At 37.5% G+C, this 240,556-nt stretch overlaps 11 protein-coding genes across 18 annotated transcripts in view; 4 read left to right on the top strand and 7 right to left on the bottom strand.

The window, feature by feature from the left end:
- Positions 1-4,721: 4,721 nt before the first annotated feature.
- Positions 4,722-12,805, bottom strand: mmadhcb (metabolism of cobalamin associated Db). Its single transcript, XM_079822235.1, has 8 exons — positions 12,717-12,805; positions 11,998-12,039; positions 11,715-11,853; positions 11,299-11,516; positions 10,392-10,500; positions 9,957-10,087; positions 8,056-8,142; positions 4,722-7,973 (listed from the first exon to the last, which is right to left on the bottom strand). Exons 2-8 carry the CDS (start codon positions 12,004-12,006, stop codon positions 7,779-7,781), a joined length of 888 nt encoding a protein of 295 aa, XP_079678361.1. The 5' UTR covers positions 12,007-12,039; positions 12,717-12,805; the 3' UTR covers positions 4,722-7,778.
- An 11,708-nt stretch (positions 12,806-24,513) lies between these two features.
- Positions 24,514-34,140, top strand: rnd3b (Rho family GTPase 3b). Its single transcript, XM_079822234.1, has 5 exons — positions 24,514-24,902; positions 25,047-25,134; positions 29,143-29,252; positions 32,358-32,486; positions 32,841-34,140. The coding sequence occupies exons 1-5, from the start codon at positions 24,795-24,797 to the stop codon at positions 33,081-33,083; spliced, it is 678 nt and encodes a 225-aa protein (XP_079678360.1). The 5' UTR covers positions 24,514-24,794; the 3' UTR covers positions 33,084-34,140.
- On the bottom strand, positions 24,711-45,429 carry cyp27a3 (cytochrome P450 family 27 subfamily A member 3). Of its 2 annotated transcripts, none has more exons than XM_079822233.1 (10): positions 45,110-45,377; positions 43,816-44,006; positions 42,818-43,017; positions 39,994-40,191; positions 39,333-39,496; positions 38,968-39,134; positions 38,460-38,541; positions 38,169-38,372; positions 36,378-36,487; positions 24,711-24,815 (listed from the first exon to the last, which is right to left on the bottom strand). In XM_079822233.1, the coding sequence occupies exons 1-10, from the start codon at positions 45,335-45,337 to the stop codon at positions 24,809-24,811; spliced, it is 1,551 nt and encodes a 516-aa protein (XP_079678359.1). In that variant the 5' UTR covers positions 45,338-45,377; the 3' UTR covers positions 24,711-24,808. The 2 variants fall into 2 exon arrangements, 1 of the variants encoding a protein (XP_079678359.1); XR_013816920.1 differs by lacking the exon at positions 24,711-24,815 and adding an exon at positions 33,808-34,844 and having other exon boundaries at positions 36,163-36,487; positions 45,110-45,429.
- A 1,172-nt stretch (positions 45,430-46,601) lies between these two features.
- eaf2 (ELL associated factor 2) lies at positions 46,602-53,886 on the bottom strand. Its single transcript, XM_079821096.1, has 6 exons — positions 53,667-53,886; positions 53,069-53,163; positions 52,838-52,974; positions 52,559-52,722; positions 47,680-47,907; positions 46,602-47,594 (listed from the first exon to the last, which is right to left on the bottom strand). Exons 1-6 carry the CDS (start codon positions 53,767-53,769, stop codon positions 47,545-47,547), a joined length of 777 nt encoding a protein of 258 aa, XP_079677222.1. The 5' UTR covers positions 53,770-53,886; the 3' UTR covers positions 46,602-47,544.
- Positions 53,887-54,358: 472 nt separating this feature from the next.
- On the top strand, positions 54,359-104,994 carry arhgef49 (Rho guanine nucleotide exchange factor 49). Of its 4 annotated transcripts, none has more exons than XM_079822578.1 (8): positions 54,359-54,438; positions 87,071-87,222; positions 90,531-92,053; positions 97,150-97,333; positions 98,849-99,047; positions 100,229-100,806; positions 101,837-101,982; positions 102,632-104,994. In XM_079822578.1, exons 3-8 carry the CDS (start codon positions 90,561-90,563, stop codon positions 103,434-103,436), a joined length of 3,405 nt encoding a protein of 1,134 aa, XP_079678704.1. In that variant the 5' UTR covers positions 54,359-54,438; positions 87,071-87,222; positions 90,531-90,560; the 3' UTR covers positions 103,437-104,994. The 4 variants fall into 4 exon arrangements, with proteins under 4 accessions (XP_079678704.1, XP_079678702.1, XP_079678703.1 ...); XM_079822576.1 differs by having other exon boundaries at positions 54,401-54,438; positions 98,849-99,092; XM_079822577.1 differs by lacking the exon at positions 54,359-54,438 and adding an exon at positions 72,072-72,181.
- Positions 104,983-110,457, bottom strand: tsn (translin). The gene is made up of 6 exons (XM_079822579.1): positions 110,188-110,457; positions 109,866-109,959; positions 109,687-109,783; positions 109,475-109,590; positions 109,312-109,391; positions 104,983-106,756 (listed from the first exon to the last, which is right to left on the bottom strand). Exons 1-6 carry the CDS (start codon positions 110,251-110,253, stop codon positions 106,526-106,528), a joined length of 684 nt encoding a protein of 227 aa, XP_079678705.1. The 5' UTR covers positions 110,254-110,457; the 3' UTR covers positions 104,983-106,525.
- Positions 110,458-111,315: 858 nt separating this feature from the next.
- Positions 111,316-126,849, top strand: arl5a (ADP-ribosylation factor-like 5A). Its single transcript, XM_079822199.1, has 6 exons — positions 111,316-111,831; positions 119,970-120,030; positions 123,555-123,702; positions 123,789-123,872; positions 124,175-124,326; positions 126,317-126,849. Exons 1-6 carry the CDS (start codon positions 111,786-111,788, stop codon positions 126,363-126,365), a joined length of 540 nt encoding a protein of 179 aa, XP_079678325.1. The 5' UTR covers positions 111,316-111,785; the 3' UTR covers positions 126,366-126,849.
- Positions 126,850-132,176: 5,327 nt separating this feature from the next.
- neb (nebulin) lies at positions 132,177-197,747 on the top strand. The gene is made up of 141 exons (XM_079822410.1): positions 132,177-132,260; positions 132,958-133,070; positions 133,306-133,371; positions 136,323-136,382; positions 137,219-137,335; positions 137,929-138,036; positions 139,408-139,512; positions 139,902-140,006; positions 140,112-140,216; positions 142,685-142,789; positions 143,083-143,187; positions 143,313-143,420; positions 144,828-144,944; positions 145,404-145,505; positions 145,585-145,692; positions 145,789-145,893; positions 145,976-146,074; positions 146,473-146,577; positions 146,694-146,801; positions 146,879-146,992; positions 147,088-147,285; positions 148,276-148,383; positions 148,478-148,576; positions 148,676-148,780; positions 148,876-148,983; positions 149,090-149,401; positions 150,141-150,347; positions 150,466-150,570; positions 150,666-150,773; positions 150,865-151,176; positions 151,258-151,464; positions 151,559-151,663; positions 152,111-152,218; positions 152,368-152,679; positions 152,809-153,015; positions 153,103-153,207; positions 153,317-153,424; positions 153,549-153,860; positions 153,988-154,194; positions 154,323-154,427; positions 154,747-154,854; positions 154,936-155,247; positions 155,367-155,573; positions 155,737-155,841; positions 155,936-156,043; positions 156,130-156,441; positions 156,549-156,752; positions 157,387-157,491; positions 157,703-157,810; positions 157,894-158,205; positions 158,427-158,630; positions 158,765-158,869; positions 159,000-159,107; positions 159,201-159,512; positions 159,658-159,861; positions 159,964-160,068; positions 160,214-160,321; positions 160,431-160,742; positions 160,832-161,035; positions 161,130-161,234; positions 161,317-161,424; positions 161,515-161,826; positions 161,931-162,134; positions 162,371-162,475; positions 162,635-162,742; positions 162,872-163,183; positions 163,284-163,487; positions 163,632-163,736; positions 163,850-163,957; positions 164,058-164,369; positions 164,461-164,664; positions 165,042-165,146; positions 165,258-165,365; positions 165,497-165,808; positions 165,900-166,004; positions 166,100-166,198; positions 166,624-166,725; positions 166,814-166,921; positions 167,008-167,319; positions 167,447-167,551; positions 167,646-167,750; positions 167,848-167,952; positions 168,048-168,155; positions 168,307-168,417; positions 168,540-168,737; positions 168,816-168,920; positions 169,010-169,114; positions 169,222-169,326; positions 169,414-169,521; positions 169,628-169,741; positions 169,822-170,019; positions 170,163-170,267; positions 170,358-170,462; positions 170,550-170,657; positions 170,744-170,851; positions 170,934-171,041; positions 171,132-171,236; positions 171,325-171,429; positions 171,548-171,646; positions 171,750-171,854; positions 171,966-172,070; positions 172,574-172,678; positions 172,769-172,873; positions 172,966-173,070; positions 173,156-173,260; positions 173,367-173,471; positions 173,896-174,000; positions 174,384-174,485; positions 176,511-176,612; positions 176,760-176,867; positions 176,969-177,073; positions 177,159-177,263; positions 177,351-177,455; positions 177,539-177,643; positions 177,744-177,854; positions 177,958-178,068; positions 178,149-178,250; positions 178,719-178,823; positions 179,260-179,349; positions 181,107-181,220; positions 181,331-181,435; positions 183,415-183,519; positions 184,091-184,195; positions 184,630-184,740; positions 185,824-185,934; positions 186,311-186,424; positions 186,535-186,639; positions 187,025-187,129; positions 187,415-187,519; positions 188,035-188,127; positions 188,509-188,601; positions 189,373-189,465; positions 190,402-190,494; positions 191,246-191,338; positions 191,775-191,867; positions 192,249-192,356; positions 194,361-194,547; positions 194,737-194,829; positions 194,994-195,137; positions 196,668-196,771; positions 196,907-197,747. Exons 3-141 carry the CDS (start codon positions 133,327-133,329, stop codon positions 197,078-197,080), a joined length of 19,089 nt encoding a protein of 6,362 aa, XP_079678536.1. The 5' UTR covers positions 132,177-132,260; positions 132,958-133,070; positions 133,306-133,326; the 3' UTR covers positions 197,081-197,747.
- A 1,602-nt stretch (positions 197,748-199,349) lies between these two features.
- Positions 199,350-213,772, bottom strand: rif1 (replication timing regulatory factor 1). The gene is made up of 36 exons (XM_079821888.1): positions 213,616-213,772; positions 212,018-212,139; positions 211,327-211,405; positions 211,063-211,159; positions 210,856-210,986; positions 210,663-210,754; positions 210,383-210,572; positions 210,188-210,280; positions 209,946-210,084; positions 209,588-209,739; positions 209,334-209,448; positions 208,590-208,766; positions 208,316-208,426; positions 208,072-208,134; positions 207,860-207,960; positions 207,524-207,610; positions 207,302-207,375; positions 207,010-207,190; positions 206,805-206,912; positions 206,564-206,713; positions 206,354-206,453; positions 205,993-206,272; positions 205,872-205,914; positions 205,596-205,795; positions 205,371-205,464; positions 205,101-205,232; positions 204,857-204,999; positions 204,533-204,622; positions 204,396-204,456; positions 201,303-204,281; positions 201,049-201,171; positions 200,822-200,908; positions 200,473-200,588; positions 200,161-200,314; positions 199,954-200,080; positions 199,350-199,859 (listed from the first exon to the last, which is right to left on the bottom strand). Exons 2-36 carry the CDS (start codon positions 212,128-212,130, stop codon positions 199,624-199,626), a joined length of 7,218 nt encoding a protein of 2,405 aa, XP_079678014.1. The 5' UTR covers positions 212,131-212,139; positions 213,616-213,772; the 3' UTR covers positions 199,350-199,623.
- Positions 213,773-218,320: 4,548 nt separating this feature from the next.
- tnfaip6 (tumor necrosis factor, alpha-induced protein 6) lies at positions 218,321-229,817 on the bottom strand. Its single transcript, XM_079821395.1, has 6 exons — positions 229,641-229,817; positions 227,141-227,278; positions 225,378-225,539; positions 219,196-219,424; positions 219,058-219,098; positions 218,321-218,874 (listed from the first exon to the last, which is right to left on the bottom strand). The coding sequence occupies exons 1-6, from the start codon at positions 229,762-229,764 to the stop codon at positions 218,753-218,755; spliced, it is 816 nt and encodes a 271-aa protein (XP_079677521.1). The 5' UTR covers positions 229,765-229,817; the 3' UTR covers positions 218,321-218,752.
- A 4,889-nt stretch (positions 229,818-234,706) lies between these two features.
- The window catches only part of itgb5 (integrin, beta 5), a 44,068-nt gene continuing 38,218 nt past the window's right edge, over positions 234,707-240,556 (bottom strand). For all 4 annotated transcript variants that reach the window (XM_079821275.1, XM_079821274.1, XM_079821276.1 and 1 more), the window contains 3 exons: positions 238,043-238,162; positions 237,715-237,881; positions 234,707-236,521 (listed from right to left, as the gene is read on the bottom strand). In XM_079821275.1, the coding sequence (XP_079677401.1) occupies positions 236,423-236,521; positions 237,715-237,881; positions 238,043-238,162 (386 nt within the window). In that variant the 3' untranslated portion in view covers positions 234,707-236,422. The remainder of the gene's footprint in view (positions 236,522-237,714; positions 237,882-238,042; positions 238,163-240,556) is intronic.

Here is a 240,556-nt window from a genome sequence, read left to right as displayed (position 1 = left end):
TAATAAGGAAGATGCAGGTGTGAAAATCCTTAAAAACCTGTATTTTTGTCAGGATACACTTTATTTTAGAGTTCAATTCTCACTATTAACTAGTTAATAGTGTTCCCAGCTCCCTGCAGTTCCCAGCTCCCAGTTCCCAGTTCCCAGCTCCTATCTCACTATTCCCAGCTTCTTATCTTCCTATCTCACTATTAACCAGTTCCCAGCTGGTGGAATGATCTGCCCACCGCCATCCGAAATGCGGATTCATTGACAACATTCAAAAGTCAACTAAAAACTCATCTCTTCCGTGAGCACTTAACCTCCTATAAAAAAAAAAAAAAAACTTTCCTTTCCTCTTTTCCTCCTCTTTCCCGCCCTACTCTAGCCTGTGCTACACTGAGAAATGTACACGGACCAAGTATTTCAGGCACTTGTTGCGCTCACTCGACTCTTCACGACCAATCGCTTATTGTACCCCCAAGTTGTAAGTCGCTTTGGATAAAAGCGTCTGCTAAATGCATAAATGTAAATGTAAACTAGTTGCTTATTAGCATGCATATTACTAGGATATTGGTTGTTTATTAGTACTTGTAAAGCACATATTAATGCCTTATTCTACATGACCTTATTCTACATCCCTTACTCCTACCCAATACCTAAACTTAAAAACTACAAAAACTACCTTACCAATTATTAATAAGCAGTAAATTAGGAGTTTATTGAGGCAAAAGTCGTAGTTAATACTGAATGTGTTCCCCATACTAAAGTGTTACCTTTTGTCTTGTTTTCCAGTAATAATATCTGTAAATATATTTAATTTTTAAATATGGTTAACATGTGACCCTGCACCACAAAACCAGTCATAAGGGTCAATTTTTGAAACTGAGATTAATACACCATCTGAAAGCAACTAAATCTAAATATAGAGAAAATCGCCTTTAAAGTTGTCCAAACGAAGTCCTTAGTAACGGATATTACTAATAATTATACATTTTTGATATATTTACGGTAGGAAATTTACTAAATATCTTCTTAAAACATGATCTTTGCTTAATATCCTAATGATTTTTTGCATAAAAGAAAAATTGAAAAATTTGACCCATGCAATGTATTGTTGGCTTTTGCCAAAATTATTCCCGTGCAATTTATGACTGGTTTTGTGTTCCAGGGTCACATATTAATGCCCTATTCTGCATTACCTTATTCTATATCCCTTAATCCTACCCAATACCTAAACTTAAAAACTACCTTACCAACTATTAATAAGCAGTAAATTAGGAGTTTACTGAGGCAAAAGTCGCAGTTAATAGTGAATGTGTTCCCCATACTAAAGTGTTACCTTTTGTCTTGTTTTCCAGTAATAATATCAGAGTAAAGTAAAATATATATATAATATTTAAGTTAGTTCATAATTTTAAGAATAAATCTTACCACATTGTATTTGCTTTATGCCTAAAACATGAAAAACTTAGTGCTTTTTAAGGGCCCATTGTACCTTAGAGTACAAACATGCCTCAGTTAGAGTTGACATATTTGTAGCATTAACTAGTTCCAATGGTTCATATCACTCAAATGTCAACTTAATTTATCTAGACAGCTTTAAATCTTATTTTATGGGTCTTCAGATTTATGGTGTAGTTGTGGCTCTGTGAAATGCGGCAAAGAGGAAACACAACTCTCATTAAGCCAAATGCAGAGGCCAAAGGTGAACACCCAGTGACCCTTTGGTCACTTCTTGTTTCACAAATGGACTACAGGTTAAAAATGAAGTTGGCTTTGTTCAGTCACCGGCTGTAGTGACAATAATAATAAATCTCCTATGACTTTATAAGAGAAAGTGGTTGGACAAACTACAACAGAGAAGCTGAAGGGTCTCAAATAAAGGAATAAAACAAAAAATACATTTTGACAAACATTCAAAGAAGTTTCCAAGTCAATAACAAAAGCTCCCTTCATCTTCTTGCTTTAGTAATCCAGTTTCTCGGCTCATTCCCTGCCGATAGAAAGTCAAATTTCCGCTCTAGAACTGACTTTCCAGATGAGCAGGAACATGTTTTTAATGATCAAGAGCTGTTGAAGGCTGGGTTTCAGGTACCTGGTCTGGAGTCCAAAGAATGACCCTTATTGTTGGAAGGCATGGCAGCATATCCTGTTCAGTACGGCCATGCTGAGATTTTAATTACTCTGCCGTGGAGCTTTGGGATAGATTGAGCAGCAATGGAAACAAACGCAGCCCTTCTTTACTGTGGGAAAAGGCCAAGTGTCTGCGTTCAGCATGACTGAGCCACTCATAAAAATGGTTTAATAAAGGTTTAATATTGCACAAGATATTACAACAGTTGTTTATAGTGCTAGTATAACAATACTGAAATGTAGATGTCATCAGACTTTCATGTATTTTTAACTGCTTTTAGTGTGTATATACGCTATCAGTTTCCAGGACAGGGTGGAGACGACAACAACAGATAGTGATGTAAGTGTGAAAACTGTCTTGAGAGGAAGACGGAGACAGCGGGAAAATCTCACAGGACAGACTGGAAGTCTGCTGCAGTGTGATGGGAAGACTTGAGGAAGGACTGGACTGAGAGAAGTGCACAATCGCAGCTTCAGCAATATGATGACTGAATTACACGATGATGGCATCCTGAGGGAAAGAAGACTCAGGATACACCAAAATATGATAAGTCCTAAAAATAGTGTCTGATGTTCTGAAATTCAAACAAAAATCTGAATTTGAACAGAAATGCAGCCAGTAAAAACAGCTGATTACTTTTACATGATACAGGATACTGAAAAAATAATAACTGGAAAATTGCGTTAGCATATGAGCCATTCAGCATCCTCTGTCTTCTGACTCAAATAAGTTGTTTCTGAAGATCCGGTTCTTATTCAACACTAAACTCTAATCTGAGTCTAATTCAGTCAAATTCCAGCAGAGAAGCCCTAAAAGGATTACCAGTCAGAACACACAGAGCTGAATGAACAAGTACACAGATCACATTATGTCCGGCATTACACCGGCTGCTGTTCGGTTCATGATCACCATGAGTCCAAATCCACAGACTCTGAGCTTTTGCAGCAGTCAACAAAACTTGATCCTGGCAACACAAAAAGAAACATGGCATCACAACTGAAGTTAAAAACACAAATCTAAAGGGTTTCCTATTTGGTCAACTTGAAAAGTAAATGACCACCAGAGATTCTGTCCTCTGTAAAACACATTTTTTGCCCAGTGCAGAGAGAAATCATAAACAGAGCATGATGGTTTGGTTCTCCGCATGCCCAAGCCAATGTAAATCTTAGCTGATTTCTAAAAAACAGGAAAGTGTTGGCAGATAACGTGTGGGAACGTTCCATTGTCAGATCAGACCTCTGACACCAGGTTTTCCTTTCCTCTGCAGACCTGGCGATGGCTGTCACTATACTAACAGGAGACAGAAGTGCCCCCCTACACACACACACACACCCCACACACACACACACACAATCTCACACTATTTTTCATTTGTATGCAGATATTACATTTCTTGTCTGTTTTCAGCTCTTGACTTCTTTGCTTTGAATCAATTTGAATTGTCATTTGTCTCAATATATATACAGTATGTCACTCTGGACCACAAAACCAGTCATAAAGATACTTTTCTTTGAAAAAGCTGAATAAATAAGCTTTCCATTAATGTATGGTTTGTTAGGATAGGACAATATTTGGTCGAGATACAACTATTTGAAAATCTGGAATCGGAGGGTGCAAAAAAATCTAAATATAGAAAACTGCCTTTAAAGTTGTCCAGATGAAGTTCTTAGTCATGCATATTACTAATAATAATACATTTTTGATATATTTATGGTAGGAATATTTGTCGATATCATTGTCGATAATTTTGACCCATGCAATGTATTGTTGATTATTGCCACAAATATACCCGTGACCCGATGACTGGTTTTGGGGTCCAGGATCTCTCATATTTATATATATATATTCTTAATCATTCCAGTTATTTGGTAGAAATTCCTGCTTCCAACAATCTGACAACTATTATTATTATTATTATTTATTCATTTATGTAAGCATTTAATTTAACATTTGATACCATTTAAAAAATCTATGATTTATCTTCCATATCTAACAGGACTTTTATCAAATACACAGATCTATAAACCTGAAGCCTTTAAAAAAAAAAATAAAAATAAAAAATACTATACTAATAGTAAAAATGATTTCTTAGAGTACATGGGGTTGAGAGGGCGGGGGTTTGTTTGAATAATTCATTTCTCATGAAAAGCAACAAGATGGCTGTCTGACCTAGATATCTAACCCCAATTAAAAATGTATGACATGTCATTCTCATGTGATTTGAATTATTCCACCATTGCAAATGCTTTAGTCAAAAAATTAAGTTTATAAATACATATTTCATAATCCTGCCAAAAAAAAACAATTATTTTAGATATTAAAAAGACATTTACATGACAACAACGTACTAAAAACGCCTGATAGACTTGCGTCTAGACCACATAATACACGTGCACATGACGTCAGAGTTTTCACAAATTCGCGTTTTTGTAGTTTAAACAAAGATGATAATGATATTTTTAAAAACGTGCACCCTGAAACCCGTTTTCAAAAGTTTGCGTATGCAGGCCCCCAAAATGTAAATGAACAGACAAAACGCACAAAAAGTTTTACATTTTAAGTAAAACTGTGTCATTTTTACCCTTCTTAAAAACAAACAAAAGTGTGGATGTAGCTTATGTTTTATTCACATTTATTTATAACAAAACTGTTACCTCAAAAATTAACTGAAAACTAGTTACATTTAGGGCATATTACTACTTCAACCGTAGCCTAAACATTCAAAACATTCAGCAGCAACATCAAAGGAAATGCTGTGAAACAGATCAGAAACATTTAACAAAATTGTTGGTCTGGTGTAAGGTTGATTCACTCTTTTCTTGGTCAACAGGTAAGTAGCCTACTAATCTGTCAACCAAAAGACAAGAAGAAAAAAATAGCAAAGCAATGTGAAGTCGAGACATGGAGATGGAACCCTCCTCACAAGTTACACAAAGGTCGATCATTTATAATTTCAAACACTGTGTTACTTTAGGACGATAAAAGGACCAGATGACATTATAATTATATTGTTGATGCAGTAAACAGTTAAGAGTGAACTTTCCAATGAACAAAAGGGAGGAACCAAGGTTTAGCAGGACAATTACATCTAATTGATAGCCATGTCAATCAGACATGCATGGGGTGATGACGACTGCGGTCCTTAAAAACACAGTCTGTCTTTGATCACACCACACATCATGACAGATTTTTGGTGTTATGAAATATACAGCAAACAATACTGATTCAATGCACCCGCCATACAATTATTTTCTTAATTTTCTACGAAAGACTGAAATCAATGTAAGCATATGTGATATGACCATATCTGATATAATAACACAAAATGTTAAAGCTGCAGTCCGTAACTTTTTCCGCTCTAGCGGTTAATAAACAGAACTGGGTGCGTATTGCGGAAGAACATTGCAGCCGGAGCTACTTCTCTCTGTTTATGCCTATGGCGAGTCACGCAGGGACTGTGCTCCTCAGCAGTGGTTCCTACCAGTCCGGTCTGAAATAGTCCCACTATAAACACTTATTATACGTGTACCATAATGATTCAGGGTAAGACAAAAACACGGCTTGAAAAATGGATTCATGTTATACATTCTCATTGTATAATTTTTGTAAATCTTGAACACAAAAAAAATTTACGGACAGCAGCTTTAAAAAATGACGATAAATAAAATGCAAAATTGCTGTGAATTGTTACAGTAGAATCTATGATCACATACGACTATGAAAGTATTTATATAATAATTTTTTATGTGTTAAAAATGTAAATTATTTATTGCTTTTACAGAACTTTAGTGTGACTTTACATCAAGGACTGATCAGCTATAAGTGGCACATGATTTAAACACACGTGTGCTAATAGAGAGTGTCTAAATAATAGTATCGTGTCAGAGTTTAAAGAAGAATGATTATAGTCCATCTGTTGTGCTTCTGAATGAATTCTAATGACACCCGTGAGACACTGACCTCAGCAGCTGCTTCAAGCTAATACGACCAAAACATCCACCATTTAGGTTAGAGACCGGCTAAAATCCAGACTGGTAAATAATTGAACGTTTTTTGCAAGTTTTTAACTTTATCTTAATACAAATAAATTATCAATAGCCAACATCTACAGACGTATATTTACACTGCACACACTACAGTTCAAAAGTTTGGGGCCAATATGCATTTTCTTTTTGTACTTTTATTCTACAAAGATGCATTAAATTGATCAAAAGTGACAGTAAGTCATTTATAATGTTCCTAAATATATGAAAACTTTATATTCTACGAATCCTGAAAAAAATGTATCACGGTTTCCTCAAAAATATTGAGCGGTACGACTGTTTTCAACATTGATAATAACAAAAAAAAACAAAAAAATACCAAATCATCATATTAGATTGATTTCTGAAGAATCATGTGATATCGGATTATTGATGCTGACATTTCAGCTTTTCATCACGGGAATAAATTACATTTAAAAAAATATTTAAATAGAGAACATTTTAAATTGTAAAAGGATATCACAAATATTACTATTTTTACTGTATGTTTGATCAAATCAAATGCAGCTTTGGTGAGCAAATTAGTTTCTCTTTCAAAAACAATTTAAAATCTTACCAACCCTAAATTTTACATTTTTGAACAGTAGTGTATTTATATAGTTATTATTTTCCTTACATTACTTTTTTTTGTTGCTATTTTAATGTTTGCAAATTATGTTTCAACTTTGTTTTGGGCTCTACTTAAAAATAAGCTCAAAATACCAATTGTTCATACCTGAGAATGATTAGTTGTTATGCAAAAAGTTGAGCAATTTATGCATAAAACACATTAATATATAAATGAATTACTTGACCTGTGAACACACTTGTTTTCAACTTAATACACAGTCATGTAGTGGTGTTTCTGGGTGTTAAGAGTCTCACCAAACTAAGCCATTTATGAAAACCACTTGATATTAAAGAACCAATAATTCATTATGTACAAATGTATGAATATTGGTCAACTCATACCAATTATCAGTCTAACTGTAGTTAAATCTACCAAGTCAATTTACTTAAAAGGCATCAAAATAACAAACATATGCCAACATTACATCCAGTGATACTCCTTATTTATTATTTATTGTGCCTGTCATGGAGCTATGACTAAATCTGACAATACTGAATTAAACAGATTACTGCTCGTGATCACTACCAAAACCTTTTATGTACAATTTATGGACAGAAAATTAACCACCAACTACAAATTACCAAAAGCAAATTGAGATTGAGCAATGGTGCAGAAACAAATTCAGCTCTACAACTGTCACATTTTAGTTCCTTTGAGGTCGGTAGTACAAGAAAGGCAACATAGAGAGAGAGAGAGAGACAGAGAGAGAGAGAGAGAGAGAGAGAGAGAGAGAGAGACAGAGAGAGAGAGAGAGAGAGAGATGTTGGACATTTGACACAGAACATCCCACTGTAGAACACAAACCCAAAATAAAAAGTCACACCAAAAAAAACTTTGTTCTACAAAAATAAATAGATATTTCCAGCAGCAGCCATTGGGCAACTTCATTAAGTGCTTTAAGGGATGTAAGTGTGTTTATGATCGTGTTTATCAGCTTAGATGTGACGTTTGGGTTTGATATTGATAGTGTTCACATGGCGACACACATTGCATCTTTAACTAATTAACTTTAGTCTCCTTGTAGCTTCTTCATGATCTGGCTGTTGAGTGGAGCTGTGGTGAAAAGTGTGCCCACAAAAGCGTGCGTCCCCCACATTACGTGCCGAATCACTTTACAACAGCCCAGGTCTTCAATCTGAAAACCTAAATGCCGATACCTTTCATCTGTCTCAAAGAGCGTGTTGTTTGTGTATGAACCGAAGAACTGAGAACAGAGAAGATTAAGAAAAGTTAAACAGCAGCTTTAGGATGGTTTCAAAAGTTCTGTATACGTTTATATGACTTACTGCAAGTCCAGATGACGGGTCTATGAAATCGGCCCAGAATCCTTCTGTTCGGAGAGCGTGACATATCTCCGTGGCACCTGCAATGAACTGCATACAACACAATTATTAACATTGATGCAACTTCTAATGAATGGCTTTGACTATGGAGCTTCCATTCAGTTGAGCTTAAATTGTTTTAGCACACATTCAGTTATAAATCTTTTCTTTGAATAAAGCTGCTCATAAACAAACAACAGCGTGAGAATAATAGAATCCCTGCAGCATTCCTTCAGCATGGCCCCACACCAATTAGACAGGAACTCCACAGTGATGTGAACCAGACAATAACAGTAAATAACACTGACTGCAAAAGCATGGATTTTGGGTCCACTCTCTCATGGATTTTTTTTGTACTAAAGCCACATAACTTTGTTTAAGGACAATACAAAGTCATAGAGAGGGGATAACTGAATTATGAGCTACTCTGATAAGAAGGCTTCATTTAGGCACGGTGTGTACAGTAATTATATCATATTTAATATTACATATAAAGGTAAATGTTATAATATTAATATATATTATAATATAAATATGTATTATATACTATTTTACTGTTACTATTATATATTATTACAATATACTTAACTTCATATAAATATATATAAAAAAAAAAATATATATATATATATATATATATATATATATATATATATATATATATATATATATATATATATATATATATATATATATATATATATATATATATATATATATATGACAAATATCTATCTATCTATCTATCTCTATCTATCTATCTATCTATCTATCTATCTATCTATCTATCTATCTATCTATCTATCTATCTATCTATCTATCTATCTATCTATCTATGTCAAAAGTTTGGACACATCACAATTTTTTATGTTTTTGAAAGAAGTCTCTTATGCTCATTAAGCCTGCATTTATTTGATCAAAGTACAGGACAAAAACCATTAATATTGTGAAATATTATAACAACTTTAAATTATTATTTTTTTATTTTAATATACTTTAAAATATAATTTATTTCTGTGATGCAAAGCTGAATTTTTATCAGCCATTACTCCATCATTTCAATATGTTGATTTATTATCAATGTTGGAAACAGTTGTGCTGCTTAATATTTTTTATAACCTCTCATAGTTTTATTTTTTCAGAATTCTTTGATGAATAAAAAGAAAAGAAAAAAAGAAAAAGAAAAAAAAGAACAGCATTTATTTCAAATAGAAATATTTTCGTAACAATTTACACTAGGCCTACTGTTCTAAAGTTTGGTGTCAGAATGTTTTTTTTTCTTTCATTTTTTGAAAGATATTAATACTTTTATTCAGTAAGGATGTGATAAATTGATAAAAAGTAATAGTAAAGAGATTTATATTGTTGGAAAAGATTTCTATTTTGAATAAATGCATTTATTTTTTTTCCTAAAAAAAAACTCAGATATATATATATATATATATATATATATATATATATATATATATATATATATATATATATATATATATATATATATATATATATATATATATATATATATATATATATAAAAATATATAAAGCAGCACAACTGTTACCATCATTGATAACTGAATATCAAAATAGCATATTAGAATGATTTCTGAAGGATCATGTGACATTGAAGACTGGAGTAATGGCTGATGAAAATTCAGCTTTGCATTACAGAAATAAATTATATTTTAAAGTATTTTAAATTGTAATAATATTTCACAATATTACACTTTTTTCTGTATTTTTGATCAAATAACTGCAGGCTTGATGAGGATAAGAGACTTCTTTCAAAAACATAAAAAAATAGTGATGTCTCCAAACATTTGACTGGTAATGTTAACAGTATAGTTCTAGACAGATCAACTCACCTTAGCCAGCAGCTCTTCTCTTTCCTGGTCCACTTGCTCAGTCCAGGCCGTCATGTCGTTCTGTGTCCTCTGAGTCACAGTGACCACCATCAAGCCAGTTGACGGCGCCTCAGGGAACATGGACTCAAAATCTGAAAAAGATGATGAACAGGGTACACGCATATGAATAAACATTAAACACATGAAAGCTACACTAGAGTACAAAGGAATAAATATCTGTACAGTAATTACGCATTAAAACACTGTTACATTTTGGGATCTAGAACAACCACAACGTTCAGTGCCTAAAATACATATGGAAATGCTACCCTCTTGTGGTCATTTTTGATATTACACCATTCAAACCGAGCTTACCACTACTGCCAACAACCTCGTCAGAAAGTCACAGTTCAATATATCAATGTTAAATCTGATCAATTAAAATAGTATACTGACCTTTCTTTAACAATTCAGGGCAAGACTGAATGGCACACTCCACACTGGAATGATCAAAAAAGTGCTCTCCTTTATCCATGTTCTGCGCTGCAGAAGTTTTATCACTTTCCTAAAAATAAAGAACACGTATACATGGATGTATACATATATATACACAGTATTTTATTCTCTCTCCCTCTCTATCTACCCCTCCCTCTCTACATATATATAGAGAGAAATATTTGGTGTCAAGATTTTTTTAATTGATAATTAAATAAATAAATAATTGATCTTTTAAATTGATCAAAAGTGACAGTAAAGATTTTGACATTACAAAATAAAAAATGCTGTTCTTTTGAACTTTCTACTCATCAAAGAAACCTTTAAAAATGTATGGTTTCTTCAAAAATATTGAGCAGCTCAACAGCATTGATAATAATATGTAATGTTTCTTGAGCAGCAATTCAGCATATTATGATATCTGAAGGATCATGTGACAAGTAATGATGCTGAAAATTCAGCTTTGCGTCACAGGAATGAATTACATTTCAGAATATATTCAAAAAGAAAATAGTTCATCTTAAATTGTAATAAGATTTCACAATATACTGTACTTTGATCAAATACAAGCAGCCTTGGTGAGCAAAAAAGATTTTAAATGATATATAAACCCAACAGAACCAAGAACATTATTAGAACATCACATAGTATTTTACATCATAATAACAATATCATGTTACATTTATTATGAGATAACCCTTATTATGAGCAAGCAATAGCAACATTAATTTATTAATGATAGTGAAGTCATCTGTTTTTCAAATTCATGTTGCTAATTTTGATCTTTAAGCATTATCTTCACAACCATTAATAATGTTATTTTACTAGTTATTTATTTATTCAGTAATTTTTTCAGAAAGCATCATACATGAAGCTCATTGATGAAGTGGGCCAGGATGAAATTGTGCCTCTCGCTGCTGGACTGAGAAGTGAGCACGTCTGGCATCACACTGTGGATAGGTGTGGTCCTCTGCTCCGCTTGACCCTCCAAATGACAGTCAAAACCCACGTTACCCGGCAACTGGAAGCGCTTATCCTGAGGCCCAAACGGGCCCATGTTCTCATCTGGCCACACTGTCCTGGGTGCTATTCACAGGAAATAACCAACACAAACCATTAGAAAACACCCTTTAAAACTTATATTACATCTGACGAATGATACAACAGCAATTAATGTTATTAATCTGTATGTCTTATTTTGTAATATGTATACCTGAAAAGGCAATTACTAAATTCTCATTTATTAAAGGACACCTGATTCTTTAGTATTCTGCACTAATTTACCAACGTTAGGGGTTGTGTTGTTCATGTGAGGCTCATCTGAGCCGGACGCCCCAGAGAAAGTTCTGGCTCCCACAACACGATGAACTAGAATATGAAGCCCTGGCAGGTACGTCACCAGCCGAGCTCTGCTGCAGAGCACCTGGGAAAACACAGCAAGCAGTTTTACAGCGCTTATAAACATCTCATAGGGGAACAATAACAAACATGTAATCATAATGTTAGATTTTGTTGTGTTTACTTGGATCCACTTAGCAAAGACTAGGGTTTTCAGTAGTATACTTACACTGGCCATCCTGTTGGGCTTCTCTTCTTTACCGTTCACCTGCTGTGGGAGGAGGAAAAAATAATATGGTCACATGACAATACTTATTAAAATAAACACACACACACACACACACACACACACACACACACACACACACAAAACAAATGCAGCTCTTCATTGGGTACCTGACAAAACAATGACTATTATTTTGAGCTGGATAAAACATGGATGGCAGCAATGTGTCCAAGATCTTATATTTACAGACGAACTGAACAGCCAAGTAAAGCTTCAAAGAAACGGCTAATTTTGTTAAAATCATCATGAGTTGTAATATTTCCTCAGTTATTACGGATAACTAAACAATAATAATCTGCACAGTGTAATATGTAACGTTAATCAAACAGTGGCTGTCTGTTGTGCAACTTACAGAGAGGTCATAACTTTTATCTTCGATAAAGAAAGAATACAACTTAACGTTACCTCTATAAAAAACTAAACGTTCGGGCTTCAACCATTGTAAAATGCAATCACAGATTAAATATAAGTAAACCGTTAATGACACATTTGTTATTTACGCATGTCTCATTATCCCATTGGCTAAACTATGTTGAAAAGTTACATTTAATAATAATCACTCCAATAATAATGAAACATATCCTGTGTTCTGTATTTGTTGGTCATCTCTTTGAAGATGCGCAATAACGATATTCAAATTAAGCGAGTTTGTTTGTTCTTACCTGAATTGTGTACCTGATGTATGTTAGCTGTTAGCTTGCTAACAGCTAGACTTGTTTAACCTTATGATTACGTAACAACGGCAGCGTATAAAGGACAAACTCAAGAACGTCCCTGAAATTCCTTACAGCTCCACTAGATGTCCACAAAACGTAACAAATGTTTCACTTGATCGTTATTTGGGCTCATTTCCGATAGCACGTGAAGGCAGCATAAGACTTGGGTTCTATTCAAATATATAACGGACAAAAAGTCTTTCATTTAGGATCCTTGAGTAAAAATAATGAAATAATTAACATTATATATATATATATATATATATATATATATATATATATATATATATATATATATATATATATATATATATATATATATATATATATATATATATAAAGTAGGCTATTACTGTTTGAATTTGTTTTATTGAGGTAAGCATTGAAACTTGGAGGTGTAACAGGAACAACTGTGAATAGCCTATGCTTTATGCTGCCTTCACCTGCTATCGGAATTATCGTAAATAGCTACTAGTTTCCTGGTTAAAAAATTGGACATGAACGCCCTCTCAAGTAAAAATTTGAATGCGATGAGCTCGTAATCACGACTTCCGAAGTGGGAAGTCGGACATTTCTAGTAGCATGTGAAGGCAGCATAGTGGTGTTCTGGTTATGGAATCATCGACACATTGAATAAAAGCATCAATGTTATTACAATTTATCTTCTATTTTCTGCCTTGCATCAGAAAGGGTACAAATCTCATTACTTTCAGCCATGAAGAAAACATGACATTTGAAAACCAAACAAAATTTATATAGATTTTTCCATTTCTTCCAAGCGTGCAAGACCAGCCAGAGAATGTGATTTATGTCGTCTATTAAAATTGTCTTGGCATTTCTTCCTTTATTCTACTAAAGCCAGCTTAAAATACATGAATAATATGTGGCTTTTCTGCAGTACAGCATGCTTTCAACGTTCATAATTCAATGACAATAAGAAAACAGTGATTTATTATTTCATCTTTCACTGTAGTATTTTTATAGCAAATGTAACTTGCACCAACTGCTTTTGACATTAATAAAAGCCAAACATTATCCTTAAAGGTTTTATAATGTATTGATTTATTGAGTATTCTAATATCCGTTGGTATTCTAGATTGTCCATCCTAAACAAACAACAAAGGAACAATTATTCTGTTTAATAATGAGAAGATACTGATAGACAAATGTATGTGTACCTGAGCTCACTCTATAAGTAAAACAAAAATAAGATGAAAAACATTCCATTTGAAGCACTGCATTACATGAGATTAGTGTTACAAAATGACAAATATGCATATGACTGGGTCAACATGTCAAATAATGCAAATAAACATAACAGTGTCCAACTGCAAGGGTATTTCGTTTGTTCTCTGCTTTTTCTTTTTTGTTCCATTTTTTCATACATTATGGGTCAGTTGTGCAATACTAAAAACAGCAACAGAGCCCATTTCTGCAAAGGACGAAAGGCTTTTGTTGGGACCTATTAAAGCTTTCACTGCCCCGCATGCTCTTCTGAAACTCTGAGGACATTCCAGGTCACCCTGAAGCAGTGAATTGCATTACCAGGCACCGTTTGTCAGTCCTATCAATGAGCATGTTCCAACTCAACATCTAAAAGCTGTACCAAAGCCAAAGGGTTTCTCCTCAACAAAGGCACTGCTAAAAACTGCAGCACTGCACTCACTCAAATGAAGTGTAATGGAATTAAATAGCTTCAGGTTTTCCTATAGTGTTCTTTTAGTGGCACTTGGCCACTTGGCTGCCTTATTTTTCTCATGATAAAAGCACAAAAGATGTCCTAAGATGACTTGTTCTTTGAATGTCAAACGTGTGTACAGTACTGATGGAAATTCTATACATAGACGTCTGTAAAAAAATCTGTTTATAAATGTATTAGTTCATGATATCTAAAGCATTATGTTATGAATTGAACCTTATTGTTAAGCATATAATAATTTTTTTAAACATTCAAAAGTGCTCAATATCTCCATATATCTATTTCTCGAAACCAAAAACCGCCATAATAAAATGAAAACCTCTATCTTCAGGCTTCATGACCTTGTGTGCAGTAAGTTATTTCCTCTCCTGTATAACTGCAGTCATGAATCAGTCTCCACATAACACATGATTCTTTTCATGACAGCTTCTCGATTAGGCTACATCAAAACTGGATTAGAGAGAAATGTGTTTCTGTTAGATATCAAATGAGAAATAGACAGGCCAGTCTGCACTGCGGCAGGATTTCCTGTGATCATCCTTTTCTTATAAGTGTGTTTGGCCGTTCCCCATGCTATGCCATACAGTGACACATAGAGATCTAGATAACTGTTTGAGTTCAACTTTTTTGCAACAGTTTGGGAGGAGTTGGAGGCCCCTTTCTATTCCAACATCACAATGGATCTCATTCACAAATAACTGTGTGGATTAATCATACTTTACAGTACACAGGAAAACTCCCAATGAAAAATATGCGCTCCGTCTTATTAGATGAGGCAGCGAGATGTGTTTAGTGGAACTGCACATTTCATAATGGATTAGCTAATAGGGGTATAACTGATAATGAGAATGTAAAGTAATGTTATTTCATTACTCACTATTTTAGTGCACACACACAAAAAAAATGTTTCTTCAGCGGTTCTTTGGGGTGGTTGAGATGCTATATAGCACCGTTACCGCATAAAGAACCTGTTAAGCCAAGTATGGTTCTTCAGCGGTTCTTTCCATTGCCATACAAAGAATCTGTTAAGCCCCAGTATAAAGGTTCTCTCACTTTCTCTTAGCCTCTTAGTTTAGTTGGGGAAAGGATTAAAACAACATTAAAATACAGTGTATTTCCTGAAGATAATGTGGTTCTTAACATTTTGCTCCCAAGTCCCATATTCCAGGGCCCCCACACAAGACTTTTTGACCTCAGAAAAGCATAAAAGTGTTTCAAAACAGCTTTTTCCATTGTAATCAATTCCCATTCATAGCAAACATATGAGAGTGGAGTAACTCAAATCTAAGGAGACGAATGGGGTGGTTCTATTGTTCTACACGGCACCATTTGTAATAATCCAAGTTGTCGTTCCTCAGGAATGTGTAACTGAAGGACTGGAATGCCTGAGAGATTCCAGAATGATGCTACTGCAGGATTACTAAACGCATTCAGCCTTTTAGACATCTGCTCTTTTTATGAGAAAAGAGAAAACCGGGGCAACAGGTATATAATAATGAGAAATTGTTCCTCTCTGGGTTTCAAAGACAAAACATCCTGAGTTACAACAAGCCACCACATGCTGTCGTTTACCGTAGAACAGGTCGAATCAGAGATACCTGCTTTCTGTGCATTGCAACAGAGTATATGTACTATTCTGGCCAGAGACACAAACCATTTACTCTAGAGCATGAAAAAGACGATTGTGTAATATGACTTGTTTTTTGATATGTGAGATAGATAGATCGAAAACCTTTCAGTGTTTCCTTTTAACCCCCTAGCATTGTCATTATGACTAATGGTGACAGTACCATATGAGGACAATTTTATACTTTTTCGTTGAGATTAAATCTTTTTTTTTTTAAATGCGGTTGTCACACCATGTTTTAACATTCTAGTCTTTATATATGATATTTGAGTCCCCATAAATGAAAAATGTGTACCACGCCTAACACATTTTACACTTACATAAACTCTTATGTTGTTTAGTATTGTAAGTGTTTATATTTTCCTTTGGTATTGTTTTATCTTGCCTGTAGCACAAATCTGGGACAGCACCCTAAAAAGAAAAAAGGAAAAACCAACATGATGGCCCTGGGTTTGCCACAAACTTTCAATTTCTCATATTCTCTCATGAAATGGACCCAATGTAAATATACTCCCCCTCCTCCTTCTAGACTGTCCTTGCACTTAGTCTTCTGTAGTTATTTTAGTTTGTTTCATGTTGTGGGAACAGCAGATTTCTGGCAAATTGCCTCCATCTCAAAGTCTTTCCCTCCTTACGGTTCAATCTAAAATCAGGTGAGGAGCTGCCTTGTAACAGAAGAGGCCCATTCCTGATGTTTAACTTTCACATTCCACAGACTCAACACAGTTTGTTATTCTATATTCTGGTGGTCCAGCGGGGGTTGCGAATAACGTTTTTCGAAAAATTTTGTTATCAGATCCATATGTTTCCACGCACAACGAGAGACCACTACCTCTCAAATTGTTGAGTTCTGTGTAGAGCACATGTGGTACTTCTGCTCACTCAGCACAAAGCTGCACTGAACCTGATAGGGTTTCTAGGGACAGAAAAGGAAATGACATAAACATGTAGACAGTGATAGTGACAGAGACGTGTATTAGTATAGACATGGTTCTATGGAAAAGTTCAGTATGAATCCAGTATAAACCAGCATGAATTCCATGTTGGTCTATAACGTTTTTTATGCTGGTTAGAGCTGGTATATTTCTCTGGACCAGAAGTTCTCAAGCAAAGCTGAGCTGGTCAATCACCACTCCTGTTTCTCATGCTGGTGACCAGCAACCAGCATCCCAGTATGCAAAACATACCTTTTGGTGACCAGCAATGCTGATTTTTTTAGCAGGGAAAATAAGCATCACTTAAGTGTTTCCATATGTGATCAGTATGTATTAAAAGCATTTCTATCATGATTTGTAAATGATCCAGGATGGAGTCAGTTCTTGTTGGTTGACTGTGAAGATGTGGTATTCATTCAGTCATGGAACAGCTTCTTGCTCTGGCTATCCTCCAATTCTGAGAACATTCCTTGTCTGGGCTGTGCTCTTAAACTGCTGCGGACACAGGAGGGTGTTCACTATTATTTGCAGCATATAAAAATAATAGTGATACAATATAAGATTTAATAATTTTGTGTAGTATCCCTGCTAGAAAAAGTAGGTTCCCAGAACGTTCTCAGAACGTCCCCGCAAGTGTCCAGGACGTCATCTATAACGTTCCTAGAACGTTCTGAGAGGGTCATGATGTGGAGTTCTTTAAAGTGTTGGGGAACGTTATTTGGTGGACCTTCACGGAACATTCAGGATGTTTTTGGAACGTTTAGGGCAGTGGTTTTCAAACCTGTCCTGGAGGCACCCCAGCCCTTATGGACATTCAGGATGTTCTTGGAACGTTTAAGGCAGGGGTTTCCAAAATGTATGATGCCAAGGACCCCCAAATACGATTAATCTTTTATGAGGGACCCCAATTCTAATTTCCATCTATTTTTATGAAAAAACATTTGAACTGTTAGATAAATTGTGTGGCATTATAAATACAAAATAATGTTTCCAAACTTAATAAATTGGCAATACTTAATGTTGTATGTACTGTATAAACCTGAAGAAGAAAATTTTTCACTTAAAAATTATATTTTATAAGCAACTTTCACAATAAATGTATGTAAGCAGCTCACGTACTGCGTTAAGAATACTGCCTTACAACCCCAGTGAGCAAGATAAATGGGACTTAGTAGAAAGATACAAAGAAAACATACAATTCTGGAAAGTAGCCTATACGGCAAGAAACAGAATATTCGGTAGACTTTATCCATATTTGCTTTGTCTTTTTATTCTCTGAAATTTTCTGGGGACCCCTTAGGACCTTCTGGAGGACCCCTGGGGGTCCCCGGACCCAAGTTTGAAAACCCCTGGTTTAAGGGACCAGTTTATTTGGAAATTTGATGTTCCCAGAACGTTCTCAGAACGTCCCCACTGGTGTCCAGGACGTCACCTATAACGTTCCTAAAATGTTCCGAGATGGTCATGATGTGTAGTTCTTTAAAGGGTTGGGGAACATTATTTGGTGGACCTTCACGGAACATTCAGGATGTTTTTGGAACGTTTAGGGCAGTGGTTTTCAAACCTGTCCTGGAGGGACCCCAGCCCTGCACATTTTGTATGTCTCCCTTATCAGACACACCCAATTTAGTTATTTTTGTTCTTATGGTCCCCTAAACCACTGGTGCAAATCCTGTCCCCATCTGACCAGCAGAGGACCATATGGGAACGTTCTGTTAATGTACCAAATGTCCTCTTTGTAAGTGTGGTGTGACCATAGAATAACCAAAATGGAACATCCCCCTAAAGTCATATCGGAAACTTTATTATATGACCAACAGAGGACCATGTTGGAATGTTCTGTTAACGTCCCAAATATCCTCTTTGTATTGTTGATGTGTGACCATAGAATAACCGAAATGTAACGTCCCCCTAAAGTCATATCAGGAACATTATTATATGACCAACAGAGGACCATGTGGGAACGTTCTCTTAACATCGCAAATGTCCTCTTTGTAATGTTGCTATGTGACCATAAAATAACCAAAATGGAACGTCCCCCTAAAGTTATATAAGGAACCTTGAACTGCAGCACTTTTATAACCAAAAGAGGACGTTTTAGGAACATCCCTATAATGTTCTGTAAAGGTTCGTGATTTTTGTCACCTTTAGAGAACCTTTAGGGAACGTTGCGCAAGGTCGCTAGAACGTCCCATCCTATGGGGATATCAGATTACACAAAATCTGATCAAATTATTATTTAAATATTTTGTTTACAAAAAGAAGTATATACCAATATGTGTACATTACTCTGTTAAAATGACATATGATTTCATTATTACTGCTTATGATGGTCATGTTTTACTCCCACAGAGCGCAAAGCAAAACATAATTATGATCCATGTGATTTTTGTAAGACACAGGCGTGTGGAGCCAGCAATATTGCGAAACTTTTGAGAAAATAGGACAAACCAACCACAGAACATTCTTTTCGCATTTCATCAAAAGCTAGCCCTCCCTATAAGGTTGAAAAGTCCCTCCATGGCTGTTTTCTCTTAAAATATATTGTATTAACCTCACGGTGAGTGCTCTTTGGGATAAATGACAGTCTTTATTGGAAGCAAAGATTCATCATATTAGAACATAAGATCAGGACATTCAACCCATTTTAAACTTAGTTCATTGTTGCAAAAGCTGGACTGAGGCTTTTGTGAATATGGATAATTGACATAAAATGCACATGAAACAAACAACAAATATTATGACTGTGACTTACCATATCTGCTGCTTTTTAAGGTTGCTGTTGAAAGGACTGACTAAAATACCTCCTCATGGTCATTTTGCTTGCGCCCTTACAGTCCGTAGACTGCTCTCTGAATCATGCTTTCAAGGATATTTGAGCATTTTCTCAGGCACTATAGATGAATCTTTACAGCCTAGGGTTAATTCAGAATTGGACATATTTTGTTAAATAATCTGGAACATTATTAAAGTGTGTATTTGCATTTGTGTTAAGTTGGGTCTCTTTTATCTTTACACGCAGGAAATGTGTAACAAAATTCAGAAGTCGAAATTCAGATGGTTTCAAAATGGGCCGATGAGTGCGAAATCATCATTATGAACTAGGCCCATTTTTTACCTGATATCATCCTATAATTTGGTTAGTATTGAAAATAAAGAAATGTTAGTGTTGAGTTGTAATATTATTAATTTAGAAAGTTTTTTAGAGAAATTAGGCAAAGAAGTCTTATCTGTAAAAAAATAAAAGATCTAGGCAATATAGGCTAACTCGCACTACCATTCGAAGGATTGTGGCCAGTACGATTTGTATGCATGATATATAGTGGCATTTATAATGTTACATAAGATTTCAATTTCAAATAAAAGCTGTTCTTTTGAACTTTCTCTTCATCAAAGAATCCTGAATAAAATGTAGGCCTATCACAGTTTCTACTAAAATATTAAGCACAACTGTTTTCAATATTGATAACAATAAGGAAAATTTATTGAGCACTAATCAGCATATTAAAGAGTACATAACACACAATTTCTGCTAATCTCATGTTAATCTTGAGTACCTATAGAGTAGAATTGCATCATTCATATCTCTGAAGAGTCTTTAGTTTTATCAGATTTATAAAAGACAGATACGCTGTACAGATTCTTTCTGCAAACAGCCGAGCTCGTGGAGACGTGCAGTGGGCTGAGCTAAAGATTCACAAGCACAAACAAACACACATTGGATGCGTCTCAATCAGCTCCCTAGTACAGTAGTCAGGGCACTGATCAGGGAGTCGGCCGCATTTATGTACACGATATACTGATTCACGACCTAGAAAGCTAGGGAGCTGATTGAGACGCACCCACACACACATACACAATACATCATTGCATTATCTCTAGATCACTTTTGATTCACTATACATTTGTGTTGTTTATTATATGCACTTGCGCATTGATTGAGTGAGAGAATGCTTGTGTGACAAGAGAGATGTGACTGCTCTAACGCTGACTGATGTTCCAGCGTAATAGTTACTTTTCCACTTTGATTCGTAGCGTTGATCAGAGTGCTTTCTTTTCCTGTGTATCCTTCCTCACTCTTTTACATGTTTTCCTTCTCGCCTCCTGTTTTTTCTGTTTTTCATCTGGGCAGACTTTAAAGGGTTAGTTCACCCAAAAAAAAAACTAAATAACGACTTATATAGTGATGACCAATTTCAAAACACTGCATCATGAAGCTTCGAAGCGTTATGAATTAGCGAGTCGAATCATGATTCGGACCGCGTGTCAAACCGCCAAAATGCTGAAATCTCGTGACTTTGGCGATTCAAACCGCTGAATCGACTCACTGATTCATAACGCTTCGAAGCTTCATGATGCATTGTTTTGAAATCCGTCATCACTTTATAAGTCGTTATTTCGTTTTTTTGCGCACAAAAACTATTCTCGTCGCTTCATAAAGTTATTGTAGAACCACTGTAGTGAGATGGACTTTGTAACGACGTCTTGAGTACCTTTTATGGGTCTTGAGAGTTTAAAGTGCATTGTGCCAATGGAGGCCTTTCTGAGCCATCGGATTTCAACTAAAATATCTTCATTTGTGTTCCGAAGATGAACGGAGGTCTTACGGGTGACGAACGACATGAGGGTAAGTAATTAATGACAGAATTTAAATTTTTGGGTGAACTAACCCTTTGAGACCTCTGACAGACGTTACAGGGAGAAGTGCCCATCCTTTATGATGTCATACAGGGCCACACTCTGAAAAAAACTTTCCGAAACTTGTTCGAATCCTGAAGGAGTGTATTTGGCACAGAAATACTGTGTCATACGTCCAACTCGTTTTTTGGAATTTTGACAATCATGACAATCCGACTCTTTAACCGTGTAAATAAGTCAGAATGCATGAAATAGCCTTGGAACCTCCCTTTAAAGGGTTAGTTCACCCAAAAATGAAATTTCTTCCATTAATGACTCACCCCAATGTTGTTCCACACCCGTAAGACCTCCGTTCATCCTCGGAACACAGTTTAAGATATTTTAGATTTAGTCTGAGGGCTTTCAGTCCTTTGAATGTAAGTGTATGAACACTTTGCTGTCCACATCCAGAAAGGTATACTGAGAACATCATCAAAATAGTCCATATGTGACATAATTTGGTTAGTTAGACTCTTTTGAAGCGTCGACAATACATTTTGGTCCAAAAATAACAAAAACTAAGACTTTATTAAGCACTGTCTTCTCTTCCGCTTTTGTTTGAATCCGCGTTCATGATGCCACAGTGACGTGAACGCTATCGCACCAGATAACACGTCACAGCGTCTTACGGCAGCAGCGTCACTGTGGCGTCATGAACGCGGATTCAAACAAAAGCGGAAGAGAAGACAATGCTTAATAAAGTCTTAGTTTTTGTCTTAGTCTTAATAGTCTTAGTCTTAAAGGTCCCATGGCATGGCATTTTTCTATTATTTTATAATGTTTCCTGAGCTGTACTTATATTGTTAGTATGACTTTTACATCATAAAATGTCATAATTTAGAAATAAAAGGCATTTTGTCTATACTGCTGTTTGCCCTGTGGCTGAATGCCCTGCTTCAAGAGGCGTGTCTGCTGTGAGACTTCAGTAAAAACACCCACTGTTGTGATTGGCTGACATCTTTGCATTTTATATGAGCGGAGGGGGCGTGGTTTAACGAGGCACGAGCAGGCACGAGTCTGCCAGGGAGACGGATGGACCTGAGTTCACTTCACATCAGTTCTCAGCATGTCTGAACTGTTTTAGTTACAGCATATACTTTAGGTTATTAGTCTATTTCTAGTCGGAGGGACTGTCACTCATGTCAGAAAGTTAGTAACTTTAGTAAATTATGGATCAGCGCTGACTGGAGACGCGAACCGTTTAGAACGATTCAGTCCGATTTGGTGAACTGATTCGGTTCACTAAAAAGAACTGGTTCAAAAGAAAGATCGTTCGCGAACCGGACATCACTAATGTATCAGAGACTGAGCTCAGCGATTGCTAACAAAGTTATTTATAGTAACTACTGAGTTATGAGAGCGCTGTCAGTCAGCGCGAGTTTATTGTGTTTGTATCTGAGAGTTCTGAATAAACAGTCACACCGAGTCCGTCTCTTCATCATTATTCTACCAACTTTGTAACACATGCAAAGTACCATTACAGCTGTCGAGATGAACGAGTTAAAAGTAAGTGTTGATAATAGCATTATTTTTAAAATAAAATAAAAGCGTCAGTGACGCGCGTTGAGTACACAGCGCAAACAAAGACACAACAGCAGTAATCGGATGTAATCCAGTTTATTGCGGGGCTAGGCTGGCTAGCCCGGATATGCTCAAGCTTACCCCCCTTCTGCTTAATCTCACGCCGCGTTTGGTGCCTCCGCTGTGGGCCAGATGCAGTACTGTGGGTCGGGGATGTTGAAGGCCGAGCTTCGGCGTGTGTGAGGTTTATCTCTGCTGATGTTGAGCAGAAACTCATGACTGTATGCACATTTTAGAACCGATAGACGCGACGAGGACGTACAAAAACACTGACTCACAAGATATAAAACACGAAAACACCGTTCTGTCTGGAGAGAGAGAAGCCGCATTGTGTGCACGAATAATAAATAATTAGCTACACATCAGAAATCACTGATCACAGATCAGAAGGAACTGAAAAAAGACTTCTGTTTTCATTTGTACATCCAAACACTGAGAAACTGCCAGCGTTCACTCGTTCACAAGCAATGATGCAATGATCTCTCGACGAGCGTTTGCATGGGCGTGCCAGATTCTCTGGGCGGAGGAAAGGGAGGAAACCGTGCCTGCTTGGACGTCAAACCAGGAGACTTCAGGATTGGCTAGTCTGGCCTGTCATTTTCTCAAAGGCAGAGAAAGACAGCCACAACTCGGTTTTACACCGATCAACATTTCTATCCACTTGGGGACAATATTCAGGCTAGGGGAACTCATATTAATGTTGAAAAACCTCATAAAATGAAAATTTCATGCCATGGGACCTTTAATAAAGTCTTAGTTTTTAGGACACTTCATTTTTGGGTGAACTAACCCTTTAATGATTTCTGAAGGATCATAATGACACTGGAAACTGTACCTAATGGCTACAGAAAATTCTGATTCAGACAGCAATGCACTATATTTTAAAATATAGGCTATTGTTAGTTTACAATATTAGCCTACTGTTTTTACTTTATTTTTGACCAAATAAATGCAGCCTTTGTGAGCATAACAGACGACATTGTAAGTGAAAACTGTTCTTAGTTAAAACAGTTTTATATTAACAGACTGTTTAATTGATCACATCCCAGTTCACGGATATGACTAGGCTACATCTGTGTTTCTTTAGGCTTTTGGCATATATCTGCAGAAAATCCTGTTTTTTAGCGGCATTTGTATCTGTCGAGCGTTGGAGCGCGCGGCGCGCCCTCGCGCGCTGGAATGTGAGCTGATGATATAGGGGCGGGTTCTCGCGCTGCGCTCACCACACAAGTATGTGGATGTTTCGCAGACTCCAAAGCGAGACGGTCAAAGCGGTTTATTTCTCAGCGCAGCGCACAGAGGATGCGCCTCTCGCCTTTTACAGAGGTTCAGCTTTACAAACTCAACTTTATCACAACCCGAGGAGCACCGAAGACAACTTAAGACACTTTAAACAGAGAACTGGAATCTTTCTCTCTTACTGTAACATCATGGACAGTCTGCAGTCTCGAGGTCACCCGGTTGATGTTCAGCGACGGTGAATGGGGATGAGGTTCTGTTAGTCCATGATGGATCACCATCACGATCTGAAATGTAAAATAGTTGTGGTCGGAGACACTCAGTGTGGGAAGACCTCTTTGTTAAATGTTTTTGCCAAAGACTCCTTTCCAGAGGTTCGTAGAGAAAAGTCGCCACTAAATATGAATGTTAATTTGATTTTTTTTATGTAATTTTAGTGCAACATTTATGTAACGTTATAGCCATGAGTTAGTCATTTTGTTCAGTTAAACATCACACTTTGGATCTTTCTCTCGCAGAACTATGTTCCTACAGTGTTTGAGAACTACACAGCCAGTTTTGAGGTGGACACATTGAGAGTTGAGCTCAGTCTTTGGGATACTTCAGGTAAGAGGAGGAAAAGCAAATTGATGTTTTTTTTTATCCAAGCCTCTATCATGTGACTCCGCACACACACATAGCTATTGGTCTTCAAGCTGAAATGCAGTTTTTGAGGTTTTGGGCTTTGTGGGACAGTCAATGTGATGTATATTCAAATGTCCCCATGAACCTCCTCCTATTTTTGGTGGACTGTAGACTGGACGAGAACCACAGATATTCTTGTCAGACTGATATGATAAATAATTTATGATGAAATGCATAAATATAAATCTTGAATATGGTGATGATGAGGTTGAAGAAGAAAAGTGAGTGCTATGGACCACTTTTATTTTTTATTAACGTACACTTTTAGGTTTTGGTTTCGCTTTGGTTAAGGTTTTTTTTTATTATTATTTTTTACAAGATCTTGGGTTATCTATAGAGTTCAGTTTAATAAGCTCTTCATGTTGCATTGTCAGATTCTGAATTCATTTTCTGAAGAAAGGAAAAATATAAAGTGTTGTGGAACTTAAAATGTTTCTTCAATGGAATTAAGCTGTAAAACGGTTTGGTTTTAACTGAAGAATTGTAAACTAGCCCAATTCACCACAGATGTTCTCACAGCAGACTCACTCTTGTCTCCCACACTTCTAGAATGACTCAGATGAATATTGTTCATGTTAGGTAATACTATCTCAAAATAAACTACACGTATGTGATCATGGCATGAGATTTCATAGCAAAAGTTTGTTTAAACAGTATATCTGCTGAACTGACAGTTATCATCTTTTCTTTCCTCATCTATGTTTTTGTGAGCAACCCATGAAGCTGCTCGCCATGGACAGACATTTCAAAATGAGACCTTTAAATATTTCAGTAATGATGGCTAATGATCTGAGGTTTGAACTCATTTCAAGCCCTACAAACTTTCTAGAGCAGATTCAACACTCACCTCCCAGAATAGCACTGTAACCTAATTTGCTAGGCTTGAATCATGGGTACATGTGCTGTCTTGCTATGAGGGACAGTGACTTGCACAGGGACCCCCATAGAAAATCAACCAGCCCAACATGTTCAGAATGTCCTAAGAAGATTTTACTTACAGTGACACTGAATAAATAAATGGACAGAGAATTATTTGCTTTTGACTTTTAATTATTTGAATTGAATTTACTGTTTAAATGACAGTAGTTACAGTGTTTGTAGTTTATGGGGAGTTTTTTCTATATAAACTGTCACGGAATCGGTATGGAGAAATGAATGGAGTGAGGACTCAAAATGCAGGAAAATTGTTCTTTTATTAAATAAAAATAATAAAACAAACTCAAAAAAAAAAAAAAAAACACCCACGAGGGGGAAAACCAAACTTGGAATAAACTAAACACAAGGAGCAGGAACAGAACACGGCAGGAAACAGAGGACATAAGACATACCAATGATGACAAACCAGCACAGGACTTAACACACAATGAGATAATAAAGGGTGACAAATCAAGCAGGAAATGAGGGAGAACAGGTGGGGCAAATTAACGAAAAATGAGAAAAGATGTATGGGATGATTTTAGACTCAAAATGATTAATAAATGCACACACAATTATCCATGAACTTGATAAATGTTGCAGACATGTTTTAATATCCACAAACAAATGCCTTTTAACTTCTGTGTGCAAAATACAGAATTACATGAACGTGCAGCGATTTGTACAAATAGAGACATAGTTGTGAATACAAAACTTCAATTTTGTATTAATGTATGTCAGAATTTGTGCGTGCAACGAGTAAGATGTGCATTTGTGGATCCGGTGACGCGCATGCATTTATTGACTCGTTTGTGAGTCGATCCGATTTGATTCATTTGGATTTTGAGACTTTCATTTCGTCGGTTTGGCCTTGCACGATCCACACACACAGCTGTCTAAGAAAACCTGCTGCCACTAGATGGCAGTATTCTGCCAAAACAGACAACGGCACCGTTAGCGTTATTCTGCTTTACGCTTTATGTGTCCTCGATATAAAGACGAGGAAAACACTTAACAGTAGGCTTGCATTAAAAAGGTATTAATAACGTTTATAATAACTTTGTATAGCAAGCAGATTAAATCAGGTTATGAACACAACATTGTTCATCACAACATTTTTCTCCCATAGAAAACCATTATAAAATGCTTTATATGCAATATAGCGCATGTTCAATAAAGTGTATAGCCTACTTTTAATATCACCGTTTTACTGCAGGAAGCCACATTAAACGTTTTCTTTTATAATAGACTTCATGGGAGAAAACGCTTACTATGTACATGATGAGGATGCATTAATGCATTAAGACAGCGATAATTACAAGTATAAAAATATGAACCCAAAACACACTAAGTTTCACATTGTTTCCTCGGGAATATTCTTAAACGCTTAATTTGAAAAAACGCATTAAGAAGACCGTGCAAGACCAAACTCTTATTAATAAAGCATGTGCAAAAACAAAAAGGCAGATGAGCCCAGAATATAAATGTGTTTATAATTACACGTTTAAAGCATTTTCCTGCACGCTTAACGTGGCTTACAGACGGGGATATTAAAAGAACAAATTCTGTACATACCTCACTAATAAAGAATAGGAGAGTAGCAGATGAGCCCATTACGTTTTACTTTATAACGGGTTTCCTAGATGTTGTTAAAAATGGTGATATTAAAAGTAGGCTATACACTTTATTGAACATGCGCTATATTGCATAATAAGCATTTTATAATGGTTTTCTATGGGAGAAAAATGTTTTGATGAACAATGTTGTGTTCATAACCTGATTTAATCTGCTTGCCTATACAAAGTAGCCTATTCGTTATTAATACCTTTTTAATGCTTGCCTGTTAAGCGTTTTCCTCGTCTTTATAACGAGGACACATAAAGCGTCTTATAGGCAGAATAACGCTCAAGAGCCGTTGTCTGTTTTGGCAGAATACTGCCATCTAGTGGCAGCAGGTTTTCTTAGACAGCTGTGTGTGTGGATCGTGCAAGGCCAAACCGATGACATGAAAGTCTCAAAATCCAAATGAATCAAATACGATCGAATCACAAACGAGTCAATAAATGCATGCGCGTCACCGGATCCACAAATGCACATCTTACCCGTTGAAAGCACAAATTCTGACTTACATTAATACAAAATCGAAGTTTTGTATTTACAACTATGTCTCTATTTGTACAAATCGCTACACATTCATGTAATTCTGTATTTTGCACACACAAGTTAAAAGGCATTTGTTTGTGGATAGTAAAACATGTCTGCAACATTTATCAAGTTCATGGATAATTGTGTGTGCATTTATGAATCATTTTGAGTCTAAAATCATCCCATAAGATGGACGGGGTTGACAATAGACCAGAGACATGACGTAAGAACAAACATGACAAAGACAAGCACATGGCTAGAATAGACAAAAACACCACATGTGCTACACTGGACAAGACAGACATGTGACATAAACTGCATGCTATAAATTAATATAAATAAAAGAAAAGAAATAGTAAGCTACTCCTCTATGTTTTTTCAGGACAGATGTGCATGGTTTCTGACACACTGTATTGTGTCACAGGGGGGAATAAAACTTTGAAAAGTTCAAACAAAAATTAGAAATGTTGTATTGGGCATCTAAATGAAAATTACTTTAATAATTTTTTTTTAATAAAGCTAAATAAAAATATTTATAAAAGCGACAATACATTGCACTAATTCAAAATAACAAATACTATAATAGTATATTAGTAATACTAAAATAACACTCATTTGTGTACTGTTAAACCATTTCATTGCGGTTTCATATATAATAAATCTAATAGCAATATACCATTTTAAAACAATTCAGTTGCATAACTATGATGCTAACATGCTGTGTTCATTGTTTAACTTATCAGTTTTTCCATTGCACTTTGTCAGATTATTGATTATTTTCCATTGTCAGATTATTGTTCAGATTATTGATTTATATTATAATAAGTAATAATTTATTTATTCGTACAGTGTTTTTGTGTCTATTTGCAGGGTCTCAGTACTATGACAACGTGCGCCCCCTCTCTTATCCGGACGCTGATGCAGTTCTCATCTGTTTTGATATCGGTCGACCGCAGACTCTGGAGAATGTGCTGAGCAAGGTACGCTGATTTTCAAGACATTTTTTTCACCGATGCGGAATGTTTATAAATCGTTGAAGCTCTCCTGACCTGTTTTTGGGATATTCTCACAAACCCTGCATGTCTTTGTGGCGATGAGAACAAAAGTCTAGACATCTGAGAGAAGAGTCCAATGAATGAGAGAGGGAATGTGTGGGAGGGCTTTGATCCTTTGACTATCACATGAGGGGGAGAACGACAACCAATAAGAGCTTGTTTACGTTGGGTCTCAGAATCATAGAGCCTTTGTGCCGCAGAATGCCTTGTAACCCCTGATGTCATTGGGAGACAAGAGGTTTTGAGGGAGCAAGAATTAGCCACTTCGGTCTCCATTGGTGTTCTCACTGACTATAGTCTCTCTAAGCAAGGTGATCTGTGCAACTCTACACTGATCTCATCGGGTGATTCTAGGTGAACTATAGAGAGCATTACACTCTAGACAAATGCCCATGTCACCATGTCAGGGATGATGCTTAAAGGGGTGGTAAACCACGATTTCACTATTCTAACTTTAGCTAGCGTGTAATGTTGCTGCTTTAGCATAAACAACATCTGCAAAGTTACAACGTTCAAAGTTTAAAGCAAAGGGAGATATTTGCTTTTAAAGAAATCCATTTCTAAGAACTACAGCAAACGGCCAGTAGGCGACTACAGACATTCCTCCAGGGTTGGTGACATCAACAGGCTCAATATTTACATAAACCCCTCCTCCGAGAATATTAAATAAGGGGGGGTGAGGCCATTTTGTATCGCTGCGCTGTTGTGGTATAGTTAGCCTGGAGTGTTGTTGCCGCGATGCCGAGGAAACGCTGTTATTTTCATCCGGATTGCAGGTCTGGGGCACTTGCTTTGTTCAGCCTTCATAGGGACAGGGGTGCGTTGCAGAGCGTTTAACATACAGCATGTTATATGCACGTGTGTATGAGACAGCGGGGAACAGGCGCGTGCGGGGCTCCTGTAGCACATCTCACGGAGGGAAACTTTCACAATGTTCGCGAGTTCAACACCGGATTTGCACAACGTCAGCTGCGTGAGACAAACACTGCCAGTGTGTGAATGCACGACGCGCGCGGGGCTCCCTCCCGCAGCACATTTCACGGAGGAAAACTTTCACAATGTTCGCAAGTTCAATACAGGATATGCACAACGGCTTGACCTGAAAGCTGGATTTACAAACAGAAGCTGTTTACGGGCCACAACCTGTAAGTCTGATTTATTTTTCATCGATGTGTTTTCCTGTAATAGGTTGTAGCAAGGAAGTAAACCGATGACAACACTGTTCTGCAAACCAGTCTGTTAAATGCTCATTCATACTTAACGTTATCCGACGAACACCTATCGTTACAAACACTAACGTTAAAATCTCAACAGCGAACTTGGCATTAGTGTAAATGATTCTTTGATTAGAGCTTTTATGTATTGTTTATCTACAGGCATGCTAAACATGGTTCTGTGTGTGATTTGGCTAACTTACTAGTAAAGCCAGTGTTTATTGTTTTGGGTTAATAGTTCTTGCGACAGATATGTGGCTATAATCGTTCTAAAAATACAAAAGTAACAGTGCCATTCAGTAGCGATCACTATAGATCCGCAGTCTTTACTCTTGAGGACTGAACAGGTTCTGCTCAATCATCTTCACTAAAATGTTCTGGGTCTGATTCGGGCTCAGATTGGTGTGGTTTTATTGACGCCATCGTTTCTAATACTGACCAAAGCACAGTCTACCGGTGAAGGGAAGGGGCGTGACGTTTCCGACGTGCACTGCGGTTAGCGAATCACAACACACTGGGCCAGCTAACCAATCAGAGCCCATTGCGTATTTTTGAGGGACTGGCTTCATACAACCCGGAAACCATCAGACCGTTTTACAAGGAGGGACAGAGCAGTGTAGAATAAAGGTCAAATATATGAAAAATAATGATTTTTTTTTTTAAACGAAGCATGAACACATGTTACAGTGCACCCCACAAACACAGTCAAGCCTTCAAAAGAATGTGTTTTACCACCCCTTTAAAACTAAAGGGTTTTAACTGGTCATGTCATGGAGTCATGAAGAGCTATCATGCAATCACAGATTTTTAGGGGTCCTGGGATAACAAACATGGTCGAGAATCGCTGGATGTTATATAAACAATGTGGAAAGGAATTTGTGGGGCCAATTACACTCTCATTTTCAAAATAAACAACTGAATCCTGTATTAAAGGGATAGTTCACCCAAAAATGAAAATTCTGTCATCATTTACTCACCCTCAAGTTGTTCCAAACCTGTATGAGTTTTTTTGTTCTGCTGAACACAAAAGAAGATATTTAGAAGAATGTTTGTAACCAAGCAGATAGAGCAACTATTGACTACCATAGTATTTTTTTTCCTACTATGGTAGTCAGTGGTTGCTCTATCTGCTTGGTTACAAACATTCTTCAAAATATCTTCTTTTGTGTTCAGCAGAAACAATAAACTCATACAGGTTTAGGGGTGAGTAAATCTGATCATGAGGGTGAGTAAATGATGACAGTTTGGTAAATGATAACATTTTTGGGTGAACTATCCCTTTAAGGCCCGTTCACACCAAGAACGATAACTATAAAGCTTCGTTTTCTACGTTTTTCTAATCTTAGATTTGGTAGTTTTACTGGCATTATGATATATTAATCATATTACAATGAATATTAAAATAATGAATGTATTTTTTTAATCATTTCATATATATTATTTTGTTTTTATTTTAATTTGAGAATATTAAAAAAAGATATTTAGCATTTAGCATTTTAGTAATAAATATTTTATTTAAGTTAGTTGCATTTAGGTTTTTCATTTAATATTTATATTTAGTTTTATTTTGTTCCAGTTTTATTTTAAAAAACCCTCTTTTAATAGTTTTAGTAACACACATACTGTTATATATATATATATATATATATATATATATATATATATATATATATATATATATATATATATATATATATATATATATATATATATATATATATATATATATATATATATAATTTAAAAAATATATATATTTAAATATATATGATTTATGTTTGTCATCAGACTAACACCATGTTTTTAAATCCTTTAGTGGAAAGGGGAAATTGAGGAGTTCTGTCCCAATACTAAAGTACTTTTGGTTGGATGCAAGTCAGACCTACGTGCAGATCTGGCCACATTTGTGCAGCTGTCCAATGACATTCCTTCATCGTATGACCAGGTGGGTTTTAAAAAAACTAAAATGTTATAGCTATAATAAAAAAGAACAGATGTAAGTTAACATACAATTTCAAAAGCTATAGTGAAACATGTTGCATGTTTCACCCTGGGCTATAATAACATGGATACAGTTACATATTAATGTTTTTACATACTTTGTTATGATGCTTGCAAAGCCATTCAAATAATCATTATTGAGGCCCACAATACACTTGAAACATAGAAATATTGACAATAAAACATTTGGTTAAACTTTAGCTTTGAAATTAACTTTATATTGTATTTTTAAAATGCATGTTCTAGGCCCTGTTGAAGACCCCTGGATTAGATTTTTTTGATTTCTTGTGTCTTTTAGGGTTCAAACATGGCCAAGCAGATCTCGGCCCCTTACATCGAGTGCTCAGCGCAGCAGTCTGAGAACAGCGTGAGGGACATTTTTCACATAGCCACATTGGCCTGCATCAGTAAAAGCAACAAGAATGTGAAGCGCATGAAGTCCAGCAGAGCCACCAAGAGGACCTCACACGTATCTAGGCCTGAGCTGGACTCAGTGTCATGTCTACACAAGACCAAGACAAAAACCTGCACAATCATGTGATTTCAGAAGCCATTTCACCTGCATGCATTCCGTCTCTTATCAAGAAATCCAGTGGGGAAATTAACGGGACATGATCTGAAGGGAGATATTTTGCACTTCACTAGTATTCACAATATCTACCAGTGAACGGAGTGAGCAACATGTATTAATGATGATGCATTCTATTCTCCTCTATTTCCTCAGAACATTTTAGCCATCATAAAAAAACCTAAAGCAGGGAAAACATCTGTTCCTATGTATTGCCAAATGAGCACTTAAAACTTTGTAGAAGCTGTCCAAAGAAGTATTTCCTCTGGATTTTGTTGTGTCATAATATTTCATTGCAATGTACCCCAGTTTATGGACGTAACTAACTTGTTGGATTAACATGGTGGTCAGTGCTGCTAACCTCAGTCCTGTCCCGTTAGATCTACTGCAGCAAAAAGTGTCAAATAATGTCACAGATATACATTGTAAGTAGTTTTTTTTTTCTATATGAGATATTAACGAGTCAATAAATTAAGTATAACTGTTGCAAACAGCTGTAGTTAACTTGTCTTTATATGCAAACACATTCCAAACACTAAAAACGTTTCTAAAATCCTTTACATATATATGCAGATTTTAATGTTTGCCTGTACTCTTTCTTTAAAAGAACCATCATGATATTTTATATCATGACTACCAGTGTTGTTGAATGTCTCTAGATTATTCAGCTTTTTTTTTTTAAACAATTTTGTATTTTCTAAGAGACGAGAATTACACAAGTGAAGCAAAATTACAAAAGTTTACAAAATGGGTGCAGTCATGTGGATTTTAGCATTATGGATCTTCCCTAAAACCGCCTGCACACACAATAAAAACACAAAAGATACAAAATAAATATATAAAAAGTGTCTGTATGAATGTAGGTCTTTTTAAAGCAGGAAACATGGGTTACATTAAAATAGAACAAAAAAGGTTTGGAACAACATTTATTTGAAAGAATGAGTGTTTCATTCTAGCACATTAAGTCCAACACTACCATCTGCTGGGCATATTTGGAAATTTGGGGAAAAACATTAAAATACTGTATGCTAAAAATCCTTGTAATTTTTTTTTTGAAGTACACTGGAATCTAACCCTCAAATGCATCCAGGTGAGATGTCAAAAGGCAAATCATCTATATGCAACTGGATGATGATTGTTCATCATCAACAACAATGTGTTTTATGGTCAATTTATTTTTATGTTGGGATAGAAAAAAAAAGTAAAGCATGTTAAAAATCATTATCATAGAATTAAAATTCACTGACACATTCCTTTTGATCTTTCATGCCATTAACTTCATCATCTCTGGAAATGATGGACATTTTTTTACAAAAATATGTAAGATGGAATCTTTTCAGTTTCTGGCATTTACAATTCTCAACCACATGGTGGCATCAGTGGAGTTTCCTTTTATACTGTATCTAAGCTCACTAATAGTGAGAGGATTTCATGCAAACAGTAGACAGGTGTTGCAACATGTGTTTAATATGAATATTATTATTACCAGCAAGGACAATGTAATCTATAATCAGATATGTTAAACTGTGATATTTTCCTCTAAATATAAAAAAATATAATTTCAAAAATTAAGGTGCATTCACAAAAAAATTAAGTTGACATTATTTGTAAAATATCTAAAAACCCCTCACATCTGACAAATTTATCCACATGCAATTCTATTAAAACAAAACTTTATACATTGTAATGTCAAAAATTATATTACATTTACAGTACATAAGTATTTAGGTAACACTTTACAATAAGATTTCATTAGATAACATTAGTTCTCATTCTTTTGAACTAATTGCCAATGCTTTGGTGCATTCATGCAATTGATTTTGAACAATTGTCTGTTGTTTCCTTCATTATCAATTGCTTTTGTCATGTTGAACAAAATATATTATACTGGTTCTCTGTTGAATAGTCTTACCCCTCATTAGATTCCTTGCACAAGTCATTAAATGCTAAATGGTTAAGTAGTTGTCATAATGCATCAAGTATATTTTCCATACAATTCTATTAGATTAAAATATATAAAGGGCTAGGTCAACCAATGATCAACCAGTTCTCTAAAAGGGAAAAATCAACCAGTTTTCTAAAAAGACAAGACTATATATACAGTCAAATCAAAATTTTCTCACATCATCACAGTTTATTCGCTATAGTTTCGAAAATGGTAATAAAATATGACAAGAACTCAGAGTTAAACTGTTGTCAGAACAAATTCATTTTGATAATGTCAGATAACTTTGATAGAAAGGTATGAAATGGATTACAATCAACCAATCAGCTGTTAGCTGTTAAATTTAAGTACACAATAATACCAATTTAGGTCAACCAATGACCAAGCAATGCTTCATTTTGTTCAGTCTGTGGTGTAAAAGGTCGCATTAGCAATTAAAGAAAAAAAACTTGGTCAGGTCAAAGTGTCTGAATAATTTTGGTTCCACATGTTTATCAATTTTACTGGTAGCCCACTGTGTATGAAGAATTTTTGGGTATAATATGTCACAGTTTACTTTATTTTGCTATCCTCACTTAAATAAATTAACTATAGTGTCCTGCACCCACTAGTAAAAAATTATATCTGGTCTCTGTATATAGTCTTTTCTTTTTCTTTATATCTCAATGATATTGTACTATAATTTATATGACAGACCAACAGCAAAAGTGTAACTGAATCCTGTCCAGTCTCTTGCAATCATTATAGAGTACACGTAGAGTAATGTGTAAATTCATACTGTTGAAATGTATACCGGTATGCCATACAGATAAAGTGCAGCCTTGTGAATTTTTCAGTCTTGTTTGTGAAAAATGACACAAGGGCTAATCATTCTGGTGGCAATGATATTGTCATTGACGTAATAAATACTCACTTTTGAGAGATGAACTAAGGATTTTGAGCATGTTATAGCCAGGCTTTTGCAGATAATCCATTGTGTAGTGCTGCTTGTACAAATTGTTTTGAGAAATGCACTTATTGCTTTTTAAATATTAAGAAATGTACCAAAGCGACTCACTAATGTTAACAAATGAGACCTTATTGTAAAGTGTTACCAGCTTTTATAACAGTAAAATGATTTGTTTATTATAAATAAAAAGTCCTAAAAAGGCAACAGTAAAGCCATGTAATTTAGTCAGCACTACTTATTGTAGTTATATTTTGCAATTACACGTGTCATATCAAATATGTAAACAACATCATCTAGAAGCGCATTGCTTTGAGAAGTGCACAGTTACTTATACAGAAGCATTTTTCTTTGACTGGTTCCTCTTGCTTTTTACCTGTCAATAAACTGAAGGTCCATAGATGTGGCAGGGACCAGCAGAGTTCGTGTGATCGGCTGTACAGTCTTTCCTGATGGGTCTGGGCGCACTTCATAATGTTTAATTAACTGCAAAAAAATCGTAATAAAAATAAAAGCATATGTATAATTTCTTGAAGTTAATGTCTATCACAGGCCAAACACTCAAAACATGAATCCAAGTTATTCATTGACAAGCAGTATTATCTCTGTAATAGTAGAGAAGGTTGGATCAAAGGTGAAGGACTGTAGACCAGTCAAAGATCTAAAACTAACACACTACATGATCAGATAAACTGGGTCAGGGCAATCAATGGTGACATGGATGGGTTCACAATTCATGGAATTCACATGTACATTGTGTACTTAAGTGCATTTAATTGTTTTACAAGTTTTAAAATCATCAACATTTCTGTTCAATTTTATTTAAAATGTGGCCTCAGACTCACTGTATATACCCAGCTAACAAAAAATATGTTCTAAGAATGGTTTGCTAATGTTCCCATTAAATGAAGTTCCTATCAAATGTTATTTCTGAATGTCTAGTTTTTTAAATGTTTTAAAAGCTTTTTTTCTTAGTCATGCAATCATTCTGTAAACATTTTGAGAAAAAACTTTTGAAACATTCTAAAACAAGTAGTAACATTTAATGATAGACGAACGTCCAACTAAAACATTTCACACTGTAAAAAAAGTCTAAAAATAGGGCATAATGTACTGCATAAATATGAAGGAATTTTTCGTATTGGTTTTTTACAGGTGTTTTACCTGTATTTTGAATTACACATTGCATTAGTTTGTGTTTTAAGGGTTAACGGAAATTTCCGTAAAATTACTGGATAATGTACTGGCAGAAAATGACCAGTATATTTTCCATTTTTAATTTTTTACAGTGCAGACAAAACAATGTATGACATTATTAAAGACCAGATAACTGAACAAATGTTTTTTTAGATTCTTTGATTGAAATATCCAAAACCTCTAGAACAATGTTATATATTTTGTTGACTTGTGTGCTTATATTATCTCAAATGTAAAAGCAATTTTAACCAGGACATGGACCATGTCCGTGCATCGCCTATCAATGACATCATACCCGCGTTACCCTCGATTTTAGGTTTTATTTCGTAGAAACCATGGAAATACCAAAGAGGCTATTATGTGTTTTATTAGACAGGTGAGCAACTGTTTGGATAAATTCATCGACAGAAAACTAATGATCGATATTTAGCTCAGCACAGTCTTTTTGTTTAAATCTTGTTTTCTTGATTCACCACGAGTATTGTGTTTTACCATGCCTAATATCGATCTAGCTCACTGCAGTGTGCAACAAGTGTCACATATTAGCCGCTGAGCGAACGCACAGAGAAGCATTATAACATAACTTTCAACACACTCAAATAATGTATCTAATATATGATAAAACAGCGCTGTGTATGGAAGAAGCGGTAGCAGTCGTCTGCAGCATAATAAAAGCTTTTACGCCTTTGTTTTAAATAAGCGACGAGAAATTACATATTGTGGCTTTAATGTTACTAGAAGACCGTTTATTCATAACTTTGAAAGAACCTTGTCCAGAATGTTAGCCAAAGTTCTGAGAATGTTCCCTGTTAGCTGGGTAATGGCAAAAATGTGATTAGTCCATCAGTTTGAGTCATCTGCATATGACGGTGAAACAAAACAAAAAATTATTCTAATATAATTACACAAACATCTGCAAAGCTATGCAATGGTGCTGACAGTGACTGTGCTGACTGATATGCGTTCTTACCCGGGACAAGAGGAGGTACATCTCCAGTTCAGCCACTCTGCGGCCCAGGCATGCTCGAATGCCGAAGCCAAACGGCACAGACCCAAAGGGGTGCTGGTTTAACTGCTTCTCCCCCCGGATCCATCGCTGAGGGAGAAAAGCAGAAGGATCGGGGAACACCGTCTCATCATTGGACACAGCAAAGTGGCACAGGTGGAACAGAGTCTGGAAAACAGAATACACAGCGCTGATTAGTTTGGAACATCTATTAACAGGTATGTTTATGGAATGGATGTTTGCAGTTCAGCGTACGTTTTTAGGGAACAGATGGCCACCAACCACTATTTCATTATCAGCAATGACGCGAGCATTCCCAGGAACCACTGGATATAAACTGAGAACATGTTTGGAGGATTAATTTAGCAGGCTAACACAACACCTGAAATCGCATACTGTATAGATACTACATTTGGTTTGACTTGCTTAAAGAACGTAAAAAAAAAATATGTATTGCATGAATGTGCATAGTATGAAAGAAATTCGGATGTACTACATCCGACATGTTGTCATTGTCATGTTGCCTCACTGCCATTCACAAATGCCATTCATTACTCTCCTGTGACCTTATGGGATAGTAAAGAGTCCATTGAAATGAGCACATACTGATTTTCACTCACTATGTATAGCATGGAGGTAGGCACATATTCAGACACAGGGCCTGTTTTCTCTCTGATGTTGAACTAGAATATTAGACAGCCCTTTTTGTTCTTATTAAATATGTTTATAACAGTATAATGGAGAGATATGGTATATTCTGTACCGAAGAGTCTCTCTAACGATGGCCTTTAACAATGGCATCCTGGTGATGTCATCACTGCAGGGCACCTTGTCACCAGGGCAGACGCTGATCACCTCCTCATGCAGTTTCTGCTGGATCTCTGGTTCCCGCGCCAGGTGATACAGCGCCCAGGAAATAGTGTTTGAAGTCTGAATGGAGCACACATCAAAAATTCTCAATTTAAAACACTTAAAAAATACTAGCAACACTTATTTGTTCTTTTAGTTTTAAATCAAATGTTGCATATTGTGACAACATATAACATATAGTATATAAAATTAAACTACACACAAACACAGTAAAAACGTTTGCTGTCAATTGCCTCTGTAAAGAGTGAAGATACTTACAGTGTCGACTCCGGCCAGCAGAAGCTCTGTAATGCTTCCTAAAACCTCAGTGAAGGACATCTGTTCACTGATCAGGAGGTGTGTGAGATACTCGCCCTCCACTGGCTGCCCATGTTTCACCATTTCCTGAATCTCTGTCATCTTCTTCTGCACCAGTTCTTCCGCTGTGCAAAAAAATAGCATATTTAAGGACTGCCATGCTGTTACCTGATGATGACAACTCATTACTATAGTTTGAATATAGGTGCTCTACATCATTCAAAAGTTTGGAGTTGGTAAGATTTTTTTTATGTTTTTGAAAGACGTCTTTTATGCTCACCAAGACTTTGTTTATTTGATCTATAAAAGTACAGGCAAAACAGTAATATTGTGAAATATATATACTTATTTTATATAAATAACTGGTTCTCTATTTTATTATATTTTAAAATTGTAATTTATTCTTGTGATGACAAAGCTGGATTTTCAGAATCATTACTCCAGTCATCTCTGCTAAAAAATAGTATTAATTTATCAAAATTAAAAAAATACCAACCTCAAACTTTTGAACAGTAGTGTATATATAAAGTACATGGCAATAAAAATTTTTTATCAATAATAATAATTTTATTATACATTTTAGTATTTTTTTTAAACATGACAATAATAAAAATAGACTAACCAACTTTGAACAAATGGTCCCAAACAGCCACAAAATGCTTCCAAAAAGGCATGTAGGGCCAGAGAGATTTGGGAAACAGGATCACGATGGGAGAAAGACGGAACATTTCCCCCACAGAGAAGATAAACTTCTGTGTTTCCTCAGGAACCACATCATTCAGACACCCCATACGAGTTTCAAATAACACTGAGCATATTCCTTATCAAGGAAAGAGAATAACAATATTAGTTTTATGGACACAATGCTTGTCACCAAATATATACACTCACCTAAAGGATTATTAGGAACACCATACTAATACTGTGTTTGACCCCCTTTCGCCTTCAGAACTGCCTTAATTCTATGTGGCATTGATTCAACAAGGTGCTGAAAGCATTCTTTAGTATAGCATCTTGCAGTTGATGGAGATTTGTGGGATGCACATCCAGGGCACGAAGCTCCCGTTCCACCACATCCCAAAGATGCTCTATTGGTTTGAGATCTGGTGACTGTGGGGGCCATTTTAGTACAGTGAACTCATTGTCATGTTCAAGAAACCAATTTGAAATGATTCGAGCTTTGTGACATGGTGCATTATCCTGCTGGAAGTAGCCATCAGAGGATGGGTATTAATGTGGTCATAAAGGGATGGACATGGTCAGAAACAATGCTCAGGTAGGCCGTGGCATTTAAACGCTGCCCAATTGGCACTAAGGGGCCTAAAGTGTGCCAAGAAAACATCCCCCACACCATTACACCACCACCACCAGCCTGCACAGTGGTAACAAGGCATGATGGATCCATGTTCTCATTCTGTTTACGCCAAATTCTGACTCTACCATCTGAATGTCTCAACAGAAATCGAGACTCATCAGACCAGGCAACATTTTTCCAGTCTTCAACTGTCCAATTTTGGTGAGCTCGAGCAAATTGTAGCCTTTTTCCTATTTGTAGTGGAGATGAGTGGTACCCGGTGGGGTCTTCTGCTGTTGTACCCCATCCGCCTCAAGGTTGTGCATGTTGTGGCTTCACAAATGCTTTGCTGCATACCTCGGTTGTAACGAGTGGTTATTTCAGTCAAAGTTTCTCTTCTATCAGCTTGAATCAGTCGGCCCATTCTCCTCTGACCTCTAGCATCAACAATGCATTTGTTTTTTTGACACTGGATGTTTTTCCCTTTTCACACCATTCTTTGTAAACCCTAGAAATGGTTGTGCGTGAAAATCCCAGTAACTGAGCAGATTGTGAAATAGTCAGACCGGCCCGTCTGGCACCAACAACCATGCCACGCTCAAAATTGCTTAAATCACCTTTCTTTCCCATTCTGACATTCAGTTTGGAGTTCAGGAGATTGTCTTGACCAGGACCACACCCCTAAATGCATTGAAGCAACTGCCATGTGATTGGTTGATTAGATAATTGCATTAATGAGAAATTGAACAGGTGTTCCTAATAATCCTTTAGGTGAGTGTATATATAATATATAACAAAGTACTACAAAACAATGAATCTGAAACAATACTAGTATTTGAGTTTATCCTTAAGCCCAAGATGTAATAGAGCACAATAGCTTTCCAGGTATTCTTTTGGCATTTATCTATTTGAAAGGAAGAGAAATTAAAGGTGCAGTGTGTAACTTTTAGTGCCATCTAGCGGTGAGGTTGTGAATTGCAATCACCCAACACTCAACCCTCCCTTTCTGAGCACATATACCCCTTTTCCACCAAGGCAGTGCTGGTTCGGAGCCAGAGCCTAGGTTCAAATCGGTTCTCTGTCTTTCCACACCCAAAGCACCAGCTCTGAACCAGAAAAAGTGGTTCTTAAGTAGCACCAAAACATTGCTGGTCTAGAAGTAAGAACCGCTTGCGTCAGGGGCTGGGGACGGGATTATCGTGACCAACAAAACAAACTCAAACTTGTGACCGCCATTTAGCAGCTAATAGCGGCTCGATTGTAATCTCTGTCTATACAAATCACGGTGAGCTGCACGAATGCATTGGATTCGCTGTGTTTTGATGCCGATGTAGGATCGTAAAGCCATTAGGATCAATAGTAACGCAACGTTCGCCATTGTTGATGGAAGGCTTGTCGAGATGCATCGCCGCTGTGCAGACTGATCGCCAAATGACATCAAAGTACAACGAGAGCCTACGACTCCTTATGCTTTTTAATCGCTCTTGCGGTACTTTGATATCATACGCGGATCGGTCTGCGCAGCGCTGATGCATCTCGAACGAGCTGAGTGTGTTTCTGTGTTTGTGTTTCCCGCTGCCTCGCTGGCTCTCTACCATGTGGAAAGGCAAACCGGTTCTTAGAAGGCTCTTCAGTCGAACCAACTCCGAACTGGCACTAGCACTGGCTCTGAACTAGCACCCGGTTCATTCTGGTGGAAAGGGGGTAATAGAGAAGCTACGGGGGCCAACACAGGACAAACGCTCTGTAGAGATGTTGGTCCGTTTAGGACTACTACAGAAACATGACGACGCAAAATGGCGATTTCACTGTAAGGGGACCCGCAGTATATGTAGATAGAAATGGTAAGGTAATAAAAACATAACGGTACATTATGTAAGGTCTTTATACACCACTGAAAACATAGTTATGTATATTATATTGCATTTCTGTCAACAGATCCTCATAAATACTACACAGTGCACCTTTAAGTGCTCTTTATAGGATAATCAGAGGCCTTTGTTATCTAATGTGTGGCATTGACCCTTTGGACTCACTTGATTCACTCTTGTAAATCAGCAATTCATTAAAACTCTGCTAATTTGAATGCCTGGAAACGGCTCTATGGCACAGCCCAATTATCTTGACCTTGAAATTACCCAGTGTTATTTACCTTCAAAGGCGAACTTGTACAATTCTCCTGCCAGGTCATGCACCATAACGTCATTGCCTTTTGTTGTCTTAAGCTTAGCCACCTTCTCAATAAAGTCGCTCACCACGGCATTAATGGCATTAGTGTAGGAGGACACGTGTTTGGGCTTCAGCATGCGAGGATTCAGTATGCTTCTGATGCGCTGCCACTCCACTCCCATTCTGTAACAGGACAACAAATACATTATGAGTACTGCCAAATCTGTATGCATAATGACTGTCACATTCTTATTTGCACAATAGCTTGCTAACTTAGCCGATTTAATTTTTAATTTTTTTAAATAATAAGAATATTGATGATGAGGTATTTTTGATTAAATTCAAGCAGTGTCCATTCTTAAAGATAAAGGTTCCAAAAGCAGATTTTTAGGTTCATTTTAGGTTCCCCAAAGAACCGTTCAGTGAACAGTTCCTAAAATAACCATTATTTTCTTAGTGTAAAGAACATTTTAATAATCTAAAGAATCTTCTTACACTAAAAAGAACCTTGTGTGTAATGGAAAGGTTACATGGATGTTAATATTCAAGATTTTTAAGAGTATCCCTCTAATTGTGGCGGTTGGGTTCCTCAAAACCAGTTTTCCTGCTTACACTTGCAACATTTGATTGCTTCTATTGTCCTTCTTTGCAGAGGGCAACTTTTAACGTTTTCACTGCAATTTCATTGCTTCCTGTAATATCTCAAAAACAATTCCCTATTTCCCTCCCTAAAATGGGTTTATGAAGCATACAACTTACCAGACCATTTTGTACATTACTTACTTTCAATTGCAAGCTGCTAGCTATTCAATACATGTTCTGACATGCACACTATATGTGTGGCTTCATAACATCTGCAGGTGTTTTTTTTTTAATGATTTGTAGCATAGCTGACAGCATTATGGCTGTAAATGATCTGTTCAATGAACGCAAGTGACAGATGAATGTTTGTGCCAAAACTGGGTCTCCAGTGTTACTTACTCTGTGAGGGGTCCATAGGCATGATTCCGGAGTTTCCGGTAGCCTCTCCAGTGGGGCATGTCAGTGCGGATGGGATGGCGACCCTCTTGCCGCAGAACCTGTTCTATGAGGTCTGCACTGGCCACATTAACAATAACCAATGGTCCATATTTGGACTTCCAAAGAGGGCCATAGATTTTGCTGTGCTCTATCTGCATTAATTACAAATTTTAAAGTAAATAAACATTCAGTAAAACATTTTAACCTCACAAGAACCAACATGGAAAAAGAAATAAAGCATAAAAGGTATTAAGTATCTTTTCGTCTTTGTTTTCATCCTCCTGAGACCCAGAAAAATTGCTTTTTGAATTTAGTATTTTTTCATGTCATTACATTGTTTAGACTTTAGAGCATAATAAACAAATGAAAAAATATATATTTTATTCATGTTACGCTATGTCCTCTGTAGTAGACACCAGGACTACTACTACAAAAAAATCAAAAAGCCTGACATGGCATATATAGTCAAAAACAATGTTTTTTGTTTTTTTTCATTCACCAATCAATTGTTAGGTTTCATTCTTTAACTAAACTTTGTATAAAGATGATTCTCAACTATGTTATGAAAGATATAAAGGAATGAATTGATGTACAATTTTACTTTAAGCAATATGTGGGTAAAATGGGAAGTCCCATTTAATAAAATGTGTCTACACTGTATCTATTTTGCATATTAATATGTTCTTGGAGCAACATGTAATGAAAAAAAGAAGTGTAGCCTAATGGGAATAATAATTGGCAACATGTCATAGGAATAGGCTACTGATAGATAATTTCACTCCCTATCGACTTGTGTCTCGCAAAATGCCTGAAAAACATACTTTAAGTCCTGTCTATGTATGAAATGAATGCTCTGTTTTGCAACAGTTTTGATTAGAAACCCAATAACATTTTCCTAAGATGTTGATTTATTACAAACAATTAAAAAATGAGTCAGATTTAAATGATAAATCTAACTTAATGTCAGTCATTGTTAAAGACCAAGGAGTTGTCATGGTGAAACCTCCGTATCTCGGACATCTGTAAACTTTAAAACGGTGACGTATATGCTGTCAGAGAAATACACCAAAATATAATGTTCTACTACAGAGGACAAAAATCTATATTCCTGGGTCAGCGGGCGGCGCCTGTTCGCGGATTGTGGGCATATTTTCAGGGAAAATCCAATCTCATTGATTAAAAGTAGTAAAATAAAACATGATACGAACAAATATGTCAGTCCAACACCGAACCAAACACACTTATGAACCTTTACCTGCATTTGATGTGTCGTTTGAAAATAACCTTTTCCAAAAAGCCAGTATAATGATGTCAGAAAGCTAGGACCATCCAAGTCGTCCATGGTTTTTTGTTTATCACCACCAATCAGTGTACTGGTTGTCCGAGTCCCAGCGCGAAGGAATACCGACGTCAAGCATCTTATTCCACTGTTGTCCTGCTTACATAAAAATAGTCCAGTTCTAATCAAGGAATTGGAAAACATATCTAATCTCGCAGTCCACAGCACAGTGGATGTAACGTTACAGCAGTCCTACGACAGCAGCAGTTTGCCCTGTAATGGCAGTCTGAGTCTGTGCCAGAAGCAGCTCTTCCCCTGCGCATGAACTTGAGTAAACTCGCTTGTCATCGTTATTAACGGCTTCGTGCTGAGATTCTGTAAAAGCCTCGCTCCATTAGGCTACTATCCTTAAAAACTTACCTCCACGGTAACAATTGTTTCCGACAAAATACTGATACAAAAAACGGCTACAATTATAAATCAAAAACAACAATGTAAGAAGCTTGCCGAGTGTTACTGTAATTTCACGGGAATGTACAGTAGCCTACCTTTCAAAAGTTTGGAGCTGGTTTATAATGCTTTTGAAAGAAGTCTCTTATGCTCACCATAATCCAGGTTGCATTCATTTAATCAAAATTACAGGAAATCACTAATATTGCAAAATAACGTAACAGTTTTCTATTTTATTAAATAATAAAATTGTATCTATTCCTGTGACGGCAAAGCTGAAAAGTTGCAACAATGTAAAAGTTTTTACTGTCACTTTTAATCAATTTAACGCATCCTTGCTGAATACAAATATTGTATTACAGCTTTGTCTATCAAATTGTCACCATGGCCAGACTGGATCTTACTGTGTTGAAAAAAAACATTGTTCATATGTTATGAGCAGTAACCATTTTTGTTGCTGCTACAAAAAAAATACCTTTTAAATGCAAGTCAAATTATCTAAAAATCCCAGACAATTTCTTTGCCAATCACATGATGCAAAATCAGTGTACAAAATGTACAAATGATAAACTCATACAAATGAAACGTGGAAATATTTTACCTGGTTTTATAAATGCTATAATGAACATATGACAATCTTTTGGAATAAAGCTATGGAAATCTTCATGATAGTGACAACTAATATCAAGTAGCCATGGTTTTATTGAAATGTAGGTATATTGTATAGTTTCCTGCCAAATTAAATGTCAGAGATGGCTACATGCACAAAATCCCTAAATATTTCCATAGTGAAAACATGATCTTTGCTTCAGAAACCAACCAATGCCTGTTTTTAAAGATTTTGTCATATAAATAAATACATAAAATGATTGCATAATGTTTAAAAAGGTTTACTATATAATTGGAGTAATGCTTGATCAAGTTAATCATTGCCAACATGAATCTAGGTTAAAACTTTGCAGCTCAGATTCTAAAAAAAAAAGGCGTTCTATGAAGATGATAAAACTATCAACAAATAAACATAGCAAAACCACTTTATTTGTCTATACACAATTTTAATGATCAAACACCTTCCACAGAACTACATTTACCACATCAGTCAACCTTGCTATAATACATAGGATGGCACGTCATATTTTGCAATTAGTGCTCAAGAAATGCTGGATAAAGACATCCTTTAAGAGTGAAGAGTGTTGCTTTTGGGCCTGCCAGAGGCGTACAGTAAGACATACACGACACATAGGCTTCTACATCTAAACGGAGATTACATCTTAAAGAATCCAAGCAGGAATTTTAAAAAAATGGGTAACTTCATTGCAAGAGAATGGGATGGATAGTCAAAATACACCTCATATACAAGGCACAGTTTGTTATGAACAAATGTCTTTGAATCATCATCATCATCATCATCATCATCATCATCATCATAAAAAAAAAGAAAAATAATTCAAGTATTGCAGGTCGGATAATGTGTAAATATCTGATATTGCTGAGACTGAGCTTGGCACCTTAATGCACTCATGCTCCTTAAGACTCCTTATAATATTCTGCTGGATCACATGTGCTTGAGTATATCAAGCCTCAAAAAATATATATTATAACATGATCACGATGATCTTTCTAAACACAGTTATCTCAGAAATAGATACATTTCTATAACCTGAGGAAGCAACTATAGGACATTCCTATAAAACTAACATCTATGCAGTAGCATTCTCAACAAAATAAATACTTTTTTCTTAATTTACTAATACAGCAAACCCCACAGCTTTGTGTCCAATGACAGCTTGTGCTAATGTAAGTATTACTAAGAAACTAGGGGGAAGAAAAGATTTCATAACTGAAAAGTTGATAGGGATTTGGATTCAGGTATCACATACAATTTTAACTAGTGAACAGATACTGTACTTCCTGAAAACCTAACTCTCTTTCAGCATCAGATGTCCAACACGTCTTTGCGGTCAGTCATCGTCACTTTCACTTCCAGACTCACTCAACTGGAGATCATTTTCTGGAATAAATCAAATATTAACATATTAGACACACAAAAGAGACAGCCAGACCAACCAAAATCCCCCAGCAGCCCTGAAACTCACTGAGTGTGTCAATGGTATGCTCGCTGCTCTCTTCCATGCGGCTTTGAGATGTGTTGAGAGCAGATGTGTTCTGTGGAGGGGCTGGGGGAGCTGGGGGAGCACGACTCTCGTCCTCGGAGTCGCTGCTGCTGGAACTGTCCCCACTACTGGATGAGGAGGAACTGTGGGAATCTGAGGAGCTGTCTCCACTGCTCATCTGCTCCATGTCACGCGCCTCGGCCATGAGCTCTGCACAAACACATGAAAACTTGAAGGATTCCCAAAAGAATTCAAGTCCTGGATGAAATATTTGAATGCTCCTGATCCACAATCTAATTTCTGAAGCATGAATCATAATCGCACCGTTTTTTTTTCTCATTCTGTCACCTGATCAAGTTTGGGTTCCTTGTCACTGTCGCCTTTGACTTGCTTAATTGGGGACACTCAAATTTCAACAATATTATTGATTTAACTGCACTATTGGATGAGAACTGAACTGAGCTGTACGATGACATCACTGTTTCTGGAGAACTGCTTTATAGATGCAATGAACTAATTTAATAATTGATGATCTTTACAACAGAACTGAATTAATACTGAACTAACTTCAGCTGAACAATATCTATGTTTCCATCACCCTGTTTCTATGCGCATTTTGAAGTATTGCATAGAAACGAGGGATGAAAATGCATTCTAAAATGCTTAACGTGGCTTACTGTACGAAGAAAGTCATTAAAAGACCAAACTCAGGAAACACAATACTCATAAAGCATACAATGTGCAGACAAGCAGATGAGCCCAGAATATGAAAGAACGCAAATTTATGTTCAGGGTGAGAGAGCTTGTTGGAATAGTTCTTTCTCTGTGTTTATAACAATCTAAGTGTGAGTACAGATTTGGTTTTTGTAAATCACTAAACCTGCCTGTTTTTTATTAATAATCTATAACGTATTTTATCTTTTTATAACTGTTGGTCCATCAAGCCTCATTTAAGTGTTTTCTTGGATTTCTATGGGAGGAAAACGCTTAACACATAATTAAACATGTTGCATTCATATTCTGAACTCTTCTGCATTACTGTACATACATAGTATGCTTTATTAGTTTGATGTTTACTGAGTTTGGCCTTTTAATACCACTTAAGCCACGTTACGTGTTTTTCACATTAAGGTTAAGCTGAGGGAGTTTTATTTACTGTTGGTTACTAGGTTACCAATACCACCGTCATCCGCTCAAACAACGTGATGGAAACGCACCTAATTCGTATTTGTTTTTTGTTTTTTGAGAACTTTGAAAAGATTTGCTTCACATTTGGATGGAAACCCAGCTAATGACAATATTTTCTTTCAGAGCTGATGTACAGCTGAGATTAACCGTTTGCATCATTAAACCATTTTTCTGTTATCACTATAATGCCGCCCATCTCTTGTCAGTTGCATAGATGTCTATGGAAAAAAAGCTCTCAAAAGCTCTGCTCTTTCATCAAAAATATCTTCATTTGTGTACTGAAAATGGACGAAAGTCTTACGAGTTTGTAAGAACATGAGGTTGAGTAATTAATGAAAGAATTTTCATTTTTGTGGAAATCATAATACAATTTGCCAGTTTGATTAATAGAACGTTTGAAAGAACAGAATTTATTTTAAATGTTTTATTTAATAATGTGAAAACCATTACTGTCACTATTAATAATTTTAAAGTGCCCCAGCTGAATAAAAGTGTTAATTTCTTTAACAATTCTTAATGACCCCAAACTTTTGAACAGTAGGCGTGTAACGGTACACAAAACTGACGGTCCGGTACGTACCTCGGTTTTGAAGTCACGGTTCGGTACGGATTCGGTACAGCAGTTTTACAAAATTGCTTTTTATTCATTTATATTCAACAGTGGTTTAATGAAGAAAAAAAAAGTGTCTGTAAATTCAGTTATAACTAAAAGTTTCTTAAAGATAATGCTGAAGGAAGCTCTTACTTACATATTGCTATTAAAGATTAACAACAGAGCCCAAACTATTAGCCTAAATTCAGCTGCTATTTATTTTTAGATATAATAATCAACACTCATAAGCTTCACATAAGGCAGTTTTTGCATTAAATTCGTTGATGAAATATAATCATTTAGTGGCTGTAATTTTCATGACAAGTTTATTTAAACATACATTAAATAAACAAGACACTAACAGGCTAAGTAGTATAATGAATATATATAGGCTAATATAATGAATATGTAGGCTAATATAGTGCATGTATTCAGTGAAAGAGTTGATTTCTCTAGTGAGCTAACAGCTGTGGACACTGAATGACTTCTGAGGTAAACGTGATTCTACATGACATTGTTTACAAGCTGTTTTATTGTCTTTCCGCGGTTGAAACACAGATGGAGCGATTACACGACATATGATACATTCAAGTAAGTTGTAATGTATTCTCAACATAACTTAGGAGATATTAATTTATGTTTATTCTTTAGGAAGAGATGATCACATTCACTTGCGCGCTACCACTTGAAGTTGAACTGATACGCGTCTATCAGTCACGTCACATTAAAGAGCGTTAAAACCACATTTATTGTTTGAATTTCGTGATAAAATGGACTGAATACTCAATATGTTCGTGTGGAAACTCGGATTGACGTGTGTTCCGCGCTTAAAACAAGCCGACTGTTAACTGTTAAAGATTGCATTCATAACCGTTCGGTACACGCGCGCACCATAACGAAAGCCCTGTACCGAAACGGTTCAATACGAATACGTGTACAGTTACACACCTAGTAGTGTATATCTTAATTTTAGGGATGCACAATATATCGGCCACCATATCGGTATTGGCCGATATATGTTAATTTTTAATGTTATCGTTATTGGCCCGATAAGAAAATTTAGCTGATAAATAATGGATTTTTTCCTTCAGCTGAGACACTTCAGATGCGCACTATTCACCATGATGGTTTTGAATTGCTTGAAATATGATTGGAATCACTTCAAAAAGGAAAATACAGTTAAGAGCAACATGTGCAGCGCAAGACTGTAATTGTAATGACTGTAATGAGAACATTATAATTGTGTGCTTGGGATATGGCTTTTAATGGTGAGACTTTTGCACTGCACATGTTGCTCTTAACTCTATTTTCATTTTTGAAGAGCCTGTAATCAGGCTCTTAAAAATGTGGATTTACATTTAAAGGGGTGGTAAACCACGATTTCACTATTCTAACTTTAGCTAACGTGTAATGTTGCTGCTTGAGCATAAACAACATCTGCAAAGTTACAACGTTCAAAGTTTAAAGCAAAGGGAGATATTTGCTTTTAAAGAAATCAGTTTCTAAGAACTACAGCAAACGGCCAGCAGGCGACTACACACATTCCTCCAGGGTTGGTGACATCAACAGGCTCAATATTTACATAAACCCCTCCTCCGAGAATATTAAATAAGGGAGGGTGAGGCCATTTTGTATCGCGGCGCTGTTGTGGTATAGTTAGGCTGGAGTGTTGGTGCCGCGATGCCGAGGAAACGCTGTTATTTTCATCCGGATTGCAGGTCTGGGGTACTTGCTCTGTTCAGCCTTCCTTGGGACGGGGGTGCGTTGCAGAGCGTTTAACTTACAGCATGTTATATGCACGTGTGTTTGAGTAAGCGGGGAATCAGGCGCGCGCAGGGCTCCCTGCAGCACATCTAACAGAGGAAAACATCCACCGTCTTCGCGATTTCAATGCCAGATTTGCACAACGTCAGCTGCGTGAAAAATACACTGCCGGTGCGTGGATGCACGACGCGCGCACTGCACATTTCACGGAGGACAACAAAAACTTCCACAAACTTCGCGAGTTCAATGCAGGATATGCACCACGGCTTGTCCTGAAAGCTGGATTTACAAACAAAAGCTGTTTACGGGCCACAACCTGTAAGTCTGATTTATTTTTCATCGATGTGTTTTCCTGTAATAGGTTGTAGCAAGGAAGTAAACAGATGACAACGCTGTTCTGCAAACCAGTCTGTTAAATGCTCATTCATACTTAACGTTATCCGACGAACACCTAACGTTACAAACACTAACGTTAAAATCTCAACAGCGAACCTGACATTAGTGTAAATGATTCTTTGATTAGAGCTTTTATGTATTGTTTATCTACAGGCATGCTAAACATGGTTCTGTGTGTGATTTGGCTAACTTAGCCAGTGCTTAGTGTTCGTTTTGGGTTAGTTCTTGCGACAGATATTTGGCTATAATCGTTCTAAAAATACAAAAGTTAAAGTGCCATTCAGTAGCGATCATTATAGATCCGCAGTCTTTACTCTTGAGGACTGAACAGGTTCTGCTCGATCATCTTCACTCAAATGTTCTGGGTCTGATTCGGGCTCATATGGTTTTATTGACGCCGTTGTTTCTAATACTGAGTGACCAAAGCACAGCCTCCGGTAAGGGGCGTGACGTTTCCGACAAACGTACACTGCGGTTAGCGAATCACAACACACTGGGCCAGCTAACCAATCAGAGCCCACTGCGTATTTTTGAGGGACTGGCTTCATACAACCCGGAAAGCATCAGACCGTTTTACAAGGAGGGACAGAGCAGTGTAGAATAAAGGTCAAATATATGAAAAATAAGGCAATTTTTTTTAAAACGAAGCATGAACACATGTTACAGTGCACCCCACAAACACAGTCAAGCCTTCAAAAGAATGTGTTTTACCACCCCTTTAATCGGCCAATATATTGGTTATCATCTTTCAAATATAAAGAATTATCGGTTATCAGTATCAGCCAAATCGGTCATATCAACATCCCTACTCAATTTTCATGTTTTTGGTTCATCAAGCTGGTGTCCTGCTGATTGTAATACTTAATCTAAACAAAAACCTTGTTTCCTATTCTTTCCATGCAGGTTTTAGCAAGACATTACCTCGCTCAATATCATCCATGGGAGATGATGGAGACATTTTCTCCTTGGGGGGAGAGCTCTTGCTACTGGATGGAGCCTTGCTTCCACTGCCTGTCTTCATCTGCTGACTGAGTCTGCTGGTTTGCTGCTCCAGCCGTGACTGAATCTTACTGCTTCCCTCAGCCCTACAAGGAAAGGAGAAAATAACACTTTATTTACTTAACATAAGTTTTAAAAGAAATATATCAAGAAATAAGTTATAAATCCATATGACTCGGAACACAAAAGTGTTGTTATTACCTGGTCTTCTTGACCGCAATGTTACTGTTGAGTTTCTCCAGGCGATACTCTCCTGTGTCATGGTTAACAATGAGAATACATTCTTTCATATAAGGTCTTTTGGAACCTTTAAACACGGTAACAGGTGCTGTGGATCCCTGTAAAGTTTGATGAGAGAGAAAAAGATTCAGCTGCTAAATCATCCGTGCTACATAAAAGAACTGCTTTGCAGAATAAGATTATCAAACCTACCTCCAAGTTTGGTAGTGTGATTGTAACTTGCTCTCCTTTGCCCACTTCCAGCTCCCCCTCACATGTCGTGTCTATGGAGGCTGGTTTGAAATCATCTATGTACAGGAAGAAAACATTAATATTTCACAACAATCAGATGAGCAATTGCAGACTTAAGTAGTGCAGTACTAATAGTAGTGCAGACTTAAGTAGTGCAGTACTAATGTTGAACCTACAGAGGGCGCGTGTGTTCTATTATAATGTAAAGTCATTAATACCTCATGAATTAAACGTTGCACAAGATTTACTTTTAAACCACAGATTCTCAGCCGAGAGAAAATAGTGTTCGTTTAGGATGTTTCCATTATAAGCACAAATACAGATGCTTTTTTTTTTATAATCCCCTAACAACATTACATACAAAGCTGATTTTTATACAGCAAGGTGGAAAAGCACATAGCTGCCTTCTCATATGCCTGTGCGTTTTGTTTAAAAACAACGCATGGTTTCAGTATCAACGTACAAAACAGCTCCTTTTCTTTTTCAAAATATGTTTTCTAAAAATACGTTTATATTAATATTCTAATATACAGATAACAATGTAAAAGATACAACTTACATCGTACCGTGTGGAATGCACTTTTGGGTTGTTTCTCAAAAGTTTCGCCTAGTTTGAGAACGTGCTCTTGACTGTCAAAGTTTGAATATGCTGTTCCATTCATTCTAATCACAATTTTCAACCATATATTAGCAGTTTTCAACTTTCTACTTGATTCGATACCATCTAAGGCAGAAATAGACACCTCACTTCTGGACCCGCTGCTTGCGCTTGCAACGCTGTGATTGGCTGCGTTTCTGCTCTTGGTTACGCCTCATTGGAGTTCTTCTTCACTGTAATTGGATAAGAAAACTGTCAGTCAACGCTAACGCAACGTCAGACGGAAGTGTCTTTTTTTACCCTACTACCGCATGAGCGCCCTCTAGTGCTCTATAAGAAAATTGTCTCTTTTTTGTCACACAGGCTGAACAAAAATGTGCAATAGTAACATAAAATAATTATATGAATAAGTATGGCATATTGAACCGTAGTTTAAGTCCAAAATAAATATTTTTGAAGGTATGTTCAAAGCTGGTACTTGGATAAGAGCGTGATAAATTCCTAATGCCTTATCAATTATATTAAATTATAATTATATTATAATAATAGACTTCCTTTTGATTATGGTACAGCATGAAGGTGCGATTACGTAATTTACGTGGTTTAATATAATTGTGTTATTTGATTTCCTTTCAGTAGCTTATTTGGAGGTCGACACTATAGCCGGTTCATTTTCCAACAGCATGTGTCCTCGACGCGTCGTCTCTAGGAAAACAACTGACTCGCGCGTAATGTAAGTATGGGCATCCATTGAACTGTCATTGGTCCTGTAGTTATCTGGATATTAATGAGTCGGATGTGAATGTGACTCACGGCGTTTATTAAATATAACAGCGCAGATTAAATGAACGGACTGTCGCGTTTTCACGTTTTGAGCGAGGTTTCCAATTCAACAAGCGTCCTTCAGTTTAGTCAGCTTCTGCGAGTCTTCGGCTTTAATTTCATACGTTACCTCATAGTGGGTAATTAAAGCAGCAGCGTTACTATAGGGTGCCATTAATAAACTGACATAAAGTAAGTAACCATAAAGTCTATGAATCGGGAATACTGAAGTTACATGCGTGATCATAAAAAGTCAATAGAGATTGAGATTGGGGCAGTAGAAGCATGCGATTGGTGTGAGTTGGTTAGCAGGTTGCTGGGTGACTGTCTTCGCTCTGGAAATTTGTCATTATTAGATTATTTGGCTGTTCTGCATTTGTTTTCATGACCTGATGATATGCTGAGAATGCACTACACATTCATTTAACTGTGTATATTTGGATGATGATCCAAAAGTTTGAGAATCAGGGATTTAACATAGTTTATTTAAACCTGAAATGTAATGATTTTGAAACAAAGATTTTTTAAAATAAAGAAATTATGATGTTAAATTAACAAATAGGCTACTTTAAATTCTGCAGCTCGCAGGTTTTTATAGGTGGCATTGATCATGCAAAAAGGTCATATTTTTGACAGCTCTTTGTAACTCGTAGAAATAGATCATTCTTAATGAAAGAAAATTGTGGTAAAAAAGTGCACAATAAAATAATTTTCTCTTCAAGTGTTGGCCACTGCCAGGTGATAGGGGAGAGTGGGGTAAGATAAGCCATTTTTTACTTACATGGTCCTCAAGATAAGAGAAAATGTGATTTTTGCTATCATTTTAAATGATCAGAAATGATCATCTATGACAGTGGGTTCTAAAAATATGGCTGCTTATAAAAAGGGCGTTCCTCTGGCTCAATTTACCCCATGTTAGGGTAAGTTGATCCGAGTCAATGGGTAAGTTGCACCATCTGGGTGTAAACCGATCTTCTAATTGAATCTGAATCAAACCTATGTGAAAGTGTAAAGATAATTTACCTCTTTAAAAAACACCCTCGTCAAATTTTCTTTTACAAATAGTCATATTTATGTTTGTAAAGCTAACTTAAACAACATTCATCCAACCAACCAAAATTAAGTTGAAATTTCAATATCTTTAATTGGTTGCATTTCTGAAACAATATGTTGAACACTAAAGTTAGAACCGTCCCCAAAACAGACTAAACTGAGTTTGTTGAGTAAAATTAAATAAAACTAATCAACTTTAGTCAAAAGGTTCTTGGCATGGTAGTTTTTCTGCAATGTTGAACATGTTAGGCCATTATGGGACTACAGGTGGAAAGATATTATGATTATTAAGCATCTTCTGGGTCTTATCAGAGAAGGATTTGGTGTAGGCTACTTGTACATCGTTCCTATCAAATAAACTCAAAAACATTTTTTTAAAGAAAATGATAAACTAAACCAGTTGTGTAACATTGCATCAAAATTGTACCAGTTTATACTTTAGAGATTTAACTTAGAGGAACTGTATGTAAGAAATGTATTTCAATTAATAATAAAATGGCCCTGATATGTCTCTAGACATTAAGAAATCATGTTAATTTCAAATACTTATATCACTGACAACAGTTGTCCGGCCAGGATATTGTCATTTAAAAGTGAGGTTGCAGCCCTCAACCGATGTTGATGTTGATATGTTGTGTTTTGGCCTGAAGCGCCACCCTCCACCTGTCTACCAATCACGAAGTCAGTAGTGTTTCGGCATTCCGGGTTGCCAGCTCTGCTCTAGTTACCACAGCTGCAGCTACACACTTGTAGCAGCCTACGTTCCTGCTGGATCCTGCAGCATATCTGGCAACCTTGCGTCAGGGGGGAGGGCGAGAGGGGATACACTTAATTTGAAAGTGATTGCAGTACCAGTTTTGGCCACAATCCTACATACAGTTCCTTTAATTACAGTGCCTTATGGTGGGGTAAGTTAAAACGCTGGCTCAATTTACCCCACATCATTTGGATCACTTTGCCCCATAGCTGCCATTTTGGATAAAACTAGCTAGCTTACCAATTCAGGCTAATTAGCTAAATGATTTGTGTGGTTTTATATATTGCTAAATCCCTGATATGGATCATAAATATTTTAGACCTGGACAAATTTGCTTTGATGCAACAGCCATTACATCTGTTGTGCTTAAATTTTACTTTGACAGTTTTTAAAGTAAATGTGTTCCTTCCACTCCTCCCATGTGCTTCTCATTTTCACAGTCTGGCAGAAATGAGTGTACAGTTGCCAAAATAATGGGGGTGGGTCAATTTACCCACTGGCTCATCTTACCCCACTCCCCTCTATACACATACATTGTAGACTCAGCAATGGTGGACAGATCATGATTGTTCTCCATTAAATGATTGGCTGAGATCAGGACTCCTGTCCACACAGACTGCATTATCTAAGTAATGGTCATCAGGGGAGTCATTACAGAATTGCTGTTCTTTGCTCAGTTGCTTACTGAACAAATAAAGTTGTCTATAATTTTAATGAGAGCTAACAGCTGTTCTTGCAGAGAAGGTTTAAGAAACGTTTGCTATGTAGTAGTGACACAGCAAAATTACGTTTTTACAGAAACACAGCCTAAAGGCTTAATTTAGCCTAAAATCAAGTCTCTATATGCTGTTCAGGGTGTTGTGTTCACGGATGATAAACCAGTCATAGTTACGTTTTTTGGCAATAAGCCACGACTCAATATATCAGCCAAACAAATTTGACATATTGCTACTCTAGCAACAATTTCTTTAGGTCATGGCGAAATGTGTCTGCACTTCTGACATGAATACCTGTTGTAGCATATCCACATTGTCTGCACAAAATAGACACGGACATGTGGAGAAACGCCAACTGTTTTGGACGATAATTTTGGCCCGACTGCTTAAATTATTATAATGTTTTGTTGTTGTTGTTGTTGTTGTTGTTGCTATCTCGATGGAATAGTTTCAGTTGCTGAAATTTCGGTGCATTACTGCAATTTAGCAGGGTTAAAAAGATTGTTTGGTCATGTCACTATACATCATTTGGGATTAAAGGCACACTATGTAGTTTTCGCCGCTAGAGGCCGCCTATTCAAAACAAAGGCGTAGCTTGATGACGCCAAGATTGAGCGCGGAATCTTGGGAGTTGTAGTCTTCATCTCACAGCCGGTGGAAAAGAATTGGGACAGGACGCGGGCAGAAATCATGTTCATTGATAAGATTTATTAACATTACTGTAGTATGAAGCTGAGCAGGGCCGAGTGTTGTGGGAGCTGAACAAGGTCGCTGAAGCGCTTGCTATTGAGAGACAAGCACAATAATTTGTTTTCTGTCAATAAGTATCTCCCAACAGTTGTTTCCTTGTTTAATAAAACATAAAATATATTTAAGCGTCTTTGGTGTTTCCATGGTTTCTACAGAATAAAACCGGAAATCGAGGGTAATGAGGGTATGATGTCACGTTCCATGTCCTGGTTAAAATTACATTACTTATTTCTCTGGATTTAAACATTCTTGGAAACATTTGGGATAATGTAAGTACACAAGTCAACAAAATATATAACAAAAATCGTATATATTGGGCCTTTAAACAAAAATTCTAGCTCCCCCCAAAGGAGGCTAGTGAGACAAATAAGATCCAAATAATAAAGAAAGCACATTTGCCTATTTTAGTTTTGTATATAAAACAAAACCTAAACTAAATTGTGTTTAGCTATAGATTACATTAACTAAAAACGAGTGGTGGGCTGTTATCGGCATTAACGTGCTGCGTTAACGTGAGACTCTTATCGGGCGTTAAAAAATATCGGCGTTAATCTATTCTCAAAGTTGGGTTGGGAGCTGGGTCTATACTACTCAAGCTACGATGACTTTCACCTTGATATTTTAGTCGTCAAAAATATCCATATTTCGCTATGTATCGATACTGAAATATCTGAAACGATACGATACTCATTTTCTATATCAGCTGCGCTCTCGTCTTCTCTCCGACCGACAGCGAGTTGACATGCACCCGCCTCCTCTCATTCAGTCCGTTTAATCCTCTGAACATTGCAAACGCGTGTTCTGCTGGAGTTTTCTTTAGCGTGTTAGTATTGGTATGACCGGTCTGAATTTTGCTCGGGGTTGCACATAACATTAATTCTACTAATTCCCGCAGATTTTCGCGCTGGCATCTGAAGCGCACACACACATACCACAATAAAGCCGCCTCATACATACAGGTGCAAAAATGAGCTCCTTTTTCCAGTTTATTAATGGTCAAATACACTCAAGAATGTCTCAATGCCCATCTTGGTGAGTTTTAACGTAAACACAGTCGTAACCAGCTCACAGGAACAGTGGGATCCATGCGTGCGTCAGGTCTTAAAGGGACAGAAGTTATTTATCATTCAAACTACAAAAAGACAAACGATCACTTACGAGCACACATATTCTGAATGCCTCAGAATCATTCAGAATTCAAATGAGCCATTTTAATCTAGATTAATTCCAAGATTACAGTGAGATTAATCTAGATTAAAAAAAATGTATCTATGCCCACCACTACTAAAAACACATTAAATGACCTTGACATGTATCGTTTTCACTAGCAGAAAACGTGGCAGGAGAGCGAGAGCTGCAAGGACAGATGAGCTCACTCTGAGCTCATTTGCATATCTCATGTAGATTACATATACTTTGAGTGTTTTATTTATACAAACTCTTAATGTTCTATAACCGTATGTTGCTTAGATGCAAATTACATTTTATAGCTACTGTTTGTTTTGCCTAAAGTCAAGTGTGGATCTCTGGAAGATTTGCCACTGCCGAAAGAACGTATCATATCAGTCTGGCCTTGCCCTTGATACGTGGCATGTCGCTTTATCTCAAGAGACGGAATAATCAGAAATGCTACTAAAACAGTTTCACAACTACAATACCACATGACATTGTAATGTTATGATGATGGAATTTAGGCAGAGCATGATGATGACTAAAGCATCATGATGATGAGGGTGATGATGACATCATCAGCATAATTAGTTTTACAGTTTTTCATCTGAGGCTCATGACAAATGAGTCAAGTTTGCTATAATGCAAAGGGGCCAAATTGGTCCTCCTCTTGTGCTGTACATAGCTCTGACACAATACATCTCATTCTGCGGCTCTACGATAATGCCCTTTGGTGTGTTTGTATCGTTTTGATAAACTAGGTCACCTTATCAGTAGGAAGGACCAATATGTGTCGGGATGTTTTATTTGATTTTGAAAATGTAATTTGAATTTTTTTGAATTGAAAATGCCTGTTGTAATTCAAGAATTTAAATAACCTTGAGGCACAATTTAATTTTAAATTTGCAAAATGTCAGGAAGGTAATAGGCTTTATTCACTGTTGAGTCCAAAGTGCATTATGCACAACTGCTCTGCTCAGATGTAATTTTATATAAAATTATAATATCAGCACTTAATAGGCTTTTTGCTTTTACTGTTCATAGCTGATGTTAAAGATCTTTTCTTCCATATCGAAAAAAGTAAATGGGTGGAACATAGTTCTATATGCATCGGTTATTGATTGGATTTTGAGATGTGAGCGTTGCGTTCAGAAATTGAGGCAGATTAACATGAGCTTGCAGGGACGGGTTTAAAGGGATAGTTCACCCAAAAATGAAAATTAGCCCATGATTTACTCACTCTCAAGTCATCCGAGGTGTATATGACATTCTTCTTTCAGACGAATAAAATCTAATCTGAGTTATATTAAAAATGTTCTGGCTAATCCAAGCAAATAGCAGTAATAGTTGCTCTGTTTTTGAAGTCCATAAAAAATGCATCTGTCCGTCAAATAACGTGCTCCACGCGGCTCCGGGGTGTTAATAAAGGCCGAATCGATGCGTTTGTGTAAGAAAAATATCCATATTTAAAAATGTATTTAATTTTTTTTTGGCTTTGCATCAGCCGTCCCCGCGCCATCACTTCCAGCAAATAAGGTCAAAATACATGCAAAATACCAGCGCGATCATAGATATATACATAGATTCCTCATTAGTGCCGGCGCGGATAGGTCGAATGAGGCATCTACGTATATATATCTTTGATCGTGCTAGTATTTTGACCTTATTCGCCGGAAGTTATGTCGCTGGGAAAACTAGATGACATTTGTCTGATAAGAGGTAAAAAAATAACAAATACTGTTCGGTTTCTCGCAGAAACCGATCGTTTCATGTCTTAAGACATCAATGTGTCCCCACGAGCTGCATGTTTTTAATAAGGATTCATATGTCTATGTGTTTTTACTCTCATTGCTCTCATAGTCTAAAATATCCCCATTGACATGCATTATACGACTATCACACTGCAACGGTTGGAGTTAAAAAATCTTAATTTGTGTTCTACTGAAGAAACAAAGACACCTACATCTTGGATGCCATGGGGGTAAGCAGATAAACATAACAATTTCGTTTTTGGGTGAACTATCCCTTTAAGCAGTCTAAATGATTGGAGAAGTTTGGAGAGAAATCGTTATGCCTTTTTTTTTTTACAGTGAAACCTTTTATATGTATCTCAGTTTACTGTATCAGCGGAGGCATGCAGTACATCTTATTTAGACAGACTGCGGTTTCTTTTAGTTGTTTTTTTTACAATATCACAGTCACCTGGATGTCTTGAATCAAATCTGTGTTTTTTCATAGTTGTTTTGATAAACCGAAGGCCATCAAGGGGTTAGTAATGCATTCAATGTGCAGTTTTATATTCTCTCTACATCAAGGCTGATGAAAATAAAGCCTTAATTTTCAGAGATGAAATGGCCACATTGTTGGTCGCAAAATCATCCATGGCTGTTGCCGGGCCTCATCTGCATAGCGTTCAGCAAATGCTTTGAATATTCTGCATCATAATAGTACCGGTGCTTCATATATGCTGAAAGGGCTTGTTAAGACCCCTTTTGTTGTGTAAATACCGATGCCATTGAGGAGTTCAGCTCTTCCTCCTGTTTTACATAAAGTTGACTTTGAATCAACGCCCTATTAATTCAATTAAATCAATTAATAAGAACCATTCTGACCAAATATGGGCCATTTCCAGGTACCACGCACTTCCTGAAAATGGATGAAGCCATTTACAAAAAGCAATTGTAATGATTAGTAGTCATTACATTGCTATTAAATATCTTGACTCTTTCAAGGCAAGCCGATGACGACAATGTCACCCTCATTTAAAAAGGTTTTAAAGAGACTTTTACACAAAGATTTAACTTCTAAAGTTTCTTAAACTATAAAATCTAAATAAATGCATTAATATTAAAACAATTTAATTGAAGTAAACAAGCAACATTGTGAAATGAGTTTACTGTTGTGCAGAGCCCCGGAGGACAAACAGCCTTATATTAGGAGCGAAAAACACTGTTTATGCTGTGCAAAATTAATGTGAGCTGTGATGTTTTGTTTGGACGGTGTACAAGGATTTTGTGTGCAGACCGTGCAGTTTCCCCATGCATAAAAGACAAATTCTAATTTGATTGTGAATAAACTATAAAAACATAATTTGGGTAATATTGAATGTGGTAAATCTGAAAGTGATGACATTTACTGGAATGTGCAGATTACATTATTGTTTTTTGTGTAACATCCTTTTGTATAGCATGTAACAATGTTTGAGTATATTTGGATCTTTTAAGAAGAAAACTCACCTTCATGATGCCAATGTGCTCTGGGTGGATGCGAGGGGACTGCTGCTGTGTTCTGGGTCATTTCTAGAATGTTCTAGGATGGGTGGTTGGAACTTACTATGGTTTTCTGGGTTATTACTAGAGTGTTGTGGGTGGTTGCTAGGGCATTGCCAGGGTTTTCTGGGTCATTTCTATGGCATTCTGGGTGGTTGATAGGGTGTTCTGGGTCATTTCTAGGGTATTCTGGGTAGTTGCGCTAAGTTGTTAAGCACTCATCAGGGTTTTTCACACCTGTAACACTTGGTCATTCTAAACCCCGGGTAAACAGAATCCTGGGTTATCCTGCTACACGTTTCACACTGCTCATAATTACTAGTTATTCATAAGCTGACATTTCACACTGTACATTTCTAAATCCAGGGTTAATGTCGTTCTTATTTTCATATATGCGGTGACAGTGTCATTGATTGGATGAGCGCTTTTAACCCAGAGCGCTTTTAACACTTGTATTTAGAAGTGGGGTTAGTGTCGCTTTTTACCCGGGTTATGAAACCTCTGGAGCAGGGTTTGCACCAATTCTGCAGTGTTAACCCCGCATTGTGGTGCCAAACCTGTACAATGTAAAACGATGCCGTGTTAGAATGTTAAAGCTGGACGCTTAGCAACAGACAACCAATCGCGTACATATTTTCTGCTTTGGACAGTCACGGAAAAACTGCACATTTTGTATAAACACTAAACAGTAAATTCAGCTTTTGAGAGGAAAAATGTCAAATGCTGACAGAAAACACGACAATTTGAGTGAAGAAGAGACGGTTTCATTCTTACCTTTTATACGTTAACTATTTCAAATAAAAAAAATTGAAAAGCCCTCAAGTTTAGCAACGCAATGCGGGAACCACGGGTAAAAATCAGTGCTAACCCCCCTTCTAAATTACAAGTGTGAAACGTTCCTTTACCCGGGGTTAAAAGCGGTGTTTAGAACGCGATAACCCAGGGTTAAGCGCAGTGTGAAATGCCCTATTAGTCTGTATTATCTATGGCTTGGATCCAGTATTTAGTCCGTGTATTTTTTGCCAATTTTATTAGTCCATTCATTAGAAAGTACACCTCTAAAAGCTGCAGAATGTTTTGACTTTCTCCATGCATTTAATCAGAGACCTGTTTACAAATAGGGAGAACCATCCGAACCTGTCTGTGAGAATGTGGGCTGGTTATGGTTATATAAACATTGACATAGACTGTCTGCGCCAATGGACTAATCAAACTTTCCACTCACACACTGCACACATATTGGTATATGTAGCAGCTTCATTGAATACAGTTGAGTCAATACCTTGTAGTCTCATTGAAATGGTCCCATGCACTAATAACAATACGTTCCTGCTATACACGTTTGCAGTCCCCAGTCGTGACTCATCGGAGGAATGTGGGACAGTTCCCATGCCGTTTCCCAGGCTCAGAGTAATATAGGAAGTGATGCCAGTACCAACCACCACCTCAGTATAGCATATTAAACATATGCATATATATGAGTTACGTACCGCACACAGGAGCATAGCCGAGCATTGACCTACATCTGATACATTATATATGCACATCCCATACAGTTTCTTTGTTTAGTTTGTTGACGATGTTCACATGCACCATATGCGTGTCAGTGTGTTAGACCCAACTGTCCTCTCTCTGTATTTGTGTCAGTGTTTTATGTGAGTCCTTTTCTCATGGTACAATACAATCGATTGTCCCACATCCATCCATCCTTCAATACCAATATTGTGTCCCATAATGGTGCCAAATATAGGATATAGAGTCCTTTAGCTAATACATTTTTATGACATTAGATATTCACTTCTGTTAGGCCTACTTTTTAGGGTCATCACTAACTTGCATTAGGGGTCAATATATTCTTGGTTTATTCATTGTGGTATTTTTTATTGACACCATAAAACAATAATAAATAGATTTTTTTGTAGATTTCGCATATTTAATCTTTAATCTATTTGCTTTTATTCTACTCATGATTCAACAGAGGTTTTAATAACCCCTTTTAGTCATGTTAACAGTTGTTGGTTTGACAGTTTTGTGAATGCCGTATCAGCTTTTTTTGTGTGCGTCAGATGCTGATTCATATGCAGTACCAAATATAGTCCCTCTGCTGCAGAAAGAAAATCTCATAATAGAGAGGCGAACCTTGTCTGAAAGAGAATTGTGTTTATTTATTAATTTATTTTGGTCTTGTGTGAAAGGCGGTCTGTGCTTCAGTGATCACTGTGTGGAGCTGGGTGAATGAATTATTGAGGCTTGGTAGAGCCCTCATAAATTAGGAATGGTGGAGTGAGTCTTTGGGCAGGGTGACGGCCGCTGCTCTGTGGCCGCTCTGCATCTTGAGTGTCACGGCCACCAGCTTGAGACTCTCTCTCTATAAACCCTGAGGCCCATCAATCTCTTTAATGGTTCCACTCTGCCAGACACAGCAACAAACGCTGTCTATTCAAAATCTGGATCTATTTGGTGCATTTGTCCGTTTAAAAAATGCTTAATTCACTTGGCTTTAAATTGATGTTTCTTTTAAGGCACTTTCATGTCCAGTGGGATGATTTGTATTAAAACTAACTGTTAAATGAAGGTCACATTAAAACTTTGATTTAAAAAAATATATATAAATACAATACTGTTCAAAAGGGCTCATTATTTTTTTTAAAGAAATTAAGAATTTTATTCAGCAGTGACAACAGTAAAGACATTTATAATGTTACAAAGATTCTATTTCAAATAAATGCTGCTCATTTTGCTCATCTATTCATTAAATAATCTTAAACAAATGTATAATGGTTTCCACAAAATATTAAGTAGCAACTGTTTTCAACTGTTTTGATAATAATAAATCAGAAATGTTTCTTTAGCATCAAATCAGCATATTAGAATGATTTCTGAAGGATCATGTGACACTGAAGACTGGAGTAATGATGCTGAAAATTCAGCTGCCATCACAGCAATAATTATATAATAAAATATATTAAAATAGAAAATATATTTTTTTTAATTATAATAATATTTCACAGTATTGCTATTTTATATATCAAAATGTATACATTTTTATTGTTTCACTCTTGTTCCAGACCTACTTCCATCATAAAAAATAAATGTTTATGTTTGTTTAAAAAATCTTACTAAATAATATTGGTAACACTTTACAATTAGATAACATTAGTTAACTACTTTAGTTAACATGAACAACCCTTACAGCAACAACTACAGCATGTATTAATCGTAGTTAAGGTTAATTTCAACATTTACCAATGCATTATTAAAATGAACAGTTGTATTTTAATAGTAGCTAATGCACTGTGAACTAACATGAACAAACAATGAACATCTGTATTTTTATTAACAAAGATTAATTAATACTGTTACAAATGTATTGCTCATTATTATTTCATGTTAGTTAATCGATTATATAATGTTAACTAATTAGACTTTATTGAACAATAATAATAATGTTGAACAGAATATTTTTTATTTTGCATAATTTCCAATAAAACTTTAAAGGGGACCTATTATACCAATTTTTACAAGATGTAATTTAAGTCTCAGGTGTCCCCAGAATGTGTCTGTGAAGCTTCAGTTTGTAATACCTCACAGATAATTTATAAATCCATGTTGTAAATAACCATTTCTGACTACAGACAAGCAACAGGCTGTTTTCGTGCATGTGTCTTTAAATGCAAATGAGCTGCTTCGTGCCACCCCCTCTCCACACAGTTCCTGGCTCAATTGAAGACATCTGCTTGGTTTTGATTATCATCTATATCTCAATCACTCTCACAGATAGTATAGTTCTTCTTTCATTTTGAAAGTTTATTACTTCCACGCGTTTTAAAGCTATATGAGTTTAAACTTCAAATGGATAATTTTCTTATCTGAAGCACATGCACACAGACAACTGGCTGCCAGACGTCAAGTCTCGTGAGTAACTTCTCTTTCACATTTTTTGTTGTGTTTAAACCATAGACTGTAAAAAAATATGGACGTAGTGTCCGTGACCTGTAGGTTTCTGAAGATAGTTTTTGGCCATCTTGGCAGCGTGTCACAGTGCGTCACTCCCGGATAACTGAAAATGGGGGAAAAAAGGCGGGACGTGGCTGGAGCTGAGGTGATGTGATCAGACAGACAGCAGTCAAACGACAATCAACCTGTCATTTAAAGTGGCCACGCCCTTAATTATGCAGAAATGTAAGGCTTTATATAATGTAAACGGATGAGTTATAAAAACAATTCACTCCCCTCACAGTTGTCATGAAGGACAAAATTAGCCGTATAGACCAAAACCACAATTTGTATCAGGCTGTAAACCATAGACTGTAAAAAAATATGGACGTAGTGTCCGTGACGTCACCCATAGGATTCTGAAGATCAGTTTTGAAACGTAAAGTAAGGTCGAGCTGACCGTTGCCATCTTGGCATCGCGTCACTCCCGGATAACAGAAAATGGGCAAAGAGGCGGGACGTGGGTGGAGCTGAGGTGACGTGATGACTAAAGGCTGATTTGCATCTGACCTGCGCCGTAGCCTCTATGCCGTGGCCTACGCATTGATTTTCATTTATACTTCTGCGTCCTTGTCGGCGTCGACGTGCAGTTACACATGCAGAGGGAGCATGTGAACCCCTGAGGGAGGGGTTCTGGCAGACCAATCACAGAACTTGCAGGCCACGTAGAATTGACACGTTGTTACATTTTTGGAGAGGTGCACGTCAGGGTACGTCATAGGCTACGCGTGCAACACACAGCCTACGGCGTAGCTACAGCGTACACTCAACGCAGAAATATAAATTGGGCTTATGAGACAGCAGACAAAACGACAATCCACCTGTCACTCAAAGTGGCCACGCCCTTAGTTATGCAGAACTTTAAAGGTCCCATGGCATGGCATTTTTCTATTATTTTATAGTGTTTCCTGAGGAGTACTTATATTGTTAGTATGATTTTTACATCATAAAATGTCATAATTTAGAAATAAAAGGCATTTTTTCTATACTGCTGTTTGCCCTGTGGCTGAATGCCCTGCTTCAAGAGGCGTGTCTGCTGTGAGACTTCAGTAAAAACGCCCACTGTTGTGATTGGCTGACATCTTTGCATTTTAAATGAGCGGAGGGGGCGTGGTTTAACGAGGTCTACGAGGCACGAGCAGGCACGAGCTGCTGCCAGAGAGACGGATGGACCTGAGTTCACTTCACATCAGTTCTCTCAGCATGTCTCAGTTCAGTGAACTGTTGTAGTTACAGCATATACTTCAGGTTATTAGTCTATTTCTAGTCGGAGGGACTGTCACTCATGTCAGAAAGTTAGTAACTTTAGTAAATTATGGATCAGCGCTGACTGGAGACGCGAACCGTTTAGAACGATTCAGTCCGATTTGGTGAACTGATTCGGTTCACTAAAAAGAACTGGTTCAAAAGAAAGATCGTTCGCGAACCGGACATCACTAATGTACCAGAGACGGAGCTCAGCGATTGCTAACAAAGTTATTTATAGTAACTACTGAGTTGTGAGAGCGCTGTCTGTCAGCGCAAGTTTATTGTGTTTGTATCTGAGAGTTCTGAATAAACACGAGTCCCAGTCACGCCGAGTCCGTCTTCATCATTATTCTACCAACTTTGTAACACATGCAATGTACCATTACAGCGAGATGAACGAGTTAGTAAGTTTGATTAAAGCATTATTTCTAGATATGTTCCAATCATATGAAAAGCGTCAGTGACGCGCATTGAGTAACTTACACAGCGCAAACAAAGACACAACAGCAGTAATCGAATGTAATCCAGTTTATTGTGGGGAAAGCTGGCTAGCCTAGCCGGATACCCTCACGCTTACCCCCCTTCTGCTTAATCTCACGCCGCGTTTGGTGCCTCCGCTGTGGGCCAGATGCAGTACTGGGGGTCGGGGATGTTGAAGGCCGAGCTTCGGCGTGCGTGAGGTTTATCTCTAAAGATGTGGCTCTGCCAATGTTGAGCAGAAACTCCCGACTGTATGCACATTTAAGAACAGATAGACGCCACGAGGACGTACAAAAACACTGACTCACAAGATAGAAAACACGAAAACACTGTTCTGTTCGGAGAGAGAGAAGCCACAGCGTGTGCACGAATAATAAATAATTAGCTACACATAAGAAATCACTGATCACAGATCAGAAGGAACTGAAAAAAGACTTCTGTTTTCATTTGTACATCCAAACACTGAGAAACTGCCAGCGTTCACTCGTCCACAAGCCGAGGACAATAAAATAGCGTTTGCATGGGAGGAAAGGGAGGTAACTGTTCCTGCTTGGACGTCAAACCAGGAGACTTCAGGATTGGCTAGTCTGGTCTGTCATTTTCTCAAAGGCAGAGAAAGACAGCCAGAACTCGGTTTTACACCGATCAACATTTCTATCCACTTGGGGACAACAATATTCAGGCTAGGGGAACTCATATTAATGTTGAAATACCTCATAAAATGAAAATTTCATGCCATGGGACCTTTAAACTCACAGCACACGCAGTGTGGAAGCGCAGCATTCAGAAACGCTCCGAGACGCCAGTCATGAGCTGCTCACGTTAACACTGCGCATTGCTTAACTAGTCTATTTCTTTTCTTCACTAGAAGTTAAAGAAAAGTAGACATTTCAAGCTTTCTATACACATATTTCTCATGTCTGTGAAGCAAATAGCCTTCTGAGTTGCGTTTATTTGTGAGACGCACTCCAGCTCATGTGCAATGCATGTGATCGCTCCCGCGTGACTTCATCTCACCCTTATAATCTGCTATTACTCTATTTGCTTGTTATTTATTAAATCCAAGCAATTGGCTGACGAAACCTTGATTAAAATTAAGATACAATTTATACAAAACGAAATTCATTTGAAAGAAGGGCTTCATACAAAACAAAACTTAATATTAAACAAAATATAATAACCACCAAAATAATTTCTGACCCACTCGCATCTTTGCACTTTTCATAATCAGATGACATTTAAAAATAACATTATAATATTTAAACGTAAATATGAAACAAAATACATTGTTTGATGGCTACAACAAGTAGGCCTATAGTAGGGTACTGTATAGATGCATGTCTGAGCGGGATTTGAGCGAGCGTTGTTTTACCAGTGAACGGTTCATGAGTGCGCCTGCATAGAGCGGATTATTGATCTGAGCGTCACACCCGTCCGCTTCGCTCATTACAGGCTTGTTCTCAGAACGCCCACGTCGGGTTTAAATCGGGTGCACAGGTCCACATCGTGCACAGGCTCGGGTAGGGTCGGGCTTGATTTTTTGAGCGTGATCTAAGCTCTAAACTGGGGAGGTTGCCGCTTGGTTTAAACTGTCAAATATACAATGGCAAGCGGCCATTGCACCACACACCACACAAGCGGCGCCGTGGGTGGAAATGTGCAGATCAAGGAGTGGTAATATTATAATAAGATCCCCTTCCTACGTCAGAAGGGGAGAGAAATCTGAGCGGTTGTTTTTTCACGTGCTTGCAGAGAAAGGCTTACCCAAACAAAGTTACTGGGTTGCCCTTTTTCACGTTTTCCTGGTTGGTAAATGCACTGGAGACCCGATTATAGCACTTTAACACAAAAAAGTCCGATTTTCATGATATGACCCCTTTAATCTTGGCCAATAGAAAAATTAAAAAAATATTAGATGTATTTAAGATGTATAAAATGCTAACTATGATATTAGCCTTAACAAGACAAAGGAGTTGGGTACAGAATACTTAATTAACAAAACACGGTGGTAGACATAATGCTGTGGTGAAATACCATAAAAAGGTCACTGTTGTAAATTGTTAGTTAAAAATGACATAAATTAGTGAGAGTGTGAAATGTGTGTTTTAAGAGAGTTTTTTTTTCTTCTCCTAATTGTCCACGGGGCCAAAATTGCCCATAGTTGAAGAAACACATACTATGCTTGCTACTACTGGTAGATGTACTTTTTGGTATGTGTTTTTAATTGGAGTAATTTGATCATTGTTTCACTGTTAATTACGTGATATTTGTGATTTTTAACTCGCTATATTTCTTCTATTTGCCCTGTGTGCTGCTGCACATACTGTTTAAATCCGTCCCTCTGGAGAAGCATTCAAGCTAATGGATGAAGAATTTACTGGCTGTAGTGTATTAAGCCAAACCCAACTGAACCACAGGGACCTGTGATTTTATTTCGATCCCACCACAACTGCGGTTAGCCATTAAAGTGCCAAATACAGCTACATATCGTGATTAATAACTTATAAAGATAAATTACACAATAAAAATCAAAATGAACCGTTAGAGTCACTGATAAAAGCTAATGCGCTGATTGGCTAATGCAACGTTAGAAGCCTTGAAACAAAAGCTAATAGTAAATTTGAGTCTCTCCAGAGAGCTTGGTATCAAATGCTGATAATGCATCAGCTGCCTCTTGCGCTTGCCTTGATCCCAATAGATCACAGGTACTGCAGAGACAAAGAGGAAATTCCTTCCTTTGACCCGGCCGCTCCATCCCTGAGCCCCAGAGATCCAGTGTGCTGGGCTTGACAGGCTCAGCTGATGTCTTTTAGCGCTCTGATCGCTGGAGGAGCCGTGGAGCTTGTGTGGTTATGTAGAGGATTAGCTCTCTCCATATGGCCTGCCCATGGCATCCCCACGCAACATACTGTAATTACAGAGCACAGCCAATATGCTCTGAAAGCCCTCTCACGGGAATTCTGAGGAATGCTGCAAAATACTGCACTGCGTACCTGTAGAGATTACGGCCCATGCTTTGGAGAGTGCCACATTTTTATATTATTAAAAAATTATATAAAAAAAACCTCTAGATAAATGACTTTATTTATTTTTATTTATGTCAATATTTATTTATTTCAAAAATAAATATAATCTAGATACACTAGTTTATTATTTTTATATATGTATTTAGGTATCTTGATACATGTTTATTTATTTATTTTTAAGTAAATATAAAACCAAAGACCTAGGTAATCTACCTTATTAATTTATTGTTACATATATATTTTTTTAAATAAATAAATATTAAAAACCTAGATAAACTAGTTGATTTATTTAGATTTTTACATTTTGTTTTATCTCTATATATTTATTTAAAAAAAACATATAACAAAAAATGTAGATAAACTAGTTTATTTATTTATTTTTTATATATGTATTTATTTATGTTGATATTTATTTATTTAAATAAATATAAAACCAAAAACCTAGGTAATCTACTATTTATTTTAAGTTATCTAATTATTTATTTTTAAATTAAATTAAACATAGATAAACTAATTTATCAGTTTATTTATTTATTAAGTTATATATATTTAAAGTTAAATAAAAATATAAACTACGTTTTTTTTTAATTATTATTATTATAAAATTTTGTATTTATTTCGTTTTTTATTTATTTAATTCACTAATATAATTTAGCTGCCAGTCGGTCATTGGGCATTCCTACAGAGTCATTGCAGTAACACTCATTTAGTGAAGTAATTCTACATTGTTGAAAGGTAAAATTGTGATTGTTTAATGTCGAAATATCTTTTTCATAACATTTACATCGCCCCTGCCTTTCCATCTTAGCTCAGTTAAACTTCATGAGTGAATGTTGTAAACGTCAATTTATCGCCTGTGAATCCTTGCTTCGGTTCACAGGGTTACCAGACGCAAAAACAAGGAAAACCCCCTTGAGAGGACAGGTGGGGGAAAAGAGAGGGTGTATATCAGGGAGGTCCTTTTTAGTGAGGTCTGTGCTTCAGTGGTTCCCATGCCAACGGTGAGTGGAGTGGTGTTTGGAGCATGCTCAGTGAGGAGCTGGCGGCTGTAACAATAGCTGAGAGAGCTAAAGCAGCTCACATGCTGCTATCACATCAGAGTGGAATAGACCGCTGCGTGCGCACTGCTTATTCTGCTGACATGGTCTGCCTTCTCGTCTCCTACCTGTCGTTTCTGCATCAGAAAGAGGTATGTAACTCTAGGATTTTGACTTGTAACATAGGCATTTTGCCACTGGTTAATGCTTTTAAAGAGCTCTTATTTTGTGCTTGTTGATTGGGATGATTTGTATAGGAATGAATGAAACAACATATGTTTCTGTGCCGGGATGTAATCTTGTGTATCCACTGATTTAAGTTACATCTTTTTTTAATTCATATTTCAATTAACACGTGCAGTTTATTTATGTGATTTCTCATGGTTTTTGAGTGAAATCCCACCCGAGGAGATTTCCATTTCAGAATATGCAGAGCAGACTTGCTGAACAGTACAAGGGAACAGTGTGAATATCATTTGCATACTTCTGCTCATGACATTGGACAGATCTGAAGCGGAGGATAGACCTCTGGAGGGAGAGAGAGAGAGAGAGAGAGAGAGAGAGAGAAAGAGAAGAGCTGAATACATTTATACTCGCTGCTCTGTCACACGATCCTTCTGTTGTGCGGAGTTGTCATGCCTCACTGACCCCTTGACGTGTCGTCGTGACGATGGGAGTAAGGGGTCAGGATGTTTCGTTGTGACTACACCGGCATTCTAGTTTTGAGCCTGACCTGGTCTACCAGCGTACACCTTAACAATACACAGAGCACAGGCTCGCTAGAGATGTAGCCGTCTGCCCTAATGAAATGCTTCATTGATTTATTGTGTGTTGTTGTGTGGGCACTGAGCGCTATACAGAACTTGAGCCGGGATGCTCAAGACCATCAACTCAGTCTCTGAAAATGGGCCGGGTTGCTCCTCATATGAAAGCCCTCAATATTTCATCTAGTTGGACAGTAGAGCGATAGAAAGGGAAAGGGTATCTCAGTGGACAGGAAATTGGAAAATAAATTGAAGTGACACTTTGCATAGTAGATAACGCCTTCTCTGTGGAGCAGAAAGGACGGGTGGATATCTTATAATCTGAAGGCTTTCTAACTAAAGGGTTTTTCCACAGTTGTCTTGTAGTTTAAAGAAATAAAATATGCCATTATTTACACTACCTCATGTTTTTTGAAACCTGTATCTGTGGGACACTACTTTAGTTATTTATTTCAGTGTCCAATCTTCTCTTTTCCAAACAAAGAATGTGAATGGTGACCATGGCTGTCAAACAATATTTGTAGTCAATAATAATTTATGTCACTCTGTTCCTCTCTCAAATATCATGTGAGTTCAGAAGACTATAGAGTGTAGTTCTATGGACCACTTTTCAGTGTTTTTTTTTCTTCTTTGTCCTTTTTGGAGATTGACAACCCTGGTTACCATCCACTGTCATTGTATGAAACAAAAAAACAGCTTGGGCATCCTGCTAAATTTCTCCTTTTGTATTTTATGGAAAAAAGAAAGTCATACACACTCTGAAAAGTGTAACAAGGGTAGTAGTACAACAGATTGGCTGAAATCGCATACCCTCGGAGTACTTTGAATAAGTAATTACTTCTCAACCATTAAAAAGTATGTTCTATATAGAATTAATCTGTGTAGAAATTTTAAATGTACAACATTCAACATGTTCTTCTCACTGCACTTGACCAGTGTTGGGGAGTAACTAGTTAAATGTAACAGAGTTACGCAATTTAATTACAAAATAAATGTAACTAATCAGTAATTAAATTACAGTTATTAAAATGTTAATGATTACAAAGGGGGTTATATCTAAATATTTTCTGTAAAAAGCTAGGATATGTTAAATTATATTCATTTGTTGCTTTGCCTGTTTTTGATGTGCACGATGCCTCCTGCCATTTAAAGGCCGGTTAGTAAAGCGATGCTGTTCTGATGCTTTTGATTGGTTCTCGCTTGAATTTGCAGAGCACCACGTCTGCTAATTACATCAATCCACATTGCCACTGAAAGATTTAGGCTACCACCTGTCTGAGAGATGCCACCATAGCGAGTGATAAAAATGTGTTCCAGTACTGAAAATTAGAAAAGTATTCAAATGTAATCAGTTACATTACTTATAAAGTAATTGAATAGTTACACTACTTATTACATTTTAAATAGGGTAACTTGTAATCATAACCTACTACATTTCCAAAGTAACCTTCCCAACACTGCACTTGACCCACCAGCTTCAGTTGCATTGCTTCACTGCCATTGTCCCATGGGATAGTAAAGTGTCCAGCTTCAAAAATCTAGCCAGAAGTAGTTGGTCATTCGGGTATTTGCCGACTGGTTTATGAAAACTTTGAATTCTGACATAATTCTCTTTTTTTGCCTTTGTATATTAAGGAAATATGCATATTCGGATAATGCCTAGTACAAAAATTATATGATCAATGAGTCAAGACAACATATGTTTCACATTACTTTACCTCATCAAAATTATTTTACACAATTTCAACTTATTTTTAAAAGTTACTAGATTCTACTGATTCAAGTCAGTTTAATATCATTTAAGTTGAAATGACTCATACAGCCAATTTGGTTATAGCCTACTTAAAAATTTAAGAAGCAACTGAATATATCTGTGTACATTATTTACCCCTAAAAAGTGCATAATAGTACCTTACGGGTACATATTACTACTATAAGGTTACTAATGCACCTTTTAGATATAGATGAAGTACAAAGTTGTGCCTTTAAGGATATTGCCTCAGTGTTGTACTTTTAAAGTTACCATTTTTGCACGTTTTTCCCTTAACAGTGCAGTTTTAGAATGACTGTGTTTGTAATTCATTTCTCAGTGAACTGTCCCAGAAAAATGAATCCTTGGAAATCATTTGACTTGTAGGGTAACCTTCATATTCGACTTAGACTGTCTATACCTAAATAGCTTGAGGCAAGGTTCACATTTATATCGATGCAGAATGCTAAGCATGTTTTTGGAGAAATAAAAGGTCTGCTATGTGAACTGCCAGAGCTGGGGTTTGTTATCTGGAAAAGGAGACAGTTATGTTGCAAAGTATGTGGGGCATTGGCATTGAACTGCCATTGTTCATGTGTGATGAATGTTTGGAATAATTAGAATGCGTCAAAGAATGGCAGTAAACCAGCATTTTACGATCTCATTATGGATTGAGTCAGATCAAAATGTGGTGTGAGGTTTAGTTTTGTTTATATATGTGGAAACACTTTACAATAGGGTTCCCTTTGTTAACTGCATTATCTAACAATGAAAAATACTTCTAAAGCATTTATTAATCTTACTTAATGTTAACTTATTAAAATCAAAAGTTGCATCCCTTAATAGGCTATTATTTAATGGACCTGAGCTAACGTGTATTATTTTTGTATTTGTATTAACGTTAACAATGTTAAATAAATATTGTATTTCTCATTGTTAATGCATTAACTAATGTCAAATGGGACATTTAAGTAAAGTGTTAATGTATATTTTCATTCATAATTCATTAATAGTAATGTCACCGCAATTTTTTTATCCATGTTTGGTTTTCTAAATGGAGGCTTTTGTAATCTTGCTGCATTTTGTGGGTCCATGGTCTCATTCAAATGACTCCACTTTGAAATGGAGATGATTCTGCCCAGTGTTCAGCTCAGTTGGATTGGACATTTTCCTGTGAAAGGTGCACCAGCCTACAGTAAGCAGAGATGACAGCTGATCATTTGCCGTCCCCTTCCTGTTCTAATTCCTAATCCCCCTTTCTCCCCCCGTCTGTCCTACCCTGCTCTCACCTCATCACCCCCCGATGAAAGCCCATTACCGGGCAAGTGGTTCTGACGGAGATTGGGGCACCTTCACGTAGAGATCCGCTGCTTTGATCCCTTCTTCATTCACAAAGAACAACAAAGGAGCTGATGTGTGTGTGTGGGAGGGCCCCTAAAGACAGGGTTGTGTGGGTCTTGTGATGTTCTCCCAATGGATGGTGATTAGGGCTCATATGGAGCTGTTGAAATATGACAGCCACAGGCAGCTCCTGAGGACATCGAACAGCCCTGCTCTACTAAAAGAGAGGTGCAATGCTGTTCATCTTAATGCCACAGCCCATAATGTAGTATAGATTGCAATATTGATGGCTGTGTTATGTATGGCTGCGCTTCCGATACTTATTGTCTGTCACTTTGTAAATTATCTGTCATGTTTTATTTATAAATAATACAGTAAGCTAATCAAGATCTATAGGACTAAAATCTTTGTTGACCTGTATACTACCGTTCAAAAGTTTGGGGTCTGTAAGATTTTTTTTTTTATTCAGCAAGGATTCAAACTGATCAAAAGATATTAAAAACTTTTGAAATCTTACAAATTTCTATTTCAAATAAATGCTGTCCTTTTGATTGTTCTGTTCATCAAAGAATTCACTATTTTTCACTGTTAAATATTAAACAGCACAACTCCACATTGATCATAATAAATGTTTCTGAACAGAAAAACAGCATATTCGAATGATTTCTGAAGGGTCATGTGACACTCAAGACTTGAGTAATGCAGCTTCGCCATCACAGGAATAAATTACATTTTAAAATATAATAATATTACCATTTTCAAATAAATGCAGCCTTATTGAGCAGAAGAGCCTTCTTTCAAAAACAAAGAAATCTTAATTCCCAAACTTGAAAAGTAGTACATTTGGAGAAAGTAAGTTTTGTTTATCAAAACATCAAAAGTTGACTCTCTTCATTAAATTGTTTTAGTAATCTATGAAATATTTTAATGCAACATACTCTTTGGCCACTGGCAGAGCTCTTTTAGTTTTACCGAGCCATGTGGTGCAGGTTCTTGGATTTTTATTTGTATTTCTCTCACAGGGTAAAGTTTTTTTTGCAAATAACAGCGTAAATTTAGTTTTGCTCCCTAAAGCTATGGTCTGGATTTTTTAGAGCTTTGCTCCAGGATTGTGAAGTCCAGGACAGTGTAGTGCAGACGGCAATGAGGGAGAAATGAGAGCTATCAGTGATTCAGTGATAGCATCATTTTCTGTTTAGCCCATATCTCTGTCTCTCTCTGCCACAGGGCCATTTGCTTCTTACAGCAATCCTGCCTTATTACAAGCGCTGTTGCCTATCAGCGCAGCTCCAGGGATGTTCTCTCTCTCTCTACCTCTCTCTCATGTTTGCTCTCCTCCCCTCACCGCTCATCTCTCATCGCTCGTGTCTCCTGCACTCTACACCTAGCCCTTTTATCAGGCTGTCGGCTCTCACCTATCAATCACTCGTTCTTGTCCTGTCCTGTCCTCCCATCCCTCTCTGTCCTTGGCACAGTTTTCTCTTGTTATATTCACAGTATTTCACACTGAATCCATAGCACTCTCTCTTTCTCTCTGGAGGTTGATAAGTGTGAAGTCTGCATGTCCGTAGGTTTGTTTTTGTTATTGTTACTGTTGCCAAAGCTGTTTGTGTTATTATCCGGCGAAAACACAAACAGAGGAGAGTAATGAAGAGGGAAGAGCCCTGGGCTGACTAGATGACAGCCAGTGAGTTTGCTTTTAAAAACAATAATAAATTATTTACTTAATATAACGGTAATCATAATATTTCTTGTATGAGTAAAATTGAGGTTTGTTGGTTAAGCTATAAATGTTCCACAAATCATTATAGTCTTACTAAAGCACCGGGGTGGTACCATGGTGCAGCGATGATCTGATTCATTTACTATGGTATCTTGGTATATGGGTAGTTAACTAAAATAATTTGAGACGTTCCGTGGTGTGACAAGCTTTACTCAAAATGTATTATAAATGGCAATTTTATGATATCATGTGAAATTATGTTTATAAATTCAGGCTGCAAGACTATTTAAAATGAACTATGATGTCAAAAGCTGATTAAAAATTAGGGCTGGGTGATATGGCCAAAAAAATTTTTTGACTGAAGGGCAATATACTGTATATATCTCAGTAATTTTTTCTATTTGGATTTTTTTTTTTTAAGTACATTTTTTTATAAGTTTATTTAAAGGGGTAGTTCACCCAAAAATGAAAATTAGCCCATGATTTACTCAACCTCAAGCCATCCTACGTGTATATGACATTCTTCTTTCAGACGAATACAATCGAAGATATATTAAAATATGTCCTGGCTCTTCCAAGCTTTATAATGTACGAAGCCCCGCACATGGCATGCAGGAAAAAACTACGTGTGCACGGTTTACTAATTCGTTACCTCGATTTGCTAAATTGTGCGCACAATTTATAAATTTGTGGGAACGAATTAGTAAATCGTGTGCACGATTTAGCAAATCGAGGGAATGAAATAGTAAATCGTGTGCATGATTTAAAAATCGAAGGAACGAATTAGTCAATCGTGTGCACAATTAACTTTTTTTTCTTGCATGTCATGTGCGGGGCTCTGTAATAATGGCAGTGAATGGGTGTTGATATATTTTGAAGCCCAAAAAAGTGCATCCATCCATCATAAAAGTACTTCACAAAGCTCCAGGGGGTTAATAAAAGCCTTCTGAAGCGAAGCAATGCATTTGTGTAAGAAAAAATATCCGTATTTTAAACTAAAATAACTAGCTTCCGACAGATGGCCATACGCATCAATTTACACAAAAGAGTAACATGACATGCGTGACATATTGACGAACGCTGAAGAGCAGAGGATAGAGCAAAACAAAACACCAGTCACGAATTAGAAGTCTAAAATTAGCATTTTTAAAGAGAAATGTCGGAGGAGTTTGAGTTTTTTGCCCAGCTCTATTTGTCTGAGCCGCGAGAGGCGTCAAAGCTTATGCTACTCTTACATCCTACATGCTAAAAAAAAAGGTTCTATATGGCACCAAAAATGGTTCTTCGTCGTAATCATAGAGGAACCACTTTTGGTGCTATATAGCACCATATCTTAACATGTTCTGTATATGGTAGCGGTGCTATATAGCACCTTAGTCAAAGAACCGGTGAAGAACCTCTGAAGAACCACTGAAGCAACAAAATTGGTGCTATATTGCACTTAAAAAGGTTCCCCTATGATAACGAGCCAAGAACCATTTTTGGTGCCATATAGAACCTTTTTTTTTAGAGTGTATGTCATCGCGTCAGGGGTTACTCTTGTGGCGTAAGTCAACATTAATACTCGGATGTATTAATAAAAAGTGTCAGCCTGCTTCTGAGAAGGAGATTGGCATGTTTCCTATACTCATCATGTTTGTATGCTTTTGCAGAAATGGATAATGTTTTCTTTATAGCTTGTAATTTTGCAGCAATAGATAATAAATCCTTTATTTTTTCTGCATTCCCTCCTTGACATACACTGTTTCTGAAGGCAGTACCATCAGACTACTGTTGACAGTTTGACCGTAACTACCGGCTTTATCTTTCAGAGTAGCAGTATCATGTTCATGTGACTTATCTAATTGAGGAAGAGGGGGAAAATCCTTGTGGGGAGCTGTGGTGCATTGATTCATCAGTCTGAAAGGCAATTATCATCTTGCTTCATTTCCCTCTGCTTTTCAAGGCAAAATCAGCTAATGACAGTGTTATATCACACAGGGCTTCAGTGTATATTCATTTCATGGAAAAGATTCGTATCCTCGTTCATGTCTCGCTATGCATTATGTAAGCAGTGGTCTGTCTTATTATAATGAGGATATCTGTATAAAAGATTTATTTTTGCCCTCATATTCAGCATTTAAGACTTTGTGGTATGGAGGCAAATTTACTGATGAATTGGGTTTCATTGGCTTTTCAATAAATTTCTATCATACTCCAATTTTCGGGGTGAAATCATGCACTAATGATATTGCATGTGGCAGCTTGGTCATTAATTAAACACATCCACCAACAAGACGACCGGCAGACATTGATCCATAGCCATATCGATGTGTGCGTCTCTTGGAAATGCAAGCTCTGTAAATTGCCTTTGTGTTGTTGCTGGCTAGAATGACATGATCTGTGCTAGTTATTTGAGACAATGTCTATACCCGGCCAGATATATAATGATTTACAGCAAGATCGTCACATCTGTGTGCACCAATTAGTGATAGCAATAACTTCAGTAGAGCTTTGTAATGTGTACCAATTACGACTTCAAACCTGCACTCACTTTTATCAAAGGGCAACTCCGCTAAGAATAGTACTGTATGTAGACTAATGTGTTTATGGAAAAAGTTTTGCACTAACAATGCTTCTCTCACCTAATCTACCTCATGCATTATTCATCAGCTCAGTTAACACTGCACAAGCATAAAATATTCACTAAACAATCTTGAGCTACAGGAAAAGACACACCCTATAGTTTATCTGTCAAGGTTTTTTTTTTTTTTATCTGCATGATGTACGGTGTTCACCTTGGATACCATGCATGATACATTTGATTACTATTATAGGTGACAAACTATTGTATCTAATTTTGCTCAGATGTTGCAGATATGGTAGACTGCAGACTTTGTTTGGTGCAATGTTGAATGCAATGAACTCATGGCAGGGTTGAATCCTAATTAACCAAGGTATGCTGGTAGTCTTCACTTCTCCTGAGCCTCACTCTAACGTTTTGATGCCGTCTCCTTACTTTGAAGAGCCGTAACCCAGCTCTGTCTCGGCTGCTCTTGTCAGAATGAGTGCGGTGCTCTGCTGACAGGTAATAGAGAAGCTCCTCAGTTTTGCATCTGATTATACAGCACTCGCTCGTAGTGTAACTACCTCACCTCTATGACTACTTCACCTGCCTGAGAAGCAGATGTTGAAGCAATGCTATGAGGGTTTATTGAGGGGTTATTCATGTTTTCAAGAGGCCCAAAAAGTGTTTGGACACTTAAAGGTGCACTATGTAACTTTTCCGTCCACTAGAGATTGCCTGTTCAAAACAAAGGCGTAGTTTGATGACGCCACGTTTGAGCGCAGAATCTTGGGACATGTGGTCTTCACATCACAGCCGGTGGAAAAGAAAATCAGAAATCTTGTTCATGGATGTGATTAATAACGTTACTGTAGAATGAAGCAGAGCAGGACCGAGTGTTGTGGGAGCTGAACAAGGCCTCTAGAGCGATTGTTAATAGCGGGACTTTTATTATGACACAGGCACCGGCGCCACTTCCGCTTTTCCGGTCGTGAGTATGAGGTAACGCAGCTCTGTTTATCATATTAGATACATCTGAATGTGTTGAAAATGAAGCTATGTCGTTACTCTGTGAGGTCGCTCGGCTGCTATGACACTTGTTCACACTGCAGTAAGAGTAAAGCGTTTCTGCAAAAATAAAACCAGAAAACGAGGGAAACGCAGATATGATGCAATCGACAGGCGACTCCCTCACACGTCCCGGTTCCTTGGTTAAAATAGCAATTTCTCACGATTTACAAATAGTTGGAAACATTTGGGATATTGTAAGTACTCAACTGAACAAAATATATAACACTGGCCTAGTGTTTTTTGGATATTTTAATGAAACATTTTTACATTTTTAGTGCATCTTTAAAGGGGACATATTATGCCCCTTTTCACAAGATGTAATATAAATCTCTGGTTTTTCCAGATTGTGTCTGTGAAGTTTCAGCTCAAAATACTCACCAGATCATTTATTATAGCTTGTCAAATGTGCCCCTATTTGGGTGTGAGCAAAAACACAACGTTTTTGTGTGTGTACCTTTAAATGCAAATGAGCTGCTGCTCCCCGCCCAGCGTCAACAACAAAACGAATCTAACTCAGCCAAAATGTCAGAAATAACTAGTTGTGGAGTGCAGCCTTACATGTTTGAACCGGATTCGGACACAGATGAAGAGACTGAGAGAGTGGATACATTTATGTAACGTTAGTTGTTGTGGAGTTATGTTGATTCAATTCATCGACTAGCATGTACTGTCATGTTAATCTATAAATTGTTGTATAGGTGCTCATGTGGGACCGTATAAAAAAGCCTCGAAGCGTTATGAATCAGTGAGCCGAATGATGATTCGGATCGCGTGTCAAACCGCCAAACTGCTGAAATTTGGCGATTCAAACCGCTGATTCGACTCGCTGATTCATAACGCTTCGAAGCTTCATGATGCCGTGTTTTCAAATCGTCATCACTATGTAAGTCGTTATTTAGGGGTTTTTTTGCGCACAAAAACTATTGTCGCCGATTCATAAAGTTATTTTAGAACCACTGTAGTGAGATGGACTTTGTAACGACGTCTTTAGTACCTTTTAAGGGTCTTGAGAGTGTAACGTGCCATTGAGCCAATGTAGGCCTTTCAGAGCCATCAGATTTCAACTAAAATATCTTAATTTCTGTTCCGAAGATGAACGGAGGTCTGACGGGTGTCGAACGACATGAGGGTAAGTAATTAATGACAGAATTTTCATTTTTGGGTGAACTAACCCTTTAATGTGTTTAATTACGTTTAATTATCTGAACGTGCTCCTCCCAAAATGTGTTAATAAAACATCACATAAATGTGCGTTTATGATTTACACAGATGGTGAGCATTTTTGGGATGAAACTAACAACATAGCTCCAGTCTCTGTGAATACAGTCAGAGACTATGGTAACTTTAGCCATATTAGCCGTACAGCATTCTAGAAAGATCATTCGGAAAGGAAATTTGCAAACATTCACAAGATATGAAGGGCCATCCTTACTTGTTCTGGATATGAAGTTAGAGCATGAAGCGTTGGTTTTTGACATATCCTTCAGAAACAACTTTTCAGCAAATCCAGCATTGTACTGATCCTCATTGGGGAAGCAATTATGCGGAAAATTATTTGCGCAAATATATAAAATTTTACCGAAATTCTTTTGCACATTTCCTTCAAAAATTTAATTTAACCACGGTGTCCTCAATGGCTCAGATGCCGGGAGTCTCGTATGCCCGTTGGTATATCTGTTACCGGCAATGTGTGAAAAGCAGGTATTGTATGCCTGAAGTTTGTAGGCAAAGTATGAAATGTCTGTTTTTTCTGATTATGTTGCATACCTTTCCTAGGCATTCTATACATTACCTAGGTAATATACAGAATGACAAGTACACTCTCAAAGTATTAAAACACGCCTTTATTGGCATTGAACATGTTTTTGAAAATGTACGAAGAACTACAACATAATGTAAAGGACGTTCTTGTTAGAAAAACATGAAAGCAGAAGTGGCGTTAAGCTACTTGTTGCATCAAGGAAGGCGAGAATGGCATTTTGAATGGCACTACACTTTCTTCCTGTTCTGACATTGTTACACAGCAACTGTCTAGGAACAATAGGGGTGAGCCTCTGTGGCGGGAGTGGAAGCTCACGTGTTTTGCTACTGGCACACCGCCGCCGAACAAAGACCCAAGCGTGTGTAGTGGGAGTATTCTATACTCTGCTGGCTGGCCCTTTGGCATTGTATAGAATGCCTAGGAATTGTGTGAAATATAAACCATTTCATACTTTGCCAACAAACTCTAGGAATTCTACATATACCCTAGGCATTCTATACAATGCCGGATTTCACACATTGCCGGTAACATCCAACAACAGAACATTTGTAATAGTTTTGTGCAACATGTTTTGCACATGTTTTTTGGTGCAAACATTGTAATACTCTAGCTAGCTGATACAGTGAGTAAACCGAAATCATGGTCTCTGTGCTTCTCACTCAGGGGTGTGTCTATGCGAAAAAGGGCAGATCATCAACAGTCATGGGCGGGGTTTCCCTACTTTTACGTAGGTTAGGGGGAAATATGAAACAGTGTGTTATGAGAGATTGATAATGATTAATGGGGATTATAAAACAAGTATTGGGTGGATTTTTACCATTATAGGCTGGTTGTTTACACACACTATGGACACAGATCTGTGTTCAAGTGAATTTTGCATAATAGGTCCCCTTTAAGACACTTAAATTGTATGAATGTCATTCCACTATAGGTAACAAATTTCAAACGAACAGTTTTCAAACATTCTGTTAAAAAAACATTATTTTAATATAAATTAAACAATAACAATTATATTCAACATCTAAATATAAAAAAGCATTTTTTAACAATAGTAAGCGTGTGTAATAAGTACTAGTATTTAGTGTTATGTACTATCTATCTATAAATGAATGAATGAAGTAGTATAAGTTGTTGGACGATGCCACATTTTACATTGTATTATTTATGCAATAAAAGTGTTTTGTGTAACTTAAGCGTTCAAATACATTCTGGGGTCATTGTATGTGTTTCACAAATTTTACAAATTGATAGAAAAGATATGAGGATGACTGACTCTAATGGTTATGTTAACGTTTACTCTCCCAAATCATACATTACAAGTTCATTCATGTTTTGGATTTACAATATAAACACTAATACGGATAATGTGACCATAAAGATAGCCTTTAGTCCACTTACTGCAAGATATGGGAGATAAGCAGCCAATGATCAATAGCGAGTGGACCTTCCTGATCTTTCCCGTATATCGGCTTTCTGCAGGATCAGATGGATTAGGTGAAACCTCCAACAGGTACTAATCCGAGAATAGCTACTTAGACTTAGCATGTCACCCACATTTACTGTGTAGGCTAAACCATCACCATTTTAACTAAAGCTAAGCTACATTCTTTTCTTTCTTTTCACTTTTTTTCCTTCCAGTGTACTCAAATGACCCCCCTTTTTCACTGAAATTGCTGGAAACAGCTTAAAATTCTGTTCATGGAAGCACAAATCCAGTGGTTAGAAATAGGTTGGTATCTGCTGCTGTGGCCATTGTGACCTCAGACAAAATAGTTCAATCTCTACTGCCAATCATGAGGCCAGTCTTCTACAGCATAATCATACTGTGAACCTCCATCTGCGCTCCATTTTTCCACCTCCCTAAACCTAGAAACACCCCTGCTGTGCTATCACACAAACCTGCAGATACAATCAATATGTGGCCTTTTAGTCTTTGATTCTCCATGGAGCAACTTTCATAGATCAATGTTCAACCTTGCTATTGCAGTGGCTCGATGGAAAAGAATAACAATTTCACATTTATATAGGTAAGATATACAAAATCGCAGAGTTAGATGATTGTGGATACAGTTCTTTTTTCCTTCATGGTTGTTGACACAAGGGATTGAACTGGTGTAGATGCTAAAATTAGGTGATAATGAAGATAATATTGTCACATCTTTATACAAAGTGTGTGTTTGTGATAGCTCTGTCTATCTGTCTGTCGCAGAACCTGATTTCGCCAAGTACAACATGTTGCTGGACCAACATCCTCATTGATCCTGGAACAAAATTCCTTTCATCCAATCAGATTTGAGATTTGAAGTTTACAGTTTATGTCAAGTTTAGGCTTACAACCAGGGTTAGATGCTCCTAGATAAGTGTTATTCATCTATAATCATACCTTTGATTTTAGGGATAACTTATAGGTAGGGTTAGGACAGGAATGTTCCAGGATCAACAAAATATGTTGACCCAGGAACGCGTCTAACTCAGCAATATCTATCTATCTATCTATCTATCTATCTATCTATCTATCTATCTATCTATCTATCTATCTATCTATCTATCTATCTATCTATCTATCTATCTATCTATCTATCTATCTATCTATCTATCTATCTATCTATCTATCTATCTATCTATCTATCTATCTATCTATCTATCTATCTATCTATCTATCTATCTATCTATCTAGTACTGAAGTACACAAAACTTGTTTCTTTTTAAAGCTGACATGAATGAAAGTAATGATAGTAAGCCCAATGTTAATTCAGTTACCATTCTGATGAATTCAGTGAGTTAATTTAGAGAAGGATTTGTCACACTGATTCAATCTGGTAGCTTTGGAATAGTATACTATTAGCATATTAGTCTTATGATTTCTTCCAAAAATAATGAGAGTATTATGCTATTCTGAATTCAGCCTTCATTAAAAGAACCGCTTACAGTCATTTTGTTGTGAAAGTGTGTGCACAGAATACTTGTGCATGCATATCACGAGTACAAATTGGGAGAAAGCATCTTTTCTTGCTATTATTTCACATACTTTTACTGATATCCTGCCTTAGTCCTCAACGTTATGTTACTCGATGTGCTATCAAGCAGCTGGACCACATACTGACAGACATTCGTCAAACACCAAGAGCTCAGGCGATTAGTAAGATGGAGTGCAAGAGCAACTGAATGTGTTTATTGACCGAAGCCTGACTCCATCCTGGTGGAGGTCGAGCAGTGTCTCCCTCAGTAATGAGGAATCATTGAAACTACATTCAGTGAGATGCCACTATCACAACCTGAAGTAATTCCAGAAGGTCTCTGGCTGATATTGAGGTGAAAGGAGATAAAATTGTGTAAGGCCCAATTTCACAACATGCCTTGAATTACAGAGCCTTGAATCTCAGAAGGTTGAAGTACATGTGGAATATTTCTGTGGAATATTCATGTGGAAAACCTCTGGGATATTTCGAGAATGAATTTTGGAATACAGTTTGTTGTGTACGTTAATATATGTTTATGAATATTATAATTCTCTGAACAAATTAAGTAGGTTTGGAAGCTTGTTTCCGCCACGGAATAAAAAAATAAAAAAGGTAATTTGACTTAATATCTCGCAATTCTGACTTTTTTTTTTTTCAGAATTGTGAGACATAAACTCTCAAATACGAGATAATTGATTAAAAAAAGTTAATTCTGAGATAAAAAGTTGCAGTTACCTTTTTCATGTTTTATTCCATGGCAGAAACAAGCTTTCATAAGTAGGAAAACCTTGTCAGGAGAAAAGTAATAAAAACATTTGTTCACAAAAAATATTTAGGTCTTAGAAAGAGAGAAAATAAATATTATCAAATTGAATAATATATTTTATTGTCTAATCCTTTTATTTGTGTATAAGGGAAACCACAATGACAACTTTGTTTTATCCAGAATGTTTTGACTTGTTAACAAAATGTCCTCAATGAAAGCAAATGCTCTCTCTCAGAGAAAACAGAAACATGAGATCCTTAGAAATACTGCAGGCTCTTTGTTCATTGCAGAAATTGATCAGTATTATTTTTGGATGCCTGTATTGATGTTTTTTTTTTTCTTTCTCTCTTCTTTTGTAGCTTCCTGCGCTTAAGGTCTCAGCAGTCTGGTGTTGTGGATGGTCTGTCTACCTCTAAACCAAACCAAAGGGGATTCTGTTGGCTCAGAGCCTGTGAATGAGAGCCTAAAGCAAGCCAAGTAAAGGGTCACACACAGAGTTGATTAAAATGGGGTAAGTTTTTATGACTAACATAAAAGACTAAGATACTGCAATCCTCCAGGGCATTCAGTAAAGGCTTGCAGATGCATGTATGGCCTTACTGTACATATACATGAAGTACACAATTTAATATCAATCAGACAGCCTGATTAGTTTGTCATGAGTTGGACTGATCCAGTCCTCAGGTTTGAGGGTTTTTGAATCTCCTGTATTTGGCTTGATATGAAGCTCTTGTCTCAGTGAGAGACTGTCTGCGCACGCTTTCTTGTGTCCATAATTCTGCTCAAATAGGAAATGGAGCATCTGCCTGTCTGTCACACACAGAGAAGACATAGTGGGCCCGGTGTGAGCTGATCCTGTGCCACATGCTCATTAAACAAGCTCCTTATGCTAATTGACTGTTTATTCACAAGTCAGCAGTTTTCAAGCGCAAGCGAAAGAAAACACTGGCAGCGCTATTGAGACAGTGAGTCTACTCGCCCACGAAGATAAATCCTGTCTGTGCTCCACTGTACAATTCACAGAAAAAACTAAAAGAGGGGTTTCGCTCTCCTTATCTCCCAAATGGAGCGTTGAAATTAGCCTGATAATACCAGAGGGCTTTCAGTTTTAATTAAATTGGGCCAATCGTTAATTTACAGTTTTTCTCAATCGCTTTGGCACATTCTTGAAACAGTCTTGCCATTCTCTAAACAGTAAGTGCAATTGTCACAACTGTTCACTGAAATATCAGAACTCTATTGCATGTCTGCAAAACGTAGTTACTCACCCAAAACATCATGCTTCAAAACTTAGTTTTTGTGTCAGTAAATTGGCCGATGCCACCAAAATAGAAATTGTTTTTATCATTGTGTGAGCCACACTGGTCAAAATGTTTAATGTTTTTTCACCATGGCAGTCAAGCCATGAAATTATTGTTATAAACATGTTTGATGACACTGAGTGCTTATTGTACTATACAAAAATATTACAAAGCTTACCGTATGTATTATACAGTACATTTATTTTATAAAAATGTGTAACATGTAAACTGAAAACTTTTTAATTTTACTGTAATTTCTCATTTCAATTTTAAATGTTTTACATGTTACACTAACTCACATACTGCACAGAAATTTACCACAAAATGCCATCCATGAAAAACAAAACACAAAACCAAATTATTCTTGGTGGACATCCTGGTGCTCCTGTCGGTCTGGCCAAAGATTTTCATCAACATCACATTTGATGGTTTTCCTTGCAATGCACTGGGGGGGGGGGGGGGGTGCAGTCCTATGTATGTAGAATGTACAGATAAATTCTTACATATTCCACGTTTTTGATTTGATTATGTATTTATACATACTTATGGTATGTTGTGCCTTTCAGATTTACCTTCACAATATTGTTATGTATAAAATGTTGTAGGTATTTATGGAATATACATGCATGTCTGACAGATTTTGATAACTGAATGGATCATTTTGCATGTGGAGGCTCGCGTGATGAAAGAATGTTTAGAAGTTGTGAAGAGTTTGACAGTTTCACTGAAAATCTACTCATCAGTTGTGATCAACAAGCCATGTGCATTTAGTTGTTGTGCAAACTGTAGACAGTTGTAATTACTCTTTTGCACACGTGCAAATTGCTTAAATCAATAAGAAATCCAACACTGATGTGAACAAGAAACTAATTGTTCAGAAACCTGAACTTGTTGTTTTGAAAAATAAAAGTCTCATTCGAGAATTGAGCCAAAGTGATTGAGAAAAACATGTTGGGCTTCCCCCACTTTTTGTCACTCAAAATCGCTAGTTCGTTGCCTTTTTCAATCTAATCGCATACCATTGTTGTTTTCTGACAGGCAAGATGAATATTCATCTAGATGGATTTGGCTGCCCAGAATGATTGTGACATGCTCTTTTGTAACCTGGCTTGACCCTGATTTCTATTTGAGATTGCGGGTGGATATTAATATGGCCCAAAGCAAGGCAATTTGTACTAATTACTGAAAGAGAAGCGCTCTCCTTGTTCATCCACAGTTCTCATCTGATTAGTGGAATAAGAGCCCCGGGCGAGTGTTATGGCTCTCTTCATTACTGTCCCTTCTGATTTTCCTCCCTCTCTGCTTATGTTTTTAATCCCAGACATGATTCCCCCCATCATTTGATTTGTACAAAAGAACAAGCCATTTTTAGACTATGAATATGGTTATACAAGTCATAGGAACTACGCATCATGAGCATTATATATTACTATTACTTCAGTGGTTATGGAACTATTACTCATACTTGTTTTATTTTAAGTGTAGTTTTGTCTTTGATAGGATCATGTGATATAGATGAGTATATATACAGTTCTACGGCAAGAGGAATATTGTTAGTGTTGTACAGCATACACAGTCCATTTTTAAATATGTGAGAAATGTAGGGTGAATTCAGTTTTTGCACCCTTGAAGGGCACTGATATAGGGAAAGGGAGAGCTATTTGTAGGGTTGTTGTAAACACAAGTGAGCAACCGAATCCCTTATATACAAGTCATTAGCACAGGTTGCATACGATCAGCGCTTCAAGGAAGTCATTTTGCATTTTCAGGATCACCTACTGGAATCCTTGGTAGCACATCTTCATGATTAATTTTGTAACCTGAGGTAATTTTAAATCTTATCTAGTAATTTAAAATCCTCAGTTGCTCACGTATACCGAAGGATTATCATTGAAATATATTTGTTACGTATTTGGATATTTATTTATTTGTATTTTTTTGACCAAAAGTGCCATGGAGAAACAGAATGCGTATTAAAAAGATAATTATTTGCAGTCAGCTATTAACAAGAACTAAAAACCCATTTATGCTGTGCGACAAAAATAGTAATATTATAAAGACAAAGTTTGTTAAATAGCTTTCAAATGATAAAATGCATAATTTTTTTTATGTCATTGTACTAAAGAAAAAAAAAGAAAAACTAGGGCTGTCAAAATTGCTGTCATCCGGTGGCTGTTACAGTATATGATCACGCTAGCATTCATTCAAGTGCTATTAAACCATTCATGCGCGTCATGTGTGACAGCAGCCTAATAAACCTGCTGCTATGATGTCTATCATTAATGTTAATCAAAGCCAAAAAAAGACAAAGAGAAACTCACTCACTCACGGCTCTTTAATTCAGTTTCTGTATAATTCCTTCCTGTTAGATCAAATATTCAAAATATACTGTCTTTGTTATTTCTACATTCAATTGGAGATTAACAGTGTTTGTGAATTACTGATGCTGAGATGCAGAGTGTATGACCTCATTGTTCTACTGATGTGATGCCAATGCCTTGTCTTTACATTTCTGCAGGGCTGTGATCCCGGTGCTCCTTTCTGGAAGATGGCAGCTCCTTCTGTGGCCATGCCGGATGTGAAAGCTCCACAATGTGAGTACTCCCCAGCAGGCTCTCCTGCAGGCTGCAGCATGGACTTGTCCATGGACATGTCCGTCCTCAGCTCCCCGCTGTCTGCTTTCCCTCATCACAGCGTGCCCCCATTCCCTGCCCAGGACGTTGCGCCAGGCCACTGCAACAACAACAATGGCCTGCTCAGCAACCTGGGGCTCTACTGTTCCACCAGTAGTATGCATCCCCTTAAACAGCCTGACGGTCTGTCTGGCTATGGGACGATGCAAATTCCACAGGGCTGTGTGAACACCGGCAGCACCCGACTTTACCACAGCCTGGAAAACCTGCACTGGGCTGCCGTGTCCGACCCCAATGCGTATTCTTACAGGAGTGTAGACAGTGAGTTTATTCTTCATTGCACTTCGAGCAGCCACTGGTACGATGGACCTCCGCAGGGACCACAGGTATATGGCTTAATGCCTTCCCTCGACGGCATGGCGATCTACGGCCGCCGAGGAGTGGTCAGAAAGGATATACCCCTCTTCCCGCAATGGCTTTTACCAGCCGTTGAGGACTGGGGCATGAACGGAAATCCCCGAAAGGGTCTTCGAGACAAGCTGCGGCTTCAGAGCACACGTGTGACAGAGCCCCACAAGCCCTTGCGTCCTCAACCTGTGCTTGGTAATGCACCTTGTCCTCTGTATCCATGCAATCAGGATGTAGCAGTTCGGCCTGGGCCGCCATTGATGCAAACCAATGAACAGCAAGAGTTGAGTGCCCGTCGCATCACCAGCCCTGAGGAGATCAAACAGGAAGCGATGCGACGACTGCAGCTCCGAAGGCAAAGAAGCACCCCTAACCTGGCTCTGAACTTCAGAAAGGAGTCTAGTACCATGAGTAAAGCTCATACCGCAGAGCCCATCTGCACTAACTCTGCCCAGTCAACCCCCGAGAGGAAAAGACCCCCGATGGGGCGCTTGCATATACCTACATTTGAGGAGTTTAAGAGAATGAGGCAAAGGGAGGGCAGTAAGGATTACCGGTCCTCTGAAATATTGAGTAGCGACAAGCACAGAGAGGAAAGACAACAGACAGAGGAAACACAGAGTGCGGACAGGACTGACACCGACGTCAACACAGCTCAAGATTCGAAACATCCTTGCGGACACAATCGAGGGGAAATCTCTGTGCCCAGTTCCACCGCAGATGTCCCAGGAGGACCCATCTGCACAGGCCCAATAGCTCGCTCTCCGTTACACCCTCAAGCTGCTACAGGAAGAGAGGAGGAGACAAAGGGCCCAGCAGGCCCTGAGGCCACAGATGTAGATGTTCTCCCCTTCCCGCCCCGCAGGGAGTGTGGCAATGGCCCATCCAGCTGCTGCCCTGCAATCCTTCTGGACGGCAAAGACCTTTCCAGTTACGGAGCCAAAATCTACAAAATGAAGGATGGCTTCCTGGGATCCGCCCTGGACCTTATTAAAAAAAGGTGAGTGGATGAAGGAGCAGATGTATTAGTAGATGTACATGTGTGCATTTAATTAGTACTTAAAATTGCAATTTAAGGAACGTAGTGACAGATAATTTCATCTTTATTGTGACATACATCACAAAAATAAAAAAATGTATTGTTTCCATTGGTTGTTGAATGGATAGAGGAAGATCTGAATGTGAGCTTGAGGTTGTTTGTAAGTAAGTGGTGGAGTTTAAGCGAACTAAATTATTGGAGTCCGGCATACTCCATAGGAAAGAAATAATTTAATTTCAAAGGAAGGTCAAGTTATGAAATTTTGAATGAAACTTGTGCCTGGATAAATTGTTCACTATAAGATAGTTAAAATACATTTAGAGAATAGATTGGGTAATACATGTCTTTCTAAATTAAATAGAAATAAAATGAAAATTTTAGGTACAAGTGATTTAATGCACCTCAATATTATATTGATATTCATAGTAAGATTATATATTTATACAAAATGTGGTTGTTGTTTTTAAAAATTAACTGAGCGTTAAAAGATAATGGCAAAGAAGAAATGGATATATTTGAATATTTCCATTAAAATATCAGTCAATATATATATCCAGTATTGGCCATTGCCAATAAACTAAAAAATCTAAAATATTTCCTAATAAATTGGTATACCATGTTAGTTATCAATTAGAATTTAAAATATCGAATTTTCCCTTTCATGCAGTGTGTATGTTTGTGAATGTAAACGTTCTACAAAGATGTAAAGTCGAAAGTGCATGATAAATAAAGTTATTGTCTCTCAAAAGAGAGAATTAACTCTGAACCGCCTAAACACGTCATTTGTAATTCGAGTTCCCCATGCGTTACAGTTCTACGTCACTAGAAAATACATTTGCATAATGCCCGCCTATGTTGAACGTTTTCCGTGCGCGAACAACTTGACCAGCCCCAAAACGCGTCATTTTACTGAAGACTGCTTCTCAAATCTCAGAGTTCAACGCGGCATTTGCAAAACGCTTGCTCTTGAATGATGAGACAGTATCCAGTTTATTTGGACCAACTTGCTCCTTTGAATCACAACTTGTAAATATGAATAATTATTGACGTATATATTTTCTACTGGGTGTAGTTTACGTAGTTTCGTGTTTTATATTGTGTAGGTCTCTGGCTAACCGGCTAACTCATGTTATTACTGTCTTGTTGAAATACTTCTGCTAATCATCTGTGTGCCACTATTACCTAAAACTGTGTATTTTAATGCAGATTATCTGTCATTCTTTCTACTTTGAGTAAAGATAAAGGATGGAGCAAGACTTGTTTTACAAAAGTTTGTTACATCAGTCATTCACGTTAGTGCTGGACGAACATATGCACCATTATTGATACATTTCCTGCATGTGCACTGCAATAAATTAGAAATACACATCGGTTTGTTGATAGACATACACTTGTTAATGCCAATATTGAGGAATTACAGCTGCAACATCTCATAATGTTCCTCCAAATGAGTAGTGTATTACTGTGAAACATCCTGCTCAAGTTGTCCTTGCGATGGAGGTTTGGGTTGAACAACTTGTACTTCCAATGTTTCATCATCGGACTCACGCTTGGATTGATATGGTAAAATCAATGTCATTGTTACAGTGTGAACAATCGCTGAGGACTGAGGAAGCCTCCGGAGCGGAAGTTATTTTATGGTAAAGTGCGTTTAGCTCCCAACAAGCACTGTAAGCAGTAGACCAATCGTAATAGACTGGGCCATCTGGCCAATCAGAACAGGGTAGGCTCGCGGAAAGGAGGGATTTAGAGAGACTGAATCATTCCTTTGTGTCGTTTGAGAATCATTGAACAATTTTGTGATGTGCAATGTATATTATGAGAAAATTGTATGCATGTAAACCCGTTGTAGGAGACCTCCAAAACAACATTAAGAGCCTTTAAAATAGCATTATAGGGGCACTTCAAATGGGAAAAAAGTATGCTGGGTAAAAATGGACATCAGCTGGAACAGTGTGTCTCTTGGTTATCATCAGTTTAGCTTGTTAACTGTGAAAATGAACCCAGCAGCGTTTGCATCAGTATTTGTGTTCAATGTGTTAGTATTGATTTATTCCAGCATCTCTGCGCAGCTTGTATACAGAGAAAGTATCATTACTGATGTGATTTTCGATGTCTTCATTTATGCCAGGCACACAGTAGCAGATGTGATATTTGCATTCAGTGGCATATTATGTGATGATTAGCAGGTGTATCTATATCAGGAATGTGAAAACATGGCTATTAGAAATTCTATTAAATATCCTGTCCTAATCAGTATCTTTGTCTTGTTTTCCAGTACAAAGCTTTTTAACTAGTTTTAAGTATAAACTTCATACAATTTTGTTAAAGCTTTAGGGAAATTAATTTTGTTTTACGGATAAATATTATTACTGGAAAACAAAGATAAAGATCCAGATTTCTCTAGTAGCAACAACTAAGTTATTGCTATAGCAATAAACCCCATTAATTCCCCACTGAATCACACAGGCAGTAACAGTATTATACGGATTCTTCAGCGGTTGTGTTGTGCTGTGGCGGTTGTCTGGTTCACACCTGTCCACCAACAGCACGTTTTACACACAGAGTGTAAAATATGCAAACTTGACAGGAATTTGATTAACATAACAGCACATAACTCTGGCCCTGACAGTCTTCTCAAATGTAGCATGGATGCATAAATCCGTATGGATTTTCCTTCGGCTACATTTGCTCCTGTCATAGTACAGAGCTTAACAGCGGGCACGTCAGAGGCTTTTCGACATTACAGAGCCTTTCTCTAATGTTCCTCCAGGGCAGAAGTTCAATCCAGGCTGGGAACCGTCTAAATATAACATCCAATATCCCCGCTGTACCGTAGTGCCTCAAGTGTTGGTAATCATTTACTACAGAGCAGCCCGGGGGCTTCCAGGTCTTTTTTATGAGACATTTAGTTATTTTCATTTATTGTCTGCTTGATAGATGAAAGAAGAAGAAAAATTTGCACGGGAAAATTCTTATTTAAGCTTACAGACACTTCATATCTTTGACTAGAATAGATGAACATTTCATAGGAAGGTTATTGTCCTGATACAATTATTTGTTATCATAGTGTTAATGTAATTTGTATAGATTAGTTGAGTCAATATTGTTGGACAAGATGCACATTGTACAGATGTAAGCCTGACAGTACACTAGAATAAGTGCTTTAAGTGACTTATAAAATAATTTAGGGGAAAACCTCCAATGAATGAATTCACACAGCACTGTTGAAATGACAGGTAATATATCTGCAGTGCTTTAATGACAATTTCATTCACGTGTGAAAGACATTGGGTTTTATTGCCTCTTTCATAGCGGGATATTAATTACTGTCAGTCCACAGCTACAGGTTTTCCACATTTTACTGGTAGAATTAAAAATGACATTAGACCACGCCAGCTATTAACATCTGCATTTTGTGATTCTTCTTTTCCTAGTGATTCTTCTTTTCCTAGTGAGATGTCAAGGCGCCTTTGTCTTTGTGCGTGTTTTCTTTTGAATGCTTCAGAGCTCATGGTTGTGCTGTCAGCGTTATTCTCAGATGACATCTATGCAAATTTATGACAGTAATGAGTGCAGCATTATCAGATATTGAGGTACTGAAGCATTAAAGGAGATGGAAGTGATGTGGAAGAGGCAATTAAAAGCTTATAACAAATCAATCAAAACACCTGTTTTTAAACCTAAGAGAACAATGAACAATGGCTGAGGCAAACAGCGGATGAAGGCACAGCCGTCAGCAATCATTCATAAATGTATTACTAATATTAGTCTTTCATGTCTTTCATTTAATACACTGCAAAATATTTTCTTAATCATTATTTATTTTTGGTTTTGATGTTTTTGAATGCTCACGAAGGTTGCATTTATTTTCCTTGAAAAATACAGTAAAAACAAATTATAAAAAATAAGTGTTTTCTATTTGAATATGCAATTTATTCCTGTGATGGCAAAGCTGAATTTTCAGCATCATTACTCCAGTCTTCAGTGTCACATGACCGTGCAGAAATCATTCTAATATGCTTATTTGCTGCTCAAAAAAACATTTCTTATTATTATCAATGTTAAAAACAGTTGTGCTGCTTAATATTTTTGTGGAAACTGATTTGTTTAGGATTATTTGAAATAGACATTTTCTCCAACATAAATGTATTTTTTACTTAACTGTCACTTTTCACCAATTTAATGTGTCTTCACTCAGTTTTTAAAGTATTTCTTTCTTTCAAAAACTAAATTCTTACTTACTCCAAGCTTCTGAATGTTAGTGTACAGGACATTGACCTGAGAAGCATAACTGTGTAATATAATTCGATTTATTTTTAAAGAATGTCCTGAATGTTGAATTAAGTTTAATCAAGTTGTATTTTTTTCTTGTAAATCTAAAACATCTGTGGAATGTTTTTTGAAAGTGCTTTTTTTTTTGTTATATCTTTGATGCATGTAAACCTGTTATAGGAGACCTCCAAAACACTTTAAATGGGAAAAAATAGTATGCGGAGTAAAAGAATGCCCTGAATCTTGAATTAAGTTTAATCAAGTTGTATTTTTTTCTTGTAAATCAAAATCATATTCTAAAATGTATTTAGTTTAACAAGAAAAACAAAATGCAAAAATAAAATTGCCAAAAGGGTAAAAAACAACAACTTCAAAACAAAATTCAACATATATTCTTTGAAATCAAATCGTATTATCTTACATAGACTTTAGTTTTACTCTGCTATGTGCTGTTATTTATTCATGGTCTGTGGTGTGTGGGGTCATCCACAGATACATAAGCTCTTTTTCTTCTTCTCACACACACACACACACACACACACACACACACACACACACACACACACACACACACACACACACAAAGGTTCAGGTGTTCAGGTGTTAATGTGAATTGATGCGTCTAATTGCTGTCCACCCTGAGCCCCTCTGTTTGAGGGTACCGGTTCTCCCTAGAGGCATGGGGGTTGACCGCACGGCACACATACAAACTCAGAATCAGGAATTCCACTTTAACACTCCCATTTTCCCCTCTTTGTGTTCTCTCTCCCTCACTTCCCCAGCTGCAGTGCAGAGATTGCAGCCGAGACTCCCGTCCGATTGTCGCGTGAGCAGAATGACGTCACTGACATCACCGCTCCCCAGCCCAGCCATCAATCTGCCCACGTTGCCATGACAACGTCGGCCTGCGGAGAGGAGGCTTGCACCGAGCCCACGGGACAACAGGGGAAAGCAGCGACAGAATGCGTAAGGAATGCTCCCGTCTCTCTCACACTCGCACACCTCTGAATATCACCTCTGAGTGAGGACAGCTCTGTCATGCATGCATGTGAGCGTGATCAGGGCGCATGGGAGGCTGAGGTTGCAGGGGAATGTGCACGGTAGAGGCGACTGCAGACATGCAGCGGAGCACACAGAGCCGCAGCTAAGAGCGACACGCAGGAAGGATTAGAGCCAGGTTTCATGGTGGTAACTGCTTTCCTTTCCTCTCTGTGTCAGGTTGTGTGTCCTGCCTCTGCTGCTTGAGATGCCGACCGGCTCTTCATTGCGCCACGTTCATTCACGCCATTCGACTGGCTGCATGTTTTTAAGGTTAAGGGTGATATCGAAGAATGCTGCCATTCATTTGCAATGTTGCTATGATTCGTTGCGTACAGATTCTTCTTATGTCTCTGCGTTTCAGTGTCTTTAATTAAGATAACTGCTGCCTTATTAATTATTCTGTACGTCACCTGAAGCCGTGGTGTCTTGTTTCTCGTACATTGATAACACTTGAGAACCTAATGCTGTCAAGTGAGGGTTTTACGCCATAGATTGTGTTTTTTTTTTTTTTTTTTCAGATTCAACTGAAACACATTATGTACCGACTTAGAGGCATCATTTTGGAATAGCTTTCTAGTGTTTCAGAGGTGTACAAGGTGAAAGGTTATCAATGCTGTCAGTTCAGGCAGATCCAGTCCAGATCCACTTTTTAAGTCAACATGAAACCATTGACAACACATTTGACTTCCGCATTGTGCTGTATTTTTGAGTGAAATAGGTATTTAAACTGGAAAATAGAATGATTGGCCTGATTTTACCCTCGATTGGATCAGGAAAAGTCTCAAGTATTACAGGTGGTTGGAGGGATGAGTTAAACAAATCTTTAAGGAAGTGTGCCTGTTTCATTTCATAGTTTGTTTCATAAAAAAAAAAAAAAAATAAGGTCAGTGTTTTAAATGGTTTGTTCACTCAAAAATTTAAATTCTGACTTTCCTCTGCGGAACACAAGAAAATATTTTAAAGCATGGAACTGAACATTTTTGGTTACTATTGACTTTCTCTAAATGTTTTATTTTATTTTCGTGAATAAATGATCCCATTAATAGTGACTTCCAATAGGCCAGTTTTGAAAGGAAACTGGGTTCCCGAACTATTTCTATTGATAAAAGAGATGCATTTTATGTCCTTGGAGTCTGTCAATAGACTTTATGAACAGTAAATGGGCATGACAACTCATAGTGCAAAAAAAGGTCCACTTACCACCACACAATATATTAAAAGCTTTGGTAATGTAACACCCTTTGGATGAACTGTAATGCAGTGACTCGGATCGATGTCTGAAACAGTTAGTGGTTCCATTCATTCTCATATGTGCTTAGAGATCAAATATACCTTCATTGAAGTTTTACACATTGAACTTTCTCTTTACACACACATATATTTCAGACCATTGCTCTACCATGCGTACTGTTGATTAACAGATGTCTGTCCTATTGGCAGGTTTCTGGGGCGGGCTGCAGACGCTCCAGCTCAGACGCGGCCTATGAGCTGGCTGAGTCAGTGAGGGCCCAGCGTGAATGCCGCCTGCGGCCCCACTACAGCGACCCCATGCCTGCAGACGCCACCAAGCGCAAGCAGCTGGAGATGAAGATCGCCGCCGCGGCACGTTTGCACATTCACCGCAGAGAGAGGGACAGCGGTAAGACTCTTTCCTCTGCAGTCAGCTTTGCTCACAGTTCTTCCTGTAAGTAAATGAACTCTTGTCCTATTTTGTTCTGGTAATACTTCATTTAAAATAATTTTTAGGCTTGACTTTAACCCAAGGGTATCACTTTATTTGTTATCATGAGACTCTGCTACTACTAAAACCTGGCCTTAGGTGGCTCTTACTGTAGTGCTGTCACATGCATGACCTGAGGACTGCTTTTATCTTTCTGCACCACAGCATCCATACTCGGTGTCTGTACTTTGTTTTGTTTGTGTTTTTAGACTTAAAGGCAGCTATCAAATGCATATCCTGAAACGAATTTGGAGTGCAAATTATGCCAGCACCATATTGGTCATTTGCCATTATTTGTGAAATTTGAAATGTATTGGTATCATCAGAATTTGGATATGCAATTGTTTTTGCTTATGAGCCTCTATTTTTTATTTAAAACAGTTTGTAATAGCAGATTTCCTACGGAACTTTAAGTATAGATTAAAGAAAGCATTTATTTTCATGTTACAATAACTGATAAATGACAGATGTGATAAATATCAATGTTCCAATTAAGTCTAAATAAGTTGTGTAAAGACAAATTTCACAAAAATATTAAGCAGCACGATAATAATTAATGAGCACTAAATCAGAATATTAGAATGATTTCTGAAGGATCATGTGACATTGAGGACTGGTGTAATGATGGTGAAAATTTAGCTTTGCCATCACAGAAATAAATTACATTTTAAAATATATTAAAATAGAAAACATTTATTTCAAATTGTAATAATATATCTCTATATTACTGTTTTTCCTTTACAGACATACAGTAAGAGACTTTCAAAACAATTTAAAAATCTTACCCAATCCAAACTTTTGAACAGTGTATACTAACAGTATACACTTTTTATATGTACATTTTCTGCTGCCAATTATGTATTGGCTTATCATTTAAGGGTTTGTTTAAACACCTTAAATGCATTGTCTTTTATATTTAAGAATTTTTTTTTTTTTTTTTTTTTTTTTGTGGTCTTTTTTGTTTTATCTTCAATGTTCCAAACAGACATTTTATAGTTTTTTTTTTATTATTTTATTAGACTTTTTTTGATTATCACAACATAATTGATATGAAATTCGGAGAGCTGATCTTGTGAGGTTTGTTTGTTCTTTGTCATCAGTGCCAGGCACAGTCAGGGGCCGCTCGGAGCCCAGAGGTGAGGAGAGGAGCAGGGGCCTGGGCGTGAGCCGCACAGCACAGCACCGCTGGAGTACCGTCAGCAGCCTGAGCGCAGACAGTGGTGTCGTAGGGTTGAGCGATGAGCGCGAAGACGAGGAAGAGCCCCGTCGTGCCCGCCACAGTGCTGGAGCTGAGGTAGAACGTGTGGACAGCGGCATCGGCCCTGGATTGGCTCGGGGCTGGAGGAGACCCTCGCCATCCCTCAGGACATGGGAGGTTCAGCAGCCCTGTCCTGATTGTGGGCACAAAGAGGGTGCCCACGGGGAGGGCATGTGTGAACGCTGCTCCAAGCTGCGCACCGAGCGCAAAGAAGCCATCCTGGAGTTTCTCAACACTGAGTCGAGTTATGGAGAGGACCTGCGCATCATCAAGGAAGAGTTTTACTGCCCCATGCAGAGTGCAGGACTGCTCACAGCAGAGCAGCTGGCGGTGGTCTTTAGCAATGTTCAAGAGCTCATTGATGTCAATGACAGGTTCACAGAGCATCTGCAGGACAGCATTGATCAGGCATTTGATCAGGTATGGAGCACTAGTGACAGAGTAAGATATATTCAGCAAGGATGTCTCAAATGGATCCAAACGGCCAATAAAGACATTTATAATTTTTCAAAAGATATGTCTTTCAAATAAATGCTGTTCTTTTCAACTTTTTACTCACCAAATAATCATGAAAAACATTTTTCTATTAAGCAGCACAGCTGTTTTCAACATTGATAATAAGAAGAAATGTTTCTTAAAGGGATAGTTCACCCAAAAATGAAAATTCTGTCATCATTTACTCACCCTCAAGTTGTTTCAAACCTGTATAAATGTCTTTGTTCTGCTGTACACAAAGAAAGATATTTGGAAGAGTGTTTGGAAGAATGTCAGATCTCGGCCCCCATTGACCACCATAGTATTTTTTTTCCTATTATGGTAGTCAATAGAGGGCCGAGATCTGGTTGGTTACAGACATTCTTCCAAAGACCTTGTGTACAGCAAAACAAAGAAATGTATAGAGGTTTAGAACAACTTGAGGGTGAGTAAATGATGACAATTTTCATTTTGGAGTGAACTATCCTTTTAAGCTGCAGATCAGCATATTAGAATGATTTCACTCAAGACTGAAATTTCGGCTCTGCCATCACAGGAAGAAATTACACTTTAAACTATATTAAAATAGAAAAGGGTTGTTTTAAATTGTAATCACATTTCACAGCATCACTGTTTTTACTGTATTCTTTATCAAATAAATGCAGCTTTGGTGAGCATAAGAGACTTACCGATAAGAAATCTTACTGACCCTAAACTTTTGGAACATTTTGTATATATATATATATATATATATTGTAGCGACATAGCTTTGTGCTCTCTTGATATCTGCATTGAAAAACCCACATCGGTGGTCACTACTGTGATTTATGTTATAATATAATTTTTTAGTCATAATAATCCGCATTTGCATTTATGTTAGAATTTAACATAGCAAATAATGTTTTCATTATGAAGTTAAAATGTACAAATATATGAGCCACATAACCGAAATTGAATGGTGACTGTCTTCATACAGGGCGATGAGGACCTGCAGACTGTGTGCATTGGAGAAATCTTCTTGGAGTTTGTCAACATGCTTCCAGCATTTCAAACCTACTGCCTTCAGCAGTTCACATCTGTCAACATGCTCAACACTCTGGAGAAAGAAAAAGAGCTTCTTAGGTACATATATTATATCCTCTAATTGCTTTTAGAAAGTGCTTGTAGACTATCCTCTGCCATTCAGTGTTTGCAAATAAAGGTAGTTAAGCGTCAGACTCAGCAGTGTAAGTAGATTGTTAGTAAGTAGGCTATATTTCTATGTATTCAAATATATTTCTAACCAGGGCTCATTTATAAAATATTTTAATAAGATGGGCCAGTATTTCATATTTGTACACGCACTATCAATATTTTCATTTGCCCCAATAAGAAAATAATTTAAATGTATTTTAGCAATGTATTTTTATGCATTATTCTATTTATTATGTTAAGTGTTATATTAACACCTGTACCTAATATTTTTTTATTTTGCAATAATAGCTGAAAATTATACAGTAATAATTTCAAACTAACTTTTGCTAGAAAACAAAGGTATAAGGGGATTTTATTTATTTAACTCATCCTAACACCATGTTAGCTAGCTAGGATTTTATTTGAAATAGAAAGCTTTTGTAACATTATAAATGTCTTTACTGTCACTTGTGACCAATTTAATACTTCCTTGCTGAATATAAGTATTAATTGTTTTGTTTTTTTAAACAGTAGTGTATGCCATTAGAAGGAACTATCTTAATTGTCACGTTTATGTTTCCTCCCTTACGTCCTTTAGAATATTCCTCGACGTGTCCCAGAATGACAACACTGCGCTCAGGCGCATGAACCTGCGCTCCTTCCTCATGGCGCCACTTCAGCGTGTGACCAAGTACCCGTTGCTGCTGAGTCGCATCAGCAAGGCCACCAACGAGTGTCATCCAGACTATTCCCGCTTAAAAGAAGCCAAGAGCCGTGTGGAGTCCCATTTAGAGCACATCAACATGAAGACCAAACAGGAGGGGACCGCCACGTGGTCCTTGCGTTCTTTCCGGCGTGACAGCCGCAAGAACCGAGAGGTCATCAACATTGAGATGAGAGAACTGTCGATGAAGACGGTGGGCTGGACGCGAGAGAGCACGCGCTTCATCATGGAGGGGCCGCTCCAGCTGGCGCAGCCCGCCGATGGCCAGTGGCTTAAGAAGGGAAGCAAATCCCTCAAATTCCAGAACGTTCAGAGTTTACTCATGGTACGCACCTTGCGTACCGCAGATGTGGTGACCGATGGAAGCCTGGAGACCTCAGAGACAGTGCAGGACGGTGTACTGGTACTCATCAAGGACAAGAGCAGCGGGAAGTTCACTGTGTTACGGGAGCCCATCTTTCTGGCGAACTGTGTGGTGTCTGCCGACCCCGACTGTGAAGACACCTTTGAGGTGCTGGACATCCGACGCGAAGCCTTCGTTTTCCGTGCCTCTGACAAACCTCGCACTCAGCAGTGGTTTCGACAGATCAAGAGATACGTTTGTGATCTTGGATCCTGGAGAAAACGGCGCAATGCTCTCCCTAATATCATGATTAGCACGACACCGAGCCGGTCCTGAGACACCCCTCATCCCCTCCCAGCATAAATCTGTTGTGAACAATAGTTTAAAAAAAATCAATATTTTGTTGAGAAAACAGTATTTGTGTGGGGGAATCGGATCTGATTATATGTTTCTCCACCAATGGACTTTTAAATTGCAAGGTTTTACTGTGATTTAAAAGACTGAATATTAATATAGGCCGCAAGGGGCACTTTCTATGAGTGGAAAGCAAATAAGTGACATTTTGGAAGAGGAAAAATCCACTGTCAAGCAAAAAGTAATGCCCTTTGGCATACCAAAACGAGGGCCTTGTTAGGTGCCTCACTGCTGCACTTGTAAAACACTGATTGTACAACTAGTTTGCGACTGAGAAGAAAGGTTTTCAGTTGTGAAATGGTTTTTGTGATAAGCATGAGGGAACATGTTTTGATTGGACTTTTTAGTATGCACTACAGAGTGGAAACCTGTGTTTTGTGTGAAGACTGAGGTAAAGCTGTTTTGTTTTTGGACAATTGTAATTCCCTCTTCCTCTCTTCCGTTAGCAACTATTCCCACTGCCATCCAGGAGCAGTTCTCGTTTTCTTATCACTGTGCTGGTTTACAGAACGGCAATAATATTCGTTGTATTGTGTAGCAGCAGTAAAGCTGTTTTTATTCACAGGTACCGATATTCTTGTGATCAGTGATGTAACGAGACATTTTTTTTGGTATGTTTTCTCCATAAATGAGGGTGTAGCAGTCTAATCATCAAGTATTGCCACATTATTGGTTGTGCTGAAACCATCTGTGGCCAGTTCCTGAATTAGAAAATGTCAGTTTGATGTTTCCCCCACCAAAATCATGTAGTTTATAATAACGTTGCTTTCCTTTGTAATCTTTGAGGGGTATAAAAGATGTGCCTTTGTTTATTTGATACTAAATGAGTCTATTGTACTATTCGTTCAAGTTTTCCCTCGACGTTTACCTAAAAATTGGGCCTTATGTCAAATTATTGAGAAAAATATTATTTTTCAGTAGCTGCTATAATGTTCCAACTTTCCCATTGATATACAAACTGTGCTTTATGACAACCCGCTAAATGTTACCTGTTTTTGTTTGATGCACTTTAATATGAAGGTCCTAAAACTGGAGCGAGGACATTGTTCTGCAGTTTACAAAGCTTTACTGTACTTTGTTTTAAAGATTGTTTGAGCTTTAAGAGAAAATGAACCACAGTTGACTTGAGCAATAGCAATCAACCACATTCACCCAGTCATTCTGCTCTCTCTCTCTCTCTCTCTGTATGTTTAAAGTCAATACTAATGGATAGATATGTCGCTATCACTGGATTTTGCCATTTAGGTTTCAACATGAATATTTACTGTTTTTCCAGTGGCATTGATACTGTTAGAAATACCATAGCTTCCACATTACACAATGAAAAGAGGAGTTGAACCTGCCAGAGGACTTTTAACTGAGACCAATCGAGCTGTTAAATACTTTTTTTCCATTCTTAAAAATCCTAATTTAATATTTTTGTTGTGTAAAATATTGTGAATTACAATTAAAAATGACAAGTATCCATCTCTCTCAACTGACTCCATGTTTTATGAGAACATTATTCCCAATGACAATCTTTATTACGTAACATTACTGAACAAGCAAATGATTTCCCAGTTGAACCACCACATGAACAGGCATTTCGAATGCAAATACTGTCAGATAGAAATCTATCTTTGGGGAGAAGCAATAAGTATACAAAACATTTTTGTTTGGAATTACTATGAAACATTTTAAGTAACCCCCCCCCCTCCTCCCGAAAAACTAAACAAAACACTGAAAGAGCAGATAAAACATGCACCCACAAAAAAAAAGCAACACGTTACAAGAGCAATAAAAAAGGCAATGCACTGAGAATCCACAAACAAAACAGGGGGGATAATAAGAATTCCCATAAATCTTTACAAAGGAAAACAAATGCACGGTCAGTTTGCTTGTTGCTTGGAAGGTTTTAGTGTTATTTTTCCAAAGATCTTCCTGATACGACACTATCTGCAGGTGGAGTTCAGCATGCAACAACATCCACAACTAGATAAGAGCCAGAACAAAAGGAAAAAGAACACACACACTAAAAAGTGATAAGCAAGTGGTCAAAAATGTACAGCAAGAAATCACCAAAAATAAAATTTCTGTCACCATTTACTGTTCCAAACCTGTATGACTTCCTTCTGTGTATCACAAAAGCTATTTTATAAAAATGTTTCCACTGTTTTTGTCCATATAGTGAAAGCCAGTGGGGTCCAAAACAACACTTAGAACCTTTTGACTTTTATTTATATGGACAAAAAACATTCAAAATGATCTTCCGTGTTCTGCAGAAGTTAGTCATACAGGTTTAGAGCGACATGAGGGTGCGTAAATGACAGAACTTTTATTTTTGGATGAACTATCCCTTTAATGGACATTAACGTGTAAATATGGCAACAACAGTAAGCACTTTTAAGAAACTCAGATCTACAGACTCCAGATGTCTTTACAATATGGAAGTTAACATTTTGGCACAGGTTTGTCAATTTTATCTTCATGTACACCTTAACATGATACCATTCATGTGATTTAGTCAGTCACATTCAAAAAAAGTGCTACGAGTGTAGAAAACCCAATCTAATGAATCAGTTTATGTCAAGAAAGTGCCTTGATGTCTTGACTGGTTAGAAAGCAACAAAACTTCAGTTTCTAACAGCATTTACCATTGTTTTCCTCTCTTCATCAATATTTCAGTGTTAATTCCCCCCCCAAAAATGGTTTCTTGTTTGACTGTACAATTATTCACAAGAGAGATGGCCGAGACAAAAGCAATCAATACTAGTAAAAGAACATCCAATCAAAAATAACAGGCAAACAAATGCATCTGTACATAAACATCTCTGAACAGAAGTGAGAAAGAGAAGATCTCTCCACTAAAGCTTGAACGGATCTCTGTCCTGGTAGGCAGGTGGTTTAAAAGACACCGGGGCTTCAAAACCTCCTCTGACTACCTGCACGCTGACAGGTTTAACCACTCTATCAGTCGTGGAAAATCCCAGCCAGGGTAGTGCCACGTGGCCTCTTGCGTTCCCACGCCGCCTCTACTCATCTCCTGCAGTCTCCTGCTCCTTGGCAAGGCCTCGGATGGAAAGGTCGTACACCACCTCCTCAATCTTTTTCACATCGTACTTGAGGCCGTCGTAGCGCTTGCGAAGAGGGTCGTTTTTTAAGTTGAGCAAGCGAAAGCCAGAGTCAAGTTCGTTGATAAAGTTTGAGATCCTAAGCGGACGTCCATAGTCCCCTGCGGTCACGCTGTTCACTGCCAGTCTGGACTAAATTAAGAAAATGCAAACGTTACATTGTGCTTTTAATTTGTTTCACGTCTAGAGCCCTATTCGAACGAGATTAGTTTAACATGGAGAGGTAGGTTAAAGTAATTATTACCAGTGGCCTGTTGCACAAAGCTGGTTTAGATTTTAACCCAGGTAAGTTTGCGGTTAGACTGAGCAAACTTGTTTTTTTTTTTTCGGCTTATGAAGGTGGATTGGTTTTTAGCAGTGTTCATCACCATAGTTACTTACACTACACGGCTGACCTGCTCTGAGGCAGGTTTTATTCTGGGTTAAAGATTGCAAACCCAAACTGGACCAATCAGCGGCAAGTAAAGATGCAATAAAGCCACACACCCTATATCTCTCATTCCAAATTAAAGCAGTTTATAGTGAAAACTTTAGAGACAAAATTCCTCATCTTTTGGTGCTAATTATTTATTATTATATGAATTATAATTACTTTTAATTCATATAATATATTAATATAATTATTATATTAATTGACAAATAGACAAATATTAATATAAATATAATACATGCATTCATAATTCTTTTACGGCGGTGCATAAATTGAGTTATCCCTCCCACTTTCGCTAGTTTTACTGAGATTTCTTAACCCATCCGAATTGGCCATTTTTATTACAGACATCCTGTGGTAAAATTGCATTACTCCATCTACCCTTGTAAACCTAATCCTGTCCAAACAGGGCTTAGGTCACACAAAATCGACTATAATGCCTAAAAATGGCACTGGTGTCATTAATGAATACGCGAACATTATCAGTGGGCTGAGTAACTTGAAAAATCTGATCACAAATAAGTTGACTTGTAAATAAAAGATGTTTATTTTGGCAAGGAATCATTTTTGCTGAAATTTATGAGGTGCTTTCTTCGGCAGCACATATACTAAAATCAAAATGAAGGGCAAAGTGTTTTAGGAGTGTCGCAATACTAGACTGGGTAAACCCAGCCTGATCTGCCGGCGATTTGATTTGGCCTGGCAACTCAGTCTGGAAACCCGTACACTCATTTCTACTGCTTCTATTACACTTTTGTGGGAACCAATCACAGACTGGCTTATCCACCTGGCGCGCTATTGGAGGGATTATCACGATGACGGATAGAGAAGCGATGGGTCGTTGCCCGTTTATCACGCCTCTTGTGGTCTGATTGGGTAAAGGACTATCCAATTGCGTACAGAGTCATTTCATTTATGCGCTTTTATGCTCGCGTGTGCAGTAGAAAATACAGAGCAGACTCCCAAGACCAATGTTCAATCTTAAATTGAGCTTGGTCTGGTGATAGCCAGACAATCGCAATACATCAGTACTGACAAAAATTAAGTACTGATGTTGAAATATTGTTAATACTAAACATACAATAATATCGTATATAGTCCAGTGGCATCTGTCTGACACTCCAACATAGTAGGTGGCTGCACCTTCTGAGAAACACTTGAAAATGTAAATCAACACCCAAACAAACTATTTGGTGAATATATTTATGTCTATCGGACCAATCCACCGAGAACCACAACAATCTTGTAGCCGATCAGTAATAGAGGGCGCATAAACTCATGATGGGGAGGAGAGAGGGAGATTTTAAGAAAGACTGTAGAAAGAGAGATGGCTGAGAGGCATTACAAAAGGAATATCACTGGAAAAAGGTTTAAGACCAGGCAAGAGCTTTAGGACCCTCTTTAATATTGGAAAAGCTTTCCAGCGCTGGTGAGACTGAGCAGTAAGGCCTGAAAATGGACACAATGTTGCATTGTTTCTGCTCCATATGTGAGTAACATTGGTTTTGTTGTTTCACAGAACCATATATGCTGTTGTTGAATCACAGCCAATTCATCCATACTTGCATGAGCGGTGTCATGCGCCGGTTGTTAGTTGTTGCCTATGTTGCATTGAGTGTTTATTTTGGGAGCAAAAGGGGTGTGTTCGTTTGGGTGTCAATTTCAAATAACAGTGTTACTAGGAAAAAAGACGTCAACAATGAAGTGTGTAGCTACTACTACCGGACAAAACCATCCAGGAGGAGAGGACAAGTTTACTCACCATTGTGGGAATTTTTTTGAGTTTTATAATAAAAAGAGAGAGTCAACAGCAAGTTCTTTTTGTATTCTTTTGCTCAGTTATGAGAACAAACTCCCTCTCTCTGCCTCCCTACACTCGTATTTTGAGCGTAACCATTGGCCGAACGAGAGAAAACAAAATAAAAGTTAATGAATTTGACTGATAGCATTATTTATATTTTATTGTGATAGCTAGTTTGTATGCCAACTTCAGCAGTGGATAATGCACATCATCATGAATATCATGAATGCAAGATGGACTATGAAATCATTATGTCATGTGACGCTCACACTGACAACTGCTGTAGCTCATTACAAAAATGAAACTAAACGAAAATGCTTAATGTGTCACTGAAAATCACAGTCTTAACGTTAACTTAAATGTTTAAATAGAGTAACACATATAATATTATTGATAAAGGTGATAAGATTGGTGGTCTGAATGAGTTTGAAAGAGAGAGAAAAAAAAAAAACTTACCAGCTCACCGGCCAAAATAAGAACTCCTGCTAGATAGTCTTCCACATCCAAATGAAACCCTTTTTCTCTGTCGACTTCAACTGCATAAGTGTAAAGTAGAATTAATCTACAATAGCCTCACACAATTATTGAAGATATATAAATAAACATGAACATTACACACTGGCTAGTATTTTTGCCACTTCCTCACGCGTAACCAAGGACTCGCTTTCCAGGTACACCACAAAAGCTGCAAGGAAGGCAAGTCGTTGAAGAACAAATCTCCAATGTTCATGATACCTAAGGAAAGGTGAGGACATATCAATCTTTAATAAAATATTAAGACTAGAAAAATGATAATTCAGTCCAAATAGAGCAAGAGATATCAACACTAACCGATAGTACTGTTCCGCAGGGAACTTGGTCTTCAGCTCTCCAGTGTGATTTCTCACAGTGCAGAACAGCTCTCTGGCCTTCAAACACTTGCTGGGAACTGGGGGAATGAAAACTCATTGTCAAAGATACAGTGTGGAATGGATCACAAAACTTAGATCAAGAATTTGAACTTGTCTTACTGTCTTTGAAACCAGTTGGCTGATGGACACTTTGAAGAACAGTGAGGATTTCTCTAGCCGTCTGCTCCAGAACTTGGACAACTTTTCTTATGTCCTAAAAGAAGAGCATAGAAAGATGAGTCAGCCGAAAGCACATGGCACAAATTCATAAAGAGATCGGCTGAACTTTCTGTCAAGACTTTGATAGCTGTTGCATTTTCAAGTCTAAATTACAAGTCACATAATCCTTTGATAGTATGATCGTATTCCCATAATACATTTCAAACGGATTTCACGTTGCTACTTAAAACTCATTTCAGCCAGTTTATGTGCAGTTGTTTACCTCTCGAACATCTTGATCTGCACTCAGGAAGCCTTGGATATAGCTAAACATCTCCGTTACAGACATCTTCAAATGTGTTTTCCTTGTACGCTTTGTGTACTGTGACTAGCTGCCCCAAATATACACTATTTAGATAACGTTAGGATATAAACAGAGATAGTTTATTAATTGCCTTGCTCGAGAACCAAACAGCCTGCAGAAATATAATTCGAGTCATCAGCATGCACATTCACATCCGTCCTTCCTCGGTTCGTCGCATTATAATGATGTAACGATGGTCTCTCTTGTCTCTTCATGGTAATCTAGACGCCCTCTACTGGCCTTGCTCAAATCCATCGCTTTCTTTTATTTAGATAGCCTATTTCTCCAAATCAAATAATAACTAAATATATAATAAATGACAGCAGTTAATCAGTCAGAACTGTCAGCTGCAAGCAACCAGTCACAAGAAGTCGTAATTAAAAGGACACACAGTTTTGAAAGAATAATTTTATTAATTTGGCATTATTTACATTTTATCAACTTATTTATCAATGTTCAGACCTGGTTCAGACGCTCCAAGATACAGAGTTATTGGAATTAATTGCTTCCAGTGCGTTCAGAAGTTTTTAGGGTGCAAATGCAGCCGGTCGACCATTCTGGGACTTTCTGAGCATATGCCTCCATTATCAGGAGCACAACTGCTTGCATTTAGTTTAATTACAGCCAATAAGTTACTACTGTTGCTCTGGAAGAAAAAGGAGGCTCCTGCGGTCAAGTTATGAAACCCTGTGGACTAATGCATAATTTTGTTAATGTAATGTTTTAACATTTCTTCATCATACATACTTTTCAATTAGATATTTTGGGATAGTTTGTGATGTTATTTGTGTGTTTTTATTTATTTGTGTGATTTATTTTTATTTATTTTTTGTATTTGTAAAGAGACATAATGTGCAAGATTGTAAATTCAAATAGATGTTTTGTCTTTCAATAATGCTTAATTGACTGGAAAAAAGGATATGGTCAGACTTCAGCCAAATATTTGCCTTTTTTGCCATCTGTTGTGTTTTATTTTTTTGGTTTTTTTACAAAGATCAACTGTCCAGTCACGTATTTATTATACATGCACGCAGTAATGTTATCTCTAGCACCAGTCCACTGTGCTGTCAGTGAGAGTGTGGCTGTAACTCAAAACTTAGTGAGCTGACAGCATTCCCTAACAAACGTGCCGAACATTCCCAAACGCTAGTGTGCTGTCCAGGTAGGCTCCGCACTAGCTTTTGAGACAGGTCGCGAAGACTTCCGGTGAGTGTTGCGTGGCTGTAAACGCCACGGCTTTGATTGAGTTCAGCGTTTAGACGCTCGTCTCACTGCCGCAGAGCCAAATGAACATTTAACGTTACGTCCAGACATGACAGCACTGAAATGATGCAGTATTTAGAAATCCCATCCTCACGAGACATGGATACCATCCACGGGAGAATATTAAAGGAGTGAATAACTGTTACCGTGAGCACTATTTTGTACTGAACCGGATTGTTAGCTTAGCTGGCTAGCAGATAGATTTTCAGTCTCTGCTGCTGCTGGGTGGTGTTGCCCGAGGCCGGACATCAGCGATGGGAATCATTTTTACAAAGTTATGGAGGCTTTTTAACCACCAAGGTACGTCAAGCAGTATATATTAAACATAATGCGATTATATTATATTGAAATATTGACTTGATGTGTTTTTCTATAGCTAGCAAGTGTTTGCTAAACTGCTACTGTACTTTCGCTTTAAAACAGCGACGCTGGTGCTGATATACGACTTAAATGATTATAAACATGTTGTATATACATTCTTCAGGGTGGAAATATTCTGTGAACGCCTGTCATTACATTAAAACAGTCTTCAAGGTTCAGCACTGGCTGTTGACAGATGCTCTGCTGTTCGGGTCAGCCTCTGTTTGTGGAGGATATCCTGATATCTTTATTTTTCACTAATAATCGATAATTGTTGTGTAACGTGTCAAGCACTGTGACACGCTTATGTAATTCTCATGTAAGATTAAATATGGTTGGAATTTTTTTAAATCATTTTACAGGGGGTAAAATATAGCTATGCGTTGACATGTTTGCTTGTATGTACTTCGTCTGGTATTGATAAAACATAACTCGTCGCCAGTCAATATAAAGTTAACGTGAAACCAAATATCAGCACTGAATATAGCTGCACCAGTAGTGTGAATTCAAAAGTGACACCCATTGCAGCACTCTTTGCTTTTTTTTTTTTTTAAGCCAGATCATTTGTGCCTCTTTCCTCTGTGATTGTGCATGCTGGACATTTTGCAACACTGGTCAGCCTGTGTGTCTCTGACAGTGAAGTTAATCCTCAAAGCGCTGGAGTTTGTGTCAGCATTACTTGTTACACACCGTTCTTGTGAAAGCCAGTGGTCTCTCATTTATTATAAATGGGGTGGAATATCCATAAAGCATAATCTTGTTTGAAAGAATTGTGCATCAGTGAATGAGGGACTGAGCATGTGCAAATTGCAACGTAACCCAGTGGAACATTTCTCTTCAGTTCTCACCTTACTCATTAGTCAAATAGATCATTGTGATATGGGTGAGCCGTGTAACATGAGAGTTAGAGATTGTTGCCGGCAGGTAGATGCACTACCATCAGTCTGTTTTAATTCTCTTTATTTAAAGGGCATGTTGCAGGTTAGAGACACCAGTGAGTCAATGTATAGAAAAATAATGTAGGAACTAGATTTTCTATAAAATATACTTATAAATACGCTATTAAGGCTTTTGGAGTCGTTTTTGTGAGAGAATTTTACTTCCGCATCTAAAAATGCCAAAACCGGAAGTGACATAACGAGAGGGAGTGCGGTGAATTTCAACGATAGGAAAACAATGGATCGCAATGACAGCTCGGACGCTGAGGACTTTATAAATGTTGTATTAATACTCATATGGCAGACCACAGCCATACAATTATGACACACAATTAGGGACAGACCAGGATTAGACAGAACAACAATTACAGGAGACATATTGAGTTGTTGTGTGAGGAGAAACAGTGGAGAACAGCGGCAGGTGTCTCGGAGAGAGACCAGTGTTAGCTAGATAAAGCTAGCTAACGATATGAACACTGTGCTCAGATTACAACACTGTACTGATTATTATCATGTCTCAGGCAATAGCAAAGCTGGTAACGTTATTGTCATCTAGTATTGATACAATAACTGAAACTTATAGGCTTTGACCATCAGGAAAAGTCACACTCGTTAATATCCGTACACACTAAACGTTGTGATATAACGTTAGCGGTTTCTCATCACGACTGATTTGGTAATTAGCTAATGTTTAATAAACAAGACTCGCGTCACGGTGCACAGTTCACGTTTTCTCCGAGCTGCCTCTCTGACGGATCCGGGACCGTCACATCTCCCGCCGGCAGCCGAACCACAGACACTATAGTGTTATTGTGTTTATCCTTTATTAATGAATTCTGTATTATGGGTTTATTTCTTGCCGATTCACCAATAGTGTGAGGATGTATATGACGTTATGAGTATGTATTTGAGTGAACTTGAATGTACATGGCATAAATAAAATATTTACATTACCAGCACATAATTCAGAACTTTTTTTCGAAAAACTGTGAGACTGTATTAATTTGTGTGTTAATGTACATACTTTGTATTCATCAATGTAAACACGACGGCAAAGAAGCATCGCGTGTGGATGTTTATTCATTTATTATAATAGGCAAGCTACACACTGCCTGCGTGACCCGCGCGGCTCGAGCTGCGCCGAAAGCGCATGCTAGAAATATAACCGACGCATATTTTTCAAGTGTGTTGGAAGCATTTCCAGGCAGAATAGAATAGGAAAAGCTGTTTGTCATTTTGAGATGAATACATATTAATAAATGACATTTTGATGTTTGAAAGCCTCTAGGTTTTGACATAAATGTTCTCGATTTTCAAATAACGCACCTGTCAATACAGAACAAAATATTCTGTAGCCTCTTTTGCCGTCAATACTGCCGACATCGGGTGCGTCTCAATGAGCTGCCTAGTTCAGTAGTCAGGGCACTGATCAGGGAGTCAGCCTATCAGTGCCCTGACTACTGAACTAGGGAGCTGATTGAGACACACCCGTGGTCTTTGCTGTATCAGTAGGATATATATTTATGTTTAACATGAAGTATAGCCCTCCCTGTACGTCACCTAGCAGCAGCAGCGCTGCGTCAGACACGCTTCTGGTGTGTAAAGACATAGAAAACGCCATGCTCACGCCACTCAGCCAGTGTGTAGACGGCTTTACATGAGTATAACAATGTTTGACTCCATCATATCGCCGGGATGATAATCCTTTGGTGTAAAGCACTATACACACCACCGCGTGTTTCGAAGCACATGCAGAAGTTAAGTCCCGTTTCTTCACCTGCACAAAACGCCACCATGCAGAATTCCTAACTTTTTTTTTTAGGAAACCTGTGGACTCGATGTCCTGACAGGCTGGACATAATAATTTACCATGACAATGATAAATTGGAATAGAAAAACTACAGAGAATACACAGACTCGTACTGAATACCGACCTGTTCTGCACTGAGCCAACGCAGAGCTCGGCAAGCAACCCCCTCTCGTGACGTAATATGACGCAATGTTGGGGAAAAAAAACGCTTTTTACAAGCGGCCAACGAAACGGCCACTAAATTAGTGCTCTTATGTCTTTTTAAAACATTTTAAATCCTGCATTACCTTTTCATATGGTATTTTCATACAAGGTTATAGATTAATCTCGAAAAAAATTTTACTTGCAATATGCCCTTTAAATGTAGTGTAGTAGTCATTTAAGGGAGATTACACACTTGTTAAAAGTTTGGGGTCTGTAAGATTTCTTTTGTTTTTGAAATGTGTCTCACAAACTGACCAAGGCTGCATTCTGTTTCTGCATTACATATTCTGCTAATGTAACCCTGCACTGTGATAAACCAGTTAGTTTTGTCTTTTTGTTTTAGTTGTCAACTTTGTACTGTGTTGCTATGCATTACATGTAGGGGTGTAACAGTACACGTATTCGCACTGAACCGTTTCGTTACAGGGCTTCTCGAATGGTATGAATGCAATCTTTAACAGTTGGCTTATTTTACACGAGGGACATACTTCAATCCGAGTTCCCACACGAACATTATTAAATATTCTGTCCATTTTATCATGAAATGTGAAGTGACAGATCAGTGTATAGGCGCGTCAGTTAAAGCGGCAGCGCGGTGCACGAGTGAACGTGATCATCACTTCCTAGTCAAAGAATAAACATGAATCGACATCTGAAGGTATGAGGATACATTACAGCTTACTGAAACGTATCATATGTGGTGTAATCGCTCAATCGGTGTTTCAACATCGGAAAGACGTAAATAAAAAAGCTTGTAAACAATGTCTTGTAGCATTTCATTTACACTCTAAAAAAAGGTTCTATATGGCACCAAAAATGGTTCTTGGCTCGTAATCATAGGGGAACCTTTTTAAGTGCTATATAGCACCAATTTTGGTGCTTCAGTGGTTCTTCAGCGGTTCTTCAGAGGTTCTTCAGCGGTTCTTCTGAGGTTCTTCACCGGTGCTTTGACTAAGGTGCTATATAGCACCGCTACCATATACAGAACATGTTAAGATATGGTGCTATATGATTACGACAAAGAACCTTTTTTGTTTTTTGAGTGTACCTCAGAAGTCATTCAGAGTCCACAGCTTCACTAGAGAAAGGAATGTTCACTAAATATATGCACTAAATTAGCCTATAGGCCTATATTCATTATATTATACTTTACCTCTATTAGTGATGTCTTGATTATTTAATGTATTTTTAAATAAATCTGTCATGAAAATGACATCCACTGTGTATGATTATATTTCAACAACGAATTGGAGTAAAAACTATTTTATAATTAGATTTAGAAGTTAATGCAAAAACTGCCTAATGTAGAGTTTACATGTTTGCATACAATGTTATTTGAGGGTTGATTATTATATCTAAAAATAAATAGCTACTTAATTTAAGGTAATTTGGGCTCTGTTGTCATGTGAAAGTAAGAGCCCTATATAGTTTACACTTTACAGCATTAGCAAATATTTTCTTTTATCTTTAGAAACTTCTAGTTATTGAATTCATTTAAGGACAGACACAATTTGTTCAGTAAACCACTGTTTAATAAAAAAAAAAAGCTTTCTCTCCCCTGCTGTACCGAACCGTCAGTTGTGTGTACCGTTACACCCCGAATTACATGCATTAATGTAAGACATAAACATGTATGTTTATGCCTTGCAAATAAATAAATAAAAATCGGGGAAGTATTGAAAATTGGGGCTGTGACTTCTACAAATAATCTGATGTCACATATTGAAGTTGCCTGGCCGGTTACATAGATTATGATTTGTTGAAATTGCTCAAATGACTTGTGATATTTGTTAGCATTGTAACCAACTAGAATAGTCTGAAAATTATATGTATCGTATGCCACTGTTTTTACAGTTTCCAAAAGCTTATTTTAAAGATGTATAAATTACAGAAATCATTGAAATTTAACAAAAGAGATTATTAAGATTATTTAATGTGGTGTGGTTGTGAACGTTAAAAGTACTGGGGGAAAACCCCCTTTATTGTTGAGAACTTCTAATGTATTTGAGTTCAGAGACAAAGAGAGATCTGGAACCGTGACTCTAGCCACCTTTTTAAATCTAAATGTCAACAAAACTGTACTTTTGAATGTGATACACCTCATGTTTGTCCTATTTAGCAATGACCTTTCTTTTTCTTTTCTTTTTTTACTACAAAGGCAAGGACTTGGTATTAAGCTATTCTGTATGTTCTTGTGAATACAAGGAATGAGACAAAACATTTCATTGAAGTGCTAAAGCACCTAGGTAACAAGCATTTTCTGAATAGCTTTTACTCTTATTTGTTAATTATTTTCAAATTAAATGGGCGAATCTGAGAAGAGCAAGACTAAGATCATGTCTATTGAATGATCTTTTAAAAGCTGTCTCTATCTCTGATTAATCATGTAGGGTCAGTGTCCTCAACAAAGACGATAGTCTATAGTGTGCATATTGCACTTGTGACTCATTTTGAGCACATCTGAATGGTTTTCTGAATGTCCTTGAAAACCTGATGCATTCAAGCTGTACGTCTATTCATGGCGTTAACTCAGATAAGAGGCAGTCTTTCCTATTTAGTTTCTTTTTCTTTATTCATTTTGTCCTTTAATCATCTTCAGGTTCAGGGCGTCTTGTCATTTATTAGCCTACCTGAAATGAGAAATTATGAATATTTCTGAAATGGTTCATTCAATTGTGAATTTCATACAGATCTATCTCAGTCCTTTCATTATTCAGGGATCACGTTTGACAATTTTGTCATCATCTGGTTGTATTTTTGTCACATGTTAGGGATGCAAAATTCCTGAAATTTTTAAAGTTGGAATATATGGGAATAAATGGGAATATATGGGTATTAATGGAAATAAACTGGAAATTTGCTAAATTGCAGGTTAGTCTATAACGGAACCTGAATTTAGCTGAAAAAAGCCCCATCTTAAAACAACCATATTTTATGGTGCTATTTTCAAAGACCATTATTTTGCGTATTTGGTGTAATGCCATGCTTTAATGTAAAAAAAAAAAAAAAAACATTATTTTTCACATAAATACATTATTGTAGCTCCTCTATGCCCCTTCTTTCTAAAACGCAGAGATTTCTACAAAGCCCCTTCTTCCAAAAAGCGTAGTGTGCTCGCTGTTGGAAAATGTTAGGGAATTATGTTTTTTTTCTACTCACAAATAAATGTCAAAAATTTCATTTTTTTTTATTTGTATTAGATTGTATGCATGGCTGCTTATGACCAAACAAAAAGTTTATATCTATGTTTGTATATGATTCGGTTTGCATAAATTACCCCAAATTTCCAATTATTTACCTTTAATTCCCGTAAATTCCCTTCAAGTTTCACAATTGGAATATTTCCGAAATTCCCCAGATTAACTTCCCATGGAACGTTTCCAGAAATGTTCTGTCCCTTTGCAACCATATGTCACATTCATCGAATATGAATCATAGCCAATCTTCAAATATTTCCTCACATCCTGTCTGTGGATGCTGATTTTAATTTCCCTTTTTTTTAATGTTTTTTATTAAAATTGTAAATGCATCAATTGTATGGAGTTTTTTTCTAGCCAAATAAGGTTTTTACGATCAATTTTACTAAATAGTAGCCTGACAAGCCAGACCCACATCAAGATGTTGGGTCTGGGAACTCACCATTGGCTTTGCCCCAATCCGAGGGACGGGATAAACGGTTGTCTTTCAAATTCCCTCTGCATACAATAGGATAGCGCTACAACCAACCTGAGCAACGCAGAAGGTGAAGCGGAGCTAGTTGATAGATTAAACTTTTGCCGTATCCGGTCGGCAAAACTCCTAACACATCTTCCTTTCTTAAGAATGACTTCAGTGCCGTTCTTTGTTCTTTTCTCAAAGAAAAGCTTAACTCCAAGTTTTCCAGAGTCGTGGCCAAAGCCGATTCGAAAGACCGCTGTTCGCCAGCTGCTTTGTTTACGAGTAACACGCGAAACCGCCGCAACTCTGCCGTCATTATGTTAACCCCGCCCACCGACTCTATACACGATGTGATTGGCCTGACCAGAGTTTGGTTTTTCCAGCTCGCAAGCCAACGGAGAGTTGCTAGACGCCCTGGCTGCAAATTAGATTTGCTGCCGCTAGGGTGCATCTAGATTTCTAGGCTAACTAAATAGAGAACCCCCCCCCAAAAAAAGGTTTCTGATATGTATTATATTTGACCTAAACCTCTGTTGGGCCTTTTTTGTGGACAGTGGGGCTGAAAAAAGTGTTGGCTCTTTTGCATGTGGCAGGCAGTTAAATTAGATTGAGATATTTGCATTAGCTATACATGTCCTTGTTGTCCATTGTCATGCGTGATAAACTGCAGTATGCAAAGTTCTGCTGCAGCTAAGCATTGTCTTCTCATGTGGAAACTATTCGGCCACCTTTACACACACTCATAAGTGTTACCACGTCACCTAGCCTCTAATGCCTTTGACGTGTCTGCAGGTGCAAACAGCCATCATCATAACAAAGTTCATTTTTAAAGTGCGTGGGGTTTTAAGAAGCAATAAATTCAGTTGGCTTAATATTTACAGATTATTCATCTGTATGTTTAAAGTGTACTATAGGTCTAAATTATAGGTCAAAATGAGTGTAATAATATCAGTATTCTATAAAACACTTTATTGGCAATAGAAACAAAAAAAATTGTCAGTAAATTGCTTCCTATTATTTGTTGTTGTTGTTGTTGTTATATAATACAATTATGTGTATATATATTATAAACAAAATAAGGATTTTTTTTGTCAAATTCACAATTGTTTAGCTCAGTTGAAATGAGGCTGCAAGTTTAATGTGTAAAGTGTACTGTATTATCTTGTACACCACTGTTTGTTAGAATGTAGGTAAAACATGCTTGTAAGGGCAGGAGCAGCACAGCCCAGCCTAAAACAAGTTTGAGACAAGCCTCATATTTTTTGTGTGGGATTGGCCATTATTCTTTTCTTTAGGCCTGCTCAGTTCCTTGATATTGTTTGTGTATAGGATGACACGTTTCTCAGTGAAGCATTCAAATCCCTGTCATGCACATGCACAAAATCAGAGGCGTATGTCTGCAATGCTGGGTATGATTTAAAGTGTTTACTAAAACATTTAGGCTAACTGTTTTTCTGTTGTTCCCCCAGAGCACAAAGTCATTATTGTTGGGTTGGACAATGCAGGAAAGACCACCATACTTTATCAGTTGTAAGTATTACACTTAGTTATAAATCAATCAAGCAGTTCATTCTTAATTGTATTAATATAATATAATATAATATTATGGCTGTAATTTGCATAATTTCCTCAGACCACGGCCAATATTTCACAATATTACCATTTTAACCGACTCCAAACTTATGCCTTTTTATTAATTTCTTATTTTAAAATAGTTTTTTGTATACTTGTATTGATATACTTTTTAATTAAATTCTTATTTATCTCTCTCTCTCTCTCTCTCTCTCTCTACTATATATATATATATATATATATATATATATATATATATATATATATATATATATATATATATATATATATATATATATATATATATATATATATATATATATAAAAAATATATATTAGTGTTGTCAAAAATATCAATATTTCGATATGTATCAACACCGATACCAGCTACGCATTCTCCCTCTCTCTTCTCTCCGACGGCGAATTTACAGTTGGCACAAGTCCACCTCCTGTCACTCACGGTCAGTGTTGGGCACGTTACTTTAAAAAAGTAATTAGTTATAGTTACTAGTTACTTCTTACAAATAGTAACTGAGTTACATCATTATAAAAGTAACTAATTACCAGGGAAAGTAATTACTGCGTTACTTTTTTTTTTCTCCAAATGTTCAAATATGTCAAATAACTTGGATGCCCCCAATATTAGATATGTTAAATGAATGAATTGGACACTAAATAGAATAAATTATTATTATAAAACATTGTACATTAATGTACACTATTGTAATGTTGCTGTGGGACAATGTAAGAGACACCTATCAAATTCAATGCATTATTGTAAATATTATCAGTAGGCCTACTATAGTGTAAATATTGTGTAAATATTATCAGTACTATACTTTCCTTTGGTAGTGGAGCTCACGTTATCACCTGGGTTTTTAGCCACTAATTTTGTGGCATATGATGATGTGAGGCGCTTCAGAATCACTTGCCACCGGCGTGGAGAGACTCTTTCTTCCTGGGCATAAGTTGCATGTTACATAAATATTCTTACCTTTCACCTCAACGAGGGAAAAGTAGCGCTTATACTTCCAGTTTGCGAAAGCTACCTTTGAAGTCGTTGGACCATCGCTGAATGTGCATATGCGTGTGCGTCATTAGTGTGTGTGTGTGTGTGTGAACCATAGACCGTGAAAAAAATAGGTGTGAACTCAACCTATCAACTTCAACCTTGTCTCCCACCCACCAATCATCATCAGTTATGTGCACCACCGCACCCACCCCCAACACGCATGGCTGGTGCGCGCGCACACACACACACACACACGTTGCAGGTCCGACTGACAGAGAGCCTGTTCGGATGAAAAGCGCTTCAGTGAGCTCAATTATAGTAACGCGACTAACGCCGCTTTTTTTCCCTCAGTAACGCTAACGGCGTTGCAACGGGAGAAACAGTAATTCGTTTGATTACTCGTTACTGAAAAAAATAATTCCGTTAGTAACGCCGTTTATCTGTAACGCCGTTATTCCCATCACTGCTCACGGTGCGTGACCACAGGCCCACAGCAGAGCAAGCGTTTTCAATTAATTCCCATGGAAGTTGAGCTTCACGCTCGCACTTTCAGTGTTAAAGGGGTCATGAATTGAGAAATTAACTTTCCCTTGAGCTTTTGATATACAAAAAAATGGTAATATAAGAATATTCTGTAAGTTTCAGAGCTGTCAAAGAAAAGCTTTTATTGACCCCAGGCCCAGCAAACGATCAATCTCAGAATATGCCACACCTTGACGTCATTGTGTGGTGAAACACCGCCTGATTCCACTGACATAGGCCTACATAGAGTTAAACCGGATCGAACTTCTAAGCAATAAACATACCGCAGAAGCTTCATTCGGATTCCAATATTATGAATGCATGGATGAACTTTATTTTTAATGAATATCCAGCTCACGTGGGATAGACAATGCGTGTTTGTTCCTTCATTTCACCATGGATTCGTTTGTAAACAAGAGACTGGATTTACAGACAGGATGAGATTACATGAATGAATGGTGCAACACACTTATGTGAGTAAAAAGTTTTTATATGTGATAGTATTGCATTGTTACAGATCGTTTGATTTCTATGTAAGTGTCTAACTGAACATACCTTAGCACCTTAGAACATACCTTGTCAAAGGCTAAAGAATCCTTTATTGGTGGTGTTGTTGGTTCATTGCGATTCGGAATTAGACTCGGGCATGTATGGGCTTTGTTCACTCTCTTGACTTGATGTTTGAAGGAAAAATCTTCCGCGAAGAAAAACAGTTCCAAAGTGTTTTAAGCCTTTATCTATTGCTTAAAACATTTTTGTAAAAAAAAATCCATATTTAAAACTTTATAAAGTAAAGTTCTGGCCGTGAAACCCTTGAAGTCTTCCTTTGTAACCCGTGGTGGTTAAGTGTTTTTCAGTCACAAGATGGCACCAGACAGTCAACGACAGTGTTAAGCATATAAGTAGTACCAGTCAAGATAACTCGTAGTACCCGAATGTGCGGTATGTTATTCACTTTGGCGGTTGTTATCTGGGAATAACATACCGCTGGAATGCGCGATTGACCAATCAGAATCAAGTATTCCACAGAGTGTAATAATAATAAAAATAACATTCCAATCAATCGCGGGTGGATGAGATGTTTGTTTGATAGGGTTAGGCAATTCATTCCGGTTGTCGTTTTCCCACACGCTTTCAAAACAATTCCCACATGTACTGACAGGGGAGCTGAAACAGGGGAGCTCATTAAATGTGCAAATCTTATCCAATCCTAGCCGTGGGGGTTTACTTCCAAGTCTTCAGTGGGGCACGCCCATAAAACCGTTCCAGGAGAGAGCCTCAAAACCAGGGTAGAAAATAGGCTATTACTTATTCATTATGATGTTTTTGAATGTAAAAACCATGCGAACGTCATAAGTTGACCTCAGACAACAGTATAATTTTTTTTTAAAAGCCAGTTCATGACGCCTTTAACTGAAAACTTTTGCTCTGTTCTGCGCCAGTGGACACGCCAATGGTCTCATTCGCTCTGATTGAATTGTGCTTGCATAGCGCATAATTTCTCATTCTTGCAGGTTTCGCGCTTTTTCAAGGTATTGTATCAAAGTTAGTGTGTATATATATAAAAATTGGTTAATTAACATGTTATTTTTCACCTAATTTAATTAATGTGTTAAATTGACAGCTGTTATATTTCACAATATTACAGTTACACTAGTAATAAAACATTTATTTCATAATGAGACCCCCCCCCTTTCTATAATAGATTCTATATTAGAATTGTGTGGATTTTTTAAAATTAAAGATCAAAATGATAAACAATGCATATTTATTTTCACAGCGACCTTTGCTCATATTTACCAAGGGTGCCAATATTAGTGGAGGGCACTGTACATGTGATGGCGTGATTACATTATGCAAATTACAGCCTGATTTTGTATTCGTATTTATGGTGTTGTCCTATTTGTTGTTAATTCCGTGCTCTTGTTGTTGTTGTTGTAATCTCCAGCTCTATGAATGAGGTGGTGCACACTTCACCCACCATAGGCAGCAATGTGGAAGAGATTGTGGTCAATAATACTCATTTCCTTATGTGGGACATTGGAGGACAGGAATCACTGCGCTCCTCTTGGAACACTTACTACACGAACACAGAGGTAGACGCACTGAGGCACCGTATATATTTTTAAAGTTATCTTGAATCGTAAAGGCAGTGTCCCATTAATGTGTTTCTCCTGTGTAGTTTGTGATTGTGGTCGTGGACAGCACAGACAGAGAGAGAATCTCAGTGACCAGAGAGGAGCTCTACAGGATGTTAGCCCATGAGGCGAGTATATGTATGTCAGTATGAGAACTGGTATTGCTTGAGTGTTCATACACACATATTTGATGCAAAGCCATGAGATTTAAAATGGTGATTATGAAATTTCAGTGGTATCAAAAGTTTTTGATATTATAACGTTATTTAAAGCAAAGGTAACTATCGTGATCTATATCATTATCATGAAATATAATTACTCATATCATGATATAACATTTTGGTCATATCGCCCACTCCTTGGTTGTACTGATACTGTCTGGTTTGCTCTTCTGTGTAATGACTTCTTGATTCCACTTCCTCTTTATTAGGATCTGAAAAAAGCTGGCTTGTTGATTTTCGCCAACAAGCAAGATGTGAAGGGTTGTATGACTGTTGCTGAGATTTCCCAGAGTCTTCAACTTACCTCCATCAAAGACCATCAGTGGCACATCCAGGCCTGTTGTGCCCTCACTGGAGAAGGGTAAGGCCACAAAAACCTACAGCAGAGTCACATGACAAACATGTACATACAAAGATCCAGTTCAATGTTATGTTTTCCATTAGTAGAGGAGATGTAATGAGTCACAGATTGTGTAAAAGTCTTTCTTCTAGTCATTTTGGCTGAATATAGAACTAGCAAAGATAGAAGTGATGAATCAGTATTAAGCGTCTAAAAGTTGCATAGACAGCAATTGCTGTCAGACAAATGCAGACATGTCCTTAAGGTTTCCAGTACATGCTTGTTTTTCATTTTAAGCAAGAATCTTTCATCTTTAGCTGCCTTTCCACTTCAACTGGAAATCATTAATTTGCTATGGAGAGTTGCACAGGGGCTGCGTGCGGTGCCGACCATCTGCAGATGCAAAATTTTCGGATCCGATTTAAGCTTTGGATATGTAAAAAAAAATGTTACTCGTTGCGACTACTCCATATTCGATATGTCGACCGGATGCAATGAATTCCAATCAAATCGGTGTGTGTGCAAAGTGAGAATTATTAATACTTTTTTGTTTAACTTTATCAGAAACACTTGATGCTTTTAAAAACTTTTAAAAAGGCATGGAGATTCAAAAAGACGTATGGTGCATGAAAGTAGCTTTTGAATGCCATCGACCCAAGTTTAAATCCGCCTTTTGCCAAACTCACTCTTCTCCCTTTTCCGCATTGCATATCAGATCGGAGAGGCTCTTAATTTCAATAAAAATGAAGAAAATATTTGAAAAGTGGAAATAAAGCACCTAACGTGTGTTTAATAATAAAGTATTTATTGGTTAGGGTTAGGGGTAGGTGTAGGGAGGGCATATTGTCCCAATAAGGCGTTCTCCATTTAATAATTTTAATAAATATAATAATTTACACACTGTTATTATTGCATCCTTTTTATGTACAAAAATACTGAGGTGCAAATAGTATCTGCCACTATTTATAAGTATAAATAGCATCTAGCTACTATTTGCTATTTTTAAATAATGTAAATGGAAGGTATCGCTATTTTCACTTAGTGTAAACAGCATCTATTATTAAGAAAATATGCTGAAATATATACTAATATATACAGCTGACAAAAAATATTCTATCTACTCGACTTTACTGCAAAAATATTGTTCTTTAAATTTAGCCAAGTGGTCACACCGTGACATATCAATCTTCTAGTGGTCACATGTCTACACGTGATGCAAATTCTCAGGTTAGAGTTCAGCAAATTTGAACTTTGGAACGCAGCGAATTTGAAACTTTATGCATGAGCCCAAATGTCATGTGCAGTGGAAAGGCGGCTTTTGGAGGCTTTAAATAATCAGCTGTGGAAGTCACATTTGCCATATAAATCATAATCAATGATTCACTTTTTGTCAATATTATGACATAAAAGGTCGATATTATGAGAAAAAAGTATCTGAAAATGTTAAAGTATATCATAATTATGACAAAAAGTTGAAAATTATTATGATAGTCAAACAGAAAAAAGTCATAAATATGAAACATTTTAATCATAAAAATATGACAAAGTGGATCATTTTGACTTAGTATGTCATAATGACTTTTATTTCGATTTACTAAAGCATGATTTTTTTCTTATGTGGCAGTAATATGCTTTCATAGACAACCCATGCTGGCCAATGCAGAATTTCACAAAATGTATCAGTAAAATAAATTCAAATTGTATTTTTCTTTAGCCCTATTTCGACTGCTTTGTGGATGCATACAGATTCCTGGATGCACAGAAAATAATATTTAAAGTGTGTTGATCCAAAAAGTCTGTAGATTTCATAATGGAATGTATGAGCGGCCATTAACGTTTACTGAAAAGACTAAAATGCATCTCATTTTATGGCCAAGGTCATTAGTTCAGAGGCCTTTCTCTGACTAATAGGCAGAAAGCACAAACGTCTTTCTTTGTCTACTTAAGAGAAAGAAAGAAAATAGGAGCTTTGTTAACTGCCAGAGAATGAATGTCTCTTTCCTGTCCGCAGGCTCTGCCAGGGTCTTGAATGGATGATGTCACGGCTGCGAGTAAGATGACCTCTGACCTCAGATAGCAGTGTGCTCTCTCTGTCTTTTCTGCCGGGCGTGGAGGCCGGTTGTCGCTCACTGTGAAGGTGACTCAGCGACGTCACCAGAACTTGTTTGATTAATTTATTACAGATTATTGAGAACTGTGAACAAACAATCTGTAACTAACTCACTAAAATAAGTCAGGACTTGTGAGACAGCATAAACCCAGTGTTTTTCTGCACGGATGGCCATTGAAAAAGTAATAGGATGGCCTAAGACTTGGACTAAGAGACTTGTCTCTAGCTGAGCGGATCCCTGCCTGGAGGCCTCGCTGCTTTACCCATCTACCTGACATGGTGTTGCCGAGTGTGTGCAGTCCAGTATTTTCATTAACCTTGTTCCTGCACCTGACTCTCTGTCTCCTCTGGGCTGAGGAGACACATTACCATGCAACGGGAGACTGCACTCATGTAAAATACAACTAAATAAAGTGTTTTTATCTGTCATGACAGATGTTTCACACTTTATTTCTCAACAGATTTTCTTCTTATGCCTCACCGATTGACCTTCAAGCACTGCCAAAATTGACAATGTTGAAGTATTTGGTTACGTTCCACAGCTCTTTTGCCACCTCTAGGGGGCATGGTTTGAAAGGACAGCGTCTCATTTTAAAAATGAATTCAGTTAGCTTACTTGTTTAACCTGGGAAAAACGCTGACATGTATATGGAGGATCTGGTTAGAACTTTGTGTACTAAAATGATAGTATTTTAATACATATCACAGACCTTACACATATAATATTATCACATAATTTGGACTTCAGATCAGCTTAATTTGTAATGATTTATTTTAATTTTCTATTAGTACAGATCATTAATTTTTAAACATTTACATTGTAAAGGGAGTTTTTTTATGTAAAAAATATTTTGATGTGGATTGATTTTTTTTGCGATTAAATTTGGTGTGACTGGTGGCAAACACACTCTGTACTTTAAATCTAGTTTAAAACTGGTCAAAGAATATGCAGAATGCCAAGAATAAATGGCATCATATCTTCACAGAGCAGATTTAAAAAATATATACGGTATATATGTTTCTTGTTAAAGGGATAGTTCACCCAAAAATGAAAATTAGCCCATGATTTACTCCCCCTCAAGTCATCCTAGGTGTATATGACTTCAGAGTTGTATTAAAAAATGTCCTGGCTCTTCCAATCTTTATAAGGGCAGTGAATGGCTGTTTCTGTTTTCTATTTAAAACTTTACAAACTGTTATCTATAACTTCTGCTAACTGTCGTGAGTGTATGACGTAGGACACAGGTGTAGCGCAAGTTCCTGTGATGAGCGCAGAAGCGCAGAGGATGGAGCAAAACGCAACTTGGAACTAGCATATTCTCTCTGGAGCGTCCAACTGGAATGCCAGTCTCTCGTGAATGAGCGTACGTCAGTTAGCTGAAGTTACAGATTACAGTTTGTAAATTTCCAACAAATATAGATGCATAGAAACAGATATTTTTCTCACGCAAACACATCACTTCGCTTCAGAAGGCCATTCAGAAATAGCCATTCACTGCCATTATAAAACTTGGAAGAGCCAGAACATTTTTTAATCTAACTCTGATTGTATTCGTCTGAAAGAAGAATGTCATATACACCTAGGATGACTTGAGAGTGAGTAAATCGTGGTAATTTTCATTTTTGGGTGAACTATCTCTTTAACGATCTTGTTAACTTATTTACTGCATTGTCTTTTCTTTTTGGAATCTCTCTCTGCATAAGATGGCCTTGTATAGAACTTCAGTGCCTCATAATGATTGTTCTTTTTTGTATCCATCTGAAGCAGGACAACACTGTTGATGGGGTTGTTAGTTCTCAAAACCTTTTGATGTTGTAGTGTAGTTACGTAAATTTAAAGTTTAATTTCATGAGTCATGATGGTAAACAGGTTTTCTCCGGCACCGTATCTGCATCTGTGTACCGCAGTGTTTTTGAAATGCTTTTTCCCCAGAGTGGGAGAGTCATTGAAAGTGTTTTAATACCCATCCTCAGCTGTTCAAGACCCCCTTATTAGTTACCAATTTTTCCAGTGACTAAGCTTTATGACACTCAAAGCGTCATATCACTGGATTGAAGTATTGTGCTTAAGCTCAGTCAACAGTTGTCCATGTTTTCATCTGTTCCCAGATGAAATGATTGCTTTTTCCACCCTGTTAGTATGTACTAATTAGTCCAATCTTTAAAATATTAAACCAATCAATATTAATTTTGTTTTATTATTAATGCAAACTTGTTCCACCCCTACAATAAAATTGCCATATCTTAAAGTATGTGACATAAGTTTAATAGAAGCATCAATCTAGAGTTCAATTTCCTTCAAATTTCCACACTGTTTGACCTCATTTTTTTGTATCTTTTATTTATTTGTGAGCCAGCAATATAGAGAATTAACACAATATCTGCATGCAAATTAATTGTATTAGTATTATTGCCACCCTGTTACTCCATGACAGTGTATTTTCTATTTAATTTTTTTTTTTTATTTTAAGGTTTGTTTAATTTTGTTGTGTTTTTGTTATTTTTATAAATTTTATTTTGATTGTTATTTTATTACACCGATCAGGCATAACATAATATTGTGTTGGTTCCCTTTTTGCTGCCAAAACAGCACTGACCCATTGAGGCATGGACTCCACTAGACCACTGAGGGTGTGCTGTGGTATCTAGCACCAATGAATCAATGGATCGCCTCCATGGATTGGACTTTTTGAGTTTGGACAAAGTGAGTTTGTTCAGCACATCCCACGGATGCTCGATTGGATTGAGATCTAGGGAATTCGTAGGCCAAGTCAACACCTCAAACTCATTGTTGTGCTCCTCAAACCATTCCTGAACCATTTTTGCTTTTTGGCAGGGCGCATTATCCTGCTGAAAGAGGCCACAGCCACCAGGGAATACCGTTTCCATGAAAGGGTGTACATGGTCTGCAACAATGCTTAGGTAGGTGTTATGTGTCAAAGTAACATCCACATGGATGGCAGGACCCAAGGTTTCCCAGCAGAACATTGCCCAAAGCATCACACTGCCTCCACTGGCTTGCCTTCTTCACATAGTGCATCCTGGTGTCATGTGTTCACCAGGTAAGCGATGCACACGCACCCGGCCATCCATGTGATGTAAAAGAAAATGTGGTTCATCAGACCAGGCCACCTACTTCCATTGCTCCGTGGTCCAGTTCTGATGCTCAGCCCACTGCTGTACAGGGGTCAGCATGGGCACCCTGACTGGTCTGTGGCTATGCAGCCCCATACGCAACAAACTGCAATGTACTGTGTATTCTGACACCTTTTTATCAGAACCAGCATTAACTTCTTGAGCAATTTGAGCTACAGTAGCTTGTCTGTTTGATCAGACCACACAAGCCAGCCTTTGCTCCCCACGTGCATCAATGAGCCTTGGCTGCCCATGACCCTGTCGCCGGTTCACTGTTCCTTCCATGGCCCACTTTTCATAGATACTGACCACTGCAGACCGGGAACACCCCACAAGAGCTGCAGTTTTGGAGATGCTCTGACCCAGTAGTCTAGCCATCACAATTTGGCTCTTGTCAAACTCGCTCAATAATGTCATAATGTTATGACTGATCGGTGTATATCAAGTTAAAATAACTGAAAAGGAGAAATGTTGCTTTTTTCCCCTTCATTTTATTTCAATTAACTTTATTTTAAATCAAGTAATGAAAATGTTTTTTTTTTATGATTTTAGTTTTATAATAACCCTGGTCTATAAAACCTCTGCCATCTGTCAACCCTGTTATGCCACATACTGATATAGAACGCATTGTGAAAACTGATTAAAATTCCTGCCATAGCCTCCTGGGACCCAGGAATAGACTTTTGTCCACTGTAGTGGACATTATATTTTAGTGAATTTCTCTGACATCATACATGTCACATGTCACAGTCTGGATGTCCTGTAAAGAGCACATTCGGAGCTTTGCACAGATACCACGTTTGGAGGTTTCACCAGGATAACAACAACTTCTTGGTCTTTAAAAACAGCTGACATTAATTTTTAGCACTCTTATGGAAATATTATATTTTGTAATTATAATTTAAATCAGATTAATTTTCAAATAGTTTGTTATAAATCAACATCTCAGGAAATTGTTATGGGGTTTCTAATCAAAATATGACTTTCTGTTACAAAACAGGGCATTGATTTCAAGTGGACGCCAGGACTTACATCATGTTTATCAGGCATTTTGGAGACACAAGTGAATAGGGAAATAAATTGCACATCAATATTCCTATGAGATGATATTATGAAAATGTTGCCAATTATTACTCCCATTATTACACTTCTATTTTCATTACATGTTGCGACAAGAACATATTAACATGCAAATTAGATGCAGTGTATTAAATGGGAAAATCCAAGTATGGCCATTTTACCCACATATTGCATAAAGTAAAATGGTATTTCAATGCATTTTGTTATATCTATCATAACATAGTTCAGAATCATCTTTAAACAAAGTTTGGTTAAAAAAAATCCTGAAACCTAAAAATTGATTGGTGAATTAAAAATAAATCCCATTGTTTTTTCCTATACATGCAATTTCATGTCATTTATTTTTTTTAAACAACCGAGTCCTGGTATCAACTACAGAGGACATAATAACATATGAATAAAATATAATTTTTCAAAAATGTTTTTTTTTTCTTTTCCATTTGTTTCTTATGCTCTAAACAGTGTAATGACGTGAAAAAATACTAAATTCAAAAAACCTTTTTTTTTCTGAGTCCCAGGAGGATAGGTCTTGGAGAGATTAGCATTGAGCAGTTCCGTCACTGTTTAGAGTGCTGATATAGAGGACAGTGGGAAACACTGAGCTGACACAGTCACAGCTGCCTCTGTCATTCAGCTCAATAATGCTGCCCCGCCATGGAGATGTGGAGAACTGTAGGACTTTTGAGTGGAAATGGCTGGAGCACATCACGGTAAAATTGTTGTATATCGTGTGTCTCTCTGTGTATCAGAGCAGAGCATTGTTCAAACTGTTCCACACAATGATATTAAGGGTTCAAGGAAACATGCCTCTGTGCCTAAATATCACCCCATACTGCCACTCGGGATGCTTTAAAAATAAGTGTCAGCTGTATTTTTGAGTGTCCCTGAATAGTTTAATACTGTAACGTACTCAGCTGTCTGTCGGCTCAGAAGTACTTGGGAGATGTTGTAGTGGCACTTTCTAAAATGTTTTATAATGACTCACCCTTAGATCAGCATGAAAGAGTACTGCAAATGATACTATCTGTATAATGGAAAGTGCACATACATTGAGTATAATGGCTATAGATAGAACATAGACTGAGATAAAAATCTTTCTTGTCTGTTCCTGAGTCACAATAGATGGCTTTGTAATTGGGTGGACAACAGTTTATTTCCCTCTTGCCCCTTGCCTTGACCTGATGTCAGCCTCTGGGATCCACGTACACTTGGATGTAAACCAGTGACCTCAAGAAGTTTCTCTGACCATCTTCACAGAGAAGACCCCATTTCCACCCCCAGGATCTCCACTACTCCCGAGACTGATACTTACCTCCACTGAACATCTTGCTGAATGTAGCATCCCTACATTCCCTCATTCAAAGAAACCAGGTATTTTTTCAGTGTTTTCTTTTTTTTCTTCCTCATAGTTGTATTGCTGATGATTTGCTGAACAGGTGCACTTTTCTGAAGGGTCGCTAATGTATATTTAGCTTTTGAAACCTGAGAATGCTGCCCACTGATTGGTGGATAGGAGCACATGATAACCGGAGTGCCGTTGCAGCTTGGAGCTTTTGCCCAGCGTTTTTCAGGAGGGAAGAGTTGGGGAGGCTCTGGCAGCTTGGGAAACGTTTTAACTTTAAAGTCACCGGTAAGCAAAGGAAAAACCACAAAATCAAACAGCACACCAGATTTTACTCTCCAGCATTCTTTGCATGGCCTGCTCTGTTGGATTGACTACCTTCTACAGCCTGTTGATAGATGGAAGTGATGCTGCGGGCGGTGCTGTGTCTATGAACCACAGCCTGATAAGAATCATCTGACTTTATTGGCCACCATTGCAGGAACAACCAATTTACCAATTACTCAAAGCTGGAACTTATTCCTGGACTTATTCTTTCTTTTTCCTGGAAGACTATCTGAAGCCCCTCACCTCATGGACAGGAGTTTGCTAAAGTCCCATCCACATTCCTCTCAATCTTTCTGATGAAAAAGCATAGAAAAGCTCATTTTCTGGGAGTTGGGTCCTAAAAAAGGGTAGTTAGTGGTCAGACCTAAAATTAACCTGCAGCCTCAGAAGGCATTGGAGCTCCACTAGCTAAACAAAGCCAGCCAATCAGCCCGCAGCATTGGCTTACATGACAAATAGCTGGAGCGATTCAGAGCAGCTGTCGCAAGGCTTCATCCAGGAGGCGCAGCATTTTGGGGGGGTCTTAGGTTTCAAACCTTCTCACCTACCAGGCCTGCAGAAAGATAGCACAAAATAGAAATTTAGCTTTTTTTTGATCCACCACGTTAAGGTGTCAGCTCAGTCAGAGGAAAACTGACACATTTTTGTCTTTGTTTAGGTTTGCAGGAATACAAAAAGTGGAATAGCAGATTGGGATACAAGTGGATGGAAAGCGAGAACCTTCTTTACTGTAGGGTTGCTGAAATTCTACTGGAACTTTCTATAGTAAAGGTACGTCAACTTTTTAGTTTGGTTCTTTAACTTTAACACTGAAATAGGCAGATCATTCCTAGCCTGTTGTTAATGCCTCTTTGTAGAGTGTCCTTCAAGTACTGGTGAAATCCTTACTTTATTTGCCATGTAAAGTATTCAAAAACAATTTATTTCTCATTGTCTGGAATTATTTTAATGCTGTTAGTAAATAGTTACAAATGTGTGTCTGACCATCTTTAATTTGCTTGGGCAGACTCACTAAATCCGTTTGAAGATGGCATCAGAAGAAGAGTATGAAGAAGAGATTGAGGAGGAGGAGGTAAGATCCAAATTTGATGCATTGCAATGCATTCATTGAAAGAGCTCTACATTCTTTTACTTTGCCCCTTTGATAGCTTATATAGGCTTTTCACATTAACACCTCATAGATCTCAGTCCTATAGGTATACTGGCAAACCCTATGAATAGTGGTTTATGATATCTCCACCGTCAGCAGTTCAGTATGAGGTGCCATGTCGTATATGATTAGCATTGGATCCCATTTCAGATGACCTCTTCCATGGAGGCTAGTGCACTAAATTCCATTCAATACATGTTTCATTCTCAGTAGTAAATGTATCACTACAGTCTGTTCAATAGATTCAATTAATTGAATACCTTGGCGAGATATCAATTACATATACTTGGCAAACCATCATTCACTTGACAGTTAGGGAATGACCCCTGCAGCAGTTTGTCATCATTTGATAATAAGATTTTATTATGAACATGATAATGTTATGATTTCCTGATGAAACCAAACAAACCTGAATGGAAATAACCATTGTTAGATATAATACTCTCACTTTTATACTAACAGTGGGATTATGGTCTGTTCAGAGCAGCTAATTCGACTGGAAGCTTCATTATGAGCAGAAAATCAAGTGTTATTTCAAATCAAATAGACAACTTGGTTGCTCAATTGGCATAATTTTGCAATTATACCATCGTTTGGCTGATTTACTCAGTAGAGCTCATTTTCAAGATTTAACCACAGCTCCTCTTGAAGCTTTCAGCAGTTTTAGTTTACCTCAATGTGTTTTTGTCATGAAATTCTGTCTGTACATGTACATGTAAATCTGTCTGTCTGAGTGTTCAATGGAAGAGTGAAAGCAGAAGGTTGATACTTTAATTCAGTGTTTCCAAGAGAAACAGAGTTAAAGTAGACCTTGTATACTTTCATGTCCATTTCTGTTGTACATATCTTATAGGGGTTTACCAAACTGTCAGAGCTTTATTTTTGAAAGAACATTTTGAACAAATGCGTTTGGATTCCCCTTTAACATATGCAAAAATGGACATTCACCATCTTGCATTTTGAGAAGATTTTGGAACATATACGTAATACGCTCTGATTTCACTACTACTTTCATCTACACTTAGAATAGGACCAGAAAGGCATCAGTTTTAATTAAAACGGCTTCTTTCATTGGATCTGGGGAAAGCAGAGAATCACATTTTGTTCTTTTATATTTTGTTTCGTTGTTCAGTCGAAAACTGTATTGAATATTTTCTTCAAAAATATTATTATTATTATTTACAGGTATACAGATAAATGTGGCACTAATAAAAAATCTATATAGCAAAAGTTCTGTGGATTATTTGGATATGCTTTTCACCCCATTAATGGAAAAGAACCGTTCAGCTTTGGCTGAGTTGTTCTTTCAAGAGATACAAATATAGAAGTGGACATCTACGGCTGACTTGCAGGGAGGCAAATGAGACGAGCCGTGCTGTAAATTACACTCCTTTTGCCGTTAACGTCATGCTGTTAAAATGCTTTGGTGGGAGGACCTGTGGAAAAAAACACCTGTAAGAGGTGGAAATAGAGATTTTGCTTCACAGTGTATTCGTTAATTATATTCACCACTTTCCATCTCCCATAATCTTGTCTATTAAGTGAAAGATAAAAATGATATATATACACATATATATATATATATATATATATATATATATATATATATATATATATATATATATATATATATATATATATATATATATATATATATATATATATATATATACATATATATATATATATATATATATATATATATATATATATATATATATATATATATATATATATATATATATATATAATGAACAGGCTAATAAAACCTACTATACATATAACCACTTTCTGCTGTCCACTGGTCCAAATAAAGAAGCCTCTAGCTCCTGTAAATTCATAGATTTGGAGTGTTTTTTTTCCTGCTCTGGTTTCATTTAGGGTCCTTACACTATTAGAAGTCTTAGGCCTTGTGATGTGGTTGTCACTGACTGTTTCAGAGAGTTCTGTCATGATATCTGACTAAATACCAGTAGGGGATTGTTTATTATCTGGACAGTCTGGGAGTCACACCAGTGTAAGTGAGTGTTTGTAATGGAATTTGTTCCCTGACCCAATGTTTCTATTTACTACCATGACAATAATGTTAGCTGCGAATAATAATAGTGGTGAGGTCATTAGGGTGCTAAAATGTTCCTAGCACTAGCCAGTAATACGGCTCTGTCAGTCAGCGACAGAGCTCGACTGAGGGTATCTCATTAGCATGCTGAAATTTTACAAGACTACAATAACTTTGCAATATAATTAATGTAAACATGAATAACAGGACAAATATATGGAACAATGTCAATCTTCGGTAAGCTTAGAGAGGATCCAACTATATCAAATATGAGTATTTCTGGTCACAGTGTGGGCTTTTACAAAGACTTTAGATATATATATGGTGTACTCTCATTTTACTATGAATGGGAGAAAGTGCAATGCGCAATATGGCAGAATATGTCCCGTCTTCTTAATAAAAGAGCCAATGCTATAGAAACAGTCTGTTCTGATACCCACTCTTATGACTGCACATGCATCCAGCCTGGAAGAAATTCAGTTTCTGTCATTTTAAGAGCGTTTAGAAACAAAATTTAGGAGACATTTGTTGTCAGATTTCATTGGTGATTTCAGAACTTGGTGAACAGCTTTGGGGAATGTAATGTTCCCCATTCAGAGAGATAGGAGCTGTACTTGCTTGACTGAAATAGCTGCCCGAGATGCATTTCAAAGATGGCCGCCAAGTGAAATGGCTTGCCTTAAAGGGACTTTAGGAATTGAGAGATTTTAATTGACAACCAGAGCTGGAAAAAGTCACTTTCCTAGATTGTAGTGTTTTCCTGAAGTGTGTGATTGTCATTTTGAAAGGCCAGAGTTTTTCCCTATATTTATAGTACTATGAGGAGGGTACGACAATCACCACCACGACCACCTCAATGTCTCATGGTGTTGAGGTAAATGATCATCCCTGGTGAAACGGATCTGCATCCCTTCCACATGCCATGGGGTCTATTCCAATCCTTAACATACTATTTTAGTTTTATTAGGAACTATCCAATTGGTACCGACTTAAAGAGTGGATTATTAAACAAACTCCCTTGTTTAACAATTCATGTGTCAGTTAAAATGGAATATTATTTCCAAATGAAATTCTTTGAGTAGCACATTCACAAAAAATAGCCCCCATGATACTGAGCCATGCAAATGCCACAGTGTTAGTGATGACAGTGCGGGTGTGGTAATACAGCTTTCTTTATATGAGTTAATGTGGTGTTTATATATTTGTCTAAAGCTGTAGTAGTATGTGGTAACTAATGCTTAACGCACTTCTTTTTTTTTTTACTGTCCCGAAAGTGCAATTTCTATTTGTTTTTTTAAATAAACGTTAACTGAATGGCCAATATAACCAATACTAATTTACTGTCTTTGAAATATGCTGTTTAACCTTTTCACTCATTTGTTATAAAAAGCAAACTATGAATTTGCATGGTAAATTAAAGAAATGAATTGTTTGCAAAAGATGTGTAAGGTAAGTGCTGCGAAATGAAATGTTAAAATTAAATCGTTACCCCATACATTTTCTTTTTGTTTTGGAATAAATCCATACAGACAAAATTAGATGTATCTACCAAATCATGCTTCGTGATTGCTTATAATGATAACGGAAATTAGGTATTTTGTGCCAGCCAATGATGAAATACTGTAAATGTGAAAGATGTTAGAGATGTTTCTCATTGACAGCACCATTTGTCTTGAATGTTGATTGCTCTTTATTTTTATTTTTTTTAAGCCCGGACCTGGTGGTCTTCCCAAACGCTCAGTCAGGAAGAAAGTGAAGGTTGACACCTCAAAGTTCATGACTCCTTACCTGGCACACAGCCAGAAGATGCTTGACCAGTACAGCCATGTAAGAAAATATTTTGTGCTATTAATCCAAGAACGATAACTATAAAGATAACAATAACCTTGTCGACCCTGAACTTTTGAACGGTAGTGTATATAGTGTCTATATAACTATAAAGATAACTATATTAGCGTCCACACCAGCGGACTATATCGTTCCGTTATTTCTAAAAAAGCGTGTGCTTGTCTGTCACTTTAAATACTTGAGCTTGTTACAGCACGATGGATTCTGATTGGCTGTCAATGTTTTCGTTATAGCTGTGGTGTGAAATCTGCTATTCTTTAATATTGAGATTAAATATTACAACTATATCTTTATCTTTATAGTTATCCTCCTTTATGTGAACAGGCCTTTAGTAGAGGTTACTAGTTGTACATTACCATTCGAAAGTTTGGGGTCAGTACAATTTTTTTAAAGAAAGTAATACTTTTATTAAGCAAGAATGCATTTTAATCAAAAGTAAAGACTTTTACATTTGAAAAATTCAGGGGTTTTTTGTCTATTCATCAAAGAATTCTGAAAAGAAAAATGGTTTCCACAAAAATGTTAGGAATTGAAAATTTTTATAATAGTATTGTGTTGTATGTTTTTTGTAGAATAAATACAGGGAGGTATATGAAAAATCGAAGGGGCAGCCCTATGCCATTTCGGCTGACACACCTGAGATGATTCGCATCAAGAAGGCCCAGGAGCAGCTTAGTGAGGTATGTACCCTTTGTGGATCATATACAGTGGGTATAGAAAAGAATCACCCCCCTTTAAAATATATATTTTTTAAATTGCTTTGCAGCCTGAAATTAAGACAGACACAGTTTTGATTTTATTCAGCTGTATTTACTCCATAATATAACATCGAAGTGAAAGATGTAGCACCAACATATCAGAAATTTTTTTTTTCAAAAGCTTTATCAATGCCTAGAAGCACAGTGAAATATATTATTAAGAAGTGGAAGGTATTTGGACGTCATTCCAAACTGGATGAAAGAGCTAGGAGGAAACTGGTCAGAGAAGGCTACCAAGAAGCTTACAGCAACTCTGAAGCAGTTGCAGGAAAAAGCCACTCCTCAAGAAAGGCCACATGCAGTCACGACTGAGCCTTGCCAAAACGCACGTTGAAGATTCTGAGGCCGCATTGAAAATGTGTTATGGTCAGATGAGACTAAAATTGAATTATTTGGCCTCAACGCCAAACGATATGTCTGGCGGAAATCCAATACAGCTTACCATCCAAATAACACCATTCCTACAGTAAAGCATGGAGGTGGTAATATCATGTTATGGGGTTGCTCTGCAGCAGGGACTGGAGCACTTGTCGGGATAGAAGGAAAAATGGATGGGGCAAAATACCGTCAAATTATTGAGGAAAATCTACTGCCCTCTGCCAGAAAGTTCTCAATGGGAAGAAGGTTTATCTTCCAACATGACAATGACCCAAAGCACAGAGCAAAACTGACCACACAGTGGTTGAAGGAGAAAAAAGTGAATGTCCTTGCATGGCCTAGTCAGAGCCCAGACTTAAACCCCATTGAAAATCTGTGGAATGACTTGAAGACTGCAGTCCACAAACAGTCACCATCAAATTGAACGGAACTTGAGTAGTTCTGCAAAGAAGAGTGGTCAAATATTGCAAAGTCTAGATGTGCAATGTTAGTAGAGACATCCCAACAGACTAAAGGCTGAAATTAAAGCAAAAGTTGGTTCAACAAAATACTGACACAAGGGGGTGATTCTTTTTCCAACTCAGTGATTGTTTTTTTTTATTATTTTGTTATGACATGTTGGTGTTATATCTTTCACTTGGATGTTATAAGGTGCACTGAGTAAATATGTCTGGATAAAACAAACAAAAAAAATCTTAATTTCAGGCTGCAAAGCAACAAAATGTGATTATTTTAAAGGGGGGGGGGGGGGGGGGGGATTCTTTTCTATACCCACTCTCATGGTCTATTTTTTAACTGATGCTTTTTGAAACCTCTTTAGTCTGAAGCTCCTACTAAACAATGTACAGATACTTCTTACCAAACTCTAGCCGATGCTGTGAAATTTGATAAAAAGAAATATTTTTGATAACCCAGGTGAAATACCGTATGGAGGGACTGAAGGCCAAAACCACCAGTCTCTATGATGGTGAGGCTCGTGAGATTGCCCACGTGAAGCATGTCTCTGAACTCATCAGCAAAGTAAGTGCTTGTGTCAAGATAGTGTTGTAAATTAATTAAAATAATAATAATAATCACGAATGTTTAATAGTTGAATAATAATAACATAATTGTTTAAACTGTCCTGATATTATGCTGTTAAGCTTTAAGAATGTATTCCCATAATGCTTTGCTTGAGAGACAGCTCTGTGGAAAAAAGAGCTGAGTGAGTGATTCAATGTGTGCACTGCAGAAATAATTGTACTCATATACAATACTGCTCAGTGAAGAGTTTGTTTTATTTTAACTCAAGTCATCAGTCCTCAATATTGCATTCTAAGATAGCAACTGCCCCCCTCAGTATAATATTGATTATTTTCTTTGTGTTGTTTATTGTCATAAAATAAGTTCTCCGCATATGCCTTCTCCAGGTTCTGTACAGGCAGAAATGGGACGAGACCAAGGATAGGTACTTGCTCCCCCCTGATGCCCCTGAGCTGGTTCTTGCTGTGAAGAATGCAGCAAATTACAGCAAGGTAGATCTCTGATTCCTGTCTTAGTATTAGATAAGCACTAAAGTGATATTTATACTGACATTACTGGCTGATTACCCCTCTATAATGATTTAATATCCCTATCAGAAACTGTACACAGAGGCGTGGGATGAGGATAAGACCATGTACTATCCATACAGTGACAGCCCAGAGCTGCGCCGGGTGGCCAAGGCCCAAAAAGACTTCAGTGATGTAAGTGGAATTGTGAAATTTCAAAATAGTAAACCAATTATTATTAAACTGTCATTTGGAAAAACACTAGCTCTAAACTAGTCTCTAAACTAAATGTTAATTTTATTTTATCATGTGAAGTTTTAGTTCAAAATCCACCATTTGTTTATTGATTCATTGATTGATTGCTTGATTGATTGATTGATTTTTTTTATATTTTATTTTATTACATTTTATTTTACCTGTTAAAAAAATATTACATATGCGCTTGCTTAAGGCTGGGTACAAAATATTGATTTTTACGAACCAATATCGATTCTTAAAGGGGTGGTTAATTATGATTTTACTTTTTAAACTTTAGTTAGTGTCTAATATTGCTGTTTGAGCATAAACAATATCTGCAAAGTTAGACACTCAAAGTTCAAAGCAAAGGGAGATATTTTCTTTTAAAGAAATAGCTTTTTAAGGACTACAACAAACGGCTAGTCGGGACTACACAAGCTTCCTCCCGGGTTAGTGACATCACTAACCCTGAAATTTGCATAAATCCCACCCCCGGGATCACACAACAAATGGAGCGAGATTATCATGATAGGTAACTCCACATCAGCTACATACATTCATCAACTAACCAGTCAGAAATGCCCTGTTGCATTCTACATGTTGTCACTTCTTCTTGAGTCTCCCCATCATTGTCCTACTCCGGTTTGAACATAAAAGGCTGAACAGTTTCATTGCCTGTCTGCATGAGGTATTCAGAGCTGCTAACTGCAGTTCTTGAAGCTCCGCCCCATGAGCAGCATCTCATTTGCATTTAAAGGGACACACAAAAACGGCACGTAAAACTCAAAAAGTGACAATTTTAACATGCTATAAAAAATTATCTGTGGGGTATTTTGAACTAAAACTTCACATACACACTCTGGGGACATTTTACATCTTGTAAAAAGGGGCAATCAACCACCCCTTTAAATCCCAAGATCATCCTGTTTTCAGTTGATGAATGAACGGAGCATTGTAGAGCCCCTCCCATCCAATAAATCGCAATAAGCTTTGTGCTTTTGAAACAAAATCTCAGATTTCAGGTGAAGTCCATTTTATTACGAAATTCAAAAAATAAACCGCTTTGGCGCTGTTTAATATAGCGTCACATTTACCTCAGAAAAACGATATTCAGTGACCATAAACTCATTAATCCACTAGAAAAATGCATTTTGCTAAATATGTGCACCATGTTCATTGACATTTTTATGTTCTTCCATATTTATATTCCATATATATTTAAAACCCCTTAACTGTCACCTGGTGCTCTTTTTTTGATCGCCTAATGTTTCATATCATATATTAAAGTAATTATCATAAATTAGGTATCATTTGAAAGCTTACAAACTCAAAATTCATCCTGTGAAAACCGTTTTGAAATCGGACATTGTGTTACCATGGAAACGGTACTCTAAATTATTCTAGCTGGCTCCTCACCAAGTGGGCGGTGTCATGTTTCATATTACAACAATTATTTTAACTACTTTATAATCAAAATCTTTCCCAATCTTGACAAAACAAATATTGTCGGAAACGTCTGAGTCTCAAGGGTCCGTATTTGGTGACTGTTTTGTGATGGAAGTGATATTTGGACAGAAATTTACAGGAAAACGCATCAAAAAAATAATCAATGGAATTTGAATGACACCCGGTGGCTATTTTTGGTATAGCGCCTAAACAAAATATCATGGGAACTTCAATTTTTGTGATATTAACTTCAAATTCGGAACACAACTTGGTTAGACACATGGCTTTGATTTTATAGTAATTTTAGAGTAAATTTTTTTTGTAAAATATATATTTTATATGAAATCAAAAATATTTGGTTCAGTATTTTCATTTACAGGAAATTTAAACTTCCATAACTATTTCATACTTTCATATTTTGAATTGCTTTCACTGTTAGTGCTTCTTTAAAATGAGACCAAACTTTGGTCTATATTCCAAAGCATTCTTGAATTACAGCCCTTTAAGTTTGGATAGTGCATTTTCATGTGTATTCTCAAAAAGGGGGGTGACAGTTTAAGGGGTTAATGCATGTTTGAATAAATCCTTCAGGTTTTTATGACATAAAAACGAATTGGTGTAGAAACATTATTATGTAATTGTAAAGTTAAAATTATGACTATTATTATTATAAAAGCTTCCTTGAGTGTAATTTAAGTGTTTGTTTACTGTACAAATCAGTTATTTTTAACCTTCAATGTTATAGCAACTGACTCCCGTGTATAGTTACAGCATTAGTTGAGAGATTTTTTTTTCTTGAGAAAATTTGCCATGTATTGTACCTGATGTATATCCAAAATAATCAATATCGATTCAAATTGAAATCGAATCGCAAGCTTGTGAATCGAAATCGAATCGAATCATGAAATTTGTGTCAATACCCAGCCCTACTCTTACTGCATAACTTGTCTCATAAAATCTGTTGTGCTCCACCTTTACAGATTGTCTACAAGAAGGGCCATCATGAGCGCAAGGCAAAGTACACGTCTCTGGCTGATACCCCAGAAATGGAACTGGCAAAGAAAAACTTTGCCAATCGTAGTAATGTAAGACTTCACTGTTTTTTGTGCTTTACAAATCAATTCCTATTCTGAATTGTTAATAACGAGTCCCACAAATGGTTTTTATGGTTTCCATCTATCAAAGTTATCTAAATTTTGTTTAGTCCAAACGCAATACTTTTATTTGTAGTTATATTATAGTTTTATATTATACTGTATTTTGCAAAGTGAACATCAAGAATTGTGTATACTGTCAATTTTTCTGTCCCTAATATGGCATGTAAGCCATAGGCTTACAGAAGGGGAGAAATAATTAAAAACACTTCAATTCTTTACAGCTTAAATATCATGAGGATTACAACAAGAACGTCAAGGGCAAATGGTGCGAAACCCCTTACTTTGATGTCGCGATTGCTAGAATGGCTATGGACAACATCAGTGATGTAAGTGGCAGAAACTCAGCACGCATGGAATAGTTCAAATAAATATGTTTATCAAAGTGAAACATGCACATTATTAACATAAAAAATCTTAATATTCAAAGAGTGTCACTTTGATTTCTTTCCAGAAAAAATATACGGCTGATTTTGAAGATATGAAAGACCAAATTTATTTCATGCAAACAGACACACCAACGTACGCTTGCAATAAAAAGGCTCGCGAAGCTGCAAGTACGGTAAGTTTTGAGAATTTATTTACACATTTTTTCTTTTCTTTTTTGCTTATTTCTTCACATATATAGTGGAGTCTGAGACCATATGAAAACCTGGTGTTTCTTTCATTTCAACCTAGAAATAGGCAGAATGTTTTGTTTGTGAAAAAAAATGTAAACAAAGAAATGTTGTGATATAAAGTAAACAAGAAATATTTAAAATGATGCACTATTTATAAATAGGGTTGCAGCGTTTCCAGAAACTTTCTAGAATTTTTGGGAAACTTTTGGAACATTTCTGGAAATTTACCAGACATTTTCAGCCCCTTTGCAAGCCTATTTATAAATGAGAAAATATAGCATTTTGACTAGTTTTTTTTTTCTTTTTTATCACTTTGTATTTTCAAACTAGCTCCGTTACGTAATTCGTGCATTACCTCCTGATTAAAAATAAAAGTGAGATAGCACATATCAATGGACATACTTTTTTTTAGATCTCTTCTCATTGTATGGAAACTTCCTGTGATGACTCTTTAAACAGATCATGAGTCAATCCAGAGATTCGCATGACTGATCTAGTTCTCTCTTTTGATCCCTGCATACTAATTTTTCATTGCTGCATCACAAGTGAGGACATGAGAGAACAAACAGGATTAGATCCTGTGTATTTTTATGCCCAGTAGCTGCAGGGTTCCTACGTAGTTTGGAAAAGTATGGAATTTGATTTGAGTCATTTCCGGGTCTGCATAAGTATGGAAAAATATTTTCCAGACAATTTCCCCCTATTCAATTTTCTAAAATATAAAATAATAATTTCTAAAAATAAATGTATCATACAAGTTGGGTGATTTCATGGCAAAAGTTAAGTGATTGTAAAACATGAATGAATGAATTCAAGGTGCACATTTTTATTATGCAAACTGTTTGTCTTTGACCATAAGCGAGTCTCCTTTGAACTTCACTAAACGAATGTGTGTGTGCCGCTAAAACCAGCAACAGATGAAGGAGCAAACAGTCATCGAAATCAGACTATACTTAATATTTAATTCAGACTGTACTGTTTGGGGATGGTGCAACATCAAACCACATTTACAAGTGCAGGTTATAAATATTTACAGATGATTGTACCATATACCAAATATAATGCTGTATGAACCATTTATGTTAAATATGGTCTAAAAATCTACAGAGAGGTTTGGAAATTTGAGTCTGGAAAAGTATGTAATTTGAAAATGTGTAGGAACCCTGTGTAAAACAAACAGGGGATGAGAATCAAAACAAATTTAAGTTCCTGGACTTGTGAACATTTTTAATGTCTTAAAGAATTTAAAATTTTTCTGAATCCTTATAAACTAAACACTTGAAGAACCCATGACTTATCAGTTTCAGAATCATTCAACATTTAATATATGCATTTTTTCACCTTCACAGGTCAAATATAAGAAGGACTATGAGAAGACAAAAGCAGTGTCCGGTTACAACGTTCTCCCTGCTACAGAGAACCCCCTTCTCAGACAGCTGAGATACGCAGGCACCATCTTGAGTGATGTATGTTAATCCAGATCTTCATCACTATATAGTGGTCTGCTTTGGCAGGAAATGTTTATGGTCTTCACTAAGGTTCATCAAACTAATTATTGAAACAAGACAGCTGAAATAAATTATTTTGGGAAACACAAATATTGACAAAGCCAAAGATATTACAGTGATCCCCGTCCCCCGTATAAAAACATATTTTTTAATTGTATTTATTTTATTGATGCTTGGTGTCATAGTGTTAATGAGTGAATGATGGCATGGATTATAGCTTAATAATTCAGTTAGTGTGAACATGCAGTGCGATTACATGCGATTATCTCTTTAGACTTGATAATTGGATGGGATTTTATCTGTTGCCGCTGATTAGCACATGTTATATGATCTTATGTGATTTTGAAGCATTTTCCTCTCATCAAGTTTCTCAAATTGTTGACTAATTTCTGACATGCCTTTTTTTGTCTTTTCTAGAAAGTATATAAAGCTAGTTATGAGAAATCCAGGGGATTCAGCATCAATTACTGCGACACTCCCAAATTCAGGATGGATAGTGTACTGAAGAAGTTCAGTGATGTAAGTGATAATTTCATCATTTGCTACAAACATTTCATATTTCCTCATATCTCATGTTTTTACCGTTCTCTGTCCTCAGACACGTTATAAAGAGAAGTATGAAAATCAGGTGAAGGGTCATTATGTTGGTAGCTTTGAAGATATATTTACAGTTCACTGCCGGAAACTGGAAGAAATGAAGAATGATGTAAGTTTCCATAATGTACATATGCATATATTTTCATCTTGATCACAAAAAAAATGTATTTGTGTATCCACATTTGCTTTCTTTCTCATTTAAAAGCAAAACTACAAAGCTGATTATGAGGACATGAAGACAAGATGTTTCTTCCCTCAAACTGTTACACCAGAATATGAAGTCAATAAGAAGCTTGATCAATGCAAAGATGTAAGTATATAAACTCCCTTTAATGGGGCGAATACAGAGCCTGACTTTAGGTGATTTTTTTTTTTTGTGTTTCTCTTTTCAGAAACTTTATCGTCAACATCCAGACAAGGTGAAGTTCACACAGGTGACAGACTCACCTGTTCAATTGCAAGCTGCCATCAACGCCCACCAGCTGAGTGATGTACGTAAAAAGATTTCATTATTATGACTGTATAAAACCAAAGAAATGTATGCACTGTCAAATGGTAATGTTGCCCCAGAAAAATCCCCTCCTTCATTATTAGAGCACAGTTGTCATCTTAATGCTGCTGACAACAGAGTGAATCCCTAGACATATTATTAGACCTGCTGTTTGTGCTATTTCGAGTGAAAGTCACAGGCAACCAAAGCCTAACAAACAACTAAAACCAATCCCTTTGAGACCGAGGAGCCATGTAGTCGTGTTCATCGAGCTCATTCTGTTCTGCTGAACACCACAACCATAGAACACTGTGGAAATATTGTATTTACTAGGGCAGTGTGTGCCAAATGTAGTATATATTATCACTAACACTATTTTCTCTCTCTTTTTTTTTACAGCTCAACTACAAGCAAAAGTACGAGAAGGAGAAGTTTAAGTGTTACCTCCCTCCTGATTACCCTTTCTTCATTCAATCTAGAGTTAATGCGTACAACCTTAGTGATGTAAGTTCATTCAATCTGCGTTCAAAGCTGAGTTCATATTAGTAGATTGAACTGAAACCTGATCATATTACACTATTTTGTATTCACTGGAATGGTTCTCTATTTCATGTTCACAGACGTGTTACAAGTTTGATTGGGAAAAAACAAAAGCAAAGAAATTTGAGGTGAAAGGAGATGCAATTTCGATCCTTGCAGCCCGTGCTCACACCAACATCGCTAGTGATGTAAGTAATTGGATATTTGGGTGGTTTCCCTGACAGATTTCAGGCAATTGTGACACTGGTATGGTCTTTAATGTTAGGTGAAATACAAGAAGGAATATGAGAAGAACAGAGGTCATATGGTTGGGGCCCTCAGCATCAACGATGACCCCAAGATCATGCACTCAGTACATGTTGCTAAGATCCAAAGTGAGGTACGGTTCAACTAGTGCACTACTGATAACTTATATACACAATCCTAAAGCTTTTTTATGCACTAACAGTCCCTTTTTGATCTTCTGAAATACAGCGCGAGTACAAGAAGGACTACGAGAAGATGAAGACCAAGTACCATGCTCCACTGGACATGATGCTTGTGACTCTTGCTAAGAAATCTCAGGCCATTGCCAGCATGACTGGCTATAAGAAAATCCCAAACCGTTACCTCCTCCCTTATGACAGCATACCACTGGATCTAGCAAAGAAGGCCAATATTATTCAGAGTGATGTAAGGATCATTGCAGCTCTTATTGACACACTAGAATAAGCACAAATTCACAAGTTCAGTGTTAACAAGTGCAGTTTTCATCCCTACATTGAAGTATTCCCTGCTAAAACGTTGTTCTTTTATAAATTAATACATTTTAGTCAGAAATGGGTGGTATCAGGGTATGGAAGCGTGTTTCCGCCACAGAATAAAACATTTTAAAAGGTAATTGTGACTTTTTATCTAAATATATATAATCAGAATTGGGTGATATAAAATCAGAATTGCAAGTTATAAAGTCACACTTTCAATTCTGACTTTATAACCCACAATTCTGACATCTTTTCTCAGAATTGAGAGATATAAAGTCGCAATTGTGAGGGGGGAAAAAAAATGTTTCTCAGAATTGCGAGTTTGTATCTCACAATTCTGACTTTATATCTCCCAATTTTATGATATAAAGTCGAGATATAAACTCACAATTTACAATTCTGAGAAAAAAAGTCAGAATTGCAAGATATAAATTGCAACTTTATATCACACAATTCTGACTTTATATCAAAAAATCAGAATTACGAGATAAAAAGTCACAGTTACCTTTTTTTAAAATTATTCTGTGGTGGAAACAAGCTTCCATATCATGGTGAAGGGGATGTTGTTGTTCTAAAATATTTTAGTATATAACATTTTAGAGCGCAAGATATATATATATATATTTTCTTTTGTCTATTTTGATCTTGAAAGAGAAGGACACAGAATTTTGCATTCATATATCTGCTAAAAGATAATTTTAAGAGCATCTATTTCAAAAAGACATGGATTACACAAATTTTATTGTACAGACTATTTCTATTTCGACTGCACTTGGAGTCGTTTTTATAATCGAAATAAAGCAGTTGCCATTTTAGTTTTTGATCATTAACTAGAAAAAGTTTATATAGCAAAAGTTGATCAAACATGCCTTTAATTTTTTGTGATTCTGTTTCTTCCCCCCGTCATTTGTAACCACAGAATGAATACAAGTCAGACTACAATAGCTATGTCAAAGGAACGCCTTGGGTCCCTTACGGCTCCTTGGAGGTTGAGAAATGCAAAAAATCTGGGCAGATCTTAAGTGAGGTATGGCACTTCAGAAAGAAGCAAAGTTTGCTTAATCTATATTGGATTTTTATTGTCATCAATCATGTAATATTTCTTTATTTCTTTTACTTAGCAAAAGTACAGGCAGCATCCAGACACTGTACCTTTTACTGCAATAGATGACCACCCTCTCCAGCTGCAGGCTAAAGCCAACCAGATGATAAGAAGTGATGTAAGTGGAAAAAAACCAACTAAACTCAGTTCAAAGTTTCTCTGAATAATAACAAACCAGCACATTTATTTGATATTGTGAATATTTTCCTTACCATAGCTGCACTATAAGAAAGGTCTAGAGGAAGTCCATCAGAAATACTCCCTGCCTCCTGATGGCCCACAGTTCATTCAGGCCAGGTGTAATGCCTACAACATAAGCGATGTAAGTGAAAACACCTTAATGTGTTTATTGATATTTGGCATGTTCTTTTTGCAAAGGTGATGACTCTGTATATCTATTGTGTATCTGCTTTTCAGAAATGCTATAAGCTTGAATGGCTGAAGACTATTGCAAAGGGTTATGATCTGAAGTCGGATGCCATCGCTGTAAAAGCTGCGAAGGCAGCCAGACATGCTGCTAGTGATGTAAGTGATGTGCCCCTTTTATAAGTACATAGAGGAGAGTGATGGATAGTGATGGAAAGTGCAGTGCAGAACCGAATAATATTAAAAACACTGTTGACACTTTCAGGTTCAGTATAAGAAGCAATATATGAAGGACAGAGGCCACCACGTTGGCTTCCGTAGCCTCCAGGACGACCCCTTGCTGGTGCACTACATGAACGTGGCCAGGATGCAAAGCGAGAGGAACTACACAAAGGATTACCACAAGTCCAAGCTGAAGTACCACACCCCTGTAGACATGATGAGTGTTGTGCAGGCCAAACATGCCTCTAAGGTTCAGACATATGCAGGATACAAGAAGAATTTACATCACTACACCCTGCTGCCTGATGCCATGAACCTGGCGCTAGCTCGCTCCATGAACGTCAGCTCCAGTGATGTAAGAAAAATTTCTCAGCTCAGCTCTTTGTGAAACTCTCTGATCTAGATTTACAAAAAATGAGCAGCATCATACTTTTTATTCAATACTTATTTTACAAACCATATATCAATCAGTTTAAAAGTTTGGGGTCAGTAAGATGTTCTGAAAGAGACTTTTATTCCGAAAGGACACAATAAAATAATCAAAAGTGACAGTAAAACACACATATCACATAAACGCATTTTTTGTGAAAAAAAATGTCACAAAAATATTAGGCAGGTCAACTATTCATAATAAGAACAGTTTCTTGAGCAGCAAATCAGCATATTAAAATTATTTCTGAAGGATCATGTGAGACTGAAGACTGGAGTGATGATGCTGACATTCAGCTTTTCCATCACAGGAATTAATTACATATTCGAATAGAAAACAATTATTGTATAATATTTACAATGTAACAGATTTTATTGTATTTTTGATCAAATAAATGCAGCGATGTTTTTCATAAAATCTTACCGTCCTCAATCTTTTGACCTGTAGTTTAATTAATTAATAATAATATTTTTAATAATTGAATTTACATATTAAAAATCAATAAATGCTTTTACCAATTATGAGATCTTATAATCAAATGTTGAAGAAACTCACTATGCTTTTGATTTAAAAAAAAAAAATCTAGATCAGAAAATAATAACACACTTTAAAGTTTATAGTTCTGTGAATGTTTTAACTGAAATGTGCTGTTTAATTCCAACAGTACCAGTATAAACAGGATTATGAGAATTACGTAAAGGGCACAGGCTGGATCCCCATCGGTTCTCTGGATGTTGAAAAAGCGAGGGTTGCTGGTGCAGCTCTCAATGAGAAGAAGTACAGGCAGCACCCAGACACTATCAAATTCACCAGCGTTCTGGACACCCCAGTCATGGAACAAGCCAAACTGAACGCACAGCAGCTAAGCGATGTGAGGGACAAATGCATGCTGTTTTTTTTATCGTTTGAGTCCCTAATGAGCATCCAAGGTCAAAAGTGATCCTTTCTGCATCGTGTCATATTGTTTTCATATTGTTTTCTTTGTACAGCGACTGTACAAAGCCAGTGGTGAGAAGTTCAAGCACACTTACCATCTTCCTGCTGATGCACCAGAGCTCTTGCAAGCCAAATACAACGCTGTCAATGTCAGCAAGGTATGAGTGCTGCATATCTTACACTGTATACAACATTGAGACGGTTATCAGAATCTGGTTCCGCTGAGATCTTGTGTTTCCTTTTGCTTTCGCAGACATACTATACCTATGCACACAAGCAGGATCTTCTGAAAGGACATCATATGAAGAATGATGCCATTCCTATCGTTGCTGCAAAATCCTCTAGGAATATTGCCAGTGATGTAAGCAAGCTATATTTAATTTATTGAATTTGTTTGAGTGTATTGTTTACTTACTGTATATATACAAATTTGTTGTGTTGTTTGTTTATAGTACAAGTATAAGCTTGCATATCAGAAGGCTAGAGGTCACCACGTTGGTTTCCGTAGCCTTCAGGACGACCCCTTGCTGGTGCACTACATGAACGTGGCCAGGATGCAAAGCGAGAGGAACTACACAAAGGATTACCACAAGTCCAAGCTGAAGTACCACACCCCTGTGGACATGTTGAGTGTTGTACAGGCCAAAAATGCCTCTAAGGTTCAGACAAATGCAGGATACAAGCAGCACCATCACAACTATGTCCTTCTTCCGGATGCCATGCACATTGGACTTGCTCGTAACATGATGGAGATCCAGAGTGATGTGAGAACAACTGAAAAAGGATATGTGGTTACTTTTACTGTAAACATGGAATGATTAACAGATCACTTTTTGTCTCTTCAGAATTTGTACAAATCAGATTTCAACAACATCTTCAAAGGAGCAGGCTGGGTTCCCATAGGTTCTATAGATGTTGAGAGGGCCAAGACTGCCAACAAAGCCCTTGATGAGAAATCGTACAGAATTCACCCAAGCGCACTGAAATTTACCAGTCTAACTGACCAGATGAACATGGTTTTGGCCATGAGCAACTCAAAACTACAAAATAAAGTAAGACTACTTCAATAATCTATTCTAAATGATAACTAGAATGATGCTATAGAACTGACTCACAAGTTCTTGTTTTATTTTTATTCCATTTTAGACTGCCTATAAAGCCTCTGGAGAGAAATTCATGCACACCTACAATCTACCAGCTGATGCCCCAGAGTTCCTCCAGGCCAAATATAATGCCCAGACTATGAGCAAGGTAAATTAATCGAATTGCAAGTGACAAAATGTTTGTATGTTCTGTGCATGTACAAAGTGTTCACTTATAATGGCAAATAAAATAAAATGTGTAACGCTTTCTGTAGGGTTCTATGTATTAATATTATATATTATGAAATAAAAAATAACAATAATTTTTGCAGCATTTATTTATCTTTGCTAATGTTAATGTACAAATTAATTATAGTTCACTGCTAGCTCATTTTAGTTCTTAATGCATTACCTAATAGTAATTAAATGCTATAAATGTTTTGTTCATTGTTAGTTCAATGTAATTGTTGCATTAACACTTTTTCAACATATGCAGTCTTGTTTTACCATTGTTTTTTATAAATATTATATGACCTGATCAGTTAAATGCATTTATTTATTTTCAAGTGAAAGACTAATATAATGTATATATTAACAAAATATCTTATTTTTATAGTCAAACTACAAGGCTCAGTGGCTTGCGGACATTGCCAAAGGCTATGACATGAAATCTGATGCTATCTCCATTCTTGCTGCTAAACAAGGAAGACACATTGCCAGCAATGTAAGTGCAAAATGTATCTTGCATTAAAATGTTTGAAGGGCCTGTTCAGTAGGTCCAAAAAATCTAAAACAAAAAAAATTATAATACAATTTTGCAATTACATGATGGATATACTGGATTGATTAGAATTTATTTTTCTTTGATGACAGTATCAGTACAAAAAAGCATTTGAGAAGGCAAAAGGCCACCACGTTGGCTTCCGTAGCCTCCAGGACGACCCCTTGCTGGTGCACTACATGAACGTGGCCAGGATGCAAAGCGAGAGGGACTACAAAAAGGATTACCACAAGTCCAAGCTGAAGTACCACTCCCCTGTAGACATGATGAGTGTTGTGCAGGCCAAACATGCCTCTAAGGTTCAGACATATGCAGGATACAAGCAGCATTTACATAATTACACCCTGCTGCCTGATGCCATGAACCTGGCGCTAGCTCGCTCCATGAACATCAGCTCCAGTGATGTAAGTCCATCATTTTTAAGGTCCTTGCATCCCACATAGAGGGGTAGATTATAACTTGTGGGACCTTTATTAAGATTTAAATACTATGAGATTAACAAAGGCTTCAACATTTTGTTTGTTGTCTCCCAGTTTGAGTACAAGAGTGAGTACAACTGCTCAATGAAGGGTGTTGGATGGGTGCCCATTGGTTCACTGGGTGTAGAGACTGCAAAGATTGGAGGAAAGATCCTGAGTGAACACAAGTACCGCACTCACCCCTCCAACTACAAGTTCCACAAACTTATGGACTCTATGGATCTCGCATTGGCTACTGCCAACAATAAGATCATGAACAAGGCAAGCCTGGATTCTATTTATTTTCATTGTTTGACTGGTATAAAATGAATGGTCAATTCATGAACATTTAAATGCTTTTGTTTGCAGAAATCCTACCATTCTGCCTGGGAACAGGACAAGCTCAAGATTCATGTGATGCCTGATATTCCTGAAATTGTCCTGGCCAAGGCCAATTCATTGAACATGAGCCAGGTATGATTCACAAGACTGACTATTGCATTTATTCAAAAGATTCTCATTAATAATCAAAGCAGAAAACTCCAGTGTGGTATATTTCATTGCCATATCTATGTATTTTCAGAAACTCTACAAAGCTGGCCTGGAGGAAATGTATAAAAAGGGCTATGATCTCAAACCAGATGCTATTTCGATTGTGGCTGCCAAAGCCTGCAGAAATATTGCTAGCAATGTATGTATCCCATCAGCCATTGTCCTCTTAGTTCTTGTTCTCATACTATATGTTTGCAAAGTCCTTGATGTGTTGGCGTGATGCTATAATCTTTTCTGATTAATATATGTTTCTTCCATTACAGTACAAGTATAAGCTGGCATATGAGAAAGCAAGAGGCCACCATGTTGGCTTCCGTAGCCTCCAGGACGACCCCTTGCTGGTGCACTACATGAACGTGGCCAGGATGCAAAGTGAGAGGAACTACACAAAGGATTACCACAAGTCCAAGCTGAAGTACCACACCCCTGTAGACATGATGAGTGTTGTGCAGGCCAAACATGCCTCTAAGGTTCAGACATATGCAGGATACAAGCAGCATTTACATAATTACACCCTGCTGCCTGATGCCATGAACCTGGCGCTAGCTCGCTCCATGAATGTCAGCTCCAGTGATGTGAGTCATCCTCTTTAACTTTACGTGTCATTTTTTAAGCAAAGACTGCTTCTGTCACTGTACATTGTAGGATTATGAAACTTGTATTTTTCACTTGTATACACTATATGAAACTTGTATTTTTCAGGTTGAGTACAAGAGTGAGTACAACTGCACAATGAAGGGTGTTGGATGGGTGCCAATTGGTTCACTGGGTGTAGAGACTGCAAAGATTGGAGGAAAGATCCTGAGTGAACACAAGTACCGCACTCACCCCTCCAACTACAAGTTCCAGAAACTTATGGACTCTATGGATCTCGCATTGGCTACTGCCAACAATAAGATCATGGACAAGGTAGTTTACACTTTTGTAATTAACTCTTATGGTAATTATCAATTCTGAGATGTATCTGCATGGAATTTTTAATGGATTATGTGGCTGATCTCATTAATAAATACTATTTTTAATGCATTTTATTACAGCAAGCATACACAGATGCTTGGAACAAGGACAAGATAAAGGTCCATGTCATGCCTGACAGTCCGGAAATCATTCTTGCAAAAGCTAATGCAATCAACATGAGTGAGGTAGGTGTACTTTATCATTTGCAGAATCTTTCAATTGTTTACAAGAAGTTCATATTGAGTAAAATACATTTTCAACAGAATATTTCCAGAAATATAAAATCTGATATATTAATATGCCATTTTTCTACGTTGTTTGGCAACCATTCCGTTGTTTGGAAGATTTGTTTATTCCTATTATTATTGACAATAAATGGTAAGCTACTTGTTGAGCATTGGTGTCTTCTATCATGGTGCTTTTGTGGCCATTTTGTAAAATAAATTAGGTAAGTCAGGCCTAAGAATATGTATAGCCTTCATTGGAATCATGTTTTGACTACAGAAAGCCTACAAAGCAGGACTGGAAGCCCTGAAGAAGAAAGGTTATGACCTCAAGGCAGATGCTGTATCAGTGATTGCGGCTAGGACCTCCACAAACATTGCCAGCGATGTGAGTTACTCAAATAGATAATCAAATGTTTCCGTTATCCAAGTCTTACCCGTTCTGACTTCTAAATACTTCTCATTACAGTACAAGTACAAAAAGGAGTACAATAAAGCAAAAGGCCATCATGTTGGCTTCCGTAGCATCCAGGACGACCCCTTGCTGGTGCACTACATGAACGTGGCTAAGATTCAGAGTGATAAACTTTACAAGAAGGATTACCACAAGTCCAAGCTGAAGTACCACACCCCCGTGGACATGTTGAGCGTTGTTCATGCTAAGCAGGCTACGGCTGCTCAGACCTTTGCTGGATACAGGCATATCGTTGCACATAATAAAGTTCTGCCTGATGCCATGAATCTGGTGCTAGCCCGCAACATGCAGACGATCGCAAGTGATGTGAGTCGGGATTATGTCTTTGTATTTTCTTATATTTTTTAATGTCTTTGATGAAATGCTATTCTTTTTCAATTAGTTTTTACATGGTGGATATGACGGCATTCTTTCTCATTCTGCAGAACATCTACAAATCTGAGTATAACAATTATATCAAAGGAGTTGGATGGATTCCCATTGGATCTCTGGATGTGGAGAAAGCAAAGCTTGCTAGCCGGATAGGCAGTGAGAAACAGTACCGCACACACCCCAGTAACTACAAGTTCACTAAAGAGATGTCTTCCATGGATCTGGTCCTTGCTGCGACCAACAATGACATCAACAACAAGGTGAAAATTTAAACCATTTGACTTGACACTGTGCTTTGCTTTTGATTATCTTGACTATTTTTAGTATGCTTAGTCGCTTGACCTTCTTGTTAGTGACACATAATTAATAATTGCCAGTATGTTTCTGGATAATTTGAAATTGACCCATTTATTCTTTCTTCAGCAAAAGTATATTTCAGCCTGGGAACAGGACAAAACCAAAGTTCACATTATGCCAGATGCGATGGATGTGGCTCTTGCTCGTCAAAATAAATCTAATTACAGTGAGGTTAGTGATGCCATCAGATTCATAATTGTTGATTGATTGATTGCAAGCAACAATTGTCTCAGTATGTAATTAATCTTTTCCTATTCTCCTTTAGAAACTTTACAGACTTGCCAATGAACAAGCAAAGAAAAAAGGTTACGATCTACGTGCTGACGCTATCGCAATTCAAGCTGCTAAAGCATCATGTGCCATTGCTAGTAATGTAAGTTGTTCTTCCTTATTGGACCCATCATATGATTATTGTGTACTCATCAGAAAGTAATGGATGTTTTAATGGACTTTTCACAGTACAAGTACAAGACTGGTTATCGTAAACAAGTTGGCCATCACATTGGAGCCCTAAGCGTCCAAGATGATCCTTTGCTCATGCTGGCTTTGAACTCAGCTAGAATTGCTAGTGATGCTCTTTACAAGAAGGACTTCAACAAGTCCAAGACCAAGTTCAACCTCCCAGTGGACATGATAGCTTTTGAGTTGGCCAAGAAGAACCAGATCCAGGTCAATGATGCCAACTACAGAACCTACCTGCACAACTGGACCTGCCTACCCGACTCCAATGACGTTGTCCAGGCCAGACAAGTCTATGACATCCAGAGTGATGTAAGTCTGAATTTCTGCAATTTTATACATATATAAATAAGGTTGAAGGGTCATCCTTATGAGGCTTGTACTGTATACGCACTCTTTTCACCCATGTCTGCTCTTAGGCGGTGTACAAAGCTGATCTTAAATGGCTTCAAGGTCTCGGATGGGTTCCCATTGGTTCGATTGATGTTGAGAAGGTGAAAAAGGCTGGAGAAATCCTAAGTGAGCAGAAGTATCGTCAGCACCCAAGCAACTTCAAGTTCACTTGTACAACTGAAGACATGCCACTGGTCTTGGCCAAGGCCAATAATGACATCATGAACAAGGTACTGTAGCTGTACATTTGATATCTAGTAGAGATGCGCGGATCAGCTCTAACGTGATGGTAGCTATACATTTCGGAGATATCAAGTATATAAAGTTCCATTAAAAATTCTACACATCACAATGACGGTGATGTATGTCCGTTCATGCTGGTTGCGTCATGAGTAACGTTAGCTGTATTTCTTCAACAAGCTGACGCGCAAACTGCAGAGAATGAAACTTGTTCATTTGAAAAAAGTTCAGCGTCACATCCTGAAGCTCAACACACAGTTGTCTTCATTAAAAAATAGTGAGACTAATTATACCAGTGCTAATGCCGCTCTCTCTCCTATTGTGGTCTTTGATCTTGAAATTATCTGAAACTGAAAGTAAAAGAGTGACGTACGTTCATTGCGTTTTACCGTGAAAAGAGAGTTCTTTGTCTTTATTAAAATCAACACATTAATGATTTGTCTTGACCCACCCGCAATTTTTGGAATGTTATTTTTTATTACTTGACCCGCCCGACCCGTGGATTATCCGCAGTACCCGCGGATATAACTGCGATCCGCGCATCACTAAGACACATATGGAACAGGTCTAAAATATGTTTTTTGACATAAATTTTGGTGTTTAATTCTCTCTCCATTCTGGCAGTCAAAATATGTTGAAGCTTGGAACAGTGATAAAACGAAGATTCACATCATGCCAGATGCAATGGACGTGGTTCTTGCAAAGCAAAACAAAGTCATCTATAGTGAGGTCAGTATTTCATATTTAGAATTGAATGCTCAGTTGTATATCAAAGTATTTCCAGTTGTAAAAACTGAAATAAACATTATGAATATTGACTATGAGTCATATACAGATTAAGAGCAATGAACATTGCTTTTATTTGAAGACAGCAAAAGATACATTATATTCTGATGTTGCCACAAGTTTGTTCAAATATTTTACATGATTTTCTCTTCAGAAACAATATAAACTCGCCCATGAACTGTCCAAGAAGAAGGGTTATGATATGCGCAATGATGCCATTTCTATCATCGCTGCCAGAGCCTCCAGAGACATTGCTAGTGATGTAAGTACAACAAACTAATAAGGCAATATATGATGCATTGAGGATATAATTTGCTAGACTGAGAATGTTTTCTTTCCTTGCAGTACAAGTACAAGACTGGTTATCGTAAGCAAGTTGGTCATCACATTGGAGCCCGCAGCATCCAGGATGATCCTCTGCTTATGCTGGCTTTGAACTCAGCTAAGATTGCTAGTGATGCTCTCTACAAGAAGGACTTCAACAAGTCCAAGACCAAGTTCCACCTCCCAGTGGACCTGCTGTCTCTTGAGCTGGCCAAGAAATGTCAGATCCAGGTCAATGATGCCAACTACAGAACCTACCTGCACAACTGGACCTGCCTGCCAGACTCCAGTGACGTCGTCCAGGCCAGACAAGTCTATGACATCCAGAGTGACGTATGTGATATCCATCTCCTGTTGAGCAATATGCATTTATCCATTTCTGGATCTTCATGGATTTATTTTCCTTTTTTTAGTTTGTAGCCAGTATCCAAGAGTGGTGTTAAAATAGAAAAAGGGATTGCTTGAGTCCCTAGAGATGAGAGATAAAGCTACCAGTATATCGATGAATAAGCTGTAGAGTCACTAACAGGTATTCTTTCAACATATGTTCTTAGGCTGTTTACAAGGCTGATCTGAAATGGCTTCAAGGTCTTGGATGGGTCCCCATTGGTTCGATTGATGTTGAAAAAGTGAAAAAGGCTGGAGAAATCCTGAGTGAACATAAGTATCGTCAGCACCCAAGCAATTTCAAATTCACTGTGTCAACTCAAGACATGCCGATAGTATTGGCTAAAGCCAACAATGATGTCATGAACAAGGTAACTGCTGATCTGATATAGCATATGCTATGTGAAATGTTCTCATTTATTCACTTTATTTAGTATGTAGACATTTAATGTGTGGGTGTGAAGTATTTTTTCTTATTTTTTAATGACATACTCCTATTTGATAGCAACAATATGTTGACGCCTGGAACAAAGACAAGACAAAGATCCATATTATGCCAGATGCTATGGACATTGTGCTAGCAAAACAAAACAAGTCCAACTACAGTTTGGTAAGTATGACACAACTTTGGCCCCTCAATGTTGCATAATGGATGTTCTTGATTAACAATTTAAATATAATTATCTACTTTTATTTTCGGAATTTTTTAAATAAAATAACCAGGGTTTTTTTCTTCTAAGAATTCATACAAGCTTGCAAACGAGGAAGCTAAAAAGAAGGGCTATGACCTGCGAAGTGATGCCATCGCCATCAAAGCAGCTAAATCTTCCAGAGACATCGCCAGTGATGTGAGTATTTTGATTTATTGCATCCAAAAGTCAGCAAAACATTTCACATCATAAAATTAACTCATGTCTTGAACCACTCTTTCTTTTAAACAGTACAAATACAAGACTGGTTACCGTAAGCAAGTTGGCCATCACATAGGAGCCCTCAGTGTCCAGGATGATCCTTTGCTTATGCTGGCTTTGAACTCAGCTAAGATTGCTAGTGATGCTCTCTACAAGAAGGACTTCAACAAGTCCAAGACCAAATTTAACCTCCCTGTGGACCTGCTGTCTCTGGAATTGGCCAAGAAATGTCAGATCCAGGTCAATGATGCCAACTACAGAACCTACCTGCACAACTGGACCTGCCTGCCCGACTCTAATGACGTCGTCCAGGCCAGAAAAGTCTATGATCTGCGTAGTGACGTAAGTTGCCACATGTAGATATGCTACATTTAAGATTTTAAAAAGTTGGTTCTCCGTTTTTCAAAAACACCCAGTTTATACCTGCATATCATTTCTCTACATAATGGCATTCTCTACTTAATGTCTTTGCTATGTTTGTTCTCAGGCGGTGTACAAAGCTGATCTTAAATGGCTTCAAGGACTCGGATGGGTTCCCATTGGTTCGATTGATGTTGAGAAAGTGAAAAAGGCTGGAGAAATCTTAAATGAACAGAAGTATCGTCAGCACCCAAGCAACTTCAAGTTCACTTGCACAACTGAAGACATGCCACTGGTCTTGGCCAAAGCCAATGCAGGCATCATGAACAAGGTAGTCTGATTTGATCAATGCCATAATTTTCTTCTCTGTTCCATTGTAATGTGTATAGATACTTTGCATATATGTTTCTTTTTCTTTTTCTTTACGCTATAGAAAAGCTATGTGGAAGCTTGGGAAAAGGATAAGACCAAGATCCACGTCATGCCAGATACAATGGAGATATTGCTTGCCAAACAGAACAAAATTAACTACAGTGTGGTGAGTCATTCAGTTCAAGTCATCATCAAGTTATATTTGTTTCCCCATATTTTCTTGTATTACTTTCTTAATAATTTTGTGGGCATTTAAATTATACTAAATATTGATATAACATTATTTCTTGAATTATGGTTTTTATTTCCAGAAACAATATACGCTTGCCAATGAGGAGGCCAAAAAGAAAGGCTATGACATGCGGGGTGATGCCATTTCCATTAAAGCAGCTAAAGCCTCTCGGGATATCATCAGTGATGTGAGTGCTGTGGTCCTTTGTTCTTTATTCATAGTCACTCGTAGTTCATGGCAGAATGTTTTCCTAGTCTTTTATTCACTCCTATTGTCCTTTTATCATTCAACTGTAGTACAAGTACAAGACTAGTTACCGTAAGCAAGTTGGCCATCACATTGGAGCCCGCTGCGTCCAGGATGATCCTTTGCTCGTGCTGGCTTTGAACTCAGCTAAGATTGCTAGTGATGCTCTCTACAAGAAGGACTTCAACAAGTCCAAGACCAAATTCAACCTCCCAGTGGACATGATAGCTTTTGAGTTAGCCAAGAAGAACCAGATCCAGGTCAATGATGCCCACTACAGAACCTACCTGCACAACTGGACCTGCCTGCCTGACTCCAATGATGTCGTCCAGGCCAGAAAAGTCTATGACCTGCAGAGTGATGTACGTCTATTTCAAGTCCTCTTGACATTTATTATTTATTTTTTACAATCATGTCAAAATCTTCTTAATTTTTTTGCATGTGCAATTAGGCGGTGTACAAGGCTGATCTGAAATGGCTTCAAGGATTAGGATGGGTTCCCATTGGTTCAGTTGATGTTGAGAAAGTGAAAAAGGCTGGAGAAATCCTGAATGAAAGGAATTACCGTCAGCACCCAAGCAACTTCAAGTTCACCGTTACTACTGAAGACATGCCACTAGTTTTAGCTAAAAATAATGCTACTACTACTAACAAGGTAAATCTTGTCAGTAGGTTTCTGAATGCAAGAACTCTTACAAATAGCTTAAAGTTTTAAATGTCTAGCATATAATTGTATTCAACTCTTATAGAAACTTTACACTGAAGCCTGGGACAAGGATAAAACCAAAATCCACGTTATGCCTGACTGTATGGAAGTTCTGTTGGCAAAGCAGAACAATATAAATTACAGTGAGGTATGTACAGTATATGTCTGAAATATTGACATTTTAAAAAATTCTGATAACTCTAAATCTGTCAAATATTTTCCAATTTTAGAAAAGGTATAAACTTGCCAATGAAGAATCTAAGAAGAAGGGCTATGATTTGCGCGGTGATGCTGTTGCTATCAAAGCAGCTAAGGCGTCCAGAGATATCGTCAGTGACGTGAGTAACTTTTTTGAGCATAATTTGTGTCAAACACACATATTACTGATCACAATAACTTTCTAAAACCTTTTTATTTATTAATTTTAGTACAAGTACAAGACTAGTTACCGTAAGCAAGTTGGTCATCATATTGGAGCCCGCTGCATCCAGGATGATCCCTTGATCATGCTGGCCTTGAATTCAGCTAAGATTGCTAGTGATGCTCTCTACAAGAAGGACTTCAACAAGTCCAAGACCAAGTTCCACCTCCCAGTGGACCTGCTGTCTCTTGAGCTGGCCAAGAAATGTCAGATCCAGGTCAATGATGCCAACTACAGAACCTACCTGCACAACTGGACCTGCCTGCCCGACTCCAATGACGTCGTTCAGGCCAGAAAAGTCTATGACATCCGTAGCGATGTATGTTTGTCAAGCTAAAATTGCATTCAATTATTTCTACAGATACTTTTTAATCAAATATGAACAGTATAGTTTTGCAAAGTAACATTTCGTCTGCACCTCAGGCTGTGTACAAAGCAGACATGGAGTTTATGACTGGTGTAGGATGGGTTCCCATTGGCTCGCTTGATGTCCTGAAAGCAAAGAAAGCAGCTGAGATCCTCAGCGAGCGACACTACAGACAGAAACCACAAACATTCAAGTATACTCAAGACATGCAGTCCATGCCTTTGGTGCTTGCAAAGGCAAATGCTCAAACTATGGATCAGGTTAGTAGAATAATCATCAGTCATATTATTGGAATCCGACTGAACTATGTCACCACAATTCTCTGGAGAACAATTTAGTCACAATATCAATTACTTAATAAAGTTAGTATACATTAATTTGCATATGTGATTATTTTTATGTTATTTTTGATCCATTGCTAGATGTTCTTATTGTCCTTAATAACAGCTGTCACAGTATTGAAATTGTTGCTGACAACATATCTTTTTCATTTTAGCGTCAGTACCATGCAGCATGGGAGGCTGACAAGATAAAGATTCATATCCCTCCTGATACCCCAGAGATTGTTCTCTCAAGTGCTAATGCAATTACCAATAGCAGGGTTGGTATCACTTTTGAATAATTGTTTTTTTCTTCAGTATATTTTTTCTTTTAGTTTAAGTTGTTAAACTAATATTCTGAAATTCATGTATTCTGTTTGATTACCAAATTAGTCCTATTAAATTTTTCACTTCAAGAAAACATAAAATTCTACTTACAGAAACTATACAGACAAGCAGTTGAGGACATCTTCAGGAAAGGCTATGACATCAAATCCGATGCTGTCTCCATCAGAGCTGCTAAAGCAGGCAGAGACATTATTAGTGATGTGAGTATATACTATCTTGAAAGTCACTCTGATATTACATGCTGATTGATACATTTTCTATCTTATTGCCCTGACATGTAAATATAAATAGGAGCTATCTTTAATACTGCAGTCATCCTTCTCTTGCAGTACAAGTACAAGACTGGTTATCGTAAGCAAGTTGGTCATCACATTGGAGCACTCAGCGTCAATGATGATCCCTTGATCATGCTTGCCTTGAATTCAGCTAAGATTGCTAGTGATGCTCTCTACAAGAAGGACTTCAACAAGTCCAAGACCAAGTACCACCTCCCAGTGGACCTGCTGTCTCTGGAACTGGCCAAGAAATGTCAGATCCAAGTCAATGATGCCAACTACAGAACCTACCTGCACAACTGGACCTGCCTGCCCGACTCCAACGACGTCGTCCAGGCCAGGAAAGTCTATGATCTTCAGAGCGATGTGAGTTTCTGTGAAATTTTAACTATAATTGTAATCAATAGATCTACACTACCAGTATTGTCTGCTTTCTTACTGTTTCTCATGTATTGTATGCTATCAGGCTGTGTATAAGGCTGATATGGAATGGATCAGAGGTACAGGATGGGTACCCATTGGCTCGGTTGATGTGGAGAAGGCTAAAAAGGCTGGTGAGATTCTGAGTGAAAGGAAGTACAGACAGCATCCAAGCAACTTCAAGTATACTAGCAAGACGGATTCCGTACCTTTTGCTCTTGCCCAAGCCAATGCCAAGATCATGGACAAGGTATTGTTTTCCTAGAAGATTTCACTAATATGTGTTATGGTTAAAACATATATTCACTGTTTGAAATCCCTGTTGCAGGTTGGGGTTATGTAGTGCATAGGTGCATGTGTCTAACTTTTCGTTTTCATTATTATTACATTGCAGAGTGCTTATGTTGATGCCTGGAATAAGGAGAAGATCAATATCCATGTCATGCCAGACACCCCTGAGATCGTTCTTGGAAAACAGAACAAACTCAACACAAGCATTGTAAGTACAGCAACACTGGTTTGCAGTGGCCAATAAATCAGAAATAAATGCACAATAGTTTATGTTTCAAATCCTGTTAAATCAGTATGTGTTGATTGCTCATGTTCTTGCAGAAATATTACCGTCAAGACTATGAGAACAGCCTTAAGAAGGGCTACTTCCTGCCTAAGGATGCTGTCGCAGTGAAATCTGCCAAGGCTTCCAGAGACATCATTAGTGATGTAAGGATCTTATATCATGGATGTGGATTTTATCTTACACATTAAACACACTTTGTTAAATGATAGTGCTCAATTTCTTTTATGCATTATAACCTTGCAGTACAAGTACAAAACTGGATACAGGAAGCAGCAAGGACACCACATTGGAGCCCTCAGCATCAACGATGATCCCTTGATCATGCTGGCCTTGAACTCAGGCAAGATTTCTAGTGATCTTCTGTACAAGAAAGATTTCAACAAATCCAAGACCAAGTACAACCTCCCAGCGGACCTGCTGTCTCTTGAGCTGGCCAAGAAATGTCAGATCCAGGTCAATGATGCCAACTACAGAACCTACCTGCACAACTGGACCTGCCTGCCCGACTCCAATGACGTTGTCCAGGCCAGGAAGGTCTATGACCTGCGCAGTGATGTATGCATATGATTAGCTTCACACACTGTGTTGTGCACATTGGTTTGTTATATTGCTACATTAACATCTTTGTTGTAAACTTTCAAACTAGGCTGTATACAAAGCTGACCTTGAGTGGATCCGTGGGTGTGGCTGGATTACGCAAGGATCTATCGATGTCATCAAAGTCAAAAATGCTCAGACGATCCTTAATGAGAGACTGTATCGCCAGCCTCCCAGTACTGTCAAGTTCACCAGTGCTGTGGACCTGCCTGTCTTCGTCCTAGCCAAGCAAAATGCTGACATCCTCAGTGATGTACGATTATTGCCTTTTCTTTAGTACTTCACTCAGATGTTCATGTTCAGATTACAGTTGAAGACTGAAAACAAATTATGAAGCTTAAAAATGATTAGTGCAAATACTGGATGAAATTAAAATCTGTGTTAGATTTTAATCAGTAAAATTTAAAATGTAATTTCAATTACAATGATGAAAATCAAAACTTTAAATTATTGAAATAATACAATTATATACAGTAGTTATAGTAATTACATGTACGGTTAATTAGAAATGTAAAATCTTTCTAATTGAATGTAATCGACATGAATTGTCTTTTTTGTTTTTGCGTCAATGTGTGCCATACAAAACCCTTAACCTTTTTTTTATTATTTGAATTATTATTTTGTTCACAGAGGAAATACAGAGAAGCGTGGGACAAGGATAAGACATCTGTCCACATTATGCCAAATACACCGGCCATTGAGTTGTCCAGAGCAAATGCCATTGCTACCAGCAATGTAAGCAAACTGACATGCAGAATTGCTGAGTATTACTAGAATTAATTTTAAGAGCTTATTATGCCATTAAACTATTGGGTAACACTTTCCACTTTTTTTGTCCTGTTGCAGAAACTGTATACTAAAGACTGGGATGCTACAAAGGCAAAGGCATACCACATCAAACAGGATGCCATCTCTGTGATCAAGGCTAAAGCCTCCAGAGAAATAGCCAGTGACGTAAGACAACACAAAGTCATGTTTTTTCTGTCTGTTTTCTCAACTTTGTAGTATTTTCTCTCTCTGAATGTTCCCCTCTCTGTTATTTAAGAATAATGTGAATATGAATACTTCAAATCTTTTAAATGCAGTACAAGTACAAGACAAGTTACCGTAAGCAAGTTGGCCATCACATTGGAGCCCGCTGCGTCCAGGATGATCCCTTGATCATGCTTGCCTTGAACTCAGCTAGAATTGCTAGCGATGCTCTCTACAAGAAGGACTTCAACAAGTCCAAGACCAAGTTCCACCTCCCAGTGGACCTGCTGTCTCTTGAGCTGGCCAAGAAATGTCAGATCCAGGTCAATGATGCCAACTACAGAACCTACCTGCACAACTGGACCTGCCTGCCCGACTCCAACGACGTCGTCCAGGCCAGAAAAGTCTATGATCTGCGTAGTGACGTAAGTTGAGCTTTGAATGAATGGTTAAAATGGTTCCATTGGAAAAAAAATCTATGAAATAATGTGATACCTTCTTTCATTTGATGTTTAGGCTGTGTACAAGGCTGACCTGGAATGGCTAAGGGGATGTGGATGGATTCCCCATGAGTCTGTTGATGTTATCAAAGTGAGGAATGCCCAAAAGGTTCTGGCTGAAGTAAGTCCTTTTGCACTATTTCTGCCAATGAGTTTATGTAATGTAGAGGTATAGTGAATTACTGATTTTTTTTTTTTTCTCTTTCTGATTCACAGAGAGGCTACCGTGTGAAGCTGGACGAGCAGAAATATACAACACCCATTGAAAGAATTGACTTTGTGCGGTCCAAAAACGCAGCTGATGTTCTCAATGAGGTAAGCAATAAGATATTATGCAATCATTCAATCATACAAAGGACAACAATGGAGGAACAACAATTATAATGTTAGAAATGTACAAAATTGTAATTACGAAATTAAATAGCCATCATCAGACTATGTACTCTATTTATTTAAGTAGTTTCTATACATGCTACATTTTTTTACTTTCAGTTTCAAAGTCATATCATACAATTTTTTTTTCTTAATTGTGAATGGATGGAGTAAGAGATTTTTAGGGCACACTCCATGCTTGGACCTCTAATAAGCATTGGTTTTCCATGTAGTTACTCAAACAACAGAACTTTTACGGTACATTTTAGTTTGTAAAATCATGTCCTCTCCAAACAAAAATGAGTGGTCCCCAAAATGGTTTTCAGATATGACTTTTCTCTAAGTGTCCTCTTTGTTTTGTCTTTCAGGCTAAGTATCGTGAGGCCTGGCACCAGGACAAGACTAAATACACCTTGACAGACTCCCCAATTCTAGCTACAGCAAGGGAAGTGGCCAAAATGTACCACCCGGTAAAGCATTTTTTCTTTTTGTCTGTGATTTAATTGTTGAATAAAAGTTGAATAATAACTAAAGTGTCATTTTATACATCACTTGTAGCATTTATACACCAAAAACTGGAACAAGACTAAAGCCACATCATACTTCATGCCTGGAGATGCAGTCCCAATTAAACAATGCATCAACACCTCTAAAGTGCAGAGTGATGTAAGTAAATAAATCATCCTAAACCTAAACCCATTTCACATTAATTTGATTTATGTATGCAAATAAATTATCCTCTTTTTTTGCAGTACAAGTACAAGACTAGTTACCGTAAACAAGTTGGTCATCACATTGGAGCCCGCTGCGTCCAGGATGATCCTTTGCTCGTGCTTGCCTTGAACTCAGCTAGAATTGCTAGTGATGCTCTCTACAAGAAGGACTTCAACAAGTCCAAGACCAAATTCAACCTCCCAGTGGACATGATAGCTTTTGAACATGCAAAGCAATGCCAGATTCAAGTTAATGATGACAACTACAGAACTCGCTTGCACAACTGGACATGCATGCCTGATCAGAATGATGTCATTCAGGCTCGTAAAGCGTATGACTTAGCCAGTGACGTAAGTATTGGATTAAGAGGTTTTTAAACCAAAATCATTGTTCTTGTTTATATATATAAAATAAATTTACATCTGATATGACTGTTTTTAATATATATTGTAATGCAATGTAATGCTCTTCCTCCAGAATGTCTACAAAGCAGATCTGGAATGGTTACGTGGTTGTGGATGGGTGGCTGCTGATTGTGTAGATCATGTCAAAGTCCGAAAAGCCCAACAGATTCTGAACGAGGTAAGTTTGACCACACTTTTTTTTTAACTAACTTCTCTTTTATAATAAATCCTCCATTATCTTACAACAATGCCTGTTTCTTTTCCCCATGCAGAGACATTATAAGAAGGATGCTAAGGACAACTTTAGCAAATTTACTCACATTGTGGATCGCCCTGAGATAGTCCTTGCAAAGGTCAACGCCTTCAACCTCAGCGATGTAAGTGTGTTTCAGATTTGGGCATTTTCATCTTAATAGGGGAATAATGTGAAGAGGTTAGCTTATCAACTTGGTCGATCTTTCTGTTGTTGCTCAGCTAAAGTACAAAGAATCATTTAACCTGGAGAAGGGTCACTACATCGGATCTGAAGATACACCACAGCTGGCTCACTCTAGAGATGTCGCAAAGATTATCAGTGAGGTAACAATGTCCATTCCAGACTTTTTTGTATACGTTTACTTTTTATTTATGTGATGTATTTCATTTAGGATGTTTTGTTGTTGTTTTTATTCTAGAAATTGTACAAAGTGAGCTGGGATGAGGCCAAAGCCACTGGCTACCAGCTGAACCATGAATATATACCAGTACTAACAGCCAAGAAGACCAGAGATAGTGTCAGTGATGTGAGTATCAAAAATGTATTAATATTAAATAGAATAGACCTTTTCCTTACTGCCACATAACTGGGGTCAGTTACTAACAGTGCAGTTTTTAAAAAAAATACTGGTTTAGAAGTGATGATTGTTGATTCTTTCTTGTATTGAAACACCACAGTATAAGTACCATGATGCACATGTGAAAGCCAAAGGCCACTACTTGGCTTCAACTCTGGTTGACTTTCCTGAGGTGGTTCGCTCTGGCCAAATGGAGAAGATGAAGAATCTGGTCAGTTGTTTTTATAATTACTATGCCTGAAGTCTAAAATCGCTGTACTTTCATATCCACTCAACTTGTTATCTTATAGTTTAACTCCTAATCAACCAGACTTTTTTCAATATGTCCATCAGAGAGACTACCACAAAGCCTACAATGAAACCAAAACTAAGCTCCACATTCCTGCTGATATGATCAGCCATGTGGTTGCCAAGAAATGCCAGGATATCCTGAGTGATGTGCTATACCGTACACGCCTGCACCAGTGGACATGCCACCCTGATCAGAACGATGCCATCCGTGCACGCAAGGCCAATGAGATCTTGAGTGATGTAGGTTATGATTACAGTGATATTTTAATTGTGTCAGACCTGTTCAATGGCTACATTTGACTAATTTCTCCCTGGCAGGTGTTCTACAAAGAAGACCTGAACTGGATGAAGGGCGTTGGCTGTTATGCCTGGGACACTCCTGAGATTGTACGTGCCAAGAAGTCATATGAGCTACAGAGTGACGTGAGTAACATTTTCAACTCATTTAGTAGTTTACAATAAAGATATATTGTTTCCACGTGTTTGAAGGTTTAATGTTTGTTTCCACACAGATTAAATACAAAGCAGAAGGCAAGAAGGAATGGAACAACTACTCCATTGTGACAGACACCCCTGCATATGTGACTGCCATCCTGGGCCACACTTGGGCCAGTGAGGTTTGTACTCCCATTAACTGATAAGTCCGATCCTTGAGTACTATCAAGAGCTCAATACTTTGGAGTTCAAATGGTAATACACTGCATATTTTATGTTTCATCCTCAGTTGAACTACAGAGAGGCATATCATAAGGAGAAGCATATTTACACCACCATTCTGGACACCCATGACTACGCAAGATGCTTCAACCTGAAGGAGATCTACAGCACAGTAAGCCTGCGAGACAAGCTCTAAAATGCTGAGTTCTTGGTTTTATTTGCTGTCCCAGTTCTTGAAATATTCTTTGTGTACATTCAGAAAGCCTATTCTGCCGCCTGGGACAAGATCAAGGCCAAGAGCTACAACATCCCTCACGATTCCCATGCCTTAGTCCATGCCAAACAACAGAAGGTCATCCTGAGCAACGTGAGTCATTTCTCCAGTCCCTTCTCTAGTGCTTACTAATGCCTCCATAGAGAGGGAACTTTCTGATTGTCCTAAACATACAACCAAACATCCTTGGTTTCTGTAGGTAAAATACAAGGAAGATTATGAGAAGTTCAAGACCCTGTACAGTCTGCCTAAGTGTCTTGCGGACGACCCCGCTACTGCAAGATGTATCAAAGCTGGAAAACTGGTTCTGGATGTGAGTAAAGCATTTGCTGAGGTTTAGCGTTGTAACTTACTAAATGTCAAAACAATTAAAAGCTCTTTTTTTTTCATTAGCGCCTGTACAAAGAGAATTATGAGAAGACCAAGGCTAAAATCCACGTACCTCCCGACATGCTTGACATCGTATCCGCACGCAATACTCAGAAGACCGTCAGTGGAGTTGACTACCGTAAATACCTGCACCAGTGGATCTGCCTGCCTGACATGCAGGTGTACGTACATGCCCGCAAGGTCAACGAGCAACTGAGCGACGTGAGTTATCCCTACATCCAAACACGTTTCATATTTTTTGTGTATTGTCGCATGCAAATGCCAAGCAAGCTAGGTTCCACTACCTGAGATTGTTTTGAGGTCTTTTTGTTGCTGTAACCCTGTATTATTGCATCTCATTTCAGATCTTCTACAAAGATGACCTCAACTGGTTGAAGGGTATTGGCTGCTATGCTTGGGACACTCCTGAGATTCTTCGTTGCAAGCAATCTATGAATCTGCAGAGCGACGTAAGTGTAGCCTCATCTCATTTTCTTTTACTTTGCTCCTCCTCCATAGTCATCTCACATGTTCTTCTCCTGTGTGATGCTCTCTTTCAGAATCTGTACAGAGCTAAGGGAATCGAGCACTTTAAGCAGTACTCTGTGGTTATGGACACCCCTGTCTATGAAACATGCAAGCAGAGCGCTAAGAACTTGAGCGAGGTAACACGTCAAAAGCATGTATCAGAATGCATTTACTGCATTTTAATTGAAGCAGAATCTTCTAACTTATATCCTTCATGTTTGCAGCTCAACTACCGCCATGACTATGTCACAAATGTCATGGGTAAAAACACTGCACCTGCTGTGACTGTCGAGACCGAAAGGGCCCGTCAAGCCAACTACATCCAGAGCGACGTATGACGTCTCTTAACAATTCATAAGAAGGTGTACTGGTCTCTCCATTGATGTATGCTTCAGTCACATCCTTTCTTTCTTTTTAGAACTTCTACAAAGAGGCCAATAAGATCATTATGCCCACCGGATACACTCTGCCTTACGACACTCCACTCAACAAACAGGCCAAAGCCAACAGCATCACCACCAGCAATGTACAAGAACACCTCAATTCTCAAAATAAAAAAAGAGTTAAATGTTGTGATTTTATCTCATCTGATGTTCCAATCTCTGTAGATGAAGTACAGGGAAGCCTATGATCTGATGAAAGCCAGGAGCTACAAACTAGATCCTGAAGGTGTCAACTTTCTCACCATCAGGAAGGCCAACAAGGTCACCAACCCAGTAAGTCCAATACCCTTGTAGCGTTTCACTTTAGAAATTTAAACTTTATATCATGAACAAGAATATTAACAAGGTTGCATTTTGTCATAGCGACTGTATCGTGAGAAATATGAGAAGGAAAAGGACAAGATCCACTCTGAGTATGACACACCTGAGATCAGACAGGTTAAGGCCACTCAGCAAGCAATCAGTGATGTAAGTATGTCTCTATTGTGAAATATGGGTTCATACTACTCCACCAAAATTATTAGATGCTTTATTGATGGTTCATTTTCCTCTACAGGTGTGCTATAAGGAGAAGTACTACAACAGCAGAGGAACTCTTCTGCCCATGCCCATCACCCCACAGCTGTTGCACTGCTTCCATGTCAATGATATCAACAGCGATGTAGGTGTCCCCCAAACATGCACCTAAATGTACCGTGACACATTGCATACTGGAAACGTAGCATGATTTCACCTCTTGACATTTTCAGGAATAATAACTGTTCTTATATCTCCTGCAGCTGAAATATAAAGAGGATCTGCATTGGCTGAGAGGTATTGGCTGCTTTATGGTGGACTCCCCTGAGATGAACCGAATCCGTGAGATCAGCAAGTTTAGAGTAATTATTCATTCATGTATTATCATGCATGCCACATTTCATTCATAATGGTTCATTCTGTTGATTTTTGGTACTAATCAGGATTTTTTTATCTATTTGCTAGAAATCGTATGAAGTTGATGCTAAGAAGAACTTTTCCAACTTCAGTGTAGTCCTGGACACACCAGAGTACAAGCGTGTGTCTGAACTTAAGACCCACATGAGTAATGTAAGTGATTTTGTAGAAGCCTCAGGCCTGATATCTCAGTTATAGACTCCATCATTCTTGTTTTAAAGCCTATCTACATCCTTCAGTCTCTTTATCTGTTTCTATCCACAGATGGTGTACCGAGCTGAGGGCAATAAGGATAAGACGAAATGCACCACCACTGTGGATGGCCTGGACATTACGAGAGCCAAGTGGGCACAGTCTCTCACCAACAAGGTAAATCACTTTTAGCCCAAACCATATTTAATCATAAATAATGACTTGTTATAATGTGTACAATTAAAAGGTCATACTCAGAGTTGAAAATTAAATGGGTCAGGTTTTACAAATGATAGTCAGACCCTCGTTGATGTAATTGACAAAAGCAATTTCCATTCATTTGAAGAAAGCATCCGACTTTGGTTTGCCGTTCAATTGGAAGATATGATATTTTGAGCTGATATTGTTTTTATTTGTCATGCGTCTCCTAGCAATTACATATTTCTGTGTGAAATATTATTTGATTTCAGACGGGCTTCTGGTTGTGTATGAGTGTGTGGTGTGTATGTGTGTGATCCTCAGTCATTTAGTGCAATCAATGCCCAGTTTTTATCTGTAACCATTTACAGAGTTGAGAAGTTTATGATGCCTAGTGTTTTTAAATCTGTTCTGGTAAATTTTCTCAATTTACTGGAAAAAAAGTACAGATTTGCCCATATAATACTGATGTCTCTTCACAGTACCAGTACGTTGATCTGGCATCCAAGGAGAGGGCATTCTTCACCCCAGAATCACACACTCCCATCATGGATCATGCCCGTTCCATGAAAGTGGTGTACAGTGAGGTAAAAAAAAAACACTGAGATTATTTTTAGCAATGTATAACATGTCTGTATGCAGACAATCCTGTAATTCATCTTTTGTATCATCTTTAGAAAAAGTACAAGGAACAGTATGAGAAGATGAAGCACAAGTATACTCCCATCCATGACACACCAATCCTGGTTCGTTCCAAGAAGGCCTATCTCAATGCCAGCGATGTAAGTCAACCAGATGCTTTATTTCTTCCTTTACTGACCTGTTCAATATCAGTTATAGAGCTGTCCTAACAATCTATATCATTTCTCTCCAGTTGCGCTACAAAGAGACCTTTGAGCTTGCTAAGGGACACTACCACGCTGACAAAGATGCACTGGATATTCTCTGTGCCAAGAGGGTCAGAGATGACATCAGTGAGGTTAGTAAACTAAGAGACTTTTTGTTTGCTTTAGACGTGAATGTGATTTAGTGTGGAATCACACTCCTTTCACTCCTTTTCTCAGGTCAAATATAGGGAGAAGTACATCAGCACATTGGGCACCTGGAAGTCCATTCCTGACCGCCCTGAGTTCTTCCACAGCAGGATTGTGAGGGACTGCGTCAGTGACGTGAGTAGAACTGAACCCACCTTCTTTTTTTATTCTGTAATTTGTCAGCTCACAGTGTCATTAACAGAAGCTCATAACCACTGTCACATGTTCTTATCCACTTTAGGTCAAGTACAAAGAGGATCTGGACTGGCTCAAGGGCATTGGCTGCTACGTGTGGGACACACCTGCGATGGTTCAGGCTGAACACAACAAGACCCTCTACAGCGAAGTAAAGAGCCGCCACAATTTTACTCCTTTTTACAATAGATGTGTTAATAAATACAGTTATGGACCCTTTTCACAGACTGTGACACAGTTATTAACATCGTAAATCTACTTATAGTTTTCCTAATCAAAGTTTTTTAAAAAAATATTTTTTACATTCTTAAAAACATTTATTTACATTTATAATGTAGTTAATGTAGTTTTGTGTGCTATTGGGGCAAATGGCAACATAAAAAATATATTGTAATTTCTGTTTGCCCAACTATGATGACTTTAAATACACCAGATTTGATAGTAATGAACATTTCATATTTCTCGAACTAAAAGGTTTTTTTGGGTTACAATGAACATTCAATACTACGATATTAAAAAGGTTATGTCTCACGCCTCTTACTCTCTTCTATCTTTTTTGTTTTTGTTGTTGACAGAGACTCTACAAAGCGTCATTTGAGAAGAACAGAGCCAACTTCAAATACACATGTGACACACCATTCTTTGAGGCTGCCAAGAACGCTTCTCTTTTGATTAATGATGTAAGTCAATAGAAGCATGACTTCATTTCATAATACTGTGGTATATTAAATTATAAATACAATAAGAGTATTGAAGCAAGAGAATTCTAGCAAGAATGCTATAAAAATACAACAACAAAAACTGCTTACATAACCTGTTTCTTCCACTGCCTCTATAATGGGTACATTTTTAAAGGTAAACATTTGCAATATACTTGATACCTCAAATATCTCAAAATGTCAGTTTCCTTCATATTTCATGAAAATTATATGTATATTTTTCCATATCTTTTCTAAGATTCCACTTTGAATTTACCTGACATATTTTCTCCTCCTGAGTGAATGTTCATCCTCACTGCTCTCGAGGCAGTTGTCTTTAACTCCTGTTTTAAAATCCTGAGCAGAGGTCCTACCGTGCCAGCTATGAGAAGTCTAAGGATAAGTACACCATAGTTGTAGATGACCCTAGAAACATCTTGGCTAAGGAGGCCAGCAAGCTGAGTCAGGTAAAGCCACCAGCTTCAGCCGCTTCCTGCGGGTCCATCGCCTGCCACGGCATGAGGTCGTCGCCGATCCAATGGATGGCTCTGTCGCATGGCTACAACGTCACTTGATTGCGTCTCTTTCTCTCCCCTGATTTAGGTGTCCGCTAGTTTGCCATTCAAAAAACCCAAATGGGAATTTTTGAGTGTGCACAGCTAGGTCCATATCTGTGTGCTCCAGATAGTGCTTCATCTGAACAGTGCGAAATTTACGTCATGAGTTAGGGGATAAGGTTAATTTTACCTTATCTGGAGTATACAGTTTGGTACTGAGCTTCTCTTTCCGGACTTCAGGAGCTACTTTCTGTCTCTGTCTTCAATTGTTGCATGATTTGCGCATCTGTGTTTGTGTGTTTTCTCAATGGACAGGGAAAATATAAATGCAAGGCCAAGGAGTTACTCAAAAGTGGCTGCAATGAGCTGCTCCGGCCTGATATTCTCGTTGCCATGTTCAACTCCGGCATGTGGAGTAAGGTAATCATCTGCCCACTGGTGGAGTCTTTCAAGCCCCCTAGAAATCTTATCTCATCATCAATGCATCTCTAACATCACCGTTAGTGGTAATATCCAGCCTTTAACTATTACTACTTTGGTTTTTCCACCATACCCTGCTTTCAAAACACATCCATTGACTGTCCATAACTTTCCTAGGAGAAAAGTGGGGCGGGGGGTTTGGGTTAGGTAGCCCATACCTGTATATAGGAGAGTCCGGGAATGCTGGCATACATTCAGACAGTAGTTAGCTATATAATGGAAGTAGCTTTTAACTGAAAAGTCTAACTATGTTAGAATAAGGATGTTTTTCATAAATGTCAGGTTGGAGCAAATCGTCACATTTTTTCAGGGCAAGTTGTCACATGTTTTACCCCGGAAAATACTAACAACTAGCCCAATCTCCCCTACTTTCTTTAAACCAGGTTATTATTTTGCAGTGAACAAAGAATCTATGATGCATTGTTTAGTTAAAATAAATTAATGTATTAAAATAAAATAAAATAAAATAAATAGCTTTGCTTTCATTTATAAAATACATTTAGCTCAAAATGTTAGTTGTTAGTAAATTTAGTAAATGTTAGTACATTTTCACTCAAAATGTGAAAAAAAAAATTATAAACAGAAACACTAATAAAGGGAAAAAATTTGTGCTGGGGAAAAATTAATCGTGATTAATCACATCCAAAATAAAAGTTTGTGTATATATGTGTGTGTACTGTGTATAATTATTATGTATATATACACACACACATGCATGTATGTATTTAAGAAATTTGCATGTATATACAGTATACATAATTTATCCTACATATAAAAATGTTTTAAATAAAAAATAAATATATACATGCATGTAATTTGTAATTATACACAGTACACATACATAAATTATGTAAACACAAACTTTTATTTTGGATGCGATTAATCACAATGATTTTTCCCCAGCACTAGAAAAAATACGTTCAGAGACAAAATGCCATGTTCAAAAGAGTATGGGCGTAGAGTTGAAGACTTTATACAGAAGCAGTAACCAGTTGTAACTTGTCAGTGTCTTTCTGTATGTTGTTGCCTGAAGCTGCTTTCCACCTCCATCTCCATTTAGTTTGACTGCACATTGCATGTTTTCTATTACATGTATGTATGCATGTGTGCATCTTTATGGACTGCTGAAAATATGAGGCATGCTCTCCACTGGATAGATAGATTAAACCCTTCCCTTTTAATGTACAATATTGACAGTTGTAATACAACTTAAATGTAGTTTAACTGAAGTCTATCATGAATAAACTTTCCCTTTTAATGCATGATATTAAGTTTTTATACAACTTAAATGTCACAGTATCTTAATTAATGATCCTTATAACAGTAAATATATCACTGTAAAAATTCAATTAATGTGATGTCGCCCTTCTTAATAGCTTTATTTTTGAGATATGCTTCATTTGAATGGAAATGTGCTGTCTCTGATTATCATTTCTTGTCCATGACTTCCTGTAGTGGAAGTATAAAGAGCAGTATGAACGTGCCAAGTCGAAATACACCTCAGTGCTGGAAACCCCTGATTACCAAGTGGCCAAGCGCAGCAAGCAGATCAGCGATGTGAGTATAATTTCCATCTGCAAAAGTATTATTCCCATCTGAAAAGCATTTGTACATACATACAGTAGACATTCCTAATGTTCAGTTAATAATCCAGTCATTGTATGGAAATGTGTTACATTTTGGCATCTCTGTTCACTTCTTTAGATCATCTATAGGATGGAATACAACAAGACTAAAGCGAGAGGTTACACACTTGGACATGACACTCCCTCGAGCCAGCACATGAAGAAGGTTAAGGAGATCACCAGCAATGTAGGTTTACCCTTTTTTACGTTTGCAAAAAGTAACCAAATTCAAGACAGTATATTTCATTATATTTCATTTCAAATTTTGATTTTTTTTTTTTTCTTCAGCTGAAATACAAGGAAGTGTATGAAAGAAACAAGGCTCACATCAACATTGCACCTGACGCTCACGACATCCGTGCCGCCAAGGAGGCCTACCAGAACATAAGCAATGTGAGTATGCAGTGATCTGCACTGTGCATCAGGGAAGTTGAATCACAAATCAGCGTCTCATTATTTGCGTTTGTCCTCCTTTTAGCTCGACTACAGGAAGAAGTACCAGGCCACCAAGAACAAGTGGATCTGGACTGTGGACAGACCTGATTTCCTCCATGCCGCCAAGAACAGCTTCCAGCAGAGTGATGTTCGTACTGCTCCATTTTCAACCACGGTTTCAGTTTTATAGAGAATAATTACAGATTAATGAACTGATTTCTTTTGTAATTCACAGGTTGAGTACAAGTATGATAAGGAAATGCTGAAGGGCTGCGTAATGTCAATCACTGATGATAAATGCACTCTTTTGGCTAAGAAGAACTCTGAGCTCTCTAGTGATGTGAGTGCCATTTTCCATATGGGGCATTTGAAAATCAACATATACAACTAGTTAAACTAACGGAAATTGTCACGGTTCTTTAGGTGAAATACAGGGAGAAGTATGAGAAGGCCAAGGGCCATTACGTGGCTGTCCATGACACACCTCAAATCCTTCATGCTAAATCAGTGGCCAATCTTGTGTCTGAGGTATGGCACCAATATATGTTATTATAATCGATATAAGGCTTTGTAAACCATTTGTTCCTGTATCATTTATAAATTCATGTTTTATAAAAATGTTCTGCAGAGCAAATACAAGGAGGCCAGCAAAAAGGATCACCAGTCGGGTGGCTTCACTACACTTGCTGAAACTCGTGACACAGTCCACAGCAAAGAGATGGGCAAAATCACAAGTGCTGTAAGTTGAAATACTCAATTTTCTATTATAAGAAACCTCAATTGTAGGGATTATACTGTATTGTGATCACCAATCATAATCATCTCACATGATCTTTCCACAGAAATTGTACAAGCAAAAGTTTGAGAAGGAGAAAGGCAAGTCTAATTACAACCAAATGATTGCGCCACCTGAAGTGCAACATGCCATGGAAGTGGCCAAAAACCAAAGCAATGTAAGGAACTAACATGTATCTGCTGCAAATAATAGTCTCAGACAGAGATCATTTTAACTCTCACGTCTCTCCTTGTTTAGATCGCCTATAAGCAGGAAGCTAAAGCCAAGTTGACATACACCTCGGTTGCTGACCGCCCAGACATCAGGAAAGCCACTCAAGCTGCTAAGCTCGTCAGTGAGGTGAGGGTCACTTTAAAGGGGCAGTTCACCCAAAAATGTATCAATCACTCACCCTTATTGCGTTCCTAGCCCACAAGACTTTAATTCAACACATTAAGCATCACATTTGCGTTTACCATATTTGATGTGCTCCATGTATGTATGTTGATAAATGTTTATAAGTGAATGTTAAACCTGTTTATCATATAAAGCAAGCATGTCTTATCAGAAGACTTGGATTAAACCACACAATTTATATGAATTTATATCTCTTTATCACTTATCCATTGAAAGTTTTGGTGGAATTAAACTTCAATGGAGGGTAAGAAATCTCTTGTGTAGTCTTTTTGGATTTGGAACCACTCGAGGCTGAGTAACCGATGACAGAGTTTTATTTTTTTGGGTGTAGTATTCAAACCTCTGTAGTGAAGTCTTGACAAAGAAAAACATGTATTGTTATAGTAAAGGTTGCAAAAATTGTTCTTGTAGATCGGATACCGTGATAAAGCTCGTCAGGAGGCCAGCCGTGGTGGAACGCTGCTCGGCCGTCCTGATATTGCCCTGGCCACTGAGGTGTCCAAACTGACCAGTCAGGTAATACCATTAGCTACTCCACTCTAGACATCATGTGATCCATAGACTTTCATTGTATTCATCCGCAAGGAACACAGGTTTAATTTGAAGCCACTGGATATGTACTTGACACTGGTTTCCTGACACCTTCACCACCATGGCAGCGGCATGTCATCATTATGCAGTAGTACTCAAAGATAACTGTAGTGGTAGAACGCCTCATCAGTGCTTCTCATGCCCATCAGCATTAATACCGCCATTGTCTATGTGAGCCCTGAGTGTCTCTTGTAATCTGTTCCACTCCATCTGCTTACCTATCTACCCTGTATTTATTCATGTCTATCCATCTGACTCTTTTTCTTTCTCTGTAATCCATCTATCTGTTTATTCATCATTCATTTTCTCTGTTCTGTCCCATCTCATTGATGTTACCCTGCCATTTCACTGCGCTTTGTAGGTGGAGGAAAAGCCATCCCTCCATGGTGCTGCCTCCATTGACACTCCTCAGATGCGGCACATTAAGAAAATGAGTGCCCTGACTAGTGATGTAAGAAGGGTCCCTGACCCCTGGCCCCTGGGGGCAGCATTTGCACTTCTCTGTCTGTCTAGTGTCTGTTCTTTTTCCCTTGGACTGACCGAGTCGTTGTACTCCAGTGGCACTCAATTTGATAAGATTTGATGAAGATTTTTGGGTACTGCAGAAATCGAAATATTCTTGTTGAGTTTCACTGTTTTTGCCCACTCAATTTTACATTCCCACCCATTTGGCTTTTTGCGTCTTTTTGTTGCTGATTTTGTCTCTTTTTGTGTTTGTTTTGCAAGCTTTTGCCTTGTTGCCAGGCATAGGCTTATAGACCAGCACTCTATCACAGTTTTATTTTGTCATTTTTGTCACCCATTTCAGACTATTTGTCTGGCATGCAAATTGTTTTTGGACGTATGAATGACCTGTATCTCTTGTTCAAATCGTCAAAAGTGGTGTCCCCTTTTCTGTTGCATTCTTTGACATGCTGTTGTATCGAGGAGTGTGCAGATACAATAAGCTACACTATTATTCATCAGTTATATGATGTGGTGAATTAAATAAATACTAATTGATTTCACTGCTACCTTTTAGACGCCAAAAACACACTTGATGATTGACTTTATTTTGCACAGTATTAATAGCAATTATTTTGTCTACACACTCCTCATGTGACTCTCTTTGCTTGATGTCATACATTTGATTCCTCCACAGATCTGGAGCTTTTTTTTTCTTTCTCAGAATCTTTGGGAAAAGATTCAACATCTTTACCACTTTCCCTCCAGTTAAAGCTGAAGTGTGTCATTTTTCTTTAAGTAGGCTTAGATCACCGAAAAATGAAAATTCTGTCACAATTTACTCATTTTGTTCAAAATCCATGAGACTTTTATCTTTGAAACACAAATGAAGATATTTTTATGGAATCTGAGGGAGTTCTGTCCCTATTTTGAACCTCCACTCATCCAAAAATTTGATGCATAAAAAAGATTTCTAGAATCTTCATCTGGGTTATATTTTTGGGCGAACTAACCCGTTAAGGACAAGTACAAACATATTTTGGCACTATCAAAACATTAACATTGATCTAACCAATGTTTTGAGTTTGGGGCAGGATTTTCTGTTTGTTTGACCAATGGCAAACAGATGAAATGTTAGGAAACCTTTTGTTTGACCACTGTCACTTCTTTAGCAATAGAGTGTGTCGGGTTCTGGAAGTAAAAATCTATTTCATTTTCTCCATAAGGGAATTGATTTTTAACGATAACTTTAAAACCTTTAAAAACAAACCTACTGTAAGCAACAAGGTTAACCAATTATGTGCTTTTGTTGAAGCCATCAGCCCACATTTTTCCAAATTATTTTTTAACTGGAATTTCTGTTAAACATTACCCATGAAACTGTAATTCAATCTTTTTTTTTAATCAGTCTCAGCACTGTTGCACTCTTTTGGTTCAGTAATGCTAGTGGCACAGAAATCACACACTTCAGCTTTATGTGCACACAAACAGTAGATGTTGGATGCTTTTGAATGCTCTGAACTTTGTGTTGGTCATCCCATTTGGGGCTAGTACAATGTGAACTTGAATTGTACTGTATTAGACCCAACTGAAACCCTGTTGTAACGAGATTCTTTTCAGTTTTCCCTTTCTTTCCACTGATGATTGCATGAAACGATTCAGTTGAAATTCATGTCTCTGTGCTTTTGCAAGCATTTTGGCTGATACGACAGAGAACATACATCACTAACAGCAACTAACAATGTCACTGTCCTCTCTCAAAAGTTGAAGTACAAGGAGAAGTTTGACAAGGAGATGAAAGGAAAGAGACCACAGTATGACTTGAAGAACAGCAAGATTTATCAGACTCTGAAGGATGCTAGTAACCTTGCAAGCGAGGTGCTTTAAACTCTCAAAAACACATTTTATGAACAGTATTTTACCAGTCACATATCACATTGAGAAGTGTTTCTTATCATTGTGTGTTTTTGTCTGGATATTTCATACAGGTGAAGTACAAAGGTGACCTGAAGAAGATTCACAAACCTGTTACTGACATGGCTGAGTCTTTGTCAATGCAGCACAACCTGAGCACTAGCAAGCTGTCCAGTGATGTAAGAGCTTTAAAGATGGCTTCTTTTCCCTCTCATCAAACACTATAACAGTGAATTATCACATCTTCATGTAATATCGCAAGAGCCATCTATCATCCTTAGATAAACCTCTCATTTAAACTATTTACTCATTCCAGGCTATCATTTGGTAGTGACCCTCATCATCCGATTTTAAACATACTACTACTAGTTTCATTTTTGCTCTCACTTGACCTGACTGCTATTCTATTTTTCTTTTTTCTTTTTTTATTAACCTGCCTAGTGCTATTCTAAAAGCACTCTAACATCTCATTTTTTTCAATTTTTTTCCTTTGATAACAATTCATGGTACATATTTTAAATCATATTTAAACTTCCCTGGATGCCTTTTTATTCATTTTTTTCATTCCTTTTTCATTTTCATTGGAATGTGTGCATATAAACTAGAAGTTGGCTTGACACAGCTTTATATAAACATTTAGGTTATTGTTATAAAAAGACCATTTTATTGCCAAAAGTATTGGGACACCCCTCCAAATCATTGAATTAAGGTGTTCCAATCACTTCCGTGGCCACGGGTGTATGAAATCAAGCACCTAGGCATGCAGACTGCTTCTACAAACATTTGTGAAAGAATGGGTCGCTCTTAGGAGCTCAGTGAATTCAAGCGTGGTACCGTGATGGGTTGCCACCTGTGCAAAGTCCATTTGTGAAATTTCCTCACTACTAAATATTCTACGGTCAACTGTTAGTGGTCTTATAACAAAGTGGAAGCAATTGGGAACAGAAACTCGGCCACAAAGTGGTAGGCCACGTAAAATCACAGAGCAGGGTCAGCACATGCTGAGGCGGACAGTGCGCAGAAGTCACCAACTTTATGCAGAGTCAATAGCTACAGACCTCCAAACTTTGTGTGCCTCCAAACTGCCTTCAGATTATCTCAAGAACAGTGCATAGAGAACTTCATGGAATGGGTGCCCATGGCTGCATCCAAGCCTTACATCACCAAGTGCAATGCAAAGCATCGGATGCAGTGGTGTAAAGCACGCCGCCACTGCACTGACAATACTTGCCTGACTGCATTGTGCCACGTGTAAAGTTTGGTGGAGGGGGGGATTATGGTGTTGGGTTGTTTTTCAGGGGTTGGGCTTGGCCCCTTAGTTCTAGTAAAAGGAACTCTTAATGCTTCAGCATACCAAGACATTTTGGACAATTTCATGTTCCCAACTTTGTGGGAACAGTTTAGGGATGGCCCCTTCTTGTTCCAACATGACTACGCACCAGTGCACAAAGCAAGGTCCATAAAGACATGGATGAGCGAGTTTGGTGTGGAGGAACTTGACTGGCCTGCACAGAGTCCTGACCTCAACCCGATAGAACACCTTTGGGATGAATTAGAGCAGAGTCTGCGAGCCAGGCCTTCTTGTTTTACATCAACCTCACAAATGCGCTTCTAGATAATGGTCAAAAATTCCCATAAATACACTCCTAAACCTTGTGGAAAGCCTTCCCAGAAGAGCTGAAGCTATTATAGCTGCCAACGCCATATTAAACCCTACGAATTAAGAAGGGGATGTTAAGAATGAGAAAGTTAATGTGCATCTAAAGGCAGGCATCCCAAAACGTTTGGCAATATAGTGTATGATTGATTGGTAAAGATATAACACACAGTCTGAAGTTCTGTGTAGAGTTTGGTGGATGTAGTTTGAAATCTCTAATGGGTGATATATCGAATATTTAATATAATATTACATTATTAGTATGATTAGATTTGTTGAAGTTTAAGCCATCTTGTTCATTCCATTCTCAGTGTCATTATTCAGCCTTCTTCATGTTATGTGCACGACAGCCATCAGTCTTTTCTTCTTCTTTTCTTCTTTTCTTGGTCACCACTTTCTTTTTCATTTTTGGTCAATTTTGGCCTTTTCAATGTGGGAGAGATGAAACGCTGGATTTCCATTTTGTTTTATTGAGCTGCTTTATTGGGCGTTCCTCTTTAGTACCAGTACAAGAAGAAGTTTGAGGAGAGTAGGGGTCACTACCTTATGATATCCGACACACCTGAGCAGCTTCACCACAAAGAGGCATCAGAGCTGCAAAGTCACGTAAGTCACATACAGTTCTGAAGCTTTCTGCAGCTGGCGCCACCTGCTTCTCTGTGTGTGATTCTTCACATGTTGGACCTGTTTATTTAATTTCAGCTAACTTGTCAGTCTTATGCAGCTAAACTAGATTTATTTATCATTTACATTTTATATGTTTGGTTAGTTTGTGCTGTAAAACTGCTTTACAAGGACTTGTCTGTACGTTATGCAAAAACAAAGTTGTAAAAGTGAGTCACTCCGCTATTAACGTCTGAGACATTTTATATTGTGAAAAAACATAAACATCCATTTGATTTTTTATGAATTTTCCACACTGTTGGGCCTATATTAAACTCACTTTCAGGAGTCTCAGTGCTTCGGAACATAATATGGCAGATTAATCAACCTCCAGTAGCCTATATATATATATATATTTAAAAAAAACAATAGCCTACACTCCACAAAAAGATTCAGTTTGCAAAAAGGCTGTGGTCTTTGCTTGACAAGCATTATTCAGGAAACCATTAAATGAATCCGTTCAGCTTTTTTCTATTTGTATGTCATTCACTTTTGGGCTTTTGTCTGACTACAGGTGAAGTATAAGGAGAAATATGAGAAAGAAAGAGGCAAAGCCATGCTGGACTTTGAGACTCCTACTTACGTGACTGCTAAGGAGGCTCAGCATATGCAGAGTCAGGTAAATACTGCTGCCAAAGCTCAGTGTATTCAATGCATTCAATGCAATGGTAGCGTATATTGCTCAAGTTTACTTAGTATTTCTCAGTCATTCACACTGGGTTACAAATTCAAATTCAAACAGTGTGCTTTTATGTGGATACAAATGTTGTGATGCTGGTAAGTTATTGGGACACCACAATTTCCAACTAGGACCCATGGATTTATGGTAGGTAGGTATGTATGTGTTAGGTGCTTATAGTTATGGCTGTTTTGATAGTGTCCTGTACAACACGCTGATGGGAGAAAACGTTTTAAATGAACATCAAGATACTCAAAACATTATATGAACTGTGTCACACTCTTCGACTGAGGAACCAGTGTGACCCTGGTGTACTAAACCCGTATGCCTGAAGCTTCATGTATCTCCCACTCTTCTATATTTGTGGCGGATAGAAAGAGTATAAGAAGGACTTTGAGATGACAATGAAAGGAAAGAACCTCTCTGGGTTGGAGGTCACCCCTGCCATGATGCATGTCAGACACGCCACGAAAATTATTAGCGAGGTAACACGAAGCCCTTATATTCTCTTCCTTCCATCCTGGTAATAATACTAAGACCACATACACATTATAATCCTTACATGAGTGTCTTTGAAGTTCCCAGTTACACCCAAGTAGGTGATGGTTAGTATGCATGAACCATCCTTCCGCTGTAATACACTCTCAGTAATTCCCTTCCCCTTCCAACATCTGTGTGTGTGTGTTTTCTGTTGTTGCTCGTTTTAACAAGGTTCCAACAGTCATGAAAAACCTGGATTTCTAGGTTTCCAGAAATTGTGATTCCTGGCCAGGCAAAGTTATGACAATTATTAAAATCCCATGTTATGCTCACAATATATCATTATGCAATCTCTTTCAAATTATTTTTATTGATATTTAAATTGTTCATGTTTGACTGGAAATCTCATTGAAATTCACTGATCAAAAGATGTAGGAACCCTGTTATTAATGTTTTCATTTTTTCATGGTCAAATCTCTTTGTTTTGAGTCCACTGTACTTTAGTTACCCTGTGCATGCACATTAATTAACATTTGATTTGATTTCATTTTAACCTCTTTTTAGATCTTGAATATACTGGATCGTCATCATTTATTTATTTATTTTTGTTTATTTTTTAAATGATTTTATTTTAACCTCTTTAGATGTTGATTACCATGAATATTCAGCATGCACATGAAATAATATTTAATTATTTTTTTTTTTATTATTATTATTATAATTTTATTGTAACCTCATTAGATCTTGGTTTGGCTTTAAAATGATATGAATGCTGCAAAAAGAATCTATATGTTAAAGAGTCTCAGACATTGTTTTTGTCAATATTCTTGCCTGTGACATTTGTGATTTGTATTTTGTCTTTATCAGGTTGCTTTTCAAACTCAGCAATGCATTTGCTCTAAGGCGATTATGTTCAATTACTTGTTGTGTATGGACATCATGCACCTTAATTATAGTCTGTGCGTGAAGCATTATCTCAAACCCAGAGCAAATGTTTGATGACGTTGAAATATCAGTGGCCGCAGTACTGTGTCTGTGTCTGTGTGTGCTATGTGTCTGCAGTATTTCTGTTCTTCTCCGCCTTGTAGAAAGAGTACAGGAGGGATCTAGAGGAAGGGGTGAAGGGTAAAGGGCTTACAGTGCTGGAGGAAACTCCTGAGTTACTGAGAGCAAAGAATGCTACTCATATCCTGTGTGAGGTAGGATGGCCAAAGCTCAAATTGACTTATCTTACCTGTAGTCCTCTCCCACAACGCCACTTCCTCCTCATCACACTAATCAGGCGGAAACTGGTCATTTTGCCTCTTGCTAATGAGAAAACTAATCAAGCTAATGGACTTTCACTATGAAACTCCCACTAAATGTCACTTTGTCTTTCAATTCTAAATGGTCTCCCTTATTTTTCTTCGTTTTCTTTCACAGCTTTGACGTTAATATCATCTAATATTTCTTCTTCTTCTTCTTCTTTAGTTTGTATGCTACTTTTTATTGTGTTTGTACCCCACATGAATGCTTCTTGGCGTGAATGTTAAGATCACTGATAAACATGATCTAATTTCTGCCCAATTCCTGCAGAGAGAGTACAAGAAAGGATTGGAGCAAGATATCAAGGGAAAAGGCATGTTGGCTTTGGCCACTGACACTCCAGACTTCTTGAGGGCAAAGAACGCCACAGATATCCTCAGTCAGGTACACAGATGATCTCCAACCCTTCAATTCAGTATTTCAGAGGTGATTCCCTCAAATATTAGCACCAACATTTCAACAATACATTGATTTCTGGTTCATTTGTTTTCCAGTCCAAGTACAAGCAGAATGCTGAGCATGACAGAGCCACATATACCTCAGTCATTGACACCCCTGACATCCTCCACGCTCAGCAGATCAGGAACCTTGTTAGTCAGGTATGAGGTTTGCCTCTTTGAGAAATTTCCTTTTTTTAAAAGAAAATTACTTTGTTAGTGTTTATTGCTAGAGTCGTGTATTGGTAGAAAATGACCTATTTTTACACTATATTAAGATGTTTGGAACTGTAAGCACATTTTGGTAAAAGGTTTGCAAAATTTCCACATAACAATGAATAGAAAACAAAATGGTTCCTTTCATTTTTCAACTTGACCCTCTGAGGTTGATTTATGATCAGTTTCTGAAAGTTAATCACCACTTTTTACTATTTTTTTTAGACATTTTAACAGTTTTAGGATCTGTTTAGGAGCTGTAAGTCTAATCTGCTATTCAGAGCCACTGTTTTATGATTTGTATGATTCAACTTTGTATTTAACCTAATAGAAAAAGTACAAGGAGGAGGCTGAGAAGACCATGTCCCACTATGTGCCTGTGTTGGACACTCCTGAGATGCAAAGAGTGCGCGAGAACCAGAAGAACTTCAGCACCGTAAGTGTTTCTCTACGGGCTTTGAGCCAGTCCATATTATGTTCCTGTTTTATTCATCTTAGCCTAGATGTGGTATTTGAATCCTTTGTTGTCTTTGGTCCCTGTCTTTCATGTGTTTGTCTATGAAAAATAAAGAAGAGAGACAAGAGTAGGCTTGTAGATTTGTTAGTTGTCCATTTTAATAATACACAATTCTCCTGATTTTGGAACATTTTTGGTTGCACTGTTTTCTCTTGTTGCATTTTTGTGTCATTTTTGACTGCCTTTGTGCTCTTTTCTTTTTAGCTTCAGTACCAGATTGACCTTAAAAACAGTAAGGGCAAAGTTTCAGCAGTAAAGGACACTCCTGAAATGCTTCGTGTTAAAGAAAATACAAAGAATTTCAGCTCGGTACCTATACTGCCTAATGAGTATATGTTTTTTCAACATTCTAACCACAATTTTTTTTTGTTGGTTTTTGCTCTTTTTTCTATTCTCATTTCTTGCTTTACACCACCTTTTCCTTTTTTTCTGTACTACAACCACAAGTTAACATTTCTTGACATCCAGCTCTTTTTATATAATATAAATATAGATATCCTAAACAGAACTTAGTCTAATACTTATAGTCATAAACTAGCAAAGCCACTAACAGTAATCATCAAATTTGATGCTGTTGACCTTTCTTCATCCTAAACAGTAGCTCTAACCATTTTACAAGCCTAATATATTTTACCTCTTTGGTTTGTATCCGTTTTGTGTGTTTGAAATGTTTTAGTTTTTTTGTTTGTTCATCTCTTCTCAAATGTTCAGTCTGTTTTTATGTTGCTAGGGCACATTCTGAAGCGTCCCCAGACAAAACAAATGAAAACGACTTATCCTAAGAGATAAAAATCAAATGTTATTATGCTTATACAATTCTAAAGATCCAGTACAAGGAGGAGCTTGGGCAAGGAACAGCGATAGCTGAAACCCCTGAGATGGAGAGGGTTAAACGCAATCAGGAGGCTATTAGCACGGTACTCTGTGTTGTGACCCAGCCATTCACCCTGCTTACCCTAAAAAAAACAACATAATGCCTCCTTTAATTACAATTTTAATCAAAGAAAATCTGTCAGCATTCTAAAAAAATTAATGTCAACACAAACGTTCATTTTAATATAGACCATATAATATGAAGTATAAATAGCCACCACCTAACATGTCCATATATTTATCCATCTTCATCAGACAGTGGTCCCAAGACTTGACTAGTATTGCATTGTTAAAACACTCAACCTCTCCTCTCTTTTTTACCTTTTCTTCCCTTTTCTGCATAAATGTGTCAATTCTCTGACTTAATCACTTTTTTGATCCTGTCAACTATTCCATGCTCCTAATGGACCTGAAATGTGTATTAGATTAAATACAGGGATTCACTAAGTCAAGGCATTTCTATACCTGACCTTCCTGAGGTGAAGCGTGTGCGGGACACTCAGAAGAACATCAGCTCGGTAGTGTTTTTCTCTTTGAGGAAGACTCCTTGCTTTAACCATTTTACTGTATACTCTCATTCTTCATCTTTATCAATCTTCATCAAGTCTCATATCACCCCTTCCGATTATTGGTAAGGATAAACATCTCTAAATAAGCCAAAAGCTCCCCTTCACTATTTTATGTATATATATTTTTTCTCCATACTTTACCATTCAAAATTGTTGGGAGCCTATAAGATCTTATGTTCTCTCAGGATGTTTATTTGATCAAAAATAGAGTAAAAACAGAACTGTTCTGAAATATTATTAAAATTGAACAGCGTAATTACTCCAGTCTTCAGTGTAACATGATCCAGAAATTATTTTAATATGCTGATTTGCTGCTCAAGAAACATTTCTGACAAACAGCTGTGCTGCTTAACATTTTGTGGAAACCATGATGCACTTTTTTTCATGATTCTTTGATGCATTTATTTAAAATAGAAATAATTTGTAGCATTATAAATTATACTTCTTATCTTACTTTGATCAACTTTATGCATTCTTGCTGAATGAAAGTATTAAATTAAAGTAAAAATCTCACTGACCCCAAACTTTTGAACGGTAGTGTTCATACCTTGCAGCATATGACCAAATTATTTACCCTACCACTTTGTTTTCTTGCGAGAGATCAATGTTCTTTTTCTGATATTTTACACACTTTTGTTTTCATGCATTTTGTATGTTTCATTGTAACCATTTTTTTTTGTCTTTGTTTATTTTTGCCCCATTGCCCCTACATGTTTAAAGATCCAATACAAGGAAGATTTGGGAGGAGGGACTTCTATTTCAGAAACGCCAGAGATGGAGAGAGTTAAACGAAATCAGCAAAATATTAGCACGGTACACTGCGGTGTGACCCTCTATCCCACCCAAAAAAACATTCCCTGTTCCTCATCTCTCCATCATCTAAAAAACCCTTTAGCCTCCATCTAGTCCCTTTAGTGACCCCAAGCATCAAATCCATTATTCATAACAATAGTTGTAACTCTCGTGTAGCTCATGTGACAAAATCCTGTGTTCCCTTTTTTCAGTAATACTTAATATTTATTTAGATGCAGGCTAATAATTAGCAACTGATTCTTCCATGTAATAATTGTGTACCAGACCATAAAAATACCTTTTTTCCCTTTTTTCCTACACAAAAAGTCTGTAAGATCTTATGCTCACTCAGGATGTGTTTATTTGATCAAAAATACAGAGAAAAAACAGAAATGTTCTGAAATATTATTACAATTTAACAGAACTCTGAATATATGTTTAAATGTAATTTATTGCTGTGATGGCAAAGCTGAATTTTCAGCGTTGTTACTCCAGTCTTCAGTGTCACATGATCCTCCAGAAATCATTCTAATATGCTGATTTGTGGCTCAAGAAACATTTCTGATTATTATCAATGTTAAAAACAGTTGTGCCGCTTAATATTTAGTGGAAAGCATGATACACTTTTTTTCATGATTCTTTGAGAAATCATTTGTTGCATTATAAATGATACTTGATTTGTTACTTTGATCAACTTAATGCATTCTTGCTGAATGAAAGTATTCATTTTTTTTTTTAAATCTCACTGACCCCCAAACTTTTGAATGGTAGTGTTCATACCTCGCAGCAAATGACCAAATTATTTACCCTACCACTTTGTTTTCTTGAGAGAGATCAATGTTCTTTTTCTGATATTTTACACACTTTTGTTTTCATGCATTTTGTATGTTTAATTGTAACCATTTTTTTGTCTTTGTCTTTGTTTATTTTTGCCCCATCGCCTCTACGTGTTTAAAGATCCAATACAAGGAAGATTTGGGAGGAGGGACTTCTATTTCAGAAACGCCAGAGATGGAGAGAGTTAAACGAAATCAGCAAAATATTAGCACGGTACACTGCGGTGTGACCCTCTATCCCACCCAAAAAAACATTCCCTGTTCCTCATCTCTCCATCATCTAAAAAACCCTTTAGCCTCCATCTAGTCCCTTCAGTGACCCCAAGCATCCAATCCATTATTCATAACAATAGTTGTAACTCTCGTGTAGCTCATGTGACAAAATCCTGTGTTCCCTTTTTTCAGTAATACTTAGAATGTATTTAGATGCAGGCTAATAATTAGCAACTGATTCTTCCATGTAATAATTGGGTACCAGACCATATAAATACCTTTTTTCCCTTTTTTTTTTTCTTCTCTCTATACAACACCATGTAGGTAATATCTTTGTATTGTTGATCAACTTTACCAACACAATTGCTTTGCTCCAAAACTTAGTAAGCTGCCAACCAAGGGAGCATTTGAAGGCATCATAGGCACACTCCTGACCCAAAGGCTGTTGTGAAAAGTTGACAACTTTATGTATCTTTATGCTTGAGAAATACTTAGTGGGTCGAGTCTCTGATGCTAAATGCTGTTTATGTAGTATATAAAACTGCTGCCTGTGTTGTGATCTACAAGTATGCCTCTTATGGGCACTTTTAATGCAATTTTAGAAGGTAGACGCCTGCGTAGGCAGCGAGGAGGCTAGGGTCTGGACAGAGCTAATAATGTTGTGTATGTCATCTTTGTGGATGTTCGTTCTGTTGCTGTTTGGTTCGTGTTTGTGTTGTTTATTTGATATGTGGTAATTAATTCTTGGGTAGATAAAATACAAGGATTCCCTGGGTCAAGGCACGGCCATATCGGACCTCCCCGAGATGAAGCGGGTCAGAGAGAATCAGAAGCACATCAGCTCGGTAGTGGAAGCTCCACAGGGTTTACTTGAGTGGCTCTGTTCCCCATTAACGCTTTCAGTATACTTCTTCATTTTCCATGCTTACAATGCCATCAAAATGAAGCGTATGAAATGTAATGCTTAAACCTCATTTTCATCTAATGTAATTCACCACATCATATTCCAGCATAGTTAGGTCCCCTTTGCTGTGAGTTCAAACGTATGGTATTATTCAACATGCAACTTCCTAATCCAAAACGAAACCAACACCAGATATCCCAAATTTGTTGTTTTCCCTCCCCAACCAGTTTCCTCTTTTTAAATCTGGGATATAAACTCATTGTGTGTTGTGTTGCGTGTGACGTTTGATGTGACTGTGACTCTCCAGAGACTCTTGCGTCTTTCATGGTGTTTTGTGTCTGACTGGCCTCTGCGGGCGCTCTTCTTTTCTACTCTAGGTTTTGTATAAGGACCTCTCTGCCAAGGGAACGCCTGTGGTGTTCACTCCAGAGATGGAGCGGGTCAAACGGAACCAAGTGCAGATTAGCTCGGTACTCTCAGCCACTGGACATGAGTGTGTGTGTTTTCCGCGTGTAAAGTAACTGCTCTAATACCCTCATTTCACATAGGAGGCTAATAATATTAACTTTATTCTTCCATGATATGCTGAATTTAATTCTTTAACTGATCATCATCATCACTACAAAGCTTCATCTCGGGACCCACCTACTTTTAATCCAGCCCTCTGAAGATCCTTCTAATTCATCTGTCTGAATTCACAATAACACCCAGGGTTGTGCTGATGGATGTCATATTCATGTCCTTTGTGTGTCTAATGTCCTGATCCCCCGGTGTGTCTTCCACAGGGTCTTGATACATAATCATTATCCAGGTTTCTAATCTATGTATTTGCGGTGTTGTCTTTTGTCCAGGTTCTGTACTCTGACAGCTTCCGTAAGCAGGTGCAGGGCAAGGCCGCCTTTGTGCTGGACACCCCTGAGATGAGACGTGTTAAAGAAACCCAGCGTAACATCTCTGGAGTAAGAGAACATTTACTTGACCTTTATCAACGTATTCCAATGTACTGAATTTTCCATATTATATGAAGGTCAACCCTGTTGCATTCAAAAGGAGTTAAACGTTACAAGGTTGAGGATTAGTGTAAGTTACAGTCAGTTCTACAGCAAGTAGATTATATGCTAAGAACAGAGTTGAAATAACTTACAAATTGCTAGTTGTCAGACTAGTTCTTAAGTCACAATCTTAACAGAGGCTATGTATGGCATCATACACTAAACAACTGAGGATCACACACTACCACACAACCGGACTTTCAAGTCATTCTTAAAACAAACTCAAATAGAAACATGTTGCTTGGAGATGCTTGACAAATGAGAACAATATTAAAAAGAGTTCTAAAATCAGTTTAAACATTTCAAACATGTATGATATCTGCCACCTGGATGGAATCAAAGTCTGAAGCTAAAATATCAGAGTCTGTACCGTACCCATCACTACTGCTAGCGATTTGATTTCGCCCTGCAACTCAGTCTGGAAACCTGTACATTCATTTCTACTGCTTCTGTTACACTTTTGCGGGAACCAATCACAGACTGGCTTGTCAACCTGACGGGCTATTGGCGGGCAGTGTTGGGGAAAGTTACTTTGAAAAGTAATGCAATACAATATTGAGTTACTCCTTTAAAAAGTAACTAATTATGTTACTTAGTTGCTTTTTAAGAAAAGTAATGCGTTACGTTACTTTTGCGTTACTTTTTCTCACCTGGGCTGGACTTGTTTGCTTTTGTACTTTTTATAACAAAATAAGTTCTATTTTTGGCCAAATGTAAAGACCCTTTCACACCAAAATTGAAATAACAAGCCTCAGGCTGAAGGAAATGCAAATTCACACGTGTACAGTAGAGGCCGCAACTCAAACAAACCTTTTAACTGTGCTGCTATTCTGGATAACTGAAGAATAGGACCCTGGAGAAAGCAGTTTAACACTTACTTCACCAATAAAAACAAAAAATCTAAAGTAATTTTTGCTTATGGTTTAACTGAATCATCAAAGGTCAGCAGCAAGTACACTGGTCAATAAAGTGAGATTAAATGCAAAAAAAAAAAATGTATTTCAAATTTGGAGGTTTGCATAGTTTTCTGATTATGCATTTGACTGATTTTATCCATTTTGAGGACTAATGAATCTTATTTGTACAAGTGAGATTAGTAAACCCATGCTCACATTTAGTCTAGAACTACAATAACCCTCATTTTTACACACAACGCCTCTACACTTATGATTTTTCTCAACATTGGGACAATAGAGCTGTCAGTCAATAAATGGGAGAACAAAGTAACTTGCGTTACTTATTTGAAAAAGTAACTCAGATATTGTTTTGTAATTTTTAAAAGTAGTGCGTTACTTTACTAGTTACTTGAAAAAGTAATCTGATTACGTAACTCAAGTTACTTGTAATGCGTTACCCCCAACACTATTGGCGGGTTTAACACGATGATGGATAGAGAAGCGATGGGTCGTTGCCCGTTGACCACGCCATTTTGTGGTATGATTGGTTGAAAGACTATCCAATTGCGTACAGTCATTTAATTTATGCTCGTTTATCACGCCTCTTGTGCAGTAGAAAATACAGAGCAGACTCCCGAGACCAATGTTCAATCTTATATTGAGCTTGGTCTGGTGATAGCCAGACATCACTACACAATTTTCAGCAAAATCTGTCAATTCACCTGCCCACAATATGCAGACTGGCTCTGGCACTGACAACTTAATTTTTTTAAAACCTGTGCCCTCGTAATCTTAAATCAAAAAAATTCCCCTCCTTCTTGCAGCGACATCTTTTCTCTGATGATGTGTTTACTGGCGTGAGGGCATTTTTATTCTCATTTGGGAAGCCATTTCACTATGAGAGTACACAATGGAGAAGAAAAGATAATCAAACTTCCGACTATAAATGTATTGCTGCTATAGCAGGTACTTTGTGTCTCCTGCCTCATGTTTTGCTGTCTATTGCTCCTGTCAGGTCAGATACCACCAGGACTTTGAGAAGAGTAAGGGCAGCTTCACTCCCACCATCTCTGACCCCATAACTGAGCGTGTGAAGAGGAACACAGAGGACTTCAGTGACATCAACTACCGCGGCATCCAGAGACGTGTGGTGGAGATGGAAAGGAGACGCGCAGAGGAACACGATCAGGAGACCACCACTGGTCAGCTGACACACACTGTTTCCTGTACACGCTAAACACACTTGAGTTTAGAAACGGATTTCTCTTCCTATAAATCTAGAAAAGCATGACGCTTATGTAACGAATCATATATAAATGATACACAGAAACCAAATGAGTTTTAAACAGATGAGAGACAATCACTAAAACTGGGTTTACGTTTTCTCAAAGACCTGCGTGTGTGGCGCACAAACCCTGGCTCTGTCTTTGACTATGACCCTGCCGAGGACAACATCCAGTCCAGAAGTCTTCACATGATGTCAGGTGAGTCACTGCACCAAAAAGGCCTTATTACACGGCTCTTGATGTTCTACTACATAATTCCTTACACTGTGAATCTGTGGTTGTATATTTATCTGCCACTTTCTTTGATTGAAGAAAGTCTGTGAAAGAGGAAGGAACATTGACATGTTTGTCCCTTTATTCAGTCCAAGCCCAGCGCCGCAGCAAGGAGCACTCCCGCTCCACCAGCGCAATGAGTGGGGTGGGAGATGAGAAATCAGAGGTGTCTGAGAACGTGGACCACCATGCATCCCTCTACAGCAATGGCTTTGGTGTCTCCACTTTACACGGTACATGTTTAAAGTGCTTCATTTCTTTGGTCTTTAGGTTTGTATTAATACAGTTAGCATGGAATTAAAAATCACCCTATCTATTTTCTATAAGCATGTTAAATTTCCGTCATTTGCGAGACAACGCATTCCGGGGAAAGAGTTAAAAAAACGCTGAACTTGACCTCATAATGTTTCATCAAACTCGATCTTCCAGTGAAAATGACAGACTTCTCTGGTGTATGCCGGACTTCTCCAGTCATTTAGTCTGCTGAAAGAATTAGTTCACATTAAAATGAAAATTACTCCATGATTTACTCACCCTCGAGCCATCCTAGGTGTATGACTTTCTTCTTTCTGATGAACACAATCAGAGTTATATTAATAAATATCCTGATATTTCCAAGCTTTATAATGGGAGTGAACGGGGCTCAAAAAAAAGTGCATCCTTCCCTCATAAACGTACTCCACAAGGCTCCAGGGGAGCCTATTTTTGACCCCCTTCTGAAGTGAATCGATGGGTTTTAAATATCCCCAAAATATCCAAATTTATAAGCTTCCTATCTAGCTTCCGCAAGACCGCCTTCCATATTCAACTTACGAAGAAAGTGTAACGTCTCTCCCTGTTCAAAACCCTTACGCTACGTCCTACATCATACGTCAGTTACGCTTTTTGCGTAAGATGAATACGGAAGGTGGTTGGGCGGAAGCTAGATATTTTAATTTATAACGTGTTAAATATGGATACTTTTCTTACACAAACGCATCGATTCACTTCAGATGGCCTTTATTAACCTCCCGGAGCCGTGTGGAGTACGTTTATGATGGATGAATGCAATTTTTTGAGCTTCAAATTCGTAAACCCCATTCAATGCCATTATAAAGCTTGGAAACATCAGGATATTTAATGGTAAAACCATTTGTGTTCGTCAGAAAGAAGAAAGTCATGTACACCTAGGATATCTTGAGGGTAATTTTCGTGTTAAAGTGAACTAATCCTTTAAACCCCATCCTTCCACAATCTCATTCATTTTGAGTGCATTGTCCACATCTCAATATCCAATCAGCAACCGATGGATAGTTTCATCGCAACATTAAGCATTGATATAAATTTACAAATAGATTATTAATAAAAAAAATCCAGGATTTTTGTTTAAATATTTTTGTATTATTTTTATATTAGAGGGGGTTTTTTTAAACTGAGCAAATTTTAAATAATTTTCACCAGCAATTGAAGCCACTGTTGTATGTAAATCTTAAGTTGCTTTGAATTTATTTAACCTGAAAAATCTTTAAAAATCCATTACCACATAACCTCCACAGCAGCTTGTGCTATTATGCACGTCTCAAACTGTTTAGTTCACCATATGCAACAGCATATCATTCTGTAGCAACTGTTGGAGCTTTGACGTGAAATGTAAGTGTTAATCTGGTCTACCATCTCGATGATATTTATGACGCTTGGAAAACTGCTTGTAATAAGTTAAGAAAAATACCAACTTGAAGAGATATACTGTATATGCAATTAAATCTGCTTTAAATCTCATTTAGGATACACGCAGACCAAGACTACTGAGGTTCAGCAGAGATCCTCCTCTGTGGCAACACAACAGACCACTGTTTCTTCTGTCCCCTCACATCCCTCAACCACTGGAGTAAGTACTGAGAGACCAATGCCCAACTTTGATAAACTATGCCGATACTTTCTAATATCCAAGTCTAAATATTAACAGCATATTTCATACAGTGAAGCTGGTCGTTTGATAGTCTCTCCTCTTTGCCCTAAACAGAAAACTGTCCGTGCCATGTATGACTACGCTGCTACTGACAATGATGAGGTGTCCTTCAAGGACGGTGATGTCATCGTGAACGTGCAGTCCATTGATGAGGGTTGGATGTATGGCACTGTGCAACGTACTGGAAAAACCGGTATGCTGCCTGCCAACTATGTGGAAGCCGTCTAAATACAACTACTGCCCTTTCAAACTCCTTGTGGATGGGGGAGTTTGATATCCACCAAGACAGAAACAAACATTTTATGTGTACTAATGTTAGTCTAAGTAGTTACCCTACTGTTTGTCCTCATTATTGTTATGAAATTTCGTTTGTGCCCATGTCACTAAGTCTATTGTGGTTGTGGCATGAGAAACTGACAAACTATACATACCTATTGAAGTCACAGACAATTGTATTTATCTTTTTGTTCTATTCTAACAGTTAAGTAACTGGAGCCCTTTGTTTTTGTATATTGCAATCACTACATTCAAAGAAGGCCATCCAGAAAGTTTTAATAATGAAACTTTTGCACAAAGAGAGATGGGCTCATGGTTCACTTTATATGTGAAAAGGAAAACCGAAAGTTCAGTGTTTTATAAAAACCGAACAGAGGCACTAAAGTTGCCACATGAAAAGAAAAAAGAAAAAAAAAACCTTGAAAATGTAGAGGACACGCCATCAGTTCCTCTAACGTAAAATATGTATTGATTTAAAAACGAGCCTCCTCCCTCCCTTGCTGAAGGCTGGCCACTATTTGCATGTGTGTTTTGTTTCTTTGATTCTGTAGGTGTGGGGTTAGAGGAAGATGTATACCTTGAATCAGTAGCCAATAAAGCACACCACGCTTCTGCAGTAAATCTGTTTCCTGTCATGGATTTGATAGATTTTTTTTTTATATTGGTCAACAAAAGGTTGACATTTCTTGACGTTTGAAATATTTTACCCTGCCTGGACCACAAAACCAGTCATAAGTCACACGGGTACATTTGTGGCAATAATTATATTGCAAAAATTATACATTTTTCAAAAAGCATGCCAAAAAGCATTAGGATATTAGGTAAAGATCATGTTCCATGAAGATATTTTGTAAAACTCCTACTGTAAATGTATATATTTTTAAAAGTTTTATTAGTAATAGCCGTTGCTAAGGACTTCATTTGGACAACTTTAAAGGCGATTTTCTCTATATTTAGATTTATTTTGCACCCTCAATTCCAGATTTTCAAATAGTTGTATCTCGGACAAATATTGTCCTATCCTAACAAACCATACATCTATGGAAAGCTGTTGTGATGCGTTCAATAAAACAAGCTTATGCTGCATTCATGCAATGTCGTAACTGCAATTACAAGATGCAAACCATGACATTTCTCAGACTCGTACTTAGTGTTCCACTTGCCAGAGAAATGCATATCAACGGCAAAACAAAACGGCAGCAGTCAGGTAGCACAATAAGAGCCCTGTTGTTCATTATTATTGTAACATTGTGCTGAGAGAAATGAGATAATTTAACAATCTCTCGTTTCATGATGCTTTACAGACTCATCCCATGCTTTCATTTCTAGACTCTCCAAAATTGCCTACCCTTTCTAAAAAATAAACTGGTCATTGTTAATGTTAAGCAAAAATACAATTTATTTTATTTCAATGTTCATCATTTGTTCTTCACATTGCATTAGTTAAAATATAAATGTGATTTTTAAAATGTATTTGTTGAAATTAACATTTCAGCGCTGGGAAGATGAATGTGTATTTAAACTGGGTCATTTATGTAGTAGAAATTTTTGAATTTGGTGCCTTCTAGACTGAGAAAAGACAGAAAATGTAATTGTCTCATGTGGATGAACTCCCAGAATGCACTTGCTTCGCTGCCCAACGATGCCACTCCCAAAGCCATGGCCACTGGTTATCACTTGCTCACCGCCCCACCATCATTTAAATTTTCATAGTAATAAAATAATTTCGTTCAGTTAGAGAATAGACACTACAATTAAAAACTGAACGCGTCTTTTCAAAAACGTGAGTGAGCCGAACGAAAGTCACGGCACAAACGCAGCAGGAGTCAGATTTCATTCATCATGAGAACGAAGAGCTGAGGTAAATGTGGCAGTCATTCTCAGCACGTTTCCAGTCTGGTGCGTTTTCAGATCATGCCATGGAAGCTTAACTTTCATAGGAATTCGTTGAAACACTTACTTTGCTCTGCACCGCTCCGTTATGAATGCCCAAGCCGAGCGGCCATGTGCATTTACATTCTTTGAGCGAGATCCCACCCCCTTAAGGGCGGGTTGAAAACAAGCGGAACTAGGTCCTTCTACTGGCTGTAGTCTCTAGCCTCTGGCCAAAAAATAAAAATGTCACCACAACACCAAGTCAGCGTCTTTGGTAGCAAAAAAGCCAATATGTAATTGGCTATAAAAGGCGAAACAAATGCACCAAATATTACATGAATACAAATGAAATTATTAATACTCTAGTTTTATTTTTAAAAAAACGTTTCCTTGGCATCTCAGTACAATTTTACAGTCTTAAAAATCACTCCATAAAATACATAGACACTTACGTAGTAATGGAAATGGCCATTTTGGTCATTTAAGTCTATTCTCTGAGAGAGCATAATTAGAAATACATCTACTCTAAAATTCAAGCTAAAATTTTAGGGATGAGCAGTCCACTGTTAAATCTTCAAGTTAAAAGTGAATTCTTGTGTCAGGAAAATGTCTCAATGTCCTCATGGCAAGCTCTCATCAAGATTACTCAGCAAGCGGGACTGCAGATGGGTCACAATGCTTCTCATCATTCCGCTGAGATGTTCGTGCATCAGGCCCAACTGGTTGGGTGAACAGCGACCAAGTTCCTCTGAAGTTAAGCGTCCACCAAGGGCTACAACATCTGAGAGCAAATCATTAGATTTGTTCTCCTCAGCCATCAGTCCTGAATCTACTTCCACTTCTGATGGTTTTTCATCTGCCAAAAGTTCAGGAGAAAAAAAAAAAATCATGAGGCAAGTCATCGATATGAATATGCATCACCAATGATTGTGGGGGTGGGGGAAAATTACCTTGAGCCTGAGCCTCTCCTGGTGTTTGCTCCTCATCTTGGTTTTGAGGAAGCTCCATTTCTTCAGGCTCAGATGTCATTTTCTCCATTTCGTCAAAACTCTTTAGGTCATCAGAACGTCCTTTTCTCTGTACAGTTAAATGTGAGGTGTAAGAACGATCTTCCATAATCAAGTGGAATATACTCATTTAAATAAGCTACACATTACCTGCTGTTCATGATATGTTTTAAGTGCTTTCCTCACATTGGACAGCTTAGGAGAACGAATAGGAAGTGACTTGATTTCACTAGGGGTAAGGGCACTCAGGTCTCCAACCGTTTTAATGTTCCTGGCTCTAACAAGTTGGCCAAAGCCACGAGGCCTGATCACAGAGAAAAACCATGGACTGCAATTGGTTACATTTTTACTTAAGATACCCCCCCCAAAAAAAATATTAGGAGTTTTTTGTAGCTCAAATTGTAGCAATAAACTTAAACTGAACCCAAGCTGTACTGAAGGGAAATGGGTGATCTGGCTTACCACATGTTGGAGGATATCTGCGGTAAAACAGCTTCTACAGGGGTAGAGCAGCCAACAAGTGCTGGATAAACACAATCTTTAGCAATAGGACGTGGCTCCTGGCTCATCTCTGAAATCTACGATAAAGAAACTGGATTGTAACACCATTTCCACTTGGAGTTACTGTTCAAATAAACTAAATTCTGATACAAATGAATAACATGCACAATATAACATGGAGAAAAGTGAAAGAATCTTTTCTATCATTTATCGAATTCAAAGAAATTATGACCTTAATGAATAAGCAGAGTGTATGAGGTTAATATAAACAGAATAAAATATTTAAAGTACATTGCAAGAGAAAACGTACCAGGCATTTTTTAGAGCTTTTGGATCCAGGGCTACGGAGGTTACGTGGACTTAGACTTGAATAGCCTTTTGTGGGTGTAGTGATATACTGCATGAAGACATTTAACAACAGGCCATAAAAAAAAATGTTGAAACAAAATCAAGCACAGTTTTACATCTACATCTAATCATTTCAAAACTCATAAAAAAAAAAAAAAAAAAAAAAAAAAAAAAAAAAAAAACACACACCTTCGACTGTCCACTTAAGACTTTTGACCTAGGTGAGCTTGTGCGAATAACCGGACTACGTCGATCAATATCATCAGCCAGTTCTTGATGGTAAATTGGAGTTGCAAAAGACACGCGACGAGACTGAACAAAAACAACAACAACAACAGTTACATATAGTGGCTTCATACAAAGAAAATCATCTAAGCTTACATTACAGTTGTTTCAATTAATATTTAGACAACTGGACTCAAATTAAGAATACTGTCAAATACCTTAAGAAGGGGGGATGGTGTATCATCTTCACATGTTCTCTTCTGCCCCTTCTTCAGAATACTGGTAGATGGAGAAGCGGATGGTGACCAGACACAAGATCGGTTTCTGCTCGGGCTCTGGCCAGGCTCTACCTCACCACTGAGCGTGTCTGAAGGTTTAGGCTTGGGTGGAGAATCTAAGCAGGCTTCAGAGGTACTACTTTGAGGTGGTACAGACAACTCTTCTTGTATATCAGCAGAAAGAGCCCGGTTGTCAATCTGAGTGTCTTCATCTTTCTCGATTAGAGCAACATCCTTGTCAAGTAATTCTTGGCCTTTTGACTCTTCTGGCAACACTTCTCCACTCTGCTCTGAAACGGCAAGGTCTTCGCTTTCCTTCACTGCATCCTCCTGCTGGACATGGGAAGACTCTAGTTGCTCCTGGCATATAGGTGCATCTTCCACTGGGCGACCTTGACTTGGAGAGGTGTCTTGAGGTGTTGAACTCTGGAGAGGTTCTTGACTTACTGAAGGGTTGTCAACTTCTTTGTGCTTTGGACTATCTGTGCACCCAGAACTCTCTAACTGATTTGTCTCTACCTCCGGAACTTTTACAGACACATTGTTTGATTCATCCGGCGGTTTGGATAATTCGAGCGGTGTTCCTTCCTCTGCTTCAGACAGCTGAGAAACAATTGCACCAAGCTTTGTAATGGGGCTTTCAGAAGACAAAACCTCACATGGGAGTGGAGCAGGCAAGGCTGAAAACAGCTGAACATCAGCAACCGGGAAATCTGCAATTGCAGAGCTCTTGCTTTCCTCTGAAATGGATGTTGGGCTTGACTGCTCAGGTTGAGAGTTCAGGTCGTCTGTAGCAAGTGGAACCTGCTCGTTTTTCAGATCCTGCGATTCTTGGAAGTCACTGCCCTGTGAGAACACGTCCTGGTTGTTTAAAAAGCAGTTGCAGCTTCTAGATCGTCTACGTCCACGGCCCCGTCCCCTTCCTCGTCCCCTGGTATGTGGACATTTATGCAAACCGTCAGTCTTTAAATCTTCTGATTCAGCCTGTGAAGATGAATTTGCTTCTTCACCCTCTCCCTTATCACAGATGATCTCTTTTTCTTCTGTATCAGTTTTCAATTCTATATCAGTTTCCGGTTTTAAATTTATATCAGTTTCAGTTTTTAATTCTGTGTCAACTTTGTCATCATCTGCTCCTTTTTCAGAGCTAAACTGTTCATGAGGTACACCATCAGGGGCAGGAATCTCTTTATCGTTTTGCGCAAGTTTTTGATCTTTGGTCTCACTAACTGAAATTTCCAAACTAGTTTCAGGGTCCACCTCATCCTGTGACATCTCCATTGAAACGTCTGACTGAATATTTACATCCTCCTTATCCGGTCTCTCAGTAACTTTAGTTTCTGTGGCAACTGATAGCACCTCAGTGGACAGGGGTTTCCGCAGTCTCTTTTTAGGCCTTGGCACATCTTCTTGGCTATCAGGGGTTTCAGACTCAGTAACCGACAAACCTTTAGATCTTCGAGTTCTGTATCTACCAAGCCCTTGAGAGGAATCTTGGCTTGTATTTAACTGAGCATTTACAGTTGATGTAACGTCTCTACTAGAGTCAGTCTCTTCTTCTGCAGTTCTCCTTCTCATAGCTCTTCCCTTCATCACTGTCATTGTTTGGGAGTCTGTCTGACTTCTGTCTTGATCTTCTTTGGTCTGCAATCGAGACATCTCTAGTAATTGAGATTCAGATCTCCTTGTCCTTCGCGTCTGGACAGTTTGCTGGCTATCAGCCTCAGAATCGGAAAGAGGCGTCTGTGAATGTTTCTTTTTCAAAGAGGATGCAGCATTTTGAGAGTTTTCTTCTGCCTCCTTGTCTGTGGATTCATCAAGTTGTGTTCTAGTCTTCTTCTTAGGTCTACCCACAGGCAGACGTTTAGACTCATTGAGAGTTGGCAGTCTCTCTATGCTTTGGCTATCCAATTGGGTTACAGTTGAACTTTCGGGAGAGGACGCAGATTGGCTTGTCCGTGGAAGTGCCTGTAAAGACTCTGCAGAGGAAATCTGTGAATGACTTTGGCCAAGCTCTCCTTTCCTTTTACTTTTCTGCTGGTCACCTTCAACTTTACTGTCCTCAAGAACCTTACTTCTTCTTCCAGCCAAAGGGCTACTTGGTGGCGCAAGTATTGACTTCTGTATATTTGTCATTGAGTCTGAAACCTGACTGACTTGTTCTTTGCTTTTGATCTCCTCTGGATCATCCCCTGGGCGAATCGGTTTACTTCGCCGTCTGCTCGACCTTCTTGGTTCTGGACTAGATTGAGAATCAGCAAAACCCTGTGAATCTTTTTCAGGCGAGTCTTGTTCTTTCACGCTGGCTTTGGACACAGGACTGCTCGTAACACCCAATGCTTCACTAGATACTTGGGTCTGGGTATCAGGGACCACATCATCCTCTTCCTCATCAGTACCTTGACAAGGATGACCTCCCGTTGACTTGATCTCATCTTTTGCCTCTTCAGCAGCTTTCTCGTTTTGAGCAGATGGGTCAGTGCTGCTTACCTTTTGAGATTTCTGAGAGTCCTCTTTTGTAGTCTGAGGTTGTGAGTCATCTGTAGTGCACTCTGATGCCTTTGAAGAATCCAGTCTACTTGATTTCCGGGTAAGTGGACCAGTAAATGCAACAGTTACAGGACTTGGTTTCCCTTCAACATATTTCTCTAACGTTATGAACGATTGACGCCTGCTATTGGGTTTAGGTGGTGTACCTGATATCATATCAGATGAAGTCGAAACATTAGGGCTGGTCCCCTCTAGTCCACTTTTCTCATGCCCACTCACATCAACAGAGATGCCATTGGATGGAGACTGATCCTCCTCTGCAGTTTGATCTTTATTTTGCATAGATTTCTCTGGTGTTTCTACATTTGATCTGGTGCCTTCTTGGGTTTCTTTAACATCTGTTGATGGTTCTTCATTTGTGGCAACCTCCTTCGGGGAGGAAACAACATTAAAACCAATTAATACACATCACAGAAAACATGCACACATATCCTCCATATAAATCAAACCAGCAGTGCCAGAGTCTGAAAATAGCAGTTTTACCATCAGCTGAACCTTAGCCTCTCCCTCAGGTTGATCCCTTTCATCTTTTGTCAATGTTTCCCTAAGAAGAAACATTGTTTTAATACATTGGGTAAGAAAACACTGAGTAAGAGCAAATCCATAATTCAAATACGTACATGGACTCCTCCTGACTTTGAGTATACTGTGAAAAGACTGTGGTGTCTTGAGAGGCATCCAGATTATTATAGAGCGCAGGAATGTCAACCCTTATGCAAAAAAGTAAATTTTTAATTAAAACTAAAAATGACAACAACAAATTGAGTCTTGACATCATAAAATCATAAATGACTTTCTTTTCAAAATGATTAGAGAATCATAAAGGTGACAAACTACCAGACCTCAAAATACATAAGTTCAAAATTAGAATACTGCCTTGCACAAATTACTCAATTTTTTCATGACAAGGCAGATGTCTAAAATTTGAGCAAAATAAAACTTACCGTTTAGTCCTTTTGACCTCTTTCTGGTGCTCAGTCAGTACTCTTTCTTTTGTCTCAGGTGGAATGAAAACAAAATCAACTGATGCCTCCTCCTCAATAGCATCTCGTTTCAAGGGCTTGGGCGATCCAAAATCCAGCTTCACCTAGAGAGGGAATAGGTGATTTGGGGAGGGACCTGCTGTGGTTGGCAATTAAGCACCACTATTGAAATTTAAGTTCTTTTTTTTTTTTACTTAATACTTACAGAAACTGGCTTTGCTAAAGGTACAGGGCCTTTTCCTTTAAGCTCTTCTGCCCTCGCCAGAAGAGAGTCCCTCTTTCCCAAAGAAGTCATCTTTACCCCGCTAATTTGTGGGTCCAGCTGAGAACTCTCACCCTTATTAGAAAACATAAAACATCTTAAGTATGCTCTTAGGAACAAAAGAAAAAACTAACAGGGGACAACATGTTTGACTGAGGTAAACTGCACTGCGTTCTTCAGGTTTTACATTATTGTTAGGAACACTAAACGCACCGTATACTGCCCACTGCAATCATCTGGTGCATCAATGGTTTCAAAACCAGGTAAAATCAATGGAGTTTTCTGCTTAGCCTGACTTAAAACAGACCTAAAAGAAGAAGAAAAAAAAGAAGTCTCGTCACTCAAAAAGGAAAAAAAATTGCATACTTGATTTAAAGATCTGAAAATCTGCCTATAAGACATGTTACTCAAATTCCCAACAATGGCATGATTACGTACTTGAGAGGCTCGGGGTAAGTCAAGGTGAGTGCATTTCCAAAGCTGGCATTCCAGAACTGAGTGACCACAGTGCGAATTTGCTTGCTCTTGTGTGGAAAAAACACACAGAGCAAGGGCGACAACACAGCAAGCATCTCATCATTGTGCAGAGTCAATTGTGTCTGAAGGCAGCCAAGTAGGTCTGTAGCCAGTTTCTCCAACTACAAGATAACAAAACACTACAAATCAGAGCTGCTTTGGTTTTGTTTTCAAAATTACACCTGGGAAAATCCTTACCTTGTGTCCGAGTGTTGCACTGGGCTTTGATGGATCATCATAACTTTTATAAATGAAAAACAGTGTTACACAAGGAAAAAAAGAATGTTTAATGTTTGAAGGATGAGAAAAGTCCACACACCTGGAGAACTGTTCAAAAAGGTGTGCGAGTGGTTTGGTGAGGGTGGACAGCACCTCTTGTATAAACGTGGGCAGTGTGATATTAGTAAAAAGAGTAGACAAGATCGAGACCACCGGCAAGCCAAGTCCATTTAAAGCTCCACAGGTGGGCTCTGCGGATTCTTCTGAGGGGTCCACAGAAAGAAATGCATCTAGAGTCTGCATCAGGAGTGTGTGGAAGGTTGAGAGATTCCCCAGAGCTTTGCTTCTCTTGCGAACCCAACTCAAAGGTGTATGAGGAGCTGGGGATTGGCACATGAAAATATGGTCACACAATGCCATTACACAACTTTGCCCATTTGAAACTTAAGCAAAATCCTTACATTTCATCTTTTGCTGAAATTGTGGTGTGTAAGGAGAGAAGTCCATACTCTCAATGATGATCAGCAAGATGTTTGCTATTGCATCTAGCATAGGCAGACTCTAAAACAAAAAGTTGAAAAAAGGATGACAAATTATAATAGACCATACACCCCAATTAGGTGCACAATTGAACAAATCTTGGAATTGAATAAAGGTTGGAAGTGCCGTACTTTTAGAGCATCGCTGTCAAGAGAGGTAGAGATCTTGGCACACAACTCTTCACAGCATATGTTCTCGTCCGCTGTGGCTACCAAAGCTGAGCAGCGAGCAAATGTCTTGTAAAGCCTGGACCAAGTACTGATCATGGCCTTCTGAGTGATCTATTCAAGAAATTAAGTCGAATTAGGACATAATTAAATATTTGCATAATACTGGAGAAAGCATTATACAAAAGCAAAGACATACTCTTACCTGGGGTAGGGCTAAACCAGGCAGCAGATGAACGACTGGAAACATCAAGGCACTGTAAACGGCACTGAAGTTATGCTCCAGAGCGTCTCCTTGATTCACTTCATTGGTCTGTGTCGGAACAATGATTTATCAATAGTAGTGAAATACAAGGTCTGGCTGGCACGGAAATGCCCATTCTAAAGCACAGATGATTTAAGTTTAGTACCTGTGTGATGGTGTCCGTTAGAGGGTTTACCACCAAAGTCCACATCCTCCAGAGCTGTTTCTTGTTCTTTACAGCCTCCACACTCCCACTAACCGCTCCTAAAACAGCCTCTCCAAACGCCAGGGGCGATGTAGGTCCACAAAACCCACAGCTCACAAGTGTCTCCAGGCTTGAGAAAAACCTGCCAGATGACAAAGAAAAAAAAAGGTTTCCCCAGGTTTAATGCAAAAAAATTCTCCACAAACTTGGTTTTGATATTAGGTATTAAAAGATATCAAAATTTAAAGATTACCTCTCATCTTCAACAAATGATGAAAGCTGGTTACTTTTGTAAAATAGCAATATTAGGAAAAGTGCAGGTGTACCCTGGAAAAGCAGATGGAGAAACCTTATTCATAAAACCACACATTCATAATACAAAAAACATGCATGAATTTCAAAGGGTGAAAAACTGATAAACTTTTTTTTAATCAATTTACCAAGGCTTTACCATAAACGGTAAAACAGAACTTACATTCAACACATCCATGTTTGCCACTTGATAAGCTGCAGAACCAAGCACCTTCTGAGGGATTCCTTTAATGGTGGCTTCCAACAATACCTGCAGCAAATAGCGTGAGCGATGAAAATGTTTGAACAGGAGGGTCGAACCAACAACATGCATAAATATTTAGTACAATACAATGGCTTTTAAGTTTTTGAAAGAAGTCCCTTATGCTCACCAAGGCTTCATTTGTGATGAAAAATATTGTAACACTAATATTGTGAAATTGTCACAATTTAAATTTAAATCTTAATTTAAGTAATAATCTTAATATCTTAATATTATCACCATGAAGACCCATCTTACCAGTGCACTTTCAGCAGGCAGAGCATCTGAGGACAAGATGGACTGCAAAGCCTGTAGGAGAAGTGTAAGGACCTCTGAACCCTGCCGTTCCTTCTTATTACCTGATGACGGGGGTGACACGAAAAAGTTCTAAATTACTATGAGCCAGTATCCACAACACAAAGAAACTGTGCAAACCATCTTTGACTTTTGTATTGTAAATGTTCACCTACCAGCTTCTATAGCTGCGCTGACAGAATCGATCAGGTTGCTCCAAATGAGATTAAGAAGTGCTTCTATAGAAAATAAATACACATATTAGGTGATGAACATGGACAGCATTCCTTTAATGACTGATCTAAATAATAATAATAATAATAATAATAACAACAACCAACTAAGACGAAAGTCAAGTTGGCATGAGGATTTTAGGCTACATTATGCAGATGACATTGTTGGAGCATGACATTGTAATACCTGGAGCATGTTTTCCCACAGTACTGAAGCCTTCTCTGATGGCTGATATAAGGGTAGAAGCATGTCTGCTGAAGGAGGAAGGGCTGGTGAAGAGCGGGTGTGTCAGGGGCTCTGAAAACAAACACGTTACATTGACATCTGTAAAGTGAGGTTTAACATATTAGGCTGTAGTGGGATGCACCCATCACTAGATAACTAATCAAATACACACATTCATGTCACTCATGTTAACTTTGCATAGACAAAGCTCAGACAATACGGTGTATATAATTACCAAGGCTGAGTTGAAGATTTTCTTTTGCAGCTGTGGTCGTGACCTCTGGACCCACGAGCCAGTGCAGAAGCATCTCTAGTCCCAGGAGCTGAATGGAGTGGTAGGACTGAGGCGCCTGCATGCTGCTGTTCAGATTCATGCGAGGAGTAGCACTCGGCGTGCTGCAGGAGGGAATGCCTGGAGAACAGGGAAATGAAGAATGATATGCAGCTAATATGACTGTGCAAGAGGTGTCACCAAATTGAATTACACACACACAAAAAAGAAAATAATGGCACACTACATCTTTAACGTTATTAGCTTTTTACATTTAAAGAATCAATGAAACCCCAAAGCACATTTTTCTGCACATCGCTGAAAACACTAAAAGCAGTGGAAACGGTGTATTTTTGGCAGTTTGTTATATAGGGTTATTTTTTTAAATGCATCAAGGTGCCCTCAACTGTTTTATTTCTCTCTGTGGTCATATTTTAATATTCATGTGTCCGTCTAATCAGTTTGTTGTAGGTCTGTTTTATAGGTTGTCATCTCCCCTCTTTCTCCATCCCACTTTTCCACAGCTTTACATGACCCTTTTTAGAAACTTGTCTGTCAAGTCACTTGTCTTGTCGAGTCTGAGGTGTGAAGACCAGGCTAAAATCGGGGGGTTTCATGACATTTTAAACCTAATTTAAGCTACAATCTCATTCTATCTGCTTAATATGATGTTATGATGAAGGCACAATGAGAGGAAATGAGCTGTACCTGTTTTAGGTGTATTAGGGGTGCCATTGCTTGAATTAGGGGTACGGGCAGGTGTAATTGGAGACTGCAATGGAGAATCAGGAGGAAGTGTGCTGTGCAGTAGAGGCACGCCAACCTTTAAGAAGGAGTGATGTAAAGTATGGTTAGAGAAATTTGTTTCTCTAATTAACCATTGGAACCATGGCCATATACATCGGTTACAACTGTCTCCAAAGACCAAAAATCAATCTATCAACATAAACAGTGAATTTTACCTGCTCAAAGTTAGTGGACAGGTTTGGCCCGAGCTTGACTACGAGATACCACCACACCTCCAGCTTGGTGAGGAGAAGGGCTTCAGTCCTGACTTGGATGGAACTGAGGGGCTGCATGAGGAGCTTCAGACGCTTACTGCTGCACAGGATATCTGCTCAAGAGAAACCGGTTACAACTTATCAAACATGAGGAGAGAAAAGGCGAAAAGGTCAAGAGCTCCCACACATATTGGCACCTATTTCTGAGCTATATATAAACACATCCATGACTTTCCACATAGCACAATTTTGTAATTCTCTGATATTCCCAGGTTTTCCGTGACAGTGGCTATTACACCAAAATACAATAGAAACTTGCCTGGATTAAGGGCAAAATTGTCAATGAGGCTCTTCCAGGCTATGAAAGCAATCTTCTTAATATTAGGAGAAGAGTTGCGGAAACCCAGCTCCTCTAAATACAGCAAGGAATTAATAAAAGCACCGCCTTTGTGGAGCAACTGAAACGAGACAAACACATCCTTATCCACACTGGCAATCTCAAGATTCAGAACTGAAAAATTGAGACTTGAAGAGCAGATTTGGCGACTTTGAGCATCTTACCTTCCCCAGAAGTCTCACAAACAAGGGCCAGAGCTTTAGCATATTCGTCTCATTCTTAGAGGTAAAAAGCTTCTGCATTTCAGGGATGAGCATCTGGAGGCAGCAGAGCAATAGAGAAGCATTATGGTTATTTAAATTTCATAATATATGCAAAACAAAAAAAAAAGCTGTTGTGTACATCCACATAACACTTACAGAGGACATCATTGGCTCTACAATGGCAGCCACCTCCTGCTGTTTCTCCAGAAGTAGAGGCATGCCCATTTCCAGGGCTGCTGCTGCACGCAAACGCACTTTATTGGCTGAGTGAACCACGAGAGGAATAACCAGCTTGGCCCAGCACACGGCTCCAGCCGCCATCTGAGTGGGGGCCTGCTCCAGCAACCTGACGTTCATCGAAAATATCTTATTTACAGAGAATCTCAAGTATGAAGAACACTGCAAGATGGCAGTACCAAAAAAAACTTCAACAAACCTTATGATGACATTGAGGGACTCGTGATCAATGAGGATGGACTGAACCTCTCGGGTTTGCATGGCCTCTAGACTCTTGAGAATATCTGGGGCCTGAAATGTAGAAAACAACATTTTTAGCCACAAAAGATGGAAAATCAGGGGAAAGAACAATAACTGGTTTACTTCAAGCAAACCATGCACAGTGGACAAACCTTTTTGGATGCCACCTCCTGTGGAAAATTCTGTTTTGAAATCACCCATAATGCTCGTGTACACGTAAACTTCTCCTTGGACTTTACCACAACATTACAGAGCGTAGACAGTATATCTTCTGAAATATTTGCTGAAGGAAAGAATGAAAAAAGATTATGAATGCTACTTATGGAAAAATATTATACTAAAGAATTGAACTTCTATACCTGGTATGACTGAAACGATGTGCGAGTGGAAGACACAGAATCCCAAAGCCTGCAGCGCAGCTTGACACAGCTCCTCGTTCTCACTGGAGATATGAACCTGAAAAAAACAAAAAAAGGTCAACAGGGTTGATACCTAGTTAAGATATACAACTTTCTGAAACGATAACATTCTTATTTATTTTGGAGAAAGAAACAAAATACTAAATATTCCGTTACATACACAAAGAGCCGGTAAATTAGTCTTAATTCAGAGAGACCACTTACCAAAAGGACTTTACTAAGACGTGCAAAATGCTTTACAACCACAGGCAGAAACTGACGCCCTTCCTCTCCATTGAGACGGCTAGGAGAAAGAAAGAGAACAAAGACTTATGATCAACTTCATAAAAAAAATTACAAAAAGACTGCTCCATTGCAGTCTTGCTTGACATACGACAACCAGTGTGGTAGGTTCTCACACAAAGCAAACACAGTTGAGCATTTGTTTACACCATATTTGATGCGCTCCGTGTATGTGCGTTTATTTGTGAATAAAAACCTAAATTAAATCGGATCATTTGAGTCTCTTCAGAAGTCTTGGATTAAACCGCTCTATACACATGGACTTTGTTTACAATCTCTTTAAGACCCTTTTGAAGCGAGTCAATGTTGGTGGAATGAACTTTCAATGGAGGGACAAAAATCTTGCAGGTTTCATTAAAAATATCTTCACTTGTTTTGATTATGAATGAAAGTGTAATGGCTTTGGAATGACATGAGGGTGAGTAAATGACAAATTTTAAGTAAAGTTAAAAAGTAACGCTTTACACATCAAACAGCTTCTGAATTGCAATTTTATATTCAGTGTATACAGTTGTCAACAAAACCATATCACTACAACGCTAAAAGGGTATAAAGCCGCCATCTGACAAAAACCTACTCTACACAGACACCAAAACCGTAAGCAAACACTTACTTTGCGATGGTGATGTAGGCATCTGTCTGCTCTGACAGCCCAGCTGCTTCATCTTCCAGACACTCCAGAAGAGGAAGGAGGCTAGCACTAGATAGAGGCACTGCAGCCATCATCCTCACAACCTGAAATACATGAAAAGCAAATTAAAGCAATGCATACAGAATCAATAGGGGGTAGTTGTGGCCAAATGGTTAAAGAGTCAGTCTGGTTCTGATTCTCAATACCAGCAGGAAATGACTGGGGTGCCCTTGAGCAAGGCACCTAACCCCCAATCACTCCCTAGGCACCACACCAAAAATGTCTGTCCACTGCTCTGTGTCTCTCTCCACGGTTTGCAGTGTGTGTTCACTAATCCTAATGTGTGTGCACTAGTAGTGGTAATAGTAGTAGTGAGTTTATTGTCATGTCAGCATCACTGGCTATAACATGGCAGATATTAAACATGTAACAACATATCATAAATATAATGAAAACAAGCATGTTATAAATTCAACTTAGACAAAAAATAAATAAGAGATTCTTTAAATGCACTTGTGCTAAAAATTGTTTTTCTGTATCCATAAACAAGTCCTTACAAGTTTGTACAGATAAAAAGCTCTCTCATAACATGGAAGATTAAGCAGTCCAAAAGTATATATGTTTTATTGTGTGTGCACTAACTTGGATGGGTTAAATGCAGAGGGCAATTCCAAATATGTGCTGTGATTAAACATTTTCAATTTTAAGGGGTTGTGTAACGGGAGCAGGGCTGTAGTTTTAAATTCTGGACCTCTTAATCTTTAAAAAATATATTTAGAAACTACTGTGCCCCTTAGACCTGTAAGACCCTAGAACGAGTCACCTTTCACCCCACTTGCTACAGCCCTGACTGGGTGTTGTACATCATGCATTCCTGCCATTAATAGTCGATTATGAAAAAGTATGCATAATCAGCATGTATGAAACGTTAATATTTTAACTGTGTCATGTTATACTGGTAGTGAAAGTGAGCTAGAATAGATCATGCATGCAGGACATCGTGTACTCTTGATGCCCACGAGATATCTAACGCATAAATGGCACTAATGTCTTCAATACAAGACCACAAGATGGAAATGGAGTCATCTACAATGCCTTACTGACACATTTGGGGAGAATAAAACCTAGATGCCATGTTTAGCTAGCCAGGTTCACGAGAGGCTAATAACAATACGCTATCCATCTTTATTAAAACTCTCTGCGAACGATCATAACGCATTCGCTTTTAATTTATATCAAGTTTTTACTGATGGGTGTGCTCTAATACGTCTATCTGTCTGGTATGCAAATATTAGACCACCTTATCGTTTGTATTTTAAAGCTATTGTGTTAACATGTGCGTTGCGCGTACAACTTGTGGGCACCTCGCGTGCAACAAATAACGTAAAAATATGATCAAAATACGCCGTTTATTTAACACTTTAAAACAGCGGATAGGTTTTCGTTGTGATCAATCCAAGTTAATCCAACAAGAACTTCCCCTACAAAGACTGCAGAGTTAGCGAGCTAGTTACCATCATCATGTTACCCACCCAACCCCCTGAACACACTCACAACAGACACAACTCAAGATGTCTCACCTCGCGCCTGAGGACACGCTAACAACCACTGAAGGCGATATCATCGACACACGATGGATATCAGAGAAATTGGAGGTGTTTATACTACAGTGTTTGTAAACGATCAAGACTGCGCTGTGTCTGTCCACTCCTCACTCCCCGCGAAAATGCTGGCGCCAAACATGACGCGCAGTTCACGCGTCACCTTCAACCCGACGTCAACTCCGCCCTCTCATAAATTATTTATTAAACGAATTAAGATACTTTGCCACAACTTGAATGAAAACACAATCAAATTAGGATACTATGATCATTTGTTTGGTTTATTGTTAGTAAAATTGCCCATCTAACATTACAGTCTGCACATGTACATTTAAATGCATATGCCTCAATTCCCTGATCAAGAGACCCACAAGAGGGCCACAAAGACTTAATAATTAAAATGCTAAATAAGCTCAAATATATAGGCTGTGTAACCGGCATTATATTTCCTGCTCTGAAGAAATATCTAGAATTGTATATGCACTCTTAAGTGCTCATTCAACTATTAGTTCCATCAGTTATCTGAATCAGAAAGAGCTGTATTGCCTAGTGTGCTTGCACACACACACAAGGATTTTTTCTTGGTGCTGAAGCTCCCAGTGCACATATACAATACAAACACAACAAGAACATAGTAATACAAATTCTATGAATACAAATAAGGTTCAAAAACTGTTTAATTTTAACAGTTAAAATGAAACATTTTAACTGTTCAAGAGGGAAATGGCCTGTGGGAAGAAACTGTTCCTGTGCCTAGATGTTCTAGTGGCCAGTGATCAGAGTCGCCGTCCTGATGGTAACAGTTCAAACAGGAGGTGTCCAGGGTGAGTGGAGTCTGTGATGATTTTCCCTGCTCTCTTCCTCCCTCTGGAAGAGTACAGGTCCTGGAGGGTTGGCAGAGAGGCACCAATAATCCTTTCTGCAGTCCGGATTGTGCATTCTAGTCTCCTGGGCCCGGTTTTTCAAAAGGTTTAATCCGGATAAAATTGATCCGGATTTAGTAATCCTTTTTTTTGCGATACGTGATCACGTAATCCAGTTTACTTTTGAGCCAGTTTTTCAAAGCAACATCGGGTTGGATCAATCTGATCCGGATAGGAACTTTTCAGGATCACCAAATCTGGATAACCAGTGCTCAAACAGGATAGGAAATCACAATGTAGAACTATAGATATGTAAAGAGCAACAAGTAGAATAGCCAGTGTGGAGTCAATATAAGTTTATTTTTATTTGAAATGAAACACACACATAAAAATAAAAATAAAAACTAAAAACAAGAAAAACCCCACCCCATCCTCTTCCAGCAGTCCGCTCATCTGAGACCTACAACACAAACACTGTACATTGAGGATATTTATAACAGGTTTCAAATATGTCCTGTACACTCTAAAAAAAAAAAGGTTCTATATTGCACCAAAATGGTTCTTGGCTCGTAATCATAGGGGAACCTTTTTTAGTGCTATATAGCACCAATTTTGGTGCTTCAGTGGTTCTTCAGCGGTTCTTCAGAGGTTCTTCAGCGGTTCTTCAGAGGTTCTTCACCGGTTCTTTGACTAAGGTGCTATATAGCACCTCTGAAGAACCGCTGAAGAACCACTGAAGCACCAAAATTGGTGCTATATAGCACTAAAAAAGGTTCCCCTATGATTACGAGCCTTTTTTTTTAGAGTGTATTGTCCTGCACAACATCGCTACTAAGCGCAATGTCCCTCTCTGTGCTGACAATGATGCACCTGAGCCCCTTGGAGACCCTAACCAACCTCCTGCAAAACAGGACGTGCAACAAGGGACGCAATAGTTAGACATAATTTCTGATTTGGATTTGTTTTGGATTTCAAAAATCAGTGATTGCCATTCTTTGCATTTTTTTGGTTATTCTGTAATCATTGCATGCATCACCAATAAATATTCTAAAAACAAAAATATTTTCAATTGTGATGAATATATATATCAATTAGTGACAGAATAAAATGTATTGTTTTTGGTCAATTTTGACAGCTGTTTGGGGGATTATTTTATGAGGCCAAACTCTTTCTACTTTGCTGTAGGCCTATACTGAAAGGCTGAATACGTTAAAGCCTACCTAATCACTGTAGCCTGGATGAACAAATACAATTAAAACCTTATGAATAAATAGGATATCTTGTAAGATACTGCATGATCCAAATATAGTATTATTTGATACATTTTTAAAGTTTTCATTACATTTTGGGCATGAAATCCATGCTGAATCCACCCTTCTGATGGGATCAGTTTAATCCAGATTTTTTGGATCAAAGTGATCCAAATCCTACAAAAAAGTTCTGAAAAACCCAAACTAATGGTTTGATCCAGATCAAAACCAAGATTGGATTACGTGATCTAATCCGATTATGTAATCCGTTTTTTCTTTTGAAAAACCCATTTTCAAGATTTGATCCAATCCGTTATCCAAAATCCTATTGGATTACTTTTGAAAAACCGGGCCCTGATGTCAGATTTGGTACACTCTAAAAAAAAAAGGTTCTATATTGCACCAAAAATGGTTCTTGGCTCGTAATCATAGGGGAACCTTTTTTAGTGCTATATAGCACCAATTTTGGTGCTTCAGTGGTTCTTCAGCGGTTCTTCAGAGGTTCTTCAGCGGTTCTTCAGAGGTTCTTCACCGGTTCTTTGACTAAGGTGCTATATAGCACCTCTGAAGAACCGCTGAAGAACCACTGAAGCACCAAAATTGGTGCTATATAGCACTAAAAAAGGTTCCCCTACACTCTAAAAAAAAAGGCTCGTAATCATAGGGGAACCTTTTTTAGTGCTATATAGCACCAATTTTGGTGCTTCAGTGGTTCTTCAGCGGTTCTTCAGAGGTGCTATATAGCACCTTAGTCAAAGAACCGGTGAAGAACCTCTGAAGAACCGCTGAAGAACCACTGAAGCACCAAAATTGGTGCTATATAGCACTAAAAAAGGTTCCCCTATGATTACGAGCCAAGAACCATTTTTGGTGCAATATAGAACCTTTTTTTTTTAGAGTGTATGATTACGAGCCTTTTTTTTTAGAGTGTAGCTGAACCAAACCAGACAGTGATGGAAGTGCATAACACAGACTCAATGACAGCTGAGTAGAACTGAATCAGCAGCTCCTGTGGGAGGTTGAGCTTCCTCAGCTGACGAAGGAAGTATAGTCTCTGCTGGGCCTTTTTCACAATGGAGTCAGTGTGATTGTCCCACTTCAGGTTCTGAGAGACGGTAGTGCCCAGGAAGCTGAATGACTCCACTGCTTCCACAGTGCTGTTCATGATGGTGAGTTGGGGGAGAGCTGGGCTGTTCCTCCTGAAGTCCACTATCATCTCCATCGTTTTTGAGCGTGTTGAGCTCAAGGTTGTTATAACTGCACCAGACAGCCAGCTGTTCAAACTCCAGTCTGTAAGCAGACTCATCACCATTTTGGATGAGGCCGATGATAGTGGTGTCGTCTGCAAATTTCAGGAGCTCCACAGAGGGGTCTTTAGAAGTGCAGTCATTGACAGGGAGAAGAGCAGTGGGGAGAGAAAACACCCCTGGGGCGCCAGTGCTGGTTGTGAGAGTCCTGGATGTGAGTTTCCCCAGTCGTACTCGCTGCTGCCGGTCTGTCGGGAAGCTGGAGATCCACTGACAGATTGAGGATGGCATGGAGAGCTGGGTTAGTTTAGCTGAGAGAAGATCAGGCATGATAGTATTGAAGGCCGAACTGAAATCCACAAATAAGATCCTTGCATAAGTCCCAGGTCTGTCGAAATGTTGCAGGATATAATGCAGTCCCATGTTGACTGCATCATCCACAGACCTGTTTGCTCTGTAGGCAAATTGAAGAGGATCCAGCAAGGGTCCAGTGATGTCCTTCAGGTGGGCCAGAACCAGTCTTTCAAACGACTTCATGACCACAGACGTGAGAGGGACAGGTCTGTAGTCATTAAGTCCAGTGATTTTGGGTTTTTTGGGGACGGGAGTGATAGTGGAACATGAAGACTTCAGATGCAAAAGCCTCTAAATCCATCTGACGTTTTTCTTGAAAAGTAGCATTTTTGTCAGGCTTCTATGTATAGGTTTCTACCTAAGTACTGGTACTTTTGAATGGGCTGAGGCTGGGATTTAGTGGATTTGAAGTGAAAGTATTTTATGAACGTATACTATATGCGGAGAGCATTCACTCAGTATTGTAATCTCATTTTTGACCGAATTGGCTTTTATAGGCTTTTGCATCTGAACTCTTCACATTTGCTGCAGCGTTCAAAAACGTTGTATTGCCAAATACTGATTGTTTTGTTTTTCTATTAGTATTTAATCGTGTTATGTTGTGCTGAGCAGAGTTGCTAGTTATGAAGAATGTCCACAGGAACAAATTCTGCTTCAAGAGAAATGAAAATGTCATAATTTTCTCTTCCTAAACCTGTAAAACTTTATATGGCCTTGGCCTAAAAGATCTTATGACTAATGTTGGCAACAAAACAGCTTTGGTTACAATTAAATTATATGTATACCTACACACACACACACACACACACACACACACACACACACACACACACACACACACACACACACACACACACACACACACACACACACACACACACACACACACACACACACACACACACACACACACACACACACATACACACACACACACACACACACACACATACACACACAAGACATTTGTGAAAATATCGTCTTTTAATTCTTCTTATTCTTTTATACACAGAATAAAGAAAGTCATACAGGTTTGGAACATAAAAGCGAGTAAAAGATTACAGGATTTTCATGTTCAGGTAACTGTCCCATTAATAAAAGGTTTTCAACATTTTACATAAGTGTTTCTTCAGCTTCAGGCACTTTATAAGTCCGAGGGGTTTATTTCTTAAAACAAACAGATTTCAACTTATGTAATTTTGTTAAATGATGGTCACATAAAAACACTGTAAAACATTAAATACAATTTTGGACATTGTTACTAGACAAATTAAATAAACTAGTAAGAGTGTGAAAACTGTGTTTTATAAGAGTTTCTGAAATGTCCACAGGCCCACCTACATTTGTGATTATTATTAGCTTTAATATTGCACTGTGGTGTGATTGGTGTATTAAACAGTGGTTAAGAGAAGGTGTCAGCATGATGGTCAAAGAGCTGAGAGGAGTTCGCAGCGATGTACTGTAGCTGAAATCCTCCAGCCGTCACAGAAGAATCAGAGAGGAACTTCAGAGTCATGACGTTTCCTGAGCAAGAGACAATACAGAAACAAAGATACCATCTCTATTTGGATCTCTAGTTCCCTCTATATAAGATATTTGAATATCTTACCATAAAGAAGCTTGTATTTCTAACAAAATTATGCATTTAATGCATAACCCGAATGCAAGAGAAATACTTTTGAACTTAAAATGTCTGCAACAACATACCTGTACTTATGAAGTCATGTGGAAGTTCATCCCCACAGTATCTATCCAGAATAGACATGAATATATAATATTAATTTTTGGATTTTTAAAAATAATTGCTGAATTGTAATTTCTCAGCAAATGCTAGCTATTATTTACCTGCCAACAAAGCCTGAAATATCATCATAGCTGTCATAGATCTCCAGGTAATCACTGAGGCAAGCTGTGTCCTCCTCAATGTCAAAGTCTAGGAAGTGCAGGCGGATTCTCTGGCCGTAGCGCACACGAATGTGCCAGTAGCAAATCTGCTCGTCCTGGTATTCTTCTGGATAACCAGGAGAATCTAAAACCTTCTCCTGATCTGTGTGCACTCCTCCACACTCCTTTGCTGCAAAATCCGTACAACAGGTGTACAAATTATTACAAAAATAAATATCAATAAATTAAAAATCAAATGAACAAATACATATCAATAAATTTTAAATTGTTGTACATTTTCATTAGTTTGAATCATGTTTCATGTTTCAGCTCCACACATGGAGATGAATATCAGAAGTATATGCAGACGATGACAAATCCAAACTGTGTCTGTGGTTTGAGTGGGTTCCCAGAGACACACATCTGGTGCCCTGCCCTGAATGAGGCATTGACTGGAAACAGACTAAATGTTGACTAAAAAAATTGTATTCATTTATTATGCATGTGTTTATTTATTCATTAAAAAAGTAATTAATTAATTCATTGTATTGCATGAAACATCTAAGTATCTAAATTAAACTTTCAGGCAATGCTTTGTCAAACCATTATTCAAATATTCAAATTTTCTATATATACGGTTTCATCAGATTCAGTCAGGTCATAATGACTCCTTATACAGTATGATCAATGGAGCTTACTTTGAATACCATATCTAAAAGACAGAAATATGTCCATGCCAACATCTTTCCCTGGACATCTCAACCTGAAAGTCTGCGGTCACCGTTTACTTTGACTTTGAGATCACTGATGACTCAAGCTCTCCAAAGGGAGAATTTCTTTCATTAGCTCATTATGAAACGGGAGAAAAGAGCCAGCTAGAAACTCAGCGGGGTCTCTGGTAAAACATTACCACACCTTGTAAAACTTTCACGGGGCTTCGTTTAGATTATTCACGGTGAGAAACATTTTTCATTAGACTCTTCCATATTCACACAAGAGAAAACAGCCAGAGAAAACAACCATTTCACATCTAGGGCATTTTTTCTGCATGTACCTTATGTGACCTTTTCCAAGGCCATCACCTTTTCCCCTCAATGTTTCGTCATGATTGTCTGTGTCCAGACCACAAGTTATCCCACCCTTATAGTTTAGAGACCAATGAAAGTCTGAATAATAGGGTCATCCCGTGTTAACTCAACCAGAGGTCCCCGGCTCAACCTTTGGATTTAGTTTTTTGCCTTATTTTTTCATGTAGAAAGACAAACATAAATAGTGATGAAAGCCAAAATATTAAATGTCACAGATATTTAGTAATCCGCTGTTTTGTAGAAGGGGGTCAAAACAACAATTTTCACCTGAGATTTGGAGCGTAAAAATGACTTAAGAAAGATGGCAGCATCGTTATTTCATTTTTACACAGAGATGGGTAGGTCTATTAGTAAAATCTGGTGACAATCTTTGTTTCATTATATGCCAACGGTGACTGTTCAAAAATGGCAAAACGCACTTCTTGTGTTTTTTGCCTCGAGTTTGCATGCCTGTCAAGAAGTATTAAAGATAGCTTAATATCCTTTTAGATTATGGTTCTTAACAAACTTTCCTTTTGGTGTTTTCAATTTTAAGGCCCTCAATTCTTAAATCCTAGCAATATGGAGATAGTAATGCGGCTCCATGAATAAATCGGTAAATTGTACACATTTTCAGTGGTCAAAAACCACATGTGGATCTCTTTGCATACAAATTACAGGGAGTGCAGAATTATTAGGCACGTTGATTTTCTGATCATATTTTTTTTCCAGGCACATTTGACCAATTCCAAACCACAGTAATCCTAATAACTACTATTGATTTAGTATTTAATAATGTATAAGTGATATATAATTGTTCATGAAGGCTGGAAATTAAAATCACCTTATATTGAGGTGTGCAGAATTATTAGGCATGTTTTCTTTTACAGATAAATTGAGCCAAAAAAGAGATTTAACTCCATCCTGAAGTCCATTTTGCAGAGATGGACTAAAAATGAACTCCCAAAACGTACTGCCAGATTCTGGAAGATGAATTCTTCAAACAGTGGTACTAGAGGATGTGGTGCTGGTCCTTCAAGAGTCACTCTTAACCTATCTGTCCATAAAGCCTATAAAAAAACCTTCTTCATGTATTTTACAACACTTCAGCTTGTGATTCTTATCTAGTGGGGGTCATTTTTTAGGATTCTTTACCTAACTGAAGTCTCTGAGATCCTGACACCTTGCACTTCTGGAGACTCCAGGTAGGTTGCAGCTTTGGAAAATGGTGGCGCTGGAGACTAAAGGGTTCCTGATGGTTTCACCCTTAATTCTTCACCTTAATTCTTAATTCTTTTGCAGTTAACAGGTGTCTTTTCTTCACCACCTGTTTTTGTCAGATCCTGCTGACCCAACGAGCATTTCACTGTCCAATGGTCATGCCTTAACTGCAATGTCTAGTATTGCATTAGTATTGCATCCTTCTCATGAGCATTTAATACTTTTATTAAATCTCTTTTTTGGCTCAATTTATCTGTAAAAGAAAACATGCCTAATAATTCTGCACACCTGAATATAAGGTGATTTTCATTTCCAGCCTTCATGAACAATTATATATCACTTATACATTATTAAATACTAAATCAATAGTAGTTATTAGGATTACTGTGGTTTGGAATTCGTCAAATGTGCCTGGAAAAAAAATATGATCAGAAAATCAACGTGCCTAATAATTCTGCACTCCCTGTATACTTTTTTTTTCTTTTAAAGAGGAATATCTGAAGAACAAATAATGTTGAAACTAGAAATGTATTTCGTGTTTTTCTATCAACTCAATTGCATAGAACATACCTGTCTGAATGCCATATGTATTGATTTTCCAAAGTCTGCATGCCTGTAACTCTAAAAGTATTCAGTAACACTTTACAATAAGGTTCATTAGCTAACATTAGTTAACTACATTAGTTAACATTAACTAATAATGAACTGCACTAATAAAGCATTTATTAATCTTTGTTAATGTTAATTTCAACATTTGCTAATCCATTATTAAAATCTTGTTAACATTAGTTAATGCACTGTGAACTAACATGAACAAACCATGAACAGCTGGATTTTTATTAACTAACGTTAACAAAAATGAACAAATACAGTAACAAATGTATTGCTCATGGTTATTTCATGTTAGTTAGAACATTAACTAATGTTAACTAATGAAACCTTATTGTAAAGTGTTACCAAGATATCTTAATATCCTTCTAGAGTCTCATTCTTAATAAACTTTATTTAGGGCCCTATAGTTCAGTCCCATATATGGGGATCTCAAAGAAGCTCCATGTTCAAATTGTTGAATTTTCAGTGATCGAAAACCAAATGTGGTTCACTTTGCACACAGCTGATACTAATTGCATTTAAAGAGGAATGTCTGAAGAATAAATAATGTTGAAACTAGAAATGTATCGTGTTTTCCTCTATCAAAAGAATTGCATAAAACATAACTCTCTGAGTACCAAAAATCTACTGAAAATTTTTAAGTTGACGCACATTAACTCCCTCTCAAAAGTGTATTTATAAGAATCTATATTTGAATCAGTTTTAGGGATATTTGGAAGATGAGATTTTGTTCATTTTAACAGCTTCTGAAGGATATTAAGATATCTCGAATACTTTTAGAGTTACAGGCATGAAAAATAAAATAATGCTGCTGCCATAATTTTAAAGTCATTTTTAAACCCCTGTAAATTGGCTCCAAATCTGAGGTGAAAATTGTAATTTTGACCCCCCTCTACAAAATAGTGGCTTACTCAGTATATATACATCTGTGACATTTAATATGTTTGGCTTTCATCACTATTTATGTCTTTCTACAGAATAAATATGAACAAAATAAAAAATTTGAGCCGGAGAAAGTTTCTGAAATTTGGTTGATTTGACACGGAATGACCCTATAAAGAAATTGTCTTTAACCTATGGAGATTGATAACACACTACCACGCTAATTCCTTTGTTTTAGTCCCAGTTAGGGATGTGTTTATCAAAAGCAATGTTAGCCAACTATGGTCGCAAGTTCCATCGTTATCGCCATAGTTCAACGAGTCTGTGTTTCTCGAAATCATAGTTCCAACGAACATTCGCAAATAGCATCGCAAAGATGTGTGTTTGGAACAACAGCTCTCTACCTGTGCTTATGCTGCCTTCACGTGCTATCGGAATTATCGTAAATACGAGTTTCCTATAGGTAAAAATTGCACATGAACGCCCTCTGATGTCGTGTTTACCACTGGGAAGTTCGGAAATAATTTTGATACCCCAATTCCCGAGATGGGCATGTCATAAACTTTGAACATGGTGCCGGGGAGAACTACTGCTGTGGCAGGTGTGGTTTTATTTCCCCCCCAAAACAGCTTGATCGTCTTGTCTTGACATTAATGCAGTGCATATTTACATGTACGAGTAATCATTTGAAGCGTATTGTATGTTTGATACACAGCGAAAATAGCCTGTAGAAATCTGGAATGTTTATATGGTTGTCAGTGCATATGATGTTGGTTTTAATAAGATTTTCCCAATAAATAGGCAAGAATAACCTGGTGTCCACCATGATTCCTGTTCATTCCGACAACAAAGCACTTGAATGCATCAAGCTCGTAATCACAACTTCTAAAGTGGGAATTAGGACATTTCCGATAGCACGTGAAGGCAGCATTAGAAGCATAGTTTCTTGTTTATATTAACAAGTGGACTTAAAGGGATATATCACCCAAAAATGAAAATCATCCCATAATTTACTCACCCTCAAGTCATCCTAGGTGTATATGACATTCTTCTTTCAGACGAATACAATCGGGAGGTATATAAAAAAATGTCTTGGCTCTTCCAAGCATTAAAATGGCAGTGAATATCCAAAATTTGAAGCTCAAAAAAAGTGCATCCATTCATTATAAAAGTAATCCATATATTTTTATTACAAAAACCCGTTGATTCGCTTCAGAAGGCCTCTATTAACCCCACATAGCCATGTGGAGCACTTTTATAATGGATGGATACACTATTTTTTGGGCTTAAAATTTTGGGCTGCCATTCACTGCCATTATAATGCTTGGAAGAGCCAGGAATTTTTTTTTATATAACTCTGATATATTGTATTTGTATTCGTCTGAAAGAACAATGTCATATACACCTAGGATGGCTTGAGGGTGAGTAAATCATGGGGTAATTTTCATTTTTGGGTGAACTATCCCTTTAATAAATCCTAATCTTGAGCAAAAAAGCAAGCTCTCATTCAGTACAATCTATGGGTACGTTTACACGACAACGATGTACTGGAAAACTTGTTCCTTTGTGTTCACCGTTTTCACAAATTCGAGTTTTTGTAGTTTACACAGAGATAATAACAGTATAGTTTTCAAAAACTTGCACTTTGAAACTCACTTTGCATTTTCAGACCCCCAACTGCCATTGTTGTGTAAATGGATGGTCAAAACTAATAAAAAGCTTTTCTTTACAAAGTGACATCACTAACTACTGGCCCGGCATGCATAAAACATTGTTTTTAGTCGTTTTTCGCCATATTGTGTGAAGGGGGATCGTTTTGACAACATTGTCGATCGTCTGTGCACGAAAAACACATCATTGTTGATGTGTAAACGTACCATTAGTTTGTCAAGAGATTGAGCACCATTTTTGAAGAGCGTGTATGTGCTCTAGTGTTTAAGAAGCCTAAGCCTATACTATGATTGAATCTGGAAATAAAGCAAAATAGAACAATATAAGTAAAATATAATAAAAATGGACTATTTTAATGATGTCTTTACTACCTTTCTGGGCCTTGAAAGTTGCAATGACGTTGATGCCTATGGTAGGGACAGAAATCTCTCGGATTTCATAAAAATTTTTTTCTTAATTTGTGTTCTGAAGATGAACGAAGGTCTTGGGGGTTTGGAACGACACGAGGCTGAGTAATTAATGACAGAATTTTAATTTTTGGGTGAACTAACCCTTTAAGAAGTGAATTACATCATTGTACAGGGTAGACACCCCTGGATCGTTTTCAAGGAAAATTTGACAAACCTATGATTTGTGTCCCTATCTGTTGATTGTACCCAGGATTGCCTAAATTCCACCGCTCAAACTCACCCTCAGGGTTGTAGCAGTAGACGTCCCACCTCTCACTTTTGTTGAGCCGGTATCCGTAATCAATGATTCCGACCTTCCCGAAGCCACAGTTGGCGCCAGGTTTAACAATCGGATAGCCCACACGTCCTTTGTCAAACCATCCAGCTGCACACACATGGAACCCTTTGGGAGAAAGACAATATCTGTTAGTATGAAACATCTTTATACTTTTCAAAATAATTGACATTGATATTAAATGATCTCAAATTAATTATAATGGATCAAATGTGATCAAATACAATATTAACAATGATCAATAATATTTAAAATAATATTTGTAATAATACATTACAAAATATATGTAAGATTAATTTGCATAATTTATTTTTCTTAATGTTGAAATTATTACATCTGCAGTATTTCACAAACAGATTCTATATTAGACTGAATATAAAATATTCTCCATAACAAAACTAATAATTGAAGGAAATCTGTCTTTTTTGAGGGTATAGAGAATAAAGGGCTCTTGTGCTCTGAGGAGCCATAGGCACCATTTGAAGGCTGCAAACAATGCTGAAAAAAATAAAGCAAAGCAGACTTCCTGCATAGATTGCCATAGGCCTGTACTAACCACAAAACATTGCATATCAGAGCTTGTGTCTGGATCAAATTTACTCTTACTGCTAAGAAAAGGGAGTCAAACTGCTCAGGCAACACATGACAATGACTTTTACAGTTAAACATAACACTGCGTGGCACTAGGGAATGTCCATTGCTTTGTCTATTTGATAAGTGCAAATATTTAATATATCTGACTGTGAGAACGTTGATTATCATTCTGCTTGCTGGAGGATTCAAGTGTGGTTTAACCCTCCGGTGCTCTTCGTCATTTCTGACCGGAAAATTTTCTGTTTTGAAATTTAAAAAATCACTGTTTCATCGGAATTATATGAAACTTGGTGACTTTTCTAGCATTAGGTATGTAAACACACAAAAAAAATTGGGGTCATGATTCGAGCATGCTCATTGGTCGTAAAAAAAATACTCCCACTTGTGCTCTTCGGTCAAAAATGACATCAGGACATGAATGGGAAATCTGCAAAAACACAAATTCACAGAAAAAATCTATATTTCTAACAACAAAAATATATATATATATAAAACTTTAAAATAAATAGCCTTTGAGATTCTTTAAATATATATTCAAATCCATCAACAACAAAAAAAATCATTAAATATGTTCAAAACAGAACAAGGAAATTCTTAAGCCTCTCCATAGAGACCTCTAGTGATTACACCCATGGTTGCATGATTGCCTAAATAATTCCAAAAGAGGGCGCTAATCCTAGTCTCTATTTTAACCTGAAATACTGCAATAAAAAAAAAAAAAATTAAATAGTTTTCGATGGCAAAAATAGACCATAATTATTGCATAAATATTAAAAAATACCATCAAATCATCTCAGAATACAAAATTAAAAAGAAAAAATATTATTGAATAAAAATAAATTGTATTGGTTTTACTGGGGTAGAGGAAGTTTAATTTTTAGGTGTCCGGTCACTTATGCATTGGAAGACAACCAATGCAACCCCTAAACGAAGAGCACCAGATTAAAGTTGTTTCTGATTGTTTACTTTTATACTATTCAATAAATCCTATTCAGTGTGATCCAAGTTACAGGACTTGCTCAACTTTCAACACTTTTGCCTTGGGCCAGACGGTCCCTCCCTTGCTGTTTCTTTTGGCATCTGATCCAAGAGAGATTTGTAAGTGTGATACAAACCAATTTGTCGAGCAGCCTCCAGTTGATCATACGTAGCAAGAGTTCCCCCCTCAAATTTGCACACAGCCTTGGCTTCCTTATATGTCAGCTGATATCTCCCTTTGCGAGATTCGCGGTGGTAAACTCCAGCTGCTTGCTCTGTAAGGAGAAAGTTGGCAACACTATCAGTTTCGTGGACTCATGTGAAGTTATCTGGGTCTGTTCAGTGTCTCAGAACAATGACTCTGCATGTCTACACAAATGTGTCAGAACTAAAACAAGAAAATTATTTTAGAGGATTTTAGCCAACATATATTTTACTGTGATTTTAGCCAACATATATATTTTACTGTGCAGGACATCCTGAATACATAAGGGAGAAATATGAACATCCAGTTGCTGTTGCTAAGATTACTAAACCAGATGAGGCATCTTTTTACCTCACAGAACATCATGCTGTTTAGTAGTTGTTTTTAAGCACGCATGCATAACCTTGAAGAAGTTAGATCCCGTCTCAAATGAGTTTTAAGCCAGTGATTTTACTGTGTTGGCCTCAAACATCAAGGTTTTCAGAAGACTGCAACCATTAGTGAACTCAAAACATGTCTCTGAGAAAAGCCCAAAATGGGAGACTCATTTGAAGAATGAATGAAGCAAAATCCTGTAGCTTGTTTAGCCCTAAGTGTTTTCAGATGTGTAGTAGGCCGAGTTGTCAAGCTATGCCACCATAAGTAACATTAGTTTTCAGCAGAGTTTCCAAAGATTTGAACTTCTGCTACTAGTTAGCGCGAGCATGGTGAAATACGTGCTCTGATTAACTAGATAAACTGTTAGTCAGAGCCCCACTGATAGGCCTATATTATAGCTCTATATAACTTATGTAGCCCGCCCCTTTTCAGCACTGGCTGCGCTCGTTGTGTTCTGTGTTGTAGGGGTGTTCAATTCCAGGTTTTTTAGAGTTGACTCCGACTCCCATCCTCGACTCTTTTACACTTATTAATGTGTTTATTCTTGATGTAAGTTTTTTATGATTTATGGTTAGTTTAATGATTATTAACCGATTCCTGTGCTGAAGTTGACCCCGACTCTGGGGCTATTAATTGACTCTTTTGGAGTCAACTCCCCATCACTACTGTGTTGTATTTCCACAGCATGAAGGTAAGATCTTACAGATTTATGAACGAACTGCTCGTTTTAAAATCTTCCCGGTCTATTTGTTTTGACATCCGCTTCAAACATTACAATGCTCATGATAACTTTATTTAACTACAGTAAGTAAATATAGTTCACGAGCTAATTACTTTTCAACCGTGGTGTCATAGAAATATACAGAGCTAAAACGGAAGTTCAAACACAAAATTCTAAAGATGGCTGCTCGCTTGTTTCTCTGGCGCATAAGGTCTATAGAGGCCTATATTATAGGTCAATGCAGAGCCAGCTTTTTCCTGATTCCTATACGCTAAAGAGCAAGTGAGGTTCGTCTGAGGTAACCATAATCAACATCACTTCCCTATTGCGATTTTCATGGCTATAAAGTTTCAGTTGTACTTCGATAAAACACAATAAGAAAGCTGATATAATTTTGTTTTCTAATACTTTATCATTATATTTAGGACCGACTAATTGTAAAGTTAATTCTCGAAAAGTCACTTCTAAAAATTTGAATAAAAAAAACAAAAACATCAGTTTTTTGAGTGTGGTTCCAGTCGTAGATAGCCTACTGTTTATCCCCCATAATTCGCACACTAACTATTTATTTAAATAGTTTAACCCAAATCACAGTTGGCTACAACTAAAACATTGGTAAATATTGGTTTTACTTGAGAAAAAAAGTGAAATGCTAGCCTACCCTGTTGAAAAAAATGGTTTGAGCTGGTTTATGCTGGTCCTTAGTTGGTCATGAGCTGGTTATAAGATGGTCCTGAGCTGAAGCTACTAGTTTCTTAGGGCCAGCTTAGGACCAGCACCTTGACCAGCTTAAACCAGCTCATGACCAGCTAAAGACCAGCTTAAACCAGCTCAAACCAGCTCCCATGCTTCAAAACATACCTAACCAGCATTTGCAGTTTTTTTCAACAGGGTATACAGCTATCAAATGTAAATTGTTCTTTCCTGTGTCTTGCAATCAAGCAACTCTAATCTACGGAGAAATGTCTGAGGTATTTGGATCATGTTGAAAGTGTTTTGAGGTGCCATGGGGTAATTTGCAGTACACAGTAACAGAATGAAGTCATTTCCATGCGTTTACAAGGTCCCTTCAGACTGGCTGCGCTGTCAGGCTTCACAGAGCCATAAATAAGCCTCTCATGTCCCAAAGCGAAATGCACACAACATGCAGTGTAGTTGTAGTAGCTATAAAACCCTTTAACATTAAATTAAAGATTTTGCTTTTTTTTTTAAATCCTTATGAGGGGAAAACAAGAAAGAAAATAAAAATTCGTTTTAAAATATTCACATGTCACGACCTATCACTGATTCTACTAAACACTGGATCAACCGTAGGAACAAGTGACATAAATACCCAGCCAGATAGAGTTGTGCAGTATTCCATTCTTGTAACCCCAAGCTTCAGTCTCCTCCAGGACAAATATAACAGCGAATACCGCCGTTAACACACGCATTTCTCCAACTCCGCAGCGGATCATACAGATGTTGGCGCAGCTGTCACGCAATGAACTGCACACATCATGCGCACGCCAAGTTTAAATGGTTTTCCTGCCCACTAGACTCCGTGTGGTCTGACGTGTGATTTCAGTAAACGATGACGATTGAGCGGAGGGCTGGATCGGGGAAGACCCCAGAGCAGAGACATATGCTAGTATAAGCTTATTATACGGATACTACTTTCTAATAAATACATGAATGGACTTTAAATATTGGTTTGCGTCCACTAAGAAAAATAGTCCATTACAACGTACAAAATAAATCCCACCATCAGCAAGACAAAGGTAAGATATTTAGCAACATTTAAATGCCAGAAGGCCTGTTTTTTTAATTAAAAACACGTGTGTGTGATGACACAAGAGCGTGAAGTAATCTGCAGTGTTGAAATTACTTTTTTCCACTTTAATTGAAACATTGTAACTTCTCTTCGTTTAGTTTAAGAAAACTCACAGCTTTAAATCACTAGGCTACAAGAAGAAATATTTGACCAAAATACAGTAGGCCTATGGCTTTAATTAACAAATTAATACATTTTCTTTTGTGTTTCAATATTTATAACACTTTAGTAAGGGGAACACATATTCACTTTCAACTACGACTTTTGCCCTTAAACTCCCAATTTACTGCTTATTATAATAGTTAGTAAAGTAGTTTTTGTAGCGTTTAAGTTTAGGTATTGGGTGAGATTAAGGGATGTAGAATAAGGCATTGATATGTGCTTTATAAGTACTAATAAACAGCCAATATCCTAGTAATATGTTAATAAGCAACTAATTAATAGCGAGAATTTAACCCTTAAATAGTGTTAAAACATAAAAATGTAGCCTAAATGTACAAAAGGTCAAAATAACAATAGCATATATATACCGTATATATATATATATATATATATATATATATATATATATATATATATATATATATATATATATATATATATATACACATACATACATACATACATACATACATACATACATACATACATACATACATACATACATACATACATACATACATACATACATACATACATACATACATACATACATACATATACATATTGTTTGAAATTGCATCATTGAGATCGGACCCAAACATAAAATGAAACTCAGCAGAAACAGACTGACAGAAACTCTTGAGTGACCTGACTCTTGTTTTGACTGAACAGCATTTATTCATTTTTTAAATGGAATATGGAACACAGACAATCAAGAGTAATTGCTAGCAGATTTCATCAAAATAACATTTGTCTGTTGTTCTTCGACTTAAATTTAAGAGGTGTCACCCACTCTGTTTTACAGCCCTGCCTACATGAATGTAAACTGGTTATTTCCATTCCCCCTTTCATGATTTCATGCCATACTGTAACCTGTAACACTGTCCAGCTCAATCTGTGGTTTAATACAAGACATTTCTAGTCTGTGAGTCTGAGATGGGCCCATACACACCCTGAAAGACAAGAAACTGCCAAAGAAAAGTTCAGCCGGGAACTCAGGACATTTATCTGTCTTAATAATGAGGTATATATTATTTATGATATTAATGTTGGATTGTATGCCATACTTTGTTATGAGGCTAGTGAAGAAATGATTAGATCACTCCATTGGATCATCATCAAACAGAAGTACGAACAGTGTAGTGCATTTAACTTGCTCTACTTAATTGTTTCCAGATTAACCGTTTACAGAGCTGGGCTTTAGTATGTGCATGTACTGAGAACACATAGAAAAAAAAGATCAGTTATATATGACTTGAATACTATCCTATGCTTGTTTGGTGAACTACACAGAAGTGACATACTGAACAAAGAAATGCATGTCAAAGCTGGTCTCAGTCTCCAGGTCACATGTAGCCATTGTGTCTCTGACCTGCTCAACCTCGCATTCTGGAAGAGAGAAGCAGAATTTCATACAATGACATGTAATTCCATGACCTAACATCCTGTTTGAGTCTACACCACACTGAGATGGTAGAAACCACAAAGACACACCAACCAATACACCCAAGCCCACATTCTACCTCACACACTCCAAATATATGAATCACTTAAAATCGACCCAAACCTTTAACATATGTCTTCTGAAGGAGACATGAGTTGGAATATAGCACAGTTGAATAGACTTTGATGTCAATAAATACATTTACTGTATCACAATTTGAATAAAGGTTGAGGCCTGTGGGACATGCACAATTACACTTCATCCAGTAGATGGTGATATAGGACAGAGCAGCACATTACTTCCATATTTCCTTCCATAAACGCACTAAAGATCCTTATTATTCCGTAAGAACATATTCTGTAAAATAGTTTTTTCCCCCTTGTTGTTTTGTTCAATTATGTTACAAAACTGTAGTATCACTGGTCACTATTTGGGTGATTTAAGCCATTTAGCCTTTGGTCAATCTTGTTCATTTTTTAAATCTAGATAAAACTAAATTAAATAAATCTGGACTGATATTAGTATTTGTGTGAATAGTCAATGTTACACAACAAATGATGTGAGTCTGACTTCCTTTTTGATCACAAAAGGCAGTACAAATATCCTTGACTGGATTCTGCTTACGGCAATGAAAGTACTGCCATAAAAAGGTGATTTATTGTCTTCATTGAGGGACCAATGAAATTTGGACCTGTGAATGAGTAATGCTATTGACAAAGATCAGACACGCAGGCATAAAGACAAAAGACTCTTAAATACCCACATGATTATGTATGGGTAAACATACTATGGCACCCATGTGAAAACACGCTCATGCCATGTTGCCCAAGAATCTGCACTAAGTGAGTAGGCCTCAGTTTACAAAAATGATTTGCATCACAAATTTGTGATACAAATTATGTTTGTAAACTGAGGCCTACTCACTAAGTGACTTACTTCACAGCGTACTGTGGCTCACACAAACTTCACTTTGAATCTAACAGAGTGGATGTAATTCCTTCACTGAACACAGACATTTAGTGAGTCAAAGAAACAGACTCAGTGGGTGAGTATCAGACCTCAGTGCTGCAGGACATAGGCTACCTTGCATTCCAGTAAAGCTTAATGCTGGCAGTTATCACATCTCGCTAGAAATGAAGGACATTGAAGGAAATGAAAGACGTTTGGCACATTTAGATAGCTTGATAACTGTGTGATGCATAATACTTCTTTTTATATACTGTTAAATTTTTGGAAATTTTTTTTGGAAAGAAATTAATATTTCTATTCAGTAAGGATTCATTCATGTGATCAAAAATGACAGTAAAGACTTTTGCAATTTATCATTTTGAACTTTCAATTAATCAAAGAATCCTAAAGAAAAATGTATCAGAAATGACAAAAATGAGCATAACTTTTGCTTAAAACTTTTCAAATTCTTAAGACCACGTATTTATTTGAACAAAATGAGAAATAAATTAAAGGAAAACAAGAGACTTCGCAATGAGGCAGAAGATCAGGCCTTCAAAGTCACATCTGTTGCTGTTCAGCTACTAAAGTCTCAGACGTTACTGAAACACACACAAACCTACTTTCCCTTCTTATGTTCAGAGCTGCTGTCCTCTCCCAGTGACATGACTTCACTTCTGTCTGAATGCTCTGGCTGTTGATACTGGCTCACAGCTCTGGAGGAAAACAGCATTCAGTTCATCAAACTCTGAGAACATGTGATTTATGTGCAAACCACAGGGTTGACATCCCAACAAGGAAGAACCACTGGAACTCCATTTGTATTTCTAAATGCAAACCCAAGTCTCAGCTCAAAATGCGAGCCATGGTTGTGTTGTGTGGCAAGAGAGCATGGAAATGGTGGCAGTGTGACCACATGGCGGTTACTTTTGATTGGGAGAAGGATTTAAATTTACAGTGCAGACTTTTACAGCAAATACAAAATGTAAATGTAAGACCCCTTCTCCTTACCATTGTTTGGATTGATAGTAGACCACCCACCAGACCTGGTAAAACACTCTTTAAGATGACTTAGGGACAAAATCACATGTGGTTTCACAGTAAATCAACACTGAAAGTGGTTTTCAACTAGGTTCAAAAGACGTGTGCACTTTCCCCATCACAAACACAGCTGCTCTCTATAACTGAACCAGAATCCTTTGACACGTCACCAAACACACACACACACACACAATGGCTGATTTATACTCCCAATCTTCTTCGCTGCAGGTAAAAAACCCTTTCTCTACCACATACACACCTTTGAAGCTCAAAACAAGCGGGTCATTTTATCTGACTCAGCAGAAATCACAGGAGAGTACGACAAATAAATGGTACCAATCAAACCTCAGCCAATTAAGCCCCTCCCCCACTCCAGGTGCATGGCCCTCTCACATCAAGGGCTTTTGTCACCTTGCTTGAGTCAGATTTTCCAGTCAGCTTACAGAAGGGTGGTTGTGTCATTCCCTGCTGTGCTGACATGTTTTGTTAGCTTCAAGCTAAAAAAAAAAAAAAAAAAAAGACCTTTAGACTGTAAGGATGTTTGAAAGTAGTAGTTCTTGTGTAGTTGAGCTACACTGTTTAGCTGTCTGTCCAATTATACATGACAAGCTGTAATTGAATATTTGAAGGAATAAACGTATATTGCATGTCACCTCTGTTTTCCAGAGCAAGCTCACAATGCCATGCTGGACAAAGCCGATATATACATTGCATCATCTAGGTCTGTTAGTCTGATTTTTGGAAGGTGGTAAGGTTGATAAATTTAGGTATTGGGTAGGATTAGGGGTGTAGATTATGGTCATGCTGAATAAAGCATTAACATGTGTTTTATAAGTACTAATAAACAGCCAATATCCTAGCAATATGCATTCTGATAAGAATATAAACTAGTTAATAGTGAGAATTGGACCCTAAACTAAAGTGTTGGCAAATATTGCTTTAGTCTGGTTGATAACAAACTATAAATGTAAATGTGTAAGAAAACAATGATGAGGATCTTGATGAAGAAGTTTATTGCAGTGTAGAAGTGACAAAGTACATGTAGCACCTTGGGTTAACCGGAGTCGGAATGAACCCAGAACATCCAAATCTCAAACCCTTTATCCCATAACAGTTTAACACCTCTAATGTAAGCGAAGTTGCTCCTGTTGTAACAGCTGTGGTCTGTATATTAATGAAGTCAAGACACTCCATTGTCTGAGATGGTTCTCAGGGTCCCTCGCCTGCTCCCATTCTACAACGGATGACCATTTGCTCATGACGTGATCCACTCAAATGGTGCAGAAGCAACAAAACTGTTGCATTTGTTCTTCTCTATGATAATTAAGCCATTTTGGGGAATGAGCATGAACAACCACCTATCTTTGAGTGGAACCTGTGTCAGGGTAGACTAATTTCTTACAGTGTATTTTGCGGCTGGTTTAAAGTCTGCATTAAACAGAATTTACGACAGTTTTTCTTCCCTATAGTAGTGGCAAAAATCAGAGTGAACGGCTTCTCGAACAAGAAAAAAAATGTAGGACGGGACTTGATTTCATCCATGGGGAATTTATTGGATAGTTGTGGTTTACTATTGATGTGATGTCATGTGAGTGACAGGTTGTCCTGCCCCAAACACGTCATCAGAGATAAAATGTCACTGCAAGAGGGAGGGGAAGTTATTTTGATTAAAGATTATAATGGGAAATTAATTTAAGAAATAATGATGCGCACATATATATTTATCACTTCTCTTGCAATGTCTTACATGTGACACAGCATTCTAAAAATGAGGCGCTCATGTTAAAATGAGTTCAACTTACACCTTTGTTTTGTACTTTTTGTGCTTTTGAATATACACAAACATGTCTCACATGACTATTGATATGGGTTCAATCTGAGAAGTTCTTACTGGCAGGTGGGTGTCCAGTGTCTAACTTTTTACTTGGTACTTGGTGATGGGATGGGTGTGGAGCTTCTACATGTTATCGTTCCAAAAAGAAACAAGACACTCTTATATTATCAGCAGGCAGTGTTATTGCATCACACTGTACAGTTGAAAATCACTATGAAAATGTGCAACATGTATTTCTTTCTTTACTTGATAAACCTCAACCTAATATGCAATGTGCAAAACAAGAGTTAAGAGAATTATTGCTCTGGTTATGTTAGTACCTATCTCTTCATTAAAGAGTTGATGTATAATTTAGCCTTTTGCTGTGTTCTATGCACACTTAGGGCTTCTGACTACTGTACATGTGCTAAATACATTTAATTCATGTAAAATGTGTAACGGCTGGGAAAGGCACACTGTTAAATATATACACTGGAAAAAGTCTCTTTGCCTATAAAACAATGCACAGTATATCCATCATAATGAGCAGGAGGTATGGTTAGAACTGGAGATAATTAGGAGTTATATTCAAGCAAGCGGTCCATGGCAGGTCAACGCCCATTGCTCATGAAGGTTTCTGGACAAGGCTGGTAAGCCCTGCCTCTCCAACTAGTCAAGCCAATCCTCTTCTCATATTCGGCATGTGTCCAACTGCTGCTCATCAATGTACGTTCATTACCCAACCGCATAAAGATCCGTTCCAATCCTCAGGAACCATCTACCTCCCCAAAAAGTTTGCAAAAGACCATAAAATTAGCTGTCTCTGTCCTCCACTGTAGTGCAGAGGCGCACTGGACAGGTCCTGCCATGTCCCCCAGTCCAAATGCAGGTTGATCAGTGGACTCCTCCATTGCATGACTTGATACTGTGCATATGGAAATCCGTCTCCATTGGATGAGATGGGATGGACTGTTTATAAACAGGATTAGATGCCTAGGAGGAAGACAAAGAGAGACGTACAGATGAGTAAATATGTCAGATGGGTTCATTGAAATGCACATGGTTAGGGGGCAGAGCGAACAGAGCCTTTGAACCACAGCCTTGGAATGATCATCATAACTGATCTGCACTCCCAGCTGACTGATGTTTTCCAAAAGGCCTCATGGTTTCAATCAAAGCCTAGTTGTTTTTGTTGTTGTGATTGCATACATTTGCCAGTTCAAGCTATTTACATTTTAAGTAACTTATAAACAGTGCTATATGAATGCATTAGACTGCAGCAACACTATCATTAATAAACAAATAAATAAATAAAATATTAGTGCTGTCACATCGATTAATTGCATCCAAAATAAAAGTTCATGTTTACATAATATATGTGTGTGTACTATATATATATATATGTATGTATATTATATATATGTATGTATATTATATATATGTATGTATATTATATATATATGTATGTATATTATGTATGTATGTATGTGTATATATATATATATATATATATATATATATATATATATATATATATATATATATATATATATATATATATATATATATATATATATATATATATATATATATATATATATATATATATATATATATATATATATATATATATATATATATATAATATACATACATATATATATATAATATACATATAATATACATACATATATATATATATAATATACATACATATATATATATATATATATATATATATATATATATATGTATGTATATTATATATATATATATGTATGTATATTATATGTATATTATATATATATATGTATGTATATTATATATATATATATATATATATATATATATATATATATATATATATATATATATATATATATATATATATATATATATGTGTGTGTACACACATGTATACACACGCATTTAATTCTTAAATATGTACATGAGAGAGTGTGTATTTATATATACATAATTATACATAGTACACGCTATATTATATTATGTAAACACAAACTTTAATTTCGAATGCGGTTAATCACGATTAATCGATTTGACAGCAGTATAAAATATACATCATACGCAAGTTGAGTATCGTGACAAGTATTTCTAAGTATATTTCACGCTGTTATGAATATCGCTATAATTTCCACCAAACTTAGTGCAGTAGATTGAGTTCTCACCATCTCATAACGCGCCCGTGAACGTGCACTTTGGAAGCGTGCAAACTCGCGGCGGTCGTGGACAGTGATGACCAGCTTCCAGAGAGCTAGCAGCACGATGCCCATTAACAAGATACTGCCAACAACTGCCAGAAGCACAGTCATGGCATTTGGGGCAACAGCACATTCTGTAAACACATAAAACACACAAATGCCCGGTCATCAACCTTCCCATTAGAAACAGTGTTTGCATCATAAATGGCAATGTAAATAAAAAAATTACTTTACTGACTTTCTTCTTTCATTGATTCAGAATGCAGTTCTTACAGAGGTAGTGCTAAATACTGACCTGGCTCTTTAAGAGCTGTGAGGACCGATTGGCCGTTGGCATGTTCGGAGTATGTGAACTTCATCACACAGTCGTTCTCGGTCTTATACACGCATTGAACGGTGTTGGGAGCATCAGTTTCTGAAATGGAGAGAGCAGTTAAAGTTCAATAAAACAGCTGTCCAAACTGTGGCTGAGGAAACAAACTGAGAAAGTAGAACATGTCGAGCCAATAGCATCATCTTGAAACGCTGAAATTATTTTTGGACCAGACCTTGCATTCCTCAACAAGGACCCATATTAATAAAAATGTTTTAAATGTTATCATAATTAAAATCCCCTACAGACAAGGAAGTCTCTCCCTTTCTTACAGTCATTTAACTATGGAGCCTCTTTCTGTAAAAGAGCAGGAAGTTTCCGGTATGCACATGTGGAGTCCATTAAGGAAGTCAGCTGACTCAAACGACAGAAAAATGTTGTGAAACATCAAATCCATAATGCCTTCTTTTACAAATAGGGGTGACATGGAAAGGCCTTAAAGAGTTCAAACGCATCCTGAATGTTTCACTGCAATATCTCAGAGAATGAACCCAGCATCAAATTGCTCAACCATAAACATTCATTCATGCATTCCTAGACATGTGTAAAAAATGCCCCCTGCAATAAAACCTATAATAAAAAACCTGGAGAAGTTCTCATAAACTTTATTAATAGCTTTCAAACTCTAATAAAACATTCATAATTACAAATAAATACAATAAAAAATATAATATAAAAATATAAATAAATAAAAACATCCACATATGACAAAAACTAAACACTTCATTCATTTTCTAAAGTGCTATTCTTTTTTAGTTTTTGCATTTTACATATTAGTGGTTTGAATTAATAGCAGGGTTGAGATTAAGCACAGTAAACACAGGCTTTCTCAGTGGGACACAGAACAGTGAGTGCTGCAGAGACGTCCAGACTCACATTCTCCAGATAATAACATAAACAGAGCTGGCCATAATACACCACAAACCGTGCTTCACCCAGCTGCGAGTAACACATTCATGACCTGGAAGCACAAACTGTGGTGCTCGACCAACAGAGTGTCCTGATGAGAGGGAAAACAGAACTCTATGAACTGAGCTTCTTCATGATTACAGTTGGATTCTGAAGTTAAGGAAGGCTGGCAGTTAGTGTGCATGTTGATAGAATTTTCCGATCTCATTACCCCCTTTGACCATCCCACGTATAAAATGGTGAAGGTTGAAAACATAAGTAAAAAAATAAACAACATGCACAACTGCTACCTATCATTTTTGTTTGTTTCACAGTAAAAGTAAATGAAACCTTATGCTCAAATGTGTTTCATCTTCGAATAAGATGCCATATTGAACCATTGAAGGTAGGAGTAGGCAATTGCGGGAGGCTAGCAATAGCAAGTTAGCTTTGAAAGCATGAGATCTAGTGATGTTTCATTTTGTGTTGACTGTGCATGCGCAACATCCCATATGTTCTGTACAGGAAACAGAATTGATTAGTTCATCTCTCGAGTCTTCGAGTTTGGGTCATTCGTTCATCAAGTCCCAGCCCCATAGGCAAGGCTATGCAGTCACCGGAAACAGAAAAGATTAATTCATCTCTCGAGTCTTCTCGTTCGTTCAAGTCCCCATAGGCTGAATGCAGAAACGGTTCATCTCTCGAGTCTCGTTCTTTTGCCACGTGACGTGACAGCAGTGTTGGTTACAGAAATTAGTTAATTCCTTTACAGTCTATGGTTAATTCACAACTTTCCTTACAAACAAGTGAGTAGTTTTTTTTAAATGTTTGTTTAGTTCAGTTTTTTAGCTAGTATAATTGATTTTCATATGAAGCCTGGACACATTGGGTTGTTCAGAACGGATAGGCATAACAAATGTTAATTGCACATATCTTCTGATGATTTTATAATAATAAATATATTACAATATGCAGTCCATAATACGACTGTAATGTTATGAGACACTGAACAGGGAAGCGGTCACATGAAAAAAGAACGAATGACTCGAGAGATTAACTAATCTTTTCCGGTGACTGCATAGCCTTGCCTATGGGGCTGGGACTTGATGAACGAATGACTCAAACCCGAAGACTCGAGAGATGAAATAATCAATTCTGTTTCCGGACGCATGTATTACATATGAGGCTGGCCCAGATCAGACATGATGATGGTCACGGAACTAACGGCTCATACCCAAGACACGAGAGCTGAACTAAACTTTTCAGGGAACAGACGTGTTTAAATGTGAAGTGACAAAGGAAAGAACGATTTGGATCGGGAGGTGAGGTAAACTAACAGACTGCATACATTGCCTGAAGACCCACCTTAAGCAATTAATTAATCTTTTCTCAAACTTTACTCAAAGTTTGGCCATGGCTGCATTAGCTTATAGTTTATTTTTTATTCCAAAAGTATTCCAATGTGTTGAAAAATGTAGCATGTAACATTTTAATTAGATTCTGCTGAAATGAACGAAATGACTTGAAAAAAGATTTGTTCATTTTGCT

The sequence above is a fragment of the Gobio gobio genome (assembly GCF_949357685.1).
Source record: "Gobio gobio genome assembly, chromosome: 7".
NCBI classification, from domain to species: domain Eukaryota; kingdom Metazoa; phylum Chordata; class Actinopteri; order Cypriniformes; family Gobionidae; genus Gobio; species Gobio gobio.
Note: the sequence above shows the minus strand (reverse complement) of the source record. Positions and strands in the feature narration are given on the sequence as shown.

Bases quoted from the DNA above. Each gene is read 5' to 3' on its own strand.
- arhgef49 (XM_079822576.1), top strand. From the start codon at position 90,561: ATGGCAGCTCCTTCTGTGGCCATGCCGGATGTGAAAGCTCCACAATGT. The intron at 97,334-98,848 runs GTAAGGAATGCT...TCCTATTGGCAG, and splicing joins GGAAAGCAGCGACAGAATGC to GTTTCTGGGGCGGGCTGCAG. The intron at 100,807-101,836 runs GTATGGAGCACT...GTCTTCATACAG, and splicing joins TTGATCAGGCATTTGATCAG to GGCGATGAGGACCTGCAGAC.
- eaf2 (XM_079821096.1), bottom strand. From the start codon at position 53,769: ATGAATGGAACAGCATATTCAAACTTTGACAGTCAAGAGCACGTTCTC. The intron at 53,164-53,666 runs GTAAGTTGTATC...TCCTGTACATAG, and splicing joins TGCATTCCACACGGTACGAT to ATGATTTCAAACCAGCCTCC. The intron at 47,908-52,558 runs GTAATGTCTTGC...GTGTTTGTGCAG, and splicing joins CATGGATGATATTGAGCGAG to AGCTCATGGCCGAGGCGCGT.
- rif1 (XM_079821888.1), bottom strand. From the start codon at position 212,130: ATGATGGCTGCAGTGCCTCTATCTAGTGCTAGCCTCCTTCCTCTTCTG. The intron at 211,160-211,326 runs GTAAGTGGTCTC...TGTTTTTTTCAG, and splicing joins GTCTTAGTAAAGTCCTTTTG to GTTCATATCTCCAGTGAGAA. The intron at 210,755-210,855 runs GTTTGTCCACTG...TCTACATTTCAG, and splicing joins AGGAGGTGGCATCCAAAAAG to GCCCCAGATATTCTCAAGAG.
- neb (XM_079822410.1), top strand. From the start codon at position 133,327: ATGGCATCAGAAGAAGAGTATGAAGAAGAGATTGAGGAGGAGGAG. The intron at 139,513-139,901 runs GTAAGTGCTTGT...TGCCTTCTCCAG, and splicing joins TCTCTGAACTCATCAGCAAA to GTTCTGTACAGGCAGAAATG. The intron at 151,664-152,110 runs GTAAATTAATCG...TTATTTTTATAG, and splicing joins ATGCCCAGACTATGAGCAAG to TCAAACTACAAGGCTCAGTG.
- arl5a (XM_079822199.1), top strand. From the start codon at position 111,786: ATGGGAATCATTTTTACAAAGTTATGGAGGCTTTTTAACCACCAAG. The intron at 111,832-119,969 runs GTACGTCAAGCA...TTGTTCCCCCAG, and splicing joins GAGGCTTTTTAACCACCAAG to AGCACAAAGTCATTATTGTT. The intron at 124,327-126,316 runs GTAAGGCCACAA...TCCTGTCCGCAG, and splicing joins TGTGCCCTCACTGGAGAAGG to GCTCTGCCAGGGTCTTGAAT.
- rnd3b (XM_079822234.1), top strand. From the start codon at position 24,795: ATGATGGATCACCATCACGATCTGAAATGTAAAATAGTTGTGGTCGGA. The intron at 24,903-25,046 runs GTTCGTAGAGAA...TTTCTCTCGCAG, and splicing joins CCAAAGACTCCTTTCCAGAG to AACTATGTTCCTACAGTGTT. The intron at 32,487-32,840 runs GTGGGTTTTAAA...TGTGTCTTTTAG, and splicing joins TTCCTTCATCGTATGACCAG to GGTTCAAACATGGCCAAGCA.
- cyp27a3 (XM_079822233.1), bottom strand. From the start codon at position 45,337: ATGTTTTCCAATTCCTTGATTAGAACTGGACTATTTTTATGTAAGCAG. The intron at 44,007-45,109 runs GTAAAGGTTCAT...TAATTAATGCAG, and splicing joins AAACGACACATCAAATGCAG to ATAGAGCACAGCAAAATCTA. The intron at 38,542-38,967 runs GTACAGAATATA...ACATGTTCTCAG, and splicing joins ATCGTTAGAGAGACTCTTCG to TTTATATCCAGTGGTTCCTG.
- mmadhcb (XM_079822235.1), bottom strand. The intron at 10,501-11,298 runs GTATGATGCTTT...CTTTATTTTTAG, and splicing joins ACTTCATCAATGAGCTTCAT to GAAAGTGATAAAACTTCTGC. The intron at 7,974-8,055 runs GTAAGTCATATA...CTCTGTTCTCAG, and splicing joins ACCCGTCATCTGGACTTGCA to TTCTTCGGTTCATACACAAA.
- tnfaip6 (XM_079821395.1), bottom strand. From the start codon at position 229,764: ATGATCCGCTGCGGAGTTGGAGAAATGCGTGTGTTAACGGCGGTATTC. The intron at 227,279-229,640 runs GTATTTATGTCA...TTCTCCTTACAG, and splicing joins GCACAACTCTATCTGGCTGG to AGCAAGCAGCTGGAGTTTAC. The intron at 225,540-227,140 runs GTTTGTATCACA...TTTCTCCCAAAG, and splicing joins GGAGGCTGCTCGACAAATTG to GGTTCCATGTGTGTGCAGCT.
- tsn (XM_079822579.1), bottom strand. From the start codon at position 110,253: ATGTCTGTAACGGAGATGTTTAGCTATATCCAAGGCTTCCTGAGTGCA. The intron at 109,960-110,187 runs GTAAACAACTGC...CTCTTCTTTTAG, and splicing joins CAGATCAAGATGTTCGAGAG to GACATAAGAAAAGTTGTCCA. The intron at 109,591-109,686 runs GTTAGTGTTGAT...ACCTTTCCTTAG, and splicing joins CCTGCGGAACAGTACTATCG to GTATCATGAACATTGGAGAT.